This window comes from Fundulus heteroclitus, unplaced genomic scaffold (genome assembly GCF_011125445.2).
Source record: "Fundulus heteroclitus isolate FHET01 unplaced genomic scaffold, MU-UCD_Fhet_4.1 scaffold_48, whole genome shotgun sequence".
Classification (NCBI taxonomy): Eukaryota; Metazoa; Chordata; class Actinopteri; order Cyprinodontiformes; family Fundulidae; genus Fundulus; species Fundulus heteroclitus.
In genome coordinates this window covers 570,830-859,187 of record NW_023396901.1, presented here as the reverse complement: position 1 = coordinate 859,187, position 288,358 = coordinate 570,830, and the positions used below count along the sequence as shown (strand labels likewise).

General features: G+C 39.6%; 1 protein-coding gene across 1 annotated transcript; it reads left to right on the top strand.

Annotated features, from left to right (window-relative positions):
• Positions 1–50,498: 50,498 nt before the first annotated feature.
• cacna1ha (calcium channel, voltage-dependent, T type, alpha 1H subunit a) lies at positions 50,499–251,167 on the top strand. Its single transcript, XM_012876653.3, has 38 exons — positions 50,499–50,921; positions 52,853–53,370; positions 138,552–138,663; positions 142,615–142,748; positions 144,081–144,178; positions 161,831–161,993; positions 166,421–166,745; positions 170,496–170,588; positions 175,931–176,169; positions 177,432–177,961; positions 186,341–186,507; positions 186,681–186,875; positions 194,869–195,020; positions 195,149–195,334; positions 197,272–197,389; positions 199,503–199,658; positions 201,969–202,056; positions 202,197–202,480; positions 204,080–204,451; positions 210,222–210,325; positions 211,255–211,378; positions 212,053–212,121; positions 212,261–212,445; positions 213,894–214,020; positions 214,483–214,608; positions 214,856–214,945; positions 216,434–216,647; positions 221,187–221,338; positions 223,927–224,036; positions 227,024–227,157; positions 227,391–227,461; positions 228,310–228,388; positions 236,499–236,620; positions 240,583–240,741; positions 240,896–241,036; positions 241,209–241,377; positions 243,134–243,291; positions 245,152–251,167. The coding sequence occupies exons 2-38, from the start codon at positions 52,877–52,879 to the stop codon at positions 246,448–246,450; spliced, it is 7,539 nt and encodes a 2,512-aa protein (XP_012732107.3). The 5' UTR covers positions 50,499–50,921; positions 52,853–52,876; the 3' UTR covers positions 246,451–251,167.
• Positions 251,168–288,358: the final 37,191 nt, after the last annotated feature.

Here is a 288,358-nt window from a genome sequence, read left to right as displayed (position 1 = left end):
CCCTGTTCCGGTCTGAATATGAGCTAAAACTGCATCTTTAAAATGAACTGCACCTGTTGGAATCACAAAGAAAAGTCTTACAGCTCTGTGCGTGAACAGAGTCAAGAAACCGCGTCTACCACCAATTTTACCACCAGTATCAGTGGGGCTTGTACCCGGTTCAATCACTGTCAGCGGTTCATGACAGCGCTTTTTGTAGGTGCTGCACGATCGATAGAGATACAGAGTCACTCAATTTAATCTTGTAAATAAAACTTTCGACCCAAATTAAATTTTCCTTCTACTGACATAAACGACGTGAAGTGAGGAGAGAGATAGAGAAGCATTTTCTGATTGCCTCTCGTTTTCTTCTCCCGGATCTTTTGCAATTGTCTCGTTTCTTGCCTCCGATTACTCACTCTTTCTTGGTTCCTCTCCTCCTTTATCAGTAACTTTGATTTTAGATGTCTCACCTGCATGACAGTTTCCTCCGATATCAGCGAATTGAGCATATTTGCGAGAATGAGAAGTAGAGGCCACAGGCTAGGTGCACATATAACTTCCTCTATATTTCATCTTAAAATGAAGCGTAGAAGAAGACTTAAATATTTATTTATTAAAGTTACAGTTTTTGATTTTAATTTTTACAAAGGAAATATTTATTTGCACATCTTCATGGTCCGTCCGTCCGTCCGTCTTCTTCCACTTATCCGGGGTCGGGTCGCGGGGGCAGCAGCTTCAGTAGGGAGGCCCAGACGTCCCTCTCCCCGGCCACTTGGGCCAGCTCCTCAGGAGGAATCCCAGGGAGTTCCCAGACCAGCCGGGAGACATAGTCCCTCCAGCGTGTCCTGGGTCTTCCTCTGGGCCTCCTCCCGGTGGGACGTGCCCGGAACACCTCACCAGGGAGGCGTCCAGGAGGCATCCTGACCAGATGCCCGAGCCACCTCAACTGGCTCCTCTCGACGTGGAGGAGCAGCGGCTCTACTCTGAGTCCTCCCCGGATGACTGAGCTCCTCACCCTATCTCTAAGGGAGAGCCCAGACACACTACGGAGAAAACTCATTTCAGCCGCTTGTATCCGGGATCTCGTTCTTTCGGTCACGACCCAAAGCTCGTGACCATAGATGAGGGTGGGAACGTAGATCGACCGGTAAATCGAGAGCTTCGCCTTTTGGCTCAGCTCTCTCTTCACCACAACGGATCGGTACAGCGCCCGCTTCACAGCAGACGCTGCACCAATCCGCCTGTCGATCTCCCGCTCCATCTTCCCCTCATTCGTGAACAAGACCCCAGGTTCTTGAACTCCTCCACTAGGGGCAGCACATCCTCCCCAACCCGGAGAAGGCACTCTAACCTTTTCCAGTTCAAGACCATGGTCTCGGATTTGGAGGCACTGATTTTCATCCCGGCCGCTTTGCACTCGGCTGCGAACCGCTCCAGTGAGAGCTGTAGATCACGCCCTGATGAAGCCATTAGGACCACGTCATCCGCAAATAGCAGAGACGCAATCCTTAGGCTACCAAAACGGATCCCCTCAACACCTTTGCTGCGCCTAGAAATTCTGTCCATAAAAGTTATGAACAGAATCGGTGACAAAGGGCAGCCTTGGCGGAGTCCAACCCTCACCGGAAACGAGTCCGACTTACTGCCGGCAATGCGGACCAGACTCTGACACCGGTCGTACAGAGACCTGACAGCCCTTATTAAAGGGTCCGGTACTCCATACTCCCGGAGTACCCCCCACAGGATCCCTCGGGGGACACGGTCAAATGCCTTCTCCAGATCCACAAAGCACATGTAGACTGGTTGGGCAAACTCCCATGCCCCCTCCAGAATCCTGCTGAGGGTGTAGAGCTGGTCCAGTGTTCCACGGCCAGGACGAAAACCACACTGCTCTTCCTGAATCCGAGATTCGACTATCCGATGGACCCTCCTTTCCAGAACCCCTGAATAGACCTTACCAGGGAGGCTTAAGAGTGTGATTCCCCTGTAGTTGGAACACACCCTCCGGTCCCCCTTTTTAAATAGGGGAACCACCACCCCAGTCTGCCAATCCAGGGGAACTGCCCCCGATGTCCACGCAATGTTGCAGAGCCACGTTAACCAACACAGCCCCACAACATCCAGAGCCTGAAGGTACTCAGGGCGAATCTCATCCACCCCCGGGGCCTTGCCACCGAGGAGCTTTTTAACAACCTCGGCAACCTCAGCACCAGAGATGGGAGAACCCGACCCAGAGTCATCAGGCTCTGCTTCCACAATGGAAGACGTGTTGGTGGGATTAAGGAGGTCTTCGAAGTATTCCCCCCACCGAAACACGACGTCCCGAGTCGAGGTCAGCAGCACACCACCCCCACTGTAAACAGTGTTGGTGCTGCACTGATTCCCCCTCCTGAGACGCCGGATAGTGGACTAGAATCGCTTCGAAGCCGTACGGAAGTCTTTCTCCATGGCCTCTCCGAACTCTTCCCACGCCCGAGTTTTTGCCTCGTCGACCAGCCGAGCCACCTGCCGCTTCGACTGCCGGTACACATGAGCTGCTTCCGGAGTCCCACAGGCCAAAAAAGCCCGGTAGGACTCCTTCTTCAGCTTGACGGCTTCCCTCACCGGTGTGGGGTCATCTTCATGGTGTGGGGAAAAAACAGTCTGCCATTACATTTTTTATCTCGTGCACCCCCTAGTGGCAGCTCGCGCAACGCCAGGGGTGTGCGCATCACACCACACTTTGGGAATCCCTGGTCTAGAAGAAAGACACAACGAAGCAGACACACTGTGAGCCAGCAGTCAGGTCAGCAGCATCTCCGCCAATATCCACCACCTAGCCTGGCGTCTCAGCTAAACAAAATGGACGGCAGGATCCAGCTACTATTGAGAGAGAAAAGCAACAACAAACAAAACCAACACAAACAAAAAGTTACAGATCCCTTTGTTGCAAAAATAGGACAAATTTATATTGCATGTTTAGTTTATTGTTGAGCAAAATAAACACAAAAATAAAAATAAATAAAAATTGTACATCAAATTTTCTTTGCTGCAAAAAGGATGTGATAAAATCTATTTATTTTTAGATATAAATCAAAAAGTATAAGGCTAATCCTCTAAAATCACTTTAGCAAACTTGTTTACATTGTGACCTGTCCAGGGTGTACCCTGCCTCTCATCCAAAGACTGTCGGAGTTAGGCACCAGCACCCCCCCCACCTGCGACCCTGCACGGATCAGCGGGTTTAGATAATGGATGGATGGATGTTCACATTAGATATGGCTCTATTCTATCACATCCCTCCGCCTCACGAATAAACTTGGATTTTTGGAGGAAGAGACTACACCAGCTAAGACGATCAGCAACTAGTGGATAGCATCTGTGACGGTTATTGATTAGACACAGTTGGAAAATGAGAGGCAAGGTTGGTGATGGGGGTAACTGCAACTTCTAGAGGTAGCTGCTGTAGTCAGCCAGTGTCAGAGACTTAAACAGAGAGATTTACCATGAAAGGAATACATATTTGGCTAAAATCTCTGCATTGGTTCATTGCCTTTGAAAATCAACGCTATATTTTTCTACCCTGGCAGCTGAATAAAAAAGAGATTACAAACGTTCGATGACAGATATCTTACAAATAACAAATAATTTCTTGACAGTATGCCACTTTTGCTCATTAACGCTTTTTTTCTGTTCAGGTTGTATTTTTCTTCTTTTTTTTTTTTAAATGGGGGAAACGGTTGTCCTGGTCTGCAGTACGAGAGTTTAGAGGTTTGGAATGACGTTGATAAAGGCTGCGGTTCAGTCTATGATTATGAGGTGATATCATCAAACTTAAAAAAGAAATGAAAAAAGTCAATGGAGAACATATTTTTGGCGTCTTAGTTTATCTTACATTGAGAGATTACCGTTGTTTCTTTAACTAACAAGCCAAGAGTCATAGAGCTGAGTGTGTTTTTGTCTTGAAGTGTATCAGTGCAGCAGGCAGCGTCCCACTGGTGATAAAATCTATATTTCAAGAGCTGCAGAGCTTCTGTAGAGTTCTGCCTTCTGCTTTGAAGACCAAGAGGGAGAAGGAGGGGTATGGGGGGGGGGGGGGGGGGGGGCTGAAAAGGGTGAGGGTGGTGGTGTCGGAAAGTGAAAGAGCTGATGTTAGAAATAGAGGCCAAGGACTGCAGGGAGAGAGAGATGGACTGCTGAAACGTGTAATGAACAGGGTAGGAAGGGAAAGACAGGTAAAAAAAAAAGAACTAATCATATTAAGTTAACAAATGTAGGCAACAATAGTGAAGAAATCGGACGGATCTCGGACAATGCTTGATACGGATTATTGGTACCAGTGACGGATAATCTGGAAACCATTGTTGGTTCTTGCAGGGCCTGATTGGCAGTCCTGGAATCATAAAGCTTAGATTTGTATTTCTGTCACGTGAAGGTCTAAATTCCCTTGTCTGTTCAGCCTGAACTTAAGAAATAAAAGATAAACAATAGTGTCCTTGTTGCAAAGAGTAATTTCTGTGTGAAACTGAGTGTATCAAAATGTTGCAAAAAGCAACTTGTATGTGCCCATCAAAAGCTGGTGTTGAAGATATGAAGATCTCTCAGGTATGCGTGTCCAATACCAAAAAACAAAAACCTTTCTCTCTGAATCACGAAAGCCCAAGGAACTACTTGGACTGTAGCTCAACCTACAGATTAGTTCCTGCATTTGTGAAACTTGTCATTCACGTGCGAGCTGAACAAAACTTCCTGACAACAGTTCGGGTAATTTTGCTGATTTACGACGCGTTCCTCAGGGGCTGGGCTGGGGGAGATTTCTGTCACAGAGAGAACCCGATCAAACAATTTGGGAAACACGCGGGCAATAAAAACAACAACATCTCAATGACAAAGGGGGAGAGAGAGAGGCCTTGATACAACAGGATCCCACAGACCAATCAAAGCGACTTCTGAACCCTTGTTTGTGTCTGTCAGATTATGTCAGCATGCCTGCACGTGCGTGGGCGCATGCATGTTCGTGTGCACATGAGTGTGTGTGCACATGCATGAAGTCAAATCAGAGTGGATGCTTGTGCACTGAAACAGCACAGCCTGGTTGCATAGCAACACCCCCCCCCCTCATCCTTCCAGTTCCCCTTTTCCTCTCCCTTTGCCTCGCTTCCATGTGAGCATCTGAACTGCAGCGTAACCTGAAAAGATCCATACATCTACTGCACTCTCTCCTCTGAGTGTGCCTCCTTGGTCGCCAAACGACACGGCGCACTTTTGTGTTTGCGTTTGTGCGGCCTCAGAATCCAGAAAGCTGCACGCAGGAAAGGAGAGGGAGAAGTTATCCGTCTCTGCTGTGCTGTGGGCAGTTAGAGAAAGAAACGAATGGACTGGCAAATAAGACAAGTCAAGCATCATCCCGTAACGCTTTCACCCTCATTTTCAGCTTGCGCTTTAAAAGTCTTCTCATCATTTTGGCCGCTTTCTCCTCTTCCAGTTTCTTTCCTCGGCCATCTTTCCTTTATTTCCCTCTCTTCTCTCCAACACACACACACACACACACGCGCACACAGCCGCAGCTAAAGTGGGAATTCTGCGCGTCTTGACAATCACATTACCTCCTTCAAGCGCATCGTGCTCCCTCCCTTCTTCCCCTGTGGCCTAGTTAGGGAAATATGCATAACTCCTTCATTTTACCACTGCAGACGCAGGAGTACACCGGATCATTCACTGCACTAACAGATGCGACGGAGCCGAGTTTTATTACCCACCCGGCCGCTGTGATGCCCTCCTCGTTTAGCACCGTTGCCCGTGTCACGGCTCAATCCAGCACGCTGATTCATTGGTGTGTGTTACACAAGTAGCCTGCGGGCATCATCTCCATGTTGAACAGTAATCATGACGATTCAACCCCCCCCACCACCACCCCCTCCACCATTTTAGCTCCAGATTGGGCTCGTTTCTGTGCTGCAATTCTGTGCTCGCAGATGTGTCACCGCGTGCGTCTGCTTGCACTGTTTAATGTAAGCAGAGAGCGCCGGTGTGAGGCAGCGCCGCGTGTCGGCGGCTGCCGGGGAGAGCGCCGTTTTATGTGTTTGACAATGTGAGACGATTGGATTCGGGATAAACACAACTGTAATGCGGTGCCGTGCCGCGAAGCCAGCAGACAGAGAGGCTGTTATGACCCAGTAATCCAAACATTAATAAAAAACTTAAAACCCTGACAGAGGAAGGCGGAACAAAGCGGCGCTGGGGGTTGCTAATGCTGCCAAGGACATTCCCCTGCACAAAGGCAAGCAACATGCTTTGATAAGAGCTAACGACCAATGTTTTTCAAATGACTTAACGTGCGAACAATGCGGTGTGTTTAGAATATCCAGCCATTCCGTCCCGGAGGCTGGACAAAAACCCTGTTTTATTAGGTCCTGAATGGAAATGATGTTGTTCCAGTTTGTATTACTGGGGAAAAGAACCAGCCCCACATCGTGTGAAAGCCATGCAGGCCTATAGTGACTTGTAAATCTATTTATTCCCCTAAACATTATTTTTTTTTTTTTACATTTTGAAATGTTCCAACCATGAAATGTGTTTTACTGGGACTTCATGTGACCAACCGACATAACATAGGGCAGAATTCGGAAAGGAAAATCTTTTACCAATACAAATATTATCTTAAGTGACTTTGCAGAGCAAACTTTTGCGGAAATTTAAGCTTCAAATCTTTAGATCTTTACCATCTTTGCAAATTTTGAGACTGGGGTTGTTGCTATTTCTTATTGTGCAAAATAGCTCCAGTTTGGGCAGACTGGTGGACAAGTCTCCTTAAACACTGATTTTTTTTTTAGCCTTCTCATGAATCGGCACCCCTACACAAGAGTGTGTGGAAGTTCACAACTCAGTTATTCTGTCAGCAAATTCTTTCATCTGAACTGTCTATCTCTGCAGGTCCACCAGATTTAGCTTGGGCTTCTTGGCTGCCTCTCTGATTAATGCTCTCCAAGCTTGTCAGTTCAGGTGGGCGGCCATGTCTTGGGAAGTTTGCACCTGTGCCATGCTCTTTCCATTATCAATCGATGGATTGAATAGTGCTCTGTAAGTTGTGTGGGAATTTTGTTTTAGAACCTAAACCTGCTTAACAATAGAGTATAAATATCCTTCATTGTCCCACTGTGGGAGAATTCATCCAATTTCATCACTGACCTGTTTGCTATGGTCTTCGTGTTGCTGTTACATCTGAGGCCTTCACAGAGGAGCTGGATTTGTACTGAGAATTTTGCAAACAGGGCGCTACCATCTACCCAATGCTAGGTGTCTGACAGTTACAGGTTTGAACTGTCATTTGACAACATGGAAAAACAAAACAACAAAAAAACATCTATGGGTATGAATACTTTTGCAAGGCCTTAGAGCAGAGCTATAGACATCTGGGGCATAAAGGTGCATTCACAATATGCTATTACTTGTCAAATCTTTAACACACTTTTTTTTTTTTTTTTTTGCCATGGGTTTGACATTCTGAACAACCATTGAAAGAAGAAGTGATTCAAACTCCCTCCTCCACGCTCTCAGCTTTGGCCCTTACTTTCACCTTGAATGTCTCATCTCTAATTTGCTGAGAATTACGTGTCCTAATCGGGGCAATGGAGATTTGGGACGCTCAGTTAGATGATCCTGCTTGTGACCAACTGCCTTCCTATTCACAATTAGTTGTCTCAGGCGTTGACAGGAATCAGCAGAATAAACGGTATAAACAGTGAAAAGTGTACGACAGCTCAAGATGATTCGAAATATAAGCCAACAAAGGCAAATAGAAGCATGCCTTGTCTACCGTTTCCCTACTGGTTTTGATTCTTTTGGTTTGTACGGCCGTTACTGGGGATAACTGCGGCTTAGTAATGGTCCAGTCAAAGTCCAGGCTTAATCAGCGGCAAGACTTGAAAACAACTGACTTATTTGCCAAGAAGACTGGGCAAAAGTTGAACTATCTAGGTGTGTGAAGCTGGTGTAGGCATATTGTATAGTTCTTACAGCTTTAATTTCAGGGAAACCTGTTTTCCCTGAAATCCCTATCCAATGCATGGAGATTTGGGGTTGCGCTGGGGAATAAAATGAAAAGGGTGTAATGATTTACGGATGAGATGAACCCGGTATTCAGACACAAAAAATTATGATGAACAGGATTTATTGAAGGAGATGGTGAGGGTGAAACAGGCAAGTACACAGAAAACTATCCAGTGCCGGGTTCCGAGCAGTCATCCAAGCAGATCCAAAACAAAAACAGGAAACTGGCAAACTGAAAAACAGTTGATCAGACTTGAATCAGGAAAACAGATTGACAGGCAAAAAACTGGAGGACAGGTGAACGGGGAAGCGAAACATGTGTGACGTTGTGGCAGGCAGCAGAGAACTGAGGCAGGTATAAATAAGCAGAGGAACAGGTGGGCAGAGTGAACTACTAATTAATCAGAACAGGTGGAAGTGATCAAGGACGGGGGAGTGACTGAGGGAGCTGACAGGACCAGTGGAAGGGAACAGAATCTAAACTAGGTAAATACAGAACCAGAATAACATAAGGACCAAACCTAAGATAGAAAATCAAGCAGAAACTAACAGAGCGCATGATGAAAGCCACAACTAATATAGGGACAGGGTAACAAAAACAGTACACAAGCTAAATAAGACTCCAGACAAGACAGAACCCAAAACAGAACCTGAGGCAAGAGGGAGGACAAATTGATCAAATAATAAACATAAACCAAGACAGAACCCAGAGTATTACAAAGGGTGAGGACATTTCACTGAGGCACAGTAGGTTTTATGTTCAACAGATCACATGACCATTTTATAATTAACCCAAAAAGAGAGAAACCATGTTTAAAACAAACAAATAAAAAAAAAACCATCCATTTTAAAGGGGTGCGACAATAATAAAGGATTTTAGCACTTATGGGAGACATTTTGCTAAGACACAGGAGAACAAAGCATGCGTTCCACTTGTGGGAAACAGGGCATACAATGCAGATAAAGAAGAAAGTAGTGCTTTAAAATTCTAATAGAATAATTACAAAGCAAACATACATCCCTGAAATAAAGTGCAACCAAATCAAGATGAGTCTACATAAAACTGATGAGGTAAACTGTCTAGAAGTTTGAAGTATTTCTGCTTCATCCCGAATCTCAGAATACAAAATAATAAATGAGAACATGTATTATGAGATGTTTTATGGTTTTGCTGTCCTCTCTACATCCCTGTAGTTTTTTTCCCTTTCATCTCAGATCAGTTCTCCTCTGTCTCCCCTATTTTCCCTCTGCCTGTGCATTTCACTGTGTGGTTTGCTGCTTTGCTTTTCTACTCACCTGTAGCACATTTCAGTCATTTACCATATGCTACAATTCTGTCCACTTTATCCGATTATTCTTTGTAATGCAAGACAGAATTGTACTTTACATCCCATCTAGGATAAGGGCTTTTGTATTAAGTCTTAACCCATGTTTTCTATCTGCCTTAGCAATCATCCATTTCATGCAGGTTTTATCGAGGAACTCCCATGCTTTGCATGTCCTCCATTTTATGCCCAGTTCTAGATAGCTAAGAATTACTTTCTTCAAAAACCACTGTCTCTGATTCCAGTTAGCTGGAGAGGAGAGGGATGGTTATAAAGTAGAGCTCCAGGTCTCTCTTTTGGCCCTTGAGGTTACTCACGGTATGACAGGTAAATTGTAGTCGACTCAAATTACACCAGACTTTTAGGGAGGAAGTGTTTCGTTTTTTGTGCATTACAAAGATGATCCTTCAATAACTGCCACGGTGGTCTACTGGCAACATGAACAAACAAGTAGAGAGCAGATTGTTAATATATTTTCAAAATTGTATGGTTAGTCTAATGAAGATATTCCATTAGTATTAGCTGAACAAAATCTGTAAGGACACATATTGTTTAATACAAATATCCAATCATTTATATCTTTTACATCTTGGCTCAGATGGACAGAGTAGGTGTCTGACAGTTACAGGTTGTTGGTTTAATTCCAGCTCCCTCACCACACCAAGTGTTCCTAACTGCACAACGCCTTAATCTGCATATCTGTGTGTTTGGTAAATTTTGGTTTTTGGTGTGCTATTTGTATTGCATGCTTCTATTGGGTTTTATTATGGTTTTATAAAAAAAAAAAAAAAAAAAAAAAAAAAAATATATATATATATATATATATATATATATATATATATATATATATATATATATATATATATATATATATATATGTTGTATATGTTGTTGTATATGTTGTTGTTATATTTGTTGATTGTTTGTGTATTTTTAGTGGTTAATTGAAGTTCAATTGAAAACACCAGAGGAAACCCTTTCCAATTTTGCAAGGGTAATGTAAGGATTTCAAATGTCTTTAATCATCTGTCCTTCCTTGGTTACTATTTTAGTTGCTTCACTTGATCTCAAAACCACAAATGTTGTAAACAAATGTTGTTGTGTTTTTATTTTTTTTTATTTTAATTAACAAATGTTGATTTTATAGAAAGGATCTGGCTCCAACATTGGCTGTGGTAATAAAGGAAGATTTTTTTTATTATTATTTTAAAATCTGCAAAAAGGATAGTTGTGCCCTTTTGGTAATGAACCCACAGCTTCACTGCAACCGGCAAGAGTGGCTGGAGTTTAAGCTATCCAACATTTACTTTCTGGTTGTTGAAGTTAGAGGGGGCATAAGAGCACTGAGCCACAGAGTTTGTTAGTGTGGGGTCAACCTCCAGGGCATAAGTCTATCATGTCAATGTTATCTTTTCTGGTTCGAGAGGCTGGTGTTGTGTATTCCAGTGATCTAGTTGTCATACTATTGCTCATCTGCATTTCATCTCATGGCAGGAAAACATGTAGGAGGACATGATGTCACAGGAGAACAAGGCTCTGGTTTTGCCTTGCTACATATTTTAGAAACATACTCAGTTTGATCGCCAGATAAACCAGTCTGCCACGGACATGTTTAAGAACTCAGCAGAATGTGTATACTACGCATTGTTGCCATTTTTTTTTTAAATCAACGCAACTGTGACTTAAAAATATGGCCGTTCAACACTGTAATTTCCACACTCTTGATCCCAATACACAAGCACTATACAGAACAAGAGAGCTTCAGCAAACAAACACATAGATGTGAGATTGTAAATGTGATAAGACACAATGTTCCCTAAATTTCCTTTCATTTTCTTCAGTTGTGTCAAATCCCAGCACACAGTTCAAGTCATATGAGGCCATTTGTTTCTGCTGGAGGAGAGCTTCAGAATTTTGGGTCATTGGACTTGCAACGTGGTGTTCGATTGGGGAATGAAGGTGCAGCGAAGTATGGATTTAAGTGTGGTACACATCAGTTCATTAGAGATGATTGTTTATTTTGTTTCCCCTTCTCAAGTGGTTTTGAAAAAATCCGGTCCATTACAGGGACAAGTTTAATGTATGTTTGCTTTTATTGTGGCTTTTAGTGGTTGTTTTTTTTATTCTTTTTGAAATGTTATTGTGAATAAAACCCAACCTATTGCCCACTCATCCTGGTTGTAAACAGATGAACTTATTTCATGTAAAATCCCTTACAATAATCAACATACCATTAAAATTTATATTCTTTAATTTGGAGCTATAGTGTTTAAAGATTTAGTTTTTTCCACTTGATTCTTGGCAAAGGTTCTGATTCCGATCAATGCTGCTGGTATATTTTTGCTGCTTCCAAAATATGCGCTTACAGAACCAAGTGATCCATCATAGAACTCTGACCCTAGGCTGGAAATGGGAACCATATATAAATTAACTCTGAATAAAAGGGGCCAAATTCTCAAATCGTAAAAATAAACATTCACACAGCCAACCCACATACACAGAGAATGCACAGAAGCCCGTGAAAATGCAAAAGAGAAGTTCTCACTATGACACGAAAAGAGACGCAGGCTTGAAAACACACCTGATATAATAAGTGGAAGCAGAAGGACTGTAAAGGAGGAGGAAGGGGAGACAGGTGCAGGGATTGGCAACCCTGGAAAAGAGCAACAATACGACACAGATTTTTTTTTCCCCAATTTGGTTGATCAGAATTGTAAATATACATTTATAATATTTAAATCATTAACAAACCAATAATCTATACTGCTTAATCAACCAACATCAAAGACTTGGTACGGGTAAAACAGGCTCTTCAGGAGGATCAGATCTACTCTTCAGTTTTATTGCAACTGCTTTCTCTGGTGTTTAGCCATCATTTTAAAATGTATTGATGAAAAGTTGCAGGGTAGCCATTAATCAATACAGAGGACTAATAACACGGGACAGAGGTCTTGGCCAATGAAACAAATCCTCCAACTGAGCGCTGGAATCTTCCACTTTCTGACAGGATAGTGCTTTCACTTGCAAACTGAATTTTTGTTTTATGTAAATACCATTCTTTCACAATAAAGTCAGCTTTTCAAATCTGAACTCTGCCAGGGGTATGAAGAACTTTTTGGTCTGGGTGTACATAGATAGTTCCACTGCAGATTACTGCCCTCGACAGAAGTCTAAACTCGCTGTTACTCAATGTAATGGTCTGGAGCTTCTGGCAACGATTGCAACAACGACAGCCAGTTTCCATGGGCTGGAGGTGCTGAGATCAAGCTGTATGTACAACAAATGTGTGCCTATTCAGAAAGAGAGAAGGAATGAAAAGTCAGAGGGAAGACTCACGTGTGTCCTTGAAAAAAATGTGTAATTGAGAACTCTTGAACAAAATTAGTAGAGATAGAAGGTTTTTCAGACTTTCGTTGCAGCTGGTATTTGCTTTCTCTTCCTGAGTAATTGATCAGTTTTTTTTAAATTAAAAAATGGTTAGAAAAAATTGAACAGTTTCAACTTGAGAAGAAGTTTAGTGCAGTAGCCACCTCGAACTTGGTTCATTATTTGAACTTAATAAAAACAATTCAACATTTGTTGTTTGTTTTGTTCTTTGCTCAAATTATTCCCTTAACTCCTCTCCCAACTTTTTCATTAAAAATAATTCATATACAAGGAAAATTATGGAGAGAAATTCAAATGTATTCTGTCCTTTCTCCATACCTGGCAGGCATGGAGTCGGGTTGCTGTCCGTTTGCAACTGATACTGGCTAACAAACGGAGTGCATACTCGGGAGCGGAATTAAATAATTTGACATGCAAATGTAAAATGCCTTGGCAACACACTTTTGGATGTAATGTTCTTTGCACCAGCTGGTCGTTTCGCAGCCTTGGCATGGTTGCCTAGTAGTGGCGGCTGACTCACAATGACATGCACAATTCGATTTAGTCTATGAGCTATGCAAGGTTGTAAATGATAGTGTTATATCAATCGGTACCAGAAAAAACAAAACACCTATTGTTTGCTTTTATTAAAACTTTAAAGCTTTGAAAGTGTTTTTTTTTTTTTGGCAGAAACATAAACCGAATCATAATGTAACTGTTGCTGTTACTCATCCAAGCATTTCTACACACATATTCCCAGTCACAGAATCGGATATTACTGTCGACTATTTTGCTGACAAACAAATGCTTGTGCTTTTGTGATGCCTCTTAATGCTGCCATGCCCTTCAAAGATGGCCATCAGGATTATCACTGGAGACAAAGGTATTTATGTTGCACAATAAATCTCGCTCAAACAAATGTTTCTCTAATGCATTTTAACAGGTTGAAATTTACCGCTGACTAATGACGCTTATGTAAGTAAGGGCAGGCTTATGTAATCACTGTCACAGAGAGCAGGAAGAACAAAAAGCAGATTTCCTGGGCTCCTTTGTTTCATCCTAATCTGGCTCATGACAGTGAAATGAAGAGGATTAATGCTTATAATGACAGATCAACCACTACAATACAGAGAACTCAGGAGAAACTAAAAGCTGTGTAGAATAAGTTTGATATAGTTCCAAGAAAGCAGCTAAGAAACAGACATTCTTATAATTACAGAGTTAAATGTTATTGCCGCATTTTACCTAGAAGGGCTGAACTGTAAGCCTCGACTTAATCAAAATTTTACAAGACATAAGTTATAATATATATCATATAAATTTTATTCTACGATAATAATATTAGAATCAAACACTTGATATGTTCCAGTATCTAAAATAAATTCTGTTGTTTATCTGTGTTGAAATATGAAGATTATGGCTCATAGCAAATGAAAACGCTCTCAAACTTAGAATATTACATCCAGCGTTTCACTTAACATTTATGGCTAAATTACCGGTACCAGGTGGCTAGAAGGACAACAGCTTCTGTGGTTGTGGGAGCAAGAACTCGGGTATGGGAAGTATTCGGAGAGACAATGGAGAGAGGCATTCGGTTGGCCTCAAAGAAAATCTGGAAAATTGTCTGCCAACTCAGAAAGGGGAAACAGGGATAATCCCAAACCCAGTATGCACCGGGTGTGGAATTGCAGGCCCGGACTCAAGATGGAAAGACCACTGTGAGGATCTCCTCAATCCGGTCACCATGTTCTCCATTGAGGAGGAAGAGCCTGAAGACTAAGGAGAAAGTGATCCCATCACTCTGGCAGAAGTTGCTGAGTAATCAGAATCAAGTTTATTGCCAAGTAGGTTTGCACTTACAAGGAATTTGACTTGGTGTTGATGGTGCAGACAATATATATATATATATATATATATATATATATATATATATATATATATATATATATATATATATACACAATCTAGAGCTATATACACAATAGACTGTGTGTTAATGTAACGCAGAAGGTCTGGAGATGCTACGTTGGTGTAGCTTGTAGGTCCTGAACAGGGGAGGGAAAGAGGCAGTGTCAAGTGTCACGGGCGGTAAGGCCTGAGTTTTAGAAGGCTTTGGACATTGTTGGATTGTTATGGTTTACATGCCAATGTTGAATCGCAGACTGGGGTGGTGGTCCCACGTTTTTAAGAAAGGGGGCTGGACAGTCTGTTTCAGGTATCAAGTGATTAGACTTCTCAGCCTCCCTGGGAAAACTTACTCTTGGGTGTTGGAGAGTAGGTTCCAACAGATTATTGAACATCAGATCGAAGATGAGCAATTCTTTCTGACCATAGAGCAGTGGACCAGTTCTTTACCATCATGGGATTGCTAAGGGGGTCATGGGAGTATGCTTTCCTTGTCTACATGTGTTTTATGGATCTGGCTAAGGCCTGTGTGTTATTGTTTTTGTTTTTTTTTCGGGGGGGGGGGGGGGGGGGGGGGGGTATTGGGAATCTGGGTGGCGTTTGGGGATTATCCAGTCCTTGTATGTCCAAAGCAAGAGCCACGTCCACATTCTTGGCACAAAGTCTAACCTGTTCCCCGTGTGTGTTCATGGCTGCCTGTTTGTGGTATTCATGGTCAGCATCTGATTGTGTAATCATGGAGAGGAGGGTGTCTGGTTTGGGAACCTCGGGTTCTCATCTTTTCTTTTGGTGGATGATGTGGTTCTGTTGACTTTTCAGGTCCCCTGGAGGGGTTTGCTGCTGAATGTGAAGCTGTGGGGATGTGAGTCCGCTCCTATAAGTCTGAAGAAAAGGTGAACTGCTACATTTGGGTTTGGCGGTCAGCCTCTGCCTCAAGCGGAGGAGTTATATAAATATCTTGGATCTTGTAGGATGCAATGGGAGCTGGACAGATGGATTGGGACTTTGTCAGAGGTAATGCAGGCGCTGCTCCAGTCTGTTGTGGTGAAGAAAGAGCTGAGCCAAAAAACAAAGCTCTCAATTGACAAGTCTATTGTTCCGACCCTCACCTATGGTCATGAGGTATGGATCATGACCAAAAGAACAAGATACCAGATACAAGTGACCAAAATGAGCTTCCTCCAGAAGGAGGCTGTGCTCAACCAGGTGGCTCAAAGTAGAGTTGCTGGTTCTCTGCATCGAAAAGAGGCAGTTGAGGTAGTTTGGAAATCTGATCAGGATGTTTCCATAGCACCACCCTTGCTAAATTTTAGTTTATGGTAATTTTTGACATAAACACTCATGGAGAAGAATGATACCTTGAGAGTTGTCCAATAGTTAGTCCCTGTGACCCTTCACAAGGAGTATAACACCCAAATAGTAATTATTAAAGAAGCTGAGGGCTCACAGAGTGCTACATTCAAGCATATGAGTAGGATGTTGCATGGAAAGTAAAAGTCTGGTGGAAAAAGGTGCAAAACAACAACAACTGCAGCATTGTGAAACAAAGCCCATTCAAAATTTTTGGGGAGATTCACAAGTTCTGTGTTGAGGGTAGAGTCATTGCTTCAAGAGTTACCATACACAGCTGTATCCAGGACATCAGCTAAAACTGGCTCAATTCCTTTGTTAAGCCACTCCTAAATTAGAAAGAGCATGTCGTTTGGGCTAAAACAAAAAATAATCTGACTGTTGCTAAAAGGTTCATAGTCCTTGTTTTGGATTAAACACAATTTTATATTTAGAATTCAAGGTCCCAGATTCTGGAGGAAAAGTGCAAATTGTCCAAAGTCCACCACCTGTGATGATTTAAGGAGACATGTTATTTGCCAATGTAGGTCCATTGTGTTTCATTAAGTCTAAAGTCAGCACACTCTTTTACCAGGAAATGTTGAGTACTATGAAATGATGAGTACATCATCCTTCCCGCTGCAGACAACCTTTATGGTGATGCCGATTTTATTTTTCAGCAGGACTTGGAAGCTGTCCACATTGCCGAAAGCACCAGACTTAATCCAGACAAGCTGATGGCTGGTTTTAAAGAAATCTTTGCTTCCTGAACATTTCAGCAATGCTACAGGTGACCTCCATACCTTGCTGTACTGAAGCAGTAATGCAAAAGGAGACCTGACCATGCATACACTGTGCAGTACAATGACACACTTCTCAAGAAGGTCAACATTTTTGTATTCTGTATTGTTTCTTGTTGTTATTATATAATTTTAAATTTGCTATTTAATGATATTCAAATCAAATGAGATGCACTTGTACACCATGGGAGTATAAGGTTAAAATAGGCAAGCAACCAATTTCCCCTAATCAATCTCAAATTCATATACCACCAGTAAGCATTACTGTGGTAAAGAGGCCAATTCATCTACATCCAAGGCTGTTCTCTCATTATTAATTTAAGCTTGTGTTTAACTCTTCCTCCACATCAAAATGTGCACTTTTTGTAGTCTGGCGTATGATAGCTTTTATCTGTTCCAAATCTGAACCTGTAAGCACAAAAGTTATATTTTGACATTGGAGGGGTTGTGAGCAGCAACTGTATCTGTATTGCTCAGTGTATGACAGGTGAAACCTTAAATGCCAAGGGAAAGTTATTTTTTGCTAAAGTTATAGTTAGCCATTGTGGTTTTTTTTTAACAAAATCACTTGCCAGAGGAAGTGGGACTCCAACATTTTTTTTGTTTTACAAAACAAATGTAAATGAAACATTTTTAATGTACATGACTCTATGCTTTAAAAAAAAAAAAAAAGATCAGTGTGTCTAGGACATTTTAATTAGTAATCCATGAAAAAGAACCCTGTTTCTCTTAGCTACTCTTCGAAGTGCAAAAGACAATGGTAAAATGGTAATTGGCTGGCACTCGCATAGAGCTTTATCAAGGCTCCCTCACGCCTGCTCTTCTCGATTGAGAACATTTTATCAATTGCGTTGAGCAACCAGCTGATCTATAGTTTTCGATTCAGATGATTTATACCGAGATAGTCATGGCGACATGCAAAGCAGCTATAATGATTTAAAAAAAACCTACAAAAACATGATCTAAATCTACAAAAACTCATGGTTTTTGTAAATACATTTTAGTTTTGTACTTACTTTTTAAAGCATACATTGTTGTAATAATATTTGGACTGAGAATCTTAGACATGTGAGTACTTATTTCTCATTTAAGAGTAACATCTGCATATTGGCTATTTCAGACCATAATCCAGTTCATAATCTCATCTATATGAAGTGTCTGGTCTAAAGCGTAGCTGTACTAGTACACCTTAAGACTTGTTTCTTATTCCCACAAAAAAAAGCAGGTCCAAAAAGAGCCATCTGTACAAATATTGACAGATGCTCATGCAACTAAAAATGTTTATTTAATCAAACTTAAATGTTTATGTGAATTAAACATTTGAGGGCACATACCTCTAGCATTAATTATGTTAATGCTACAAAGGTCACAGACATTTCACATTCAATACACACATCACATTTTCTATCCTGCTGTGCACCTAAGATAATGCAAATGTGACACACCAGTAGACACCATTACTTACAATTCAGTAATCGTTAACACCTGAATGATCACATCTTGGTTCCCCCTCAGAGCCCAACAGTTCAATGACAGGTCCCTTTTAGGACCCGATGACGACACCCGCTGCTTTTGGTTCGATTTGAACTTTCTGTTTGAGTCTTCAGCTTCATGGCAGAGGATTACTTTGCATTTATGTATGTGTGCTTGTGCAAGCATGAGCAGAGAGCAAATAAGGGAGCGATTGATTCTATTTGACACAGAGTATAAGAACATAAATAAAGTGACTGGAGGCAGGGAGAGCTGTCAGACTATGTGTCCCTAACTCTGGTGACTTCACTGTCAGGCTTTAAATCTCCAAAGCACAGACTCAAGCCAGGATTTCAAGCTTCACTTTATGAGCACGTCTCCGACTGGTTTTATGTTTCTGACCCTAAAACAGGAACTAACATGTGTGAACATGTGAATGTTTCATATAAATGTTACTGTTTATACTACTGCAAAAATTCAAGTAATATGAATAGCCAATAAAAAAGTATATATATATATATATATATATATATATATATATCAGAAATAATTTGGTGAGAAATAAATTGAGACATCCTGACACATATTCTGACTTAAAATGGCAAACATCTAACCTAGGTGTATCACATGAGGATCACAACTACTCAGAATTATGAAGGAGGTATTTAGTTTCCTGAGCTTCTGATTCTTGAAGAAAGAATGAACACCATACTGGGAATAAAAAATAAAGCTGTCTGAGGCCTTTAGATAGAATATTTTAGCAGTTTATGAGTCTGGAAAGGAGTTTCAAAGAGTTCTCAAAAGAGTATGAAAGTAGCCATTCTAGTGCACAGAGAACAGGCCACAAGTGGAGGACATTTAAAACAACCCCCAACATGCCCAGGTCGGGCCTTTCAAACAACGTTACACTAAAAGCATACTGCAAGACGCAAAAAGAAGTCTAAAAAATTTCATAATGGGACCCATAGCAGGCTCTCACTGCAGTTGATATAAAGTACATAGCCTTGGAAGGAAGACATCGCACAATCGTAAGTCTTGTCTTAAGACCCACTTTTATTCTTTGGCTTTTAACACCGCGTAGTTGTGTGGTCCTCTGTGTCCTTTATGGTTTATTTTTTTTTTTGTTATGTACAGCACATTGGAAACTTCTTTCTGTTGTTAAATGTGCCATATAAATAAAGTGGATTGGATTGGATTGAACAAGATCAGCTGCTATGGAAGTTGCAGCTGACTGAACCAGAACTGACCAGGTGATGCAAGCAGCTGTTGACTTGACCAGAAGTGGCTGATGAGTCCCCAGTGAACAGAGAATCCCAGGAACAACTTGTATCAGGCGGTGCACACAAGCGCTAGAACTCCAATTAGCGAGGGCAGAGCGAGAAAATGACCAAGGGATTACACAAAGGGACGACACATGCAGGCGGTGAGACAAGACAAGACGTTCTGGCAGGGGGTGGTCGGATGAGGTGGGAATATGTAGGCAGAGGAACATGTGGAATGACTTTGAGAGTAATCAGTGGCAGCAGGTGGATGTTTTTTTTTCTTCCTGTTAAAGGGGAGTTTTCCTCTCCACTGTCACTTCATGCATTCTCAGTATGAGAGATTGCTGCAAAGCCATTGAGATTGCAGACTGTCCACCGTGGCTCTACACTCTTTCAGGAGGATTGAATGCTTGATGGTAATAATAATAATAATATTATTAATAATAATAATAATAATAATATTAATAACAATAATAATAAAAGGTATAAAATGCCATCTAAAGATTTGATTGCTGTAGCATTTATGTAGCATTCACGTTGATTTTATGGCATAAATATAGCATTGCTAAACTGCAATATTCATGATGGAGATTGTCCAACTTGGACATGTCCATTACATCTGTGGCACCCTGACTTGAATGGAGAACAGATTACATATGCTAACGTATCAAATGCGTAAATGGACGATGTTTAAAGTGAAAGCAGCTTTATATTCCATACACATGACAGATTTTGAATAATATGACAAGATAATCTAAAGATTACTTTTCATAAAAATTCTCCTCTAATTTAGCTGTATACAAATATTTTCCCCACAGAAGAAAATCGACCAACCATGCCACTACAAGGTCCCTATAGGATCCTTTTTGAAAGATGTCTTCACCTTTATAACATCTTCCGAGTAATTACTGCTCTCTGAATGTATTTGAAAGGACAGGGCTGTGCCTCAGAGACAAACACGCAAGAGCGGAGAGAGATGTAGAAATCACAGCAATTGGGTTAATTTTCTAATCTGCTGGATTTCTGCGAGATCACAGACTAGATTGATTCAATCTTGCTAGACTCTGAAAGGCCGAGGCAAGCTGACAAATGGTATCAGATGCTTCTGGCTATATTGGGATGTTTAGCTGGGAAGTCACAAGGTTGCTTGTGATAATGTATTTTTTAATGACAGGCATAACAAGTATTACATAAAAACACTGTAATTGTGAAAGGAATACAACTGTTTTTTTTTTTTTTTTTTGATACTCTAATGATAACTTATAAGGCCAAGGTCAGTGAGGCTTGCTTTGATGATGCAAGTGTCTTTAATTTAAAGCAATGTAGTAAGCATAGACAGATCTTTCTACTTCCCAGTGGTTCTCTGGAGCTCACAGGACATTCAGCCACCCGAGCTTCACCCTGCTCCTTCTTAGTTCTGCTCGGTGATGCTCATAATGTCAAAAGGCTAGTGATGGAAAACTAGTGGGCTGTCTGAATGACAGATATTTGTTTCCAGGTGCAGCCCTGTGCAGAGATGTGTTGCTACTACTCAGTCTCCTCCATTGTGATAGGGTGGGCACACTAAATATAGTTTGACTGTATGAAGACTTATGTGAAACACATGCTCTTTTTAGTAAAAGACAAATCTGTGTTTGCATGTGTGTGGTGATGACCTGCATGAGTGCAGGTGCTCCTTAAGTGTATTTCCAGTGATTTTGTGTTGCAGAAGGCCCAGGGCTTCTCGAGGGGGAAGATAAATCCTGCTTATGCTAAAGCTGCTGTTAATGCTCTCACTCTTTACGCAAGACAGCGTGAAGGCTGACTTTCGTTTTTTTTGGATGAGCATTTCTAATATTTGTTTTAAGAATTTTGTAAGATTTGGTTGTACTGTATGTTCTTTTTCCCCAGTCATTAAAGCAGTGGACAAATAACAGGCTTACGATCCACTTCAGGACGTGTGATTCAGCTTCATATAGCAGTGCTTCATAAAATAGATGCCATTTTCCGTGAACTCGGCTGGCAGTATAGATTTTGCAGACTATGGTTTGGTATCACCATCCAGTGGAGCAGAAAGGTCAGAAAGAGGAAAAAAAAGAATTTTGCCGTGTGGCCAACAACTGTATGCAAATATAAACAGCACAGAAATGTCCGTCCATCATACAGTTCAGGAAGAAGATAATTTCTCTTTGTTGCAAAAGGTGCAGATCAACCCCAGAACAAAAGCACAAAAACATTTCTGAAGATGAAGACTGAAGCTGGTAAGAGAATGTCATTATCTAGAGGTTCTGTATGACTTTAAAGGCCTCTCGGAGATAACCATGCCTGCAAGCTACTGTCACATCTGTTTTGTGAGAATCCACGAGTGTCACTATCCAAAAAGTGTGCCGTGGCCAGCTTAACTAGTTGTGGTTTCTCATGGCACCTGCTGCTTACATTTTCTTTTGATACCATGATTTGCTAAAACCAAACTTTGATAGGCGGGCACAACGTGTCGCTTCATCCAATCATCTTGGAGAGTTCTGCTGTTTCACCTTTCTCCAAATGGATTCGATGTGAGCAGGTCTAGATTGATAATGTGCAGAATGGAGAGGGCTACACAATTTCAATCTGGCTTACCAGGTTATCTTTGAGAGGATGACACTAGAAGTTTTATAAAAAAAAACTTGATTACAGTTTGCAAATGCAGGGAAAAGGGACATAATCTTTCAAGAGATGTCGTCTTGTAGACTAATGAAACTAAAACTTAAGTGTCTTGTCATAACGATCATCATTACATTTGGAAGAAGAAGGAAGCTTGGAATCTGAGAAAACCATCCTAATTATGAAGAACGAGGGTGGCAGCATCATGTGGTGGTGTTTTGCTGCAGCGAGGTATACTGCACTTCCTAAAACATATAGCATGATGAGGAAAGACCACACAGGAAACATCTGAAGCCAGCCACAAAGTTTAAGCTTGGGTAGAAATTGTTCTTCTAAATGGATATTGCAAAGCATGGTGGCATATTAATTTTAAACCAGCTTGAAAACAACAAAGTCAATGTTTTGGCGTAGGCGTCACAAAACCCTGATCACAGTCGCATAGAAAATTTGTGGGCAAAGCTGAAACGGGCTGTTTCAATAGGAATAAGCCAAAAATCGAAGCAGACCAATGCAAGAAGCTTGTGGAAGGGTATCCAACATCTTTTAAATAAATCATACACTGTAAAAGACAAATCTACAAAATACTGAGGAAATGTTTCACACCAAGACATATGATGTTAAGAACCACTTAAACCCTCTTCTTCCCTATGCTGATTCTCAGTTTGAATATCAGCAAGCTGTGTTCACCATGTCTATCTGCCCAAATACTTTGGGTTGCTCCCACCACGGGATTGGCTGATTCGCTATTTGTGTTAACAATCAGTTGAACAGGTGCACCCAATGGCTTGGTTGGTGAGGCTATGCTAACATTGTGGAATCTGAAGCGTCTATTTTAGAACATGGTAAAAAGGCCAGAACTTTTAAGCATAAACCCCAGAATTGATTTTTTTTCCCATGTCTATGGAAAATACATATCGAATTCTCCACCAAAAATGTATTCTTCTTAGAAGATTTGTGGCGGGAAACAATTTTGTGCTGTAGCCCAACACATTTATTGTATCCTTTAACATATGAAAGGGTGACAGTCCTCTCGAAAAGTAAATCGACAGACTGGCAATAAATCAGAGAATACAGAATGTTTTCCTTTGGTACGCCGTTTTCTGTAAAGCATATGAAAGCTCAGACAGAACTCTAAACATCCATTATAACATTATAAAGGGATCTGAACCCTCGTGGCTCACGTGATCAAAAGAACAAATTTCACGTTATTCATCAGAAGCTGCTCTCCTTTTCTCCCAGTTGGAGTCAAACGGTGATGTGCTGTGCTCTGAATTACAATTCCACCATTTAACAGAGTACATTGAATATGTCGGAGGAAATTATGCTAACTGTTTCGTGTCAGACTGACAAAACAAAGGCGACGCATTATAACTGCCGGCAATAAACCCCGTGAGAGCACGTTTTCTGCAGTGGTACTGCCCACCACATGGTCAAGCTAACACCCTGTCTGACACACACGCACACACACACACACACACACACACACACACACACACACACACACACACACACACACACACACACACACACACACACACACACACACACACACACCTGTCAGAGGCCTGTGTTTGCACAACATGTCATCTGCCAAAGGGGACATTTTTCATGGTAATTGGACCTGACCATTGGTTGTCTTCCTTCTATCTTTCTTTCTGCCAATTTTCTGTTCCCCTGTATTGTTTCCTGCCTCATGTTATTCTCTTGTTTCTTTCTAATTGAATTCATTATGTCATAGCAGTAAGTTCATCTCAATTAATTTAACAAGTATTATGTCATCATTATCTGTCAGGCTTGTTGGTAAACTCCTTTTTATGCACCCACTGAACCTGGGTGACCCCATTCATCTGACTCATCTACTTTTCGCTGACTTCAAGTTATTCCACACTCCCATATCTGTCTTGACAGTTGTCCTGACACTTGGCCCCTGCCCATGTCTTCTTTTTTTTTTTTGCAGCTTATTTCCTCCACTTCTCCCTATTTGCTACAAATCTTACCTGGATTATCAACTGTAAAGATGTGCTTTGAAGTACGTCTCATCATCTTAAATCTTGGTGTTCTAACCGAATTAAGCCTTTTTTCCATGCCGTTGACACATCTTCTAAAGGTTAAAAAAAACCTAGTCAAAAGTCTTTTTATTGTTTTAAATAATTTTAAGTTATGGAATGATTTGCCGTTACCTATTAGAAATGCCCCTTTATTGTCCACTTTTAAGACTCACCTTGAGACACATTTTTATTCTTTGGCTTTTGACACTTTGAGACTTTTGCTTTTATTCCTTAAAAATGTTTCTATTGTAATCTTTTGTACTTTTCCATTTTCAATGTTTATTGATTATTGTCTGAAATGCAGTTTGTCACAGCTGCTATTGTTTTAAATTGCTTCATATATAATAGTAATAGTAGTTGTAAAGATTTTTGGATTTTCTTTCTCACAAATATTTTTCTCACGTACCTGCCAATAAGCAAAGAGTATTCAGCTGGCTGGAATCCACAATTCATCCCAACATCTATAAACTGATCCTGCACTCTGGACTTCTTAAGGACCCTTTATGATTTAGACCTTTAAATGTTCTTCAGGACCTCTACAACTACTGGAACCCAGGTTGATCACAAAACAAAATTTACCTCAGTTCTGTGTGAAAACAACCATGAAGCTAGAATGCTCAGAGTTATTTCAAACAGATTTTCTCTTGCTGTTTTGAGGGCCCTGAATGCCCAGGAATCTGATGCTGTACACATGGTCCACTACCTTGCCCTGTATGTAGAGAGAAGTGTGTTCAGTCGTCCTGGACCTCCTGTAGTCTCTTATTACCTCCTTGATCTTGCTGGTTTTCAGGATCAGGTTGTTCCTGAAGCATCAGATTGCGAACCTCATCTCTGTAGTGGGACACATTATCGTTGGAGATCAGACCCCCCGCAGCGGTGTCATCTACAAACTTCACCACTGTGATTTTGGGGCGGTTGGCAGAACAGTCCTGGGTGAAAAGGGTGAAGAGAGCAGGGCTGAGGACACAACCCTGCGGTGTGCCGGTGTTAAGGATCAGTGGGGCAGATGTGCATTTCTCTGTCTTCACGACCAGAGGCCTGTTGCTGAAGAAGTCACTGATCCAGAGCAGAGAGGCGTGGATAATCCCAGATTGTGGAGCTGAGCATGTCTGGGAGCATGGTGTTCAGAGCTTGGAGAGGTGATAACACAAACAAAAATGCAAAGACAAACAAAAAAAAAAAGCTTCGGAAAGCACTGTCAAATGGTTACTTGAAGACATTCCTCACAATCTGTGGTATTCTCTTATAAATATAGAGGATCTCTCTGCCTACACCATCAGTTTCAACATTACTGTGGAGAAGAATAGACCATCAGTACATCCCTCAGCCTAACACTACTGTAATTCAAATATTATGAAGAGTTCAGTCAAAAAGCATCATAAAGAGCAAATTCAAAACTTGTCTTTTGTTCTGTGATCCCTGTGAGCCAATTACACCGATGCTCTGAAGTGTGGATTTAGGAGTCCCTTTGTGACTATATTGAACATTTATATTTTGAATCTGATGAGCTGCTGCATGTACTTTTTTTATCCTTCTTTCTTTAACAATTACATGGATTCTCTTTGGCAATTTAACAACTACATTTAGCATTTAAACTGCAGATTGAAATGCCCAGGGCTTTCTACAGTTTTGCAAAAAAAATGCAGCATGTTCTAATTTGAATCTGCAATGAGCTTTAGCACAGTATGGTAGCCTACTGAGACGTGTTGAGATATTGGATTGTTAACTGCAGTTATTCGGTAGGATTGCTTTGGTTTTGGCCTGAACAAAAATGGAATGCAATGCACACAACACTGTTCCGCCAAAAGCATTGTGATAAACTAGCCATGGGTGGGATTGGGTTACAGTCTTAGAATCGGGCTGCAAATTCTCTGATGTCTAATATATGCCAGTGTAAACATGCCTAAGCTCCTAGATAAACCATGATTTAAAGTTGTTTAACAATGTTTCAAATTCAGGTTTATTAGCAACACTAAAGCGGAAGCCAAACACTGTAGTAGTCTCTGGACTACAGGGTAACTGGGCTGGAAGGCCATTCACAAAAAGCTACACCCACAGAACTTTTTTCTGTTAGTTTTGAGCTCATAACATTCAGCATTTCTCTGCCTTATTTTTAACTGAGCTTTAATAAGGCTCATTAAAAAGAACACCTGTGTGAATGCCATTAACAAGCTGCAGTCAACATTGTCCAGACCTCATAAAGTTTTTAAAAGCTTTAACTACATTTTCAGGGTGATTGAACCTGGAGAACATGTCATGGGTTGCGAGAACGTCTTTTTTTTTAGATCTTTTGTGGGTTCTAGGTATGAATGTCAACCAGTAGCCTTAACTAGAAATTATGCTCTTGAGAAAAAAAAAAAATGCTCTTCTGTGTGGAGTTACTGTAATGACATACTATTTAGAGAAAGCAAAATTTGCTTGCTCATGGCTCAAGATGAGTATTGTGTGAAAAGGATTTGTTCTCACTTATAGTCCACTTCCGCTGTATCGACACTTCTGACACACGGCACTTTAAGTCATGCATAAATTATTCGGCTTTCTGTATGTTTCTTGATGCTGTACTTTTAACTTTTCAAAGTGTAATTTTGGTATCATCTCTGCAAAATTATTTTCTACATGTAGAAGACTTCATTACTTCCTAACTTTAGGAAAGAAGTGGTGTTATGACAACATCAAACTTTTTTTTACTGGGAATCAAATGTTGTTTTATTCAAGATGATGAAAAAAAAAACAAAAAAAAAAACAATCCAAATGTCAGATTGCTTACCCATTTCCCCATCTGTAGTTTGAAAATTAGTGAATTAGAAACATTAGGGGTAACTTTGAGGACTAGATGGTAAAGTGTCCTCAAAATGATCCTTGGTTTGTGGTACGAAACAATGAGTATTTGACAGAAACATACTCCGCTTTGGTTTGGTGGTTGTTTGTGGTGAATTTGTTCTCCAGAAATATGTGAAGAGGTCCAATCACATGCAGGAAGCAGGCATTCAGGTTATCTGGATAGGTTCAATTCTTGTTTTTTTTTTTTTTATTTGAATAATCTAATCATCCAAAAAAAAATTTTTAGTTCTTCAAAACAGAGGGAAAGAAATGCACTCTTTGTTGTTAATGAAGTCTGAACTGATGAAGCTTACTGTGCATTAGCAACTTATTGTGGTTCTTATCTCTCCACTCATCCTTCTAACAATGTAGACTTCTCTTTTGTAATTCAGAGCAGCTTTACATAACCATCCTCAGTGCATCAGCGTCTTCTGCTTTTCCACCTCACTGGTCCTCTGTCCTCCCTCTTTTCACCATTTATTATGTCTTGGACACTTTCTTTATATGATGTATGACTGCAAATGGAATGCTACAATAGGCCCTTTTTAATCAAACATTGCATGAATAAATTCTTACTTAGCTGTTTTTATCTTGACAGACAGACTGTTTGCAATAGGTTTGTTATTTTTTGTCATTCATTGGTTTGGATATTTGTAAATAACATTCAAGGAATTTCTTTTCATTAATAGGTCTCTGATCATAAGGATAAAGATGTCATGTCACCATAACCTATTTGGTTAAATAGCTCCTTAGACTGGTTATGTCACGATACAAGGGTGCTTATGTTGTTGCTTCTCACTTATTTTTATCTTTGGATTATTTTTGGTTGTCTCTTATTGTCGCTTAGGTTGTTCTGTAGATCGTTAATTTCCTTGTGTGGAGTTTCTTAGTTTTTTTTTTCTTGTTTTCTATTCTCTGTGTATGGTTTAGATTGTTAATTTTAACACTAGTTTTTGCTTTTTTGTATCATTTTCTATCCTGTTTAGCCTCCTGTATTCATTCTATGTGTCTGAGTCACCAAATAACTAGGTGTGGCCAAAATATTGGCCTGATATTAAATGATACATCTCAGACTCTTAGACATAAATAAATGACATTATAGTTTACATAAATCAGTTTAAAATAATTGACAATTATTTAAATAACAAACAATTACCAAAGCAGGTAAAAATAAAAATGTCCCGAGCTTGTATAACTGTAACACTATGGGTTTAATATGAATGTTCTCTTTACTGTGGGTAGTGGGTAATTGCACAGAAAGAAAATCCAGGTTCAAATACCTTCATGGCTTTTTTTTCTTCTCTCCACTCCTTTACAGCCAGACCACCTGCACGTAAATTTGGCCATGAGAAAGTACCCGTATCAGTCCGAAATATAGTTTTTTCAAATATTGGCCATACTTATAAGAATGAAATTTTTCTAGAATTAGGGGTTTAAAAAAAATCTCATTTTACCCTCTTCCCTCTTTTCAAATGAAATGGATTTCAGACAAAAAAAGGCATTAATAAATAAATAAAAATCTGGGCCCCTTTTCACAAACTCCCAAGACTAAAAGTAGCTCTTAGTGACGTCATTTTAGGAAAAATCTTAGACTTTCTCGAGTTTTAAGATTTTACCCAGAATTTTACCTTGGTAAGATAAAAGTTATTAACAAAGCATCTTAGGCCTTAAGAGAGTGCTTAAAGTGGAAAAAAAATGTTGAGGTTAAGAGTGTCTTAAGCAGGGAAAATGGCAGAAACAGAGAGAGCTGATTGGCTGATCCACCATCTAAACAAGGGAGGAAATGAGCACATAAACTTCTTTAATGATCATACAATTATTAATATGTACATAAGATAAACTTTATTATCCCAAAAGGAGGAATTTAATTAGGTTCGATGGATGGACGGGTTAAAGGCGCGGCTCTAGTAACATAATTTTATTGAGGATAAATAAATAATAGGAAAAATATTGAATAATCATGAATAAGAGGAGACACGTTTTCTGTGTGATGCCTCAACTCTGCTAATGTTGGTAAACAAAACAAATCTTTGTTTTGTTCTTTTAAATCTCTGTTTAGTTTTACCACAATTTATGTGAGATTATATTTCATGGAGCTAAATCAAAAGTTTGAAACTGAAAAAAATCTGAAAGTGTAAAAAAAAAAAAAAAAGAAAAATAGTTATGAATTTTTTTTTCAGTTTCAAATCTTTTTTTTCAGATCCAAATATTAGATTTTTCGAACAAACATTATGACCTCGATTTAGCTCCATACTATTCAATCTTTTTGTCATAAAATTTGCCTAAGAAACTGCTGACATACCAACAGCAACCATAGAACAAGGGCTTCAGTAAGAAGTTACATGAAAAAAATATATAATGTTAATTTTCATTACAGTAAACATACTTTTGCTAGTGTTACTGAACAAAGCTTCTCTACATAGATATTACATGCTTGGAGTCATAGGTAATGGACGCTCATCAATTACCCTTCAGCGGCTAACAATTTAAAACTATATTCAAGAACAAAGACAGCATGACAATGCCCAAGATAAAAATGTACGACAAGCTTACAGAGTCCATCTGTCATCAGTTCCAGGAAGCACCTTTCTGATTGGTTGGATCAGAAGGAGATTAGCACAGACTGAAATGAAGGTTTCTTCTTCTACCTCGCCCAACCCCACAACATCTGTAGATCAGGAGTGTGTGTAAGATTTATCAGCAGGTTACTACAAGTGCTGCGTTGAGATCACAGTAGGGGGACTGAAATCCATCTTCGACGAACATATGTTTTAATCTCACAACTAAGTAGAGTCACGCAGGCAATCTACGAAGCGTGGACATTTTGCAACGGAAAACAACATAGTGGGACAAAGGCTATAGCTTACTTTCCTGAAATCTAAATAAGAGTGGTTTAAGAGGGGAAAAAGAGGTCACAGGGAGAGATTGTGAGGATTAGCTGAGTAAAACTGTGAGGGCACAGACCTTTTGGCCCCGCACATGCACCCCTTCCCTACATGCTTGATCCCAGGAAATGAATTAATGAGCGAGGTTGTTCTGAGGCAGCTTGAAGGAAATCGTGACACACTCTGCTTGTCTTGGGATTTTTAAAGAGCGGCTCCTGTGCATGTTTGGGTGTTTGGCCTCATTAGTAAGAGTAGTCAAGCCAACTCCATGGAAGTATGGTTGCAACAGACCTTGTTAAGATTTCACCGACTTTGCAACCCTCGAAAAACAAACCGACACACACACACACACGCAGGTGTAAATGTTAGAGCACTAACAAATACTGCATTTTGTCATTAGAGAATGATAGTTGAAACCTGGTGGCAATAAGCCGTTTTTATTTATTTTGTGCACAGGTAGTTGTGTATATGAGCGTATCTCCTCTTTGTTATAGGAGCGAGGGTGATGTAACTAAGCTCAAAGCTGAGTCAAGATGCAGAAACCAAGGAAGCAAAGATTCCTGTTATTGTTCAATCGTTTTGCTGCGTAATATCTCACATTGGTACAATTACATGCACATTCATCATTTATTCCTAAAAAAGTTGAATCCATCCATCATTTTCTGCTTATCCCTGATTGGGTTATAGGAGTAACAGGGAAGACAATACATCCATAGATCTTTTTCCTTATCTACACTTTCCAACTCACTCTGTGGAAGCCCAAGTTCTAAACAGACCTGAAGGTTTATATAGTAAAGTATGTATAGCACAGACCCAAAAATCCTGTTAGTTCTGGGTCTATCCTGGGGTCTGTTTCCAAAGGCAGTTGCTCGGATCCGCTTCTGAAGGGAAGCATTAGAGGTATCCTAATCAGTTGCACAAACCACCTCAAATTAGTTATTTCCGAAATGCAGGAGCAAATGCTGTTGTCTGAACCATCCCACTGATGATGCAGCTCTTCAACTCATCTTCAAACCTGGGCCCAGACATAACAAAACCCCTATTGGTTGTCATCAAAAAAATACATTGACCATAGATGAAGGTTGGAATTGATAATAGGGCAGTAAACTGTGAGCTTTATATCCATATATATTTTACAAAATGGTACCAACCAGACATTGTGATGATTAATAAGCAGCAGAGGACAGCCGTTGTGATCGAGGTGGCCATCCCAAATGATGGAAAAAAGAACACCAGAGGAAATACCAAGAGCTCAGGCAAGAACAATGAAGAGCCTGGAAGGTAAAGACAACAGTGGTGCCCGTGGTCATCGGAGCACCACTCTGGAGTAGTGGCTCCAACAGATACCTGGAGTAACATCAAACATCTCAGTCCAGGAACAACTAAGATCCTAAGAAGGACCCTCAAGCTCCAAAGCGAACATTCCATTCCTTAAGAGGACCCGAGCTTAAGGAATGGAGAGCCATCCACCTTCTCAGGAGTATGAGAGCAGTTACACACACATATATATATATATATATATATATATACATACATATATATATATATATATATATATATATATATATATATATATATATATATATATATATAGATAGATAGATAGATAGATATAGATAGATATAGATATAGATATAGATATATACTTCCAGATTTAAAAGTGCATATTCTAATCCTGAATCCTGGCTGCTTCAAACACCACTAAAAACCACTTCAGCATATAACAGAGGCAAACTTCAAACAAAAAGCAAAGGTAAGCTCTTTAGCTTTATTCAGACCTTTTTGCTGCTCCTTTTTTTTTTGTCGACGTGGCTATTTGTTTAATTACCGTTGATATTACTTCTTGCTGTCCAGTTGTTCAAAACTGAGTGTGACAATGCATTCACCAGCGCTGGATCAGTGTGTTTATGATCCCTTGTCATTTATATCATTCATTTCCTTTCCTCCGTGCAGAAAGACCCCTGATCAGATTTTAAAACTCGTGATCTTATCTCCGTGTCCGTGTAAGATAATTATACATTGCCTACATGATCTATCAAAACAACAACAATACAAATATGGGAGAAATCACCAAAAAATGGTATTTGATGGAAATGATTGATAAAGCTTGAGGACAATTCTGAGATTGTACAACAAGGCTCCTGCGAGTCTCAGTCTTGCTCCTCAAGCACACCTGCAAGAGAATGATTAAGTTTCCTGCTGCAGAAGACATGATTAAAATAAATGGCTCAGCTTTTCAAGGCTTCGTGTAGCTGCTCACAAACCTGATAATGATCCACTTAATTGAATGAAGCCTGCTGGAGTTGTAGAACATGGAAAATATGATAGGCAGGGGATTAAGCACCGTGTTTAGAGATCCTGGGGTAAATTGAGAATTTAAGCAGGTATCGTTTGTGTGTGTAACAACACAGAGATGTATCTGCAGCATTGTGACAGGTGCCTTTTCATGTTCATGGTTCTTGCTGAGCACTGAAGTGGTTTGCAGATGAGTGACGGCGATGAGAATCAGCTCCTCCAAGTCTGAGGCCATGGCTCTCAACTATTTAAAGGTTTCAAGCTCTCTTTGGGTTTGTCAGCCTCACGTTGAGAAGTTCAAGTATCTTGATGTGAGGACTGAGTGGATCGTCGACTCAGATATGGACATTGGGTTTCACATTGCAGGTGCAGTTCTACTGATAAATGGAAGATAACGGATGGATGTTTCATGATTTATTTTACCCTTTTCAGTCATTTTTGTGTTCCTTCTGTTACGAAGACGACTCATTACATTATATTTATATTGTGGAACCAATACATCTTCAAAACAAGAAGTTTTTATTCTCAGAATGACATCCTGCAAACATGAAAATAGCCTTTTCCCAAAAATTTAAAAACACATGCATATATGCAGTAAGGGTATAGTCAACCTGTCCCATTGTAAATATTTGAGTTGACTTTATTTATTATTAGGCAAATGGTGGTTTCACATTATGTAAGGCAGTGCTCTGTCGTGAGATCTACCTGAACAGTGTGTATGGGGGCTAAATTTAAATGAAATATTCAGATCTTTGAAATCTTTCTTAAATTCTTAAATAAACTTACATTAGATTTACAAGACGGATTGGCTTGTTTACAACGAAACCTAAAGAAGGAGAATGACACACTCATCTCTTGAATGACATCAGGGACTCCTCCAGATGGTAGAAAAGCGGAGGATATTAACAAAGAACGAGGGGGGGGGGGGCGCGATGGTGGAGCTATCTGAGAGGAGGCAAGAGGGTTAAATCTCTGATTGGAATGCACAGCTGCACAAGGACCCACATTTACACACATATGCACACACAAAAATGCACATGCAAGTTGTCACAGCTGAGAATGTGTGGATTGTAAAGAAGTTTCTAGTTATGAGACTTAGCATAGCTTTATGAGTCAGCAGTGGAGGTCCATGTCTGTCTGTCTGTCTCCTCAGTTTTGTTATTCATCCCTTCGCCGTCTACACCTTAATCACTCTTTCAGCTGCTCACTTTTATTAGCTTAGGACTTTTTCTTACCTGTCATCTTCATCTCACTTTGTGTCTCTATGCCGGGAGGAGCCTCTAATGTGGCAGTCAGCGCTGCTCATATGGTAGCTGTTTTAGACACAACCAGTGAAGCGAAAAGGTAAGTAAAACCACATGATGACAATAATTTCAGTGGTTCAGCGAAGTTATACAGACAGACTGTCCCACCAAAGACCAATCACTGGACATAGACATTAAATAAAATGCTTATTTCTGGTCAATATTCTGTAGCAAACAAGTAAAAAGGTTCAGACATAAAGTTTCAATGTGGTCTTATTTTTGTATTTAGCAAAAAAACATGTCGGGTGAGACTACTGAAATGATGAGTGAGAGATCTTTTCAGCCAAAAACAATTGTCGGCCACTGGGAATTTTGGAGAGGGCTTTAACATGGTCTACATTTAAATCCAGGATATCGGTTTTGTAATGTGATGTTTAGTAATGGTTAAATTCCAACATTATATACTTTGAATTGAATTGAATTGAATTGAATTGAATTGAATTGAATTTTATTGTGGAATCAATAAATATGTCAGTACAGGGTAACCCTTATTCTCATTCTTTGTTTTGCTGCCAATTTCCAGCAGAAAAGGGTAAGGCTGATATGTTTACAACAGTTGTGTAACGAATAAATATATCAACTTGGGGAAAGGCTAAATGCTCCCATAAGACTCGTGGTTGAGGAAGTTTCTGTGTTGCAGCTATAATTTAAATATGTGTAGTGTTTTTATCTTATTTAGCTAAAGTACTGATGCTAACGTTAATGATAACAGCAAGTTAGGCTTCTTTACTTTGAGCTCAGGGACGTAGCATGAAATTCTGTATTCTATGTATAAATGATCTTGGTGGGCCCCTAATACCTACTTGATCCATATCTCCCACAGATAGTTCACCCATTGTACAAGAGAAATGTAGAAAATATGATTTCTTAATATGATGAGTTGTTCCCAGTAAGACTAAAAAATATTTTTTTAACTTTAATTTAGTTCAGTAAAAACCCAATGTACCATGTTACCTTGGATTTCTGTTGTCCATTTTCATGTTGTGACAAAAATTGTGAACTAGTTCTTTATTAATGCAATATTTATATTTAAAAATGAAGAAACCTTCAGGAACTTATTTTTTCAAAACAAAATTTAAGAAAACTGTTCCATCTGAATTTGATTATTACAAAACAAAGATTAACCAGTTCCTGATCATGTTTTAACAACCACCACTTAAGTTTGCTCAAAGAAATCTAGCAAACTAAGGATTTTACAGTTACACTGACTACATGTAAACGCATTTGATTATAGGTAGATATCCATATTAATGGCTACAAAGTTCAGTGCAGTGCTTTGATAGAACTGCAGTGAAGTTCTACTTTCATGAGCTGGAGACTTTACTTTATCACTGCTTGGTAATTCAGTGCTTCATTCTTTTCTCAAGGTGTTTTTGAATTATGTTCCTCCTTTACTTTGGTTTATTTTAAGATTTTCTGCTAAAATTTCATGTTACTTTGATGAGCTGTTCATGACATCTAATCATTTTTTTGTTTCTTTTGTGCTAAAAAAGTCCTCTGTTCAGTTTTACCATCCACTGCAATAACAGCAAGGTTTCCGTCCTGATGTATTCGCTTTTCTCTTCACCATAGAAACTTTGATTGGATCGATCCATAAGACAGAAACCACCCAGGCTGTAACATTGGAAAGCTACAGCTACATTGTTTCCCCTTACAAGAAAAGAAAAGAATACAAGAACCACTACCAGGAATTGTTCTAGCGTGCTAGCTGTGGTGGAAATGAGGCCCCTAGTGGACACTTTGAGAATCACTTTCTAAACAAATTGATAGGCGTTTTGAAAAGAAAGGGAAAATGTTTACTCACCATATTATCAAAATAGATATCAAAAGTTTTCATCCAACCTTAACTAATTTACTGATGACGCTTATGCCAAAGTCAAACTTAAAAGCAAGCTGAGCTCCCCACCCATGAGGCAGTTGTTACTGATATAGGAGGCACTTCACACCCGCCCCACTCCAGGTTACAAAGTGTTCCACTCCAGCCTGTTCGGCCATTTTTGTAGTATGCTGGGAGACGGTGTAATGAACAACCGATGACTTATCCACTTTCAGCTTTGGCATCCTTCAGCTTGGACTACAAAACACCTCCGAGAAATAAAAATGGCGGATTCGCAAAATTGGTTAGTTGGAAGTCCATGACCTTGGTTACCAGCTCTGCAGAAAATACTGTAACATAATTGTTAAAAAAAAAAAAAAAACGGTAACAGATTACAAACAACTATTTAGAACTTTGCACTGTTTCTACTTTGTTAACATGCACAATAATAACGAGTATGACAGAGTATTACACAACTGCAAAAATCCAATCTATTTGCCCATATGCAGCCTGTCAGGATGCAGCTTGAAGGCTGCATGCTGAGCCTCTCTCCTTCTCTCTCGTTCCTGCGCAGCCTGATCGGTTCCACCTGACAGGCTGCAATTAACCCACAATTGCTTCCACCTGGTTCCACCGCTTTATAAGACTCACCTCTTTCTGTTCCCGTCGCCGGTCCATAGCGTTCACTCCTGTTCAGTTCCTGTCAGAGGTTTTTCTTTCCAACTGTGTTTTGTTTCAGTCACTGCCCAGCTCCAGCTCAGCTCTCAAGCCCACGCTGCTGCGGTTCTGGTCTCAAGCCCACGCCGCTGCGGTTCTGGTCTCAGTTCCACGCCGCTGATGTTCTGCTTTCAAGCCCACGCCGCTGCGGTTCTGGTCTCAAGCCCACGCCGGTGATGTTCTGGTCTCAGTTCCACGCCGCCGATGTTCTGTTTTCAAGCCCACGCCGCTGCGGTTCTGGTCTCAAGCCCACGCCGCTGATGTTCTGGTCTCAGTTCCACGCCACTGATGTTCTGGTCTCAGTTCCACGCCGCCGATGTTCTGCTTTCAAGTCCACGCCGCTCAAGTTCTGGTCTCAAGCTCAACGCCTCCGATGTTCCTCCCGGACAGTTACGTTACACGCCTCCTGCCGGCCAGCTTCTGTGCTCTACACCCTCGTCAGCTGTAAGACTCTGGTTCCACGTCATTCACCTGCTACACTCTTCAATAAACTCACCCATAAGAACTGACTCTGTGTGTGCGTGCTGTGTCCGGGTTCATCCCAGAAAAATATCCTGACATTATGGACCGGCCAAGGGATGGACCCGAGCACGCACAGAGCCATGCACAGAAGTTGGCAGGGGCTGTGACGCCCGGTCTCTGGTTGTCTCGCTTGGGTCGCCGTGCTGCGACGCCCGGCCAATGACTCTGTTCCACGTTACGCTCTCCGTGAGACCCGCCTCTGACGCTGCCCAGCATATACAGACGTTGCTGCCCAGCGCCTTCTAGTTTCGGTTTCGGTTTTGAGTTACGTAAGGTTCCTTAGTTGTAGAATACTTCAGGGTTCTTTTTTTTGATTTCTTAGAGTTTTTTTAGGTTTGTTTTGTTGTGTTCTGGTTCGGCTTAATTTCCTCTCTAGCCCTGTATATTTTTACAGTTTTAGAGGAATGGTTTCTGCCTATCTTTGTTTGGGTTTAACCTTGGTTTAGGTTACTTAGGATTTTTTTGGGGTTTTGAGTTTTGAGGGTTTTTTTAGCCTGGTTTTTCCAGCTTGGTCGTAGTGTTAGCTTTAAATCCTCCGAGTTTTGCTTTCAGTTCTTACCTTAGACTTCTGGAATTTCCCTGCGCTCTTATTTCTAGCTTTAGTTATCTATTTTTTTTCTCTAGTTTAGCTGTACTTGCCCTCATCTCCCTCTTTGCTTGTCTTATAGTTTTATTTTAGTGTTTTGTTCCCTTCAGGGTCTTCTAGTTTTTCAGGTTTAGACACTGTAGTCCCTGTCTCGTCCCTGTAGTCCCTGTCTCGTCCCTGTCTCGTCCCTGTAGTCCCTGTCTCGTCCCTGTAGTCCCTGTCTCGACCCTGTAGTCTCTGTCTCGACCCTGTAGTCTCTGTCTCGACCCTGTAGTCTCTGTCTCGACCCTGTAGTCTCTGTCTCAACCCTGTAGTCTCTGTCTTGACCCCGTAGTCTCTGTCTGGCCCTGCCGCTCTAGTCTTAGTTCTGTATTTGTTAAGTTAAGTTTTGTTGCTTTACCCTTGAGTGTCTGTGTGTCGTTGCTGGCGCCGCAGGTTACTGCCAGAGCTCTCTGGCACGCCTGGCCGGTTGCTGTCTAGCTCACCCTCTGGTTCCTGCCGTTTACGTTTTCCTCGGTTCCCTGGCGTGTTAGGACGCCCTCTGTTCGTGTTCCCTGGCGTGTTAGGACGCCCTCTGTTAGTGTTTTCTGGCGTGTTAGGACGCCCTCTGTTCGTGTTTTCTGGCGTGTTAGGACGCCTTCGTTCTTGCTTCCCCTGACGTTCCCATACGTCAGTTCTTGCCCCAGGGGTAACCATACACCAGTTGTGCTCCAGCGTTTCTATACGCTGTAGAGCCCTAGTGTCATGGCCCGCCTGTACCTTTCTCTGGCGTTCCCATACGCCCGTTCCTTGCCCTTGGCGTTCCCATACGCCCGTTCCTTGCCCTTGGCGTTCCCATACGCCCGTTCCTTGCCCTTGGCGTTCCCATACGCCCGTTCCTTGCTCTTGGCGTTTTCGCACGCCCGTTCCTTTCCCCCGGTGTCTCTGTACGTTAGTTGTGCTCCAGTGTTTTCTTGCGCTGTTGAGCTCTGACGTGTCAGTCCGCCTGTCCTTTCCCCCTTGGCGTTTCATACGCCTGTTACCTTCCTTAGCGCTGCCGTTGGCCCGTTCCTCTCCTTTGGCGCTGTCGTGCGCCCGTTCCTACCCTTTGGCGCTGTGGTGCGCCCGTTCCTTCCCCTTTGGCGCTGTGTTGCGCCCGTTCCTTCCCCTTTGGCGCTGTGTTGCGCCCGCTCTTTCCCCCGGCGCTGTCAAGCGCTCGCTCTTTCCCCCGGCGCTGTCAAGCGCTCGCTCTTTCCCCCGGCGCTGTCAAGCGCTCGTACCTTTCCCTGATGTGCCGCGCCCTAATTGTGCTCTGGCACATCAGTGTTCTCTAGCTCCTTGGTTCCCCCAGTGTTATCTAGTTCCTTGGTTCCCCAGTGTTCTCTAGTTCCTTGGTTCCCCAGTGTTCTCTAGTTCCTTGGTTCCCCAGTGTTCTCTAGTTCCTTGGTTCCCCAGTGTTCTCTAGTTCCTAGGTCCCCTAGTGTTCTCTAGCCCCTTTGGTTCCCCGTGTTCTCTGGTCCCTTCGGTTCCCCGTGTTCTCTGGTCCCTTCGGTTCCCTGTGTTCTCTGGTCCCTTCGGTTCCCTGTGTTCTCTGGTCCCTTCGGTTCCCTGTGTTCTCTAGCCCCTTTGGTGTTTGCTGGCTCTTTGGTCTCTCAGTTTTCATCCCAGAAAAATATCCTGACACAGCCCATATTTCTCTTTTTCACGGCAATTTCGATCTTTTCAACCCCCCCCCCCCCCCCCCCCCCCAAAAAAAAAAAAAGAAAATCTGATTTGTGCCAGTTCCATATGTGGTATTAATTCGGATACATATAAGATATTTTTCAGTGTCTGAACGGTCATGTCGCATTTTATCCGTCTTTCATGTCACTCTCTTTGCTCTAACTACACAGCCACACACAGTAGTAGCAGTTAGCGCTCCATAAAAGACCATTATTAATACCTGTGCAATAAGTCTTACCTTATTTAGTCCTGCTATTGTCGACTCCTATTGCTCAGCAACTTTCTAATAATAACATGGAGAGATGCGGCCAGTATCCTCATTTCTTTTGTTTTAATTTTTTTTTTTAAACTAAATTTTATTGAACACTTCAAGAAACACTGTTACTTCCGTAAATAGTGCGCTGCTCTGTGACGTCTCCTTCTGTTATCTGCACATGCGGGTCGCTTTGCGGTCTCAAACCTTTCAGACAGAAGTCTGATGGTGGTCGCATTTAATAGTAGGATGAACGACCACCTCAAAAAAAAAAAGAAAATCTGATTTTGGTGAAAAACTGGAATTAAGCATCAAGAACATAGCCCTAGATACTCGGACTACACAGCAAAATGCATTTAAGAGCTAAAAAAGTGGACAAATCAAATCAGTTCATTGTGTTGATTTATTACTTGAGCTAATATGTGAGAGACAAATCAAGTCATGTGCGCAACTTAACTGCATCGGCTTGCTCATGTGTTAAACAAAATAATATATGATTTCCCTTATAGTCTTACAGAGGGGAAGTTTTTGTCTCTACTTTTAACCAATCCCTCAGAGAGCAGTGGGCTGCCTACACTGAGTGCCGCGTGGGGAGCAATCTGGATCTAAGGGTCTTGCACAGGGTCCTACAGTAGCAGTCTACAGAGAACGAACCGGGTACTTGCGACCTCCTCAGAGCTCAAGCGCACCGCTCTAGCCACTAGGCCACCACTCCACCATCAGCCTTTGTTTCTGAATTACACTGTTTTTATAAGCCTAGCTGGAGTTGAACACATTATTCATAAGTCTATATATAAAATCTGGATCATTATGAACTCTGCTTGGCTGTACTGCAGCAAATGAATATGTGAGCATGTAACTTTAATGCTTTTTCCAGGATAATTGAGATGTGCATGCATATACCCTCACATTTCTCACAGTGTGCCTCGGGCCCAAAGCTTTAACATAAGTATTAAATCTCTTACCTATACAGCACCCTTGTCTTGAATGTCTTGTCTTATAAGTGAGTTTGTGTGTGTGAGCATGGTTGTTTGTCCTGTGATGCCCTGTGATGGACTGGCGACCCAACAAGACCCCCCCCCCCCCCCCATCCTATCCTGAAATTAGATATAATGTAACTTTAAAAATAAACTGTTAAAAATAGACATATTCTGTATTTGCATATTTTTACAGAATGAACTAAGTAATTTATTATATCAGTGGCCTTTATATTCTCCCATATGTTCTTTCTGATTAATTACGTTTCTAAACAAAAATAGCTCTCAGTTCTGTTAAAGAGGAAATAGCATACTCAATATATACTAGCTGTTTTAAAGTCTCTATTATTGCGTTCACTCTTAAGGAATTTGTGTTCTTTAATGTTTTATTAATTTAGATTTTTCAACACAAATCAATGAGATTTAAATAGGCTGAAGTAAAATGCATATGGGCTACTGCACAAGGTCTGCACATTAATAGACGGCAGCAGAAACACACACAGCCTGGTCCATTTGTTGCATCGATTCACCTTGTCTCTTGGTCCTCTTTCTTGTTTTGTAACCATTAAATAAAAGCCATAAAAAAAATTAGGAAGAAAAAAATGTGACAATTAAATTATGATATTCCAGATAAAACTTATCGATTGTGCTTTTTCTTACCCACTTAACAGTTTTCGTAGGTATTGGAAAACTGGTGACTTACTCCAGGTCACCGGTCCATCGCATGGCCCGAAAAAGCATTGTATATATTAAAAGAGCTTCTAAGGTGAAAAACTGTGGAGGAGTTTATCTTTAAGAGGCTTATGAGTTTCATTACATTAAGATGGAGCAGAGATGTGCTGGAGGAGAGTAAGTTATTAAAAAGCAAAAGATTAGATCACGCAGAGATTATGTTATTAGATATGTGCTTGATCCAAGACAGCACACCACAATGTAATATAACCCAGTTTTAGAAAAAGGTGAAATGGCTACAAAACATAAAACCAGATTACCATCAGTAATCTAGGAAAATTACATTTCCATGTTTAATGTTCTTCTTTACTGTTTCTTTTCTACCTCAGCTTAATTGAGTCCAAGCCTTAAAATCAGTAATGAACTGGTAAATATATATATATATATATATATATATATATATATATATATATATATATATATATATATATATATACATATATATGGAAAAATATAGAGAGGGTGCTTTCACCTTTGCTGATATATTATCCAAATGATTAGTTCTTAAATGTTTAAACTGCACTGCAAAAATGCAGCAGCTTGTAAAGTAAGACATTCAGCAGTCAACTGTCGTCAAACCCATGATTAAAAATGTAATTACATGAACAGTAAATGTTTTTTTGTGCTCCTGCCTGCACACCCACATTCCCAGGACTGTCCCAAAAACAAAACAAAGTCCAAATCAGTTGGCCTTCCAACAGCTTGCCTATTTTATATATGATGTCCGTGCATGAGTCCTTACTAGTACGTAGGTAGTTCAACACTTTATTTCTAGCACCTCTCAATGATACAACACATCACAAAGCGCTTCACAATAAAATACAAACAATATAAAAAAACAGTCAAAAAGATTCAAATAAACACCTAAACCAGGCAGTGTGTACAGAAGTATATTAAAACGGGTTTGTCTGACATAAATACCTTTTAAACAATTCATAAGCATTCATAATCCATGACAATTCATCCTATTTGTATAGTTGTCATTACAGCACAAATACAACAACAGTGTATATAACAGTTCCACATCTGAAATGTGACAACTGTTAAAGAAAAAGGTTTTGCGAGGTGGAGAAAATATCAGTGACCTCTGGTTCAGATTTTACTTGAGTATCTGAGTTGATGAGACTTTAAAACAGGTATGTAAATAGAAGCAGCCATGATATTTTTTACCAATGTAAGGATAGAGCAGGGAAAAACAATTAGAGACACACAGGATGATGAACAAATGGACAGAAATGATAACGTCACATTCAGAATTACCGGGTCTGCTTACTAACAAAGAAAAATGGTGGCATACCCCTTTAAGGTCACTACCACATGAAGATGGGTTTGGCCCTGTTCGGCAAACTTCTTGGTCGAATAGGGGATCCTTTCCAGATGAAGTGGCTGCAAAGCCAACAACATTTGAAACCTGCTCCCAGAGTGGAAAAGTTTGAAGCCACCTCGCTAAGGTGTGCGCCGCCTGGTGTGGTTACAAACTGGTGTGTTTGCTTAAGCGAGCCAACGTAGACACATGCGCTAGCAAAGTTAGCATGTGTTTCAGACACTTAATTCATTGTGGATTTTACACTAACACATTGTGCTCCTCCACTGCATTTGTGTGGACTGACAATCCACAAAAATGTATATTATCTCTCCTGCGTTTGTTGTTTTTTACCACGTTCTTCTTCCTTCTTTACTTCTGTGACAGCATTACAGCGCCACTCACTGCCGTGGCATACGTCTTACAATGCCTATTAGGACTCATCCCGGCTTTGTGCAGTTTCATCCTTACACTCAAGCTTTCTTGTGTGAATGCAGTATTCGGCTCCATCTGGATGTAGCCTAAGTTCTAAATGTACCTTTTAAATATCATTAATACAAATATGACTGTGTGTATGAAAGCTGGCAGTGTGCCTTGGCCCATCGCATGACGATCAGAATGAGCTATGTTGTAAACACAGCAGAAAGTATTGTGGCTGAGTTTGGCTGCTCCTCTGATGTGTTAGGATAGGGACTTTGTGAGTTAGATATCGCTGCAGCAGAAATCGAGTTGAGGTGGTGGGTGGGTGACAGCAGGTAGGGCAGTATTAGAATGTGAATATGGACAGGGGGCCAACTGAGAGCTTTGAGGCTCTTTCTGGAGAAACTGTCACGCCGGTGAGCCCGATATTCAGCCAGAAACAGAATTACGTTTAAAGAGTTTATTGAAGGGGTGGATAGTGGCAGATGAAGCAGGCAGAAGAATCCTGGTTGGAAGTGCTGGTTTGCAGGGATGAATAGAAAACCAGGAGATGTAGGCGGAGACAGAACCAACAGGCCGTGTGAACCGGAGAACCACCAGAACGGGCAAGTAGGCAGCTGGGACTCACAGAGGAACAGGTAGCACTGCAGCCCGGAGACTCAGGCAACCTCAACTTGGAGAGTTCAGCTGGCAGAGCACACAGGATACCTGCAGAGGCAGGTATAAGTAGGCCGGTGAACAGGTGAGCTGAGTAACTAATTAGTGGGAACACGTGGAAATAATCTAGAGTGGGGTGGTGGCTAGAGGCAGACTGAGCTGGAAGAATAACTGCTGGTGGCTGAATACTGACAGGGTGAACAGAAAAAGTCCCTATAATTGCAAAACCAAACTAAACAGAACCATAACTATAACATAAACGGCTAACAGTAACAGCAAGCGAGCTATTGTGGGTAAAATAATTGCAATATTAAAGGGGTATAGTCACATATGTTAACCATGAAAAGAAAATACAAATAAAATGATATACGCCAATAGTTTGTGCTGATAGTGTTTACTTAGTCCGATTTAAGCCTGAAGCACCGGGCACGATCAGCAGACATAAAAACATGCTGTGCCATCTCTCACCAGTGTTGCGGAGGTATCAGAAAGCAATATGGCAACAATTGATGCAGCGACTGTAAGAGCCAGTTGACAGCATCAATGTTATTACTCGGCCTGGTTGAAGACCAACCTGTTCTATAGGGTTACTTTACCTCTTTCTATTTGGTCAATCATAGACTTACATAAACGCTTCATTGAGCACTTAATCACACACTCACACCATATTGGAATGAACATAGACTTATGATTGTATTTATTCATTATAACACCATTTTAACATCATATAAATGTCCGTGGGCTCCATTGCTTCTCCTTGTTTACTAATTGCGCGTGTGCACAATATCATACTTCCGGTCATGTGGTCTTGTTATGGTAAATACACACAAATGTGCTTCGTTTACCAACAAATCGAGCAAAAACAAAGTGTTCATCACCGAAATAAATTTAATAAGCCAACAGGGTGCGATAATTTAATAGAGAAACCATTGTATCCAACCAGAGTGAGCTGCTGGTGTAAAAATTCGTAAGGTCATTGCACCTTTTTAACGAGTTCTCAAGTGTAGCACAACTATATATTGTTCAATCCAATATATATGATGTCCAAGGGCAAAACATCTCTATTTGGACGCAGAACATCAGTAATGCACTATTTAGAACTTTGCCCTTATTCTACTCTGTTAACATGCACAATAATAACGAGTATGGCACAATTGCAAACCTACCAAGACAATGTGCTTGTACTCATTCACCGCATATATCAATCGTTGTCTCCACAATGTCTTGAGAAAATTGTATAGCATTATGATTTATTTATTATGAATGTGAACCAATATGATGGTGATACAGCTAGGATGCATAATCGGCATTTGAAAGATTAATGGAACAAACCAAGAACTGACTTAATAAAAGAAAACTGCCATTTCAACAGAAGCAAAAAGTAGGTTGTGGGTAAATAGGTAGAAACTTCAAGGATCAACAAGTGAGCAATTCGCAATCTCAAGGAAATGAACCAAGAGGTAAGCAAGTCTGTCACAACCACGGAGAAACAATCTGATGATCTATTACCAGATTCTAAGAGGACCATTTCTGCTGTCTGATGTAGACACCTTCAAACGAGTATATAGAGTAATATCCTGTATTTACTACAGCTTTCACTAACTGTTGATGTCAGGGCTTTCAAGTATTTGCTAGGTGTTTCCAATGTTTTTTCTAATTTAAAATTCCAATGGGGCAAAGTGGATTTGAAAAAAAAAAACAACAACAAACAAACAACTATACATTCTTGAAGTAACTCATAGTTCCTGGCAAGTACAAGCGATTCTACTGCTCTTTTATGTCTCTTGCACAGGTAGCCTATCTATGGCTGAGCTACATGGTCGGGTGCACTATTTAGTATGACAGATTCCCTTCTAAAGCTGCAGAGCTCCTGCTGACTGTGTGTGTGTGTGTGTGTGTGTGTGTGTGTCCATGATTATATAACTGTTTCCTCTGTTCTTGTTGTGTGTTTACGCTGGTATTTTTTCCCTCCCCCCTGCCCAAATTAGAATGATTAGCTTGGCATCCAGCTTACAGAGGAAATAAGAAGAAGAAGAAGAAAAAAAAAACAAGAAAACTTTGTACCATCTCTCTTTTACCCTATAGATGACTGGACTCTTTTCAGGTGGATTATGATAAAACGTCCAGGATTCACATAATTCAATGGGTTTATGCAAAGAAAAGAAAAAAAAAACTTAAAGCAATCTTCTTTCTTGTGCCTATTTCCCAGGAAAACCTCTTGAAAGAGGCTGATTATGCAGGGATCTTCCCTTCCTCACATACATCAGGAGACCAAAAGTGAAGACACCAGGCAGCAGAGACGTCCGCCAGAAGAGGGACTGAGACAAGCATGGACACAGATCGAGATTTGAGATAAAGTTCAAAACAGTTAAAAGAACTAAGGAAATGGCAGCATCTTGCTTACTAGCTGACTGGTTAGGTGTTATTCTTATTTGTGACTTTGGAGATAACTTTGATGTCCTTGTTGTGTGTTTGACTCATGCCTCTGCAGACATCACTTGTCAATCACAGTCACTTTGACAGGATGGCGCTTGCAGTTTCTGTCAGCATTGTTTTTGTTCTTTTCCTAAAGTGGTATGATTTTGCTTGTGGCATAAGCAGTTTTCGCAGAATGTTTACAGTGCCTCGCAAAAGTATTTTTTTTTACCACTAAAACTAGAAACTTCAATGTATTTAATGGGATTTATGGTAACTCTCCTAAGACAATAATGCATGGTTGTGAAGTGAAAAACAGATTTAGATTTTTCAAAAATGATAAGTGTGGTGTACAACTGTATTTAGCCCCACTGAGCTAATATTTTGTAGGACCGCCTCTCAGTACTATTACAGCTGTAGGTCATTCGGGGACCAAGCAAAGCCTTCAAAGTTAACAATATTCTAAATTAAACCCTATAAAAAACTTTTCACCAGTGGAGGAAAATACTTTTTTCAGTCACTAGCATTTGTTCAACCTATCTGCAGTCACATTTTTAAAACACAAGGTACAGTTAGCACATCAGTCGGTTTTGACCAAGCCATATATGTATCTCATGTCATTTTCACACAATGTATCCTCAACAAACACATTTCTGAAATTCTTTGATTTTATTTACACATACAGGCTATACCCAACCACTTTTTATATATACATATCAATCTTCCTATAAGCTGTGGCCAACATTCACAGTCCCTGCTGAATAGAAGGATTCCCCCAGCATGACTCTGCCACCACCATGGGAATGGTGTGCTCATGGTGATGGCCAGTGTCGGTTTTCCAACAGTATTCCAACAAATGAATTACAGTATTTACAGTTCAGTTATGTTCCCACATGGACAGAGCACCTATTTTTTTTTTTTTTTTTTTTTTTTTGCTGAGTCCCCCATTCAAATTGTGGCTAATTTCTAATAGGACTCCTTCTGGCTTTGCTCAAAAACGACTTTTGTTTTGCATATAATGCTAACAGCGATCCTGTAGGGAGATTGTCCCAAATCCACGGATCACCACACCTCCTCCAGATGAATCAATTTTCTTTGGATTCAGGTTACACACAGCTAGACTCTACTAGTTTGATGGCTTCCTAAAGCAATTAGGTGCACTATACTTTAATTAAGGGTATCGGAATTTAAAGAACTAATTAGACTTGTGCACCATATTTTTCTCATTTTATTTTGAGGATTCCTTTCCATTGCACATGGCAATCATGCACTATTTATCTGTGGTTGAGAAAAATAAGAAACACATGTAAGTTTTCTCTCCTAATGCAAATTTTTATATTCCAGTACATGGATAATATTGGCTGTCTGACCTTTTTAAATTCATTATATGTTTTTAAGGAATTCAGATCACTTTTTTTTTAATAAAATGGGATCCCCTTTCCGCCTTGCTTGAAAAACCCCACTAAGAAGGATCAACTGATGAGAGATGAGAAGGAGATGAGTAACGCAATAGGAAAAGGCTGGATAATGAAAGCGTGGGAGCTGGAGTGGAGATGAGGATGGGCAATGACGGGATGGGGGAGGGAGCGGTATAGGGAAGTGATAGGAAGTACTAGGCAATGGTAGACTTAGAGTTCCAGCTGAGGGAGGACGAGTATTGATTGTATGAGGAACATACAATCCCTCTGATTTAAAGTGTTTGGTACAAATGAAGAAAACACACAGCAAAGGTGGACGTGATTTTACCCCCAAAACACTGCATTTATCTGCTGCAGAGAAACCATTCCCTGCATGTCCCTCATAACTGCTTTCAGAGAGCTATAAGCTCAGGAACATATTTTTTGAAAATAAGATGCATCATTTAAAGCCCACTAAAAGAAAAGACAAAACATTTGCAGACTCAAACCAAGAAATGTATAATGTCCACTTTTCCAATATTGCAAATGCATTACCATTCAATAAGGGTAGAAAGTGGTAGGCTGAGCAGCTGACTGGGGCGTGACAGTAAAGGCAACATTAGCTAAAGCCTCATAGGAGACATTTTGGGGCCAAGCCTGCAGTAATGAGGATCGGACTCCAACTGTGCCTGAACTAGAAGCAGACAGGAAAGACAGGCCGGTGGGGGAGAAAGACAGGTGTCAGGGGGCGGGTGCAGAGCTTGATCTGTCAGCACACTCTAAGCTTTTGTTCACGGCTGAAAATAAATGAAAGTATGCATGCCGCATTTAACACCAGGAAGTACTTCTGCAGGTACTGCTGGATGGTCTGTTTAAACGACAGAATTCATTGTTACCTACTGCGTCTCGTAAAAGTATATGGACTTTGTGAAACATTTTGTCACATTACAACCTCAGACTTTAAAAGTATCTTATTGGAATTGTGGGTAAAAGCTTAACACAAAACAGCAGAAATATGTGACTTTGAAAGAAGATGATACAACAAATCTGAAAAGTCTCACTTGTAATTGTACTCCATCTCCATTGCTGGGGTTCCGCTGAGTAACATCAAATGCAAGTTGTGTCAAGACACAATACAATATAGCTATTTGGTGTTGGCTTCAGATGATCGCTCTGGGGTCCCTGAGAAAATAGCATCATAAAGACAAAGCAACAATAAAGTTGTGGAGGTGTTTTAAAGCAGGAGATAGAACAATATTTAAAGGTTTGAGCATCTCATAGAGCCCTGATTAATTCGGCCTCTGGAAATACAAATTGTATTGCACAGCTGAAAACCTACCCAGCTCAACCAGGAGAATTTGTCAACACAACTACAGTTGAAACCAGAAGTTTACATACACTTTATAAAAAATTAACATAAGCTTTTTTTTTCTCACTGTCAGACGAGGCATCTGAATAAACCTTTCCTGTCTTAGGTCCGTTAGGATTACCAAAATGATTTCTCTTTTCCAAAGAATATTGAGAGCGATCATTTATTAGTGATTGTTTTATTCCTTTCTTGAAGGTCCGAAGTTTACATACATTTTTGTTAATATATGGTACCCTTGCCTTTAAACTGTATAGTGTGCGTCAAACATTTTGGATACCCGTCCAAAAGGTTCCTCCTGAGTCACTGAGATTGTTTTTTGACCACTCAGAAACACTGACTTTGGAATCCTTAAGCCACTTTGTAGTCACTATGACTGCATGCTTCGGGTCATTGTCCATTTGAAGGATCCAGTGGCGTCCAGGCTTCAACTTTCTTGTCAATGTCTAGAGATGTTGCCTCAGAATTTCCACATAATGTTCCTTTCTAGTGCCATCTATTTTGTGAAGTGCACCAGTCCCTCCTGCAGCGAAAAAACAAACAAACAACATAATGCTGCCACCCCGTATTTCACGGTTGGGTTGGTCTTCTCAGGCTTGGAAACTCAAGTCAAAAAAAGTCCAAAAAACAAAGCAATATGACATATGTGGAAGTTTCTTTTTCAACAATGAACAACAAATGACAAACAGCTTAAATACAAATGAACCTAAATCGTGAAAAATGATTAGGGTTGCAATCAAAGGAAAATGGAAGAGCAACCGAAACAATATATTTACACACTAATACAAACTGAAATATCTAAACACTGGCCATAATCACCTTATCAACATTAATCCCTCTTGCCTCCTAGTTTAAGCCATATACTAGGACCCAATAAATTAGGTACAAATCCCTGGGGACTGTTTTTGTCTGCGCACCTGAGAGTGACATGCCAGCAGGATGAGGCCCCTCCGCTGCAAGTGAAGTCACGCCCAGAAAACACAAATTCCTACCAAACAAAATAAACAAAAAGGAAAAACCAGTTGATGTGTATAACTGTTTCCTATTAATGCATTTTAAAACAATAATATGCAATTTGACATGAAACGTTGGCTAATTGTTTCAATACGGCACTGTGCAAAGGTTCTAGGAAGTCATAGGTTCTAGGAAGTCATGAAAAAAATGATGAAAACTAAAAATCTGTTATATTTTTCAAAGCACTTACAGTTTTCAGCATTAGTTTTTTTCACCTATAATAATTTATGCAGGTTTAAAGACAAAGGGTAGTAACAACAAATATTGATTTTTTTTTTTACTCACTTTGCATTTTGTAAATGGCATGCATTGTTATTGGTACAGTGGCAATAAATGAGGGATTCTGGATGATTGTGGTCAGGTGTATGGTCAGGCGACTGTACCAAACAGGGACTAAGACTCGTCAGTGTCACATGCAGGTTAAAAAGAAAGTCTAACTGAAACAGAAACAGCTGTGCAGGACAGGCTTAGATCTGGGTAATGAACAGACAAACTCTGCTACCAAAGCGAGGTTGAGGAAGACAGTGGCATGTCACAGGTCACATAGGAAGACTGAGCACAGCAACAAGACACAAGGTAGTTATGCTACTCCCAGACAAATATTGCGAAGCAGATTGGCGTTTCAAGAACAGCTGTTCAAGCTGTTTTGATTCAGTTCTTTCTTCTGTTCATTCACAGCATTTTGTTAATTGATTAATTCCTTTAGGACAATGACATGTAAAGAATTGAAAAAAGGAAAGACAAATCAAATCAAATAATAGCAATAATAAGGATGATATAAATAACAATAATTATAATGTATTATTATTACTATTATTAGATACTATTAGTATGTTTAGCCCTCTGTCTCCGCATGATTTCGCCTTTAGTCGCTGCTTTCTGCATTTAATTACACGCATTCATTTTTCTTCACTCATTATAATTAATTATTTTTATATCTGTTAATTCATCTGTAAAACATAATAAGTAGTAGTGGACTCAAAACAGACGTTTATTATCGTCATCTGACTGCATTTTGCACCTTTATACACCGCGGTGCGTGCCCTCGCACTTGGTGCGTGTTTTCCATCTATGTGTGTGCGTACTCGTACGTCTCACCGTGAGAAACTCTTTTTCTTTTTTTTTTTTCCTTTTTTCTTCCTAAGCGGACATCGAATCACGTGTCAGGGCTTCCAGGTCCTGGGCCAAGTTTCTTCGTGGCAGACCATCCACACGGGGATTCAGGCACAGGCAGCCCACGCGGCCCAACCCACCCGCGCGCGCATCTCCGCTCCACGCTGCGTAACCAACTCCTCGGCGAGGATGGACTGGTAGCAGACAGGAGGCATGGGTAGATGTTCCGTCCTTAAATGACTGAAGGCGCAGATGAGGACCACTTCCAGCGACTTCTTTGACCCCAGCCAGTGGTGTTTTAAGGACTGATTTTACAACTGATTTTATTGAATCACTTACGCGCAAAGGAAAGAAACTGATTGTGTGGGGAGAAAGGGAAGAAAGAAAGAAAAGAAAGGGAAGGTCCAGGTTGCTAAGAAAGGCTGGGTGCGCTAGAACGTCGGAAAGTCACGGATCATGCTTATGGGAATTCCCGATTCCGTCTTGATAAGGTATTTTGAAACAAAGAAGTTGTTTCGTTTGCTTTTGATCTTTGAAACGCTCTTCAAGTCCAGAATTTACTCCACACGACAAAATAATTAAAAAGAGAGATTGCGAGCGCTCTCTTTCTTCCGGTGGCTTTTGTTTCCTTCGGCAGAATTACTTAAGAACTGCGCTATTTCTCTCTGTAATAATGTTGCAAAAATCCATTTATGAAATGACTTGAAATTGTAATGCGCTTTTCTTTTCTCGTGTCAGAACAAAAAAGCCCATTAAAAAAAAAAAAAGATTCAAAAGAGTAAAGTCTGCTTTAGTGGATTATCAGGACTAATGTTTCTTTTCGATGCTACTCCATTTATTATAATAATCAGGATTAGTGGCGTAAATAGCTTTTTTTCCCCTCATTTTTTGCCGCATACTCCTGTATGCCTACCACTGAATGGTGTGGGCTAAAAACCTTCAGCATACCAGAGACAGAGTGGTCCATCTGTTCAATCACATAGCAACAGGAAGAGAAAACGAGACAGGGGAAAAAAAATCCTTACTATTTCTTGTAATATATTATATCACTGTGTAAATCCATGACAGTAAGAGATGTTTTATTACTGCACTGAATAAGCTAAATACAATCTGTCTGAATGTGGGATCTCTTAGAAAAGATCGTGCATAGTCACTTATTCATTTCCCACTGCCATTGACATGTCAAGGTTTATATTCTTAAGTGAATATAACATTAATTTAAATGACTACAGTGCCTTGCAAATCGTTTCTTCCAATTATGACCACACACTTCCTTATATGGACTTGGTTTGATTAATACTTGCAAAGTTAAACACAAACTGTGAGATCAGAGGAAACTGATGCAAGATTTTTAAACTTTCTGACAAATACAAGTAAAAAAAGTCTAAAGTGTGACACGCCTTTGTGTTTCCTCAGAGTAAATATGTTTTGAAACCACATTTGAATGATATTACAGCTGCAGCGCTTCTGCAATATGCCTACCAGCATTAAACTTTTAAAGATTTAACTCTATGCCCATTCCTCTTCATGGCATTCAGTCTCTTTAAATGGAAAGTTTAAACTATTGACACATATGTTCAGTTGGATTAGGTCTTTACTTTGACTGGGCCATTCTAGCGCACATATTTGTGCACTAAAATGGCTCACGATTATGAATAGCTCCAACCATCTTCTCATCAAGTCTAACAAACTTCTTCATCGCTGGTGGAAATAAAAGGATTCCCCAAAGCATTATGCCGCCACTCCATGTTTTACTCTGGGCATGGCGATACACATTGATGCCATTTTGCATGTAGGCAAAAAGTCAAATTTCAGTCTCATCTCACCCGAGCGTCAGTGTTTCCCTTACATGACATTTAGCAACCTTCACATTGGACTGTGTTCGCGCTCAGTTATACTTAGCAGTATCAGAGTAAACACAAATGCTTTCCAAGCTTTTCAAATTTTTGTCAAAACTTTTACCTAACAATCACGCCATGTGCTGTGTGGTTTTATTGTACACATTTCTTTTAGATTACATTAGTGTTTGTGAACAAAAAAAAATTGAAAGTGGTCCAGTGATACTAAAGAGCTGCTGTCCTTATTTGCTTGTAATGTGTATAAACGGGCTAAGTTAGCAGAATGACCATCAAAAAAGTATTAAAGGGTTTCTCAAATTGTGCTGTTGTGTCCATTCACTGGAAGCAAGTCCTTGTTTTGCCAATGGACTGATGGACAGAATGTCTTGAGTGTTTATTTGGCTCACTTTGTGATTTCTCTTCCCTGAGCTGATCACTTTTTCATTCTCTTTTTTTTTTTCTGCCAATGTTCCTGTACTTCTTTGCAAACGATCCTTCTTCCTCCTGCATGGCGGGTGTGGATCACTCAACATCAACGTCTTCTTACCTCCCCCTAACTTCTCCCCCTTTGACCTCCCCTCCAGAGTGGCTCTGCCTGATGCTCTATCATGACTGATGGCGAAGGGAGAGCGCGCTTTCAGAACGAAGAGTGCGAGGAGCAGGGGGAGGTACAGGAGGAGGTGAGGCTTTCTGTATCAGAGGCCCACACGACCAACTCCCCAGGTCACAATGTTGACCCAGAAGGACAAGGAGGTGGAGGCCGGGAGGAGGAGCAGCAGCAGCAGCAGCAGCAGCAGCAGCGCAAAGAGAAGGAGGAGGAGAAGGTGGAGCAAAGGAGGAGATGGAGCTGTAGCGGTGGAGGAGGAAGGAGAGACGAATGGAGCGCTGAAGTTCAGGAATGTGAGGAGGAGCAGGAGCCAGAGCTGGAAGTGGAAGCTGGGCCTAGGCTGGGAGTCCGTATCACGGCTCCGATCCGTGACCCAGACTGCGTGTCCGAGGAGGAGGAGCAGCAGCCGTATCCGGCCCTGGCTCCTGTGGCCTTCTTCTGCCTGAAGCAAACAACGAGGCCCCGCAACTGGTGTCTTCGCATGGTCTGTAACCCATATCCTTTGATACGCTGGAGATAATACTCTGACAACTGGTAAGGCCAAATATGTCCTGAGCCCTGTTTGCTTTGTTATGGCCAAGGTTGTATGATTCAGTGGCAGTTCTCGGATAAAAGGCCCCCTGGGCGAGCCCTTCCCTGTGCAGCCCAACACCCAATCAAAATGCAGGAAATCATCTGAGATTCTGCGAAGAGATAAATGCAGTGCAGTAACACACAAAGTAAATGGTAAATGGAAAAGCATGGAACTTATGTTTTCCTATACTTAGCAACAACAAAAAAAAAAGTAGGGGTTCCCTGGTCAACACACGGGGGCACCATCTCCCATTTGAAGCCCAGACAAACATTCGAAAACCTGTTCAGGACATAACTGACAGATAAGTTCTACTTTTATTTGAAATAATAATATTGTACACAGATAAGCTTTTGGCTTCATCGTCCCAAAAAACACAAGCAAACCGAGAAATGGAAAACCGTGAGTCTAAAAACCTTTGAGAGCATTATACTGTACCACCTTGCATGGGTCAGTGCTTTTACAAGGCATCACACTTTTACAAGGTTCTCTATGAGAACTAATAGGTGAAATTTATGGGTGAACAAGTTCGCAATTAAGTTTATCACTTCCCTCTGGTCGAGCAGTTTACTTGGTTGGATGGTGCTTCTTCATGGATGGTGCTTTTGTGCTCAGCTGATTATATATTTGAATGTGTTGAATTTTGCAGATTGGTAAAAATGGGCTCTTTGTAAAAATGTTTTGATACCAAATTCTGTCTGTCGGACACACCCTGTTTGCACAGTGTGGTTAAAGCAGCAATTTATTCTCAACAAGAGAGAGAATGGATGTAGTCTGATGCATCTACTTTGGTTAAGATTACCTTTTTCTGCAATTTATACAACATTATATGTTTTCCTATTGCATATTTGTGTAAGGATTTTTGATAGTATCAATAAATACAAGTGGTGTAAAACTACATCCAGCTCACAAGACACGATATTGGGCTGACACGAATGAGAAGATTTCAGCAATACTGAGAAGTCAAAAAATATATTTTTTTCTTTTCACAAATACTGTCAAGATTTTAACAAACTTACTTTTGACTAATTTCTGATGTATAAATATAATAGATCTTGTCTCAATATGCTAATGCCAACGTCCTCATACCACAAAACAATGGCCACGCCCCTGTGGTGTTTTCACAAATATAAATCCTTCACAAATGTAAAACTGTGTTTTACCTTATATCTCTCCCGTTTAGAAACTTTCCATTCAGATTTTATCAATATTTGATCATTTGAAATTCAAATGATCGAATGCAGCCCAGATTTCTTTCAGAAAAAAGTGAAAAGACTTTCCGTTTAACATCAGCAGGGGTTTCAAAGCAGGTGTCAGCTTTGGTGTCATTTGCAGCTATCAGTTCACCAGCTCACAGTATTCTACCGTGTCTACAAACCTAATTCTGTAACTGTTTTCTTTAACTATTGAGGAGCCTAAATTCTGCCATGCTAACAGTTTAAAAGCTTGGCAAGGCTTATTGACGCTTATGTAACCGAGCTTAGTCAACTACCCCAATGGAGATTCTTAGCTGGCACCATCAAAGGGGCCACTCAACATCTAGTTCCTTTCTTGCTTCAACTGAAAGCGTACATCTTTATATGTGAGGCTCATAATATTAGCTTACACAAACAATGTCACACTGACATCATAATTGTGTCACACCTTGCAAAAACAGACTTCTCTCTGATGAGAAATATTGTAGTATTTGGATGTCATGATATGTCATGACATTTAAAAGTGCTGGATGCTCATGCTTTTCTACCATTTGTCATTCGTACTCTATTCCCCCATCCCAAACCACTTACATGCTGCATAGTCCTCTCTCTGTAGTCCATCCCAGCTGCAGTTAGAGGATGCTACCTCCATACCCATCCTGCTAATGAATCCCACATGCATGAAGCCACTGCTGACCGACCCGCCCTAGAGTTAAAGTGGGATGTTAATGGAAAATACACTCTGTCTAGAATAAATCTAAAATAAAATTCAATAAATCGTTGCACTGCTAGTGTAGATTGTGTAAATAAACAAAACAAATTGAAAAATCAAACTGGAAATATAAAAATAAAAAGATGTATAAAATCTGAAAAGAAAACTGACAAAGTAACTTGTAACATCATTTTGCATTTTGCAGCTGCTGAACCAAAAATATTGCGATGTTGTAATGTAGGAAGTTCTAGTGGAACATGACGCAAACCATGTCATTATGGGCTACACTCATTTACAGGGCTTGTCGCCAGATGGACTTTTTCTGTTTTGTTTTTGGCATTATTCTTTTTCAGTTTGAGAGTTTCACTTCTATCAGGCAGCACAAACATTTTTCCATTTTAATAATTTAGTCAATGCGTGCATCATTTAATGCTATGATTCTGGGAGCTTCATTAAAAAATAATAGACCAGTGTTCAAAGTCTGTATTTTTTTATTTTATATTTTTTTTACACAGAAACATGTCTTGCCCCTTATTATTCCTGTAAATTTGCATTAAGGCTTACTTTTTGCCTTGGTGTACAGTTAACTTGTTTTGTCACGTGAGTGTATATTTTAAACATGCTGACTGAGATTCAGTTTAGTTCTTAGTGATCTACCCCTTTAGGTCTGATAACTGCACAGGTTGGAATCGCGTTACGTCCAACGCGTCAGATCTGATTTATTCCTTGTTTAATGGTATTGACCAGCAATCCTCCTCATTGACACTTGACTGGTGGGTTTAATGAGGTGATCTGGGATAGCAAGGAAGAAAACAGAGGAATGAGATTCATGGAGGGTAGAACCCGCATAGTATATTGAGTTAATAAGTGATATTTTACAGCTCATTTTAATAAAGCTGTAAAAACAGCAAGAGATACATGAAGCCAGGTTAAACCTGGTCGGGAACAAACGGTTATTGAGGCTTTAGGTTGAGTAAAATATTTCCCACCAGCATCTATCGGTCTAAAATGAGATGGCTTTATATATATGCATCAGAATTTAATCATTTTGCTTACAGAAAACTTTGCTGACTGCAGTGAAAGTGCCTGACACTGCTGTAGATGGCATTTAGAGCTGTCCTTAAAATTCTTTCATAAACATGCTATGGGAATAAGTGGTAGCCACTTATTTTAAGGTCAGTTTGTTGCTGCTTTTTCCCCATTACTTCCTACCTCAAAGCCTTTCAATAACCAAGCATAGCAATTTGTGGTTTATGAAAATATTGACAATTGAAAGAATTAGTCCGTTCAGTACTTGATAATATTGACTAAAGAACCTTTAGCTTTACCATTTGACAGTTTGCCATGTGTAAAATCCAGCTACAGGGTGTTTTACTACAATTTCGTAAGTACTAAAAACAATAAGGGGGTACTCAAAAACAAGATGAAGATTATTGAACGTGGTTACCTTTCACTCCTTGGTGGGTGGTGTATGCAATTGTGAGTATATTGTATTTTAATGTAAATATTTGAAGTTTTATTGTAATGACCTTCTGGAGTTTCTATGAAAGTACATACTTTGGTGATGAATCTGCAGGTGTTTGACCTTTGACAAGAAATAGATCCTACAGACAGGAGGTAAATATGCAATAATCCTGGGTGTTTCCACATACATCCACATGGGCAAAACCCCACAGAAAAAAAAAGCTTTAAAAACTTGAAACAGCCTTATAGAGCAACAGTTACATCAGTTCAAAGCTGCTTCCAAATTTTGTTTTACTTTTATTAGCTCTTGCAAGGGAAGTTGATGATTCATACCCTTTTCAGCACGACGCCGTGACGTAGGTCAAAAACTCGCATTGCTGATCTGCCTGAATAGGTCAATGTGCGTCAGCCGACTCTTCCTCACGACCCTCCTCTTCAGAAGTGCTCAGTATGGTTCTGGTGCTAGATGGCTTTAATGTCCTGATTCGTCTGGCTGTGCAATAACTGATTCTGTGTAGGAGAGAGGATATGAGGATGGCAGGTCCTGTCTTGTAAGATTTGTCAGCTGTTCAGAATTTACACATTTTGTATGTTGCCCTAATTGGCTATGAGATGAATGACTAAATTTACCTTTTTTCCAAGGGGCTTTCGAAGGTTTCATGTCTCGTGCAAACCCATTTACACAGTATCCAAAACATTCATGTACCTGCTTTTTGGTGTGTGCATTCTCTCTGGATGCTCTGGCTTCTCCCAACAGTCCAAAAACCTTTACTGCTTAAGTAAATTTCCCTCTGGTATAAGTGTGCATGGTTGTTCCTTCTGTGTGGCCGTGTGTTGGACTGGTAATCTGTTCAGAGTGTAGTTAGTGTTCCCTGCCCCTCACCCAAAGATCGCTGTAGATATGAACAACCCCATCTCCAGCAATCCCATTTATTTATTATTCTGGCTTGAATTCACAGGCTAAAAGAAAAATACAATTATTTTTATTATTATTATTATTATTGTTATTTATACTATGATAATAATAATTTAGTATTCAATAAACTTAATATTCGTTTCAATATTTTCTCAGAAGATCATCTTTTTTGGTAAGCTTTCTCTTTACAGAGTGGGGTTGGGCAAATATTTTTTCCAAATGGCTACTTGAGTAATTTTAATTTTAATCTTTATTGAGGGTCAGGTAATTGACTTAAGCCAATTTTTCCAAAAATAAAACTGGAAATAAATTCTAAAGATAATTTTTATCAACCTGTGGTAGTCATTACAGCTGATCAATAGCATGTGACTTGCTATACGGACCCCTGAAATGATGCATCTTTCTGTTAATTGTAACGTTTTAAATTGTTATGAAATAACCTATCAACCAATGTCAGAAAATTGGATTTGGGGTATTATTACTTTCAACTCTCTCTGTGACCTTTAGCATCTTAGCCAATATTATCTGTTTCAGTGCAAATAGTGGTTTCCGGGTGTCTAGAAATAAGAACCAGCAAATATTATATTCCACAGAATAATTTGCAATATCATTAATGCACACGCTGAGATTGCAAAGTCGGTGTATTGTGCAGCCCTTACTTAAAAGCCCATGATTTATCAAAATCTTTACATATTGCATTATTCTCTCTTTTAATTGTTTATTTAATCTGTTTATTCTTGACATGACACACGGGAAGCTGACTGACTTGTCACTTGTATTCTATAATTTGATGTGATGGGCTACACTCACTTTCCTTCCACATCGTGACTGCTTTTTGTTTTTGATTTTTTTTTTGAGTGGACGTATTTCTAAACCTCTAAATGTGTATTTCTTCTAAGCGAGGGAAAAGTGTTGTGACCAGCAGTGCGAAGCAATGGGGGCTCTACAAAGTTCGAGGAAAATCAAGCCACTCTGCCACTTTCTCTAGCTTCTCATTTAGAGGACTGTAGGAACAGTATGATCAAAATGCTCGCTGTTTTCAAAGAGGAACTTTTTAAAACCTTGCTTTGCCTTGATACTCATAATTAACTCATGGTTATATCTACATTATTTTCAAATCACAATTTTCGGATTGAACCCAATCCACGGCACTGTTACGACAGGGTAGGAGCTAACAAAGCTGTTTGTGATGAAATAGTAGATGCTCCTGTAATCAGCCCTTTTCTTTCTATATTTAAGCCAAATAAATATGTTTTCTTCTTCCTGGATTTGCTAAGAGAGTTGAATATTTGTCATGAGGCAGCATGGCTAATGAGTAAGGCTCACACAGTCACATGCTCGATATTGCTTTTATAACTGTTTGTATAAGACTTGAACCGGATTATGTCATAAGAGCGGATCTCACAGGACAACTAGCTGCTGTTTTAATTCCTCTGTGTCTCTACATGAGTGGGTGTGTGTTCCTGGCCCTTTATAAACAGTACAAACCTGGTGGTCCATAGTAGACTTTGTAAATACTACTTGAAGTGTAAACGCAGCATCATTCAGCCCGGAGGAACAGGGGCATTGGTAAAAAGTTTGAACCTGTTCCTCTACCTGTGTCCTTGGCGCAAATCAGAATATTGTCAGAACTGAAGCTAATCAAAATTAGATAGGACTGGCTGTAAACTTATCAAACTTGTGAGTCATTAATTTGCTGTGGCAGTTAGGACTGCTCAACAGTTGCAAACAATTACCACAATGGCATTTCAGCACAACGGCGTATGTCATTAATCCTTTTAATTATGTGCATCATCAATAATCTACTGAATGCCCTTAGGGCTTTACAGGAACTGCTGAAGATGTCCAAAAAAATCTACAGTTCTCTTCAGACGTTAATTACAGATTGGCCGCTGCTTTTAGAGCAGCCTTAATTCTTCTGGCACAGATTCAACAAAGTGACAAAAACAATCTTGAGAGATTTTGATCCACAATGATATGGTAGCATCACACAGCTGGTACAGATTTGCCCTCTACCCCTGCACATCCCAAAAGTTTGCTACTTTAGAGCTGTCCTTTTGGAAATTGCCTTCAGAGGGTGGGTATGTTTTTGTCACAAAGTGATGGAGCAGGACAATAAGACAATAATATTCTGACAGGCTTTGGCATTTAACTATTGCTCAACAGACACTGAGGGGCCCAAAGTGTGCCAAAAATACTAAACACCACCAGCCTGAACCATTGGCTACGATCCATGCTTTTATGTTCTTTGTCAACTTCTGACCCTGTCTCATGAATATTGCAGTTTAGATTGCAAGTAATCAGATCAGGCAATGTTTTATTGGTTAATTTTGGGGAAACCTGTGTGAAACATTGCCTCAAATTAACTTAGATGACTGGGATGGCACCCAGTGGGATCTTCTACTGCTGTAGCCCAACTTCCCAAAGGCTCCTTTCTGGTTTGGTCTGTAGTATTGGAACCATTGGGAATCTTTTTCTTATGGTCTGCATAGTGTTAGATAACATAGTTGGTTTACATGGTTACATAATATTAGCAAAAGATGCAACTGCAAGATTAGAGTTGAATATTCTGACGATGATATTGTTTGCCTTCAACCCCTATTTTGCTCACTCTTTTCTATCTTTTTGCCGCCACTATGTCCCCATCACTCTCAGCTAGCTTTAGCTGCTCAGCCACTAAATTTTATGTCAGCTGCAGTCATCAAAGGCGGTCAGATTCACACTACATTTGTGTGCAGAATTTCATCACTCTTGATCAAAACATGTTTTGTGGCTAATTTTCTTTTTTATGCTAGGGGGCACTGCGTGTGTGTGTGTGTGTGTGTGTGTGTGTGTGTGTGTGTGTGTGTGTGTGTGTGTGTGTGTGTTTATTGATTAATACAACAGTATTTTAAATAATTTTTTTTTTTTTAACATTCATATATATACAAGTTCTTTATTTTTTTTAAAGTACAAATTGCTTTTACTTGCATAGAAAAGCCTTATCTTCTTTTTGGTTTTTCCTTTTCGGCAGTCGCCACAGCGAGTCATTTGTCTCCTTCTAACCCTATCTTCAGCATCTTGTTCTCTCACACCAGCTACATTCATGTCCTCTTTCCCTCCATCCATACTAAATCTCTTGTTTGCTTTTCGTGTAAGCCTCCTTCCTGGCACTTTCAGCCTCAACATCCTTCTACCGATGTACTCACTAGACCTCTTCTGTGGATGTCCAAACCATCTCTGGTTTGGCATCTCTGGCTTTATCTCCAAAACATCTAACAGGAGGTTCCCTTCTGATGTAGTCGTCCTCATCACTCGCAAATGCAGCTTCAAAGGGGGCAAGTGTCCTGTGTCCCATGTGGGCCGGTCCCAAGCCCAGATAAATGCTCAGGGTTATGTAAGGAAGGGCATACGGTGTAAAACAGAAGCCACATTTACCATGTGAGTCAATGAAGACCTTCATAATTTGCTAAATTAAATTATTCCGACATTTTGTGATATACAAGAACTATTGTACTATGCATTGTAAAACAGTTTGGTCATTGTGTCTGATGATTTTTCACTGAACTACCCTAATATATTTTCTAAAGAAGTCAGTTGACTGTGAGCATCTTATGTAACAGTTTTGTTTGTAGTTTTATGCTAATCACTTGATTTTGTGTGTTTTGTATGGTAAATTTGACATTTTATTCATTCACTTGCTTAAGTCGCCTAACTCAGACCTATAAATTATTCAGGGACACTCAGTAAGTCTAGAGATTGATGGATAGATGTTCATCCGAGTGATTCTTGAAGCTTCTCGGGTCCTCTTTCAGGTTATTGTTCATTCCAATCCAATGCGTAAAAGAGGCTTAGGGCCAAATAAAACATTTGCTAGACCTTCATCTTAAAAGATTGTAAGAGGGTCTTACTCCGTGGAAAGAGAGGGAAAAGAAGTAATCCAAGAAGTTTCAAAATGCACACGTGTTCTGTTTTTGATTTCTACAGCTAGTTTGTTAGACCACCCTAATATGTCGAACTAAATAAGACTATCCAACCACGCAGTTCAGCTGTGCTACTACTTAAGCATCAGGAGAAAACCTTTTTCACCGCCACCAATCTGAGCCACACTCTGGCTGAGGAAAAGTCCTGCTATTAACTACTACAGAGCTGAGACACTTTGAGATCAATCACGGGTCACATTTTTTATCTGTTTATTTATTTTTAAGGCCATAGTGGCAGGTCTTTTTGCAATGGACATATATGAAATATAGAAGAAATATGCATACAAATCCACTTGTTTTCAGGTAAACATTGATTCTCAAACAGTTTTTGGGAAGCAAAACAGAGGTTTTCTTAGGACGTATCTAGCATAATTTTCTTCCTTCATGAGATCCAGGGGTGTCCAAAAAACTAACAGGTTTAACAACGCCAATTGCTGTTGATGTATTTGACAAATGCTATTGATTTAATACTATTACACCTGTCACTTTATTGTAAGAATTATAGTTTTCTTGCCAAGAACCTTATTAATGCAAATTAGATCTCGTATGCCGAGCCCTACTAAGTTAATTTATTACTGTTTGGTGGATCCATGATGCCATTTATCTCCATTAAAGATAACGTACTTACATTAAATTCTGCAAAGGAATTTATCCTAACGTGTTTGCATAGACGGCAAGTTCCACACATGGAGCACCTTACCGAGTGTTTAGTTAGCCCTTTGTTTATTATGGATAAATGCCGGGTTCATCAGTGAAAACATGATTCGAAGATTGATGATCTCAGGGATCCTTTGAAATGTTGAGAGATTGGACATATTTAGAAAGATTAGTGGCAGGATCAGAGCTGCTTGAGGTGGAATATTCAACTTGACGGCGGTTGATTTTCTTTTATTTTTTTCAAACCACAGCAGCAATGAAGGAAACCCTAATCAGCTCTACCCTCGGGTGAGAAATTTGACATAACCACCTCCTGTCACTCACAATGCTCTGAAATCCTTACAGAGATGTCATTCTTTTTTGTGTATTTACATCCTAAACTAATTTTATCGCCTCAGCGTGAGGGATGATGATAGCTGGCCTTGATGTCAGTGGGTTGTCCCTCTGTTGCCACCCAGACATGCCTCCTGAGGTGGAAGTGAGAGGATATAGGCGTGTGGAGGGAAAAAAAAGACAGGCTTCTGCGTATCGCTCCTTGTCTTGCTGTATTTATATTAAGCATCGCATCTATGTGTGTGTTGCCAGCTTGCTCGGTGACTCATTATATTTGGCCTGTGCTCATCATAACAGCAGATTGAGGGTCGTTAGGCGCATTTCTCTGCAGAGACTGAGGGATCCTGTCTCTGTGACGTATGAAACTCGGCAACTCCTGTGCAGTCCCCCACAGTGTGTGGTTAAGAGCTCCGCGCATGGCTGTGTAGATGTAAAATCTGCTTAAATTTGTCTACCAGCTTTCCACTACCAAAGACTGAGATTCTGCCAATTTTGCTTTTAAGAATAGATCAAACTGTGTCCTATTGAGTGGAGATGGTGGATATCAAAGTTAGTTTTGCTGTTGGATGTGGACCGTGCTAAAAAAACGAACAGGCGTTTCTAACCCATTTCATTGTCTGGCTGTATATTGAGGGCCGTTTTCCTGCTGGAAGGTGAACCTCCGCCCTGGTCTCAGGTCTTTTCCCCACAGCAAAAGGCTGCGAACATCATGCTTCAACATGAGAATTTTTGTTTCAACCCTTTTATGGCATTGTGTACTCTACTAAGAAGGCCAGATTTGTGGAGGATATGACTAACACTTGTCGTGTCAACAAATTCTCCCACCTGAGCTGTGCATCTCCTTAAGAGTTAAGGCCGTCTGATCTGACAGAAAATCGATTTGTAGGGACTAGATTAGGTTAAAGTGAATGGGGCGGTTCAAACTGACTTGCGGTTTTCTGAAGCTCTACTGCGTAGCTCCAATCACGGTAGACCCCTGGTATATCTTTGTCGGAGCTACGGAGCAATGTGACGGGAAATCCATGAGTCAGACAGGAAGGGAGACACTTTGGCAATGTAAAACACTCGACTCTGGGGAAAATACAAAATAATATCTTCAAACCGCAAGATAAAGGTTACGCAATTTTCCTACCACGTTCGTCCCCATATAGGTTTGTCATTTCAATAAAAAGTGTTCTTAGCCATGGTGGAAGCTCAGTAGTGCAGCAAACAGATAAGAAAGTGAAGCAGCTTTACGTTTACCGCCTGGCTTCTTTATGCTGGTGGAACATCTGGAATCTGCAGTACATACTCTCGCATGAATACTTGACGTCGCAAGTCCGACGGTCCGTAGAGGGAGACTCTATGCAGCCAGTAGGGGTGGAATATAATCTACACAGGTTCTGTCAGATGGATCGGACGGATCAGAAGGTTTGGCGTGTCTCAGCCTTTACTATAGGTCTCTTGGCTGCTTCTTGGATTACTCCTGTCCTTTCTGATCTTGACCATTTAGGTGAATGGCTATGTCTTGGTAGATTTGCAGTTTTGGCATACACTTTCCGCTTTTGAATGACAGATTGAACTCTCTGTGCTCTGTGAGACGTTCAAAGCTTGGAATGGAGAAATTTTTACACCTGACTAGTCCGTTGTGTTCCTTGGGCTTCATGATGCTCATGGTTCACTAACATTATGTAACAAACCTCTGAGGCCTTCACAGGACAGCTGGTTTTACACGCAGCTACTCACATGTTGAGCTGGATGTATTTAGGGGCATCAGAGTAAAGGGGACTGAATCTAAATGAACCACACAATATCAAAGTTTTGATTTCCAATTTTTTATTTTAATCTTTATAATATTTTTCCAATTTACAACTATACACTACAATGAGCTATCCCATAAAATCCTAATAAAATCCATTAAAGTTTGTAGTTGTAGCGTGACAGCATTTTTAAAAAGTTAACAGCATGAAAATCTTTGTAAGGCACCGGAGTAGGTGTTGATTTTGCCTTCTTTTTACATGCTAACTGATATCCAATTCAACAAGGAACATTATTTCTGTTCCTCAGTGCATTAGCTAAACATAATGCATAAACAAATATGTCTTTTTACCCCTCCAGGTGTTTATTAACGTTTATGTCTAAGTATGCATGGAAGCCATTTAGCACGCCAGCGTGCCCTGTGTGCAGAGTGTTAAGGTGTGTGTATTGTGGGATTACTTCAAGTGCAGTAGGATCTTTGTTTATACCTCAGCTCCATGTTTACAGACTGCTTTGCAAAACGATCTGGAACTAATAGTGCTTCTTCTCATTTGTGTAAATGCAGTATGTGTGTGCGAGCGTGCCGGTGCCTAAGTGCTTATAAGTAACTGTACGAGAGTCGTGCGTCTTTACACACACACACACACACACACACACACAACGGGTGTCCTGGCAGTGACCCTTACTTTTGCCCAAGGCGCTGAGCGTCTGATGTGAAAATGACTGTTGCGCACTTTTAGTGTTTAGTGTTTGGCCAGATCATAGCCATTTTTCTAAATATATGCTGCCACAGGGGTTACGGGCAGAACCACAGATTGCATTTTTGACAACATCAGGAAAAATAAAGAAGGAAATCATGTTTCACCAGCCGTGACTGTAGGAGGTTGCAAAAAAACATGGTGTCAGAGCCGGACTGTTTTTAAGCACTTTCCACTGTTATGCTCAGCTATGCTCGTTAGATTGTAATTAATGTGCTTGGTCAAAGGTTTTAGGCCGATCTGAATCAAGAAGGGGACTGCTTGTTTCTGGGGTCGGGTAGCCTGAATAGTCATGTTATAACTGCCTGAGCACATCTCGTCATTAGTTTTTAGGTTTTATAAATACTATTGCTCTTATCTTGTGGCTCAGTGTTTTTCATATATTTATTAAATTATTACTATTATTTGTTAGGGTTTTAATAAAGTAAATGGTGAGAAAGTTCATTTCTGTAAGTAAACTGCCAAACTTATTGTAAATAATGATGGCAGACTTGAAGATTAAAGTTTCAGGGTTATTTATTGCCGTTAGTAAAAAACTCTGCTGGATGAGCAATGTCTGCCCGATTCTGACATGGATACTGAAGCCTTTTCATCCAGTTATGCTGGATTAACATGGCAAGATAGTTAGCCCGAATGTTGCCCCATCTTTCCCTTCTGACAATGTGAAGGATGCCCCAATTAATTGGATGCCTCTTACGAGATATTCCTGTAGTGTGTGGGGTGTTAAGAGTGATCTGGGCTGCTTGGAGGGAGATTGGGTCCGCTCCGACCTCAAATCGGGGATATTCAACGTGTTGGGTTGTTTTGACCCCTATATCCTGGCGTGTTGGTTGTTCCCTGAGGACAAACAAGAATCCCGCCTGTTGAATGCGATGTGTAGCCAATCAGAAAGCAGGGTGAGGGAAACCCCAGAGAAAAGACAACACAACTCACTTCCATTTAGCAAACGTAGATGCTGCCATGCTGTCTCCACTCCTTTAACCAATTTTTTTCTCAGTTAGAATTTTTTGTTTACTTTTAAATCTCGAGGGGTTTTGTGGGATTTCCTGTCTGACTACCGGATATTCCTAAGTGAAACCTGTTTGTATGTGGTGTGCTGTGCTTACCGTCTGACCGGACACAGCATACTGTATGAGCAAACCTGGTAAATCTGTGATTCTTTTTATCGCCATGTTTGGGTTTCTCTTGGTTTTGAAAATCATGAAATCTGTCTGTATGATTTGATTGAATCTGACTTTTTAAAGTGTCTTGAGATGACATGTGTTGTCGATTGGCGCTATATGAATAACATTGAACTGAACTGAAATCAGCCGACAATTTAAAAATTCGGCCATGTGAACCAAGCTTCAGACTAACGTTTTGCTTGAGCAACACAGCTCAGACGAAGGAAGCCCTTCCCCTGCAATGTTGGTAGCAGAATCTAACTCTGATGATCCGCAAGCTATGATGGACGCTAATGAGAGGCTAGAACAAGCGGTGATGGGGATAATAAGGATTCAGAACCTGAACCGGTATTATGCTCCATTTTGATGTTTTCCATTTAATTTATTTCTGTGCATGTTCCTCCTGTGTGTATACGGTATTCTGCTTCTTCTGCCTCAATGAAGTGACATGCCAGCACAGCAGTCATACAGATGATATCTAAATCGACCATTTTATTCATTAAACTCTTTGGGAAGTGCATTAACAACGTACCTTGGATCATGCTCAGTGTGCAGTCAATGTGGAGTAACTTGTTGGACTCTGTCTATCATCGGTCTGTCTACTTGTTGATAGATTTTTGGCAGTTTTGGCAGATGATGCTGTTTTTTTGCAAGTCCCAATAGGACATATATTTGACACATGAAAAAAAACACTTTACATTTCAGTCCATCCCGATATTCTTCATGGCCCCGCTTTCTTTTCTTTGTCAAATTATTTTCTGTAGTCATACAGAATATATACAGAAGAACATATGTGAAATAAGAATTCAGTAAGAACCCAACACTTTTAACTGATTAGCCCTTCTAAGCAATCTTAGATAGCTTCAAGGTCAAAGTTATACAATTGTACCTTCTGCTGAAAAAAAACTTACTTGAGAGTGGGTCAGACTTTAAGGTCAAGATATCAGCGTGGACAAAAGCAACTTCCTCTGCCAGTCAATTCAAAATCATATATAACCTTAAAAATGTGCACATTATGTCCAGACATCAGTATTACTTTGAATTTTTCTTATTTTTGGTAAACCGTCTAGCCTACTTATTATTCTCCTGATTCATTTGGAATGCATGCATGCCTGTGTTGATCTATAACGCTTATGGCGGGCATTGTTGTAAAAGTTGCTGTGATACAAATCATTAGAGGAAAAAAAAATGCCTGATATAAAACCCTGCATACATTGAGCAGTTTTAAAATTCTTACATGCCACATTGTGTGTGCTCATTACTCTAAACTATTATGGTAACTCGTGTAACACTGTACAAGGAAAGCTGCCAGGCTCTGCGATTTATCGCAGTGAAATTGTGAAAGAGAGATGTGTTGTTAACAAGTGGTGATGGTGTTGCGACTGATTATTTGATTCAGATTTTGAAACGTGAAAGTGGAGGATGAGCAAAAGGAGACAGCGGTCAGGGCTAGGAAATAAGAGAACAATAATAAGATGCCTGTTGCAGCAGCAGTCCCATTGCACTGCATGGTTTACCCAGAATGTGGCTGACACTGTTTGATATTTTTCATACGATGTGGTTGGGAGCTAAATTAGATATTACCGCACCAATCACAGACCACTGATAAATTATGATTACAACTACATATATCTAATTTTATTCTTATGGTGTGTGAACCCAGGTTTAGCTTTTTATTAAATAAATGAAGTAAAAGGTCCTTGCAAAAGTACTTACACCATTAGACGTTTTTCACATTTCAATTTATAGCCTCAAAATTAAATGAATGTGATTAGGAATTAAAAAAAAGAACAAAGAAAGAAATACATCAAAAGTTTGTCATGCATTTTTATTTAACCTCCCAGGATTAATACTTTGCAGAACCATTTTCTGCTGCAATTACAGCTGCAGGTCTTATGGGTTATGTTTTTACCACCTTTACCCATCACAGAAGGACATTTTCCACATTCCTCTTAGCAAAACCAAGCTCAGTCATATATGGGGTGGGGTAGGAGTTCCCTCAGTTTGCCTCAATTGAATTTAGCTTTGGACTCTGATCAGCTTCTCTGTTCCTGATAAAGAAAGGTTGTGGGTTTGATTCCAGATTCCCTCTTTTACATGTTGATGTGCCTCAGCTAATAGTTTTTCTGTCAACAGTTGCTACCACCTTAGCGGATCTCTGCAGCTCCTCCAGACCTTCCATAGATCCTCTGGTAGCCATCCATCCATCCATCCATCCATCCATCCATCCATCCATCCATCCATCCATCCATCCATCCATCCATCCGTCGTCTTTCGCTTGTTCGGGGTCGGGTCGCGGGGGTAGCAGCTTCGGTAGGGAGGCCCAGACGTCCCTCTCCCCAGCCACTTGGGCCAGCTCCTCCGGGGGAATCCCAAGGCGTTCCCAGGCCAGCCGAGAAACATAGTCCCTCCAGCGTGTCCTGGGTCTTCCCCTGGGCCTCCTCCCAGTGGGACGTGCCCGGAACACCTCACCAGGGAGGCGTCCAGGAGGCATCCTAACCAGATGCCCGAGCCACCTCAACTGGCTCCTCTCGACGTGGAGGAGCAGCGGCTCTACTCTGAGTCCTCCCCGGATGACTGAGCTCCTCACCCTATCTCTAAGGGAGAGCCCAGACACACTATGGAGAAAACTCATTTCAGCTCTTTGTATCCTGGATCTCATTCTTTCGCTCACGACCCAAAGCTCATGACCATAGATGAGAGTAGGAACGTAGATCGACCGGCAAATCAAGATCTTTGCCGTTTGACTCAGCTCTCTCTTCACCACAACAGACCGGTACAGCGCTTGGAGGAGGCACTCTACCCTTTTCCGGCTCAAGACCATGGTCTCGGATTTGGAGGCACTGCTGCTCATCCCGGCCGCTTCGCACTCGGCTGCGAACCACTGCAGTGAGAGCTGTAGATCATGACCCGATGAAGCCAATAGGACCACGTCAACCGCAAAAAGCAGAGACGCAATCCTAAGGCCACCAAAATGGATCCCCTCAACACCTTGGCTGCGCCTAGAAATTCTGTCCATGAAAGTTATGAACAGAATCGGTGACAAAGGTGCAACCTTGGCGGAGTCCAACTCTCACCGGAAACGAGTCCGACTTACTGCTGGCAATGTGGACCAGACGCTGACACCGGTCGTACAGAGACCTGACAGCCCTTATTGAAGGGTCGGGTACTCTGTACTCCTGGAGTACCCCCCACAGGACACCCCGAGGGACACGGTCGAATGCCTTCTCCAAGTCCACAAACCACATTTAGACTGGTTGGGCAAACTCCCATGCCCCCTCCAGGATCCTGCTGAGGGTGTAGAGCTGGTCCAGTGTTCCACGGCCAGGACAAAACCACACTGCTTTTCCTGGATCTGCGATTAAACTTTCTGATGGACCCTCCTTTCCAGAACTCTGGAATAGACCTTACCAGGGAGGCTTAAGGGTGTGATTCCTCTGTAGTTGGAACACACCCCCCGGTCCCCCTTTTTAAGTAGGGGAACCACCACCCCAGTCTGCCAATCCAGGGGAACTGCTCCCGATGTCCATGCAATGCTGCAGAGCCGCGTTAACCAACACAGCCCCACAACATCCAGAGTCTTAAGGTATCCAGGGCAAATCTCATCCACCTTGGTGGCCTGGGGCCTTGCCACCAAGGAGCTTTTTAACCACCTCAGTGACCTCAGCCCCTCTGGTAGCTTCTCTTAAAAATGATTGTTAGTTTTGGCTGTCTTGGTAGGACTGCAGTGTGCCACACTCAACATTTTCAGATCGATTGAAAGTTTCCCTGCTAGATGTTTGAAAAATAGCTTAGGGGTGTAAATACTTGTGCAATGCAATATATTGCACTTTCCAGCATGCTTTATGACTGTGTTTAGTTCATCTTTAATGTTACCACTTTGCGTAACATCCCTCTGCTGTCTGACTCAAGTGTCTTATAAAATATCTGTGAAACAGAAACATTCCTCTTTCTATCCCGTCAGACCACATTTGCTGTCAACTTAAACAATTCTAAGGAGGAGCCAGCGGGCAGTCCTTTTCAACCTCATCCAGTGCACATTAGGAGACTGAGTAAGCCAGCCTCCGACTCTGACATATTCCAGGTGCTTGCGGTTGTACATCATAGCTCTGAAAACGTTTACCTCAACAAGGGAAGAAAGATAAAATTTAAACCAAAAGCTTGCGTGAAACAAGACCCAAACCAGAGGGTCCCTGTAGAGTTGCTGCTCCGTCTACCCAGTTTGTCTTTTAACTCGCCAAGCCATCACTCAGGTTCCCTGTAGAGGCATTGCCTCACTGATTGGCCATCCGATATTGTGGGAAGGGATGTTTCAGCTGCTGTTGCTATGGAAGCGCATCCTGTTGGTGATGATCTACAAGTGTGTTTCCACGCATCAGTCCACCATCCAAAACCTCGACGTAATCTCATTAAAAAAAAAAAAATGTTAACTGAACATGTTACACCCAAAAAAATAAATAAATAAGAGAAATCATAACTTTGATGATGGAAGATTACTCAGTTTGCATTTGGACTATGTGCTCTGTTGAACGGAGGGCTGAAAAAGAAGAAAGGATAACAAGAAAGCCAAAGATAGATTAATGACTCCAACAGTTCAGGGGAAAAAAAAGGAAGTGTAAGATGGAAAACAGACAGGAGAGTTCAAAGAAAGAGGACAGGAAGTCAAAAACAGAGGCAAGAACAAGGACAGAAGGGAAGGATGAAATGGATAAACAGTATAAAGGGAGGAATCAGCACATTCAGAAGAATGGTGCAAGAGCTGAGCTGAGGAAGATGACCAGGGGCAGTGTGAGCAGTGAGAAGAGCGGAACCCAGTCATTTAAATCCAGTCCTTTCTGGACACTTTGTGTACTCTAACAAGCTGCTCCTGCTGTCGTCTGTCAGTAGGACATGGCTTTCGCCAATCACAGGTGCTGCGGATAAGCAGGCATTTTTCTGTGTTCACCCCAGCCATTGTCTTTTCCTGCCGGTTGATGGTTGCTGCAGTGGGGATGCAGTGGTGTTCCAGCATCAAGACATAACTCCACTTTCAAGCAAGCCCACTCCTCCCCTTCCTCCTCCCCTCTCTCCTGTCCTGGCTGCAGCTGAATAATGTTTGCTCTTTCTTTGGCCCTGTTTCCTTCACCTTCTCCTTCTTTGGTCTTCTTATTCAGCTCAAACATGCATGAGCAGATTCATTTCTATCTTTCACATCTTCATGTTGCTCTGTTGGGGGTGGGGGGTGGGGGCAGGGATTCAGTTTTATTTTCGGGGTATTGCATGATATTTGCATACATAAAGACGACGGAGACATCCAAGGCAAATAGAACCCTTTGAACATGAGACCACTTGCTGAAATGAATTGTCGCGGCATTTTTCTCCCTCTTATCATTCCGGTCAGTGTCTCGGTGTTTGAAATGGCCTGGACTCCTGGGGTGTATTGATCTACATGCAAAGATATGGTGGCCGTTGGTGCATGGTATCCTGATTGCAAAGGGTGAGGTAGAAGGGGATTGAGTTCAGTAAAAGTAGATTTACTCAGGCTATAAAAAAAAGGGGAGAAGATTGAGTGTCAGCAGTTGTAGGTAAAAAAAAGTGAAAAGAAAGAAGTGATTTAGAGGAGCTATGCTACATCAGGGTTTGGGGATGAAAACATATTCCAGAAAGAAGTACACTTGAGTTTCAAACAAGTGTACTGCGCAATCTTGTATAGTCTGGGATAGCATGGAGTTTCATTTACATATTTTTCCAGATCTGCAGTAGGTAAATAAAAATAAAACAGTCTGGAAAATTGTTTGTTTTTTCCAAAAAAATATCCCACACCCATTCTATAATTTTGAGTTTGGAAAAGTATTGACATTTGATTTCAAAATGTGTAGGAAACCCGTGATGTAATTTCTTTCTTTTTAAATAAAAGCTGATTGGCAGAGGTCAGCATAGGGGTTCCTGAAGGAAGCATCATGTTGGTCATGATTCCCTAAGAGGTCCTTTACAGTTTTTTTTTTTTTTTAAATCTCGTTCTGTTTAAACCATATTCAACGCGGTATTCAGTTGTGTTTTTAGGTCGAATTTCCTTGTTGTGCTTGCAGATTAAAACTTGCGGTTTCCCAATTGGGAAACCGCGGCACTGCGGTTTCCCAATGAGCTTCCGTGCGACTGTATATTTGTGTTTTCTTGCTACCCTGTTCTTTTTTGTCCACAGTCTCCACATGAATACCACAGCAGCCCTAACATTGCTGCTGAATTCTGTATTGATTGAAAGATGGGGAGAATTGACAGACAAGCGAAAAAAGCAAAGCAAAGACATAGCACTTGACCATAACGGCCTCCACTGTGGGGGCTGCTCTCGAGATTGAGGATAGAGCCCAACACATCTATAAGAGGGCTAATTATCTCTGTCTAAAGCCTGTAGGAAACCAGACTTCCTCTGTGACTTTAACTCTGCTGTTTGGACGGCGTTGTAAAACGGGTGTCTGTGTGCCCGAGGAAGTGAGGGCATGCACGCATGGATGCTGATATGTTTGAAGATACAGATGCGTGCGAATGAAAGAGTAATGTCGAGATGGATGAATAAATAAAAGATCTGGGAAACCCATCAGCATCCAGCACTGTGTTGTCATGGCAATGCAGACAGCACGGCACTGCGTGTTTTTTCTTGTGTTTGTGTATGAGTGAACGGGGGGGATCAAAATCATGCCACTGCAATGTTTCAGTAAGCACAATTAACTTTTAGAAAGCATATTCCATCCCTACAGCTAAGTGGGGCTAGCTGTTTTCCTGATTTTTTTTATAGTTGCTGCTCTTGTAAGAGTTTGGATTAACTTAGAAGCAAATGAAGAAGATTGCACATCGCTGTTCTTTCGCTCAAGAAGAAGTGCATTTTGTGATTTGGTTCATATTTGCAAGTTTTTCTGTTTCTGAAATTTGACATTGAAAGCAAAATTAAAGGGGGAAAAAATAACAGCGCTTCTTGTTTCAGCCGTGCTCAACCCTCTGTGTATTTGTGCGCATTAGATAAGAGATGCTTTTAGCGCAGTTGTGTATTATGGATATGTGGATACTCCGCTGCGTTCCCTTCAGAGATCTAAAATCCGCAGCCCCTTCTTTCTTCTTTCTGCTCGGTGTCCCTGCGTTGTCTAAAGATACGGCCTTGATGAATATGCACAGAAATGTGCATATATCTGTATAGAACGCAACACAAACCGTGTGCATAGGGCACGTGTAGAAAAGAGCCAAGGAAGAGAGATAGAGCAGTTTACTTTTTGCATGGGGATGGTGACTGACGAGATTAAAAGGTGCTGGCGGGATAGTCTTTGTACATGTAATGACGGCAACGTCACAATCGCATGTGAATACATTCCTGTTTGCGTGGAGGGAGTAAGAGGAAGAAGTTGGGACAGTGGGATTCTTGGCAGCGAAGCCCTCGCTGGAAACTCTACCTGGTTTCTAGGCAACAGAACAGCACTGCTGCGCGTTAAAGCGCTGGGGAGGGGAAGGTTCGCCGGCCTACAACATATGTGTGTGTGTGTGTGTGTGTGTGTGTGTGTGTGTGTGTGTGTGTGTGTGTGTGTGTGTGTGTGTGTGTGTGTGTGTGTGTGTGTGTATGCTTCCATGTTTGAGTGCTGAGTCAATATCTGTATTATTTATGACCGTTCTGTAAGAGTGTGTGTTCACAGAGTCTGGGGGAGGGTAGATAAATGAGATACTAAGGTTGCTTTTGCAGTTTTTGTCACTTATTGCGCTGTAAGCTTAACATCTAAGCGTTAATAAAGAAATAAAATAATACACAGAAAATTAATTTTTGTTCTTTTGGCCCAATCTCCTACAAATATTTAAACCATGTCATGATTCTCTTTGAAGTCCCGGATGGAGATTGGATAGAGGGGTGCAGCACAGAAGCACAACAACAAAAAAAAAAAACATGAAAAAAAGATAGAGGTAAGAGCTGCGAGGCTGGGTCAAGCTTCATATTCAGAGCCCAAACTGCTGCTCATGTCTGATTTCACTGGCTGACTTCATACCCATTGAAGGAGATAACTGAACTGCCAGTGAACTCCCAAAGATATCTGTGGCGTAAGAAGGGACCACTGCATCTGCTTGTTTTATGCTGCATGACTGAATGAAGGCATCTGATCAAAATGCAAGTCAATTCAGAGTTTGAACCCATAAAACAATCTGCTCCACATATTACTAAAACAAAGTCAGGGCTGTGCTGTAGTCATATTTAATAATGTCTCTTTTATATTCAGCCCCTTTAGTCTGACACCCCTAAATACATGTTTTGCTGCCAATGGCCTTCATGCCCTGCGACAGACTGGCGACCTGTCCAGGGTGTACCCTGCCTCTCGCCCATTGAACGCTGGAGATAGGCACCAGCACCCCCCGCGACCCCATGAGGGATAAAGCGGTTTGGAAAATGGATGGATGGATGGATGATTAATTCTCAGACCTGTTCTCTGAAGACCTCCCTTTCAGTATGATAATGACTCGAAATGTATAGCCAGAGCTAAAACAGAATGCTTCAGATCAAAGCTTATTCATATGTTGAAATGGCACAGTCAACCCCATGACACCAACCAAAGAGTTTGTGTTAAGACTTAAAAGTTGAGGCTCCCTTTGAATTTGACCAAGACTAAGCTATTTTATGAAGGGTAACCCAATACAGGTACAGGGCACTGCCATTTACACCTTCAATGCCAGTCACTCCCGAAATGTTTATTATTTTGATATGTGTGATCGCCTGACTGTAATTCTTGTTGATCATGACTTGAATAAAAACAACACAAAATAAAGAAACATGAAGTCACTCCCGAAATCACTGAAAGTCAGTCCCAACCGACAGATGTCAATTCCAACTGGAAGTTAATGAAGTCATGTTGAATCCTATGAACTTTGGCTTAAGTCGTTCACCAATGTTAGACATAGCTCTCGGGGCAGGGCATACACCACAGGTATTAAATTAGGTTTAGGTACTAAATCCACTGATCTTAGGTATAGGTTTCCTCACCTTTCTCTCAGTCGCCGCATATTTATAATGTCCAAAACATTCTGGTGTAAACTTCTAGCATCAATTGTAAAAATGACGCCACCCCATGCCTGCAGTAGGGTTTGGGCAAAAAAAAAATCTGTGTGTAGATGTACCGAGCTGGTAAAGACATACGGCAACAACTTGAAATTGTAATTACCGCAAAAAGTTGTTCCACAAAGGATTGACTTAATCAGGCCGAACGCATTTGCACACCACGTCTTTTAAGGTTGCGTTCATACAAAACTTTTAAAATCATCTCATATTTTCCTTGTACTTCACAATTGTACCTTACTTTGTCGTTCATCTCCCAGATGTAAATCTCTTTAAATACATTTGAGGTTCATTTGTGTTAATAAAGCAAGTGGGCGGTTATTATGGGATTGGTAGCATGGAAGTCGATCTGTTGTAAACCAGGAACTACACATCTCTGTAGCGACATGATTAAAACCAAACCCAATGAACCGTCCCCCCTGTAAATGATCGATTCTTCTCCACATTGAATTTGCCATTGTTTGTCCCAGCTTAACAGGCGCGCACGCTCCTGGACAGCACCGAGTCAATATGAATGGATTACGATTGTGACATATCAGGTGTCACATATACATATCAGAATTACGTCTTGGAGCGTAGTCAGTCTTACTGGAGGCATTTCGTATTTGCTGCTGCTGTGAGTTTGTTGTGCATGTGGGACATTGTCGTTTAACGTCCATTAGGCTGTAATAAAGGAACGCTTCTCTCCATGGCCTCTTGTCTGCTTTCTAATAGACCTCTATTATCAGAGTTCAAACACACATGAGAACTGCAACCCGTACACATTTTTAGATGCACACGTGCACACACACGCCTGCACGCACACACGCATGCATGCACACACACACGCGCGCACACACACACACACACACACACACACACACACACACACACACACACACACACACACACACACACACACAGCCTTTGTACAAGATGAAAGAGGGATGTGAAGCGGCTGACCCAGCTGAAGTGCGGGAGGCCTGGCGGTTTTTGAGCGGCTTGACTTTTAGATGAAGTAGCTATATGACCGTGCAGCTTTACTTATCTAGGGAGAATTGAAACTTGGCTGAACAATCAGCTGGAAGCGCATTCATGCTTGTGCAATGCAATGAAGAAAACATCACAATGTGCATGCAGGAAACAACTATCCTGAACATTTAGGAGAAAATATTCTTTAAAAAAATACTCTTCTTATTTGATTTAAACAATAAAAGACAACACTTTATTATACTCATCTTTATTTGTCATTGCAACACACATTCCAATGAGGTTTGTCCTCTGCATTTAACCATTCCCTTTTTTTAGAGAGCAGTGGGCTGCTGCTACGCCCGGGGAGCATTCTGGTTTGCTCAGGGTTCCAGAGAGGCAGTCGATGAGATTAGGACCTGGGATCTAGCATCTTCTCCAGAACAAAAATACCCTACTCTAATCAAAAGGCCACCACTGCCCTAAAACCCTCCAGGACTGTAATAACGCCACAACAGGCAACATCTCTAACCACCTTGGGGAATTGGTCATATCTACCGCATATGCAACCCAAAGGCAACATTTCTAAAATGTTGCCTTTGGGTTTAAAACATTTCTAAAAAAAAAAAAAAAAAAACATGGGCCCTGAAACAGAGCCCTGTTGGGCTCCGCTTAGATATCTTTTGGCCTTTCTTTAGTTTTGATAAACCCGTATTCCAGATGAAAATATTGGAAAATTATGATCACCAAAATCAGTTAAGATTTAAGTAAAAGTTATGTATGCCCAAAAAAAAAAAACAGCCCACTGTAAATTAACTTTTATGCAGCATATCAAAGGAAAGGATATGATCTATTTCTTCATAAACATTCATGCAAAGTGGCATAATTTAGTTATAAACTGTTCTTTAAACTTCTTTTCTAGTAAACCTGCAGGAGACACAACGATGGAGTAAAACAAGTAAACAGTATGAGCATCAACATGTCTGCCTAAAACAATTTAACGTCATTCTTTAAGTGAATAAGGATGGGACAGGTGCAAATGTCGACAGCTTTCGGGACGTTTCTGTCACTGTAATAAAGAGACATTCAAACTAGAACAGCTGTGACTATAAAAAAAATCTTTTTTTTTTTTTTTACTCCAGGCTTTCTGATCATTAAAATGACAAAAACAGCAACAACCTTTGACCTGTTATATTTGTTAAAAAACCAGTCAGTCAACTACTTGGAATATCTTCCAAAGTGATTTTCTCTTTTAATATTTATTAATTCATTCTTTTATTCAGTCAGCCACTTACCCACATAGACTTAATGGACATTCGTTTGGGGGTTGCATTTTATTTAGTGTTAGCAACTAACAGTGCTGATTTCCTGGCAGTGCCGTGAAGCTGCAGGGAGGAAATGGATGTAGGGAAACAAGGTAAAAACAGAATAAAAACTAGTGTTTTTCAACTCTAGCATTATCGTATGTTACCCATTTACAGTCGGATTCGAGAGACTGCATGTACTTTGTTCTCAGGAAAAAGAACAGGGCTTCACCTGCAGTCAAGCACAGCAAGAGCTATGACTCATTTTAAAAACTCCAGCTACGGATGCGAGGAAGAACCATCAGTGGTGCTTGGTGATTTAACAGTGAATGAGCTCCTTAGCGTGCATTTAAGATTTGCCTAAATGTTGTCTCTGGCAGTGGGTTTTAATCAGTATTAGATGATCTATACTGGTGTCATTTGTGTCTCTGTATGTCTGGCTCTCAGAATTTCCGGTAAACCTTTTGCTGTGTGTATATGACAAGCTCTGCAGGCGGAGGGGTACTAACATGAGTGTGTGTGACGGACCTCCCACGCATCGAACGCTGATCTGGTTTGTTCCGGTTGGCAGCCCTGTGTCAGCATGGCCACGGACGCTGGACGGGCCCCTCTTTTGGAAGTGCTGAGTGCCGGGAGCACAGACTTAATGAGATGCCGCGCTAAAAAAAACAGATCAAGCCACGGGCTGAAGGGCGATGTGTGGGTATGTGTGAGGAAGAGGAAGCTTGATGAGGATGCTTGTCTGATCGGAGCATTTAAGTCCAAACTAACAAACTCTTTTCTATTGATAGTGACGCCGGCAGCAGCAGCGACAGTGACTGCACAAAATCTCCCTTTGCAGCCTGAAAAATGTTTTGACGAGACTCTAGTTAGCGGTCTTATAAAATCTAGCTCTTCATGCTATAATAGTCGCTCAAGGAGAATAATGTCTGTTTTTGCCATCAGCAACAGATCAGATAGACAGAGAGATGTTTCCCTAAGCTTCACGATTCCAAATGGATTTATTAGGCCATTAATAGTCCAATGTCTCGAATGAAAAGGGATTTTTTTTGTTGTTGCTGAGACAAATCTGATAGAGTCACATATAATTGTGATTTAAAATTTTAAAATGACCCTTTCTTGAAATCTCTCACCAGTTATTATCCCGAGGGACATAAACGACGGTCTTGGTCCCAATCCAGCAGCAAAGCTGGGTTCTTTTGTAATCACAAATTACAGAGCTTCTGGTCCTTTATTTTGTTTTCGTAAAAAACACATCTGTGTGAAATGTAGATGAAGAATATTTAAAATAGATTAAGCTCTGCAAAGATTTTCTTTTAATTTTTGTAGTTTTTATTCTGAGTCTTCGGAATGACAAATTTAAATATATATTACTTGCATTTGATTTGATGGATCAAAGAAAAGTTTGTTATCATAAGAAACACTGAATGGCTCTCAATGTTGGCTTTAAAACTACCGTAACGTGTAAATTACGTGGTGTTCTCTGAGTATGGAAGGGGGTGTAGTACAGTATGCCTTTATGAAAATTGTACCAAATATTTGTTCATTCCTCTTCCTCCTGGATCTCCATTTAAATATTTTATTGCAGGCCATAAATATAAAGATGGTGGTAGAAGATGAGTAGGAGAATATGGTAATGTTTTGTCAGCGTAAACTTATTTTAGTTTTATAGAATCATCGCCTTTAAAGGATTCTAAAAATGGGTTCCCAATTTATAAATACGGCTATTTTGTTTTTTTATATGAATGTGATGCTTTACAGAAGTATATATATTCAGTGAGAAAGTTTATCCAGATGTTTATATGTAACAATTTCTTTGATACCCAGTTAAGAATAATCATTCTCTTGACAATAGTTAGAGAAACAATGAGTGGATCTTTGTGCTTTGTTTTTTTGGGGATTTTTTTTTCAATTTCAATTTTGGTTTTGGTAACGTTGTGCCAAGCACAACGTTACTGATATTCAGAACAGGTGAAGAGGTGTGTAGGTGCAGGTTGTATGAAAACAGTGATTGGTGCTACCCAATGGGCATTTGATGCAAGTGTCTATAACAGCAAAGCCCATTTTTAGCATTTTCAATTGAGTGATGTGCAATCTCTGCATGACGTTTTGCTGTATAAATTGTAGTTCTAGGTGACTGTTGGGGGACAATTTATTGTTGAATATGGTATTGCAATTAGGGTCTAAAAGCTATTGGGGTTTATATTTATTTTACTTTATGTTCAACCATGAGTTGTTATGATGATTGTCAAAGTGAATCCAATTGACTAAATGTTCTAATTGATTAATGAGGTTGTAATGTTGAAAGCTGGCTTGTCTGTAACCCACAAAGAGATTTGTTCTTCTGCAGGGTTGGTAGGGATATTTTCATGTTTCTTTTTTATTTTCCAATAGAAGTAAGAGATGCATGCATCGATAGATTTAAAACAGTTGTCTGTTGGGGTAATTGGGAGCACTGAAAACAGATAATTAGGTTGTGAAAGTATCTTTTTTTTAAACTTTGGACATATGATCAATAAATGAAAGCGAAAGCTTTGTCTAGCTTTTAAATTATCTTCAATTATTTTAAGTAGCGGGGTGTGGTCAAGAAGAAATTTGTTTTGGCAGCCTGGTGGAACTATTTATTCGTAAATATTTTATATTTCCTGTAGTAAGATTGACTATGGTAGTAGTAAGCATTTTGAGATGCAGAGTCCATTGCCTCACCAAAAACTGGAACGATAATGGATTTTTCCCAGTCTGGGAATTTTTGAAGTTGTTAATAATTTAGAAAATTTCCTGAAAGGAGTTGTTTTGGTCTTGAAAGAATTACAAATTGGTTTTATTTCCGACGTCTGCATCACAAAATCCTTTGATTTTAAGGGTTTTTCTTATTGTTACAGCAGGTTAAATGAAAAAGTAAAACAAAGAGACAAAATTACCCTACACAAAATTACATATATCTGTGGGATATAAATCTAGAGGACATGATTCCATTTGAACCTGGAGAGACTCACACAGACAAAAAGAGGCAATTAGAGAGATTTATTGACATAAATTAGAAAAGTTCTTTGGTGCTTGGATCTCGGCAGAAAACATGAAAGCTGTGAATGTCTGTGAGCTTGGATGTTCATTTTAGGATTAGGATTAGTGAAGTCTTCTCCTCGGGGTCCGGACACTGGTAGTGGAGGCTGTTGGGGAGAAGTAGTCAGGTGAAGCCTGTGAGCGAGGGTTGAAGCGCAGCTGAATAGCAGGAGAATCCATGGGTAAAGAGCCTTATAAGTGAGTCTTAAGGATGGTACTGTAGGTTGAAGACTTGACGCAAAATGGAAGGCGCGCGGATGCTTGACGAGGCAATCAGTGAATGCAGATGTGCAGGGGGTGAGTCTTCCATCTTGAACTTTCGTCTAAACGTCATCAGTACTTATTGTGGCCCTCTGTAAGGTATGCAGTGTTTTTTTTTATCCATCCAATGAATGATTCTGTAAACCCAAAACTTTGCAACAACTTGAGTAAAACTGCCCACTTTATTTGGTCAAAGGCTTTCTCTGCATCCAATGAAACAAATATCATCTTGATTTGATTCCATGGAGAAATGTTAATTAGGTTAAATAATTTACAAGGGCAATCTGTTTGATTTTAATAAAGCCAGTTTTTTTCTGTTCATGCAGTGTGTGATTTAGTAATAATTTTTCGATCTGGTTTTATTAAGGAGAGTGGACGGAAAGGTACATGGGGTCTTTATTTGGTTTAAGAAGTTCTGTGCTGATCTGTGGTTTTACCGTGGGATTGGAGTGGTGGTGAGATGGTCCAGAGCTGTTTCTAGAACTCCGCAGGAAAGCCGTCAGGTCCAGGTGATTTGTTGTTACCCATTTAAGAAGTGCTTTATAAAGTTAATTCATTGTAATTAGAAAGTCCAACATATTAGCTTTTTCAGTGGATAGAAAGGATTCAGAAGGATTCTATTTCAGTTTAGTTTGGATTATGATATGGTGTCTATAACTGAATGTTGAAGGATTTTAAAATAATGTTGATGTATTGGGGATGATGAACTGTATCTCCTGTTGAATTTGGAATAGCTGGAATGGTAAATGTTTATTTTTTTATGTTAGGGCGGATTTGCCAGGTGTGGACTTAATCTATTACTATATTGGAAGTTGTCATATTTAAGTTGTTGAATGATGATTTGTTTTTTCCGTTCCTTTTCACATCTGGAGAATGTTTCTTTTGTTTTTTTTACCAAGTCCTCCTTGATAAGTAGCACAGCCTAGGTTAGTGTTGCTACAGATTTCCATTTGGAGTTTAAGGGCTAGACGTTGACTGGGACATTCTCTAAACATGGATATGCTATGATCTAAATAATTGAATCTTATTTGTAGCTGTGTGTTTGGAGGAAGCCAGATTACCTGAAGAGAACCCATAGATGAATGGGTTGAACAAGCAAACTTCATGCAGAAAAGCTGTGGCCAAGACTTGAAGCAAGGAATTAGTCAATTCAAATCCAAAATACTTTATTATTTCCAAAGGGAATTTAAAGGTTTTTGTAACTCATATTATGTAAGGGTTATTTTAAAAAAAAGTATGCTGATGGCAGTGGAAGCAGGAAGGATCTCCTGTAGTCATCTGTCTTACAGCGGATGTAGAGAAGCCTCTGACTGAAGACACTGTTGTTGTATGGCAGTCTGATGAAGAGGATGTTCAGGGTTGTGCAAAATGGTCTTCATTTTATGAAGAATCCTTGTTTGCACAATCATCTCCAGGGGCTCTAGAGGAGTCTCCCAAACAGGATCAGCCTTCTTCATTAGCTTCCTGAGCTTTATTAAGTTACTGGCTTAGATGCTGATGGCAGAAGAGATCACGCTCTCCACAACAGAGTAGAAGATCTGCAGCATCTTGTTGTAAACCCTGAAGGACCTAAGCTTCCTCAAGAAGAACAGTCTGCTCTGTCCCTTCTGGTAGACACTGTCGCAGTTCCATCTCCAGCAGAGTCAGGTGAACTCCAAGGGATTTATCCTGTTTCTCCTGAAATCTGCAGTCATCTCCTTTGTTTCATTCACATTCAAGTTGAGAACTGGCCCACTGTCCTTCTGAGACCTTCCTGAGTCCCATGAGCAGTTTAAACAGATTTTTGTAAAATACAATACACAGATTTAATCCACAGTACCTTGAAAATATATCTGTATCCCTTGACCTTAATACCACAATTTAGTTCCAACCGTCTTCCTATAAAGTCTAATCCTGCTGAAGATAAGCAACCCTAGCACAAGATGCAGCCATCATTCGGAGTATGGAGGATTACGTGCTATATCAAATTTACACTACACACAGCAAGTTGCATTTGGGTCAAACAGTTATTTTTATTTGCCATCTGACCAAGTCCCCTTTTCAACACGTTTCCTGTTGGCAACATTAAGAGAAAAATAGGGTCAAACTCATCAATTTAACCTAAGTTGCAAGTTGATGACAGCTAGTGTGGTTTAAGAAATAGGACTAGAAACAGGACATCTAATTATATTTCACATTTCACCACAATGCTAGCTGTTACTCGTAAACATTTCAGTACCCTTAAAATATGACTTTTTTTTTTTTTTGCTTGTACATCAATTGCAAAAGTATGAGAAGATCATGATGTCCGTGTAATGCTGGATATTATTTCCTAATTTGGTAAATGACATGGAGAGCTGCCCTTTTGTGTTTTTGTATATGTGTGTGGGTGTTTGTCTGCTGGGAGGGAGAGTTTGTGTACGGGTAAAGAGACTGAGAATTTGTGTTTATAGTAACTTTTTCCATGCATCTCTTGCAGATGTTGCAATTTATTTGATTTTTTATTTTTTTAAAATCTTGTAATCAATTGCAAAAGAGAGAGAGCTTACTCTTGGAGAAACTTGAAAAAAAATTATAAATTCACTGAAAAAAAAAAGTTTTTGTGCTACTAAAGGTAGCCAGTTTCCCTGTAATGTGCCTACCGTTGTTCAGAGTTTTTGACAGTAACCCCCTGTGATGGCTAAAACAATATCAGCCATGGGAGGAGTCATGTGGCATTTATTTTCCACTCTTGCCGGTTCACTTGGCTTCGTGCATGCACTTGTTTGAAGGATGCGCTTATCTGAAGAGGAGACTGTCATGTGAGGTTTAACAAGGAAGAAACTGGTAGAGGGGAAACCAACGATCCAGCGGGTGTGTACATGTCATATGAAAGCACATTATCTGCTGCTCATTTTTCCAACACAATATGATTTAGATGCATTACTCACAGGGGAGGACATAATTGAAAATAAAATACGAATGACTTTATGACTAATGGAAAATAATGTTTCTCATCTACTCTAAGCAGAGCAATTATTGTGTATGAGAACTGATGAAACGGGGTCCGTTTTTTTTTTTTTTTTAATAAAATGTAATTGAACATTTTGTGAATTTTACACAGATGTAACTGCAGAGTGTTCTGCAGTGTTACTAAGCTCAGTTAAAACTTTCTAAGGCTAGACCCACTGCAGTGATTTACAAAAGGGAAAAAGAAAACTACATGGGATGGCTATGTTGACTCATCAGCTTATCTGCCCACTGCTGTAAATCTGACTGAAAAAAAGAAGCAGTGAATGGAAGCAGTTGCATTTCAATACACTCAGTGTAGGTTTGACATGTGAAGGTGTCATCTCACAACATAATGTAGCTGCCAAAATCTTGGTAGAAAACCATTGTCCGTTATGCAGCTTGTTGTCTGTAAGTCTGAAACCTTATTTGAAAAGGAAGTCAAAATACTGAAATAGCATTTCTTGTTCATTTGAAAGAAAAAGGTCGCTGCTGGGTAAAATCATCCAGAAGGATCTTTTGGTCGGAGTAGTTATCAGTTTATTGTAGCAATGTGATCCGTGAGCATGGACAGAGGTCACAACAAGCAGTAAAAACCACACTGTTAGTCCTTGAAATGTATTGCTAACACCTTTCTTTGCTGCTATAGTCTACTATTGAACTGTGTCATGTTCTGATCCATAAGCCTTGCATCGTTCCCTCCCTAGATTCAGAGATCTGTGTTTTCTGCGTCCGACCGAAGTCACACTGATGCTGTTGAAGAAAACGGTGTTTCAAACAGAGGCTCTGATTTAGGGGAATGAATCCACCTTTTTCATTTACTTATTTTTAGGGCTGGGCAACGATTAAAATATTTAATCGCGATTAATCGCATAATTTGCCTGATTAATCATGATTAATCGCATTGTATTTACAAACTCCAAGAATGAATTCAAAAGTAGTGTAAAGAGCACTTTTATTTTAATGTTCTGCTGCCATATAAACAAAAGTGTTGTCACATTTGTAGCACTTATCAGTAACACATATTTAGTGTAAAGCTCAACTTAAACATGTAAAACAAAAAATAGCAATAATAATAAATTAAAGCTTATTGCCACTGACAGGGAATTCTCTTTATGGGGAAAAAATCTACCAAAAACAGGCAATTTCTGAGGTAACAGCAGGGAGCAGCATTACCATTTTATGTTCAATACCAAAGTTTAACTTGGCAGTGGTTACAACTAACTTGTTTCTGTCATATTCGATGCTGGAAGAACTTTAAACTGAAATGCTTGCTAACTCGATATGCTTGCGTTGCTTGCGTTTATTTGACGTTAACACGCGGCTTTTTGTTGTTGCTTTCTCGCGTGCATATAGCGAATGGCAGGGGGAAAACAGGCAAAAACACATGGATACTTTGAAACGAGAAGCGACTTCACCGACGGCGTCGATGCAGACCTCGCACCGCTCCGCAAAAACTTGTTCCGTTCGCCAACTCACCGCCTCGCCTAAGCAAATTCCTGCGGGAAACACCGCCTTCCGCATGTCGGCTTTGTTTTTTTCCGGCCAGCACCTTTCTTTCTCTGGGCTGGGCTGACAGCGAGGTTATTGGCGCATTATCCCCACCTACTGTTCTTATTCAAATCCCTACACCGCAGCAACAGACCTTCACAAAATAAAAGCATGTGAGCAACATGCGTTAATGCGCGTTAAAGTAAATTTCGCCGTTAATAGTCTTATGAATTAACGCAAAATTAATGCGTTAACTTGCCCAGCCCTAATTATTTTTATGAATATTACCAACTTTTCCTTTTTAGCAAGAATTTTAGGAAAATAAAGATTGCTCACTCCTTTTCTATATTGGCAATACTCATTTAGGCATTCATTTAACATATCGGAAAGTTGTTGTTTTCTAAAGAAAACAATCTTCCATGGAACGGATCCTTTAATTTCCTCATCCTTGTTTATGATAAAGGCCCACAATAAAATAACGCTCTTATTATTGTTTTGGCTCTGATGCATGCAGCTTATAGTAGCACAGAAACTTTGCATTACAGGTCTAGTAAAGTCCAGTTACCTGGCTAGCGGTGAGTTGGAGTCTTAGGAAACAGAAACAACGCGGCTTGACTGGCTTTGCCTCTTCAGATGCTCAGCTGCTCTGGAAACGGGAAGTAATGGGTATAATAGTTACATAACAACATTTTCATCTATCAAAGTGCAATAAAAGTTAATGAAATCAAATTTTCATTTCCCAATGGGCGTGATATTTTGATCGAAGTGCTTGAATGGTTCAATCTCTTAATTGGACTCCATTAATTTCTGTTAATGGAGTCGCAGCCTCAGAGTAAACACGCTAATGGGACTGTAGGAAAAGGATGAGGCACAACAAGATGGGAATTTTTTTTTAAGGAAAAAAAGATAACGTGACAAAAGATAAGAACTTCAAACACAACAAGATCACTAATAAAAACGCATTCAGTACACAAAGAGGAAATACAAAAAACAGGTGACTGAGAGAAAACGGGAATAACAAAGCGAGGACAAAAGATGAGAACGCATAGGAAAAAACACTGACAGGGAAAGGAACATGAATGTGTTGTTAAAACAACAAAGAGAATGATGAAGATTAAAGATAAAAAGAGATCAGACACAAGAGGATGAGGAGGAGGAGGAAGTAAGGAAAAGAGAGTTGAGTCTTCTGCAGTATTACTGCAGCAGAGCACAAAGCCGAGAGATGCTTTATTCTGTGACTTTAGCTGCATAGAACTACTAGTACAAGAAATGTACATTTTTTAAAATAACTTTTTGTGTGTGTCTCAGCAGCAACACACACTGAATCTTTTAGTTTAGCAAAAGGTAACACCAGAGGGAATCTATACATGTCCCTCCCCCCCGTTTTGGTTCAGTTTCTTTGTGTGTATATGCCTGCGAGTCCCCCAAGGCAAGGCTCCAGATGGCCTTAAAACAATGAGCAATACCTCTGACACCCCTGTGCTCTCTTCATTGCAATTAGCAGCTGATCTGCTAATTTTTTAATGCTTTCTGAGTCTCCCCAGTGATCCAATGCTGTCATGAAGTTACAAGGTCACAGCAGCACCGAGACATCCAAAAGTGTAAAAGGGGCAACAGCTAATGAAACCCGAACATGCAAAACACGCTCAACAAGAAAATTGGAGATCTTGGAAGAAAACCAGAGGACGATATACAAAACAGTAACAGATCCTAACTCTGTACTGAAAACACATACGTCCTTGATGCTAACAGAGAAAGTAACAGCAAAGAAAAAAAAACAAAGGTATACTAGTGTTTGAACAAGGACACATGGGAATAAAAGTCAGAATAGAGGGAACCACAAACTTCAATGGATTGATTCCTGGAATTAAATGCTAGACTAAAATAACGTAGTATATCAATTAGTTAAAAAGATTCTTACAGAAATAAAACTGTGGTATGGAATGGTTTTCATCCCCCTTTACTTGGATGCTGCTAAATATAGTCAATTGCAATCATTAGCGGTCACAATTGTGTGGTGTCTCTTTAAGATAATCATCAATTCTCCCATAGATATTTCTAATGCGGTACCGCGCGCGAGCTATTTTTAGAAACACAACGTCACGATGACGTCACATCACGTGGTACGCAGTGGGGCAAACTCCGGAAAGCCGCCGTTGTTTTGCTGTAAAAGAGACGTGCGTTAGCCTTGGTTTTACTCGGTAAACGACTGCTTTTTCCAAATCTAAGACCATGGTTTTTAAACATTGTTGCTATGGAACGTGCAACAGCGACTCGAGTTACGCTGATCGGCCGTATATGAAGGATGTTTTCTTCAAGACTGCCAAGGAGAAATGTGTACGCTTGGAACACCGGGGCGGTCGGCCTACACAACAGTTCAACCCGGAAAAAGTTACCAAATTCAAGTACATATGTAGCAAGCATTTTGTCGGAGGAAAGGGCACAACCGAAGAACATCCTGACCCAATTCCAGCGACATCAAGTCAAGGTAAGAGTATTTTGGTGGCCGACATGTTAATAAAGTAGCGCCTGCTACCATGATCGCATATAGGCTATCATGGTAGCAGGCGCTAACATGATAGCCTGCTACCAGGATAGCTTACTCAAAAACATTTCAAATGAGACAAACATTAAACATATACCCATTCCTGGACGGTGATTGCAAACAACAACAACAAAAAAAAAAAACGGCAGACGCTGCCATGATCGCCGCGCAGGAAAAAAAAAACAAAGCTTACCGTTCATCAACTCGGCCAGTTTTCCAGTCTTTTTAAGCCCTCGAACCTCAAGCCATCGTTTGAGCTGAAGGTTGGTGTGTTCTTCGACAGTGCGACCAGTAATCCGTGTGCCTGGGACATCGTCTTGGGAAAGTTTAACGGCTGTAAAGTCGGTCATATCCGTTATCCGTGCGTTCTCTCCTGTATGCGTTCTCTCCTGTATGCCCTACCTAAGCGGCAAAAGGAGCGTTGCTCTTGAGACGGTGACGTCACGTGCGCGGTACCGCATTCTCTCATAGATGTTTTTTTGGTTGCAATATGACAAAATGTGAGGTTTGTTCAACTCATTATGGTGCTGGTTAGGAAAATAGCTCATTTGTTGATTCTGGCCCCCTATGTGGATGGGAGCAATCTTTTCCATTGGGTTTATTTGTACATGTGGCCTGATTACCACAGTTCCACTGGTTGAGTATTATTATTTTTTTATTAAATTCACTGTATACAGGTTAGATTTAATTCTGGGTTTATTGTACATAGCTGTTGGTTACACAATGAGATGAGAAACCTAAACCATAACACCCCCTGTGATCCCTTTCGCACGCGGATCTGTCAAGACTGCTGTCTGTTCTTGTCTGCATCTTCTGCGATGGATTACTGAACGTTGATTTGCCAAGTGTCATCTGAACAAGTTTGACGAGCTCTAACCTCGCAACCCCAAGGGAGCCACAACAGCTCAGCCATGATGATCGAATGGTGTGTGGACAAACGTTGCTTAAAAAACACAGAATTTTACTTCGGGAGCTGATAGGTCTGATTTTTTTTTTTTTTTTTTTTTGACAATGTCAGTGTGAGTTTATCCTAGTCAATATGTTGTATCAGTAGGAAAACTAGAAAGTAAAAGGGCTTTAAATATTTTCCTTTGTAAAATCAAGTAAAGGAATATATGTTTGGAGATTAGAAAATAATATGCTTAATTTATAAAACTGTAAATCAATAAGAAAAATATGCTAAGCATGTAGAACTTGTTTCATTATTTTCCATATTCTTACAAACATGTTAGGCAGGTATTAAAAATGCAACTGTGGCTTAAGAACAGAGCCACATCAATTGTTTTAAGAACAAAGATTTTGAAGAAACTTGGCTAGAAGACTGTTTCAAATATCCTGGAGAACTGACTATAGACTTTCTGTAGATGTAGCCTTTATTAAATCCCTCTGTCTCTTCACGTATCCCAGACAGACTCAATAATGTCAGAATCTGTGCCCATTGGGGATCATATGATCAGTTCTAGGACTTCTTGAGCCAAATATAGTTCTTGATGATATTAGCTGAATTTGGCTGTTCTTTACCCAGTTTTAGGCCTCTTGCACGTTTCAGTTAACAACTGTGTAGACCTGTATGTGAAATTGATAATCCTTATCACCAGGTTAATGTAATTGGTGGATTATATACCTCGTTATAATCTTGCTTCCTTTAGGGCAAAGAATAGTAAAACCACATATCGATTTGATTTAGATTTTTTGTTTGATCACTTTGCGTGCTTTAAATTAAAGAAGGTTATCCTTCATATTAGTAAAAGCCAACTTTTGGTGAATGTTCTGTCTGATACAAATTACAGTTTTTATTGCTTCATTTTTTAAAGTCTGATAGTGCAGCATTTTGTGTATAAACAGCGCTGACTTTGCCAGTGTCATACAGTTCAGCATCAGCAGTCATTGGTGATTGCTTTATTGATAGATTTAAATGAACAACCGAGCTTTACGCTGAACAATTGTGTTTGTGTGTCTGTGCTGCGGTGGGAGAAGACGCTCATGAGGTTAATGGAATGACAGTCCTTTTGCTTGCTCTCTGATTAGGACTAATGGAGGGTCTCTGTAAATGGATTCTGTGACACACAACGACGCTCATCCAGACACGAACACATATGCATTCTACCAGACTAGAAAAGGCTAGGGTGAATTTAGTGACTTTTAATTTAAGGGAGGTGAGTGTCATCTATAGAGGTTGACATACAGTATAAGCAGAAAGTACTATAGATGTTTGTGTGAGAATCTTAAATACAGTTCTACAAGTTTGGACGAGTGAATATTTGCAATAATTACAGGTCATAGCTATAACTTTTTCATCAATTCATTCTTCAAAAATATTTACATCCACAGAATGTCTATAGAAGTACTGAATTAGAGTATTAATTTTACTGAAAAATAAATACTATAGAGTATATAAATACTGCACCAATAGGAATAGTGGGTTGAAATCACGTGAGGCGTAGCTCAGGTGTTGCCAGTTCCTAGTAGATCTTTGATAGCGCTGAGAATGGCTTCTTCTCATCATTACATTTCTCAGATTCAAGCAGACCAAAAAAGTAGAAAAAATGAGTGAGAACATCTGTCAAGCTTTTGAGCTTTGTGCCAACCTGAGGCAGCAAAGGGGCTCACAAGCCACACCGAGGTTGCCGCTTTTTTTCTGGACATGTAAGTTAAATGTTTGCTAATGCTAACCTGCAGACCTGGCAACCGGCTGGCAAAGACTACAGTTGAAGGTTGGAACGAGTGTGGGCTAGCGCGAGTGCAATTTAAAACCATCTTTCTGGTCTTTAATTGTGTCAGTTAAAGGTGAAATATTACCAGTTTATGTTGTAAATTTGTTTCTCCATGCTGGTGTGTCTGCATACCTACTTGCATGGTGTCTTGGCTGATCCTTTGCATTTTAACGTTTCAATAAAAAAAAAATCCAGTCCAGGCACCATCATCAACATTAATTATGATTACACTGTGTGATATAATTTTCACTGTAATATCTGTTGTTTGACTTTTGGGTTAAAACAGTTGGACATTAGGAGCAATTGTTCTCACTGGCTTGGCTGAAATGAGAGGAATACATAGTGTAGAAAAAGATGGTTGAATAGTGAAAGGAGTATTTTTTTTTCTGTTGGTCATTCAAACATGGAAAGGTGTTTCAGAATCTCTGCATGTGTGCTTGCAGTGGACTCCTTTGCTTCTGGAGAAATACAGTTAATTTGGCTGAATGTGGTTTGATGCAAGCAGGCTATTTTCCCTGTGTTATTTGCAATAAAGGTACCCCGGAATAATGTACCAAATATGATTTATTTTGTGTTATAGAGGTGAAGCTGCATAGTCAACTGCTGAGGAGGCAGTCAACTGACCCAAGAGAGGATGCACGGGATGCAGGGTGTTTGTAGACAGAAGCTCCTACACGCACATGTACATATCTTACATGTACATATCCATGCAAGAAGCAGCTATGTTTTTGTTTTACACCAGATTTAGCCACGTTTCTGAATTAAACTGGACATATCAGCTGACAGCTAACATCATTTAGTACAGATGATAAAAGCGTTGTTTCGGTTGCACAACTACTAAGCAGTGTTGTAGGACTCGAGTCCGAGACTCGAACTCGAGTCCGAGTCATTAGCTAAATTTAGAGACTCGTGACTTGACTTGGATTTGAGCACTGATGACTCGAACTTGGACTCGGACTCCTACATTCAGATCATTCTGACTCGGAAATTGAGAAAAAGACTTGACTTCTTTTTTATATCATCAAGGTAAATTATATATAAAAGTCCATAGCGGGCGCCATTAGGATGTGCCTATGAGCTGCGACACCACAGCTATGTGGATTTTGTTTTTTAGTTTAAAAACATGTAGGCTATGCTTACTATAGTGCGGAACTTGGACTCGACTTGGATCAATAGTGACTCGACTCGGACTTGACTCGGATGAGTAGTGGACTTGACTCGGACTCGACTCGGATTTTTTTTTAATGACTTGGACTTGACTCGGACTTGAACACTGGAGACTCGAACCTGGACTCGGACTCGAGGCATAGTGACTTGACTACAACACTGCTACTAAGTCAAGTCAAGTTTATTTGTATAGCAGATTTCAGCAGCAAGGCGTTTCAAAGTGCTTTACATCATGAAGAGATAAAAACATCGAAATGGTTACTGGTTTTGTGACCAATAACAAACATTGAATTGTATCTGGTGAAACAATCAATACACATCAAATATGTTGGTCTATGTAACAGTGGTCAATCATAGCCTAATGCTTTGGTGCAAATCTGTCCTAAAACCCACAAATGTAATGGAAGTAGTGCAGAAAGCCAATGGCCAACATAATGGTTGGTTACCACAGAGATGGAAAGACTCCTTGTGGACAAACTTCAATCTTCTAAAAAGTTTGATGTTTAGAAATGGACCTTGAGATGTGGCTGGTGTTAAAACCCATTATTTTTAGGTATTGTCATTTGAAATTCTAATACATAATTTAATTTTATATTTATCTCGCCTCTAACATTTATTGAAGGTTTTAGGCAAAACCCTGAGATTCCTGTATTCAAGCCCAAACGTGTTATATATGCACTATTTTCATGACAAATTAGCTTTTGTCACCTTTTTATCACCTTAACACCTAGTGTTAAGTTAAATTTACAAGCCGGTCCTATAGAAGACGCAATCCATGAGCATTACCCAAAAAACCAAGCCCATGAAAATTTCCATCAACAGGATTAAAATATTACAGTTAATGCAAATCTAAAAGAAATATCTGCTTCGAACTGTGATTTATCAAGACCTCTAATGTTAGGATATATTTTAGAGTTTCAGAAAAGAAAGGTTAGTAGTAAAAAATAGAGGGGAGAATGAAGTTGTTTAGTCAGTCAATAGTGCAGAAAGGGTGAAGGTTAATTTCATGAACAGAGAATTGACATTGGACTAGAGGGATGAGGAAAAAATGAAAGGCGAATGAAAGAAAATGACAAACAGGGAGACAGAGTGCAGACGTATTATGGAATTTTGAAGGCCGATTAAGCAGAATGTGTTGGCCCATGCCTCATCTCTTTCTGACTGTAAAATACATGCCCACGGCCAACACGCTCAAATGCACAAATACGTACACAATATTGTATGGAAACTTCGGCCCAGGGAGTGAATACATTGCCTTCAGTGTCCGTCTGTCTGCTTTACTTAAATCTGCCTCTGCGGATGCTAGCTATCATATTGTCGCCATCACATTTTTAAATGTACTAAGTCCTAATCAAAGAAGAGGTACAGTCCATTAGAAGCCAAATGTTACATTCACATACTCCCTCGTATTAACAGCACTACCATAAAACACTGTCTTTTCGTTCAGTGCTTGCAGAGAAACTGGCCTAAATGAAGAGAGAAGCAGAAAGAAGAAAACAAAAAAAATCTTTATTCAGCAATAAGTGTCTCTGACAGAAGATAAATGCGATTTCTAAGCTCTTTGTACTGCTGTGTGACATCAAATGACGAGCCCTGCGCATAAATGTCCGTGTGAGAGTGTGTATGTAACTCTGAGCCAACAGGACTTTGGAAGATGACTCCTTTAATCTTGCTCCCCGCAATGTTTCTGCTTTTTTTTTTTTTTTAAATATGCAACTGTACACTGAATGCCGCTCATGTTAGGCGGTCTGTGTCTATGTGTGTAAACTTGTTGTTGATGCTGGTTTAGCATAAAGAAGTAAGCACAGTGATGCAATTGGAGCTGATTTATCTCCCAGGCGGAGACAGGTCTGACCTTTAACAAGGAGAAAAAAAAGGAGGAAGGGTGTACATAGAGAAAAATGCAAAACGAGAGAAGAAAAGGAAATATGATCGAATGTACAGACATAGTCAGCAGGAAGTAGTAGGCAAGTGTCCGTATGAGTTTTTTTTCCCCCCCAGGTTGTGATGAATTTAGGAGGACCCAAGAAATACCCGAAAACAAGTGAGTACAAAAATAATATCAGTCTTTATTTTGACGCTGCGGCTCGGTCCCTGGTTCGGCTCGCACTCTGCGACTGGCCGCTCCTGAAGGCAGAGTCGCAGGTTAGTGACCAGCAGATATTAACAGGCTTGTTAGAGAGAAGTGAGGTCACTAACCTGGACGTGCTGAGGGCAGAACTCTGACTCCTTGTTACGAAGGCGTCCGAGAGGGGGTTATCCATGGCTCTTTTGTCCAGGTCCGGTCCAGGTCTTTGTCAGGGGGAAATCCGTTTAGTTCAGGCAGCGGTCTCCAAGGGGAAATCCAATAGAGCGTCCAGGTCCAGGTCCAGGTCAATCCAGAAGGCACAGACAGAACAGGGGGCAGGCGAACTCGTTTACTCACGGACAGGCTGGGGTCGGAATCACGGTGAGGCAGTCCAAAACTCTGAGGCTGACAGGCAGGACCCAGGCAGGCAGACAAATCCAAAGGGGCAGGCAGGTATCCAAAAAACAGAGGCAGAACAGGTCGAGAGGCAGACAGGCAGACAGGAATTTCAAAAATGCTGGAAGCGCTCACCGTATGGCTAGAGACGTTCTGGCACTGGAGGCTACGAGGAGCAGAGCTTTTAAGCAGCCAGGGTGGAGACAGACACAGGTGTGCTGATTGCAATCAGCAGCTCCAGTGCCAGAAACGTTACAGAGCCCCCCCCCCTCAAGGGCGGATTCCAGACGCCCCAGGTTGGTCTGGATGGGCTCTGTGGAAATCCCTAATGAGGGATTTGTCCAAGACGTGGCGAGCCGGAACCCACTGCCGTTCCTCAGGACCATAACCCTCCCAGTCGATGAGGTACTGGGTGCCTCGACCCCATTTACGGGACTTAAGGATCCTCTTCACGGTGTAAACCGGAGAGCCATCCACCAGGCGGGGGGGGGGGGGGGGGTGGGGGCGTGGTGGTGGGAGACAGACTGGAGGTGTTGACAGGCTTGATACGGGATACGTGGAAGGTGGGGTGAACCTTCATGGTTGAAGGCAGACGGAGACGGACCGCCACTGGATTGATGATTTTGATGATGGGAAATGGTCCAATAAAGCGTGGCGCCAGCTTCTTGCTGTCCACCCTCAGAGGAAGGTCCCTGGTGGACAACCAAACCCTATCTCCCACTCGATAGGTTGGAGCAGGAACCCGCCGACGATTGGCTGCACGGGACTGACTCTGAGATGCGGCGAGTATGGCCTTCCTGGCCCTTCTCCAGGCTCGCCGACATCTCAGAGCAGAAAGACGGGCGGACGGGACTCTGGACTCAACCTCTTCAGTGGTAAAAACTGGCGGTTGGAAACCGTAAACCACATAGAAGGGAGAGAGGCCAGTAGAGGAGGAGGGTGTAGCGTTTATCGCATGTTCCACCCAAGGTAAGTTCTGCGCCCATTTAGAGGGATCCGCCTGGCAGAAAAGGCGGATCTTCGTCTCGACCTCCTGGTTCATCCGTTCAGTTTGTCCATCTGACTGGGGGTGGAAACCGGAGGAGAGATTTACAGAAATCCCCAGCATCGCACAGAACTCTTTCCAATAACGAGCCACAAACTGGGGACCCCGATCTGACACAATGTCAGAGGGCAGACCGCGCAGCCTGAAAACCTCCCTGGCAAGGATGAACCCCATCTCCTTGGCAGAGGGAAGCTTGTTTAAGGGGACCAGATGGACCATCTTAGAAAAACGGTCAACGACCGTGAGGATGACTGAATGACCGTCTGAGGAGGGGAGACCCGTGATAAAGTCCATAGAGAGGCTGGACCACGGTCGAGGAGGGACTGGGAGAGGATGAAGCAAGCCAGAAGGGGGACGACGAGACACCTTAGCCTGGCTGCAGGAGGAACAGGCTGCGACAAACTCCCCGACATCTCTGACCAGAGATGGCCACCAGAACTGAGACCTGATGAGGCGAACGGTCTTGCTCACGCCTGGATGGCCGTATAACCGGGAGCTGTGACAGAACTCTAGCACCTTTGGTCTGAGTTCAGGAGAGACAAAGAGCCTGTCCTTGGGGCAGGCTTCGGGCATCTGGACAGAGGCGAGGGATTCCCTTACCTCCCTCTCAAGTTCCAGGCGGGAGACAGCACACCTCACAGAATCCGGCAAGATGAACCCCCGTTCCTCCTCCGGATCCCCCTCGTTAGCCTCGAAGACCCTTGACAAGGCATCCGGCTTGGTGTTTTTAGACCCCGGTCTGTAAGAGAGGGTGAAACTGAACCGACTGAAAAATAGTGCCCACCTGGCCTGCCTGGGGTTGAGTCTTTTTGCTGTCTTGAGGTACTCCAGGTTGCGATGATCAGTCCAGACTAGGAATGGTATCTTGGAGCCCTCGAGCCAATGCCGCCACTCTTCAAGGGCCAGTTTAACCGCCAGGAGTTCTCGGTTGCCCACATCGTAGTTCTGCTCAGAACTGGATAACCTCCTGGAAAAAAAAGCACAGGGGTGCACACGACCATCCTCCCCCTGCTGGCTGAGGATGGCTCCGACTCCAGAGCTAGAAGCATCCACTTCAACTATGAACTGCTTCTCAGGGTCAGGAGAAACGAGGACCGGGGCTGAAGTGAACAGCTCTTTAAGGCGCCTGAAAGCCTTGTCTGCCTGTTCATTCCACATATACTTAGTTTTACAAGAGGTGAGGGCGTGGAGAGGAGAGGCTACCTGGCTGTAGTTTTTGATAAACCTCCTATAAAAATTAGCAAATCCCAGAAATCTCTGGAGTTGCTTACGGTCCACCGGAGTAGGCCACTCCGTTACGGCCCAAACCTTGGCTGGGTCCATGGCAATCTGCCCAGGCGACAGAATAAACCCAAGGAAGGAGGTAGAAGTAGTATGAAACTCGCATTTTTCTGCCTTAACATAAAGTTGATTTTGAAGGAGGCGGAGGAGGACAGAGCGGACGTGTTGCTTATGAGAAGCCAGGTCCTTGGAATAAACGAGAATATCATCAAGATAAACGAAGACGAACCGGCCGATCATGTCCCCAAGAACCTCATTAACCAGGTTCTGAAAGACTGCTGGGGCATTAGTTAGGCCAAAAGGCATCACCAGGTATTCGCAATGGCCGGTGGGGGTGTTAAAAGCGGTCTTCCACTCGTCTCCCTCCCTAATCCGGACTAAGTGGTAGGCGTTGCGGAGGTCCAACTTGGTAAAAACCTTAGCCCCTTGGACCTGGTCAAAAGCAGAGTTCATCAAGGGAATAGGATATCGGTTTTTAACCGATATGTCATTTAGGCCCCTATAATCAATGCAAGGGCGGAGGGAGCCGTCCTTCTTTTCAACAAAGAAAAATCCCGCCCCAGCTGGAGAGGACGACGGGCGGATGATGCCTGCTCTTAGGGACCCATTAATGTAGTCCTGCATGGCCTGGGATTCTGGAGGGGATAATGAGTAAAGGCGGCCTCTGGGTGGAGCGGCGCCTGGCAACAGGTCGATCGCACAATCATATGGGCGATGAGGAGGTAAACTCGTGGCCTTGGCCTTATTAAAGACCTCCTTTAAATCATGGTATACGGAAGGAACTCTGGACAGGTCTGGGTAAAACTCGTCTGCTTTACCTTCGGGAGAGCGGGGAGGGTGAGCAGAGGACAGACAGGACTCGGAGCACGAAGAGGCCCAACCCGTAATCTCGTTACGCCTCCAATCAATCTGGGGGTTGTGTTTGCGGAGCCAGGTAGCGCCCAGGATCACTGGAACCTGCGGGGAGTCAATAACCATAAAGGTGAGTCTCTCTTTATGATTACCTCCCAAGGTCATCTCCACCGGCTCAGAGACGAGGCGTGATTGGTTGAGCTCGTGCCCATCCAGGGCGAGTACACTGCGGGCTGAAGAGGCGTTCTGTAGTGGGATGTTAAGCTTCCTGGCCAGGCCCTCGTCCAGAAACTCAGTGTCGGCTCCTGAATCAATAAAAACCGAGAGCCTGTGGGACTGTGAGGAGAAAGACAAGGTAGCAGGGATTAAACGGTTAGGTGGGACAGCAAGCTTGGTGTAGCTCAGTAGGGATGCCCCACCCCCTACTGAGCTTGGTCTTTTAACGGGCAGTTCCGGACTTGGTGGCCCACCCCTCCACAGTACAGGCAAAGTCTCTGCTGTTGCCTGCGCTGGTACTCATCCTTGGTTAGGCCCACCTTACCCAATTGCATGGGCTCTGGCTCTGAAAGCTTGGGCGAAACCGGTGACGTAACAGGGGAAGGAGCCAAAACTCGAGGGGGAACAGAAGACGTCGAACGACGTTCCCTTCGCCGTTCCATGAGGCGGAGATCCACTCTGTTAGCCAGCTCCTCGAGCTGCTTCAGGGATTTAGGGTACTCTCGAGTGGCAAGCTCATCCTTAATCTTATCGTTGAGCCCAAAAATAAAAACGTCCATAAGGGCATACTCGTTCCAGAGGCTGTCGGCAGACAACAAATGAAAATCAATAACATAATCTGCCACAGACCTATCTCCCTGTCTCAGGGTCAGAAGCCCCCTAGAGGATTCCCGGCAGGGCAGCAAGGGACTGAAAACTCTAACAAGCTCCGTGGAGAAGTCATGATATGAGTGGCAGATGCGCGAGTCATTTTGCCACTCGGAAGTTCCCCACAACCTGGCTTTGCCGGCTAGCAGTGAAATCACGTACGCTACTTTGGACCGGTCTGAAGGGTATGAGGAAGGTTGCAATTCAAAGTGTATCTCACACTGTGTGAGAAAAGCCCTGCAATGTTCTGGATCACCGGAGAACATTGCCGGCGGGGAGAGACGGGGCTCCGACGAGGACGACGTCACCGGAAGTGACGGAGGGCCAGAGGAAGCGGCTTGCGGAAGTGAAGGCTGCGTGCTCCCCTGAGTACGAAGATGGCCTAAAATCTCCGAGACGCCGGCTTCTAATTCAGAAATGGACTTCTCTACCCCCGCGCGCCACTGGGTTTCGGGTACAGGGTCCATGTTTGGCCAGAACGTACTGTGATGAATTTAGGAGGACCCAAGAAATACCCAAAAACAAGTGAGTACAAAAATAATATCAGTCTTTATTTTGACGCTGCGGCTCGGTCCCTGGTTCGGCTCGCACTCTGCGACTGGCCGCTCCTGAAGGCAGAGTCGCAGGTTAGTGACCAGCAGATATTAACAGGCTTGTTAGAGAGAAGTGAGGTCACTAACCTGGACGTGCTGAGGGCAGAACTTTGACTCCTTGTTACGAAGGCGTCCGAGAGGGGGTTATCCAGGGCTCTTTTGTCCAGGTCCGGTCCAGGTCTTTGTCAGGGGGAAATCCGTTTAGTTCAGGCAGCGGTCTCCAAGGGGGAATCCAATAGAGCGTCCAGGTCCAGGTCCAGGTCAATCCAGAAGGCACAGACAGAACAGGGGGCAGGCGAACTCGTTTACTCACGGACAGGCTGGGGTCGGAATCACGGTGAGGCAGTCCAAAACTCTGAGGCTGACAGGCAGGACCCAGGCAGGCAGACAAATCCAAAGGGGCAGGCAGGTATTCAAAAAACAGAGGCAGAACAGGTCGAGAGGCAGACAGGCAGACAGGAATTTCAAAAATGCTGGAAGCGCTCACCGTATGGCTAGAGACGTTCTGGCACTGGAGGCTACGAGGAGCAGAGCTTTTAAGCAGCCAGGGTGGAGACAGACACAGGTGTGCTGATTGCAATCAGCAGCTCCAGTGCCAGAAACGTTACACAGGTATGATATTCTAGTGTAAAAAATAACTTTTAAACATTTAACCAAAAGAGAACTATACTATACGGAGTGACTTAACTGTTTTTATTTAAAATGGAACAAGTGATATGTCGTAATGATTTTTGCAATTAAATTTATTCTGCAGTAACATTTATTTATTGTTATTTTCATTTTGATAGAAAACATAAAGTATGAAGATGGAGGGGGCACTGTCTGCAGTAGGTTACAGCTGAATCAATGTTCGGAGTTTAAAGCGCCATATTAGCCAGGGTTCTGTGGGAGTACAGAGTGCCAGAGAAGCTGTTAACGGGTTTCTCTGGCCCCGTATTACCAGATCAAGAGCTGTGTCTGCATTTTTGCGACACAAACTCCAACCTGTACCCAGAGTCAGTTTGACTCAGCCAGGGTTGCACCTTGTTCCCGTGCTGTTTGTGGAGGTCACAGGATCTCAAGGTGTTGTCATGGACAGAAGTGTATTGCCACCTGATTTATGTGAAAACACTGAAATTATCACAGGATACTTGTTTTTACCATACATATAAAACTAATAGGAAGTAGGTAAAAAAATTAAAGAAACATGATCTTTGATACACCGGATGTTGCTATCATTTTAAACTCTCAGTGATATAATGTTAAACAAACTATAACTATTGCAGTAGTAAAAGTGTTTTCTTAAAAAAAATATGTTTTCCTTCCAATCTTATACAGCAACGTACACAATTAGTACTGCAGTTAAGTCAGTCCTCCACAAATTTTTGAGAAAAAAAGAACACCAAAATTTTGAAATGCTATATACCAAATATACATACATACATGCTACTGCTATGGAGTCAAACTCACACCATGCAGATGCTCTGTCTGTTCAGATAAAAATAATTTATGTCAATGTGTTAAATGCTTGGAGCGGATCCACTTGACTGACAGCCTTCAGGAGCACTGTCAGCGTTCTGGCTAATTTTGTTAATTATTTTATCACTTGAGGGCACTCACAGAGCACTGACTAGTATTCCCCATATGCTCGGGAAATCTTTAAGTAGGGAAAGATAATTAAATGTGGCGGCGACATCACGCCAAAAGTAACACACCTTCTCCTGATGCAATAGGACACTGTGAATTCTATGCACGTTATCCCAATACTCATAATCCCAGCCACTTTACAAATGAAAATGCTTCAAAAAACAAACATACTTCAAAGAGAGGATAGTTTTTTGTTTTTTTTCTTAAAATCCACTTCATTTCCTCAACTTTAGTCCCACATTTCCTGTTTTTCATTATTCTAATTTACATGGCCAGAGAGCAAACAGTGTTACAACAGCTTAAGTATTTGGGCCCAACTTTAGTACGTGGATGAAAAACTTTTCAAAGCTGAAGTAATGTGTTCTTTTTTTCATCCTCAGGAGAGACCCTACAAGGTTGGCTTTTCAGTCCTTTGCATAACATTTGTATAATGTTTTTTCCCAATGTGCTTGAGCCATTTAAGCACAACAATTTTTGGGTTTGGATAAAAACAGAAGTCTGATTCTCTGAAGGGCTTAGACAGAGCTTTCTCAAAGCCTCTGCCGTGTTTTCTTGCTGTTGTGCTTCAGGGTGTCTTGTCAAATTGTAACCTCTTACCGCAGCCTCAGATCTTGAGCTCTCCATGTTCCTAAATTATTAAAAATAAAAAAGACTGATTTGTTATGACACTCACAGCTGTGCTCTGGTGCACTGTGCTTCTAGCTGTAGTGCTTTAAATGGCTCTATTCCTTTACCGGAGTCCACTAGGGCCCAAATCGTTACACAGAGTTGGAAAAGCACACTCACAAGGTTGATGGCGTACATTACAGAAAGATGCAAAAGATGTTTGAGTTGACAGGCTGTGGAATGTTTAAAAATGTCAATGAATAACTTTTTTTGGCCACAAATAAAGTTGCAAATGGAGAAAACAGACAGAACAGCTCATCTTGCCAGTAAAACATGGTGATAGAAAGACACAATGGAAATTATTTTGGGCATTTACTTTTACAGATCTGTTTACATTTTCACCTGCTAAGTAAGTTTGTGATTTTTTTCCCATTTCTTTTTGAGAATGACAATACACGGAATACAAAAAGTCTCATAGTAATTGAAAATTGATCTGCATTTTCCTTTTGAAGCTCTGACAAAAATAAAAACTGCTCTCAGTTTGAATAAACATAACATCAACAGAAAAAAAATGGACACTGGTGGTCCTGAAGAAAAATGGATCAAATATGATGTATGATTAGAATTTTGTGACTGATTTATGATCCCAGGAGTTCTTAAAGCCTTGAAATGAAGACACAATTTTTAGCTGATCATAATTTGTCCTAATGAAGTATACTACAAGAAAATGTAAAGAAAGTAGTCAAAAAAGTTTTTTTAGCCATCTTACCATTGTGTATTAAATGAATAATTTAACGTAACCTTACCATTGAGATATTTAAAACAGTTCGTATTCTAGCAACAATAGACACAAATAGAATGTGCAGATGGATGCAACAGAGCAACTTGCAATATGTTCAGCCTTCCTGTTATGCACTGAAAGTCTTGTTCTCTCTCAATTTCTTGGAGCTTGTGTGAACAGACAAGATCTTAATGCGTCAGGGGAAATACAGTTACCTATCAGATAGGCCAGCTTCTTATTTCACGTCATTAAGCATAATAATCTTTATTTAGAAATGAAAGAACTCTTGTTGCAAAGACTCCAAAAGACATTTTTAATTCGGTTTTACCTTATAACATATTTAAGTTGGTTGAGAAACTAAGGGAGACATCCAGCTTTTTCCCATAGAAACAAACAGTATTTCTTACCAAAAAAACACCTTTTGATGGAATTTATTACACAGTACTGCTACATGGATTATTTACATGCTGGGCTGTTTATAGTCCTTATGCTGTGGTTGTCATGGACGTTTTTTTAATCACATATTCAAAGTGTTCAGGAAGGCCGTATTAAAGCCAGAGGACTTCATTTCTATCCATCTAAAAGAGGAAATAACATATTTTAAAGCAAAGAAAATTACTTATCTCTTAGAGAAGGAGTTGAAAACAGAATTGGAGTATTTGTTTGAAGCAAATTATGCACACGTATTTTAGGGATATATTTTAGCATGTTGATAAGTTTTTTTCTCACTGTTGTGTTGTATTGGATCACAAGACGGGCCTCGAGACATAAAAATTATGTCTGAAAAATAACTGAGCTGATTGTCTCAACAGAGTTCAGACGGTAGAGACTAATTACAAGGATGATTAGGAGGGCTTCTGTTTTTCACTTGTGAGCGTCTTTGAGGTACAAAGTGAATATCTGTACACATGAAGGCTTTAAGCTGCTGCTGCACTCAACTGGATCAAAGTTGGTTTCTAAGCTCTAGTTGTAAAAAGTCTGATCCAGAGATTAGACCAACGTCTATGCATGCACGTTTTAGCTACGAACACAAAAAATGAAAATTTAAAATAATCAACGCACCTGTTTATGCACACTCAAAGACAGAGGTGGGAGTGGGATGCTTGTGTACTGTCATGCGCTGCTGTACAAGATGCCAATAATCTACTCATATACCCATTGGACAAGCCCATTTATGCACACACACGGGCGTACGGCAGGAGGCTGTCAAGCAGGGCCGTAGTGGGCTGCTGGGTTTCTTCAAGCATGTGACAGGCCCTACAGACACGGGGAGAGAGATAAGGTTGGATAACAGGAGGGAGACAGGGGAGAGCTCGGCTGCCAAGCAGCTCACTGATAGAGGAGACGGACTAAAGTGCACCAGGAGGGTTGGAAAGAAAACAGAGATATTCATTTGATGTTGTTTAAATTGGGATTTTTGGATACTTAATTTTTATACCACAAAATTAAGCAGCGGCTTTCACAATTTTTAAAATGCCATTTTTTTTGTGACGTAAGAAATCAGATCATAAAATAAATAAATGTTCATATCAGTGGGACATATGTCCTTTACAGTTCAATTGAAATACCAGCTAATTTTAGGAGAAAGACAATTCTAAAAAAGGCTGCAACATGCTGGTTGCATAGGTGTGCACAACCTTTATCGACATTTTCTTTTGACCCCACAGATTCAGTTCTCCACTCTGGATCAGCCATTCCAAAGTTTTTATTTTTTATGGAATTAGCGACCAGGTTTTTTTTTATCAGCCTTTAAATCCTTTGTTAGAAAATAAAGTATTGGAGTTTTGCAGTCATGTGAAACTCAAAGTTAAGGTGATGTTCACAACTACTGTATCATCAAGTTAATATATTCATTCAAATTAGTTTTTTTAATGAATAAAAAATAATTCTTGAAATAAAAGATATAAGACAAACAGTCAGGATGTGAAGCTACTAAATGACGGCCTTATTGATTTGTCTTTCTCTAAGTTTGTCTTGGTTTGGAAAACCAGGTTTTTTTTCAGCATCTCTATAATTTCAATGTTCGTTTATTTAGATAAATTGACTTTAGTAACTATTTTGAATGGTTGTTTTCTTAGATTTCCCAGCCTGTCAATGTATTTTTTCCATCTAGAGGTCAGAGAAAAGTCACACATGCCCACGGTTAAGTATAGTAGAGGATCTCTGATGCTGTGAGCTTGTTTTTTTCCCAAAGGCCCCACAAACATTGTTTAGAACAGATCGCATTTTAAACTAAACAGAAGGTGTGTGTGGCTGTAAGCTTTGGGATGACCGTAGGGGGTAGCATCACTTCTTGTGAAGCCAAATCTCAGCTGAAGCATCTCAGGTTGACTTTAAAGTCAACTGGCTGTCCGAACAGTGAAAATATCTGCCATTCCTCCATGCCAGCACAAAAGCAGAAGGGGGGTGAAACACATATATCTGGGTAAAGTGTATGTTCTCGTGGCTCATTTTGGAGAGAAATACTAGTTTTTTTATCAAAACCCTGAATTGTACATACTCAATATTTTCATAAAATAACTTTTTATTCCATTTTTTCCCCCTTTTTTGTAGAAGCTTGTTGTATACTCTTCAATTTGAAATAACAATACCAATATCTAAAGCTGTGCTTAAATAATTTAAATGCACTTTAAAAACACATTTTTGTGCAGACATGAGCTAAATCTTATTTGGCAATATCTGTTTGTGTCCTTGGGACTGAGTGCTCTTATTCGATAAATCTTTAATCATTTCCATTTGTGCCGCTAAAACTATTCAACTGACAGGAGAACGTGATTGTACTGTATATCTGCAATGTCTCCGGCTAATGGGGGGAGAATCCATTTCTGCGTTATTTCATTAGTGGCGTTATGAAACAACCAAAACCGAACCCGAAACATTAGATCTGTTTCCAAAATCTGAAATATCTATTTCGCTACCCTAAATTAATTAACTGACCAAACACTAAATGTGTTGCTATTAGGCAGCTATTTGTTCTGATGTCTTACACCTACATGAGAGTGCAATATGGTCGCATGAGACATCTAGATCAGTGCATGTGTCTGTTGAATCACACTTACTGCAAAAGATGTGAGCGCCGCATTACAGCCTAAGTGTTGTTTGTCTTTGACAGTATGACATGCAGTGAAATACTGCAATATAAATGTATCATTCAGGTTGGACGTATTTATTTCTGTTTTTTTGGCTCAGAAAGGAAGATGTTGCTGTTGTCTAGAAACTAGCATTATGCAGACAGTTTTGTGTTACACAGTTTAGAGATTTCTCCCCACCCACACGACTGTGCACATCATGGTATAGCTCATTCACAGAGATAGAAAGGCTACTGTACGTATGCTAGCTGTTTCCACGGCAACCGCAACCTGAGACACAATGATCTACGAAGTCAGTGACATTTACCTGGCTCATAGTCAAGATAACAGCCAGGGTATGTTTGGACGTGGCTCCCATCAAACTGATACAGATCCCGATGATGTGGCTCTCAACAACATGCACCCACCCTCAAAACACTCTTTGTGAGGGTGAGAAAAACTGGTTCAACGTCACATTATGAATATGCGTTCACACGTATTTATGCACACACAGCATTATTCTCGGTAAAATAATTAGATCTAAGCAAATTAAGTCCAGAAGTTAGGTTACTTGGAATGGAATAGGATGATACGGGAAATAAGTGTTAAACACAAAGTTAAGAATGTGCAAAACATAGAAAGCCAAGACACCAACTGGAGTCTGTATTGTCAGTATAAATCAGTGTTTAGAAACTATTCAGGCTATTACGTGCTGATGACCTATAAGAAAGTCTAAGACAAAGTGTTGCCGAACGTGTTGTGATTTGTGAAAGGATCGTTTCTGCCCATTACCCCAAAAAAAAACCATGTCAAAAGTTAATTTTGATGGGGGGGAAACATTATGGTGGTGTCTTACAGCATGTGGCAACTTGGTAATGTTAATATAAGTAAACTTAAAATAAATAAACTTAAATATAAGTGAAGAATGGAGGAATGCAGAAATGTACTGAGAGATTTGTGATAAAAATAAATTATGACAGATTAGTGTGGATTTCCAAGCAAGTCAATGGTCACAAAGAGCTGAGGAACCTCTGTATTAACAACAACTAATTAATACGGGATATTCAGTAAATTAAGAAGTTTGTGATTTACAGCAGTTAATCATCAGTCAATCAATGGTCAAGGGGGGCTGTTAGTTTGCACATGACTAAATACAATTTATTGTTAGGCAGTGCATCAACTGTGATCAGTTTTCCAAAACCTTGTTATTAACTTAGTAATACATAATTATTACCTCATCATCATCAGCTGGTTACCCTAATGTTATGAAATGTCAATAATTTAATTACTGATTAATTTAAGTAAAAGAAGTCATGACTGAAAGAAAAAAAATTTCACATTAGTCAACACTAATATCAACAAATCATTGTTTGTTTTTTACCTACACCTTAACTCATGGCCATATTAAATTAAACCACCAAATAATAATTACTATTAATTGATATTTATGAAATAATTCACATTTACTAATAACTAGTTAACTAATCTTTACCTAATAATAGCTAGTTTAAACGACAATGATCTGAGAAAAATATAACTCAAATATATATTTTACCAGCATAAAATAAATATATATATTTGTTCTCCATTTGTTTTTAATCTAATCAAATTTAAGGAAAAGCTTCAAATAATATTTGTGCTAGTTAATATAATTGCGTTTCAAAATAAAATAATTGTGGAGACGATTAGTATGTCCATGCATTGTCCTCTGAAGTGATGGAACCCCAACTTTGTGATGATCCATACGTCAGACTGAGCAGAAATAATGTGGCAACAAGTAATCTAAGTATGGTCACTTTCTATTTGCAGTGCCAGAGCATCACTATGCTCCTCTCCCAGGGGAGGAAACACCACATACCCTGTTTAGCTCAGAGTCTTGAGTGGAAGAGGAACGAAAGGAGGAGTGAGGCCTGGGATGATGGAGAAACAGATGAATATGTCTAGAAATAGACAAAGAAATTGAAGGAAGTGAGATAAATACAGTTGTAGCTTACGTATTTGACACTGAGCATAAGCAGCTAATAGATTAAAGGCTTTTAAGTGCATGTGTATAATTGGTCTGAAAAATCCTAATCACAACATTTTCCTGTTCTGTTAAATAAGCAGCTCTCACACGAACAGCCCTAATTAACAAACCTGTTGTTAAACAAAACAAAGTAATAACCTATTAATGACAATTACTGTAACTGTGTCACAAAACACGAACACGAGCAAGATTAGTAGATATTAGGCTGCACAATCTTGGGCGCACAATAAACATTTCAAATGATACTGACTAAAAACATCACACTATTAAATTTCCAGAGCAAGGGTGAACATAAATCCTTATGTGGGGGAAAAAAAACAGAACTTTAAAAAAACTAAATAGAGAAAATATATCCCCTGATGCCTTTTGCTTTTGGTTTATTGCAGTCCATGCAAGCTCTGTTTCCATGGTAATTTCCAGTAGGCCTGATAGTCTGGTGGTTAATATGCAATACAGTATATTGAGATGTGTTTCATGTATTTATTAGCATGTATACAGAATGTTCCCTCACAATATTAACGGCGCAGACTGCACATGATTCATCTTATGTACACAAAAATATAATTTCCTGAAATACTATTTGCCTTCTGTATGTGCACAAGTTAATATTAACCCATGTACTTCCTGTGAGAACCAAAACCAGCCATCTTCCATCCTGACATGAACCAGTTGCCATGGCAGGTTGTAGAACCTGTTCAAGGTGCAACTGATGTTGTCAGCTGTTGCTATTGCAACATTAAATACAACTTTGTTTACTGGACAACTTGTACCACCGGGCCATTTGTATAGCTGAATCACTGCAACATCTTTTTTTTTTTTATGAGACAGTAAAGGGCGGCGTAGTAGATTTATTTTTTAAAACTCCATCGCAGCTGCTTGTCTTCAACCTTTTCTTCCACCGTTGATGTATGGTGTTCTAAGAACCCAGAAGTCTCTCTAACATCAGTGTTTTATATTTAATGTTAACATCAACGTGTCCAGAGACTGCAGATGGAAATTAGCCAGTGGCTACAATCTGGCAAATTTGTACATGATATGTATGTTCATTAAAAAGCCCCACCCCTTTTTTTAATTTTCATTATTTATTTTTTGTAGCACTACTGGCTCATTTTTATAATGCAGGCTGACATGAAAGGGGATTTGAGAGAGGAGGGAAGACATGTGGGAAAGGACCACAGGTCGGAATCGAAGGACTAATGCTCACTATCCCTGCTCCATTGGAGCACATCCCTGTCCCTTAAATGAATAAATGCATACAGCTGTACCTTTTATCTTAGCTTTTTGAACATTTGCATAGATTTTCTTCTTTATTTATTTTCTTTACGAGAAGGGCTTAGACGTGAATCTCCTGCAGCGCATCCTTTTTTTTTGCACCTGTCTAGACAAATAAAATGATCTAGAAAAATATGTCTTGCCTACTCTCCCGTAGATGTGCCATAAAAAAAAAAGATACAGCACCTCCGGCACAGACAGGCGTCCCCTGTGCACGAGGCTTTGTCTCCCTCTCTGTTAAACCCAAATGACAAAGTTTGCCCGAACATGGCAGAAGAGTAAGGCAGAGACAATTTAGAAAGAAAAAAAAAGTTGAGCATTATTATTCTTTTGTTTTTTAATTTCCTTGCTCTTGTTTAGTGCTGGTATGAAATATTAATTCAATTTTTTACTCTTGACCACGTTTTGCAAAACACTTACTAACTCTGTTGGTTATTTACCCAGAGGCAGCGGACCTGCCTAGGTAGCCATTTGAGGCAACCGGTTGATTCAGCGTCTTGGGGGCTGACAGAATGATTATTAGAATTATGTTTAAATGTCACTTCAGTGACAGACATGAACTCTTTTTACATTGTCCTCATAAAAGGAGGACTGATTGGTTTCTTGTTTTTAGATGAAGGGGAATAGGTGATGAGGTCCCTGTTGGGAAGCCTCCGATGCTAAGCTGTTGATGCAGGCAGTTGCAGAGTCAAAACGCTCTGTGTGATCTGGCATTAGAAAAGTCACTCCAGCCAACCATGCTGTTGTGACAGAGCCTACTCTAAGCAACCAACAATGACATAGTTGAGCCGGGGGATTTATTCAGCCAATTAGTATCATTGAGCTCCTAATGAAATAGTCTTTCAGCCAATATGGATTGAATAGAATATGAAACAAGACTGTAACCTGTCCCTACCAGAACAATGAATCCGATTGTCAGCTCTATCACAAAAATCAATAAATGTTTCCAGTCTTTCTTGCCTCTTGAAGCAGCTAAACGTTTGCTTTTCATAAGCACAGTGCCTTATAAAGATATCCATACGTCTTCAATTTTGTTTCACGTTTTGTCACATCACAAGTCTTTTTTTAATAAAAAGAGAATCACAATTTTGCACTACTGTACTTTATATTTCACATAAAATCCCAATAAATGTATTGAAATTTGGTCTGGAATAACATTGTAAATTTTAAAGGAATGAATATTTTTGCAAGTAGCTTTGTCTGTCACGCTTCAGTCTAGAAAGTTTTTAAAAGCACATGTTCTCTCCAGATTTTTTTATTTATTTTACAGAATCAAATCATAGTTTTGTGTGACGATTGTAATTGTTTCTTCAAAGCGGTTGTGATTTTCTTCTCTAGAGTAATGGCTGTGTGACATTTACTCTCTTACTATACAATTATTTTCTATTAGTTACACTAGTTTCACAATAGACATTAGAAGTAAATGGCATGCATACTTGAAACGTATGTTTATTGTTTACATCATTCAGTTAACATTATATAAATTAAAAACGTTGGCAAATATATGAAAGGATGAACAAGGCGAGCATTTCTTAAGTATTTTTGCTCAATTAGTTTTTTCTGTATTGGTACTGTCATTGGAAATAATTAACTTTGTCACCAAAAGCACATTGCTTATAGTTTTTTTAGTTGGTGCATATGGTGTGGAATGCAGACATTATTGGTGGTATGCAAATCAAGTTAGAAAATATGACTGCACTTATACTAAGTAGTATTTATTAAATCACAGCTGATAGATAGGTAAAGCACATCCTCTGCCCTACATTTTAAGAGAGTTCTTTAGTCCATTTAGATTCTTTGTGCTTGTTCTTTGGACACAGAGGATATTTGGACGCAGAGCATGTTTATAACAATGCATTTTCATTGTAAGCTAAACTGAACCTAAACCTAACCACATAAATATTATGCTCTACCATCGTCCACTCCATCCATAGACTGTACTTCTCACGGTGTGCAGGTCATTGCAGATCAGAATATAAGAACCATGGAGCCAAGGGGGGAAATTGAAGTGCTCTCTCAAATTGCATCAATTGCTCTTAATAAAAAACAATTACTGCACCTAATGTATGCCCAGGTTTCCTCCTGAGCTCCAATACCCACTATCCACATTAAACAGTCCTTTTTCTTTACCTTCCCTCTCCCAGGATTTGGAGGCAATGTCTGAGACGTTACGGAAAGCGTAAATATTTCTGTTCACATTGTTAAAATGACAAAAGAATGTATGGAAACACTGACATCCTCTTTCTCTACAGTTGCAGTGCTTGCCATGTCAGATTTTTGTTTCTCCTCACTTTTTTTTTACCCTGTCACTCACTACCTTGCTCTTTGTAGCAGAAGTGATTTGGAGAGATCTCTCAGGAAGGCAGTAGTTGCAACTGAGTTCTACAAGTTTAGATTTTTAAATACAAGAGAGCAGGCTTTGTGTGTCTAGATATGTTTTTTTTTTTTTTTTTGGTAGTGCCTGGAATGAATATGGTGAAAATTTGGTTATTTTCCAGCTCAGAGGCAACACCCGGAACCTTTAGTTCCCCTGAATTTGACGAAAACATTAGCCAGTATGTGGAAAGGCTAAAAGCTCCTTCCTTTCTTTTATCATTACTATCTTGCATGCATCCTAGTTGATGTTAATGTCTCGGCTGCCTCTCTTGTTTCCTGCTCGTGTTTCTATTATTGCCCCTTTTATTTCCAGTCTCTGCACCCCCCCCCCCACACACACACACACACATACACACAAGTCATTCACTTACCGCTGCAGACCCTCCAGCTCTACTACAGAAGTTAAGCTCTCTGTTCTTAAGTTAAAGAAGTGCATGATAGAGAAAAAAGGGTTTAAAGGAGGTAAGATAAATGTCATCCTTTCAAAGCTCAGAGTGTCTTTTCAGAGTGAGTGAATAAAGGGCTCCATTATGCCCAGGGAGTTGTAATTTCCACGTTACTGAGGAGGAGAGGAGAAGGCGAGGAAGTAAACACACATATGCAGATGGAATCATCACAGTATTCCCATTGGGCATACATTAATCAAAAGCCCACAGTGACACATGTCAACTGACCAACATGCTCCATATGTAAGGTTACAACCAAATAGGGTCTGATACAGCAGAGCAGTAGTCCTGTACCTCTGAGTGACTCATCAGCCAGAACATTTTTTGCTCATTTTACTCGTAAAGTGAGGACCTTTTTTTTGGTCCTCACTTTTTTCTGGGTTTGGGGTTAGGTTCAGCACTAAGGTTAATTAGGTTTACATTAGGGTTAACTGGTAAAGGTTAGGGGTTAGGGTTCAGGGTTAGGCCATAGAACGGCTTGAAAACGAATGGAAGTCAATGGAAGTCAAGGCACAGGCCTCACTTTGTAGTTTAAACAAGTGTGTGTGTGTGTGTGTGTGTGTGTGTGTGTGTGTGTGTGTGTGTGTGTGTGTGTGTGTGTGTGTGTGTGTGTGTAACCTGATGAGACATTTTTTACCACCAGTCTTTTAGTGACAATGTGTCCTGAGTGGCAGTGAGTGAAAGCGTCATCCACAATAGTCAGAACAGCGACGCCAGCCAAAACTGGAGGACAAGTTCAGAGCAGGGAACATGTAGACAGATGTATCAGTGAGCACACCGTGGCGTTTGCTTACACAATGTTGTGAAGACACGTCATCAGATCTTATTCATCATGACAGCGCACAGGTCAGTCGGTGCTGTTGCATCTGTTGCAGATATCCCGCTCTTTATCTCTTAACTGCAGGCAAAAAGGAGGCAGTCACTCCAAACCACCATAGGCATGCAAGTGCTGCACTTCAGGAAACAAGTAAATGGTAAATGGCTTGTACTTGTATAGAGCTTTAACTTGTGCCATGACTCCAAAACGCTTTACATTACATTCAGTCATTCAGGCATTGACACCCTGACGGTGGTGAGCTATGTTAGTAGCCACAGCTGCCCTGGGGCAGACTGACAGAGGTGAGGTTGACATACATTGGCGCATCCGGGCCCTCTGACCACTGCCAGTAGGCAATTCGGGTAAAGAGTCTTGCCCAAGTACAGAACGACTGAGATGGTCAGAGCGGGGGATCAAACCAGAAACCTGCCAATTGCTGGACTAACTCCTGTGCACAGGCATCCCTAAACAGCCCAACGCTGCAGTACTGTGTTGTAAAACTTTGTTCTAAAATGCAGCAGATTGTTGACTGAACTATCCTGCAAATGCTCCCACTTGAAGCATAATTTACCCCTATTGAAAGTGGCAGTCCTGAGTAATGTAATGTGTTTGGACACATGGCTCAGTCCTTCTACTATAAAACCTGTCAATGGAATCCTGCATGGGTCATTTACAGACTAATTTGAGACAGGAAGAAGAAAATTCTGGCCTTACCACAATACTATTAGCACTAATAGGCTGTATGCAATTCTTTCTCTTCAAATGTTTTCACCTTCCACTTAAAGAAAGCTGGAATTTCATTTAGGCTGTACCTTATTTGCATTTCCAGATACAACATTTAACAAAAGCGTAATGTAGTTTGAAATGTCATATGCTGCATTATAAAGTGAAATTAAATTTGAACCGAGCAGAAAATTACATTAAAACAATTGCTTGATCACATCGAATAGATGGACTATTGAAAAATAATTAGCTTAACAATGCATTAGCTTTACGCTCCTTATTCTCTAATCATTTTTCCTTCACATTAGCTTTGCTTTCCATATAAAAAACGTTGAACAGTTAGTGTGTACGACTATGATGCCAAATAAAAGCGAGATAAAAGAAAGCTGACAAGATTAACGATCCATGCATGGCTACACTGGTCTGCATACCCTACACACACATATACAGACACACAGAACAATGCGGGTTGTTTACAGATACGTACACACACACACACACACACACACACACACCAAACATAACAGTTCATGCAGAGATACAACAGAAGGTTCCTAAGTGTGTACTCATATTCACACAAATTTGGGTTGGTTTTAATAGAAGCGGATGGCTTTAATATTTGCAATGGATCGGCTCTTAAGGGATGCATATACTGCAGTTGTTTGCAAAATCTATCTATTAAGCAGCATCAATAGTATGTTGAATTGTTCAGTGTGTTAAAGAAATGTCTCTCCGTGTGCACTTACCACTCATGACTTGGTGTGTGTCCAGATGCCCATATGCTGCCAGGCAGGGCAGGGCATATGGCCATCTGCTGGTGCAATGAAATACAAGCAGTAATACAAGCAGTAAGCTTTGACCTTTTTGGTTTGGTTCATGGAATGAGGTCTATGTGAGTTGGACATTTTAGCTGCATCAGTTCACATCAGTGGAGATGCTATCTTTAGTTTTCTTTTTTTTATATTCCCAAGAATTATCCCTGCTGCTAAATAATAAAAAAGTATACACATTTCAAATTGCTTTTTTATTAGCAGAGATATGATTATTGTGAATCATCAAATTGAAAATGGGACTCATCTATGGCATAAATCTTATAGTGGCTGAATGTAGAATATGCTACAGAACTACCAAACAACTGAATGAAGACATGGATGTGGTCACCTATTGTATTTGTTCATATATAATCTGTTACAAATACACAGCTTTCCTTTTCAATTATGTTACAGTGCTAGTGTATCAAATTAAAATCTACACACTTTCATCCAAAACACTTTGTCTTGGAATTTTTCATTTCGGTTGTTTTTCTGGTATAATCCCTCACTGGTTTATGGCACAAATTAAGGACTTCTAATTATTATTATTATTTCAGCTTTTTGTCTCCCCCCCCCCCATAGTGAGTTATCTGTCTGCATCTAACCCTATCTTCTGCACCTTCTCCTCTCACACCAACTACGTTCATGTCATCTTTCACTCCATCCATAAATCCCCTCTTTGGTCTTTCTCTAGGCTTCCTGCCTGGCAAGTTCCAGCCTCAGCATCCATTTACCGATGTATTCACTTTCTCTTTTTTTGTACATGTCCAAACCATCTCAGTCTGGCCTCCCTGGCTTTATCTCCAAAACATCTGATATGTGCTGTCCCTTTGCTGTAGTCATTCCTGATCCTATCCATCCTTGTCACCACCAAAGACAACCTTAAGGTATTCATCTCTTCAACCTCCAGCTCTCAACTCCTCCCTGAAAGCCACACAACTGTCGTCCTTTTTCAGCTTCCAGATGGCTCTCCTCTTTTGTGCTCCCCCAATGTATAAACTGATAAAGGCTCTGGACAAGGAATAGGCTACGAAACATATTCGTCCAACCCCCACCAGGAGGCACCTCCCCCTCTCAATACCCTTATGACAGACACTGAGCAGTCCCACGCACAAATGTTTTTTTCCAAGCGGTCTTCCCATGGATCTATCAGGTCCAGTAGCACGACATCCCTTGTTGACTCAGACATGAGTATAATGTCTTGCCCATACAAGTCCATTGACAACAGTTTCAGCAATAGTCCTAAGGACTTGGTCCTGCCTCCAATTGCATTGTCCTTCTCCATGTGCCTTAGCACAGTAGCTGAGGATGTACTCTTAGGTACACGGCACACATAGGGCATGCTGGTGTTTTTGCAATCCCCTATGTGTGCAGGTTAGATGAGCTTTGAAGCACATCATAGGCTACCTGGATGAAGAACTTAATGCGCTGTGGCTCAGCTTTCCAGATCTTAGTTGTGGCCACTTTTTTCTCTGTCACGTTCTCCCATCTTGTCCACGCACCCCTGTTCCTCATTTCCGCTGCCTTGCAAGTTGTTGTCTCCTTCACAACTCTGTGCCAACCTCCTCCTGTAATTCACCAGGTTCAACACCTGTGTGATGTGTTGCTTCTTTTCCAACGGTCAATTTTCACTTGGTGGATTTTAAGCAGTGGATGTTCTTGCAGACCTTACCACATTTAAGCCTGAATTTCCCCATTGTGGAACAATAAAGGAATTTATTTTCTTATCTGATTTTATCTTATGTACACTGCTTGCTCATAATAGTCTGTCTGTTTCCTGGGTCTGTTACCAATGTTTCCATTGGACTGGAGTGCTCACCCCCCCCCACCCCCCACCCACACACACACACACACACACACTCCTGGGGGGATCTTTCCATTGAGGTTGTCATAGCATGGTTGGGTATCCTCCTGTCAGTGGCCACAGTTTGGGATGCCAGCCCATACCTCCCTGGTTGCCGTCTCTCAGGTACTCACCACACTATTCGTGGTTGTCATCCAGTCTTTCCTGGCTGTCAGTGATGTCTCAAGGTGTTCACTGTGTAAATACTGTAAATACATCTGCTGATGCATGTGGACACATTGTCAGCGATGTTCCTGGAATCACTGGGTGTTTTTGGTCCTTCAAAGTCTTACACTCTTACCCAGGTAACAATAATTAAATTCAAAAAAGTTTAGTTTGCTTGTCTTTTTAGGCGTGCTAACCAAAAAATAAATAATCTGCCACAACCATTTTAAGTTCGAAACAAACTTTTTTTTTTGGGGGGGGTGGGGTGGGGTTCCTTTTTACTTTAATTTGACTTCAAGGCTTCTGTTGTGACAGATCTTTTAAAGCACAAAACGATAAAACCTGACATCCAAATTTAGATTCATCTAAGTCCTTAACAATTGTATTCTTCCTAATCATTTCCCTTGTCTTCTTTGTGTTTGGCACCACCCTTTCAGTAGGAGTGAAATTGACCATCTCAGCACGCACGTCAGGGGACCTCTGGTGGACATACAGATTACAAAATGTCCATCACGTGGTTGACAGTAAAGTGGATTGGGAGGTTTGAATTAGAATTTAGCACTTTTTTTTTTTAATTTCATTGTATTCAATTGTGACATTTTGTAACCTACCGGTACAGCAAAGCTATTACAGCCCATTTGTTTCAGATGTATTAGACAGTATAGAGGCAGAATATATAAAAAACTAAAATATCTGTTTATATTTTTGTAAAAAAGGTAAAAAAAAAACACTGACAATTTTATTTTGTCCCCATTAAAACATTTTTTTTATATTTAATATCACTTATCTGCTTTTGTCTTTTGTTTCTTTTTTTCATCACTCTTTTCTTTCAGTTTTACTTCCCTGTTTGCCGTGTAGTTCAGCAATCACTCAAGCAGGACTGATCTATAACACACACTAAAGCAGTAAAACGGAGCAGTTGGGTCAGCACTATATAGTTCCCCAGAGAGCCATGAGGTCCCAAACAAACACTTCACCCAATCGGTGAAATACTCCTGTACACTGCTGCAGCAGCCTCTACCCAATAGTGTGTAATTTAAATTCCCCTCATCCAATTTGGCTTCGGGAAAGATTTAATCTAAACTGTTTTGCTAAGATTATGTTAATCATCTGACTATTTAACATAAGAATTAATATGATGATTCTTTTAGGAATAGGCTACTATATGTGGAGAGATTAAAACATATGTACTGGATTACACTGGTATTATGCTATTTGTGTTTGTGGTGAAGCTGCCATGCAGAGGCAGAGACAGGAAAGGCAGAAAAAGGCAAAAGGAGAAGGGAAATGAGAGGGAGTTGATCATTTTTTTCCCTCCTCTCCCTTGACAATTTAGAGCGTGAGACTGATTTGGAAAGAAGAGGCAGAGAAGGAGAAAGAGATAGGAAGGTTTGAAGTGGAGGAATGTAGGAAGGGTTGCGGGAAAAAAAAGACCTTAGAAACTGAAGAGAAGGCAATCAAAGAAGAATCTTAACAAAGTGGCTGAAATGAAGACAAAGGACATGAAACGCTCCACCTTCCTGTCCTCAACTCTCCCCTCTCGCTTTCTCTCTGTGGACAGTGGAATCCTCGGACTGCGGCTGGTTACTAAGCAACCAGAATCCTGTAGAAACTGTGTCAGAGACTGAAAGAGAGTAGCGTGTAGGATGAAAGTGGCCCTCGTAATCGCAGCGATCAGCCAGAATGTTTATGTCTGACAGACACAGCTGTCGTGACCATGAAGATAGAACAAGGATATGATTTACACAGGTTTACAGGAACTTAGTTTCAGATAATAAACACTTATATAATAGGAATATAGTTATTAAGACACATGGCTAAAATCATTTGAGCCCTTCTCTGACCACTTCCTGCTATTCAAGTCTTGTCATAACATATTGTTCAAACCACTGTAATTCAGAAGATAGAAAAATCCTCTTTTCTTAAGAACCACTCCTCGGTTTTGCTTATCAAGATGAAGTGATGTCACAGTCAGCTCTAATAACCGTAAAGGGTTTAACCATCACCATACCAGCTTCAGAGTTTTTTCAAGTCTCTGGAGATAATGCCCCGTAATATAGTGTTCAATTAAATTTTATTTATATAGCACCGATTCACAACACGTCATCTCAAGGCACTTTACAAAGTCCAATTCAATCAAATCATGCAGACAGATTAGTCAAAAATTTCTTATCTAAGGAAACTCAGCAGATTGCATCAAGTCTCGACAAACAGCATCCCCTCCTCCTTAAGAAACGTAGTGCCACTGTGGACGGCCGTCTGCATTATCGATGGCTTTGCAGCAATCCCTAATACTGAGCATGTATGAAGCGACAGTGGGGAGGAAAACCTCCAGCAGAACCAGGCTCAGTGTGAACGATCGTCTGCCTCAACCGACTGGGGGTTAGAGAAGACAGAGCAGAGACACAAAAAGCACAGAAGCACACATTGATCCAGGAATCCTTTCTATGTTAAATGGTATTGTTACCATCAGAATTTTATTATGTTTGGAGTGAAACTTAAATGTATAGGGCTGGTTGAAGATTTACATACACTCATCATCCTATACTGGCCCATTTTGATATTTTTAACCATTAATTTCCCAGGACACAACTGATAAAATATTAGATTCTGTCAAAAGAATTGAGAAGAACTTGCAACTTTGACCAAAGTGATTCTTTAAATTTAGAAGCAGTATATTTAGAAGCAATATATATTTTTTTATATTTTGAGTTATATGTTTAAAGATACAATAGCTTTCAGCTTTTCCGCTGTACCGATCCGTTGTGGTGAAGAGAGAGCTGAGCCAAAAAGCAAAGCTCTCGATTTACCCGTCGATCTACGTTCCTACCTTCATCTATGGTCACGAGCTTTGGGTCGTGACCGAAAGAACGAGATCCCGGATACAAGTGGCTGAAATGAGTTTTCTCCGTAGTGTGTCTGGGCTCTCCCTTAGAGATAGGGTGAGGAGCTCAGTCATCCGGGGAGGACTCAGAGTAGAGCCGCTGCTCCTCCACGTCGAGAGGACCAGTTGAGGTGGCTCGGGCATCTGGTCAGGATGCCTCCTGGACGCCTCCCTGGTGAGGTGTTCCGGGCACGTCCCACCGGGAGGAGGCCCAGGGGAAGACCCAGGACACGCTGGAGGGACTATGTCTCCCGGCTGGCCTGGGAACGCCTTGGGATTCCTCCTGAGGAGCTGGCCCAAGTGGCCGGGGAGAGGGACGTCTGGGCCTCCCTACTGAAGCTGCTATCCCCGCAAAATATTTTTTTTAGTATTGAGGCACCTATTATTTTTTTAGTATTGAGGCACCTATTATAACCCCACATACCATATTTTGTATCACTATTACTGAGGTATAAAAAACGTATTTAAAACAAATAAGCAGCTGATGCTTAACCTGGCAGGGGGGGACAAGTAAAGCCTTCCGTGCTAATACAGTGGGAGAAACCCAGTAGTCACAATGTGAGTTAAGGAAAAAATATTAACATTTTGTTCCCATAGAAAATTAATGAGCAGACCAAATGCTAAGGTACTAAACAAATATAAAGTGACATAAAACAGGGCATTTTCCTTCTGATTCAATTTCAGACAGAAAGAAAAACAAGATATTGTGTCTTTATGTGCAGTTTATGTCCTGTAAATATCTGGTTTCAACTGAGAGTGCATCCCAGATAATATTTGGTTAAAAAGTAAAAACAAATATTTGGTTAAAAGGCATGTTGCCCTTTGATCCTCAGTAAAGACAGATATATTGCCATGGACTAAACTGGGGCGGGCCAAACAAATAAACCAAAACCCCTGGTCTAAAATGTACACCTTCAACTTCATCAAAAATGTTAACTTTCGAAAATGGACATGCACTGACAAACTACCTTCAAGTGGAAACCTTTTATGGTAAGACATCACAAAGAATGAGCACATCTGAGCTCAGTGACAAAAAGTATCTTTGAACGAGTCAGGATGAGATGCCTGTGCAAATTTTGTTATCCAGGTCTTTGCAACCGCAAACAGGCTTAAATCGGAGGCAACCGGACTTTAATTCAGTAAATTTCAAACCTAATAACATTCTCAGGCAAAACTGGTTCTTCCCAAAAACAAAACACCCAAACCACAGCTGAGCGGCGTTGTGTCTGTGGTCCAATGCAGCGAGGACTGCTCAGGCTCCTACATTGGAGAAACTAAACAACAGCTACATAAACGCATGGCACAGCACAGGAGGGCCAGCAGCGCGGGGCAAGATTCAGCAGTCATCTTGCACCTCAAGAACAAAGGGCACTGTTTTGATGACAATGATGTCCAGATTTTTGACAGGGAGAACAAATGGTTTGAAACAGAGGTGAAAGAAGCCATCTTGGTCAAAAGAGAAAAGCCATCACTAAAGAGAGGGCAAGGATTGCGCTTCCAACTCCCCAGTGTTTACAGCTCTGTCCTCCAACTCATTCCAAAGAGATTACATCAGCAGTCTCATCATGATTCAGGTACTCCACTCACACTAAGCAATAGCTTCTAACGACCCAGGACAGTGGCGGGTGGGTCACTGATTTGCATCTGACTTAGAATGCACCTAGGACGATGGGCCTCTATGTCCTTAAAAACAGCAGCGCTACAACTGCAGGTTGCTCAAATGTGAGCCACCAGAATTGACAAAGACTCCTGGATATGTGTCAAACATCTTCAGAAAGAATTGAACGAAGGTCCAGTTGCCTCCGATTTAAGCCTGTTGGCAGTTGAGCCAGGATGAGGCTTTTAAACATATCAACTTACACACGTGGTTGTGGCAACATCATATTGTGGAGAGGTTTTACTGCCAGTGGTGTTGGTGCATCGCACAAAGAAGGTGAAGTAATTAAGAAGATATTGCTCCAAATTCTTAAACACCATGTCAAATCTGAAGTTAAATGGCTGAAAGCTGCACACAAGCGTTTCAGCAGTACGGTGATCCAAAACACACATTGTAATTTTTAACATGTTAATTACAGAATATCTACAGGACACCTCTTGTTTTGAAACTGCAATTATTTTGTGCTTTATCATCATTCCACCCAACAAATTAAACTCCCCTCATTAAGAACCTAATATGAATTAAAAGGGTCAGCATATGTGAACTTCTAATCAGCACATTCTATCACAAAGCATGTGCTGCAGTGTTTTGTCACATAAACTGGTAGCTCCGCTCTGGAAACAGACAGGGACATTCTTCACTGGAGCACCACTGCGTTACTTAAGGGAAATTGCAAAAAGAAAATGAAAGGACATATCAGTTCTCCTCATGCTACTCATTTCTTCCCATTTTATTTGCTTTAACAGACAGCCTTGATACGAACCCGACAACAATTTTTCAATTTTACAATTTTTCCATTCTACTTAAGGAAAGCTACCATCTTTTTTTATGCTGAAATGCCATGTTTCTTGTAAGTAGAAATAAGCATTTAGCTGGCATGAAAACATTCTGTCAATGAAACCAAGGTGTTTTCTGATAAAGGACTCCATATTGAGAAGCCACATCAAAACCAACAGCTGCTAAATAGCTGTAAAATAATAACAGTAATATAACAGCATATGTTGAAAAATAAAATTGCATTTATTTCCAACTGTTTAGCTATGGAAGAAGTCCACATCTGAAATAATGTGGCATGTGAGTAGTTTGAGAAAACACAAGTAGGAAGAAGTTTAGAAAAGAACCTAGCAATGTTATGCAGCTTGAGCTTCCTGTTCAATTTATTTATTTATCAATTAGGAGCAATAAGTGAAATTTCATTATTTTAGATAGAAAGAACTAAAAACTAGTAACTAAAGGTAATATTTCAAATGGACAATGGTCTGACGTCACACATCTCTCTATGTTGTTTGCCAGTCAGTTGTTTACACAGCCTGGCCGGCCACGCGTGAGTGTCTTCATGTAGAATTGTACAGACTCCAATTTATTCAGAATTGCATTCATAATACCCCACATTCCCATTCAGCTGGTTGCTTAATACCACTTGATGAGTTATCTATCTTCAAAACGCAAAGCTAATGGCATGACGTCATTCATTTTGGTCCAATTGCAAAAGAGTGGAGGCAGTGGGTAGGAACCACCTAATTATAACAGGAAGAAACATCCAGCACAACCAGGCTCAGTGTGAATACCCTGCATATTAGATTCAGACGGCAGGAAGAAAACAAAGAAAAACAGGCATGGGTACAAATAGGCCCCAAAATAACACAAAGTACACAAGGGGTAAAGACAGTGATACCTTGGTCAATGGCTTTGTGTAGGAAAGAGACACAGTTAAACACAAAATCACTGGACCAGGTTTATCTTACTGGCCATCTTAAATGGCTTGTTTTGAACACTTTGACAGATCACCGAGTGTAGATATAGAGATGCTGGATTTGTTCCTAGTGGCAAACATCCTTCTCTCAGCTGCTGCGCTCTACTAATTTTCTACTCTTTTTCTAGCCAGCTTTGTTGTTTATTTTCTTCCCACATTACATCACTTTAAAACACAATATTGCTTCAACATGCAAGTTCCTAATCGGATTGTTGCCGACTGGAAAAGTATCCATTCATCCATTTTCTAGACCCATTTAATCTTTGTGTGATCACAGTGGGGGCTGCTATGTCTATCCAGAACTCAATGGGCGAGAGAGAACAGGTCTGTTAGTCCATAACAGGGCAACGCAGAAGGCCAAACCATGAAAAATGAGAGGAAGCCGAAGTACCCAATAAATAACCCACGCATGCATGGGGAGGACATGCAAACTTTATGTTGATAGGCCCCAGCGGGGATTTGAACCCTGGGACTGTCTTCCTTTAAGTCAAATGCTCTAACCACCACCACCACACAGCAACACCAATAAAACAATTTTAAGACAACTCTTTCCCTAATGCTGTCACTGATAACAATCTGAACCTCTTGGTTGCAAATACTTGCGCTTTCACATTGCTATGTGTGAGCGTCTCACTGATTTTCAGCTGCTGTTGGTCATGTCATTTGTGCTCATTGTGGGAAAGAGTAAATAGGGACCAAATAGAGAAATTACAGAGTGCGTAAGTGTTGCTTCTGGGTTTGTCATAAGACTGATACTAGGGGAATTACATGTTTTAGACCCAGTTCTACATTTCTCTACAACTGGCCTGTCTGCTGGGTTCCTTGTTCTTAATGATACCTTTTTTTCTCTAATGTTCTCAAACAAACCTCTTAGGCCACAAACAGAAGAGCTACATTTAGACATTCACCTCTGTGTATACACACAAAAGGAATGCAGTACCTAAGGATGGATGGTTTTACTGTTATAGGCATGTTTTTAAACACTGTGGTGTGTGTGCGTGTGTGTGTGTGTGTGTGTGTGTGTGTGTGTGTGTGTGTGTGTGTGTGTGTGTGTGATGCAGCACAGGTTTAAGGCCAGGCTCCATCAGATGCAGCCGTTCTATTTAGGGCTTCGTCTCCCCCTGCTTTCACAGTCTCCAGTCTTCTTCTTTAGAATACTTGGAAACCTACAGAGTGTGGAGGTAACATAACAGATGACACGGTAATAGGAATCTCACCTTAGAAATATAATATTATACAGATTATCTACCTGTCCCTTTTTTGCAAAATACATTAAAAACAATCCATAGTTTTTTTTATGCTGTAATCAACTAGTTATGATTGATGCAAAATTGCTCAGAACAATTTTCACTCTTAAAAAAAAAGTGTTGTGATCACAGAAGATTAAAAACTCTGATGTTTTACAGAGATCAAAAAAAAGAAGTAGAGCAAATATAACAGGAAGACAGAGGGAATCCTGATGTATCTGCGTCACTGATGCCTCAGCCTCCTCACTGAGGCGCTGTTATAGGAGGGGCGAAGGGATTTGAGGATGGAGAGATGAAAGCCAGAGCAGGGAGATGGAGGAATAAAGGAGCGGGTTTAGGGACAGGCTGATTTATGAGTTTCTGTTTCTGAATCAGGCTCTCCTCGGGGACTCAACCAAGATGAGCCAATCTGGAGTTTTACGCATAACAGCAGCTCGAAACATGCTCACACAGCAGACACGAGACACTCCACTGTTCTGAAAGTTGTCATCCTACTGGCAAAATCCGTAGTGATTGCGGTGGGGTGGGGGTGGGGAGGGGCATCTTCTATATTTGAGGTAATAGTTGTTTTGCCTTGTTTTCTCTGTGGCAGATGGTGAAATAAATGAACATTCGTCTCTATCAAAAGAAAGCTTTCAATCTGGATTGGAAGTACTCCACTGCCACATTGACAAATATAGGCATATCAGCATGACAAGAAGAGTGGGAGAGAGCAGGGGAGGAAAAATGTGCGGACGGATGGGTTTTGGATTTCGGGCAGAGATTCACAGCAGTGCTTGGAGATGAACGACAGAAAAGTAAAAGACTAGAAGAGGGGAGAGAGTTTCTCATTAACAGGGAACGGAGTGGCGGAGGAAAGAGGACCAACAGCTTGTGACGGTCAGTCGTGCAATGCCAGCAGCAGGAGAAGCAACTGAATCCTACAGCGCTCTTCAAAGCTGCACGCTGGTTGATGTAGAAATAAGTTCCTCTGAGATTTGCTCACCACTGACTCACTGCAGAAGCTCTGTTTATTTATTTATTTTTTAATTTGTGTGTAAGTGATGTGTGAGACCTCCAACCCAAGCACACACAACTTACTAATTGGTAGAGAAGGCTTGTCTATTTTCAAACTTAAGTGCTGGCAAATAAATATTTTGAAAAAAAAACCCAAAAAGCATATAAAGGAACTAAAGGACCATTATAAAGGACCTACCATGCTGTTACACCCAATGTAAGGGCGCTTCCATACTTGTTGGGTGTTTAGGAGTCACAATCTGAAAAGTAAAGCAGAGGACTTTCAGCACCTCATCTTGATTGCACCGCAAAAAAATACATTCAAATATCATAAAGGGCAGTGATTTGCACCATTTTAAGTTTGAGGGACCGTGATTGTTAATCAGAAATTATAAATCTGGTCAGCTAAGTGCATTTAACTGCTATGTCTTTTTTCCCATTAATTACATAGAGGTTATAATACTTTTTCAGTATACTAAATATGTATAGATTTGATAATGTTATTTTAGACAGTACACATTTTTGCACATTTAATCTAAGAACCTTTACTATTTATCCATATTACAACTTGACCACAGCCTGTATTATATGTTCTCAAATTAAGGCTTTCTTTCTTTAAATACAATGCTTACAACTGAGTCATATTTTGCATGTGAGGCATTAACATGCAGCAAGGGCTTGGTATGTTCTAGTAATCTATTCTCGTGCAAGTTTTATTGTCCTAACTGGGACAAAGCAATTATCTGGATGTGAATAGACACTAAAAAGGATACTGCAACTCATACAGTTGTTTGCAATAGAAGAGACAAAAAATAATAATTGTTTCATGCACTGGAACTGACTGAACACGCACACATGCTCCCAGACTGTGACCTTTTGTGACCTACAAAATGCCTGGTTCACACTGCAAGATTTTGAAGGTATGTAGCCATATAATATGCTTAAAAAAAGACCATAAACTGTTTGATCATGATAAAATAAGGTTATATACACCAAGCCTCCATCCTGATGTTTTAATGGTCCTTTTTCTGGATAAATATAGCCCCAGTAACGGGTGCAATTAGCAAATAGATAATATTGCAGAACTATCATGATGCCGGTTTGATTAATTAATAAATTCAAAATAAATAATGCCAGACTGACCATCTGAAATGCCTCGCAGTAAAGCGGCAGCTCGGCGTGACCGAAGACCAGCTGTTATTAATTAAATACACCAATCTACAGCAACTTTAGGGAGCCTCAAATCAGAACATTTACTCATGTCAGTCAACTCTACGGTCACATCTGAGCAATCGCCAGGTTTAGCGTCCACTTCAGTGAACACCAATGTTCATGCTGTGTTCCCAGCGACATTCCAGTCTTTCCCTCTTGAAATCATATATTTTTTTGGCATTTTTTTTCCCACTAGATCCTAAAACATTCTTCATTGTTTCGCCTGGAGATGCTAATAGCCATTAGCCGCTTCCTTGTTTAAACCCCTGCTGCGCAGTATGTATGCCTGTTAAGATTGTAAACAAACACAAAAGGCTTTATTTACTAACAAACTGAGCAAAAGCAAAACATAAAACGCCAAAATAACAAGTAATACGCCAGCAGGACCTGATAATCTTTCATAAAAACATAAAGTCAAGTAACGTGGCTATGCACCTTTAGAATTGTCAATTGATTTTGACCTGATAGAGCCTGTACATGATGAAAATCGTAGATATGAAGTGGTACCACAACACATCACATGCGAACTACTCATGCACATGCAGATATCAGATGAGAAGAAGAAGGGACAAGGTTAAGAGGCAGAAGGTGGAAAATGGGGGAGAAAGGGACAGGGAAAATTAGTGAATATGCAAGTGGGGTGAGAGGAATAAGTCAAAGGTGTTGTGGGATCTGTGGGGAAAAAAAGAGTGTATGTCCAGGCATCAGAAGCTCTTCTTCAGAAGTGGTTTGGGGTTAATAGTTCCACCCTGTAATGAGATTAAATTTCCTTTGACATCAGCAAGAATTTATGTCATATTAGAAAATTTAATGAAAAGTATACAGTGCATTAGAGAAATTACATGTGTCTGCCATAGACACACACGTGAAGGATGAGGTTTTCTGGAACTAGTTGGCACTAATGGATAGCAACACACATTAGGCTTAGCTGTTCAGAGTAACAATTGGTTATATAATGTTTTTTTTATCTCAATCCCATTAACAAACTATTCACATTAAAAAATAATAGTACACTGGCTTTAAAACGTAATGCCATAGGATTTTGCTTTGCACTCTAGAGGGAGCATGGCAGATCAAAGGGCACTCCGTGAAAAAATTATAGAGAATAAATGTATATTTAAGAACAGAGGCAACTTGAGGTGAATCAGTGAGAATAGTCCACAAGGTGTAAAATATCAGTGCCAATTATTCTAGTCATCTTAATGAAGAAATATGGCCCACATAGAAAGACATACATACATACATACATATATATATATATATATAGTTATATATATATATATATATATATATATATATATATATATATATATATATATGTTGATTGTGGTACACATACTCTGGAACACGTGTAGTTGCTGTTAGGAAACACAATTTGCTCCATTACTTTTTTTGTCGAAAGAAATGTGAAAAAGTTCAGTATGAATAAATTCTAAAGTCATTTCGTTGCTCCATGGGGTTTTATATAAGAGGATGACTCTGTGTGTGATTGTTTTGCCATAAGGTCTTTTGTATTGGTCTATAAGTAAGATTTCTTCCAAAACATGATGCAGTTTATGGTCATAACTTGTGCTCGACAATATAGAAAAAAGCGTATTGATAAAATAGAAATCATATTGATTGATATCGATAATTATCCAAAAATTCCACACATGTATTTAAGTGCAGCCATGGCCATTTTATGCTGCTGCTTAATGATCTATTTTTAGATAAAAAAAACACCAAATTCAAACTCAACGATTTACCAAAACTGCAAGTTATTAAAAAAGAACAAATGATCTCTGAACTCTTTGAAGGGGACAGAGTTTGGTGTCGAGGTGTTCCTGGATCTGCGTTTGTGATTGGTTGGGAGGATGTAATGACTGTATTAACCTAAAGTATATGATAGGCTAGAATGCAAATGGAAGAAAAACTGTTCTATTGAACTTTTTACTTACTCTATTTTTTGATCACACCACGTCATTCTATTGATCAATATATATTGTTATTGAATTATCGTCCGTTCCGTAGTAATTAAAACAGTTCGAGGTAATACTTAAACCACCACTTTACTGTATCGATGCAGACACATCTATATCCTGCAAAATAAACTGCAGAAGTCTAATGTGCTTTGTAGATACTCACTTGGGCTAGACTTTAAGAAGGGGATATAGTTGCAGTGGTCAAAGACGTCAATGTTTCTGAGGTCCAAAATGTGTATATATCTTTTCAATGCAGGGATGTTATGTAGACTTTGAAATATTACATTTCATGTCACTGTAAGGTCTTGTGCGGTGTGAGGTGTTAATTTGTTGCATTTTGGGGATATTAACAATATGCCACTATTTGAAAATTATGACCTCACAAATACAACCCCTTGACCCAGAGCATATCTGATGTAAAAACACCAGGCTTTAAGCACACATTCCAAGCTTTCATCTTTTTAAAGTACACATGCATGCTGAGCAGAGTTGCAACAAGATCCTGGCTTATTTCCGAATACATAGAGATCTTTGAAATTGATGACCTTGCTTTTTGGGACATATTCAAAAACAAAATATAAAGAGGGTTTCCCAAAAAAAAAAGAAATATAACAAAAAAATACTATCATATGGACAAGCCCTAAAAGATTTGAAGATGATGTCTATTATAGTTTGCATGTGTGAAAGAAACTTGTCTGTAGCGTGCCAAAGCTGGCTCTAACCCAATGCCCCACATCTTCCCTGACATTGACTCACTTCAGAAATATCATTTGGCCCAAGAAAACTCTCATGGGATTCCTTATGCAGATATTTTCAAAAACACCTACTTGTAGCACAGTATTACTTTCCACATATTGCAACTTATAACATATTCTATGTAAAATTGACAATGTAGTTTTGTAATACAACGTCCCTAGTTGTTTCTTGCATTCTGTCTCCCTTCACCACCTTCTTTTTACAGTATTTCTGCAATGAGAACCCGAAAGCCTCAAAACCCCCCAAATCTTTAAAAAAAAGGCATTTCAATCATGCTATAAAGGTTGTTTCACTCTCCAGCTCCTTTTGTCTCTCTTGGTGAATGCAGAAATGTACCTTCCCTCAGCCATGTGTCTTTATGGCAGAGCTAAGAGTGGTAACTGGTCGCTGATCCGAAACCTTAGACACCTAATACCTCTCATCCTCCCTATTTATTCAGAAGGATGAAGCAAAGACAAAGTCTGAAATTGATCCATTGGGAAATGAAAAATATCCTTTAACAACTCATCGCAACACCCAATGAGGCACAGATGAGAGCTGTGTGGGTCCAAATATTGTGACCATATGATATGACGACTTACACGGTTAGAAATGCACCACACTGGCTCTAAAATGTTCTTTTATGGACAATGCAAACATATAAAGACCCTTCAAACCAGTCCACCAGTTTATTTGAGTGACTTTTGCTTACATCTAAAACAATATGATTGTGTGAGCACGTTGCAAAGGAACACAATGCTAAAACACGCTTCATGGTGTTGCAAAGGGAAGTTTAAGAGCTATGGCCAGATGGGACTTCTTTAATTGGAGTATTATTGCCAAACAGAAACGCTAAGCCATAAAGCAGACCGGAGGAAGTTCTGCCTCTGAGCTAAGGTTTAACTGTAGTTTCTCTTTTTATTTGTTTAAACTGCAGAGAACCGACGCCGGAGTCTGAGGAAATTAGAGGCTAGAGAAGAAAAGAAAAATTAAATAATACCAGGAGGAAAAAAAAAAAACCTCTGAAAGCAGCTGAAAACATGGCGTTAATTAAACTAACTCAAGGTGAGCGGCCATCTGCATGAATCAGCACTCTGATGGCAAACAACCAGACATCTCTTATGTCTGTGGAGCTTTATTGCATCTTCAATGTTTACTGCAACCTTCTTCCTACCCCTCTGTGCTCTCTGTAGCCTGCTCTACCCGTGTATGCTACACAGCCAATCTGACAGCTTAACAAAAGTAGGCCTGACACTGTGCGTTGCAGAATAGGCTTGTCATTGGACAAGCTGAGCTCTCACCCATGTATTCATGCCTGTTTGCATCCATCTAAAGGCTACTTTTCAAAAAGAATTTATAGGTCCAATACATTCTTTCTTCCAGCTGTTAATGTTGTATCTTTTGCAACATATAGTGGTTTTAAGCATTCAATAACCAACACAACTTGTGGATGTTGGAGGTGCATTTGGAGGAGGATAACTTGTGAGTGATAAGTTTGAAAGTACTTTGACTCTCATGTAACTGGTAGTTACTGTTTGACCCATTTCCATCAGTATTTAGTTAGTTCATTTTGTTATTGTCCAATATGAAGGTCAGAAAGTGATACAAGTCAAAAGAAAATACAATTTCTGTCATTTAAACGTGCCAGTGATTAATATTGCTGTTCTTTGTAGAGCGCTGCAGCAAAAGAAAAGTGGTACATTTGAAATTTACCTTCACAATTTGCAATTTTAGTGAATGAAATTCCCATGTAATTATTCTATGTATACATGTGTAAAATAATTAACTAAAACCTGGGTATACACGGTGATCACTCACTACTTATCTGATTTTGTGTGAATATTTACTTTGTAAAGGTGTATGTTCTATCACAGTTGCTTGCAGGTGTGAGATGTTACCATGACAGAGTGGGGTAGAAAGGCTCCTAAGGATGGTTGATCCTGCATTGTAATATTTGTGTCTTGCTTACCTTGAAAGGTTTTACGGTGGGAAATAATCACACTGATGCAGTGACATAAAAAGATTTGGGTACAGATTTTTGGAACCACCCCCAAATATCTCACTGACAAAATATATATATTTTTTAGTTTGACTAAAAATTGTATTTTGGATAAACAAAATTCTGAAGTTGATGTTTCTTTTTAACGTTTATCTATTTTTTTTTATTCATAAAGCTTTTTACCAATGTTGTATTTGCTTTATTTCTGGAGAGGATTCACAAAGCCGATTGCACAAAATGAAGGTTCTGCCAAATGGAAGCAATTTTCACTTTTCACAATGTAGTATGTTTTTTTTATCTACAAACACAGCAGATACAGTTAAAGGACAAAATAAAAAGGGACAATTATTTTTTTTCTCTTTGAATATTATTTCAGTTTGAAGAACTTTTGGCCCTGGACTCAGCAGTCATTCCTCAAAGCTTAAAGAAGAACATCTGATTGGACGATCATCTGGGAATGCTGTTTTCATATTGATGATATAAGCAATACTGTAAATAGTAGGAGACATTGTAATTAGAATGGTGCATCCCTTTACATATTATTGTAGCAGTAAAAAAATTACATTCAATTTAAAATTATATCAGTTTATGAAATTGTTACACATATCTTAAAAGAGTATATCCTACATGTCATTAAGTCATACTGAAAGAATAGTCACTAAATTGCAAATACATGTTGGTAATTTCACTGAATACAAAAAGGGGTCTGCTTTCTATTTTGGTTGTGCTGGCTATGAGTTTGGGATGCACAGTGGTGCATCTGATAAAATTGTTGCCTTTCAGCAAGGTCCTGGGTTCAAATCCCAACCTGGGGGTCTTTTTGCATGGAGTTTGTATGTTCTGTAGGAGGAAGCTGGAGTACCCGGAGAGAACCCACATAGGCAAAGTCTAAACCATAATTGTTAGGTTACTTGGTCTCTCCAAAAGATGCAAGGTCATATGTCTGGTTTGTCTTTGTGTTGTCCTGTGATGGACTGGTGATCTTTCCAAGGTTTACCCAGCATCTCGCCCAACAGCCACCGGAGTTCAGTGATTGGTGGAAGATATATAGATCTGTAACTTCTGTAACCCCCCTGACCTGTTTTTAAAATTAGCAGTGCAGCAGGTTGACTTATTACTTTGTCCTCTCCTTTGTGACAATTACCTCCAGCCTTCAGCAGATGGCATTTTTAATGCAGTATATGTAACACATAACTGCTCTGGTTTGGTAGAACACAAATATATTTGTACTAGCTGAACTGTACATAAATATAATTTACAATAGGCAGTGTTGTCTGTAAAATGAATGACAAATGTCCCTCATAGTTGTTGGCTTAATGCATCGGTGCACAGAGATGGCACTAGCTTGGTCGAGCTAATTTGGAACAAATTCCTGCTTCCTGTTGTATATTGACTTAGTAGTTTTTTGAAAACTTTTGAACTTTTGAAAGCTTTCTTACATCACCTCCCTAGTATAGTTAAGTACTTTGAATTGTTAGTATAGAACCTTTTTGAATTTGAAATATTTCCTTCATTGCTGGTATAGTTCCAAAATACCATAATGTTTGACAGTCAGTGTGGCCACAGCTACGTAAATGAATGAGTAAATTATCTCTAAAAAAACAGACTTCGTGGGGTACCGAAGGACTTTATTCCAGGGTCAAGCTTTAAGTAACACTGAACTATTGGACTTAAAGCAGGATCACTTAAATCAGGATCCATGAGCAGAGGTAACTCATGCTCTGCATTTTTATTTAGAGTGACACAACACAGATCTAATTTGGTCCGCTCAATTTATGGACCGACATTAGCTGACCTTAACAACCAACCAGGACTCCTTTGCTTCAGGTTATGTTGAAACTTTCTTCTGGTAACATGTAACTTAAAAATGTTATGAACCACACAGTCTCTTTGTCCACAAGTCAGGATGTGCACCGGGTTCACTCTCCAGCAACAGCCTGGCTTTGCTTTGAAGACACACGCATTATACTTGCGCGTTCATATGCGTGCATGTATGCTGCAGAGAACTGAAGACAGAAGGGAGCTCATGAGGTGTTGACTAGAGATTAAAGAGGAATTAGAGAAAGCAGAGCACAAGAAGGCACAGAGGGGCAGAAGGGAGGAATACAGCTTTTCTGAATATTCAAATCTCTCTTTTAAATGCTGCTGCAGATTACTCCATCTATCTGTGAAGGAGAGGTTGACCTTATGTTACTTGACTTAGTATGTGCTTATGCGTGTTCTGAGGCATGTACACAGATGGAACAAGATGTATCTTTCTCTCATTGCAACTTAGTGGATATGTTTTGGCATTTTTTTATGTGTATCTTTAAAAAGAGGTATACTACCCTTTCTTTTTGATGGGTTTGGATGAAGTATTTTTAAGTAGTCAGCATGTTACCTTTGTGTTACTAAATACTGTCCTCTACACTGTTAAACATTACTTGAGCTTCAAATGGTAATTTACACAACACACAGTGTTGCTTCTAATTTTCTCATCCTTAAGTCAAAGTTTGTCATGGCTATGGTTATTATTATAAAATACAGTAAATATAGTTCACAAACATGCATGTCAGCTCTTCTCCTCTGTTGAAGTTCTTGCACCCTTTGATATTCAGATGATTGAGCCTGTTGTCTGCTCCGTCCAAAGTATCTCCATGACTTCTCAATCAGCTGGTCGAAAGTGGTCTGCTCTCAGATAACAAAGCACGGCAGGAGACATTTTAATCGTGCGACAGTGCATTGTTGAAGGTGGCCTACATGGACCTAAACCTGGAAATTACAAGTCTAGCGCCCCTAGTGACTAATTGTTACACGGTACTGCTTTAAAAATCAATTGTCTGGGTTTAGGTTGTATTTCCTGTGAGAGGACTCCTATCCAGGCAGAAGAGATGCAGTCTCATTGTGTTGTAGCAATTTAATGACAATACTCGAGCTCTTGAACATACTGCAGAAAGATCTAAATGGAGGGAGACAGGGTACTGAGCGCCTAAATACTGAAGAGAGATTACTAGAATGCTGGTGAGTTCATTTGCAGAATGCATGTCAGCTGTGTGGGCATCAGGACCGAGAGGCAGAGGGAAACTCAACCATAAACAGACTGAATATACAAGGATCTAGGGGGAAAACAGAAAACTTGAGAAGAGCAACAGCTCTAATCAGAATGTAAATACATGAACAACTTGAAAAACAGAGTAGAAGTAAAGCCCAGGAATCTCAGAACTGATAAATAAGATAAACACAGATTACAAAAAGAAACATGATGCTGTGGTTGTTTGTTATACAGTCAGTCATTGATGTTGTTCCCGATTCTCTAGTCTTTTTAATTGTTATTTCCTCAACAGCTTGTTTTTCCTTCAGAAACTTCTGGGGATTAGAATTCATATTTAAGTCTAGCTTCTTATCAATTAGTATAATATTATGGTAGATTTTGTTTAGTAATATTCACACATTTCTGGCACAACTTCACTACTCCCAAGGTGCATGGAGTAACGCCTGAAGTTCAGAGAAACAACTTTGTTTGCAAATAAAGTTTCAAGTGTTGCTGGAGTCTTTACTTCACCAGGTCTTATTTAATATCATCTTAATTCCTTACATGCATCTACAAAGCCTATAATACACTCATGCCTGCCTTGCTGATCGGCACGTAGAGTGCTGAAGTGACAAGCTAATGCTAGCTCATTTTTATTTATTTATTTAACTTTTATTTATACAGGTATTCTCATTGAGATCCAAGCTCTCATTTTCAAGAGAGTCCTGTTTGATAAAACAAAACAAATATATTGATTTTATCTCTCTATTTGCTTCTTTAACTGATCAGGTCTTTATGTGATTCCAGTAAAATGTATGGCGACGAAACTTGCATTTAGTTTGTCCGAGTTTGGACATTGCTCTGCTGTATTTTTTAGGACGGGGTGTGTCCACATTTTCTGCATTGAATTAAGTGGGAGGAATAGCAACACGTTATCTTGAATGTCTGTAACATTTTGAAGTTTGGGCTTTCTTTTTCTTACAAATTGTCATACTTTGTGCTTACTGGGGCCTGAGTAATGGTCAGCTTGACTATTGTCTTACAAATCCTCTCATGTCTCCAAACCTAGATTGCTTTCACTGCTAATTTTTAGCATGTAAGACATTAACTACTTTAAACTCCAAAAAAACAAACAAAACAACAAAACAAAACAACTGAACCCAGTGTTGCCAGATCTGACAGTTTCCAGCCCAAAACCAACGTAAATCTTGGCGAACAAAAAAACAAAACAAAAACTGCCCAAATCACAACCTGTCTTGAACTCATGTTAGAATGAATATATTATACACATAATTATTATTATTACACATATAATAAAGAACACACTATTTGCAAACAATAGCAGTAAAGCTATAAAGGAAAACCATTTCACATACAGTGCAATCAGACAACCAAATTACCTACACACAAAGATCACATTCCCAATCACGTTGTCATAGCAAAAGAAAAAAGTTATCAATGGCCTCCTAACATGAGATGTAAGTCTAACATAAAATACAAATTCTTCCTCTCTCTCTTTTTCTCTCTTTCACAGAGTCGAGATCAGTCTAACATTTCTCTTTCATACAGCATCAGCCATGAAACTAGTGGACCTGTTGAAGTCTTATTGGGCCGTTTAGAATTGAAATTGACAAATATATTTTGATAGTGAAACTTAATTAACCAATGACTATGTTCATTGAGGATGTCAATTCTTACAGATTCTAGATATTTCAAAAATAAATGAACCAATAAAATAAGTGCAAGGAAATATAATTTTAATACAATGTACACGTTTTTTTTTTGTTCCTGCCACACAATGACAACTATTTTTGACAGAATTTTCCTATGAATACTTTTTAAAAACATACCAAATTTCTGCTGCCGTTTGTGAAGGACAATGAAGTTATTCTAATATATTATTTAAGCAAGGAACTGGTTTCTTTTTCTCACATATTTTTTTAAGCTGAGGGATTTGCTTTCTCTCCTAAACCTTGAGAAGCATTGTGTCTATTGACTAAATACTTGACATAGACAAATGTTTCCCTATTTCGATATTTCTAGTTTATGTACGTATCAGCATATCAAACTAAACTTTTCATGCACCACCATGTAAATATGTGAGATGTGGAATTTTATATACAAAGATGTTGCAGCCTTGGTTACACACATCTACAGCTTCAAGCTAATTAAACCAATGTCTTGTTTGTCAAACTTCAGTTAATCTTAATAAATCGATGGGTTCATATTTTCGGCTTTCCTCTGAGTGGATTGAAAGAATCCTTCGTTGAGTGATAAATTATGTGTGGCAATATGTCTGAGTCTGTGAGGTATTTGTCAGGTTTGAATAATTAAGCAGAGGTGAGCAGTGGCAGCCAGGGCTCAGAATATGTCAAATGGGAACTGAATACAAATCATGTACTGGTGGAGTCCAAGCAAAGATATTTTAGTAAATTTGTGTACATGGAGAATGAGTAAAGCTGCCTGGTTTGAATATATTCACTGCTCCTGTGTAGCGATGTCCTGAAACTAACTGGAACATAAATAATCAATGTTTTATCTTCAGCAAATATACCCATACCCCGAAATGCACTCTATAATTTAATCACATGGTGGAATTAGGATCCACATAAATATTAATTACATTTCTGCTCAGTGCTGGTTTCTTTGCTTACCACGAGTCAGTTATTTTAAAACTGCATTTTTTATTTTAAGGTGATTTTAGATTATAGATTCAATGAATTACACATTTTAATCAACAATGTATTTTAAAATCAAACAGTATAGATTTTTCCAGACTATATAAAACATTTACATCTTTAAGTAACCGCCATTTCTTTATCTTAGTCTCTTCATAAATTATACATAATTTAAGATCAAAACATGTGTGTGCCTTCAGATTAGCTGAAGGAGAATATACAGAAAGCTTTATAAAATTGGTTTGCATGGCCAAGCGGCTTCATCCAAGCCTTACATCACCCAGTGCAATGCAAATAAATCATTGGAGCATAATTAGAGATCTGTTTTCAGGAGGAAATAATCTTGCCCTTCCTTTCTTATCATCCAAAGGACTGGTTAAGCAGTTGCCAGGTGAACACCATTTTGCTAAACATATTGTATCGAGTGTAAAGTTTGGTGCAGATGGGAATATTATGGTCAGTGCTCTCTGACCTCATAAATGTTCTCCTGGAAAAAATGGTCAATATTCCTATAAACTGTCCCAAACGTTGTGGAAAATTTTTAAGCTGTTTTAGTTGCAAAGGGTGGACTAAAAAAATAATATAAATTACTTTATATTAATAACAGCATGTCAATAAAACTCATGTTTGTGTAAAGGCTAGGGACCTACAATTTTTGGCAATATAATGTAAATCCTAATGACCAAGATTAGCAAATGTTTTAATGACACTGAAATAATTGGAAAGAAAGACATCAGTGAGTAAAGGTATGGGCTGATTGAATTCAGTACTGCCATCTCAATATTCAGCAATTATAACACTATGTTAGTTTGTTTTTTTTTTTTGCTAATTTTGCAGCCCTAGTATCCAGCCATGACGCAGAAGAACACTGATTTCCACACCACTGATCCACACCAAGTATCACATGCTTCAAGGACATGAAAAAACTTGATCTTCTTGTAAGTGAGGCAGGAAAGAAAGTCTGAGAAAAGACTGAGAGTGTATGTGTGTGATGTAGATTTCTGGCAAAAGACAAACTAAAGCAGAAAAACATCCGTTTTAGTGGCTTTTTCTTTTTCCTGGTAGACCATTTTTTTCCTCATGCTCTTCTCCTCATTTTCCCTCATTTAGTCTAATAAACCATCCATTTCTCTCTCTCTCTCTCTCTCTCTCTCTCTCTCCCTTTCTCTCTCTTTCTCTCTCTCTCACTCACTTGTTCTTTTGTATGACCCCGCCTGTTGTAATGATGAGATATCTCCCAAAATTAGATCCGCCTCAGAAGAAGTACAATATTCTCTCAGTGAAACATGTATTATGGGTTTGCATGTTGCCATTTTGAGTTTATGCTGCAACATGCTGTCTCCACTACCAGCATTGGTTGTGAACAAGGGGATCTAAAAACTACGAGTAATTTATTCAGAGTTTTTTTTTTTTCATGTTTGGTTTTAGGTTGTCACGATGCACATTAAGTTGTAATCCAGTTCTGATTAAAAGTTGAATCTATGAAAGAGATTTTGAAAGTGGCTGACATGTAGCCTGGCCACCCAGACTCAGTTTCGCTTTTGCTTTGCTATGCAGCAAACTGAGTGTGGAACTGCTCCCATAGAGCCCTCTTTCCTGATACTGACCAATCAAATGCATCGGCAGACTTTATATGTTGAGTGATGTGCAGCGCCCAAGAATCCCTCAACCAAAACAAACTGCATGGCCGCCGCTACAGAGCGTTCGTTTGCTAATGCGCTTTCTTCTGTTTTAAAAAGAATCATTCACCGTAGTCTCCGCTCGACCCCATGTTGAATTATATTGTGAAATGTTGACAGCAGAAGTCTGATTGTGCCTTTTATACGTCACGTCCGCAGTTTCTCTGATTGGTTTACTTTGTGCCTGTTAACTCCGCCCTAAAAAAAAAAAACACTCTACGGGAGCAGTTCCAGACTAACTTCAGCCGTATCAAAGGGAGGCAAAAGTTAGTCTGGCTGGTCAGGCTAGCTGACACTTTTTTGTTAAGTCTTTGAATAAATCAGTAGAAGTAGATTTGCATCACCATCTATGTTGATATTCACCAAACATCACCAAAGGCAAGTGTAGTCTTTAATATCTAATTGGGATAAAGCCTTAGATATCCATCCTTATAGTGCTCTAAATTAGGGGAAACAGGGCAATTACCTACATCCTTTGTAACTCATTGCTATAATAACCTCTCCACTTAATGAAAGGGATAAAGGAAAGTAGAAAGTAATCCAACAAAGATTACTCAGAAGTGCTTTTTTTGTCAGGTGATATTTCTACCTTTCAAACTAACCGTCTGCCTTTGACATCAGGATTTGAGAATGCAAATCTTTAAACTACACCAAAGCTTTTCTGCATGATTACTGTCATGCTTGTCTCTTTGCAACCTTCCAACCTAATAGACACAAACATAAATTACATTTTGCATAGTGACCCCAATGATGTGTACATCTTTTCAACATTTCCCCTGGTGCTTCAGGCCTTGTCACTGATCAGTGTTGCTAGCAACAAAACACAGCCTGCAGCAGACATCAACCCATCAACATGTTAATTTCATGATTTCGGCAAAGAGCGCTATAATTACATTAGCAGCAAATTGACATCATTGGGGCCATTTAGAGCATTAGACCCATGCAGGACTTCCTACTGGTATCGGTTTCCGGTGGATTGATGGCGTGATTGCTTACTTGTCCTTTTGCATGATCACATCATATCAGTTACACCACTAACTAGATAATCTGCTCTCAATTTCAATTATTGTTGTCCTTTATCATGTTCATTTGATGGCATCAACACTATATAGCTGCTTGTGGAATAACTACAAGTTGTGAACAACAGGTTGTGCCTGCTTGTTGTTGATAATTAAGAATGACGTGCATCTTGTTTTGACCTTAACCTTCCCCTCTCACGTGGTTTGAGCACGTGTCCATGCTGGTGATCCTGTTAAACTGTGTGACTCTGGGGATGTTTCGACCGTGTGAGGACGTTACCTGCCTGTCAGAGTGGTGCCGCATCCTACAGGTGAGTGTCATACCCAGTTAGATGGGCCTACATGAATATTCTTTTAGGCTCTGAATGCTGTTTTCTTTCTGAGTGTGATCATGTTTTTGAATGTCCCCTGTGAAAAACATCCACCGTGCACTTTTAAATTTACTGACAGGAATAGTGCAACAGGACTTAGACGTGCATGGTGCAAGTTTTGAAGTTAAATATGTTTAACTTGCACCATGCTAAAACAGCTTCAAATAATATGATTATTTATTTTCTTTCTCATGCATGCCCTTACAGTTGCCCGACATGTAAAATGATTTATCCTCTATTTTTCACAGTTGCTTCTTTGGGCTAGATTAGTTTGCGCGGTGGTGACGTGAGGCTTGCTTTTGTTCACCTGTCTACTTTGTTGAGTCTCCCATAATCATGCATTTAGGAGAAAATACAGACTTACTTCTATTTTTAAAACTTTCTTACCTCAGAAGACATCATTCCTCTACACAAAAGACCTATGCAGTTGCAACGGCAGATGCTTTTGCTCTTCTCCCATGCACGTGCACAACGTTGGTGTAATTTCAACTTGTCGTCAGAGGAGAGAAATTTGTGCAAAAATTTTGGAACTTATGCTATGCTCCTTTAATATTCCTTAAACCTTGCACAATTTGTCAAATTACTTTGACTGAGTCATTCTAAAACAGAAATATGGCTTGATTTAAACCTTTCTATTGATGTCATGACTGTATTATTAGGGATGCTTTCCTAAATCTTAACAGCTTTGCAGCCTTTAATGGGAGATGTAAATTTAACTTGATTTGTCCATCAACTCTGATCAGCTTCCCTGTCCCTGCTGATGAAAAGTATTTGCACAGTGTGAGGCTGACTCCAGCACAGTTTCTTATTAGGGATGGTGTCTCAAGGGTGTTAATTTGGCTTTTTATTCCCCTACCTTCATAAGGTAGGGCTATAAGGTAAAGGCAATAGGGTATATTTGTGGATAGATTTGTTCTTCTGCCCGAGCTGTGAATCTCTCCAGCTCTTTCATAACTCTCATGAGTCTCTTGGCTGCTTATCTGATCAATGCTTGGCATTTATACAGTGTCCATTCACAGTACGTCATCTTAAGACACTAAAAAAAAGTACATTCTATTGAATCATACGGTCTAAGTCTAGAGGATGAAACAGAATACATAGAGTTAGTTGCAGTAAAAGCCCAGCTATATCTAGGCGATAAATGGGGTTAAACACTTTTGGACAGGGCAAAACGTATCATCCATAGGAGGAGACTTGAAGTTGTTGACAGCAATAGCTCAGCCGATGTGCCACTCCAGGACGGAGTCACAGCCAAACGGAACACCAGGCCGGAAAGAAAGAGCATAAAGTTAAAAATATTTGCAATATTAGCAAAGCGGTCATTATGTTCTCCAGCAGCCTAAGGCTATGGCAGTATAATTACAGAAATAGCTCAGGGTAACCTAAGCCACTCTAACTATAAGCTTTGTCAAAAGGGAATATTTCAAACCTGGTCTTAAAAGTAGACAGGGTGTCTGCCTCACGGACTAAAACTGGGAGATGGTTCACAAGTGAGGAGCTTGATAACCAAAAGATCTGCTTCCCATTCTACTTTTAGAGACTGTAAGAACCAGCAGTAGACCTGCAGACTGAGAGCGAAGTGCTCTGTTAGGAACATACGGAGCAACCCGATCTGTGATGTATGATGAAGCTTGATTATTAAGAGCTTTATATGTAAGAAGGATAATTTTAAATTCCATTCTAAATCCAAGAGGAAGCCAACGAAGGGAAGCCAAAATAGGAGAAATATGACCTCTCTTTATAATTTTCATCAGAACTCACGCTGCAGCGTTTAGGATCAGCTGCAGGCTTTTAGAGTAACTGTATTTTTTGGACTTTCTGATAATTAAGAATAACAGTAGTCCAGCCTTGAAGCAACAAATGCATGAATTTGCTTTTCAGCATCACTCATTTTAAGATCATGGATTAAACAGTGCTCTTTAAAAAGTTCAATCTCATAACTCATTGAACTCTACAACTTCATCACAGACCTGCACCCACTTTGTGTTGGTCTAGCACACACAGTCTCGTAAAATAAAAACAGAATACATTGTAGTTTGCAGTTGTAATGTGACAGAATGTGAAAAGGTTCCAGTGAATTGTAATTTTTTTGCAAGGCACTGACTTTATAAGCAACAACCAATATCCAGTGTCAACAAATGGGAGTAATGAGTGTTGTCAACCTTCACAGTTCTCAATCTTTTTCCATTTCTTTTTTTCCATTTCTTTATTCAAATTTGTTTTCTTGACTTGTGTTATTTTTTATTATTATTGCTTATATTTTACAAATATAACTTATATAAGTTAATTACCTCTTATCGGCTTGTCTAATTGATATTTTATCCGTGAATACTTGTTTTGGTGAAGTACTGATTCGTGGCACATTGAGATAGACTCATTATACTCAAATACAGACATTCTTCTTGCTGTATGAGATGTCTAGTTAATTGAGACACAACCAAGACCAACCATGCTGAGTCTGAACACTTCCCTGCTGGAATTAAGCTAACTGATTTGTTCAAGAGATCCATTTTTTCACAGGGATCCTTACCTCTATAAAAAAAAAATATATATATATATATATTAGGGCTGGGCAAGTTAACGCGTTAATTTCGCGTTAATTCATTAGACTATTAACGGCGATATTTATTTTATCGCGCATTAACGCATGTCAGCTTTCAGTCAGTGTCAGTCAGCAGGCGCGCTGTCACGGCAGCCCTCCCGCTCCCCCTCCCCTCTCGTACATGGCTCAGCGGCGCCAGCCAATCAGCACGCAGGCTCAGCCTGGCCCGCGCACTCAGCTCTCACACAAACTTAATACACAAACAGCTGAGAGAGACCGCAGCAGCGAAAAAACATCAACAGGGAAGTAGCACCGTTTGGCTTTATTTTAATACCGTAAATGAAATCAAGCTGTATGTTTTGTAAAAAGCCGGTTCATTTCAGTGGAAACACAACAAATTTATCTAAGCACGTGAAAAAACATGAAAACGTCGAGCCCCAGAAACGGAGAGAGGAGACGAAACTTCTCTCACTGCCCCGACAGACCCACAGACTGATGTCTCTGACTGAGGCGTTTCAGTCCTCCAGGGAACATCCAGGTAGATCAGTGGATGGATGGATGGATGGATGGATGGATGGATGGATGGATGTTACTGGAGCCCACACATAACATGTAATTAAGACCTTGAAAGAACCCAGTACATATATTAAAAAGTGTTATTTAAGATAAGATAACATTAGCTAATCCTTTTTTTATCCCACGACGGGGAAATTAATAGGATTAAAGCAACAGGCAGGTGCACACAACACAGACAAAATTACATAAGGATTGAAATATATAAGAGGTGGATTAGCGAAAAAACACTGAACATAACATTATTATTATTATTATTATTATTATTATTATTATTAAATTGTAATAATAAAATAAAAACCACAAAACCCAAAAGGTCAACAGTTTCATGATACATCAAGCTTAGGGACTGGCTAATATACAGCAGGTCAAAAAAGGCCATATTTTGGCTGCAGTGCTTGTTCTCTTATGAAGAAAAGATCAACTAGTGCACTAAATTCAATAGATGGGTTGAAAATATCCAGTATAAAATAAGTGCTACAAATGTTACAACACTTTTGTTCATATGGCAGCAGAACATTAAAATAAAAGTGCTCTTTACACTACTTTTGAATTCATTCTTGGAGTTTGTAAATACAATGCGATTAATCGCGATTAATCGCGATTAATCAGGGCGATTAATCGCGATTAAATATTTTAATCGTTGCCCAGCCCTAATATATATATATATGCTTTTGCTGATGTGGAGATTCAACTCAGCTGTCTGTTTGTGAAAGTTTTTATTGAAGCTAATGGGGAATTTATTTTTGTGTGTTTGTCTGTTTTTATCCGACCAGGTGCTGGATGACTGCATCTTTGCTTTCTTTGCGGTGGAAATGGTCATCAAGATGGTGGCCCTTGGAATCTTTGGCCCAAATTGTTACCTTGGTGACAAATGGAACCAGCTTGACTTCGTCATTGTCATGGCAGGGTTGGTATTTCTTTATTGCAATTATTATATGATGTTAGACAAACCCAGCAAGGTAAAACCTTAACATCTGTAACACAATCAGGATGACCCTCAATGAATGCTAGAATGCAAACATTTACACCAATGCTTTCAAAATAAAATACAAGCAGAAACAGAGTGCACAAATTTATGATCTGTGCTTGTAGCCCTCAGTTTAAAGCAGACACTCATCATCAAACATCACAATGAAATGACAATAAATTGGTAGAAGATATTCAGATGTAAATTTCTGATATAAATTTGAAAGATGGCAGGATAATAGAAAATCTTATGTAATCTTTTGGCAGGATGAGGTAAGATACCTTTTTTAGACCAATGTAGCGTTCCTTATCTTTTTCCGTAAGTCCCCTTGTACACATGCAAGGAATCATACAAGTACAAATGCACAGTAAGCATGTTTTCTGCCTTAGAAGGGAAATGTTAATTGCAACAGAGGATCATAAGCATAAAAAACGTTATGTCCACTTTGGATGGGGAAGCCATAAAGGTTTGGTCAAGGGTAGCTACTTCTACAGTTTCTGGGCCAGGCTAGTTTTTTTCCAAATGCTTCTGCTATATTTTCATATTTACTGTGCTTGTCAGTTGCAATATACACCAGGCGTAATAAGGTTTACACACACCTGTTAAAATGGCTTTTGTATAACAAAGATGAATAATTATAAAAACTTTTTTAAATTTCTAATGCAATGTATATCACGTGCAATTCAAGCAAAGCAAGACAACCATATCTTTGAAAATGTGGAAAATGAAAGAGCTTAAATGAACTCTTTGGATAAGTGTGGACCTTTTGAGTCAGTTTCAGCATTCAGTCTTCTGTGGTACACACCAGCTATTAAATCTAGATAATGTGAATAACCATAAATAAAGTTCAGCTGTCCAAGTGGGATTTTCTTGACATTTGCTCCTTTACATCATTAGCTAAAGCCATGGTTTACAGAGAGGCAGCAAAGGATCAAATGAATGTCATTGTGCAATTGAAGAGGACATACAAGGAAATTCCACACCATTTTTATGCCATGGAAGAGTAAAGACAGTCATCGATAATTAGAGAAAAATGAAACAACAGTAACAGTATAAAAACGGAATATTTCTCCTTAATTGATCACAAACAAGAAGAAAACCTGGAAGGTTCAGCCCACAAGCTGACAGCAAAAATGAGGAAGCTACATGGATTTCTGTTTAGTACTAGTTGTGTTCTACATGTTCTAAGTTCAGTTTTTTTCTGTTCTTCTTTTGTTTTTTGATTTTAAATGGGAGAATTTTGTTGTATATTAACTACCTCTTTATTTTCAGGGTGATGGAGTATTCTCTGGATGGCCACAATGCCAGCCTGTCAGCCATTCGTACCGTTCGAGTGCTTAGGCCACTGCGAGCGATCAACAGGGTACCAAGTAAGTCCAACACTTTCAATGAAATTATGTTTTTCTCTTTTAACAGAGTAATGATACATAAATGCACATTATCTTTTAGAAATCAGTATATGCACCTTATTTTAGGTGTGTGTATCTTGGGTATTGTGCCAACACATACAAATTCAAGAATCTTTATTGTTATCATGTCACCATAATGAAATATTGATGAGACACTGTGTCAGAATGCACATGGATTATGCATTACACACATATAAAAGACATGAGATCAACCTTTTTAATTGATTACACAAACAACACTTCTTGAGAAGCTTAAAGCGTGCAAATAGTCCATGGAATTCTATAAAATGTTTCAGTCAAAACAAGACAGCTCGCAGTCTGTTACTTCTTTCTATTGATTAGCTGGGATCTGCTTCTGTGATTGTAATGATCTGAGCATGATTCAGTAAAAGGAAGCGGTGGTGTCGCATCACTGTGTAGTGTAGCATTGTTGCAGGTGTGCTACTGTCAGTTCTGAGACAAAGAACTGGTGTCATGTTCCTCTGTCATTTATTTGTTGTTTTAATGTTTCTGAATCAAGTACTTAATGGAAGTGGGACAAACAGTGCATTGCCAGAATGGTTGAAATTTGTGGCAAAACGTCTGACCCTTTTGTGGACAAGCTCATTCAGCATAAACAGTGTCTGATCTTGTAGATGGCGTCCTACAATCCTTGGTGGGATTGTATAGTGCAAACAATGGGGCTCGAAAGAGCACATGATTTTGCAATGCATTGTGGGATGCTGTTGCCATTTTCTGTAGCAGCGGCTTTTGATTACATTGCTGATTCGGATGCAGTGTTGTGAGAGATAGAGACGCAAAGTACTTGAAAAATGGACCTTCCTAAAGAGATATGTGATAAACTGTGCCGAGAAAAGCTAGACCCTGTTCTGAAGGTTTGTTATCTTGAAAAAATCTCTGGGATCTGTGGGATTGTTCCATACAAGCATAATAAATGGACAAATGATTTATATGTCATGACGCTGCCACCCACTGCCATTCTGAAAAGCTGAGCTTGCTTTCTGTCTCATCAGTTGAGTTAGTTTTTTACCAGCAAATAATTCAGAAATGTTTATGGACAAAGCGGCTTTGAGTGGCTCCAGCATCTCAGAATTTTAATCTTAAAGAGAAAATTTGTCATTTCAGAGATACATAAACAAGACATCTTCACCTCACAGTCCTCCTCATCTGCTCCGGTGTCTGCCGGACAAATTTATTTAAAATTATTTTAAGCCTGGCATCTACTCTTCATTTATGTTGGAAATAGTTAGGGGTTCATCAGTTAATTTATTTATGAAGCAGGAAATATTCACAAATGATCTTTACTTTTACTTTGTCTGCTACCTTCAGCAGGCTAGGCTCGCACTAGCTGGCTATGCTAGCAGCCTGCTCAAAAGCTCAGGGTGAAACATCATAACAAGCTTTGACAAACACATATGCCCATTATTACTTTTAAAATTACTTCACTTATATATGATATATCACATAAAACCTCCAAGGAGTGAGGTCAATTTATGAGATAATGTCTAAATTAATCTCCTATGCATGGACGAAATAGAGGCTCTCCTTGACACTTACTTTTTTTGCTAGCAGCAGGCGAGGCTAGCGCTAGCAGGCTGCTGAAAACAGTACAACAACCAATATGAAAATGTTGTCAACACACAGGTATCGGGACATTGTGTTGAAAGTGAGATTTGTTTGTCACACGGCTGCAATCCAGAGGCAAATAATCTACAGGGCTATTGTGGTTACATCAGGGGTGTCAAGCTCCAGTCCTGGAGGGCCGGTGTCCTGAAACTTTTAGAGGTTCCCTGGTACCACACACCTGAATCAAATGGCCCAATGGGGTACCGCGCGCGAGCTATTTTTAGAAAAACAACGTCACAATGACGTCACATCACGTGGTACGCAGTGGGGCAAACTCCGGAAACCCGCCGCTGTTTTGCTGTAAAAGAGACGTGCGTTAGCCTAGGTTTTACTCGGTAAACGACTGCTTTTTCCAAATCTAAGACCATGGTTTTTAAACATTGTTGCTATGGAACGTGCAACAGCGACTCGAGTTACGCTGATCGGCTGCATATGAAGAATGTTTTCTTCAAGACTGCCAAGGAGAAATGTGTGCGCTTGGTACACCGGGGCGGTCGGCCTACACAACAGTTCAACCCGGAAAAAGTTACCAAATTCAAGTACATATGTAGCAAGCATTTTGTCGGAGGAAAGGGCCCAACCGAAGAACATCCTGACCCAATTCCAGCGACATCAAGTAGTGAACAGGTAAGAGTATTTTGGTGGCCGACTTGTTAATAAAGTAGCGCCTGCTACCATGACAGCATATAGGCTATCATGGTAGCAGGCGCTAACATGATAGCCTGCTACCAGGATAGCTTACTAAAAAACATTTCAAATGAGACAAACATTAAACATATACCCATTCCTGGACGGTGATTGCAAACAACAACAAAAAAAAACGGCCAACGCTGCCATGATCGCCGCGCAGGAAAAAAACCCAAAGCTTACCGTTCATCAACTCGGCCCGTTTTCCGGTCTTTTTAAGCCCTCGAACCTCAAGCCATCGTTTGAGCTGAAGGTTGGTGTGTTCTTCGACAGTGCGACCAGTAAACCGTGCGCCTGGGACATCGTCTTGGGAAAGTTTAACGGCTGTAAAGTCGGTCATATCGCTGGTTCTGTTGCGCTTGTAATAGCTGGGTTATCCGTGCGTTCTCTCCTGTGTGCCCTACCTAAGCGGCAAAAGGGGCGTTGCTCTTGAGACGGTGACGTCACGTGCGCGGTACCCCATTAGCTCCTCAGTATGCAGTCAGGTTCTTCAGAGTCCTGCTAATTACCTGATTATTTGACTCAGGCGTGTCGGACCAGGGACACATCTAAAAGTTGCAGGACACCGGCCCTTAAGGACTGGACTTTTACACCTGTGGGTTACATAATGACAATAAAGACAATTGATTCTTAACTCCTACAGACATGCACAAAGTAAGGAAAGTCAGAAGTGACAAAGACAAAATGAGGACTGGATGATACAGAGGAAAACATTTTCTATGTTACTATCTGTTTGTGTGTGCGCGCAGGGGTGTGCATGTGTGTGAAGGGAAGTGAAGGGAAGAAAACACTGAGTGATGAAGATACCTGATTATTTGACTCAGGCGTGTCGGACCTTACCTGACTCCGCCAGATAGATTTGCTCCGCATATCCATCTGGAAACCTTCCGTTGAAGTAATTTTGGGAAGGGGCGAAAATACTGGTTAGCTGATTGGCCTATGTTGGTGATAGACGGGCCAAATAAACCAATCAGATTCGTCGTCGCTCTGTTACGAGCGACGACAAAAACACAACCACAAGCCAAGCTACTCTTGCTGCTGCAGGTAAAGGCTGGTTAGCTCAGCAAAGAAATACTCTGTAATTCTGATAAAACTTGCTCGATAGCCACGCTAACGCTAGTTTCATCGGCTGAAGCCGCCATGTTCTTTAGACTGAACTGTCGCGCTTCTCGTTGCGTCACACCTCAACCCGCCTCAAGGCCAACGCTGATTGGACGTTCGTTTGGTGAACGGCTCCAAATTTTCTTTAACGGAAAGTAGCCAGACTGATCTGCGAGTGAAACCTTGAAAGCTCGCGAGATCAGGATGGTCTCACGAGGCTATGTCGGACCAGGGACACATCTAAAAGTTGCAGGACACCGGCCCTTGAGGACTGGACTTTGACACCTGTGGGTTACATAATGACAATAAAGACAATTGATTCTTAACTCCTACAGACATGCACAAAGTAAGGAAAGTCAGAAGTGACAAAGACAAAATGAGGACTGGATGATACAGAGGAAAACATTTTCTATGTTACTATCTGTTTGTGTGTGTGCGCATGTGTGTGAAGGGAAGTGAAGGGAAGAAAACACTGAGTGATGAAGAAACAAATGAAGACGGACAGATTTTTGCAAACCCATTGATATCAGTACAGTTCTTTGCAAAAACATTTATTTTTCAAATAAAAGTCTGTAACTGTTGTCAATCCAAATAGTTGTCGCTCAAACAAAATGTATGTATATGTATATATTTTGGTGAATTGCTTCATTAACTGTAGCGCAATTCAGTGTTTTTACAGAGACAACCCATTCTTCCCCATAACGTCCTTGTGGCACCTTATCTAAACCTTAAACGCCTCCTCTACTCCTGTTACAGCTTACTTTACTCCTGCTGATGCTACAAAGTCTACTTTTGTTAGTATTTTATTTGAAGTTACTCCGACACTGCATTTAAAAAATATATATTTTTGTTAGCCTGTAATTCATTGTTTGCTTTGAGACTTGCAGGACTGTATTTTGGCATGCGAAAAAAAACACCTCTCTGTGGTAAGTTGATGTATGACCCAGCAGAGTTTGGCGTTTGCTTTCAGCTCAGTAGAACTCACACATAATTTGTCATGTTCCTAAAAGCTCTCTGACAGAAGTGGCCATGAATCTACAGCAAGTGATTCTCTAGACAATGGTGTCATAAGAACTTACAGCATTACTAAGTGGCAAGTGGCCAAGCTTATTTCCAGCTTTGGGCTGCAATTAGCTGATGATGGTCTGCATAATTTCAGAGTTATTGATGTGGTCAACAAAAGCAGAGCAGTGTGCACTGAAAATATCCTTTCAATCTCTTCATACAAGTCTCCATTTATGAGTTTTATGAGTTATTGGTGTATTTTCATTGCAGTTCCTATCAGTCTCCACCATCAAAGTACCGTTCCCAGCAATATTGAACTTACTGACCACTGTCAATAGTGATTATATGTCAACATGGCTCCCAGTAATGGCAAAAGTCACAAACAATTGCATGCTTTTAAAATATGTCTTCTAAGGGTTTTTAACTGCAGCTTTTCCATATCCCTGTATCAGATAGCTGTGCTGCATTGCCAATGCTAGCTTTTGAACAAACAATGGTAGGATGAAGATATGGTTTGAGTCGTTATTTTTTTAACCTTTGTGCTTGTCTAACAGTGTGGTACGTACAGAATAAGAATAGTGTACGTCTCTCCCTCTCTTAACTTATACCCTTAATGTAGTAATCTGTTTTTTGCTCTATAATGACATCCTGATCATCTTTAGCTGACCTTTTGTGTTAGTTTGGATTTTTTAAAGTGATTTTCTGTGACGTTAATGTTTATAATAGTTCCCTTACCTGAGGCAAAAGACAGTTTGATGGGTGGTTTGTTGCGGCGACTGTGGCTCAGTGTATGTAGTAGTTGTCTTGCAATCGGAAGGTTGTGGGTTAGATTCCAGCTTCCCACTGTCAATGTGCCCCTGGGCAAGGCATATAACCCCAAGTTGCTTACCGATCTGTGTATCGTGTATGAATGTGCGTGCATTAGTGAGTGCGATTGGGTGAATGTGGCTCTAGTGTGAAGGGCTTTGAGTGGTCAGTATGACTGGAAAAACATCCATTTCAGTCCATTTACCATTTAACAAGCTAGCCAATTGTACACAAGCTCTTTTATCTGACTTTAGACACCGTATTTTACAGACCATAAGGCACACCTGATTATAAGGCACATTACTTATTCTTCCCAAGTGGGTAATATCACTCCGCCCTTCCGGTAGGGTGACCAGACGTCACGTTCTGGGGACAGTCCTCTTTTTGGACGACCTGTCCCGAGCAAAAGCTGTCCCTGGAAATGTCCCCGATTTCAGTGTATCATGATGGAGTAAAAAAGTTTAGGGCAACAAGAGGTATTTACCCGGACCTGCCGCTGTCCCGATGTAGTAGAGCTGTCCCCGCCCCCAGTCGGCATTGCAGTTCAGACAAAACAAAGCAACTCCCAGGCAGAGATTCTGCGCTTAACAAAATCAGAAACGTCCCTGGTTTCCATTAGAGAAATCAAATCTGGTCACCTTACACAGCTCTCTCCTGAGAGGGAGAGCTATTCGTCTCTGTCGGGTGGACGAGTAGTTGGACTGCACTGCCCTGTTTCTAACATAGGGCCAAAATAAACATAACTTTTATACTGAATTAACTTACTTGATTAATTGTTGCTATCACGTACTCCAGGCGCGGGCTGCCTTACATGAATGCACTTCTAGTTTTGACATTACAGTCAGGCAATCTTGTAGACAGCTTAGGGGTCTGATCAAGTACTTTGTTGCTTACCGAAGTCGTACTTACACATTTTAACATATTTTTGAGTGCATTGTACCACATAAAATCAGTCAGTAAGCACAACTTTAATAATATATAAGGTGCATAAGAGTAAAAGGCACATTTTTAAGAAAATGTAATGATTTTAAGTACGTCTTAGAGTCCAAAAAATACGATATTTAAAAATACTTGGAATAAAAGTATTCATGTCATTTGGATAGAACACTATGTAAAACACAATGCGTAAATATTAATAATCTAAAATTTCACATTTGTTGCTGTTTTGTTCAGCAGGAACATCTGATTTTATATGTGGAATTAATTTATTGAACCTTCTAGCTGTTTCATTCCACCAAATCAGAGGTGACTCCACACTCTATGGTAGTTTCACCAAGACCTGAGTAAATGTTTGGCTTTTGTATCAGTGATACTGCAGTATCAAAGATGGTAATTTCCTGTGTTTTCCAGGCCTCAGTTGTTTAAATATCATCCTTTACTTAGAATCAGTGATCCAACAGATTAGATCAAAAGGTTGTTTGATGCTGTGTAGGTCTGACCACCTCAGGAGCCTCCACTACTCTGAGGATTATTTACTTTCACCTTTCTAATATAGTTAAGGGGACTATTACAGATAATATATTCACAAAATATCAATTGAGAAAACCAAATTATTCAGTTGATGCTTTGTGACACATTATGTGTGTCTCTTCAAGTGGTCAAAAACCTATTAGCTGAATTATTTATATAATTTGGCCTGTTCCCCAGCTATGTCAGCCACTGGCATACCGAAGTGAGGGAATCTTCATTACCTTCGACAGGGCATAACATGATAATATAATAAGGAAATCTTATTATTGTGTCATTGCTATGACATTTGTGCATTATTTGCATATATTTCATCTTAGTGGTGTGCATGATGTGTCAGAGTTGTGACGCACCATACCACATAGTGTAACGTGTTCAAAAAGTCTGTGGATAACATTAGAATCATCCTGATGCATAGGACATTATTGCTGGGAAGTTATTTACTTAGGGCCCTGTATTTTGATTGGCTATCAAAGTGCAAAACAAAAAAATGACTCCGCTGTAACAGGTTTCTAGCGTCAACCTAAAATGGAACTTGTGGATGAGGCTAGAAAGAGGACATAACAGTAGATTTGCATTGGGGTTGACAATGACAGGTGTTACTTCGGGCTAAAAAACAAAGTCAGTGCAGACAAATAGATGTATATCAAACATCCCCCAAAGCCTGAAACTCACAGGTACACAAATTCAGAGACACCTAGAGGCTATCAAAAATAATCTTACGTCATTGCATATTATTTTTCATCTAACATATCATCAAGTTCCTAGGAAGCAGCACTCATACAAAGGTTAATGTTACAATCACATTCTGTTTCCTTCCTTATTCTGTATGTTGTTTGTCTTTCTTCTTTCTTGTCAAAGAATTGTTACGCAGATATTAACTGTGTCTCTGTTCTGTAGCTTAGATACAGTGAGCACCCGTCTGTTTATTTCATATTATCAGGGCCACTGCTTGCAGGGGGCTTTTGCAAATTATCTGCCAACTGTAGATAATTTGCATTTGTATTTGTACTCTGTGTGCACACACTCCATGCACACACACACATGCACACATTCTCACATACTGATTGCTTGAATAAGTCATCAGAATCTTGAGTGTTGTGTGCAACACCTAGAAATATCCTGCTGGATCTAATAGCAAGTTATTTGTGCCCCCAATCTTGTTTTGACTGCAGGACCGAGTTTAAAAAAGCAGTGTGCTTTGTTGTGTCCTGCAGTGTGGGTCGGATTATTCCAAGAGAAACAAAATGAGAACTTGCCGACTAATGCGATCACAAGCTGAGAGCACAGATAACAAAGCCACAAAGGAAGAGCATTTAAAAAGTTGTATCCCATAACTTAACCCTCCTATCGTCCTTGGGGTCAATTTGACCCCATTCAATGTTTATCATTCAAAAAATAGTAGTTAACTTTTTTTTTTTTGCTTCATATTTCATGACTTTTCCTAATTTGATGGGGACAACTGGTAAAGCATAAAACTTTTGTGATGTTATTTTTTGAATGTGCTGAACACATATTACACGCATTGGTTGTCCTCTGGGGTCAATTTGACCCCAAGCTGTTTTAGCTGCTAAAACTTGTCAGTGACCTAACATGACCACACCTGCAGGCACAGAGTTGATACATTTTAGTTGATACATTTGAACTGAGACATCTGGGGATCTGTGTGACCTTCTGAACTCACACCTGCCAAAGTAAAAAAAAAAAAGTAAAGTAAAAAAGTAAAAAGAAAAACACCCCAACTCCTCCAGTGGCACAAACTGCAGGCAAGAAACGTGGCAGGTGTCAGGTCTGTCCCACCCGAAACGACTGCAAGACCAGCATGACCTGTTCAAAATGCGAAAAGTATGTCTGCAAGGAGCATGCACACACACTCTGCACATCCTGTGTACAGTAGTGCAGACTAAAAGCTTGGCTACTGTGGCATGAACTGTTCCACGTTTTAGCTACTGACATTATCACACTGTTCAAAATGGGTGGATTTTCAAATTGTTTCTCTCTAAAAACTGTTCCATGTTCTAACTACTACATGACATGTTCTCATTATCCATTTTCTGTCACACAAATGAAAAAAAAAACACAAAAAAAACAAAAAACCCCCCAGAAAAAACAACCCAAAAAATCATAAAAAAACAAAAACAAACAAAAAAAAAACTCTATAACTCTGCCACTGCCGGTCCCAAGCCCGGATAACAAAAGAGGAGGGGTGAGTAAGATCCTACAGTAACTAGCAACAAATATATTACAACAAAATAGATAAAAATAAGTAAATAAATATGTTTATGAGAGGAAAGGGGGAGTCACCAACATTAATCAATATGGTTCATTTGGTGAGAGTCATGAATGTGCTCAAAACCTGTAAATTTGAGAAGATTTGTATAAAAAAATCAAAATAAACTCATTTTCATTTAAAGGTTTGGCCTGGTGGTGGCGCTAGAGGTAAGGTCAACTCACTGATTTTGAAGGGGTTATTTATGTATTCAACAAATAAACAAAGTGCCTGTCACAAAAACTTGGTCAACAATATTCTGTAAATCATTTTCTGGAGGTAAATATCCCTGGGGTCAAATTGACCCCAAGGACCAAATTTGTTACTATATTTGAGGACGATAGGAGGGTTAAGTCCACAAACATGATATAAAATGGTAATCTGTGTCAACTTGGACTCTTCAGCATTACCCATTTTGGTCTTGATTCAAATTTTTACAACATGCAGGGATGGTTCTTGATTTGTGATTGTTATGACATGCATGGACATAAACAATGAGGCTCCATTTCCTGATTCCCCACTAGCTGCTCAATAGGAATTCTTTTAGGACTAGTTATCTCATGGTTTATTTAGAAAGTAAACTTTTGCTAATTAGTTAACAATAATGTGCTTCGGATTATAAGGCGCACAGTGAATTAACATGTATTTGCGTGTCTTTGTCCACATATAAGGCACACCGGATTATAAGGCGCACTAAATATTCTTCCCAAGTGTGTAATATCACTCCGCTCCTTCACGTACACAGCTCTCTCCTGAGAGAGAAAGCTATCCGTCTCTGTCAGGAGGACAGAGTAGTTGGACTACACTGCCCTGTTCTTAACATAATAAACGTAACTTTTATATTGAATAAATTTACTAGGTTTACTGTTACTAGTGTGTACTCTGGGCGCAGGTTACCTAAAGGCTCACACATACTTGTGTGTACTGTGCGCATACTGTGAGCTTGCCGGAATTTGCACCGACTCTCTACGGACATTTTAACCTTCGTAGTCAGGCGTACTGTTGCCTGCTTTTATTGTGACAAATTCTTATAATTCCCACACTTTCTGCCAGTGGAACGAAGCGGCGGAACGGATGGTAAAATGTGTGAGCTGAGCACCTAGAGCCGTTTCTTTTCCAGCAGGCTCCCACCTGTCAGTGAGAACAGAGGGACTGGGATGCTGCGCGTCCTTAAGACTGCCTGCTTGGAGCAGCTCAGTGTATCAAGCTCTGTGTCACATATAAAACAGTTTGATGTAAAGACTTCTTGCTGGCGAGAAATTTATAGCGTGACACGTACCTGTAAGCATGCAGACTTCGTCTTGAGTACGTGAGAGAAGTACCGTATTTTCCGGACTATAAGTCGCTCCGGAGTACAAGTCGCACCAGCCATAAAATGCATAATAAAGAAGGAAAAAGCATATATAAGTCGCACTGGAGTACAAGTCGCATTTTTGGGGGAAATGTATTTGATAATATACAACATCAAGAACAGACATGTCATCTTGAAAGGCAATTTTAAATAAAAATAGAACGGAGGCAACAACAGGCTGAATAATTGTACGGTTAGCTTACGCTACATGACACAACTGAGAACGTGCCTGGTATGTTAAAATAACATATTAAAAGCTATTCAGATAACTATAGAATAAATAACATGCAAAGAAGTTGACCAAAGCGCCCGTGTCACTCCAAATAACTAAAATCCAGTGAAATCTTCATCCGCGGTGTCACTTTCAAATAACTCTGTTAACTCCGGAGGTAGAAGATGTGGCACTTCCACTTCTACGTCGCTTACGTCTGATTCAACACAGACCTAGAGTGCCCTCTTGAGGTTTGGTGTGAAAATAACAGGTGCAATGATATACCGGTAACAATGTGTAATAATTTCACAGATAAGTCGCTCCAGAATATGAGTCGCACCCCCGGCCAAACTATGAAAAAAACTGCAACTTATAGTCCGGAAAATACAGTACACACAAGTATGTGAGGGCCTTTACATGAATGTACTTCTAGTTTCAACATTACAGTCAGGCAGTCTTGTACACAGCTAAGAGGTCCGACCAGGTAGTGACACAGTGTACCATAATGCTCCAGCTATCCATTGAGTGGAGCGGCATACTTATCGATTTTAACAGATATTTGAGCGCGTTGTACCACATAAAATCAGTCACTAAGCACAACTTTAATCATATATAAGACACACCGGATTATAAGGTGCACTATCAATTTTTGAGATGATTTAAGGATTTCAAGTACGCCTTATAGTGCGAAAAATACAGTACTTAAATTTGTCAGGCAGGGCCTATTAAATTGACTTCTTGATTGAGATCAGGTGTGGCAGTATTCAAGCCCGGGTGTTGCTAGAGAAGGTGAACCTAGGTCACAGTTATGTTTTAACAGGAGGGCAATCACTTTGTCACACAGGGCCATAATAATAAAATAATAAATAAAAACTTTAAAAACGGCATTGTGTGTTTACTCATGTTGTCTTTGTCTAATATTTGACTGTTTGATGTCCTGGAACACTGAAATGTGACAAAAATGCAATAACATAATCAGGAATGGGGCAAACACTTTTTCACACCATTCTACATGTACTTGTAATTTTCTGGATTTTTGTTAAATGCCAAAAGAGAAAATAAGCAGATGAAGAGAGAATAATACAGAAAGAATGGCCCATATTGAGAACACATTAGAGCTTGAAGCTCTACAGCAACCTTCAGGAGTAGGTTGTGGGTTTATGAAAAGCCTCGGGTTGTCTCAATTCACCCTGCTAGCAACCTTATGATATGATTAGATAAACCACCAGGAGCTTAAAAGTTTAGCATTAGCATTTCTCAATTTCTTTAACTTTCTCTTTTTTTGTTGTACTGGTCAAAATAGTTATATTTATTTCATCTCCGGAGCATGACATATAAGTGTTAAAAAAACAAGCTCGGGGCAAATGAGAAGCTACACAGTTGTGTCGTTCTAACCCTATTAGTTCCCTTCATCTTTTGCATGTGGAAGTACTCTGATGTGATTTTTCCAAACATTAAAGATTGTTTTTCAACCACATATCTTCTGCCAAGATGATGGACTATGCGCACTATTCTTCCAGTATTTAATAATCTGTTTAACGACTCTCAACAGAATTTAAGTAGTTCCAGCAATCTCCTGAGATGTTGTCTTTGCTTGATGCATGCCAATAATTTGACCCTTTTGAAACAGATCAATGTCTTTTCCACGACCACAGGATACTTTTGGTGTGTGTTGTTTGATAAATGAGAACCTACTCACTGCATCAGATTAGTAACTTGCTGCCTGCTGAAACCTAATCATCCATGCAGTATTTATCCAATGAGAGGCTTTTACCTAATTGCTTTATTAAATCCAGGTGGGTACTTTTTGGGATAGGCAGTGTATGTCTTCTCCACCCAGGTTTACTTCCACAGAGCTCATTCACATTCATAAGGAGCCTTTGAAGAATGCTCTCTAAATCCTTTTTCTCTCACCAATAAGTAGCCACACATCCATATAACATATCCATAAATCAGCACCCCTCTATATGGAAGTGCTTCTGATTTTTAGTAGACTCAAAAGGCTCAGTTTGTTTGAAATTTACTATCTGCTTAAAAAAAAAGCAATGGAAAGGAGAATTGTCAATTCTTTGTTTAAAACTTACTTGTAGGTTTTCTGGCTCTTAAACTTGATAATAAGCGAAATGCGCAACACATTTGTGCATGTTCAAACATTTGCCTACCAAACAAACCAATTTCAATTGCTCTAATATGGACTTTATAGGTAACGTGCACTGTACAAAAGCATTTTATCATGGTCTGATGGTATCATTTACCCATGCCCTTGGGCATCTTGAGACCGTCAACCCAAATGGTGCTTCAGAGGTGCTTTGGGTCAGAAGACACATTGCAGCCGGTCATTTAGCGCCGGTGAACCTAGAACCTGCTTCCAGCCCCTTCACCCCTCACTGAAGAAATACCTGTCTCTCCCTCACATCACAATGTCACGCTCGGTTTACCGTTCCCCTCCCCCCATCTCTTAACTCACTCTTTCTCGGTCCAGGTGCGCCTTTCACCTCCAACCGAATCATTATGTGCTTTAAGCACTTAACTAAGCTTAACTTTAGTGCCCCAGCTTAAGACAGAGACAGTGTCCCTGCATAGGACAGACGTTGTCATTTCCGCAATCTTTGAATGTTTGGTAGCAAAAAAAAAAATAAAAAATACTTCACCCATAATGCACAGCGTGGCCCAAGATCTGCAACTCGCCTATACACACCCTTCAATAGGCACCCCCTATTTTGGACATTTTATTTATACTTATCTAATCAGCTGTGGCATTTCTGAATTTGGGACCAGTGGGGCCGGGCCCCATCCATTGTCACTGTGGAGCTCTATGTTTGCAATAATCAGTGGGACGTGATTGTTCTTCATAGAGCAATATTGTAAAACTGACAGATACCCTTACCAATTAAATTGTGTTCTAAACATTTATGTCTATATATCTAAGTCTGCCAGAAAACTGACTAGCTCAGTCGGCTAAATCCTCTTGAGGCGCCTTGATATTTGCAGTGCACATGTGCAACATGCTCTCAGTAGACCTCCGTCGGGCACAAATCATGTGGCCCCAAGCTCGGGTGGTCCAATCAAATTTCAGTACAAAGACAATGCAAAGTGCTTTACATGATTAAAACATTGGAGAATAAAAACAGAGTAAAAGCAAGTAAAAAAAAAAAGCAGTCGGAATAAAATGTAGGGAAATTTAAACAATATAAACTAAAAGCAAATATCAATCTAGTGGTGGTTGTCCTTGCTGGCTCATTGAAGCATTGATTTGAATATTTTCTGTTTAATAAATGAACAATATGAGTGAGCCTATATTTATAATTTTATGTATAAAAATAAAATGACATGTAGCTTATATAACATGGATTATCTAGTGTGTTGGTTTATGAAAATATATCTGTTTCATTGATCAAAGTCAGGTAGAATGCATCACAAAAAAATTAGTTGCTGCTAATAGGTTTTTGTGCCCCACTTTACATATCACACCAGAGATGCCACTGCTAATCAGGCCTATATTTCTTTTTTTTATTTTGAAGATTTAAATTTTTTGTTGCATATGTTTTGTAACACTATATGGGTATTTTAAATTTTTCCCTCACATTTTTCAATTTTTCACCTTCTGTTTTTGTCACACATAATTATAGCTCCTTGTTAATTCTTTTAGTCAGCCCTGCGTCTGACCTGCATCAAAATATTGTGGTCAATCAAGGGTGCATTTTTCTCTGCCAGGCCAGAGGATATTTGCTTTTTTTTCACAACTTCACACAAGGCATGAAAAAGCACACAACTTGTACAGTTGGCTGCAGCAAAAGCAGCAAGAAAGGCAGGTGGATGTTGCTGGAGTTGGTGAGGTGACATTTCACTGAAACAGAGATTTCTTTGCTGGCTCAGTGTAAAAAAATAATGTTCCACCCTTTTCTCTGGTGCTTGAAAAGAAGCAAATGTCATATTTTCCCCAGTTTTCGCCGGGCTTATGCAGCTGAGAGTTGGTTCTAAGCCACTTTAACAGTTAAATAGATTACTTTAAAGATTTTAATAAATGCCAGGACAAAATACTTTCAGTATACACTGATAAGATTAATTTACAATTGAGGAAGCTGGGAAGATCACAGATTGTGGAATATGAAAGGAAGATATATATGGCATGAGCTAATACCAGATAAGGGGTTTTTCACTTACACCAGGGTTTTTCTGTTGCCTGGGGATGAGAGTGTCAATATATACTAATGCTATAGGGCATCACTGCGTGGCTTGTGTCACAAAGTACATTAAGAACGGCAACATATTTAAACTTTTTATTTCTTCTAATATAGACTAAATTGCCCTAGTCAGTGACGGGCATGTATACCTGGTTACTTATTCCAACAGCTTCCTTCTTTAAACAATTTTTATCAATGTTCACAGGTTTTCTCTTCTGATTTTATAGTCAGATTTATTGTCATAACTATGTGACTATTAGTGTTGGTTTATTTCAAGTAAAGCTCTGGCAGTGTTCTGCTCTTCTATGGCAATAACAGTTTAGTTTTTAGAGTTGAATAAAATCGAGAACATTAAAATGAAAGTGTTGCACTGTTATGTAGAACGTACTGTGTGTCCAAGACAAAATATTGGCATTCCATGTCCGTAAAGTAGCCAACACTGATGAGTCATTTCCTCAGGGGAAGTTTGTATTTTATAGAATACGCACATTTTTAGACTTAGATGCTGTATTTTTTTTTAATAATGGAAACATACTGCTTGACTATTTTATTCTTGGAAAATAGAAAATGATACATGACTGTATCCTGTGGTATTGTCAGCCATGAACCCCATGGCTTGCATGACGTACCTGGAAATGTGGGAAAAGGTTTACGTCGTCCCAGTAACTAACATTCAAAAGATTTTGGAATGAGACAAGTTTAAGTTGTAATTACGATAATTGATATCTTGCAATATTTTGATTACTGTATTCACACAAGATTTATTAAATTAAATTAATCTTAATGGGGGAAAATAGAACTTGTATTTTTCTTCTACTCATGACATAAAAAACAAGTGAGATTTTACTTTTTAAGAAATGGTACATCATCTTTAGCTACTAGTGGCAGTGCACGTAATGAATAGGTCGTTATTTTTGAGAAGAGCTTTTGTAGAGCATATACATTACTTGTTGTAGAGAACAGTAAGAGAAATCTTATTTAGAAGAACTGGAGAGAGGATTTAGCAGGGGAGTCAAGCTAACAGCTTCAGAATTTGCTACTCAAAACCATTTTTTTATGATTTCAAACCAAGCAGATGCTGATTGCAAAGATAGTACAACATTAATGTTTCTTGCCACAGCATTTCGCTCCATCCTACAAAAGACGTTCATAGCTCCGGAAACACTTCTGTTGTGTTTGTATTTTTTTGTGTTTACAATATAGAGTTTGATTCATAGTTTGTATAGTTGCTTTTAAATGAGAAACTGGAGTCATCAACATTACTCGTGCATGAAAAATATTCTCTGTGACGCTGTTTCTACTAATGGTTGGGAGCTTCATTCAAACAGACAGACTGCATGACGCCTACGTTGGTTCGCTTTTCACGTCTGCAGACTAGCACCTCTGAGCAGCCTGCAGCCTCCTCACGTTTCAGGTTTTTTTTACCATATATAAACTGATTTACTGTGAGCGAAAGAGATGCAGCAGTGCTAGAAGAGAGTCAGTTTTACATTTCCTGTGCGTGGCTGTAAACTGACTGAAGAGATCATTTCGGAAATGAGCCACATTTATTTCCAAATCAGACTCAAACCCAATGGCTGAATTGGATTGAACCAATTTAGAGGTGAAAGGGGATTTGGACTAACATTTTGTAGTTATTGTTTTATTTCGTTTGCTATTTAAAACTTACAATGAAAATGAAAAAAGGGTTTATAAATCTGTCTGACCACAGAGAGTGATCAGATAGTTGGAGGTCAAAAACGGAGGCATGACAACATAAATTTGCTCTCCCAAATTTAAAAATAGGAGATATTTGCTCCCTTTGTAATGTATGCAATTGTATGTAGCAACATAAAATAGGTTTTGGTGTGAAATGTAGACCATGTAACCGACTGTCTCATGCAGGGTAGTGAGAGGTATGGTATACCTGATACAGAGTTGGATCAAAATAACTGCAATGTTTTGAAACTTTGTTAATTTAAATGAATGTGTATTTGTTTCTGAATACACTATATTCTGAGTTCTAGTAACCCTGAATCCAAATGAGAAATATACTCTGATTTTTTTTAACGTAGGTTGCTCTGACTGCAAGTATCAAGCACTAATGATGATAATGACAATAAATGGTAAATGGTAAATGGACTGAACTTATATAGCGCTTTTCCAGTCATGCTGACCACCCAAAGCGCTGTACACTATAGCCACATTCACCCAGTCGCTCTCACTAACACGCACACATTTATACACCGAGACGCAGCTCGGTAGGCAACTTGGAAATAAAAATAAATCCCTTTATGAACACTAGTGAGCAGGTATTGGGTTGGGCCCATTCTGGCTCATTCTGCAAACCCTTCAACAACAAAACACATTAGATTAGATTACAGGTATTATTTTTAAATCTTATTCTGATTTTCTTCCTTCTTTGGCATAAAACAAACAAAATACAAATAGAGAACCCTCACTGCTGTTTCAGCAAATTGTCTGTAACATTATGGCATAAAGGTAGATGGGTGTAAAATGTCTATGCATGTAATCATTGTTACGACACTGTGGTGTAAGTAAAGACATACAAAATGTACGGTTTAAACCTTGGGACTGAGTCCTTAACCCTGCTGATGCTAAACATATCTGACATTTTGATACTAGCCACACAGTATCTGTGAGTTCCTAGGGATGAATCAATGTGAAACTGTCATATTCTTTATTGGTATCAATTGTAATTATATTGACTGTAAGGACAAAATTATCAGTCTTACACTCAACAGATCAATAATATTTCCGAGGGTGTTGAGTATCCATAGAAGTAGAAAAGGCCCGCTGTTGCAGCACCTGCACAATTCAGCTACAAATTTTAATCTATGCTTATGTGCTAACCTTGGATATTAATTTCTCATGGCATTTTTGCTGTTTGTGTCCCACTGTGTAGGTATGAGGATCTTGGTGACGCTACTTCTGGACACCTTACCCATGCTGGGAAATGTGCTCCTTCTCTGCTTCTTTGTCTTTTTTATCTTTGGCATTGTGGGTGTCCAGCTGTGGGCTGGACTGCTGCGCAACCGTTGCTTCCTGGAAGACAACAACCTAATAACGTAAGCATATTTTTATCTTTAATACACAACTTGTTTTTCTTCTGGTCTTGTTAAGTGGGTGTAACTCAAATGACAGCAGGAACTATTTCCATTTGTTTTAGTGAGAACTTTAGTTCTCACTAAAATAAACTGTAGATCTGTAAGTTTGTTTTTTACATATCACGGGTACATTTTATAATCCTGAATGTCATGAACAGTCCTTCAATATTAAAGAGCCTTTCAGATGAGAGGTGATAAATCTTCAAGAATGAAAAATTCCAGAGGTATTAAAAGTGGCTTTCTAAATTATTGGTACTTGAGTTTTTTCACACTTTGTCACATTGCAATTAAATCTCGAGTGTAGTTTATTGGGATTTTTGTGAAAGACTAACACACTGTTCTAATTTATTATTGTCAAATGGAAAAAAAGCACAATAGGTTTCAAATACCTTTATAAATAAAAATAAGAGATATGGTGTGTGATTGTACTCAGCCCCTTTCAGGTTACAAGTCAGGGATACGCTTGTGGAAAAGTTTAAAACAGTGTTAGTATATAAATCAATATTTCAAGCTTTGAACATCTTACAGAGCAGGTTTCCATCCATCATCTGCAAATGGAAAGAGTTTGACAGAAATCAAACATGCCAAGACAAACATTGACAGGTTGGGAAAAAGAAACAGTAATTAGAGTCGTCAAGTGGCCCATGACAACTCTAGAGAAGCTGCACAGATCAAAAATTCCAGCAAGAGATTGGTTCAAGCCTTGGCTTCTGGGGCTTGGCCTGGCTCAGTCCAAAGCATCTACCGGATGCCCCTCTAAATGGGACACCCATCTGCCGATAGGAACATTGGGACTGGGTGCATTGCAGGCTGGGTGAATGGTCAGGACAGTTTTCCAGAAAACTGTCCTGATCATAGCGTCCTAATCCCTGGTGGCATAATCTGGCTTTAGGTACATGGAATGTCTCCTCACTGGTGGGTAAGGAGTGAGAGCTGTTGTGTGAAGTTGGCTTGGGCTTTGGTACCCCGCTCCTGGAGCGCGGATAGACTCTCTCCTACATCAAAGTTGCTCAGGGTGAAAGACAACCGGGGGAGTGGGGATACTCGCAAGCCCTTGGGTGGGCGTTTTGATTCTGAAGTTTTTTTTTCCTGGTGGAGAGGTGGTCACATCTCACTCAACAAAAGGAATTTTCTGACTGTTGTCCGTGCTTATGCACTAAACTGCACTTCAAATTACCCGGTCTTGCTGGAGTTTCTAGATGGTGTCTTGAAAGGGGTACTATCTGGGAAATCAGTGGTGCTCCTAGGTCACTTCAATTCCCATGAGGGCAATGATGTTATCTGGAGGGGTCTGATTGGGAGCAAAGGTCGGAAGGTTACTGGTGCCTGTCGTGGTGGCAACCAGAGGACCAGCTAGTGGACACCAGTGGTGATGGAAGAGGTCAAGATGAGAAAAGGATGCCTTTAAGGCTTAATTGTCCTCGAAGACTACTTGAAGCAGCTGATAGTTGTTCAAGGAAGCTGAAACTCAGGCATGGGAGGAATTAGAGAGACTATGGGGAGAGACTTTCAGTTGGGAAGGAAGTTCTGGAAAACTGTTCGGCAACTCAGAAAAGGGAAATAGGGACCATGCCAAGCTGTGTATGCTTTGGGAAAGAAACTGTTGACCTGCACTATCAGGCAGTGGAAGGAGCACTTAGAGGTTTTTGTTATACTGGTCACAATGTCCTCTGTGTAGGAGACAAAGCCTAAAGAATCAGCAGAACAAGATTCCATCACAGTGGCAGAGAGCGCTCAGGTAGTTAAAAAAAATCCCTGGCGGCAGGACACCAGATGTGGAAAAGATTTGGCCTAAGTTTCTGAAGGCTGTGGATATTGTAGGGCTGTCAAGTTTGACATGCCTTTTCAATGTCACAAAGTGGACCAGGACATTGCCACTAGAGAGGCACACACTTCTCATCTTCTATGGGATGAGGAGGCTCTGACTGATTGCTAAACCTCAGATACAGGAGGAGCAATGCGGCTTTTGTCCTGGCCATGAAACAGTGGACCAGATGAGATGATGGGAGTATTTTTTTCATTATACATGTGCTTTGTTGATCTGGGGAAGGCTTACAACCATGTCCCCCAAAATATTATGTGGGTGTGCTGCAGAAGTATCGGGTATCTGGGTGGTCTTTAAGGGCCGTACAGCCCTGGTATGTCCAAAGCAAGAGCTGCGTTTACAATCTCAGCACATAGTCAGGCCTGTACCTATAATGAGTTAAACTCTGCCAGGGCTGTCCTTTGTCACAAATGCTGTTTTTGGTTTTTATGGGTAGGATCTCAATGCATAATCATGGAAAGGAGGGTGTCTGGGAAGGAGGGTGTTTGGGAACCTCAGGATTATGTCTTCACTTTTTGGGGATGATTTGGTTCTGCTGACTTTTTCGGGTTATGAACTACAGGATATCAGAACAGGATGTCCCCTAGGCACCTCCCTTTGGGGGGTTTTGGGGCAAGTCCCACCGGGAGGAGACCCAGGGAAGACCCAGACTCCACTGTGGGGATTATATATTCCCTCTGGCCTGGCAATGCCTTGGGATCCCCCACAATGAGCTGAAGGATGTTGCAAAAGACAATAGATTGTTGGTTGGATTGAAGAAAATCTTTTAGAAACTGAAACAAAATTGTGAATGGGTTGGAGGTTTCTCTTCTAATGAGAAATACCCTAAACTTTTAGCCCAAATTCCAATCTAGGTAAAATATACATGTTGCCTATCATCCAGGGAGGAGAGGAATGCATTCTGCCTGTTCCTCACCAAAATTGGGTTCTGATAGGTTCATCCCCAGGCGTATATTCATATGTTGTAACAGCTCAGTCAAAGTCTAGACCTAAGTCCAATTAAGTGTGTATTGCAAGACCTGAAAGTCTTTGTTCACATATGTGTTCCATTCAGTCTTACTGACAATGAGCTATTTGGTAAACAAAAGTTGCCAAGTACTTTAGTTTCCATAAATGCAACACTGGTAGAGAAAACAAAGGGTGATTTATGCAGTCAAGGTTGCTGAATACAATTACAAGACATTTAATATTTTTGTGGGTATACCAATTAGAAAACCATTTGTTATTTTCCTTCAATTTAAGAGAATCAACAGCAAAATAAAAGTTATCAAAAAGATATCTACTATGTCTTTAGTAGACATAGTAGAAATCTTGTTTCTCCCCATTTACCCTATGTTGGATGTAATAGTCTAAGATACAGAACCAACAGCTACGCATCCCCTTCTAAAATTCAGGGTAACGTGTAGACAAATAGGAATAGATTCATTAGGCAGGCAGGGGGATGCTCAGTCACTGATTTAGCCATGGGGAGTGATACTGAAACTAAGAACAGAAAGGAAAAGCTTTTGCCTCTGCAACCATTGGAGGCAAATAATGTCACTTTGAGGTACTTGAACAAATTTATCTTTTGATGTAATGGTACAAATTGTTCCATAATAAATGTGGTTTACTTTTGTTCTTTGTCATAGGGAACAGAAAACATAAACTTAGTTTTCATAAGACCGGGCACAGAAAAAATGTCTCTACTGTTGGAAGATTGAAATCACGAGTACATACAGTTCTTAGAATTTTTGAAGCTTTTGTTTTTTCTCACGAGAAAAACACTTTTTTATCATTGTAGTAAGATAAAACATTAAAAAGGGGAGAAAGAAAAATCATTAAAAAGATTGTCAGAATCCACTCAAACATAAAAAATTAAGCAGTGAGATCCCTCCGGTTCTTGTACATCTCTAATTGAAAATAGCTCTTTTGGTGAATAACAGTAAATATGGCCTAACAGAGCCATGCAATTTGTATCTGCTAATTTGCTCCAATTTCCAAATACCTTTTTGAGCAACAAGTGCTATTAAATAGGGAGTGGGTGGAATGGTGAGGGGGACACTTCATTGTTTATTGAAGCAAATAAACTGTATGGGCATCTTGAGCACATTAAAACGGAATTATGTTTTTTTAATAAGCAGTAAGGCAGATGTCTGATCCTTACTCCTGATTCTGAGAATGTTTTGTGCGAATGCAGGGGTATGGAGAGAAGAGATGAATGGTGTAGAAGTAGATTACATGCCCAACACACGTGAAGAACCCTTTTTGTTAGCCAATAACCATGGCAAAGCTGCAGGGGCCTAGCACAGCAGCGACATTGCTCATAATTGAGGTCAATACACACAACATAAAAAATAAAAATAAGTGTTGCTTTGATTTTATGTCAACTGAGTATTAAAATCTACTGACTCCATGATATCTACAGTGAATTTAAAAAAAAAAAGTACACTAACCGTTTCTTGATATTTACTAATTTAAAGGATGCATAAATCAGATGGGCAAATAACATCTAAATGGGGTTTGCTGTAAAATCTGTAATCCAACATTCATATCATATTCCTGTTCTATATTTTGTCTTACCCAGAATTTACAACCTCTCTATAAACCCTTACTACATGTCTGAGGAAGGTGAAGACAGCCCATTCATCTGCTCGGCTCCCCGCGAGAACGGGATGCTGCGCTGCCACGACGTGCCGCCCTTCACCCAGGGAAGAGAGGAATGCACTTTGCCCGCTCCTCACCAAAGTTCAGCTCTGATTGGTTCATCCCCGGGAGTGGGCGGGGCAAGCAACAGCAACTGTATAAACTGGAACCAGTACTACAACATCTGCCGTGCAGGGGAACTCAACCCACACAAGGGAGCAGTTAACTTTGACAATATTGGCTATGCTTGGATAGCCATATTCCAGGTGAGAAGGCATACAAAGTTAGAACTTAATTTTCAACAACATATTGTTAGTTTAGATATCCTATTGGATAGTAATGTATATTTACACTCTCACAACTTACACCTCTATTGGAGACCATGAAAGGCTTTTTTCTTATTGCTGTCTGTAGGCTCACACTTTCTTTACTGCTGAGATTTGTATTTCATCCTTCCTTGTGAATTTACCCAAGTCACACTGTTGGATGTGCCTTTGCTTCCAGTGCGCTTTGGGTAGCAATTTACTTGTAGTTTTATCTTCAACTGAATCCAGACACCATAAATTCTTAACAGTCTCATGCACAGACATATTAATCCATCACAAACCTTTTCTCTGTTTTCAGGTTGCATTTTTCCCATTTGTAATTCTTTTCTCCATATGACATTCTTTAATACAAATATTTTTTGAGTCTTAGGTGAGATTTTTATTTTTTATTTTTTTGCTAGGCTTATAAAACCAGCTGTTTACTCAGAGTAGGTGGTGGCTATTCTTTTTTTATATTTAAACATTTAAACTGAAAACTGGTACAAGAGATGGACAAAGGCAAAGGCACGGGCAGAAAAAGAAACACCTTCATGGTTTCGAAATCTGTGTTTATTTTAACGGTAAATTAAAATTATAATACAAGAAGGTCACAGAAATAGGCTTTGTAGAAGGTAGCTATGTGGAAGATAAACTCTTAAGTAACCGTATATAAACAGAATTCACGAAACAGAAGTGAATGAAAAATAACTAAAATTACCAGGAAGATATTAAAATAGAATCACGCAAAATTCTATCCATCCATCTTCCAACACGCTTATCCCTATTGAGGTAGAGAGGGGTGTTGGTGCCTATCTCCAGCTGTCAATGGGCGAGAGGCGGGGTACACCCTGGACAGGTCGCCAGTCTATCGCAGGGCAACACAGAGACAAACAACCATTCACGCACATACCTAAGGAGAATTTCAGAGGCCAATTAACCCAATGGTCATGTTTTTGGACTGTGGGAGGAACCCACACATGCACAGGGTATGCCAGGGTAGGACTTGAACCCCGGACCGCTACCCACCCAACAGCGCTACCCACTGTGCACGGAATTATAAACCACAAATGGAGGGAACACCAGTCATGACAATCTAGCTTGGTAGGACATGGAAAACTTAGGTGCTATGTAGGGGATGTGATGAATGGATGAAAGTGGGGTAATGAGGAACAAGGCACTAAAAACAAGACATTTGGAAAAAGACAGGTGAAATAGAAACTAGACAACAAAAATAATTTCTTAGAAAATATTTTTAAAACTATTGAAGCAAATACAACTGCAAATTGCAGACATAAACTAAGAGACACAACTTGTCCTCTAAACAAAGACTGTATGATTTTACTTGTAGGCTCCATTATAGGAGGAATTGCACTGTTCTCGATCCCAGTACAACTTGAAATTTAATTTTCTTTCTTAATTAATTTTGGTGTAAGTCTGCTAACGTCTTTCTAATTGTTTTTACCACTATCATACCCGATTCACCCCATTGTGGGACAATAAACATATTTCTATTCTATTCTATTCTATTCTTTATCTCTCCAGGATCCTCAAAGAGCTCACACATGTTCTGGTTGGAATTTTTTTTTTTTTTTTTTTTTTATATGAGCGCCCATCAGATTATATGCTTGGGACATTTAAACCTATTTGTTTTACATCCTAAGGTTCCTTTTTGTAGTTTTAACAGAAGAAGAGGTTGTCTAAAGACTAGCTTGGATTTGTTGAGTTTTAGATTCTGATGATCGTTGGTTGTTGCAAAAATAAATTCAGATCAATTTCAGTCACCCATTTGAATGGCCTGTTATGTATATCTCTTCTGATAGATAAAGTACTGTGCTTTGTGTGAATTTATTTGATCTCACCTTTTCACATTCAGCCACTTAAGTGGGAGATGTATAACTCTTTTGATCTTACACCAAAGAGAATTATTGGACTTTGTTAAATTTGATGTTAGACAGTAACATAGCAGGTGCAGGCCCTGGGATTGTATTAAACCATCCTGTCATGACTTTTATATATGTCTAAGATACAGAATACATTCTGAACATGTCTAAGCTGTTTCTCCATTTCCCAGAGACACTTCAAAGACTAAAAAAAAACACGCCTGTGTCTGTGGGAACACACAGATGTTCTCATGAGAATAACAAGGACTCCTCTTGGTTTCCATTAATACTCAGAAAATATAACACAGGCATCACATGGGAGGTTTCAACGTTTCAAAATTCCCTGTAACCAATATTTAGCATCACTTGGTGGATGTAGAGTAAAATCTTTGAAAGAGCACATCTAAAAGTAGAAAGAATTGTGGCACAAACGTAAGGATGAAATCAAATTAGGTGATAATATTTTTTAGATCTTGAAATGTTTCAGTCCTTTGAATTTTAACTGGAAGCCCCCTTTGTTAGCACAGCAAGGGAATGACAAAGAATGAGAAAATATAAAAGTAAAACATGGAAAGATTAGATAAATGAACAACACCAACATTGCCAAGGAAAAACTAGAAGAGAAGGTTGACTGTGCAAATTCTCAGTTATCCAGGGCATTACAAGAGAAAACAGGCTTAATTAACCTTTTTCTCACTTTTAAATCTTTTGCACCCTCTAAAAGTTTTTTTCCCCAACTTTGCAGTGTAATTGGCTCCATCCATCTGTCCATTAACTCAACCATGTATGTCGCTGTTAAAGAAACACATCCCAACAGCAACAACATATTTTCCCCACCGTGTCTTCAGGATGTTTGTAGTGTTAGTCTTCTGCAGCCTATAGTGTTTGCATATAGACAAAATGTGACCTCACCAGAGATTTTTTTCTGAAACGTGTGTGCTACATGGAATATGAGAAACCGCATGGGACATTTCAGATGTTTTTCTTTCAATAATTCACATTTCTTTGTCACTCTTCCATTAAGACCAAATTTGTGGAGAGCACAAGCAGTACATATTCAGATATTTGAAAAGTGACAAAAAATAAAATAAAAATTTATTTCTTTTGTTAACAAAATGACAATAATATGTATTTTAATTGCTGCTGCTTTTAAGGGTCATATTCTTGACCTGCATGAAACAAGGACGTTTTTTGAATCCCTGCATGTTTAATATCCAGGAATATACACTATGTACATATATGTCTACGTGCTTCTGTAAGAAAATAAGCTATGAATTTATGAGCTGCAGCTATGTTTTAGTAACATTTGCATTCACAATTTTTATTTTGCTACCTCTACTTTAGTCAATGCATACAATTAGCATTTACTAGATTTCATATTGTACTTGTGCAAAATCTTTTATTCATGCACAGATATACAAATACCTGCTTCTTGACACGTGTTTTTGTGTTGTGCTTGTGTTTGCTATGCATGTTATTGCAGCTCCTGCTGTAAGGTTTTATGGAGGCTCAAGGTGTTGATTTCGGGGTGTGAGTGTGTTTTTAGTTCGGCTGAGCTGACTCGCTGCTTTCAAGCATCAACATCTCAGTTGCTCATTAGCATACAAGCTACATGAAAGAGTTGCTGCCAGCCCCCTGGCACAAACACACACACACACACACACACACACACACACACACACACACACACACACACACACACACACACACACACTTAAAATACTTTTGAGCTTGTCTTTAGGTTTCTGTTTGTATAGCATGTTTCTCTTGCTTTGCTGATTTTTATTGTAGTTCAGATTTTCCTCTCTCTTTGTCTTTTTGTTGTTTTCAGGTTATCACACTGGAAGGATGGGTGGACATCATGTATTATGTCATGGATGCTCACTCCTTCTACAATTTTATATATTTTATATTGCTCATTATTGTAAGTACCACCTTTATTTTTTTTATGTTGTAATCAATATCCCAATGTGTCCATAGAGTACAGAAATGAAACAGTGCATTGTGCTTCTACTTTGGTCTCAAGTGGCCTTAATTTTAAATAGACCTTGCAACTTGGTGACTTATGGTAAGCAACATTCTATGTAGGTAATGAGAATAATGTTTACAGTTTAGATTAGAAGATTTACATACTGGTTGGGAACATGATTTTAATGAACAAACGGGACATGGAATTATTATTAGAACCACTTTTCAATTTGAGCAGACTAGTTCTACAGGGTTACTACTTTTTAAATTATTATAAATCTGTATTTATTGACACTGGGTTGCAACAACACGGTTAATTGATGCTAACAGCCCTTCTGTCAACTCAATTCAACTCCATTCAGATCGATACAATTCAGTTTAACGCATTCGGTTTATTTTCCACTTAATTCAATAAATTCTAATTAATTTCAGTTCAACGTAATTCAATTTCTCTCAGTTCATTTGAGTTTAATTCAATACAGGACAATTTAATTCAGTTTGGTTTAAAGCAGTTCAGCTCAACGACATTCAGAGGTATTGAATTAATTGAAACTGAATTTTATTTAATTCAACTCAGCTAAAGTTCATTTCAATTTAATTCGTCTTTACTCAGTTCAGTTTAGTTCAGCTGAACTCACCTTACCTGACTTTAGTTTAATTAGGCTCACTTTAATTCAGTTGAGTTTAATTTATTTCCATTCAATTAAAAAATACTTTTTGTTTAATTAATTTTAGTTTAGATAATCTTGCTTCATCTTATTTAGATATCAAGAATTTAAAAGTTAGGGTGTTTTACAAAAAATCAAGCATTGTCGTAGTTGTAGCGTTTGTAGATGGACCAAGTTGCTGAACACAACACAGAAGCGGCGTGATCAATTGCTGGTAGATGTATTTTAAAAGAACCAAACACAGCTTATAACAAGGCAAGGCAATGGCAAAGACCAGAATTGAGTTAGAAGCTGACCAGAACAGGGAATGGCATAACGGAGGACCTTACAATGACTGTGACAGAACTAGCTGAACTCATAGGGGAGGAGACGGAAGGAACAGCAGGTAGAGTGAATTTCAAAGATGAGATGAGTAAAAGGCAATTAAGCAGAAGGGAAAGGAGGGCAGTGAGCTGGCAGGGGCAGATGGAGAACTGAATCTGGGAAACAGAGAACATGAGAATGGCCAGACACGAGGGAAAAACCTAACATCACTAAGAAAGAGCAAACTAGAAAATAAATATATAACATAACTACTGAAATCATAAAGAACAGAGGATAACTAAAACAAGAACTGATACAGATACAAGAATACATTATTAAAATGAGTAATGAACAGAAAACTAAACAAACGGCAAGAACAAGGATCTAAAGATAACCAATAATTAAGATTCAAAACATAAACAGGCTGTAGGATCCTCAGGAAGCTACCTTAAGTAATCAAACCCCTGGGGATCCTGACATTCTTTCCTAATCAAATTAAACCACTTCTGTTTAAAACACGCTAGTCATATTTTTCATATTTACATTCAGTCGAAAAAGCCAGAGTGCAATTTAGTTCAGTCATCATGAATTCATTATATAATTCCAATCAGTCTCATTTAGAAGGGAATTGGATTTAACCTTTGAAAACATGAGGCACATTCTGAGGTCAGCTCCACTGATGACTGTTTGGTTTCATGTGAAAACTGAGCGCTGCAAATGCAGTGTTAAATGTTGAAGGAGTTTTGATAATATGTAAAGTAGGTCAGAGGAAAGTAGCAAATGTTATTTTAGGACTAGTAGTACGAGACGGCACATGGCAGAGAACCAAGTAAGAATTTGGCAACATGCACAGGATAATGTTTAAGGACAGCAAAAAAAAAAAAAAAAAAAAAAAACTGGTGAGGTGTGCAGTAGTAGCAGTAAGGCGGAGTCAGACCTTTCTGTCAAAGCCATTAAGAGGCTGTCTGTGCTGATTGCTCTCATTATTTTTTAACTGAAAAAGGAATAAAGGGCAAGTTTATGGAAACCAAGAGAAGCCTGGGTATGCTATGGCTTGGGACATTAAAATAGCAAGCTTATAATAAAAACATAAATGCCTCCTTAGGTGACTGTACAGTAGCTGGTAAAAAATGCATTTAGAAGAAGTGGCAAAGGTGAAAAGAGTTCAAACAAAGTAAATTGAAAAAGCATTTAGACCTGCACATTTTTTTATATTTTATAACATAACAACCATAAACTTAAATGTATCCTATTGGGATTCTAAGTAATCAACCAAAAAAAAAAAAAAAGAAAAGAAAAAACACCTCATAATTGTGAAGTTAAAGAAAAGTGATATATTGTCCTCATTGTGTTAGAAAGAAAAAATTGAAAAGTATGGCATTTATTTGTATTCATTCCATATTAGTTTATACTTTTTAGCACCACCTTCTGCTGCAAATACAGTAGCAATTCTTTCCAGATTTGCCTCTACCAGTTATGGACATCTAGACACTGTTTTTATTTGCCACTTTCTCACTCAGATTGAACTGGGTGATCTGTGGACATCAGTTTTCATAGATTTACAACGTGATTTAGATCTGAACTTGAACTAGGTGATTCTAATCCATAGGCTTTGATTTTTGATTCCATCATTGTTCTGGTAGTTTGGTAGTCCAGACTACCAAACTTTTTAGATTTTTATTTCTGGATTTTTGAGATACATCAGGCCAGTCTCAATGTCAGTCTTTTGCAGCTTCTAACCGATTTTTCCTCTAGGATTGCTCTGTTTTTAGCTCCTCCCAACTTTGAATCAACTCTGACCAGCTCCCCAGTCCTTGCTAAAGAAAAGCATCTCCACCTCTTAGTGCTACCACCAAAAGTTTTTTTTTTTTTGTTTTGTTTTTACCATGGATACTCTTTCTCCTGGTGTCTTCTCTATAAAGTCTAGATTTGTTCAGTTGCACAACAAAGTTATCCTGTTGACATATTTTGCTTCCTGAGCTTGAACTCACTGCAAGCCAGTGTTACCATACTTACATACTTTTGGAACCTGTTAAAGATTGAACAGTGCTCCCTGTGATGTTTAAAGCTTTGGATAATTATCGCAACCTAGCTCTGCTTTTCATACCCTCTAATTCATGTGTTATTTGCTGTTCTTTGGTCATTAAAGTTCTCTAACAAACCTCAACAGCTATATTTACCCACAAATTTAAATACACACAGAGGGGGTGCTATTTGGTATTTAGGTGACCTCTGAAAGCAATTAACACTACATTTTTAGGGATATCAAAGTAAGGCAAAAAATTACCTTCGGATTTATTGTTATACAAAAGTTGAAGACCTTGCATCTTTTCCATCCACTTTGCAGTAATGCAATCCTAAGAAAATATCAGTAGAATAGACTGACGTTTGCTGTTGTAACATTACAAATTATGAAAAAAATGCCTATGAAGACTGTTGCAGGGGAATGTACATGTGCATTAAGGAGATAACGAAGGAGACACAGGACTGAATAAATCTGAACTAAACTGAGATGTTAGAAATAATGGCATGAGGATGCATATATGTGAATATCAAATTAGAGTATTGCTAAAGAGGAAATTGATATATTTTGATAATTTGCTGAGGAAAATGCAGATGGCAGAGAAAAATTAACATAGATGATCAGCACTAAAAATTCAAAGAACAAAAATAAGAAGTATACATTTGTAGAAACTGAAAAGAGATTTGTCTACTTGCATTTTATCTCTACTTCAGAGAACCTAGAATAATCTTTTTAAAGAGGTAAACTTCCCCTCTGGCATAACCCCCTCTGCTAAAATCTGCTGGCTTCATATTATGTATAATTTGCTAGGATCATTATATTTTGGGTAGCTTCAAACCTTCAAGCTTTGGCTACATTTTCAACTGAGCTCCCCTCAGCTTACTGTTTGATATAGAAAAGGTTTATTATGCACTGCAAAAGAAAGAGAGAAATATTTGGAGTTTAGCAGATGAAATGGTTATGAGGAAAAGGACCTTGCGAACAGTATTTACAGCAAAAAAAAAGACGCACCAGTAAATTAGGAGAAATAAATGAATACTTAATAAAAGTTATATGAAAAGTACTCAGACAAAATCCTGTCTTTACTTTGGAAGTGTCAGCAACTGTGCTGTGTTTTTCCTCCGTTGCAGATTTCCTCTGAATTTGCTGTTTTGTCACATTTAAATGTTTCAGATCATCAAACGAATTTTAAACTTGATAAGCTAACCTGAGTAATTAAAGAAAGCGGTTTTCAAATAATGATTACATTTGTTAAGGGGAAAAAAAAACAGTATAAAAATCAGATGGCCCTATATGGAAAAAATAATTACCTAAAGCTAATGTTGTCTCCTTTGGCAGCATCAGCAGCCATTAAGTTTTTATTTTTTATTTTAATTCGGCTGCATTGAAAGGTTTTCAAGCAAGAACAGGTTAAGTCACATCATAACATGTCAGCTGGAATTACTTCTGGACTTTTACTAGTCCTCTATCGACATTTTTTCTTTCCTTTTCAGTTTGTTGCTTTTTTAAATAATTCAGTCTTAGCTTAACCTAAGTGGCTTGAGCTTGGGATAGGTCTCTGTTGAGACAGGCCCATTTTTATTTGGCCTTAAAACCCTCCCAGGAATGCATTTGTGTTTTTCTTATTGTGGAATCATGAAAACTGACCAAAACTTGGATAACAGGTATTGCTGTTGTTTGCTGGAGTCTCAAAGCTTTATAAATGGCTTTGTAATATTTTTCTCAATAATTGTTGACAATTAATTTGATTCTCAAAAGTTTTTTGAATTTCTTTAGTTGGAGTATTTTAGCCTACTTCATGTTGTCAGTCAGGTTCTGTTTAAATGTTGCCTTATCTGGTGGTAATCAGGCCTGGGTTTGGCTGGTGAACTAAACTTACCAAAAATTGTGGCTAATTACAGATAAGTACATTTTACATAGTGCCAGGTTTATTTAGATAGCTTTTTAAATAAAATCATCATGCTGAAAATGCTTTTTTGAGTTAATTAGGTTATTGTTGGTTGACGTTGAAATTTGTTTCATGGTCTGAAACAAGTAAGTGTAACGGAAAATGAAACCCAGAAAAAATAATGTAACAGGGCAAATAGTTTTTGATTGCACTGTATGGGCATTATTACCTTTGAACTCAAGTTAAACGTACTGATGAAAAGCAGTTTCATTATGTGGCTTTTCAGCAGCTTATCAACAATTGCAATGATTTAACATTTTCTCAAATGAGATATTAATCTATCAAAGTATTTCTTGACACTTTGATACACTGGGTCTAACATTGTTCCATCTCTGCTTTTAACTTCCCCCAACCAGGTGGGTTCTTTCTTCATGATCAATTTGTGCCTCGTGGTCATTGCCACCCAATTTTCTGAGACAAAGCAAAGAGAGAACGCCTTGATGAGGGAGCAGCGGGCTCGCTACATGTCAAATGACTCAACTCTCGCCAGTTACAGCGAGCCAGGTTCATGCTATGAGGAAATGCTACGATATATTAGTCATCTTTACCGGAAGTTCAGGCGCAGGCTACAGCGAATGTACTATGGATGGCACAGGTATGGTGGACTGTGTTCTGCTGTGAGTTATTTTTCCTGTTTCCAAATGACATTCATTTGAGTCGCCAATAAGGGTTAACCAACATTGTTCCAGTGGAGAACAAAGATGGCGCTAACATTGGTTCTTAGCTCCATACACTATCAGTCAAAACTCTGGACTCACCTTTGTCATTCAAAGCTCTTCCTTATTTTTGTGACTTTCTACATTGCATATACATAGTGAAGACATCAAAACTATGACTCAAAAGTATATATAATTATGTTTTAAAGAAATTGTGAAGTAACATCTTGTAGGATAAAACATCTTGTATATTTTAGCTTTTTCTCTCTTAATGACCTTCTTGAGGTTAGTTAACTTGGCCAACCAGATTGATAATGCGTATCACTCTTCGTTCTGCACATTGTCAAACTGGGACTGTTCCCATCAAATCTGTTTGGGGAAAAGGTGGGACATTCAGCAGAACTCTCCAAACTGGTTAAGCGAAGTGACACCCTGTGCCAGCCTGCCAAAGGTTGGTTTTAGCCAATCACGTATCAGATTAAAAGGTAAGCAGCAGAAATCATGAGAAACCACAAGAAGGTAAGCTAGTCAAGGCATTTCTTGCTGTTATTTCAAAGATGAAATTGTGGATTTGACAAAACAGATACATCTTTGGGCTTGGCAGCTCTGGCTTTTGTCACAGTGGTATGTCCCGCCTTAAACCATACTACTGCAACATGATTAACCCAAAGTGTTTCTGGCTCAGATACAAACGGTTGTAGCCGGAGCAGTACAAGATGGATTCTTGTGTGTTTGTGAACGCACAAATACCGCGAGAATTCATCTTGCAGGCAAGGTTAGAGGCTAATCACCTGAAATGGTTTCCCAACTGTCTTTAAGGAGTTCTCATTGGTAGTAATGAAAACAAAGAGAAACCATTGAATGAAAAGGTGACTCCAAAGTTTTGACTGGTAGCCTATATCGGGTTAACAACAAAATACTGATTTGGTTACACACAACCAGAGAACCACCTTGGTGCTACATCATTATAGAAACATGGAGATAACAACCTATTTAACTTCCTATTCTAGGAAATGTGTTTCAATCTTCTTACCCAATTAAGAGCTGTTGACATAACAATATTTTTTTTCCAGTGCTGTGTAATATCAGATTTAGTTGTACTGTAGTATAAAGTAAATTGACCTGAGCTTCTTACATTTTTAAGTATAATTAAATCTTTCCATGATCAGTAATAATTCCTGTCTCTGTCTTTTTTGATTAGCAAACGGCGTAAAAAGGTGAACCCTAATGGAAGTGGGATTGGCAGCAACAGTGGTGGTAATGGGCATGGCCAAGGTTTAAGCAGGGGCTCAGGACCTGGAACTGCATTGTGGCTGAGGCCGATTCATAACCTCCTGCAACATCATCAGCACCAACACTGTCGCCTCAGCAACGGCGGGCAGCACACAATCAACACCACAACTGCAGAGCCCATGGACCAGGAAGGCCATGTTGAAGGAGGAGAGGAGTTTGAGATGAAGTCGCTTTCTGTTACAAGAGGGAGTACAAACGGAAGTAGCGGCGATAATCCTGCTGTTGTCCCTCAGGGAATGGGTGCACTGCTCGGCCGACTGAACGGAGGCATGAACTATCCGACTATACTGCCATCTTTTGTGTGTAGCTACAGCAGCAAGACGCCACCTCCCCATTCGAAGCAGTGCGGGCGAAGTCCGGAGCAACATCCATTGAACCACCCTGCGTCTGAGCACACGGAGGCGCTGACCAAGCTTTACCAGCTCATGGGACAGCACAGTAAGAGCAGAAAAACACACTATGCAGACATATGCCAAAAGAAAATGATGCATTGAGTTAGTTATTCCACAAACTTCAAAGTTATTTGATTGGAATTTCTTGTGATAGACAAAAAAACAAACAAAAAAAAAAAAAACAGTGAATAATATTGACCAGGCTCAGTCACATTGGGATGGAGTGCATCAATGAACAGCAATTTCGCTTCAGATTCATAATTTGATTTAGGTCTTGGCTTAGGCTTTTAGAATAGTCTTGAATAGGCTATTCTAAAACATGCATTGGCATCAAGATGTCTGTTACTTTTGCTATATGTTTAAAGTCATTGTCCTGCTTAAAAAGATTTTTGGAGCTTCTGAAAGGTATTCATCCAGCATTTTTCTGCATTTAACCTCATCCATCTTTCCAATAATCAGCTTCAGTGATGCTGCTGAAGAAAAGCATCCCCAGTAGTATCATGCTGCTCCATGTCTCTCCTTTCGGAGGTTATTTTATGTAGAGTTTGTTTCCCTTATTGCATAGTGTGTTGCATGTAGGGTAAGTTAAACTTTGGTTTTAACCTGATCACCATGTTTACTCTGCCCCCCACATGGCTTATGACAAACTATATTTGGGTCTTCTTAAGCCTTTTTTTTCAAGAATGGTTTTCTTTTTGCCTCTCATCAAATAAAGCCATTTGTGGCCATTTGTAGTATACATGGCTTATAATTGTCCAGTAGATAGATTTTTCCATCTGAGCTGTAGAAATGGGAAATGACCTATACTTGTATAGCGTTTTATCAAGTTGGACGACCCCGAAACACTTTACACTACATTCAGTTATTCACCTGAATGTGAAACACCCTGACAGTGATAAGCTTCATTGTAGCCACAGCTGCCCCTGAGGCAGACTGACAGAAGCGAAGCTGCCATACATCAGCGCCACTGGGCCCTCTGACCACCACCAGCAGGCAATGCAGGTGAAGCATCTTGCCCAAGGACACAATGATTGAGTCAGGGAGGATTGAACTGGCAACTCCCAGCTGTGCAGCTGTGTTCATCGATTTGGCAAAAGCTTTTGACTCTGTGTGGACCACAGAATACTGTGAGACTAAAAGATGTAGAGCTCTTAAAGACTGGTCTGGACTGGTTCAAAATGTTTTGCTCAGATAGTCTACAATCTTTGAGGGTCTTCTCTCTGATCCCCCAACCCTGACCAAAGACATGCCACAGGGAAGGATACTGGGTCCTACACTATTTATCTGTAATAATGATATTGTCCTAGTCACAGATGATTGCCATGTACGTCAATACCGGTGGCACCATTGTCTATAGTTCTAATACCTCGCTGACCAGTTTTCACTGTATTGAATGTGCCCTCTCTAGCCTTCACTTTAAACATACAAAAAAAACATTTTTTAGAAGAAACTTACCACAATCTGATTCATTGCATCCCTAAAATTTCCTCTTTTCATCACTCTGTGAGTGATTATTTCGAGACCTATAAATATCTGGGTATCTGGCTCCACAGTAAACCTTCATTTGAAATTCACATAAATATATTAAACCTAATGCAGTTCTGTAAATATTGCTGGCTGCATATAATCAGAAAACATCAAACAATATTTCTGAACTCTGTGCTAGTCTAATGGCCTGTCAGCAATGTATCACTGTGTACGTCAAAGAGAACAAGGAAAAAAAAAGTCTATCACATTCTCAGATTACAAATGGTTTCAGATAGGCTAGCTGGCGCAAATTTCCATCTGTACACTAAAACGGAGTGAATTCAATTGGAAAAACCATATTTGCTTTTTTTATCACCCCATCTATTAAGAGCAAACAACTATCAACACAACAAATGTGCTGGAGGCAAGGTGGATCTGAGGATGCAAATCATACTCGTGTGTTTTGGAGAGTGTTGGAACTATTTTTACTTGTCCCTAAAGGAAATATGAGGATACTTTATACTCAAGATATGTACATATTTATAACTGGGCAATATCTCAAATGTGGTCAGAATAGATGACCAGTACTAAAAATACTTATGACAGCAGCAAAAAAACACTAGTTAAGAAATGGCTGAAACCTGCACCACCATTAACATAGTTAATGGAGTGATATTGCACAGGTAATAGTTGTAATGGAAAATATGACTTTCATCCTAAGACTCAAGGAAACAAAGTTCAATGAAAAATGGGATGGATTATATATAAAGAATAATATTTATACACTGATTAGATCGATTGATGTTTTAGTATCTGTTATAATATCTGCTACCTCCTTTTATTATGAATGTATAATAAGTGTTTTTATGTCTTTGTTCTATGCCCACTTGTTGAGACACATGTGATTGGGTACATGTTTACTTGTTCTATTTCTTTATTTCTTTATTTCTGTAATGATCCAAAAACCAGTATAATTTAGTGGAAAAATATATACTCAGATAAAAGTACTGATCAAAAAAGTTAAAATCCTGAATTTCCTTTCATTATCTTAAAGGCACAGTGTGTAACTAATTTGGATTTTAATTAGCAAAAATCAAATATTGCTTTTATAAATACATATTCTGGCAAAGTCTAATTACATCACATCAAAAATGACTGCTAGTTTGTTCGTACCTCTCAGAGAGTATGTGTGTACGTGGTGGGGCAGAGAGATATCAGCTGGTTCACAGTTTCCATAGTGCAGCAGCACAAGTGGGTCTCTTTACTTGTGTTTATAGTCACTTGTTTTAGAGCCCAAATAAGCGACTGCACGTCAGAAACTTGTCCAAAAAACTGCGACTCACGAAATTTAGAAGTGACTTTAGAAAAAAAATAAGCGCACTTGGCAACAATGCCAAAACCCATTTCACTGAATAACTGTAGCTATTAGCTGTTAGCAGTTGCATGGTACCACATACATGGAGGACATGTTGACATTGCCACATTTTTGGCTTCTGTTGTAGTATTACGCGCTTAACAGTGAGGTCATTTCTAATTAATTTAGTGCACCATTAGATGGGCATAAATCTTACACACTGGAGCTTTAGCAAATTCTCCCCGCATTCTTGAAAACAGTCACAATGACAGTGCTCCAACCCTGAATTATGGTGACATAATCTGCAGGTCAGCCTAAAAAATACTTCTCCATAATTGTGATTTTATTTACCATGCTGCAATCTGCTTTGTCCTTGAAGCTTTATTTAACAGTCAACGTTGCAACCATTACTCCTTGTTGAGTTTGCCCTCTTTCTATTTCATTAGCAAATCGACTTATATCTGTTCATTTATAAAACCGTCATTGGACCCTAAAACCCCAATACATTCATCTCACGCTCCTCCCTTAAAGACTATTTAGAATCAATATTACAATATTATTGCACTTATTTGTAACAATTTGTCACCTTAAATTCATCCCATCATATGCATGTATATATTTTATATTTCATTCATCTGTTATTTCTATGTCTCATGGCCTTTTTTTGTAATTTTTATCTGCCTTTTATCCTACTGCTTGGCAAGGTCGTGATTATAAATAATTAGTCCTCGACAAACCCAACTGGTTTGTCAATGTTGTTTGTTCACTAAAGTTTTCTAACAAACCTCTGAAGCCTTAACAAACTAGCTGTACTTACACTAATACACATACTGTAGGTATATTATATTTGCTGAATAGGTGACTTTCAAAGACAAGATTGTAAAGTATTTTATTAAAGGCTAACACAGTTAAGCTGGCACAATACAAATGTACGCCGCGGTTCCAAGATTGTTATTTAAATAAAAACTGAAGAAAACCATGTATCATTTCCCTTCCACTTAACAATTGTGAGTTATATTGGGTCGGTCCATTAGATAAAGTTAAATAAAATACACTGAAGTTTGGGGTTCTAACATAACAAATTCCAAAAAAGTTTAAATTCCATTATTATATTTGCAAAACGCACTATTTTATCGCAATCAAACCTATCTATACTTTGTGTCTTCCCGCTTTCTGTCTTTTAACGTATTGTAGACCATTTGCTTTTGCATGTGTCTTGAGCCGCATTTAAAGCTTTGACAGGATGTTCATGTCTCTAGTGTTACAGTGAGCAGTTCAAAGAGGTGGATAAAGAGCTTGGATTGAGTGGGTCAACACAGTGTGTGGAGAGTGTCAGAGACCTTGGAAATTAGGCATCGCAAAAACAGGCAGGCAAGGGTATTTGCGAAAAAGCAAAGATGATGAAAGTGGAGAGGTTCAAAGGAGAGACATGAAGTATTAAAGAATGTGGTATCCAGAGGGAAAAACTAGGAGAAAGAGGTCTAGAGAAAATATTTTTTAGATCAGTAAACACCTGAAGCTAATTCATGAAGGACAGAGGAAGTAGGAGAACAACTGTGTGTTACATAAGGACATTTTAAAAGGCAGAAGCAGGATTATAGACTTGTCTGTTTTGTCCTAATGGGGTGAGACTGCCAGTGACGACCCACCATTTAGATACGCAGGCTCATTTTAACACTGCTGACACTCTAAACATAATTAAGTGAGCACAGATTAGTTCTTGGCAGAGGAGAGCTGTTACTTTATGGCATGTGATACTTTCAAGTAAGACATTTGAGATGAAGAGAAAGGCCAGAAAAATCCGCAGCTAAAATACACAATAGGTTCCAGTGTTTCCAGCACTTTCTTTCAGCATGCTTAAAATCCTTTTGGGAATGAGTTATTCATGGGGAAGTCATTTGAGATTAGGTATTTGCCCATACCAATCTGCATTTTTTTGTTGCACAGACATGCACAAACAAGACTTGATTGACATCTAAATAACTCAACAGGAGTTTGAAGTACTTCTTAGAACCAACTATTTCACTCTTTGTAGACACTGTTACTGTGAGGCTGGGCTGTAAAGGGCTTCAAATCATCATATCAGCCATCATTTTCTTTAACGTTTTTGCCATATCAGTGAAAGCTCATGATATTGGTGATTTGCAATCCTTTTTAGCTTGTCTTCAGTTGCTTGCTTCTAAAGTCTGCAGGATGAGAGCCACAAAACTGAAGCTCATGCACCAAGGACCATATTTAACCAATAATAAATCATCCAGTGTGCTTTTAGGCTAAAATCACAGACATTAGGCAAACCTTCAAGCTCCAAATGTCTAAACTGAAGCCACTTGCATTCCCCCCAGATTTGATATTCTGCAGGTGAAGGTGACATTTTTCATCAAGCTCCTGTATAGCTCTATTTGCACTATGTAGTGTAAAGAGGAGGATGTACCATTGCTCCAGTAGCTGCAAAGTAATGGGTTGGTCACCCAGGGCAATAATTTCAGTCACCTGTTTGGTAAACCTTCCTGCCTCATCAGCAACTTTCCTCTAATGTATGCTCTTTCACCTTATCCACGTTCAGAGATAGCAGAATGAACTTGCTGCCCATGGAGTTCTATTACTACTGCCCCAACAAGAACACGCACTGATAACGTTGCTTGCCAAACTCCTTATATTTTCTATGTTAAAATATTTTTAACAGATATAGTGTATTAGGAGCATAAGTGTTTACCCTAATGCTAAACAAATATATGTATATGTTGTCAAATTATCTATTGTTTATTAGCTGTTGCGATGTTGAGAGCTTGGACAAATTTTCCCCATTACATTCGCAAACTGGAACCAATAACTGCTGTTGACACCAATTGGCACACTTGTTTACAATATCTTATAACTGTTTACAACAGATACATATGACACCATAGACAGTGGGGTGAATATGGGTTTTAGGAGTTGAGAGAACTGCAGTACACAGGATCGAGAGCTGCCACATAAAATGGGATTAGGACCTCCCTTATCAATCATATTTATATATATTTTCATTTTCTTTTCTTTAAAGATCACAGATTCATACATACTAACATTTTTTGATCTTCTATGTTCAAAGGCTTCCTGTCAGTGTGGTCAGATGACTCATTGGTAATAACAGCTCATATTGTAGCCCTACTGAAGCATTAATCCTAGTTTTGATAGACTATGACCTGCACACAAGAGCCACTGTTCTCTGAAAAAAGTTTCATATCTGTTTATCTAAAACTCAGTTGGAAGTGGAAAAAAATGTTAACATGGCTAACGATAATGCTATGAAGGTGATAAGTTAGTATTGTAGAAACATATTTGCAGTATTTCAATAGTACCTCAATAGCTTAGAAGATTTTGTCTATGACTTTAATTTGGGGGACCTTGGTTCAAATCCCCCATTGCGAAGCTGGGAAGCTGGCGTAAAAACTTTGCCAGGTCTGTGATGACATCTGAATAAGAGTGCAGCTGAAATTTGCTGTCTTTTAATACTTTGTGTCAAAAATAGAACAATAAATTACTGAGCAACAGCTATAAATTTAGACTGTTAAAAGTGTTGATAATATGGTACCGATTCTCACTACACTTTTTATACCTTGAGATGTTAGACGGCATTCTGGACAAATTGGCCTGCTGTTTAAGCTGTTTTTAAAGAGCTGATGTTTCCACTCGCTAAGCTCCGCTTTTGCTCGTTTTCAGCTGTGCTTTGCATTTTCTCCTCACTGATTTTAAGCCTGTAGTCAGAGAACAGAAGGTAAGAGTGTATCACCAGACTGATGATGAAGGATGAGCTTGCAGTACTTACTGTGACAGCTAGTGTCTGTTGGCTCTCTATGGAAAAAGTCAAACCTTTTAGCTTTGTGTGCAAAAGTTCACTTACTCTTAGTTTTTTTTCTCTTTACTGCATCATTACGTCAAATGGTCTAACTGTATCTTTGTTTGTATTGTTCTGACATAAATTTCAAATCTAGATGACAAAAATTTTAACACACGTAAATATAATAACAGCAATGAGTTTAAATCTAAACTCCTCTAATCCAAACCAGATATACCTATTTTTCTTCTCAGGCTTGAGGTGCTGTCTCCCTACACTGATTTGGTTTGAGAAATATTGATCTAAGTCACATGGGCAACACTTAGTGGTAATTAAATAATGTCCACTCTACCCTTGTTTCCTGAATGTCATAAAAATATATCTAAAATTTTTCAGATGACCCAAAAACCCCTCTGTTACAATGTTTTTCCATATCATGTTAAAACCATTCACATAATTGTTAAAACATAGTGACAAACAAATGAGGATGTAAAATAAGTATCTGCTTCATCTTTAATTGAAAACAGAAGTAATGGACCATCTTAAATACATTTTGGCAGATATCTACAAAACCAGATTGGAACAAAACATGTATTTGAAATCTATTTGATCAGCCTTTATTGTATCAGTGTAAAGTAAAAAGAAAACAAAAAAACTAGAACTGCTTAAAATTCTGCAGGTAGTTATGTTTTTGGGGGGGCCAGTGATGTCCAAGTTACTAAGAGATGGGCACTGAGTTAATTCATTTTGGAATAAATAGACCCACAATCAGATACAAATTCCTGACATTTAATTTTCAACACGTTACGCTGAAAGTTGTCAAAATTACGCTGAAATTAGACCGTGAGCGTAACAGAGCTACCTGCTAAGCTAACAGTAAGACATGTTGTTTGAGAGCAACATAGAAATGTCAGTAAAGCTCTTGAATGTGAATCAGCAAAGTTGTAAACCGCCTGGACAACATAAGCTAATGCTAGCTGTTAGTAGCTTCACGGACAAACCTGTGTTCAGTCTATAAATTAATGTTTCAAACTGGTACAGGTAGTACGTGTAGTATTTACAACCCCAGAAAGTCCTCTTGCAGCTAAAGTCAGAAATGTTTACTTCTTGGTTTGTATTGGTCAGTATGAATTACCATTTAAAAACATGTTTTATATACATTACAACTGACTATAAGTCGCAGGATCAGCTAAACTATGGAAAAAAGCTGACTTATAGTCCGAAAAATATGGTACTTTTGTCAGGGAATTTCATTATTTAAAAATGCTTTGAATCTAATACTTCGATCGGATCAGGGTGTTCTAATTAATACAAATTACCCCTTGTACAGATAAATTGTCAGAACAAGGTTATGGATTTTGTTTGACTTTCTCCAAATCTATTGTTTTTGTCTGTTAACATTTAAAAATACTTGTTATTTAAGCCCTTACATTCAAAAGCTGGTAGACTGCTAAACAAGTCTCAACAAAACAATCCAGTCTACGTTGTCTGTTTTGGTTTTTAGAGAAAATTATTACCTGACTGATGCTAATACAAACCTTGCTAGGTATGCTTAAACTGCATGGATTTCATCACCAAACATTCAAAACGAAAAGAGAAGTATATGTTAATTTATTAACCTTGAACACCAGACTGACTTACTTTCAAAATGTAAACCAGTTTTATTAAACAACTATTTCCAACACTTCTCAAATGTAAAATAAAATCTTATGAGACAACACCATGAAAAAAACAGCCAGAAACACATTTTTGGCACATTTCTTACCATTCCCATCCCTCCCTTTTTAAAGGTCGCCAGAGGCTGCTGTTCCAGTTGGCAGGCGTGGTGCCAAGCCCTCTGCTTTTGGAGTTGCTTAGCTGCCCTATGTGTGCCCGCAGCCTTGAGACCTTGGAACTGGAGCTAGGAGACCTGGAGGGAGGCAAAGGAGAGGCTGATGGGCTACATGACTTTCAGCAGGTCAGAATAAGTGATAATGCTGCTATGGTATCAGCATGACAGTGAACAGAGATAACATATTGGTTAGTCTCTGGCAAATAAGCATTTTTTTTTTCAGACCATTGCTTCATGTATTTTTAAAACATTATCAAACTACTTCAAATATATTGATGTGAGCTGATGTGTTCTTCCAGGGGGGTGATCTGAGAGGATTCAGAAGTCGGCTCCGACGGCGCGGGGTTGTGGAGTACAGAAACGGAGCTCTCCGGGTCTGGAAAGACTTCAGGGAAAAACTGAGGAGAATCGTGGAAAGTAAATACTTCAACCGGGGGATTATGATTGCCATCCTCGTCAATACTCTCAGCATGGGAATAGAGTACCATGAACAGGTAAGTTTCGCATTCTGGTTCTACACAACATATCTTTAACCTGCATTTGGTAAAACAGTGCATACAGGAGACTAAACAAAGGCATAATTTCAAGTTTATTTGCATAGCACATTTAAAAAAAACTGCAACATTGACCAAATTGCCTGACAGAAAATGGAAAAAAAACACACCAAAGTACGAAAAGTAAAAACAAAATGATAAAGTAAAATTATAAAAAATACTAGTAGTAATACTACTAGTTTATTTTTTTCTCATTCTGTATTAAAAGCCAGTGAGTAGATGTTTGTGATGATGCTTAAAAATAGGAAGAGGTTACTGGATGACCTTTTCTTTCTCATACATAAAAAGAGATACCTACAAATGAAATAAGTGTCACAGGCTCCTGGCTTATGTTCCTTCTTTATTGTTTCTGTCTAAGATCTGTAAAGTTGGGGTCCTCAGATGTGACCCCCTTTTTGGCGTCCTTGCGTCTGTCTCCTCCAATTTCCTCTCTCGGCAAAGTGTGCTCACTCGTATCTTTGTGGAGTAAACATAGGGAGAGACTTGGCGAGCCGCTGCCTTTTTAGGGCAATACTACATCCATATAAACACACTGAAGTGTTATTTATCAGTTCCTACTCATGTTATCGCTCATCAACCCCCATTTGTGACACCTAGCCAATTATTCTTTAACCTGACAACAGCCAGCTGCATGTATCGCTCCGCCTAGCTCCACTCACATACATCTGGGACACCGCCATAGGCATTGCCTTTACTGAAGGCTGGGCCTTATCAAAAATCCTTGCATATGATTGGATAAGCCACTTGTCTGTCATGTTTATCAACGTGCAATTTCAACTACTCACACCGAAGCTAACCCGTGACGCTGATGAGACCGACGCGGAAAAAAAAAAAACTTTGATTTTTTTTTTTATGTTTGCGGCTGTAGTGCAGGGTTTCCCGCAGCGCTATCTTGGCGAGGCGGCCGCGGAAAACGTGTCGTCCACCCCCACCCCCCCCCCCCCCCCCCGCTCCGCGAGCCGAGGCGCTAAGAAGAGGGGGGAAGACAGCCGGCAAAGCGCCGCGGGTCGGAGTCGATCCCGGGCTGACCGCCCGAGCCGTTCTCTGATGTTCTTTTAATGAAACATTATTCTTAGCTTAAGGGTGTAAATGTTTGTGCGCAGAAGTGTATGAATGCAGAAGTCCTGGAACGGACTGTGTGCCGAACAGAATGTTGTTGTTGTGTTCAGACTGACTCAAACTTAAAATTAAAGACAGTAGATTGTTTGCTCAATACAGGTAGGAAGTATTTGATTAGATCATAGCACAAGCGATAGTAGCCCTTAAGGGTTTGCCACTGTTTTTTTTTTTTTTTTTTTTTTTTTTTTTTTACAGTGTCTATGCAAATAGTCCTAATTTGTTTTTATGTGACCAGTTCTTGCTCTACATGGTACCTAATATAGCTGCCATAAAAAAGATTGAAAGACGGTGGACTCGTTTTGTCGTTTATGTAACCGAGTGGTTTTTGTGAGTAAATTTTGTCAACAAAGCTAACCGACTGAAGAGCTACTTTCTTTGTTTGCTCACACGTTGGTACAGGATGATAGGCGTTCACTTTATCCCATGCTTATTTTATTAGCTTACACTGGTTTTACCAGACGAAGTCAGGCCGATAAAGCAGCGCAGACATCACCTTGATAGTATTGTGTAATTTTATTAATGTGGGGTGAAATGTCATGTCTTCTTTATACACATCTTCTCTGAAGTCTAGTAATGACAAGTTAATCTCAAATTGGTCAATTTATTATCAAAACGTTTTTTGTTGGAGACAATACATGGGTGTATTATTAATTTATGACATAATATTGTCCTACCAACACCTGACATTGCACAAAAATAGGGGGAAAAAATTGACAACTTATTTGAAACTTTTTATAAAATTTGCACACTGTGTTACAGTATGTTGGACCTTGTGTTTCTTTGACTGATTCATAATGAATTTAAAAAAACATTTCAATCAACATTCAGTGCTAAATTTATGTATTTTTCTGTCTTAGACTGATGTGCATATTTGTATTTGTTCCATAAAACCAAAAGTCTTTGCTTTGCATGAAAAGCTGCATGTGTGGGTGTGAATCCCTCGACTAGTTGTGATTTTCATCTTTATATCCGAAACACAAGGTCACACTCAGAGCTGTATTCGAGGCTCTCAAAATTAAAAATCTTTTCTGTTGGGCACTATATACAGTGTTTCATTTCGAAACACCACTGGATAGAACTCATCTAATAAATTTAATGAAGATAGTTTAGAATTAGTACCTGAGATAATGTTGTCCTACTAAAAATGCTGCAAGTGTTCAAATAACCTATATGCATGAATGAGAGCGGAATAGCAAATGCCTGCTTCTCTAACCGTTAAAGTGTTACAGCTCTTTTTATGTGCAGTGTTGTCTTTTTGCCAGGTCAGGTGGTGTGAATTTGTTTTTTTCTGGATCAGACAAAATCAGCAAAACCGCTCAAGCATTGATGTGCTCTTATCTTTAGCTCTTAGGGTGGTGCCTTTTTAGCTGTTTTGTATTGATTTGACCTACTATGTGAGCCATAGTAGTGTTGTCTCTCAATAGACTGTAAAGTGGAACATAAAGATGAATATACAAAAGCCTGCTGGAACTGCTATTTGGAATGGGCTTTTTATTTTTCCTACCATAAAACAGCAGTCCAAGAAGATAAAGAAAGAGCCAGCTAGTTCACTGTTAGAAAGTAATATCAGAGGGTTTAGTTCTATGTTATGTGTGATTTACAGAAAAGCTGCTTGGGAGCGCTTATATATATATATATATATATTTTTTTTTTTTGGCAAACTGAAAACTTTCCACGTGTCACTTTGTCATTAAAAACTAGTCTGATAACCGGCATTTCCTTTTTTCCTTTCTAAATAAGAAATTTTTTTTCAAGGTGCAGGACACAATTGCAAGTACTTTGTGTCATTTTAATGTGGTGCCATGGAACACTTTAACCTGACTACTAGTAAATGTTACCTCATTTTTCTCTGAGAACTATTATGACCAGATAGGAACAAACTTTAAAGGCAATATACAAATGTGAAAAAAAATGCTTGACTATTAGACCAAAAGTAAATTTATATATATGTATATATATGTATATATATGTATATATATATATATATATATATATATATATATATATATATATATATGTATGTATGTGTGTTGCCAATACGGTTATGTATCACGATATTGTGCAGTTCTATTTGTGTAATGAACTCAGTTCACCAGTGTTACGAGCTTTTTCCCCAGACTGCTCCATTTGAGTTGCCATAGGCCATCAATCATGTACGCTTTGCAGCACACAAATCATAATGCTGCAGATATCCACATAGCTTGTCAAGTGTCCAAATGTAAAGCCGATTAAATAAATTTCATATATATTTTTACTGGGCAATGAAGGAACAAAATTACCCATAGGACTAGGTTTAACCCTGATCTGTAATAATAGGATTTTTTTTTTAATTAATCACTTCAACCTTACTCTTACAGTAAACATTTTCTATCTCCATTTCTATGCCTCTGGTCCAAACTCAGCTTCGCCAGTGTGAAGACCATCGTTTGTTCATCCCCACATGAAAAGAAATGCAGTATGTTATAATGAGTCTCCCTTGCGTGACATGAGATGAAAACTCTGAATCTCAGGCTTAGAGGCTTCAGGGTTTAAGAATTTATTATTAAGAACATTCAGTCATGTGGGGATCATAATTATTCATCACAAGTAAATCTTTGGGATTTCAGAAAGCTTGTTAAAAAGAATCTTGATGCTGTACAGGTGAAAAAAATACATTCGAATATGAGAAAGAAAAGATAAAAAATAATAAAACTGACATTTCAGCAGGTTAATTCTTAAAAAAAATACATACATGTATGTATGTATGTATGTGTGTGTGTGTGTGTGTGTGTGTGTGTGTGTGTGTGTGTGTTTGCGTGTGTGTGTGTGTGTGTGTACAGTTTGAAACAGCTTTTAACACTTGCAATTTTTAATATGTTAATTTCCAATCAAGACATAAAGTAGACTGTATGGCTTTGACATCTGATAAATTAAGAAAATCACCACATACAACTTCTGTACTCAGCCGTTTTGCTTGTTTTTGATTTTACTTTACATGTAATATGAATATATATATATATTTAAGTTTAAACATTTTATCTTCTTTACATGCCATTATTACAAAATGTTTTGTCCCAGATAGTTTCTGGTCTGTTCAAAGTTAAATTAATTTAATAAAATGTATTTATACATCACCAATTCACAGCAAATGCGATCTCAATGTACTTCACAAGAAACGGTCAATTAACTTCAATCAAAGACAGTTTCCAAGTCAAGCACATACGTTCTTAATTGATTGCAGTTATCAAACAATGCAATTAAGTTTGGTTTGTTATTCAGACTGTCTAAAAAGGTTTCTATCTAGGGAAGGGGTGTCAAACATACGGCCCGCGGGCTGGTTCCAAAAAGAACAAAAGCTGAAAGAAAGAGGAGATAAAAGGAAGAGAATGATAAAACAATTATTGAAAAAAAAACATGTACTTCGTTTAATTGAAAATCTGAAGTTCTATATTGTCCACAAGGGGCGCTGTGTTTTAATCGGCAGATGTTAGCGCTGAGCTTCAGATGTGGAGAATTGATTTTAAATCATTTCTTAATTTTTATCTGTTTGATGTATTTTGTCATGCAGGACAGTGTTTTTAAGTTCTAAAAAATGTGAATAAATGTTTTTCAACATTGTACAATCACTGTGATCAGTTCTTATGCATAATGCACTTAAGTAAATGTTTAACTGAGTAAAAGTATTGATGAAATTGCACATACTTTTCTTAAAAGTGCTGAGGTTATACATAATATATTGTGTTAAAGTGAAATTCATTTAATATAAAAACCAACAACAAGTCCACTTTTATTAGTTCTATTTAATCTTGCAATGAGTTTACTCGTGTGGCCCTCTTGAGATCAGATTAAGCAGTATGCGGCCCCTAAACCAAAATGAGTTTGACACCCCTGATCTAAGGTAACCTTAGATAGAAAAGTGTGAACAGTGTGAGTGGCCATCTACCATGACTGACTGGGGTATAAAAAGACAGAACATGCACACAAGAATAAGAAACACACAATCACTGATCCAGGAATACTTTCCATGTTAAATTAAAGGTTAATGGCAGGAATAGGTCCTTTAGTGGCTTTGTCAATTGGAGAAATACAGCAAAGCAAACTCTGAGCCAGTTATGAGAAAAACTAATAAAAATAAAAGGTAGCCCCCTTCAAGAAAAAAAATACACATAGTTTGCAGCGTAATGCCATAAATGGTTGAAGAAAGAAAGGTCCCTGGGCAAACTAGTTTAATTTTGCTTTAGAAACCTTATGCAGAATATAGGCAGAATTAGAGGGTCTCTCTGTACAAAACTTAAAGAAAAGTTATATAATTTCCTCAAGCATTACAAACAGTTAATCAATAGTGTTGATTAACCCTAACAGGGCTAAAATTGAACAGTTTTATTAAACTTCTAAAAAGTTAAATAATGCGCTTTTTAGAAATATGAGTTGTAATAATTAATTGTTGTGTAATAACACGCAAAGCAGAGACTGGTTAATGTAATGTGTGATCTGTGTAAATCAAAATGTTTGACGTCATGGTAGAGTTAGTTATGTGTCCTGCATTGTCCCTCACAAGCATTATTGTTACACATTCAGTTATTTGAGACCTGCTCACCGAAGGTCCAACCCAAGTTAGTAATTAAAGTGAAATTTTGCTCTTTGTCTACATGTGATGTGATAACTAATTTTATCTACCTTGCTTTTGCTTTCAGCTTGGCTTTAAAAAAAAAAAAAAAAAACGATAACCGTATTTCTTTGTTTCACTAAACATCTTGTCTGTTAGATAAGATTGTTTTTCTTGCTGCAGATATAGCCTTGCATTGTCCTTGCCATTCAGTGCCTCCATCACAACACATCCAGCAAGGCTGCCACTAAATCTTAGGCCCAGTTCAGCTCCGGTGAGAAGTCTTTAAAATCTGGCCAAAATCCGACCTCCCCTATGGAAATTCTAGTCAGTTTCTCTTTAGTGGCATAGGATTAATGAAGACTTCCTGTAGTATTTTGAAAATTAAAATTGAAATAATTATCTGTTATTAGACGTTTTAAACTTCTACAGTTTGCCTCATTGAACACAAAAACCTGTGGCTTTGGCATGCCAAAACTTAAACCAACAGTGTGAACAGTCATTCATGATGAAGCACACAACATTTGTTGTGGATAATGACGATGGAAGAAGGGAGAAGTTTGGGGACTTTTAAAGTATGTTTTGATTTGCCTTTGTTGCTCGAGCTTAATAAACATTCAATTTCCAATAGGCCTTCATAGCGCTTTTTCTGCCTGGATCTAACAAGTGTGATGTGTTTGAGGCATAAATAAAGGAAATAGGTTTAGAGGTTTCTCAAATGTCAAGCCGCTAATTTAATTCATTTGATTGATCGATAATTAGTATAATTTCACAATGTTTTTTTTTTCTCCCGCACGGTTTATGCTTGTATTAAAGTGAATATTCGAGTGAACAGCATTCAGGGCTGAGGCTCCTACACGCTGTTAAAATTAAGGTCATGCCGTTTGCTAACCAGAAGAATGTTCCACAAGTTCTTCCTTTCATTGAAACATTGACAGGTTCACTAATACAGTATGTTAAAACACAAAAATACTTTGGTATGAAAATTGTCAATTAGCTCTCCTTCAAATCGCATATTGAAAAAGTTGTAAAGACATTGAAGATAAAACTAAGAGTTTTCCTCAGAATTAGATCTTGCTTTTCTTTCAGTGCAGTGAAGCATCTTGTTTTATTGACCTTCCTTCCTTTGTTACTGTGATGTTGCGTATATGAATGCACCTGTCACCTCTCTGCGTATGTTGGATGCTGTCTATCACGGCTCATTAAGGTTCATAACGCGGTAGAAATCTCTTACTCACCACTGTAGTATATATTCTCGGGTGACCTGCACCAATATCAGTCTGTACACTCATTCATTGATACATTTTAATTTATAAAGCTGTCCTTGGACTGATACTGCCTCACCTATCCTCGTACCTGTCACTTAGGCAGTCCAGACACAGACTTCACTCTCAGGACTTTCTCTCCATCAGCGGCCCATTAGTTCAATCAGAACTTGGAAAAAAAAGCATTTTCGTACTCTGCCGCATCCGTCTGCCCCGAATACTCCACAGCAGCGTCTGACACTCTCCACTTTAATTCCCCTGTGACAATCTAAATGTCTTTTAAGTCAGAAAGAGAAATCGTCTTCTGAAATTTGCTCTTGTTTTAAAGTCATATTTTATTAGCTTGTTTATCTGAGTCAAATGTTTTAATTACTTCTGTTGAGACTGTGTTTATAAAATTTTACTGTTTTTCATTCTCATGAAAGTGAGATCCTGGGTCTTAGCGAGAATACTTGTATAAATAAACCTTAACTAAAACTAAAACTTTATTAAATCTGTGCATTTACTTAATGCATAAGGGTAAAACACTTTTGTCACCACTGCTTGCTAGCATCTGTGTCACATCTTTTCACTCCAAGCCACGCATTTGGTCCCTTAATGCATTCAGTAGAGCAAAGAAATTGCTGAATTTTTCATAAAAGAATTGAATACATGCTTTATGAGGGGCAGAAGGGAGCTCAGTTAAATCTTTGCTGGATCGTTGAACATACTGAGAGGTAAGCGAAGTAGATCAGCAGTGATATATCGACGCAGTTGGTCCCCTTTGATTGATTGTGCCTGACCGCAGCGCCAAACTTGATTGATGCCTCAGTTCACGGCACGAGGGCCAAAAAGGTTTTTTAGTCCGGCAATAAGAGGGAGGCGAGATTTGCTTCTTTCATTTGTTGTTGTTTATGTTCGATTCATTTTCTCCTGCTGGTCCTTCTTTTTAATTTAATCTCGCTCTCTCTTTCTCTTCCTCCAGCCCGAAGAACTGACTGATGTGCTGGAGATTAGCAACATCGTTTTCACCAGCATGTTTGTGCTGGAGATGGGCTTCATGCTGCTGGCTTTTGGTTTGTTTGGATACATCAGGAATCCTTACAACATCTTTGACAGCATCATTGTCATCATAAGGTAATATTACTCCACCATAATTTTCTAACAACTGACTAACAACTTCTTTTTTCACTTGAGAAAAATATTTTCTTGTTTATTTTAGAGATGAGCTCTTTTTTGTGGTTGTTTTTGTTTATGTTTCTCAGTGTGTGGGAGATAATTGGTCAAGCGGACGGAGGGCTGTCAGTCCTGCGGACGTTTCGCCTGTTGCGAGTGCTGAAGCTCGTACGCTTCCTGCCTGCCCTGAGGAGGCAACTGGTGGTGCTGATGAAGACCATGGACAACGTGGCCACCTTCTGCATGCTGCTGATGCTTTTCATCTTCACTTTCAGGTGCAGATATGAAAAATCTGCCGCTCTTCTTGCTAATTTGTCTATGAAAGGGTGCTATTGCTTTCATCCAGCAAACAGATCGAGACATTGGTTAAATCTGCTGACGCCTCTGGTAGATGTGTAAAAAAAAAAAAAAAAAAAGCATATTTTACTGCAGCATCATAATTTCACACTGAAAATATAGTATACATAACAATTTATCAAAAAAAAGTTTGCAAATAAAATATTCATTTTAAACAAAATAATTTAAGGCACAGTTATTGGTGCCTGTTAAAACAGTAACTTATCTAACGCACCTCTTGCCAGTAGAATAGCACATTGTCTTTTCCTCTTTTTACATCTGTATGGCACAGCGACATAAAATGTCGCTGTGCCATACAGAGACAGAGATCTTTGAGTAGTTCTCTTTGCACTTTTTAGCTCATTGGCTCAAACTTATGATTGTAAATGCTTACCTTTTCAAACAGACATTATAAAAAAAAAATAGGTCAAGCAGACAGATTATTTGTTTTCATTTTATGTCATGAATAAATTCCTTATGATTAACAAACATCTTGCTACATAACCTTTCAGGAAAATATTGGTAGCGGTTGTAAATACAAATTGTCTGTTACCTTAAAACGGTTGCCTCGTCCCTGGACTTCTCAAACATTAGCGGCACCAGAATTCCTTCATTGCGCCAGCTTAGCAGTTGCTAAAGGACAGACAGGAGTTGCTGGCTGAACGAGAAACTTCTCCATTTTCAAACTCACCATTATCCTACAAGTTTACCGCTTTACTGATTTCTGTTAACCTCCATTACATGATATCACAAGATTTCTCTAAGGTCAAAAAATATAAGGATTGCTCAACACAGTCATTAAATGAGTTAATTAATGACTGTGTTGAGCATTCTTTATATCTGAAATTAAACTGAACCCATTTCTAAATTACTACAGTGTATTTTGGGTTTCCATAACAAAAATCTTTGGGCTGCTTAGCAGTTGCTAGGCCAAATCTTGGTGTTGCAATAGCGTCTACAAGCTACCCACCAGCACCGCCCATGTTCTTAAATAAGAAGTCCTGATGGCTATCCGATTTTGTGCAAAAAGTATAAGTAGCCACCGGCACTTGTTCCTTGTCAACTGTCCCCCATTAAATATGTTGAACAATTGCTATGTTTACGTTTACCTTGCAAACAATAATGGCAAAGATTGCCTGTGTACCGCTAAAGCTAGCCCAAGTACCATCAGCGGTCCTGATAGTACTATATATATATATATATATATATATATATATATATATATATATATATATATATATATATATATATATATATATATATATATATATGTGCCAAAAGGAGGAAAAGGTGTATGAGGTATATACAGTGCGTCCACATATATACAGTGGATCGAGAAAAAAAAGAAATACAGCAGACATTTAAGATGACTTAAGATGACATATTAACATTTAAGGTGACTTATATACATTTCGATTTGATGTTGTTCATTAAAGAACAACAGTGAGGTAGTGAGATAACTATAACAGCTGAAGTCTCTTATTTAACAGGATTATTGCACAGGTTATTAAATAGTAATTGCACATTAGTTATTGCACAAGTTATTACAGTTATAGTGCAGCATTGTAGAGTCTAATGGCAGCAGGGATGAATGACCTGCGGTAGAGCTCCTTTTTACAGACAGGGTGTATAAGTCACTAAATGAGCTGCTCAGCTCCTCTACAATCTGGTGCAGGGGGTGAAAGGTGTTGTCCATGACGGATGTAAGGACAGTAGTCTCCCCTGCTGTGTTTATATATATATATATAAAAGTTTTTCATCAAAATTGTTATTATCGTTTGTTATTATAATACCAAATCTTCTACTGGGGTGCCATCGACTTTGTCTGTTGTTGTGCATTTAGATGGTCATAAGACCATTTCTTGTGTTTCTGCAGTATACTTGGCATGCATCTTTTTGGATGTAAATTCAGTCTAAAGACGGAGAATGGGGATACCATTCCTGACCGCAAAAACTTTGACTCCCTACTCTGGGCCATCGTCACTGTATTCCAGGTGAGTTTTTGCCTTTCCCTGTCCAACCCTTTGTGTTTAACTTTGCTACTCGTTTTTTTTTTTTTTTTGGCTTTTTTGAATATCAGTGTTAACATTGATATTTCTGTAGACTGCTTAATCTTGCATGCAATCCACATCTACAATCCAGGATACGTATAGTTATTCAACAGGTAATAATGATTATAGATTAATTTAGCTACACGTGTTCATGATCCCCACAGAATTAAGCAGAGATGATGTTTGCTTTTTCTACAATTGTAACCATATACTGTATTGAAAAAGACATACAACCTTTTGTTTCTCACTGTATGACATTAACTTCAATGAAACATGACCATTTTTAGAAGTAGGAAAAGGATTTCTGTTTTCTAAAATTATTAACATTTAAATGTGTCTCCTCTTGCTCACACAAGCCTTTTCAGGTCTAGCCACACAATGTCACGAGGACTGACACTTCTGCTCTTGTGAATTTTCTCTACAAAGTTTTGACTTTGTTGTCCTTGAGCCATTAGTCTCCCCTGCTGCAACACACCGGTTCGACATGATGCTTTCTCTATACCTCACACACTGGATGAACCTCTTAGGTCTTCAACATACTCTTTTTCTCCAAGTGTAAAGATGGTCATCAAGATCAAACACTAAATTTTAGTTTCATCATAACACATGACCTAAGAGGATTTGCAAACAGTTATGAACCTTTTGGAGAAACGGTTTCTTCTTCTCTGAGTTGGAACAGGACTCGTTTTGCTGTGCATAATGAAACTCTAACAAGCTTCAGCTAAGCATCTTTACAAAATATTTAGCTTTTTGTTCTCAGTCATTGCAAAAGAGCACATTAAACCCTATAAAGCCATGGCATCCTCATCTTGACTTTCCCAAATTTATTTGAAGGCATCATTATCTTACATCGTTAAATTACATGTTTTATTTCTCATTTTACTGGTAAATAAAAATAATTTGGATCAACTTAAGTGACCTCAAACAGGAAAACTTTAGTTTGATTTATTGTCAGACAATGAGAAAAACATCATCTGTACATATCTGGATTTAGCTGTGCAGTTTAGCATTCAAAGCAACCCTTTTCCACCTTGAAACAGGTTTAGCTTTCAAACATGCTGCAGAGTTCTTATTAGTCATAAAAAAGGAAAAATGATTTAATAGAGCGGTACAATGTTTGCACAGCAAACACCTAAGTAATAAACTAGAAGGATTGTGTGTTCATGCGTATTTTCATCTTAATTACTCTTTAGTTTTACTTGGGCATATCAAATCAAGCCAGATGTCAGTACAACTCCAAATTGTCCTGATGTGTATGTGTAATTGCCCCAAGCCTGCACTGAAATACAAAAAGGGTGTCTAATTGCATGCAGCATCTTTCCCTCACCATGATTTCTATTTTTCGCTCCACCTCCCCATGGAGATATTGTTCAATTGCTCCAGATCCATCTTTTTCTTTTTCTTTTTTTTTTCTACGCGGGATGCGTCAGCAGAAGGGTGGAACACACAATGCAGTCGACTCTCTTTGGTGCTGAAGAAGCATTTTATCCGGAGCCAACAGTCGTGTGAAAAAAGTTCCACGCGTTTCATACTTTCTACACTTTTACTATAGTTATTAAGGCGTGCAAGCAGAACAAACACAGATCTGTGCAGAATTGCGCGTCATAGTTCAAAGTAACAGCTCAGAGGGACTGCCTTTTGCCCACAGTGGTAAGTGAGTAGGCAGAGCCGGCCTACATGAATGCTGTGCATAGATTCGGACTCTTCCATCAGTCGTATCTAACAGCAGGCACAGTAACACAGACAGAAACACATCCAGCTGCTTCTACTTGTCGACCTTATAGTCCAATAGGCTTCCTAAATTAAATTATTGGGCTAGTATAAGTAGCTCATTACAGGGCTTTATAAAGCGTATAATTGATTTCTTTGCCGTTTAACATATTGGTTCATGCTGCATTTCCTTCATCTCAACTACTCCTTGCCTTCTACTTACACATTTTATAAACCTCTGACTCGTTCTGTCCTCTTTCATTTCTGCTTCTATCCATTTCTTCCCCTTCACTTCCCCTCTTCTTAATGGCCCTAATCTCTGTCTATGTTTTTATCCACCTTCCAGATCCTTACCCAGGAGGACTGGAATGTGGTGCTGTATAACGGCATGGCTTCCACCACCCCATGGGCGGCTCTCTACTTCGTCGCCCTCATGACGTTTGGCAATTATGTGCTCTTCAATTTATTGGTGGCCATCTTGGTCGAAGGCTTCCAGGCTGAGGTGAGAATGACCGTGTTGTTTTTCACTGACTGTGGTAATAGGATGAACTAGATTTCAATGATCACTACAGTATAAATAACATTCTATCAGGCACACTTTTAGATGAACTGCTCCCCGGTTGAGCCCCTCCTTTTGCTGCCTCCCACACTAATTAAAATGCAGGAAATAAAAATAGAAATTGTTTGGGGTCAATGAAATGCAACCCACCACAAATCATGTCCTTCTCAAAAAGGTAGGAACCTACTCACCACATGCATTGACTGCACATGCGTACAGCGGGTAAAAAAAGGGTTAAACATGTCACAATTGTCCATAGTAAACACATTTCCAAAGGTGCAAATGACATGAGGTTTTCACCAGGTGTTGGTAACAACCCAAGAATCCCTTACATAGAAGGAAACCAAAACAAATTGAGTTCATTAATTATGTGTGATAATGTGAAATGACAAGGAAAAAGTATTGAATGCACACAGAAAGGGAAGTGGAAAAAGGCACGGAAAGCCAAAACACGAGCAGAAATCTATGAGTGATCAGAAGGCCATCCTGCCCCTTTGTCAGGGCAACTGCATATCAGCTGGTTCAGTCGAATCTGATGACCCACGAAAAGGTGCTTAATTAGCAAGGTGTCACACGAGGAACATCCCATGATGGGTTAAAGCAAAGACCTCTCTCAAGACCTTCGCAACCTTGTTGCTTCTGATGGTATTGGTTACACAAGGATCTCTAAACTTCTGAACGTTCCAGTGAGTACTATTGGGGCCATAATCCAGAAGTGGAAAGAACATCATAATTAGACCATAAACGAGCCAAGACCAAGTGCCCCTGGCAAGATTTTTGACAAAGGAGCGAAAATAATTTTCAGAGGAGGTGTCCAAGAACCAATAACCACTTGTGGAGAGCTTCAGAAAGACCTGGAATTATCAGATACAATTGTTTCAAAGAAAACAATAAACAATGCACTCAGCGGCCATGGCCTGTAGGCATGCTCTCCACTCAAGACTCCATTTCTGAAGAAAACATTTAGACAACTCTGTAAACTACTGGGAGAACAGAGTCTGGTCAGATGACAACAAAATTGATCTCTTTGGATGCCATGACACACACTATGTTTAGAGGACGAAATGCACTTCACATCCACCCAAAAACACCACACCGACAGTGACATTTCGAGGTGGGGACATCATTCTGTGGGGCTGTTTTTTCTGCACATGCTTCTGGCAAGCTTAATTTAACTGAAGGGAGGATGAATGACCACATTCTGCTGCCATCTACCAGAATGATGCTAAGATGTAACGAGGGTGAACATTTCAGCACAGCAAAGAAAACTCTCAACTATCTTCAGGATTTAAAGACTTTGTGGGAGAATGGGCCAAGATCACACCTGAGCAATGCATGGGACTAGTTTCTCCATGCAGGAGGCATCTTGAAATGTCATTGCCAACAAAGGTTTAAGAAATATCAGTAAACCTGTTCAATAATAATTGAACATGCATAATAATTCACAGATTTTAATATTTTAATGACTCTCTTAGCCTCCACAGACGGTTATTAGGGTTGCCTTATTACATTCATTTCATCCATACCCCCACAAAGGTAAGCTGATTTGTTCGTGTATTTAAACATTAAATACATTAATTGAGCATTGTAAAACACTCATATTCAACATTAAATGTTACAGTTACACACAAACTAGAAACAAAAATGGAGCATGTAGTTTATATAGGGAATCTGAACTATAGAGGAGATTAAACTGGGAGATGATTGAAAATAAATGCTGGGAATGTTCAGTCGATATGAAATGTATTAAACCTTCCCCCCACAAAACTACAACTATAACAGGCAGCACATAAAATCTACTGTTGTTCTTGGTAAAGGGTCCTACATTAGAAACTCACCTACAGGGAATGTCAATATATATTCAAGAGTGAGATTATGTTACTGCAATTAAAATATACATTTATGTTTTTAATTAAATTTTCTCTTTTAACTTCAATTTTGTCTCTGTGTTAAATGTGTACCTTCAAAGCAGGGCATCTCTATTAAATTTTGCTATGTCTCTTATTGACAATAAGGATTCTTGATTTTAATATTAATGCACAGCTTTATGGGCTATCCATAACTTGGAGACCACTGGAGGCTCATTGTTTACATAGGAGAAGAGGTGGTAAAAAAATCGGTCTTGTTCTGTGGTTTTTGTTTCAAAAGGCATAAGGGTTTGGGTTTTTTTTCTACATTTTAGAGAAAATATAATACATTTTTTTAGTAACTCAAACATGGGTCTATTTGTATGTACATCTCTGTGTCTTATAGGGCGATGCCAATCGATCAGAGTCAGATGATGACAAGAAATCTGACAATTTCGATGAGGACGAAAAAGTTGAACAGCTAAGAGACACAGGTAGATAAAACATATACATCATAACAATTATGGACTATTTTTTTTTTTTTTCATTTTCTTTAAGTGGGTTGGTTTGAAAAGTATAATCTAAATATTTTAATGTAAGTAATTGAAATCTGTTCTTTATCTGTGCCCCATAGAGCTTAAGATGTATTCTCTGATGATGACGGCCAATGGTCACATTGACCCCCATGGCATTATGGCTCCTCCCATAATAATGCACACAGCAGCCACCCCAATGCCCACGCCCAAGAGCTCCCTTGGGCCTGAGTCCATCTTAGGGGAGGAACTCATGTACAGAGAAGGGATAATCCAACATGGAGAAGCTGGACTGGGTGTTTCTGAGGCAGGAAGTGGTCATGTGGAGTCTCGCCGTGGAAGCTCAACATCCATGGACCCATCCGCCTATAACCAGCGTTCTCCAGTAAGCGATTTCAACTTTTACACTGATGTTGCAAGAATAAAAACAATTATAGTACTGTTTGTTTTTGTTGAAGATTTGCTTCTAAGTTATGTTGATAAAAAGAGAATAAAGCATGCACTGTAATGATATGTTAAGCCAAAATGCCATACAGGATTTTGAAACACAATTCTCTTAAACAATGTTCCAGCATTTACTGCTTTGATAATGATGGTTAGATGTTTCTTAGCCAGAAGACTCCCCGTTGGGTAACTTAACTGAGACCCGCCGACTGTAAAGGTTTCCAACCATGAATGAATGGACATTAACTGTGTCGGCTGTGTCAGAAAATTGGTCCCCAAGCATAGAAGAGCCACTGAATCATTTAAGTTCCCTCTGCTGTTTTTTTGGTGTATATGTCAGTTTCTAACTTTGGGAAAGAAGAGCTATGTTACGCTCAGATAACTTTGTTTTTTAAGTAACTGTAGAACATTAAGAAATATACTTTAAGCCACTTAAAAAAATATATTTTGAGAGGTTTGTGCAGTGTTACTGGAACAGTTGTAAAAGCTGTATTTGCATTTTTTTTCAGCTGGGAAGGAACTGCTCAGTCTATTAGTCATTACGCATTGAAATGCATGCTATGGCTGTTAAACTTCAGGTCTCAACAGTATTTTCAAGATTAATTTACAGACGTCGCTGCTAAATCTTAATAGCATCAATATGGCCCCTGTCTTTAATGGAAACTTGAAGAAAGGACCACTAGTCTCAATAACTGAAGCTGTCATTCTTTAAATTCCCTCAAAAAACAACTTTTCTATTCATCTTGACACAAAATCAAAAGCGTTTTGGCCTTCCTGGGACTTTTACTATGCCAAAATGCATATACAGATGTTAAGGTTCTAATTGTACAGTGCAAAAGAGTTTTTTTAGTTGAGTATGAGTTTGAAATGACAGAGGCACTTCGGAACAATATTAAAAGCAGAATGACTGCATGTGTTCTGTGGCACTTGCTAATGATGAGGCTGAACTATACAAGATAAAGTTGTCCACATAAAAAGGAAACTGTACATTTACCATTATACCATTTACATAAATACAAACCAAAATCCCCCCTTGGGAGACCCCATTAGGAATAATCGGGGAGGTGAGGTACACGGCATCAACATGAACATTTTGTGTTCTGCCAACAAAACAGTTTCTTTTTTTCTTCGACCTCTGAGACAAAACAGAGCTGCTGTATGACTCAAAAGCCTTTGATAGCAGAGCCATGGTGCTCTCTGCTTTCTTGCTGTTTTCTTGGTATGACAGTCTTTTTTATATCTTTCGGCTCAAAGAGATGGAAAGACACTGATTAATCTTGATCGTTCGCAGCTCAATAACAAAGCCATGGTAATAATGCTATTATCTCAAAGGACGACGCAATCTTTATTTTAATGTAACCAAAATCAATATTCTTGATTTGGCTCTGCCTTTAATGTTTTCTGTACACCATAGACATTTTGATTGTGATTCCATTTTCAGAAACTCTAAATATAGGGAAAAAAACTTTGAATCCCACAGCAACTACTGCGTGCCTCTTTACAGGAAAACTAAATTCTTGACCCCATCTGATCTCTGCAGAGTCTCTCCAGCCCTGGACGGCGCTCACCTCTTCCGCTCCGCGGGTCCATCAGCCCATGGGGAAGTCGCCGCTCCAGCTGGAACAGCCTCGGGAGAGCACCGAGCCTCAAAAGGCGAGACACCAGTGGAGAGAGGGAGAGCTTATTGTCTGGAGAAGGTGATGAAGAGGGAGAGTGCCAAGAAGAGCAGGAGGAGGCTGGGGTAAACAACAGGAACAAGCAGGAGGCATCGGAGCTCCTGCAGGCATCTTCTCTATGCCCCACCATTATAGCAGATTATGGTGACTGCAATGGAAGGACTGTGACATATGACCCCAGTGGAAACTCAGATCCCAAAGATGACTTCACGTCAGAGGATGACTTAGACGAAGACGTAAGTGATCATGTATCTGAGCGTATAAAATGACATTTAGGAACTGAGCAGTGAGGTTTGAGTTGTTTTCAAAGGTTTCTAACATTAGACAAGCTTGGTGTATCTTACTAACCCTTTATTTGCTTCTTTACTCTTTAGTGCACATTTCTAAGTGCGTTTATATTTTTAAACAAAAGAAGGTGACTCGAAAATGAACACATCAAACCTAGCATTAGTGGAAATGTTTGGCATTGCCAAATTTGCTGAAAACTAAACTCAACGGCACAAACAATCCATACCAGGCACCAAGCATGGGGTAATGATTTAGACTTGTTTTTGTTTTCATCCAGAAGATCCTTGGAGTAGTGATAAGTTATCCCTCTGTTCTATAAAGTATTCTAGAGACAAATGTGAGATAACTGGTCTGACAGCTGAAGCTTGTATACAATTTGGTCATTTATAAGTGAATATCCTGTGGTTTCAGACAAATGATGCCTTGCAAAAGTATTCATTCCACATTTTGTCACACTATAATTAAAAATTTCAACATCTTTGTGATAGATTTACTTTCATGCAAGTTCAATCTAATGTAGTGCTTAATTGTGAATCAAAAATGTTACGTGGTACTAATAGAGTCCGCTTGGGGGCAATTTCATCCCAGTATAAATAAAGCTCTTCCGTGAGGGCCTCAGAGATTTGTTAGAGAACATTTGTTGACAAAAAAGGATCATGAAGACTAAATAACACAACAGACAGGTCAGGGTAAAGTTGTGGAGAGGTTTAAAGGCGAGTTAGGTTTTAAAACAATATCTCAAGCATTGAAGGTCTCACAAAAATGCTGTTCAATCCTTTGCCCAGAATATGAAGCAGCATAACCCAACTGCAGCTGTACCAAGACACTTCACCTGCATTGCCCACTGGCGATGGTCAGAGGATCCGGTGGCGCCCATGTATGGCTGCCTCGCTTCTGTCAGTCTGCCCCAGGGCAGCTGTGGCTACTAACATAACTCACCACCGTCAGGGTGTGAATGTGTGCGTTAATGGGTAAATGACTGGGATGGTGAGACTTGATAAAGCGCTAAATTAGTGCAAGCCATTTACCATTTCAGATTTTTTTTATTCATCTTTTGAAAACAATAAATCATTTTCCTTCCATCTCCCAATTAGGATCTAATTTGTGCAGATCCACGAAATACATTTAAGATTCACTGAAGCTTGACAAAAACTTAAAATGTGTGTATTAATATTTCTTGGCAAGGTACTGCATGAGAGGTTGGGCAAAAAGGGAACAATCAGAGTGTTAAAGTGGCCCAGTGAAACTCCAGGTTTAAATAAAATGGTGTGTCCGGACTTTTTGCTGCATGTGTGTAAATGTGTGACCCCGAATAATAATAAACCGAAACGCTGCAGTAAGGAAGAGTGGCAACATTTGTAGTTTCGACAAGGTTCTGTATCACAGCTAATAGCCAGTATTTGAAATAATCCCTCCACATTTTCTCCCAGTGTGCTTCCAATCAGCATACATTATAATATTTGGGGTTGTTGTTCATTATGGGTTGCAATTTCCTAAATTTGAGATCTGCAGAGAATCAGATGACTTGTTTTCATCACAGTCACACTTCTCGAGTTCTCTTTTACCTTACAAACCCCTTTCCCTCCATCTCTTTGAATAGCTCTGCAGTGTTGTGTGTGTGTGTTAATGACACAATTTCTGGAGGGATGCTAATTGTTATGCTTTAATTGATTGGTTTGGGAGGTAATTGTTTTCTCACTGGTTTGAAAGCAGTTGAAGACATTGGTGAACGTGTGCATATCTGCTTGTGTGTTGAAAAGGTTTAGCTCCGTTTACTCCCGTGTTGGTTTCATGTGACCTGTGTTGTGACATTGCTCAGGGTTTTATTGGCTCCAAATTGAGTTCATAATGCCATGACGTCCACCGAAACAAAAGGCCTCTCCCCCCTGGGTACACACTTAATGCGGCGTATATAGATGGTATATGAATGTATGGGAGTGGCTGTGTGGGGATTGTGTTAATCTGTGCATAAGATGTGCTCTGAGAGATCTGAGCTGGGTGTTCACTGCGTCCCTCAGTGTCAGAGACTCCAGATCGCAGCTTAAAGAACATCTAAGCAGTGGGTCCTTTTCATCTACACTTGGGCGCACACACACACACACAAACTTACACACACACACACACACAGAAGACACGCTCTGGTGTACACAGGCTCACATAAGTGCCTGTGTTCCCTAAAGCAGATTCTGGGAGACTTGAGTCGGGGCTGTTTTTAATTAGAATCCTCAAGTACAGAAGCTGTGGACCTAAGCTTTCCTCTGTTTGTTTTATTGCAAACTTTAATGAGTTCCTGTTCTGAGCTTGTGCGCTTGCTGAGTTGAAAGTCCACCTGTTATGGACCAATTATCTCCACCTTATTATGCATAGAAACACATTGATATTGTGCCCCTATAGATGTAAATGTGGACTAGATAACATCGGCACCGCTCTCAAAACAAGCTTAAGTCGTGCGTGGTTTCTTTAATGGGTCTTCTGATGTAATCTCTGTTAGGGCATCTCTACGCAGTCATACCGTGGGTCCCTTGTTTTCTGAAACATGCAAAAATCTTGTTTATTAACAGCATTTGCAGATAAGTTCATAACTTAGTACCAAAAAAACTGTCTCTAGAATGTATACTGCCAAATATGTTTTTGTTCTTGTAGACAAGATAACTAGAGTTACTCGTATTAAGGGTAATAAATCAGTCTGCCCCATAACTTTTTAAAGGAGCACCTTTCTAAAGAAGAGAATGGTTCTAATGCAGGGAGATACCTTTAGCAGATGAGAGTAAAAATCAGGAGATTTATGTATGTTTGTTGGGATTTAAGACTTATACAGAATCAGCCCAGGAACAATCAACATTTTTAATATATTTCTAGGAGTGAAAGATTTACTAGAACTAATCCCTGATGTTATCATGAATCATTTGCATTACCAATCAATTAATATCTTTTTGGCTACTAATCAAAGGTAAAAAAAAAAATTGTGTAAATGCTGTAAACAAATAAAGACACATTTTAAATAAAACAAAGATCTACGCATTTATCTGGACATTGTCAAAAGGAGAAGCATTTAATTACTAGAAAATACTCTCAAATTGATTAAAATCTGTAAATTATTAAATTCAAAATACTTTAATAATCCCAAAGGATATCAAATGCTGTAACCAAAACTCTGCAGGTTTCCTCAAAGAGTATATAATGATGTTGGTGGGCAGGAGGATCTCCTGTAGCGGTCTGTATGGCAGCAGATCTGAAAACACCTCTGTTGTTGGATTACGGTTTTGTGAAGTCTGTTATGTTCTTCCTTTAATGAAACATCTGTTGTACAATCTTCTCCATGGGTTCCAGAGCAGGTCCCAGAACAAAGGCATTTTTTTATTATCAGCTTGTTAATCTTCCTTCCTTCGGTTACTGAGTCTGATGCCTCTACCCCAACAGCTGACTGCTGGTGTGGAGAGATTACACTCTGCACCCCAGACTCATTACAGATAGGTAGCATGTTGCTACCTATCTACTTGGAGACACTGAAGGTCCTAAGCTTTCTTAAAGCTACCGTCTGCTCAGTCCCTTCTTGTATATGGTGTCACTGTTGTGTCTTCAGTCCAGTCTTTTGTCAACATGAATACTGATGGAGTTGCACTCTTTCCCAACCTCTACTTCTTCTGCCATTATAGAAACAATGGTTGGTACCACAGTTTTTCCTGGCATCCACAGTCATCTCCTGTTTTTGTTCGCATTCAAGATGACATGACCATTCCTAGAATGTCACAGATAGACTGTCCAAAAGCTTTCTGTACTAAGTCCATCCCTGAAATGACCTACAACTGCAGAGTCCTGCTATTTTTGCACCACAGGACTGATGTGTACGTTTACAAGGATTTACAGGGTAGACAATAAAACAGCGAGAGTACAGTGGGGACCACCTGGAAAGACAGTTTTTCTCTCCAAACTCTGATTTATGTGCAAGTTAGTCACTGATCCAGGGGATTCTTGGACTTTTTGACTTTTTAGATCTGGCTGAAATGCGTTGCATGCACTAAAGAAATTAGGTAAACACGGTTTACAGTGGGATTGTTGAAGCAGGTGTGTGATGGTGTTTTCATCTCCAGCCACATGATGATAGAAAACTGCAGGAGCTCCTGAAAGGTACTCGTTTTCTGACCAAGCTAGGCTAATAGGAATCTCTCCAGGGCCATCAGGTGTGACGTCAGGGCAACATTGCCATCGTCGTTAAGAACCAATTAGTGATTTTGTCTCAGGACAGCCCTTTCCTTCTTCTTCACAGGTCTTTGGGATTCAGGGGCTGGCTGGATCTACTGCCTTATACTATTTCAGTCTGTCCTGCTGCATTTTATTTGAACTTACTGGACACACTGAAGGCTTGAAGGCTTTTTATGACCTAATCGTGATTCTAAAAACTGCGGTTAACTCACTACAAGTGATTGGGGCCATGGAGTTTTTTTCTGCCTGGAGAATCCACATTGAATCATTCAATGTCTCTCTAGTAACTGCCACAGCTCAAACAGAGTAAATACAGTGCATAAAATTAAATCTATGACCAATCAAACAGATTTTGTCGGAGAGCACAAAAACAAAAAAAATCCTGCTCAAAACTTTGGGTCATGCTGGGACTAGATTGCTGGCATGACTCTCTTGGTTAAGATCAAAGAGTCTTTGGGGGAAAACAGGTGGAAGAAAAGGACCAAAATGCAGACATTTTAGTTTAGGAAAGTTTCAGTAAGACATCAGAAAGTCCCTGTGGGATCCCCAGATTACCAGAAAAATAGAATCAACTGGTCCACTTTAACCATAATAACTATTACAGGACAGAGAATGTCTTGAAATCCAGCCGTTCTCCTGGGATCCTAATTCACTGAATAAAACACAAGATTCAAATTCCGATCAATGAGACATATTTTAAGTTTTGACTAATCATGAAATCATTTAAAGCCACCTGAATTTCCCAGTTAGCAAAAATAATAACAGAACAAAAAACACTGAAACATATATTCACAGGAAATCAGAAAAAAAAAAAAAAACATTTCAGGGATAGAAACTTTGGAGTCACATACTCCTCTCCTTTTTCAAGATCAGAAGATTAGCCTTGACTGGACTAGTAAAGGGAAAAACAAAATGTTTCAAAATTCACATTTGGGAAAGGCACACTTTCACCACAAACAGAATAAAATACAAGCTGACATATTCTCTTTATTTTCGGTTTCAACGCGGCAAAACAAATTTACTCAACAAGACAAATATAAAAAAAAAAAATCATCAATTTGTGCTGAGTTGTAATTTCAAGCAAAAAAGCCGAGCATGACAAGATAGAAAATTTAAATTGCCAAGACACAGAATCCCTTTGATTGTTTCTTTGTAACTTGAGGTTCTATTTAATTTAAATTATGTTGACAAAACAATTAGGCAGTCACTCAATACACTAAAATGTGGCTCAGTCATAAAAGCCTTTGTTAGAGCTCAAGCATTGTGCTGCTAAGGGGACTTGTTTGATAAGCAGTTTGCTTGCTGGTTTCTGAATTAGATAAAAATTTTCACAGTGGGTAATAAGCAGGAAGCATGAAAGTGGTAGTAGTGAAGATTTTACAACTTGCAATCATGATGCAAACAGAAGTTTAATAGGCATTGTGACTGTGGTTTATAGCATGCAATTGTGAATAACAAAGAAGCTTGTAATGGCTGCTGACAATTGCATCGATGTGCATCCTCTCATTGCTGCAGAGTCCGTTCTGTTACTGGATCAGGAGGGAGCTGCATAACATGAAGCCCCGCTGGTGTAAGGAGCATGAAAGCTGGACGCTCTATTTGTTCTCGCCAGAGAGCCCGTAAGACCCCCGCACACACCAAACACACGCACGCATGCTCACAGAGCGTCATATTTCCACATCATGAGCTTAAAACCATGTGCTTATTTTTAAACCTAACCTTTATCCAAGTATTAAGGACTATTTTTTTTATTTGTGGTGGCATGTGCTGGCTTGATATTCTGATGAAATGGAAATGTTGGCAACCCTTGATTGTAGTTTACATTTTATATATTTGATAGAATTACAAGAGGGAACATATGGTTTCCAATTCTTCTTTTTTAAATTGAAATCATTCACTTGTGGTCTATATAAAGTGGAACAATGCTCTGGCCTGAATTCCCCGCTATACAGGTTTACATTCATTACAAAAACAGCAGTCTCTTCATTTGTTCCCTAGAAAATTAGATCTGTATCTTCCATGACAGGCACAAGCCAAAAGCTGAAAACGACAAACAAGTCCCTTCAGCCTTCCTGCTGTCTGCTCAGAGTATCTGTCACAGGCTTAAAAAAGGCAAACCTGTCTCAGCATGTATAAAAAAAAATGCTGTTTCGTTTCCATCCTAACTGATACTGGAACTTGCAAACATTAAGTTCACAACAAAGATGTTGTCATAGTTTGGTAGGTAGCATTTAGTACAATACATTCAAGATCGCAGAAAGCATCTGAGGGTTTTTCACGGTCTGAACAAGTGGCTGATCAAGATGAAAAACGTTGTATTGCAGTCATTACATTACATTACATTTTCTCTGCAAATTTTGTGTTTTTAATCCAGATTCATGAAATCATATCTGCTCAGATTGTTATTGACCTTTTTATTCCACTTTGTCCTCAACTTCAAATTGTTGCTATCGATTTAGAGCTGGTTTCCTGTTTTCTTTCTTATAAATGTTTGGTTCATAGCTCTGACCCGCAGAAGGCGTTTTCATACATGACTGTATCTGTTTAGAGTTCGCGTGTGGTGCCAAGCGGTGATCACTCACAAATTGTTCGACCATGTGGTTCTGGTTTTCATCTTCCTCAACTGCATCACTATCGCACTGGAGAGGCCTGATATACAGCCTCACAGCACGGTGAGTCATGGACAAACATGGCTTACACAATCGCTTTTATCCGCACACAGCCCACTTCTGGTTTTTTTAGACAGCGTATACCTTTCCCCTCTCAGTTAGTGTCACTTCTCACCCATTTAAAGAGACCTGAGAAATACTAATGAAATAAGCAGAAAACAGGTTATTTTGATTTCAATTGTATGTTTTACCTACCACCTGAAAATAAACCTTAAGGGGTTCCCTGAGTAAAGTAAAGCTGCTTTGGTCTGTTCTTTTCTTCTTATTATTTTACTACCAATGGCAAAGGTAGAAGAATTCTTAGCTAGAAGCTTCAAAAACACTATGCTCTCACAAATCAGGCATATATCCTTTATATATAGTTTAGATTTATTGTATGTTTTATATACAGGAAAAAAGCATGACATGAGTCAAATTTATTTATTTGCCGTTAATTTGTCATATCTTCTAAAACTGTGAAAGTGAGTGCTTTTGCAGAATAAAGCTCAAAACCCGCAAACAGCGCACTTGTTCTCCCAATGTGCAAGCTTTTTTGCTTATAATGCTGACACTTTTAAAGAGAAATCCTGCTGCTTTTGGAGCAGCAATTCACATCATCATAAATGTCAGGTTGAGGTTAATGTGGTCCGCTCAGGTCCACTTGGGTTGAACATTTTGTTTTGTTTTTCCCCATTTAGGAGCGAGTGTTCCTGAGTGTGTCCAACTATGTTTTCACTGTGATCTTCCTAGCAGAGATGGCAGTTAAGGTAAACATTAGCAGCCTTATTTTCAGCTGTCTGATGTGTGGTTTTTACCTGACAGAGGGATAAAAAAAAAAAAAAACAACCTGAGGGAAAGCTCAAATGGTGTTGTAGTAAATGTCTACTCTGTTGCCTGTTTTCTCAGGTTGTAGCTCTGGGTTTCTGCTTTGGGAATCAGAGCTACCTTCAGTCCAGTTGGAACATTTTGGATGGAGTGCTGGTGTGTGTGTCTCTGGTGGACATCCTGGTCTCTCTGGCCTACACCGGCACCAACAGGATCCTGGGGATTCTCAGAGTCCTCCGTCTTCTACGCACACTTCGCCCTCTGAGGTACATGGTGTATTTATTTGTTAATACAGCGTGGAGTGCTTTCAGGATGCTGTGAAAATACATTTTTGAGATCTAAAAAAATTAATTTCAGCATTTGGTCTTGAGCTCACAACTTTCCTTGGAGTGAATCTGATAAAGCCTTAAATAAAGTTCAATTGCTGTAGAAAGATTTTCCTGATAATTGCTCATTTAGATTCTTTAGTCTCAGTCTGCTGAGAAGGAGTCAGTCAGAAGAAAGGTACAAATAAAACACAAAGTATTTAACATGGACCACGGTGCAGGGAGGAGGGTCATTAATGGTACAACAATGACATCACAATAACAAAATTTTCTTTGAAATCCACCAAAGATCTAAGACTAAAACGGGCCAGGGCGGCTGCCAAGGAGCTGAAAACACCATCATCTATCCTCCAGATGTTTGTAGTCATGCAGTGGTCAGATTTTAAGATAGTAGCCTTTTCTTCTGAAGAAAATATCCAGACCAAGCTATAATACCCCTAAATCCTCTAAGAGAAGGTCTTGTCATCAAACAAAATTAGATTATTAGCCACAGTTACAAAAAGTATACAGTAACCACAGTAATGTGGTGAAAACAAAATTACTCATCTAGATCTAGTTATATGTGATAAGCTTTAACAACACATGTACAAGCTGGATATTTTTTGTAATAATTCAGTCTAAATTAAATAACAATTTTAACTAGTTTTCTGTGGTGTCCATGAAATTTTTTATCCGGTAAAAATTTTCCTATGTGAATTGCCTATATCCATTCCCTCCCTCCCAATCAGATTCAGAATCAGACATACTTTAATAATCCCAGAGGGAAATTGCTGAATGCAATGCATGTGTGAGACCCTGAGATGCCTCTCGACTCCGGTAAAAAAAGAGATATTTCCTCCAAACATGCTTTGACTGGCAGACTCAGAAACATAGCAGACGTTTTGCCTGCTATATCTGTTGATCACTTGGGTAATAGCTTCGGTAAATGGAAACTTTATGCCTGCAGCATCATGCTTTGGGGTTACTCTTTTTTTTGTAGTGTCTTATGCAAATCAGGTGTGAAAACCAATGACCATTGGTGTTTGCCAGAAACTCAGAGGTGGTCAGGAATGTCATTTCTCAGCATCAAAGTGAGTCGAAGCTCATGCCTATACAACCGAAGATATTGCTTCACTGAAAGATATTGCTTCAAACACTTTGCCTTCACAAGACAGATCATGTTACTATTACCAGGTCAAGATGCACAATGCTGATAGGTTCATGCCAAAGAAGAGTGTGTTCTGAAACTGAATCACAGAAAACAAAGTATTGGTTTTAAGGGTGTGTTCACAGCCACATTCTTGCACCTTTTCTAATTTTTCAGGAGCACATGGATTGCCTGTTTCTGTCTGAACTGCTGCTGCTCTGTTCAACTTGTCCAGAGCTGAGTGTATGACTTTGTGTTCCAGGGTGATCAGTCGCGCCCCAGGACTGAAGCTGGTTGTGGAGACACTCATCACCTCCCTTAGACCTATTGGGAACATTGTGTTGATCTGCTGCGCCTTCTTCATTGTGTTTGGAATCCTGGGGGTTCAGGTGATTGCTGTTTCACTACTCAGACATTCAAGCTTGCAATTCATCAATTGCACAGGCTGCACTGATTATGTGTCTCTTCCTCCACCTCTATCCTGAGCTATTTTACCCATTGTTGCTTAAAAGTCAGTGCTGAGACGTGTGAATGTGAATGTAGCTTTAGGGAATTGAAAAGCGTCTCAAATATCCAGAAGGGATGTTTGGGATTTTCTCCTTCAAGTGTGTGAGTTTAGAAGAAAAAAAAAAGGACAGCTAGAGTAAGTGTTGGGAAAATAAAACAATGCAACCCTCAGGCCATTTGTTTCCCAAGCACTGAAAATCTGCTGGAGCAATGTGCTCTTTAAAACGTCCTTTTATTACTGACATTATTCGCTGAATGCACCTGAGATCATGGTTAAATGACGGTCACTCAGCCCTGAAGATGCCTTCTTACCGTTTTCTTTTTTTCCTCTCTCTTTTTTTTAGCTGTTCAAAGGGAAGTTTTACCACTGTGAGGGTCTGGACACAAAAAACATCACAAACAAGTCGGACTGTGAACATGCCAACTACAAGTGGATACGAAGGAAGTACAATTTTGACAACTTGATTCAGGTATGGATGAATCGAATGAGTTTTTTTTTTTACTGTATGCCATTTATATTAGAATTCTCCCTACTTCTGTTAATGTAGGCTTGTTGAACATATTTCATTTCCACAACTTTATGCAGCTTTAAAATTAGGTTTGACATCATCTGTTTCTCAGTCCCATCAAAACACATGGCCTGATTGTTGCACTTTCAAAGCAAAGGTAATGCAAGGAGATAAAAATTGCTAAAGTACAGCTGTACTTCCTCTCCAGGCTTTGATGTCTTTGTTTGTGCTGTCGTGTAAAGATGGCTGGGTCAACATCATGTATGATGGACTAGACGCAGTGGGGGTGGATCAACAGGTAAGCCGTTTCATTTCATCCGCAGGAGTGTGGTGAACGCTGTAGCTCTCTAGACGTGTGCGACCTGCTTTAACCCTACTTCAGTCTTAGTCCTTCAACAAGAAACAAGCCGGTTGTTGTCTTTTCACATATAAATGTGACATCCAATAATACATTAATATAACTGCATTAAAGCCTATAAAGGGAAATAGAAGAATTACATTTAAATAAAAAATTATATTAGATAAATCATAATAAAACTGTCAAAAAAAATAATTTATGTTGTTAATATAATATTAATGTTATGGTTAACATATCCAAAATAACAAATGGTGCAAAAATACTGCAGCAGCGCCATTTATAATTATCTGCAATTATGTGTTTCAATGAGGCTCGTTTGTCAGTTTAAAAGTACCTTTTGAAACTAACAAATTTTAAGCAGGTACTGAACATCCTGTCATGATTAAGGTTTAAGGAAGACCCAAGCTCAGAGTGTAGAATAGGCAAATGGAGTTTAATGCTAAAAAGGAAGATTTACAAATAATTTTTAAACCGCAAGAAAACAGAACAATATCAGGCATGGAGGAGCAGACTAGCAGGAGGCATGAGTCCATGGAGAAAGCAGAGAAACAAGTGAGGGAAAGAGAAAAGTGTTCAGTTTACATACAGTCCACTTCGAGGAGAAAGACATGGAAAGCAGCTGAGAGTGATCAGGTGAAATTAGGAGCAGCTGAGACCAATGAGAGAGCAGAGAGAGAAGGCAAACAATAGAAAGTCAGGAACACAGGAAGGAAAGCTGAACAAGAAAGAATCAACAGTCCAATCAAAGAATGAACTAACAAACTCCACCAACAAGGCTACGAAGGTGAAAACTAATACAAACAAACATTTAAGGATGATACACTACACAGAAAGCATGATCCAGGAAACTGCAGACCTAATACATGCACACAAGACAATCAAAACACAAACAGCTGGAGAGTGTGACACTTTTAAAGAAGCCTACAATTTATATTAGAAATGTTTTTTAATTAGTCTGACACAATACTTCAATCTTAAATGTGTAGTTTCCATTAGCTCTAAGTGGAAAAGCACTATGAATTACATAAATAAAGGCTGGAAAACATCAATCTGTTTGTAGCTGATTTATATATGTTTCCCTGAGTGACTTGAGTTGCTGAAATATATAATATTCGGATAATATTCAAATTTATTGAATATGAATGTTTTTTTACTACATATCAAATCTGCTCACATCAATAAACTAAAATAAATGCATATTTGTAGTGTTATCAAATGTTTGCAATTAACTGATTAACTTTAATTACCTTGTATTTTTCCAATAATCCTATTGACTATACATTATGTTGTTCCGCACATCTTTTTTTTTAATGAAAGACTAAAGTTGTGAGGCCTAGTGTCATCTGCACTTCTTCTGTCTTCATTCTTAAATGCAAGCAAACTTTCCCAAATGTGAGCGTAAAAGCACACGTTCTTCCCTCTCTTCAGCCTGTGAGGAACCACAACCCCTGGATGCTGCTCTACTTTATCTCCTTCCTGCTCATCGTCAGCTTCTTTGTCCTCAACATGTTTGTCGGCGTGGTGGTGGAGAACTTCCACAAGTGTCGCCAGGACCAGGAGGAGGAGGAGGCCCGTCTACGGGAGGAGAAGAGGCTCAAAATGATAGATAAAAAGCGCAGGAGTAAGGAGAATGGAGGGGCTGGTCGGTAGTCTATTTTTCTGAGCACTGCCTGCTTTCAGAGCTTGATGAAAAAAAAAAAAAAGATTGAAAAAGATAATAAAAATAGGGTTATGGATAGCAAATTAAAGCTAGAATGAGGGATAGTTTATAAGACTGGCTAGCTCACACCACATGTGACTGATCACTGTTTTAGGGTGTGGGCTATGCCAATCGGATGCATGTACTGTAACTGCATGACTGCAGCCCAACCCTGATCCCCATCCTAACCGTGCATGTAAAAATTAAGACAAAACCAAAATAATCACCAAACAACAAAATCTGAAAAAAAAAAATAAATCACTCAAGTTCCTCATCATTTGTTGATCTAGTTATATGTGATAGGCTTAAGCAACACATGTACAAGCTGGATATTTTTTGTATCAATTCAGTCTAAATTCAATAACAATTTGTGCATGTGAAGTAACTAGTTTCCCGTGGCGTCCCTGAAAATTTTTATCGGGTAAAAATTTTCCTCTGTGAATTGCCTATATCCATTCCCTCCCTCCCAATGCATGTGTGAGACCCTGAGATGCCTCTCGACTCTGGTAGAAAAGAGATATTTCCTCCAAACATGCTTTGACTGGCAGACTCAGAAACATAGCAGACGTTTTGCCTGCTATATCTGTTGATCACTTGGGTAATAGCTTCGGTAAATGGAGTTGTTAGTAAAGTTTAGCTCCACCTTTTTTTCTTTTTAAACTGAAGGTGGTACAAATATCTGTACGCAAATAACAACTGAGTGCTTTGCCCATTGTAATACAAACAGTTGATTCAGTTGTCATGGGCTTGCACAACTATTCAGCATTTTTTCATGTTACAACCAAAATTGTGCATAGTTGCAAAGTGGAAGAAAAGGGATACATTGAAAAAAAAAACAACAACGACGAAATAAAAGCAATGAAGTGTACCTTATATCGGTCTCAGGTCAATTTTCATTGCAATCACATCTGCAACTCTTTTAGGGTATGTATCTGAATGGTTGCACATCTATGAAAAGGAAACATTTTCCCGTTTTTCTCAGTAAAGCTCAGTAAGTTAGAATGGAGAGTGTCTGTGTCCAGCAGCTTTCAAGTCTGAATAAATTTCCAGTTGGTCTAAACTTTGACTGGGCCATTTAGCTGATGAGTACACATTGATCGTGGATGTATATATTTAGTGCTGTTGTCCTGCCAGAAGTTGAACCTCTGCCCCCTTTAAGTGTAGAACGTTTTTTGTACCCTGTGGTTTTGCAGTATACACATGGTTTTACACATCAGAGGTAGAAATTGTCCTGTGATCACTTTTATGCTCAGATCTACATCAGTGTTTGATAAATTAGGGTTAGAGAGGAACGGTGTGGGAAACTACATGCAACTAACACTCTCAGTATAAGTGGATATCCGTGTTGTGGTAGGATGGCTGTTGTGCCATAATCGTTCTGCTTCCATTTTTCACCATTATTTGCCAGGACGTTTTCAGAGAACATCTGTATTTATTATACACAGATTAAATTTACTTTCGGTCGGAAAACAGTTGGTTACAGTGAATTTCATTCAAAGAAACATAAGTCAAATGGACTGAAATCAGAGGCAAACCAGTTTTCATGATATCGCTCGAGAAAAAAATCAATACGTTTGAATGGCTCACATCCGTTTCCTTCCACTTCACAATAATGCCCTAAATGTATGGGTCTTTCAAATAAAATGCAATTACATACATTCTGGTTGTAACATGACACAGTGCGAATGCTTTTGTGAGGCACTTTATCCAATTATATTTAAAAGTAGATTATGGTGCGAGTGGAAGACAAGTCTTATCTTCTTTTACTATCACATCTCAGTGGTCCAAAACAGTTGGCGAAAATATGAGCACCGCTGCTTCGGAAAAATACTCTTACTACACGATTTGGCCAGTCCAAAGTCGTCCCATCAGTTTAATGAACCCCCCAGTTTTGAGCCACTGAGATTTTATTATATAGAGATCTTATTGGAGACGAGAGAGAGGCTTCAGTCTTTGTTCAACATCACAGACGTTTTTCTTAAGGTAATTAGGAAAAATGATCAGTGAGCCAATAGGAATAGAGTATTTGATATGGTTGCTTTTGACCATAAAGTTGGACGTTGAATCAACAAAGAGTTGCCCACTAACATGTGATACTTGTGTAATTCTGCTTGTGAAAAGCGTGCTGTTGAACATATCCTGGCTAGCCTTCTACATAACATAATCTATCACATGTGAGCATGCAATAGTCAGACAGGGCGTGATGCTCGCTCAAAATCATCACCGTGGACATGTGAGTACAGTCTGTTAAAACCCAAATGGCAAGTGCAATTTCTCTTCATGTAAACATGGTCACTATTCAGAAGCAGTCTTAATGTTCCTTACATGTTCAAAAGAAATGTCAATCTCTTGTCATAGCTCTAGTAGAATACATCTCCTTGCTGTTGCTAGAGTGTCTTTGTTGAAAGTATAATAAGCTTTTATTAAGTTCAGCTTTTATTGGACCTGCAGAATCTCCCTTTTAAAACTCTAACCTTTAATTCAAATATATGTATTCAGTGGGGGGGGGGACATCTTACCTTAAGAAAGAACTGCTTTCTACAGAATTGCTGGTGCCACACTGATTGATACCTCTGTTGTCAGTTTTTATGACCCTCTTTTTCTGATAGGACACTTAGTTCTCTACTTTAACATTTCACTAGATTGAAGCATACACAGAAAAAGGATTTTTCATCCTTGATTGACCTAGATTGTCCACAATCTTTGGCCCTCCCTACTTCAGGTAACCCCACATGTCCTTTCTAAGATTTATATCTGGGAACTGAGATGTCCATGGAAGAAGGAATTGTGTGTCTGGTAAACTGGTTTCTACACTCAACAAAAATATAAATGTAAAAAAAATATAAACTGTGTGAGGCAAATGGTGGTCACACCAGATACTGACTGGTTTTCTGAGTCCCCAGACCCCCCCAATAAAACAAAACTGCACCTTTCATAGTGGCCTTTTATTGTGGGCAGTCTAAGGCACACCTGTGCACTAATCATGCGGTCTAATAAGCATCTTGATATGGCACACCTGTGAGGTGGGATGGATTATCTCAGCAAAGGAGAAGTGCTCACTACCACAGATTTAGACTGGTTGGTGAACAATATTTGAAGGAAATGGTGATATTGTGTATGTGGAAAAAGTTTTAGAGCAAAACCAAAAGTGTTGGGTTTATATTTTTGTTGAGTGTAGTTCCAGTACCAGTTACAGACCGTAGTGTGTTCATAACACTTCACACCTATAACATTTTTATGGGAAGACAGAAAATGCTTACTACAATAAGGCAAGCCAAGAAAAATACTATCTTGGCATGCCTCCCAAACAACTGGTACTGTATGTAGATACAGTAGTATAAGATGGTTGCTATGGTGACTTGTTAACTAACAATATGTCAAACTATGCTGCTGTTCAATGTTTTTTTAACCTCCTTATCATCTATGCATCATTGTTTTTAATCAATCAGGCCTTTATTTAACAATATTAAAGACCTATTAAAACCTCTATCACAAGTGTGACCTGGCCAAGAAAAGCAGCACCACACATCGTAGGGAACAAGTGCGAGCAATAGCAGCAAAGGAATAAAATGCAGGAGTTGTTGTTACAGTTACAATATAAAATTTAAAACAGTAACAGTTTGAGATTTAAAACATAGGCGCTGTTCAAAGGATTTTTAATTTTGTTTTCTTAAAGTGGAGTGGGAACTTTTCAGTACAATCACTTCTGACTATTTCCGTTCAGTTTAGGGATGCAAGGTATTGATTGATCGGTCGTCATTTAACCTGGTGGCCAATAGCAAAGAGAGATGGCTGCATATCAAGTCCTAGTTAAGAAAATGCTACAGGTTCAGTCATTTTGTGGGAAATATTTAGGATGCCAATAATTGTGATACTGGGGAGTTTGTGAGATATGACATATTTTTCCCTCAGAAAAACTGTACTCAAAATAATGTGTTTTTCTTAATTTTAAAATGGGAGATTAGATTATCTCAGCATCATGGTACATTAATTTAGTGTGCGTACATGTTGAGTAAAAGGAAAGCTAATCAAAATAACAAGCATTCTTTATAATCTTTTTTACCAATATTAACAATTTGGCTGATTAGTGTGAATATGTGCATTGCCAGCCAGTTTTTGGAATCTTTATGTGCTGTGCCATTAGAAAAGTAAACAAATTGCTAAATGAATAAATGACGGGCCCACCTGTTACTCTCATGTCCTTTTCATATTAGACAACACCACCACACCAGTCATGTGCACAGGAAATGGGAGCGTTTTCTTTATGAGCATTGTGTGACTGCCAGAAACATTTGGATTAAATTCTAGACACAAATACATATTGGTCAACCAACCATAGAAAAATAAACTTTTACAGCCTAAATAAAGAGTAGTCCAGACTGTGCACACGTCTGGACATCTAATATTACAGAGAACTATTACTCACATTTGTCTGTATCTCACTTCCTCTGTCCGGTCTGTTTGTTTGTTTGTGTGCTTCAGAGGCCAAGCAAAGACCGTACTATGCCGACTACTCTCCTGTAAGGCTGACTATCCATACTCTGTGCACAAGCCACTATCTGGACCTCTTCATCACCTTCATCATTTGCATCAATGTTTTCACAATGAGCATTGAGCACTACAATCAGCCACAGGTAATGTATGCACCTGCACAAAAGTTGTTTTTAATAAATCTCCCCAAACTCCAGAAAACTTTAAAAAGAGAATAAATGTTTCATAAATCCCAATATTCTGTATAACAATCCAGTACAGTTTGAAATAATTATCTTAGATCTGCAACAACAATTAAATTGTTGCAGGCCAATTATCTTTAATACAGTGAAATTTACCTGTATTTTAGCACCAAATTAGTGCTTTCAAATATGATACCAACTCCATCTTAAGGTCTTCTTACATATTGCTTGTGTCACTTACAAAGTATGGTAATATTTTCTTACGGGGTTTACAAACTGTTAATTTCTTTAAATTTTGTCACATTTCAGTTTTACAAAATCTCATTCCACCGTGCCTCATCTTCATTATATACAGTAAGGGTGCATCTTTAATAGCATAGTATTTAATGGTTAGTTCTTGTAGTAAATATTTTTGAAAAAACTGAACTTTATGTTTAAATAGTAAATGTTCAAAGAAGTTTTCATTTTGGTAAAAATATACAAATTCTGTATGTTTGTATTGACAACACATCAGATATTTTAAGGTATTGAATGGAATGTAGATGCCTCTTTTGATCTAGCCTGTCTACATTAAATTGACATGTAATAAGTATATTGAGAAAAATGTATCCCAATGTCATATTTTCTCTTTTAAAAGAAAGAAGACAGTTTTTGGAAGAATAAATCTGCCCACGATCTGTTTTCACCTAACTAAATAGTTAGATTGCATAGTCAGATAAACAGATTATATCTGTATTAAGAGTGATCTGGTCCACTTGGTAGAATGTTGGTACCGCTCCGACCTCCAGTCGGGGATATTCAATATGTTGGATTGTCTTGGGTCCAGCCTGTTGAATGTGACGTGTAGCCAATCAGAAAGTGAGGTGAGGGAGAAAAAAAAAAAGAGGAACAAAACACAGCTCACTTCCATATCATAGTGCAGCAAACTTAGAACCCCCCATTCACACCATCACCACTCGTTTAACCAACACCTTTTCTTTTTTCTCTGTTAAATTGGCCCACAGACTATCGGCATTGTTCTTCGTCATCCATGTTTATTTACACTGAACTCATGTTTGATCTTGAGAGGTTGCACAAGATTTCCCGTCTAATATCTGAGTGATCCTGAGTGAAATCTGTTCTTGTGTGCTGTGTTGCACTTGCTGTCTGACTGGACACCACACACTGTTTTAGGTACAATTTTCTATCGTTACGTGTGGTGTCTCTCAGGCTTTGAAGATTGGCCGACTATTTTAAAATCCTGCCATGTGAACCAGGCTTTAGCTTCTCATCTTAAACTCCAGTAACTGGTGTCCTTTAAGATACTTAGTAATTTAGTCAATTATCTTAAAAATTAGTAGGTAGTCTTTCTTAATATGCTTGGCATCTCATTAAAGCACAGTTAATTCTAAAGTGTTTGTACCCTTAGCAGTGTCTAGATATTTTTACATTTTACTGAAATATTTCATATGAATGTAAATAACATTGAAGCTAGGGTCGCCAATTTTTCTGGAAATTTCCCTAAGTCCCTTTTCAATAACTGCACATTCGCAAGACCGTCTTACCTTGCTCTTCCGCTCTTAAAGGGGATCACATGAAAATAATCTCCCAAATCCACTTTGGTCCAATTTCTTTCTACTGAGTCCTTCCTCTTCTTCTCATAAACATGAACGCAGTTTGCTTCTTGTAACTCTCAGTCATATTCAAAGTCTACGGTGAGCGCAGCAAAGCTACAATAAACGGCTATCCGCTAAGCTAACCAGACACATAAACACTAGAAGTGCGCATGTGCAGCCTGCAAGTGAAAACTCAGAAGGAATCTGGTCAATGGAAAATCTGGTCAACATTTATAGGAAGGTGTGACTGCTGTAATATCTATTAAATGTTAACAGTTTTCAGAATAAATGTGAATTAAAAATAGATAGATTTTTAATTGATACTCCTGCTACACTTTTGTTATCTTTTTAAGCGATACAGGTCTTATTACCCATCAGGAAGAAACATCTTGATTGAATGAACATTGTTTTAAATCTATGTCTGCTTGGAACATTATTATTTTGGGCTCATCTGAGTCTGAAGAGCAACTAGTTAGTTGCTTTTACTATGTAATTGTTTTTTAATGAGTTTTATTTTTATAAATTAATAATGATAATAATAATAAGAAAATACTTTTATCGTCCCACAATGGAGAAATTTGGGCGTAACAGGCAAAAACACATAGTTACACACTGAATCACTAATGGATAACAAGCTAACCTACAGTTAAGCTCTAAAGCAACAGAGGATGAACTTATTAGGAAGGCTAAAAATAAAAATAAAGTAAGTATTGTACAGTTTTTGATAATGCGGCATATTCCGATGAAAATCAAATATAATACATTTTAAATTCACTCCTGTTTACATTTCGGTATTTGAACTTTAACATCTTTAAATTGTCTTTATACTTGTTTGTGTGAACACCACGTGTACAAGTTGGCAAGTTGAGTGCTTGCCAATTTATTATGAAAACACAGCATGATTGCATCAGAAAATACACAATAATTTATGTTTGCATCTTTGTGTTTCTGCAGTATTTGGAGGAGGTTCTGAAGTACTGTAACTACGTCTTCACCATTATCTTTGTCATCGAGGCTCTGCTCAAACTTGTGGCCTTTGGCTTCCACAGATTCTTCAAAGACAGGTAAGACAGTAACCTTTCCGGCAAGCTGAAATTTTTGAATTGTCGAACACACGAGATTGTAACGCGTCCCACCCCCGCCTCAACCGTTTGAGAAGCGACCCAGCATCAGCCAATCATGTTGCAGTATTAAGGTTTGGGGCCCCCGTCGCAGGGGCGGGGCGCCCCTGGGGCCTCTGGCCCTCAGGGCCCATGGCCGGGACCACTTCAGCGGGGCTAGCTGCCGGCGGAGCCCACGGGCTAGTCTCCGCGGCTCTTGAGGGCGTCGGCATTGCGGTGGCTGGGGGATTTCCTCGGGGTCGTCTCTGCTCCTTCCTTGGGGGGGGGGGGGGGGGGGGGGGTGGGGGTTGCAGATATCCTGTGTCGGCCCCTCCTGGGCGACCTGCTTTAGGGACCCCTTTGGGAGTCCGGGGTTACGGGTCCCCTGACGCCTGCCTCTGTGCTCGGGGAAGGTGGGTCTTCGGTTCTCCACAATCACTATCAAGCTATTTCTGGATAATCTTCACCTAAACTAGTGCACTTTCACATCTCCCACAGGTGCTGGGTCCCAGGTATTAAGTGTTCACTTATATACAGTAATCTTATAATTTATTTATTTATTTATGTTTTTTCACTTTGTTTTTTCAAATATCACATTACACATGTCAGCTTACATAATAATATATATGATTTAGCAATGGCATCTAGGTGTTATTCGAGTGTATCTGTTGCTTTATGTCTGTTGGTTGTGCTGTTCTTTTTGTGTCTCTTTCCAGGTGATGGAGCAGACAAAGAAGGTTTTATCATTCTCTCCCTTTTATCTCCTCTTTCTTTCACCTCTACTCTTTTTTTTCTTTTCTTTCACTTTTTGTTCTTCCTTTACTCTCCCATTGTCATGTCCATATAATTTGAAATTCTCCTTGCAAGAATCATAATAAAGCTATTTACAAGCATAAATCAAGTGGAGCACTATGGCGAAAGCCGTTTGCTCCACTTGTAAAAGCAAAATCTGTCGAGCTCTATCTGGCATTGAGACATCAATTCCTATTGCCATATTGCTAGACAGGACACTGGGGAAAAAAAAAAAAAAAAAAGGTTTGAGGCGGGACATACAGCTATGACGAAAGCAAGACCTACCGAGTCCACGGCCGAACCAAGAAAAACATGGCAACGTAGGAGGATGCACGCCTAGCTGCTGCTATCACATCTGTTTTGTAGGAATCCATGATTTCATCTTGGAAAGAAGAACAGGAAGATCTTGTGCATTTTTGGATGGCAAAAATGTTTGTGCCCGCTTATGATATTTTCATGTGATACAGTGAATGGCTAACACCAAATCTTGGTAGGTGGACGCTACGTGTCGCTTCGTCCAATCAGCTCCCCCCTTTCCCCAAATAGATTTGTTGGGAGCAGGCCCAGATTGATAACGTGCTGAGCTAAACCGAGGGCTACACATTATCAAGACAGACCATGAGTGTAAATATGAAACAGTTTTCTGTTTACTGAATGCCCAATCCATTCATCAAATATTATCTTGTGTATTGTGTTCTGGTATTCTAGCATTAGTTTCAGTGAAGTAGACTCAACCTGTTTAGTGAGTGTGTCCAACTTGTCTGTGGTCTAAATTTATTGTTTTCTCTCCCAAAGAGACATGTGGGTGGTCGGCCACTTAAATTAAATGCCTGGCTCACTTTACCATCAGCAGTCTGGTAGAACTAATATTAGGCCTGTCTTCTATCCTCCTATCTTATTTTAGCTGTGTAAATATTGAAAAAAAAGTAGAGTTTATGGCTTTGTTTATGCTTTCACGTCAGAAATTTCCAACCTGAGGTTCTCACCACCTTAAGGAAGGCACCAACACTTAAAGGGGGTGCACAGGGTGTTCTGTGCACAGAGGCTGCCAAAGTTTGTTTTGAACATAAACAGCATTGCACAGTTAATGGATAGGCTTGGGTTAAGAAATAAACATTGCTGTGACAAAGATGGGGGTGATCTTTTCAGGAAGACATTTGAGAAGTATTATGTTATGTAATTCCCAGTATTTTAAATTGAAGATGCTTAAATATCTCATCTTATTCATACAGGAAACAAGTTATTCAATATTTTCACTGCTTTAGGTGCTTTGCTGTAGTCTTAAGCTATTGATCCCCTCTTAGTACTTTGTAGAACCATGTAAGTTCTTTTGGGGTATGTCTGACAACTACAGATATCTAAAGACAAACATGATCCTATTCAGTTTTCAATGTTGCCACAGATTCTCAATTAAATTTAGGTATGGACTTTTACTGGGAAATTCCAACATATGAATATATGTTTTTTTTATCTAAAGTTTTCCCTCTGGTGATGCATTTAGGATCAGTTTCCTAAACATATAGCTAGTCTATATAGAGACAGTAAATGTGTCTATGTAAAATTTAATTGAATTTAATTTAATTTAATTTACTCAGAAAAAGACATTTGGTCCCACTCAAAAAAAGTCTTCAATTTGAGTACATTCTACTCAGACAAATTTACTGTGTACCTCAATGTTTTTCAACCTTTGATAGCTTTTTCCCTATTACTGCTCTGAATTTAGCTCCATCTATCTTAACATCAACTCCAGTTAGCCTTCCCTATCTGCATAAATGCATCTCCAAACCTTGATGCTACCACCAACAGGTTTCCCAGCAGGGAAGGTGTATTCAGTGGGTGCTGTGTTCACTGGGTTTTGTTTGTAAAATTTGAATTGTATACACCATGCACTTTTTTCCTTCTTTCAATTTGCCAATTATTTCACACTATTATTGAGCTGATCTTTCACATATGAAATAAAAATGCACTAAAGTGCATTTCAAACTAAAGTTTGAAGTTTTAACGTAACATTATGTGCAAAGGTTCCAGGTTTACAAATCCTTTTGCAGGGTCCTGTACTCTCGAGCAAGGAAAGCTTTGTTGGATTTGTCATATAAGTAACTTGTCACTTCAATTCTTAGTCTTTGGTGTCGTAAAATTGACTTTCAATGTGTGTTTAGGTGGAATCAGCTAGATGTTGGGATAGTTGCCTTGTCCATCTTGGGTATCACTCTGGAAGAGCTGAAAATGAAAGCTGCTTTGCCAATAAATCCCACCATCATCCGAATCATGAGAGTACTGCGGATTGCACGAGGTACGGGCACACGCACACACGCATGCACGCACAGTTTAATATGTATCTAAATATTATTGTATGAACATTTTATGAAAAGACTTAAGCTCCCTGAACTATATTCATATTGTGTTGTCTCTTTTGTGTCATATAACGACTAGGCTTGTTTTATGCTGGTGTACATATTTTAGCAAATAGGTTGGCTGAAACTTGTTAAAACGTCTTTAAACCTTTTGTGTCTGTGTTTCCTACAGTGCTAAAACTTCTGAAGATGGCAAAAGGAATGAGAGCTCTACTGGATACGGTCATGCAAGCGTTGCCGCAGGTAGAAAAGGACTCTTGTGAGGTCTCAACCACAATAAAAGAGCAGATTTAATTGCACATCTTACAGACTGACCAAGAAAACAGTACTTTTTCCTTAATCTGTTTTTATTACCATCTTTCAAACAAGCCTTTAGTAGAAGCAGACTTTACAACCAGCTTTCCTCGTTATGCTACTTTATGTGCTCTTTCTTACAAGGTAGTTTCTTTTCTTCTTTACATAATGTTTGGAGAAAAAGAAGAGTAAAGACTTGGTCCTTCTCTCGTCATGAACCAGAAGAGCACTGGAAGCAATTTTATTAAACATTTTGTTTGAGCAGGAGTTGGCTGTTGTATTTGGAAAACATGTCAACCAGCAAAGTGTTTATGTGCTGCAAAGACATTTTTTCTAATGTGGTCTCATCATAAATAAAATCCAATATGTGCCAGACACACTAGATTCAATAAAACATTGAAATTAATCTTAATCCTTGTATTCCCGGGTGTTTCAAACAAGCAATACACTGCAGAAAGGGAACTAAAAGTAAGTATAATTTTCTTGAAATGAGTGCATCTGCCCTTGATTTGAGCAGGTAAATAATAGGATCTGCCAGTGGAATAAGATTTTTCCACTTAAAATAGGAACAACGCATCTCCAATATCTTATTTCAAGTGAATATGTCTAATTATCTTATTTTTGGGTAAAAAAAAACAAAAAAAACATTACATTGGCATATTATCTTGTTTAACCATTCAAATCAAGGGCACATACACTTATTTCAAGAAGATTTTACAAACTTTTAGTTCCCTTTTTGCAGTGTATTTACCATGCTGCATGCGGAGAGAGGAGTCTAACATGTCTATCGCTTCCAGGTGGGAAATCTTGGTCTCCTCTTCATGTTGCTCTTCTTCATCTACGCTGCTCTTGGAGTGGAGCTCTTTGGCAAACTGGGTCAGTCACACACCTCACCTCAGTCAGAAAAACAACACACACACACACTGGTCTCCGTGCTTCAGTGAAAAGTGGTTTGAGATTCACTTATTTTTCCTGCAGTCACAGCTTAAAGCAACTTTTACTGCCTGAATGGTTTTTATTGAATACTGACTATAACCCTTACTTGTCTTCCTGCCTCTTTACCCCTCACCCACATCAGAGACCTGCTTATGTATTTGTATCTAGGAAACAACCCATTTAAATGATCATGTTTATTTACACATTCCTCTCCTGATAAGCCTGCTCCATCCAACTCATTTTCTGACACAGGATTAGCAACATCAGGCATCTGGGGAGACAAAAAAGGAAATAACTTGCTGATGAGAGAGTATGCTTTTTTTGGAAATGTCATTATACCTCCTGCCGCATATACCAGAGGAAAAGAAAGGAATGTGTGTACTAAAGGCGAAAATATCCTGCTATCATTTTTGCTGTGATCTGTAAATTGTCATGGGCGCTGAGAAAAGTTGTGCTTTTTAAATGTATGTCTCGTGAGTTTAGCAATGAGATATATTTCGCTTTGTAAAGACCTTCAGAGCAGCTGTAGAGGACATGGAGGTTACAATCTTTGTAAAATTGAATTACAATTTCTGTCATTTCTAAGTCTTTATTGATCTAGGACCATATTCATAAAGAATCCTAAGACTAAAACAAGTTCTTAGTGATTTAATTTAATAATAAATGGCCATGATTTTGCACTGATTTTCCTCTTCTGACAAACCCCGACTATCGGTATGGCTCTAAATATAATCTTAAAATATATTCCTGCCGTATGTGGGGTGTTTAGAGTGATCTAGTCTGCTTGGAAGGACATTGAGAATGCTCTAACCTCAAATCAGGGATATTAAACATGTTAGATTGTCTATTGTAGCATGTGTGGTGTTCTGGTATATTGATATATATATGTGTGGTGTTCCCCAAGCACAAAGGAGCACAGCGCCTGTTGAATGTGACATGTATCCAATAATAAAGTAAGGTGAGGGAAACGAGGAGAAAAAAAACACAACTTGCCTCCATGTAATAGTGTAGCAAATATAAAGCCCCTGTTTGCGCTATTCTCTGTTAAAATCAGTCCACAAACTATTGTTAACTCCGAACTCACATTTGATCTCGAAAGGTATTGCAAGATTTCCCACCTGACAATATTTTCCTGTTTGAAATCTGTTTGTGTGTTGTGCTTGCCCTTAGATCGATCACCACACACTGTATGAGCAAACCTGTTATCGCTAAGATGTTTTTATCGTGATGATGGTGGCGCAGAGGTTAGGGAGTTCATCCTGCAATTGACAGGTTGCTGGTTCAATCCCCCTCTCTGATTGTCTCTGTCATTGTGTCCTTGGGCAAGACACTTCACCTGCATTGCCTGCTAACGGTAGTCAGAGGGCCTGGAGGCGCCGTGCATGGCAGCCTCCCCTCTGTCAGTCTGCCCCAGGGCAGCTGTAGCTACTAACATAGCTCACCACTGTCAGGGTGTGAAGGTGTGTGTGAATGGGGGAATGACTGATTGTAGTGTGAAGCGCTTTGGAGGTCTTCAAGTTAAAGCGGTTAAAGCGCTATACAAGTACAAGCCATTTACCATGTATGAGGTCTCTCAAGCCGCAGAGAGACCTCATACATTACATAACAAAAATTACATTTTTGTTAACTACAAAAAAACACACATTAAGATTGTACAACAGTAGGACAGGGTGGGCAATTATACAAACATGACATTATTCAAAATTGGACCTTTTTACTGTCACATAAGTCAGCCACTTTCACCATTTGACTCCTCAAATATATCCATCTCCAACCTCAAGTTAAAGGTAGTCCTTTCCATTTTGAAAATGTTATGAATCTGATCTATCCACTCATTCAATGTAAGTGTTTTTTAAGCTCAACCAACTTCGAGTTCTAGCCTTTTTAGGAGCCACTAATAATACTCTCTTTAGGAAACAACAGTTGAATCTTATTTTCCCTTTAAATACCCTCTTCCAGGACCCCATGAACCTTTCTCAAAAACGGAGCCACAGAGGGACAATTCCAAAAAAATATGGAGGTGGTCAGATTGCGCCTAACCACATAACCTCCATCAATTGTCCTGACCAGAGTATTTAGATGTTTGAGCTGGAGTACAGAAATATCTAATCAAGTTTTTCCAGCTGAGTTCCCTCCAACATGGGGCACTGGTTATCGACCACTGCTGTTTACAGATTCTATCCCAGCCCTCTAATGTAAATACTATGTTGCCTTCTGTTTCCCAGAATGTTTCGAGTTTTAAGATTTTTCATATAACTTTAACCTTTGTAAGATAAACCTTATTCACAAACTATCTCAGCCCTTAAGAGAGCTCCTAAAGTGAAAACAAAATTGTTAGGAGTAGTGAAGAGAAGGCTAGGAGTGTCTTAATTGGGGAAGATGGTGGAAACAGAGAGAGCTGATTGGCTGATCATGAATGAAAAGTGGAAAGAAACTATGCAATTGCCACCAGTGATCTGCTATAATGCTCCTTAGTGCTGGGTGCAGCAGTCCTTCACTATAGGGCCTATCTAGTTCTGTAACAGCTTCATGCATGGGACAGGAATAATCCTTTCAAGTTAGCAGCAATGACCTTAGTTTTGTAAGAAACAAAAACAAGTTGGCTTTCTTTTATTTTTTATCATTAAACCTTTATATGACCAGATAAAAGACCCATTGAGATCAATATCTCTTTCACAAGGGTGACCTGACCAAGAACAGCAGTAGCAGATGTCATAGTGGACAAGGAAGACAACAATAACCAAACCACCATTATAATAAAATGCAAACAACCATACCACCTTATACTGTATAAGACATAACTGAGACAATTTTTTTATTCAATTCCTCCATAAGCCACAACTGGTTTAATTAAATTCAATCAAAATTTATTTGTATATCGCCGATTCACAACACATGTCATCCCAAGGCACTTTACAAAGTCAAATTCAATCAAATCATACAGACAGATTGGTCAAAACGTTTTCTATCGAAGGAAACCTAGCAGATTGCAACACGTCTTTGACCAACAGCATTCACTCCTCCTCAAAGGGCGTGTAGCCACGGTGGACAATATCTTTGCAGTAATCCCTCATACCGAACCTTTATGTAGCGGCAGCGGAGAGGAAATCTCCCCTTTAACAGGAAGGAAAAACATCCAGCAGAACCAGACTCGGTGTGACCGGCCATCTAATACGACATATTTGGTTATCCATATTCAGTTTGGGATGGGTTACCTTACAAATGAGTGCTGATAATAACAACATTTCTGTTAGCACCTTTACTAATAGAAAAAAAATATCCTTGCTACTTGAGTAAAATTTCTAAAAAGTTAAAGTTGATCTAGCACAAGGAAAGCTGCAGCCACTATAGACCAAACATTCCTGGCGCTGCTGTTTGTAGGACAGCCTAAAAGCCTAATTCTAGGTGAGAAGTAGAGTATGGGCTGTGTGGTTATCTAGGAGTCTCATCTCTGACTTCAGAGGACTTGGTAAATAAGTTGCTGTTACAGGGAATCGACTTGGTGTTTACATGCCAGTATTGACATGTGTGGCTCAGCAATTTATTTTTATTTTGAAGCATAGTAGATACCAAAGCTGTTTTGTTTTGATACCCAAAACTAAATCTAATTAGTAATCTCTTTTGATCTATACCCAGATGAGTCACCATCTCTAACACTGTCCCCATGCAGCTTTGCTGTGAGTCAGACACAGGAAGGGGAAGGAGGGGCTCTCTTTCTGCCAGAGAAATCACTGATTAAATCTAAAAATGACATTCTGGGTGTCTTGCATTTCTTCCAGAGACACCACAAATGGCTGTGTTGGGGAAAAAAACGAACTCTCTGAGTGGAGCCGGTTCCATTTCCCTATTATGCAAAACTGCCTAAATCAGTTCTTCTGAGCTGAAGTGTGACATTGTTAAATCCTCTTCCTTTTCTCCTGTTAACTGATATAGAAGAAAGGAAGAGACATCATACACAGTGGACAGTTTCAGTCCTCCTCAGCTGCATGTTGAGGAGACCCAAGTATAAAATGGCTAAAGATATCTTTCCAACCATATCTTTATGGTTTTGATTTTGCTTGATTGCCCCTCAGGGCTTTCGGTCAAAATCGTATGGAAGACTTTCCACGTTCACTGCAAATAATAATTGTCCTTGTTCTGTCATGTCCGAATTGACAGAACACTTAGCACATCTTCTTTGAACGTATTCTTCATTTTTTAACATAACTAAACCATTAGGGCTTTCTAAATGGGACATTCTGTGCAAGTTTTTCTGAAAAAACTTCACTAGCTTTCAAAAAGATTTCCTTGGTTCCTTTACAGCACCGGATGGTTTGCTATGTTTAACCTCTGAAAGAAAAAAAGAAAAATACAACAAAAAAATCTCTGCCTTTGATTGGATTAACCATCCATATTTTTTTTCTGCAACATGCTAGCTTCACCCTAGCAAAGCACTAAAGCGGATCCAGTTTGTCAAGTAAAAATCAAATGCTTGCCTTTGCCTTTTGGGAGTTGGGACTGATGCATCTGTTTTTCCTGGGGGAAAATCCTTCCATGTCTCAGTCCGTCCTTGACTAAAACAAAGAAATACAGCCCAGCACTTGTAAAAGGTTTGTTTTGGCCATGTCTACCTAAAATGATGTTTTCTTGCTCATTTAAAATCACTTAAAACATGCCAAACATTTGAGAATATGGCAGCAATTTGGACTCATGGCCGCAACTTGGATTTGACTCATACTTAAGGGTATATAGCCACGTTAAATGCCTATACCAAAAAGACCAAAATCCAGTTGATTATGATAAAATAGTGCTACGTACTCCAAGTGTCCGTCCAGATAGTGTTTTGATAGTCCTTTTTTAACCTAAATAGAACCCCAGCAATGGCCGCGATGAGCTGACATAAACAGACCGGCAGTACCGCAGAACTATTAGAAAGCCAGATGATCGCCATTGACGCAGCTACCAAATAAGTCCCGACCGAGCCAACCATGTTGTAATGCCTGGCGGAAAACTGACAGCTCGGTGTGGTTGAAGCCCAACCTGACTTACTCCTATTTCAAGTTCCAGTGAGTCCTCACCTGAGCCTCCTTGCACAACAATATTGGGAGTTTCACACTCGTTCACCTCCATTGCTTCGGCTTGTTGACCAATTGTGCGTATGCGCAGTGATATAACCCCGGTCACATTATGTTGTAATGGTCATATACACAGAAAAGGCTATATTTACTAACAAATTCAGCAAAAACAAAGCTTAAAATACAAAAATAACAAATACTACACTAGCAGAACATGATAATGTATTGATCGGTGTGGAGGTGAACCCGGAATTCTGCCAAACACTGCTATGCTGTAAACTGATTTATTGAAGGGATGATGAGGAGTGGGAAACAGGCAGGCAAACAGAACAGAATCCAGTGGTAGGTAAGGCAGACATCCAGGCAACACTTGACAGGGAACAGGCGGACAGAACTGGGCAGGACAAACAGAACAGGTTCATTAAAACAGAATCAAGGTGCTGGGAGCTCTTACCAGAGACGGAATCAAAAACAGGGATCGCACTCGGGCATGCAAAGCGAAAGAGTGAGTGTGAGAGACAACCGACAAATAGCTGAGGAGGGAGTGAGGCTTAAATAAACGGACAAACAGGTGAGCGGAGTGAAAACTAATCAACTAAAGGCAGGTGGAAGCAATTGGGGAACTGACAGGAACTGGGGAATAAACCAAAGACCGAGGATAATAATGAAAACAAAGTGCAGAACTAAAATCAGAACTAAAACAGAGAACAGATAACAAAAACAATGAACAGGCTAAACAGGACTCCAGAACCTAAAACGCAAATAAACCGAGAGACAGGAAAATACTAACTTAACCAAATAATAAACAAGAACCAGAAATGAATATTACAGATAATCTTTCAGAAAAGGGTTGCATCCAGAGTAAGTTACTGGCATATAACAAAAAAAAATAAATATCAAATAACATGAAAATGTACCTATAAGCTGCAAAAGACTTTAGACTTGGGCTACATTCACACTGCAGGTCTTAATGCTCAATTCCGATTTTTTTGTGAAATCTGATTTTTTTGCGTGGTCGTTCACATTTCCAAATATATTCGACTTGTATGTGATCTCCTGTGTGAACTGAATGCGTTCAACCTAAGTGTCCCACATGCGCACTCGAGGACGCGATGACGTCACACGTAGCAAGCGTCCTCAGTGTTTGCGGAAGTAAACATGGATTATAATGCTGGCGCGCATTTTGCGGTCATTAATTTATTTTCTAACCGGAGCTTTCTCTCCATTAACTGCTCTCCTCATTGTAGTCCGCCATGGGTGTCATTTTTCTTCCCGATTCTGCATAGCAGGACGCAGAATAGTGACGTTTGTCGAGTATCGGTGACGTACAGGTCGGATAAATGCGACCCGGCCGTACAGACACAGGTCGCATTTGAAAAGATCACATACGTATCGGATTCAGGACCACATATCCAAGTGGCCTGGGTCGCATTTGAAAAAATCCGATCTGTGTTGTTCAGACTGTTATAAAAAGATCAGATACAGGTCGCATATGGGCAAAAAAATCAGAATTGGGTCACTTCAGTCTGCAGTGTGGATACGCATCGGATATGCCTGAACGGTCATGTCACATTTTATCCATCTTTGACTTTACTCTGCTGGATCCAACTATACATCAACACAACAGTAGCAGTTAGCGCTCCACAAAAGACCATTGCTGATAGCTGTGCTGCTTTCTTCTTACCTTATTTCGTCTTGCTATGATGTGGTCTTAATATTGTCGGCTCCCATTGCACAACAAATGTCAGACAGAAGTCTGACTGCGGTCGCATTTAGTAGTAGTCTGAATGGCCACCTCAAAAAAATAAATAAAAAATTTCAGCAAAAAATCGCAATTGAGCATCAAGACCTGCAGTGTGAACATAGCCTCGTGGGCCTTTCAGACGGGACACGGTGTGCGCTGCGCTTGCCGTGGGGTTCAGGGGAGAACCATGCTGACTCGGCGCTGCACGCTGCTGCTGCACTTGAAGCTGTGCATGGTTGGGTTGGCGATCATCTGTTTTGTTGTCAGCAGTAAATATGCTTCTATCCCGTATTAAGAAGGAACCCCTGCTTGTTAGGATGACAAAGTACAGCGAGGAAGAAGAGGCTATGGGTGCACATAACCGTCGAGGTACAGGGAGCTTATTAAGGAGCTAAGTTTTCACAAGGCTACAACCTCAAAGTTTTTTTATACAGTTCAGGAAAATCTACCCCATTTTCCTTCCTGATCTTTCCGGCTGACGGTCGGATGGCCCAGTTTCTATTGGTTACGTGTGTATATGTCACGTTGAACATAGCTGAACTTTGACCGCGTCGTGCGCGGAGATCACAAAGCGCCCATGTGCAGCACATGCCATTGAAAATAATGGGTTTCAGAGCGCAGCGGTGTGCGTGGCATAAGACTCGACTCAGACTCAAAGTCTGAGAATCTAGTCTTATGAATGATCGCTGAAATTAAGCTGGAACAGATGAGTAAATTATTAATGCTTCTCCCATCACATTACTGTAATGAGTACAAATTACTGGTTGTTATGGTAACACTGCTCAGAGTTTATGCACCACTTTTTTTCCACATCAAGTGGCATTCATAGTGAGAAAGCCGATGTCGGCAGACTGGCCGGACATGCACATGTTCTTCGGTCAAAGGGTGTGTTTATGCTCGATTTATGACAGTGACATGAGTCACAATACATCCAACGTCCTTTTCTCACTTATCTCTGGTTGTTAAAAATAAAAATAAAACATTCTGTTTAATCCATGTAGAAATTTGGCAATAACCAGTGTTTACCTATTTCTCCTTTTTTCTTCCAACGCAGATCCTTTTTTGATGTTTCTAATTGCGCAAATATCATATACATTTGTTTCTTTTCAAAATACTTCATATCAGTTGGTAACACTCTCTTTACACGTTCAGTTAAAATGTAGTTTGGTTCACCTCTTAACATTTTTGAATGCTTTGTTAGATGACTGATATGTAAGTATTGTCTAAATATGTTTTTCTTTCTGTCAATTAGAGTGCAACGACGACAACCCATGTGAGGGTCTGAGTCGCCATGCAACGTTTGAGAATTTTGGGATGGCCTTCCTCACGCTGTTCCGAGTCTCCACGGGGGACAACTGGAATGGGATTATGAAAGTATGACCAAAGACACAAACACAGAACTACACACAAAGACGCTCATACTTGATGACCAGATTATCTTAAAGCGCAGATAGAGCTTTGACCTCTAAAACCAATTATGTGGAAGCAAAGAAGCTTACAGAATGGCAATGTCAACACTGTAACATCTTTAGTTTTTACCTCATGGAAATTAGTTTGAAGTTATAGTTTGGATGCAGAAGTTAATTTGTCAAATATAATTGATGATAAACTGAAAATTTTGACATCTACAGAGGTTTAAATTGCTTTTAAACGAGCATGGCGCAAGCTCCGGATTTTTTGCAGAAGTTTCCCCCCTTTGGCGACAAGTTGAAATGACACTAGTGTGGTGCACATGCATGGGAGAAGAGCAAAAGCATAGGTCTGTTGTTTACAACCACAATGACTTCTCAGTTAAGAACGTTATAAATATTGAAGGTAGATCATGTTCTCTTGCTAATGTATACGAGAATGCACAGCACGTCAAACCCATGTGCACACCCAGAGAATACGACCTGAATCACTCTCTCATGAAATGACTAGTGGAGCCTATAGAGGCAACTGGGGTAAATAGAAGAAAAGTAATTTTACATGGCGAGGAATTGTAAGGGCATGTGTTACTTGCTCAACGCTCCTTTAAGAGAAAAAGTCTATTCCTTCAAGAGTGTGGTCTAAAACATAAATCTTAATGTTTGTTGTTTATAAGTTTGTTAATATTTGACTGCCTTTTGAAATGGAAATTATGCTGGTTATATGCTGAAAAGCACTTTGACTTTACCCTGTACTGCCAATACCTCATATATAAGGTCTGTTTTAAAAAGGAAATAAGTGAAATAAGGACTCCTTCAACCTAAACCCTTTTGGTCACTTTGGTTTAATGCTTGACATTAAAGGGGGAGGGGGAATACAAACTAATATATTCCAGTTGTTAGAAATTCACTTTGCCAATGCTTCCAGTCGAGCTGCAAAAGATATCCACACCTGAAACAGATAATAGAGTGAAATATGCAAAAAGCATTGTGATGACAGATGAGACAGAGGAGATTGAAGAAATTGCAACTGGGGTAAATAGAAGAAAAGTAATTTTACATGGCGAGGAATTGTAAGGGCATGTGTTACTTGCTCAACGCTCCTTTAAGAGAAAAAGTCTATTCCTTCAAGAGTGTGGTCTAAAACATAAATCTTGATGTTTGTTGTTTATAAGTTTGTTAATATTTGACTCCCTTTTGAAATAGAAATTGTGCTGGTTATATACTGAAAAGTACTTTGACTTTACCCTGTACTGCCATACATCATATATAAGGTCTGTTTTAAAAAGGAAATAAGCAAAATAAGGACTCCTTCAAGCTAAACCCTTTTGGTCACTTTGGTTTAATGCTTGACGTTTCCATTCGAGCTGAAAAAGATATCCACACCTGAAACAGATGATAGAGTCAAATATGCAAAAATCATTGTCATTGACAGATGAGACAGAGGAGATTGAAGAAATTGCAGTTTTATTGGAACTTGCATCATTATCTCAATACAGTGCCTTGCAACAGTATTCATCCCCTTGGCGTTTTTTGGGTATTGTGCTACATTCCAAGTAATTTAAATGTTTTTAATCCTATTTCTTGTGATGGATTTGCACAAAACAGTTTAAGTTACATAATTAGTGAAATGAATTCCACCTGTGTGCAATGTATCACAAACCTTCCGAAAGGCCCCATAGGCTGCCGCACCACTAGGCAAGAACCATCACAACATGAAGAACAAAGAGCTCTCCAAACAAGTCAGTCACAAAGTTTTTGAGAAATACAAGTCGGGGTAGGGTTATGAAAAATATCCAAATCTTTGATCAAATTTATATTATACAAAGCTGACAGTTTCTCACTTTGACTTGATAGTTCATTAGTCACCCCCTCACCTCAGGTTAGGAGTCTGGGTGTCATCCTTGATAGCAATCTATCCTTTACCTCCCACATCAATAACATCACCCTTTCTGTCTCTTTTCATCTATGCAACATTCGTCCCTCATCCTTTGTCCCTCCAGTTCTCCTCACTGTGCGTCAATTGTTGTCATAGCTTTTCACCTCCCACATTGATTACTGGAACTCTGTTCACTTTGGCCTTACTTAAAAATTCCTCCATAAGCCACAACTGGTTCAATTCACTTCAATGAAATTTGATTTATATAGCGCCAATCCACAACACATGTCATCTCAACACACTTTACAAAGTCAAATTCAATCAAATCGGACAGATTAGTCAAAAAGTTCTGGATTTAGGGGGATGAAAAGTTATATACGCTGACGTTTATTTCCTCCTATTTGTTGTTTGCTTCACAGTAAAAAGTAATACTAATAATACAGTAATTTATTTAAACTCTAGGTTTTGAGGAAACAAAACAAAAAAAAGGAAAGAGGGGTGAATACTCTTGCAGGACAATGTACATAACGGTATATAACAATGTATTTAACAGTATTATCACGTTGTCTAATATCCTGCACGACTGCAAATCTTTAGATATCACCTGTTTTCATTCCAGTTTTTGGAATAACTGTTGAAATAACTTGTGGACGTCACCCTAAACCCTGCCTTAGAATGGCAGTGGAAGCTTTATGACTGAAAAAACTTGGATACATTTTACATTTAAAAAAAATAGAATTCAAATTTTGTTAAAACTTTCTTTCACAGTCACGTAAATGTATTTTAAGATGTCAAATGTTATAGATTGTTTTTCTATTGAGATACGTTTTATCGGTTATTTTAGTAAACAGCAGTCAGTGCATTAATTTCCTACTTAAATGTATTTTTGCAGTGTTTGCTGAATCAGGTCAGGACTGTTGTGGTCCTATTTCAGTAAAAATGTCTAATTTTCATCATCCTTCTCCTCATCTTGCTGCTCACTGAATATATAGCCTAAGCGATGGCTGTCAAACATACTTGGTATAAATTGCTACCCATAAATTAGTGCGGTTCTCTTTAACTGATCTGAGCAGTGAATTCAGTGGATGAACAATTTAGAGACACTCCCGATTTAGAAGGAAAATATAACCTTTGGCTAAGCAGGTGAGAAGCAGGTCAGACAGAAAATAGAAGCTGATAAATGTTGGTAGATTTATTACTAATGGAGCATTAAATAAACTAAGACTGCACTATATTTCTATCTCACACACAGCAGCAGTGACACCTTTGCACATTCAATTAAATCAGTAAGGTTTCACTGTTCCCAAAGTGGAAACATCTAACAGCGGCAGTTCTTCCATGAATCCCCCCCCCCCCCCCCCCAACATACACACACACACACACACACACATGCAAGCTGACCCACACACACTATTAGAAGGATTTAATATGTCTTTGGTTCTGGATAAAATGCCGTGCACAATGGACATCTCCCTATACTCAGCACCAGCAAGTGCTGCAAACTCAACACATGGGGGCGCCAGTTAGCCATTGATGGCACATGTGTGAAAGACGTATAAAACTGGTTGAGGCCACAACTGTGTTTTGGTTTCTATGGCCTTTGTAGGAGAGACAACATTTTATAGTGCACTGACGTGGAATGTGCAAAATTAGATAAGCAAAACAAGAACAACAACAGAAAAAAAATACATTTATATGACCTTATTTATTTAAACAAAAACCTGATCAGAGAATGTTTGTTGCGGCTGGTAGGACTTTTCTTTTTTTTACTTCAGGACAAAAAAAAAACATTATAATCATAGGGAGCTGTCAGACTAGTTTCTGAATTTGTAATTTGTTATTTTTAAACACATTTAATTTACTTTATGTCTACATAATACACATTAATCTGAAATGTCTTTGTCCTACTTTGAAAACTTACAAATGAATGTCTCAGTTTTTTACTGTGCAGCCTTTAGGTTCTTGTAGGTGTAGCTATTTTTTGTAGGTCTGCATGTCTTTGTATTTTTGCTTGTGTTTGTATGTCTAAATCCTACTCTTGGTTTCTTAAGGACACTTTAAGGGAGTGCCAGCCAAATGAAATCCACTGTTTATCATACCTACCATGGATATCTCCGATTTACTTTGTCACCTTCGTGCTCATGGCCCAGTTCGTTTTGGTCAATGTGGTGGTGGCCGTTTTGATGAAACACCTGGAGGAGAGCAACAAGGTACAAACGCAGGAAAAAGCTATTAAGATAGTGAAAAACAATGTACATGTGTGATTGAATACAATGTACTTAGCTAAAGGTGTCTCATTGTAGTTTTTAATGGCCATGAAAAATGGCTGCAAAATGTAAAGCATGAATGTATCTGTCTTTTTAGGAGGCCAAAGAGGATGCAGAGATGGATGCAGAGATTGCCTTGGAAATGGAAGAGGAGAGGCAACGCAGGCTAAGCACAGGATCCAACAATAGCTCAGTGGGAGGGACTTATATTGGGCCATGCCCGAATTCACCTGAAGAGGTCAGAGGCCAACTGTGTTTAATAGCAGCATACAGTTGGTTTGTGTAAAACATATGTTTAATATGAGCTAAAGAATTCATTCACTGATTTTTAACAAGGTTTGACTAAACGTTTGTCTGATAAAGCAGAATTTGGCCTGTTTGAACCTTGTGGTGTTTGTCGCCCTCTGTAGGAGGAAGACCAGCAGTACACTGACCAGGACCCGTTATCATCAGGCAAGATGTCTGTGTCCAGGATGCATTCTTTGCCAAATGACAGCTATATGTTTCAACCTGTACGGCCTGCCAGCGCCCCCTACCCTTTAAAGGAGGTAGAAGCCAGTTCCCAGCACCAGCATGCAGGTAACGTAGTTGAAACTTCCATCTCCCCACTTACAGTATGTTGTGATCTGTTCATTAATAAATTTTTTTGTTTGTTTGTTTTAACGTGTAACTGACTACAGCACTACTGGCAGCACAGTCTGCTAAACCTCACATAGATTATTACTCCATGATCTATAAGCTTAACAACAAGTTAAAAAGCACTTTTGAGTGTTGTGCACCTGCTAAATACAGGCCTGGCTTTACATCATTAAATTTAACTTATTAATTTTAACTTATTTAATCTAGGTTAGTTGCTATAGATGCACAGTCTCAATTGTTATGGAAATATATAATCACTTATATATAATAGTGTAGTTTAAAGTTTTTTATACAGATGTTAACTTTTCGTCACTAGTTATCTATCCCCTATTGTCTATCCAACAGTACTGAGTTTGTTGCATTAGTATTTTTGGTATTTGATTTTTGCAACTCAATTAATTATTCAGCTCAGGAAATTACTTTTGATTGCACATGAAAGTCAAAAAATGGTAGGAAGAAACTGGAAAATACCACAAAAGCTCAGTTCTTTAAACACAGTTCTTACTGAGATCCAGTTGAGCTAAAAAAAAAAAATAAGATAAATAAAAGTTAAGACACTTTGAGTCAGAGGCAAATTTTAGTTAGACCTAAGACTTTGTATTTTAATACCCAGTTTAGCTGTTTCATTGTGGAACTTTTAGTGCATTAAATACATGCAGTACATCAAAATGGTTACAAAACCTCATGCTTGTCTTTTGTTTCTTCTTAGACTCTTTCTTTCCTCCATGAAAACAGTCAAATTATAAGTAGAACACATTTCCCAGGCAAACACTGTTTAAGCCACTGACAAAAACTGTTTCATCTGCAGTCAGACTCTAATGGCATGTTGTGGACAGGCTGTGGGCAGACCGAGCTCTGTCCCAAGGTACTGACTGTAGTGGATGAGTTGATCCATGTGAATCTCTGCAACCTTCACACAGGCTCATCTGCTCAGCTTCTAAGTGGCTGGATAACCAAAAGAAGACGACAGTTAACTTTCAGGACAAGCTGGAAAAGTCACAAAACTATATGTGCCAAAATGAATACGGACTGATTACAGGACATTCTCAAAATAAGTGACTTTAAGAGCTTGAGCTGAAGGTATTCATTTAAAATGAACTAAATCTTGAGGCAGCTTTTACAGGTATCTCAACTCACAGGTTCAATGCATATGTGCTCGGAATGCCTAAGACTCTGGTTACATCGTTTCACACAGTATAAGTATTAACAGAGATTGGGCTTACTTTCCTATTATTTGTCTTTTTATAAGCTCACAAAAGATGAATTTACCCTTACACACACATAATCATGGGAAGCTTTTTGTGTAACCAGAATCTAAACGCAGATTACTATCCTACCAAATTCATCCCTATGGGAAGATTTGCTTGATAAATAGCTGCAAGGTAGCATTTCTGCTCTGATTTGCAATCCATGGTATGTTTTAACAACGTTCATACAGAAAACGTTTTATTTTGATAGAACATTTGAGGTTACACCAAATCTTTCTCTTGAAATCTGTTGACAAAAATATCTCATCCTGTTAAAACAGATGTTCTATCACAATAAAGCGTGGTTTACTACGGTGTTATAGGAATTAGCACATGCGTCTGTTTAGTACTAACCGTGCATGGTTTTTCTGCAAAAGCTGCATGTTTCAGCAGAGGCATAGGTGTGGTTCAACCTTGAGTAATGAACTCTTGACTGATCTCATCTGCAGTCTCAGTGATGTCGGTCCAATCCCAGCCCTGTGAGAGCCGCTCCTTGCTGCAGGTTCCAGATGCTTCCCCTCTTCACCCCCAGTCGACTCCCACCCTCACTCTGCCCCGCATCGCCCCGCCAACACCCGGCCCCTCGCCACGGGCCCTGCACAGACAGGTGATAGACTCCGTCCCAGCTTTCCACACGCACATTTGGTTAAACACAGTCCCATGAAAAGGTATTTCCCACCCTTACAAATTGCTTACTTTTTATTTTTTTGAACCATTATCCACCGTGGCGGGGTTTTCAGCAGAGACATGATTAAAAACAGGATGAGGTGGAGGAACCCTTCGTGCACCTAAAGTCTAGACAAAAATCAAAATAAGATTTAGTGGCGTGACTAAGAAGAAATGTTCACAGACTCTCTTCGTCCAATCTGATTGTGGATGAGCATGTTTCCAATTGTGTGGTTTCACAAAGTATTGACTCAGGTGACTGACTACAAAGGCCCTCCACATCACATTTTTATTTGTTAAGCTTTTTTAAAACCAGGTCGTTTTATCCTTTTATTTCTGCAAGTGTAATAGCCTGTTTGGGCAATTTAATATGCAATTTTGCAATAAGTGACACTATTAAAATACATGCTTGTACAATTTTTTTTATTTTATTTTGTTATTTTTTAGGCACTTTTGAGAATTGGAATGAAAACATCCTAGTGCCAAATGTTAAACTCTGGACTATGATGGCTAAATGACTAATCATGACGCCCTGATGTTTACACAATGTGTAAATAAATTTCTAAATGAATACCTATGTTTTAATGCCGATATATATTTTTTGGCTCTTAAACAAAGATAGACATGATATTATGCATAAATATATAAATTAATAAAAATTGTACATTTCAATAAAGTTATAAGTTTTGTTCATTTCTTCACACATCTAATTCTGAGCTTTCACACCAACAACAGTATTTTTGCTTGCTGTTTATATCCATATTCATAGAGTTTAAGCCTGGAGAAAGGTTTTAATTTTCCAGGTCATTCCAATCTTACATTTTGCTTGCAAATGGGCAGGAGCTTAATACCCTGAAAGAGACTGTTTAGCAACTGTTTAGTAACTCCAGGTCCTTCGTTTGGCAACGTAATTCAGCCTTAGTTTGTCAAATACAGAGAAAACAAATAATAAGCATTAAAGTACGGTTTATGGGTTGGGTTTCTGCAATGTTATCAGCATGTTAAAAGCTCATCTTCAGAACCAATGTCTGCTCAAAATGGTGATCTGCACCAAGTAATCTACTTTCAGCAGTTATCACCGGTTATTGCACCGTAAACTGCAGTTGCTCTGTCTGCCTTTACTACCGTCGGCTCCTATGGCGGAGGGATATTTCAACTGGATACAAAGTGTCTAGTGCAGGCAGGTCTCTTAATAACCGCTGTTTTGTCACTTATTTTAGAGCCCAAATAAGCGATTTCACTTTCAGAAACGTGCCCAAAAACCCGCAACCCGTGACTCATAAAATTTACAAGCACCTTTAGAATGAAACAAGCCCAAAGTTGCATGAAATAAACAGTCTGTGCAACAGTGAGCGCGGGTCTGTTTTTACAGTCTTTAGCGCTCTTGAAACTATGGAAAGCGGCGAGGATAAAAGAAACACAGTCCGGAGAGCACGGCGGGGAAAAACATTATGGAACAGTGTGTGTGTTTTGACGGGCGATTAACAGCGACAACCCCCCCGACCCCCCCCAGCAAATCGCACCCAGTATATATATATATATATATATATATATATATATATATATATATATATATATATATATATATCCTGACTAAGTGTAATCTGTGTGTGTGTGTGTGTGTGTGTGTGTGTGTCAATAATGCTAACACGACTGTTAAGTCATTCTAGGAATCTTTGCATCATTTCTGTCTTAGTAAATTTCTATTTCTTTAAAATATAAACTCAGCTTGCTTTGAAGTTACATTCTGACGAAAGCCACTGAGAGCTAACAACTGTGTGGCCTTTCATGTGTGTTGCAGGGGGCAGTTAAAGTCGATTCTGTGGAGTCCCAGACCTGTGAGCAACAAGAGAGGTCCGGCTCGGCCCACGTGCCTCCACACTCCCCTTCTTCTCTCTCCCCAGTACCCCCTCTGTCCTCCTCCCCCTCAGCCCTCTCATTCCCCCCGTCATCCCCGTCTCCCTCTTCTCTTCCTCCGTCGCCATCCTCTCTACTGCCTCTCCCATCCCCTCTGTCTTTTCTCCTTCCTCCCCCTCCCTCGCCACGTCTGCCCTCGCGCTCCAGCAGTCTTCGCAGGCCCAGGGCTCCCTCCGCCATTTCCCTCTCGGACCCGGCCGACGCCGAGGTGTATCACATCACCAGCTCAGCTCGCCAAAGATGGAGGGACGAGGAGGGAGAAGAACAGGAGAGCAGACGGAAGGCGGGCCGCAGCCACTCCCTGTCCCCTTATGCCTCGCCGCACTCCCTTGATTCGATTCCCACCCTACCCCCTCCATCCAACAGAAGCACCCTTAGTCTTCTTGAGGAAGGATTGAAAGACGTCAAGACAGGCTTTAGTGTTGACAGCCACGGGTTCCTGGAGAAGCCTCAGTCAGAACCCGCAGGTCCCTCGGATGACCACCGCCGCCACTCCATTGAGGTTTGCCTTCCCCAGGCCGTCATAACCACTGACAGCCAAAACTTTTTGCTCGAGACCCGTCGATCGGAAAAGGGCGCTCAGGCCTTTCCGGTGAGGGTGCAGTCAGTCGGTGGCAGGCAAAGAAAGAAGAAGACGAGCCCTCCCTGTATATCCATCCACCCGCCCCCGGAGCGGGAACAGCTCCTGCTTCCCTCTCCTCCGAAACTAGCTGACAGCAGCATGATGCGGAGACGCAGGACACCGTCCAGCGACTTCACACTGCACTCGCACTCACCAGACGCACCTGTCGATCCACAGCTCCACGCGCAGATGCAGACACCGCTAACACCGATCCACGCGCCACTGCAGGCACCTTCCCCGACGCACATGCTGACCCCCGCACAGGGATCCACCCCAACGCACACCCAGACACACACACCACCCCCGCACATCCCCATCAGCCCGAACGTCTTCATCCAGCCTCACGCGCCCCTTCTCCCAACTGTCATGCCTTTCTCACAGACGGTCACGAGACATTCCCCCCTGCCAGGAGACTGCATCCCCCTCCCCCGATTCACCTTCGATCAACCACAGTCCAGGTACACGGGCAAGCCAGAATCTGCCGCATGCTCTTCCCCTTTAGACAACAGACTGGGAAGTAGTCCAGGTTTCAGCTCAAAGAACCGGAGGACCGCCCAGTGAACCCTCAGAGTTGCATTCAGGAGACGAATTATCCAGTTTAAAGTCTTTAAAGGTGGAGTAGAACCCCCCTCAGCCGACCTCAGCAGTGTTTGGTGTTGAAGAAAGAATGAAAGAGAGCTTCTTTTGTTTTTTGTTAGTTATCAAGAAAAGAAACATTGATTCTTTCCAGGAAGACATGGGAACAGACTTCTTATTAACAAGCAAATGGTGGGATAGATTTTTTTTTTCTTGCTTAAAAAAATAAAACGAAAAAATCCACCGAGGCTGGACATTTCAAGTATCACTCATTGTAGTGCGTCGTTGGCTGATCCCTCACCACACAGCAGGACTTGAAGCCACCTTACTCTGTAGCCAAAGTTTTTTTCACACACTGTCCTCACCCACGTGAGCCAATCAGGAAGCAGCGTCTGGCTGGTGACCGTCGACCCCCTTTTTTTTCTAATTGGGTAGGCGGTTTGTGAAACGCGAGCGTGGGAGGGGGGGAACGGTGGGATATGCAACTTCAGGTTTTCTGCAGAAGTTCTGCTCACCCCTTCTCTGCTCCTCGATCACATTGATCAGAGATGAAAAGTGTAAATGCGCTGCGCTACGTGCGGGTTTGGTCGAATCCATTGCCACCGAAGTTGAACCTGTTCATTCTCGCGACAACAGAGAGGGGGAGCACTGCAGAGCTGTAGTTTTTGTTTTGTCGAGTGTAAATAAAAGCTAAAACAAAATACTGTATTTGATGAGATTTAAAGATAGCTCTATCCATATGCACATATTTTTATAGAGGTCTATACTGTTTTTGCACACAGTTTTGAATTTCAAGTTGCTCGTATTTCCTCTGTTGTCCTCTCGTGAATGTATGTTTCTTGTAAAAGACCCAGAGAAAGTGGTGAAGGCGATTGACCCTCCTCTCAAACTGCAAGTCGAGGTCAAGTAGAGGGACTTTATATTTCTATTTTGACAAAGTATCAGAGGAAAAGTGGCGTGTGATGTGTTTTTTCTGTAGTTTTGTCTCAGACTTTTTTTGTACTTGGTGTCTCAACGGCAGTGTGGAGAAGCAGGCTCAGTTTTGCAAACAAGTTCATTTCAGATGGTCAAATAAACTTTGCCACTGTTTTTACAAGTTGATTTTGAAGTTAGGGATTTTTCCCCAAGCTTTAGAGGACAAACAGTTGCACTTTGGTTTCTTTTTGAAATTACAAATAGCTAATCTGCAAGTATCTGCAATGCCTTGCTAAAACATTCATACCTATGTAACTTTTTCACATAAGTCCAATTTGCCCTAATCCACGTCGGCAGCACAATAAACATGTGGATTAAAGGGTATCGGTGCATTTATTTATTCACTTTTGGCTATTATGCAAACATTATGTGCGGCGGAAACCTAACGTTGCACATCAGCCTAAACCACTATCCCCATGGTAACACATGGTGGTGGCAACATCATACTGTGGGAGTTTATTTTTCTCTCCACAGGGAATGGAAAGCTGTCCAGAATTGATGGTAAGATGGATGGAACCAAACAAAAAAAAAAGGAAAACAAGTCTGCTTGAAGCTGCTGAAGACTTAAACATGCCCTTAAAGGTTGGATGGAATTGTTTAGGTAAAAACACTTTTCAGATTTTCATTCTTAAGGGATAAAGAAAAAACATAAATCCTTTTTCTTTGTCATAGTTATGTCTTTGCATTCAGTAATGCCCGACCGAGTTAAACTGTTAGCCGAGTTAAAAAAAAAATCTAATCATAGTACGTTAAAGTTGGTTGTAATGTGACAAATGTGAAAAAGTTCAAGGCGCGCGCATACTTTTGCAAGGTACTGTAAATAAGACGAACTACAAAGAGGCATCGCTGAGCCTGTCTTCTGCCGTTGCACTGCAGCTGGATCAGCTCTGACACCTGTGTTTCTGTACATCTAAAGACAACCAAACTAACTTTCTAAGTATGTGTAGCCAGAGTGCAATAATAATATATACATGTGGAAAAAAAAATATAGTGACATCCACGCTACATAAGACAACCACATCCTTGTATTCATACATACTGTAGAACTGTTATAAATATATGGTATGAAGTCATTTTTTTTATATGATGGTTGAGGGATATTACTGTTTCTAGCGGTCATGCTACAGTAGGTTCGCGCAGCCCAGTTGTGGCTGTGATGAGGCGGCAGTGGCTGTGTTGTTAGGTACTGCGGATAATTTCCTCCAAAAGCTCAGGCCCACCTGCCTGAGGTGTTACTGTAAGCAGAAGAGTGACATGCATCTCTACTGAGGACTTAATAAGCCATTTTGTCATTTCACATTTTTTCCTATTTTTCCTCTTAAGAACACCAATTCACCTTTCACAGTATTTATTTCTCACACCAGAAAAATAAAGCCACTGCTTGGTGACACACCACACACACAGTTCTGCTGGCTGGATGTTGTCGTACAGAGCCATACTTATACTCTGACACAGCACAATATGCATTTGATTCAGTTGTTTTTCACCACAGTCGGGTCTGGCCTGTGTGCATGAGAGGTACACTTTCATTATTTCAAATGTCTAAAGACAGCTGGCTGGGACAGCGTTGTTGATTTTATCTTCTGTTTTTTTTTTTTTTTTCAGTAAATTTTATTTCTAATGTCTTGTGGTGATCAGCATGAAGCATGCACAAGTCCTCAATGACCTGCGTGGAAACCAAAGTGCTTTGATGCTATCTCTAATTAAATAAATTAGAAGTTTGAAGTTGTTGTTTTCCAACTAAAGCAACACATTAAAGGGCGAATTTCATCATTTTAGAACTTTTAAATTTAAGTTGTTTTTGGGCTCACCGCTTACGGTAACTATGTTTGTATCTTCGTCCCGAACAAGATATTTCTAAAGCAAATGCCACTGAAAGTTGCTGAAGAGAGATGACATGACATTTGGAACAAGGAATCTGGCTATCAATCTATACCCTGATGGCCAGATAACACGCATAATTGTGACAAAATTTCAAATTTGAGCCAGAGCTCCTACATTTGACATTCATGTGGCAATTGTCCAATGAGGAGGCGGAGGAGGAGGTCAGGTGTTCAAGCTACTGTTTTCAGACATTTCTCAGGATGGCATTGGCCCTAAAAAGTCACTTCAAGCTAATATTTATGTTTCAGAAATTGAAGATTTTTTGGTTTTCTGACTAAAATATGATGGCATTTGCCCTTTTAAATAAGAAGGATATCTCATAGTTTGTTTAGTTAAAATTTGTGGGACATTATTTTGTAAACGGTTGAATGGGCAGTTGAAGGTCCTGGATCATTTAAACACAGATGATTAAAGCCATTATAATCACTCAGTCATTACCTTTTTGCACGCTCATGAGCATTTCCTACACCCCCCTCATACACACTCCGTATGCATGTAGAGATCAAACTGGTGAGACAAACCCAAATAACTAATAACGGTGTGTCAGCCTCACACGTTGCTGCTTATGAGCACAATTGAGAGCTAGTTCATTCCTTTATAGCGCTGTTCTTCCAAAGTGGGAGGCAGGTCTGAACATGGACTCGGAGAGGTTGTCATTTCTTCCTGAACATTGCACAGTTCCTAATTGTCCCCATCATTTTTATATGGTATGTGCTCATCTTGTTTCTTGTCCTCTTTCTGCACAGATTATCAGCAGCGGGGAGGTTTTATGTAGTGTGAGGACAGCCTCTTTTTCTGTCTCCCTCTTATTTGCTGGAGCGCAGACAACCCTGATCTATAAGGCATAACTGCCCTGTTAATCAGTACAGTTTGATAGAGAGGCAGCAGAATCTTTTTTATGATTTACAGATCTTTGGATCTAAATATATAAATCCTGTTTTTGAGGAAAATGCTTTTGACTATTGCATGATCTGATTTGATGAAGAAACTAATTTTTGGGAAAGAATCATCTGGATGTTTTAGAGATTTTGATATTTACATATTCAGATGTTACAACTTGTAGATTGACTACCTAATTGCTCTGGGCTCTGATTATTTGTATCTGATAAAATCCTGATCAAATGACCTTATTCTTTATGGTCCAATGCAATATGGCGTCATCAGCTGCTGTATGAGGACCATTGTCCTCTTTACACAGTTTTATAGAAAGAAACTCAAAGTGAATGAGCTTTTTTCACTTTTCCTTATAATACTCTGAACATTTTAGAAACTCTGGTGATAGTGAAACTCATATATTTTACGTAGGAGTAGCTTTGGCCCTGATGCTCTCTAAAGGACCGATTAGATTAGTTGCATTTTCTTGGTCAACACTGAGGTGGGGATCATGCTCTTTACGTGACATAACTCCTTCAAAATAAAACCTGAAAGTTCAAACTGTGACAGAACATGACATTATTTAAATAAAATGCCTTGTCCTTTGTTCTTTCTTGATTGAGTTTTCTTTTTTCTTTTCCTGTTTTCTTTTGGTTTTGCTCGCTTTTTTGCTTGCATTTTTTCTAGCATTTTTTCTTTCAACCCTTTAGGGTTTGCACACTTTAGGTCCCCTCCCCCACCCCCCCAAGCCTTATAAGAAGGGGAGCGGCATTTTTTGTCTGATGAGACTCACTTTGTCTGCAATAAGAAGCCTTTTTCCCATGTTTGGAGGAAGAAAGAAGGGGATGGGATGCATCTAAAGGCTCAGCAAATGGAAGCTACCTATTGTCTTGTTGCTGATTAATGTGTGATGACCAACATTTGTCCTTTAGGATGTTTCCCTGTCAATTAAAAAAAGTAACAAAAACAACCTTTTTCAGTTTTCTTTTCCCATTCCTGACACAGTAAAATTACTTTATTGTGTGGGTTTATTTATTAAATAAGTATGCAGTTTATCCATGCATATGCAGTGTTTTTAACATATGTATTTAAGTTAACATTTTACAATAAGATATGTTAAACTATTGTTTCACAGGAACAAGTCGTCAGGTTGCATTCTACAAAAAAAATTAAGGAAGCAGAATATTAAACTCACCATGCCCATTAGAAGTGAAAGTATTTCTAATGCTTAAGATTAGTTTTGTAAGATTTAACATAATTCTTCTGTCGACTAATAATCAAATTATAGTTATAAAGCGACTTTACTGTGCAACAGCGGAGTGCTGAAAGGTCATAGTCAAACCAGAAGATTGGTGTTTGAAATCTACTCCTGACACTTTTAATGGCATTAATATGACTATGGGAGCGACGAGATGCTATCAAAGTGATTTACAGCCACTGTGAGGAGAAGTAAAGCAACCACTAGGTGGCAATGCTTAACGGCACACAGTGGGAATACGCCATTTAAAACTGAAAGCTGTCAAACTGAATGTACGGCAGCAGTCTTTGTGCATCTAAATCACTTTTTTTGATGGAAACGGTGTTCAGGTTTTGGGAGACGAAGGTACAAGGCTCCAAAAAGCTTTCATCAAATAAAAATTTAACGATGACAGTCCAAAGAATATGCATTTACAGAAGTGTCTTTGAGGATGACTTGTGTTGAGGAGGATCTACAGACGTGATGAGTTTCTTCTTGATGGATTTTATTCACAGTCCTCTTATTTTCTGCCAGTTTTGTTAAGAACGAAGAGGATGCATACTTGTCTCTCACAATTTTTCATCTTAAGAGACATAGACATGGGCAAAACTTTATAATCATTCAACTGCATATTCACAATGTGAATTTGAGCTAAATTCGGATGCAAGGCTCCAAGTAAAGACACAAGACAAAAGAGAAACATTACAAATATAAGTATTTTTCAGGAATGTAGCAGCAAACCAAAAAGACATATATATAGAAAAAAATATGTGTAAGTCTCAGGTTGTCAAAACCTTAGAGGTTTTATACAGAACTGAAACCACCTGAACCTCATGAGTCTACTCTGCACTATTAGAAAATACGTTAAACCCAACAAAACAATCCATACGAACAGACAGGAATCTGATTTTTAATTTAATTTACAAACTCATCCACGCAACTAAATGTTTTGTAAAATACAATACACTATACAGTACAGCTGTAAACAAAATAATACTATACAAAAAAGACCCTTTATCAAAAAGAAACATATTAAGCCTAAACTTAAAAGTAAACAGGGTGTATGCCACACGGACCAAAACCAGGAGTTGGTTCCACAGGAGAGGAAGATCAAGATCTGCCTCCCATTCTACTTTTAGAGACTAAAGGAACCACCAGTAGACCTGCAGTCTGAGAGAAGGACAATTTTAAATTCTGTTCTTGATTTAACAGGAAGCCAATGAAGGGAAGCTAACGTTGGAGAAAGATTCTATATTGTTAAATTTTCATCAACTCTTGCTGCAGCATTTTGGATTAGCTGAAGGCTTCAAACTGCATTCTGTGAATTTCCTGATAGTAAAGAATTGCAATAGTCCAGCCTTGAAGTAACAAATGCATGGACTAGTTTTTCAGCATTACTCCTGAACAGAATATTTCCAATGTTGGCAATATGGACACATCAGTTAGTTTTTAGATTTCATGTGTTGATTTAAAATATATATGTGGTTTCTTCACTTGTTGAATCATGGTTTATGTTTGATTAACCACCTTTTAAAGGTCCAATTTCTCTGGTCACAGCTAGCCTCGTCTGTTTAAAACACAGCCTGTCTAACAAAACTAATTAGGCTAAAAGATCTCTAAAAGCGCCCTGCGACAGACTGGCGACCCGTCCAGGGTGTACCCCGCCTCTCGCCCATTGAATGCTGGCACAAGCACCCCTCGCGACCCCAGCAGGGACAAGCGTGACGGAAAATGGATGGATGGATGGATCTCTAAAAGCAACACACCAGGGTCCAAACAAAATATGTTCAAAAACAAATAAGAAACCTACTCACAGGTATCGGTCCTGAAAAGGTTGCAAAGCCATTTTATAAGCTTCGGGTCCAAAGCAAACCACAGAGAGAGCAATTTCTCACAAGTGCAGAAAACATGGAAGAGTGGTGAACATTCCCAGGAGTCACCAGCCAACCAAAATTACTCCAAGAGCACATGAATTGCTCATTCAGAAGGTCACAAAAGAATCCAGAGCAAGATGTAAAGTGCTGAAGGCCTTACCTGCCCCAGGTGAAATAAGTATTCACATTTCTACATTTAGACAGAGACTGGGTAATAATGTAAGTTTCAAAGTGAAAACCATTGTTGACCAAAAATAACACAAAGTTGTATTTTACGTTTGCCAGAAACATCCTGATGATCCGGAGACATTTGTCCAAGTGTTGTATGGACTAATGAGGTAAAAGAAAAGCATTTATGAAGTTGAATGGGCCAACATTCCTCCATACTTATCTAAAAAACTTAGATACAAGAAATGCTTCATGACAATTGTTGTTGCCAAGGGAGGCACAACCCATTTTTAGATTAAGGGGACAATAGGTTTCATGAGTTACATGCTGCCCATTGGCTTTAGGTGGATGCTCACGTCTTGGTAAGTTTAAAGCTGAACTTTTCATATGTGTTGATTTTGATTTGCTTTTGATTTATTGTTAGGATCCCCATTGGTGCAGCCATGTGGTCACTATTCTTCCTTTTGGTCCAACAGTTAATAAAAAAACAGCTTACAACAATATGTATTTCACATTTCCTGCACTATAGTTCCTCTTAGCCAGGTTTTTTGTTGCCATGGTAGGATTAATTGGGTTGTTCAAAGATACATCGTTCAGCGGTTAAAATATTTTAGATCCTAACCCAGCTTTAAACTTCACTGCAGCTATATCCCTAAGCTGGTTGTTGTGATCCTTAGTATTTATGATGCTGTTAGTTTCTGAACCTAACCTGACAGACTTTGACAGAACATTTGTCTTCATACTTAGATTACATTTCAGACAGGCATCTCCTCAGCTGGTAGCAGAGGATTTTATTTGGCTGTATTTGGGTTGATTACAGACGTTTCAGGCTTACGATAAAAAACATGTTCCTTTTCATTGATTCTGCATGTACTACTTTTGTGCTGGTTGAGCACCTAAAATCTTGACCAAAGTACATGTGGTTGAATACTTCTGCCAGGGTCTGTAGCTCACCCTTAATTCAGTTGACTGGATCAAGCAAACTTTTTGATGCAGAACTTTAATTGCAACAAAATGCAGGCTAAAAGTTCTCAATGCAAAACTATGGTTAGTTGGTTCTTCTCATTTGTCCATGTGCAATTACAATTATTTAATTATACATACTGTACTTGCTGTCCACTTAAACATTATGTGCAGCAAATTTACAGTGTATCCATAGAACACACCACTAGATGTCGTAATCACTCCACTGTCGAGGGTAGACTGTGTGTTTGCACATGGTACTGTACATTCTCAGTGTGTTTGTTAGAGAAGCAATGTCAGCTGTAATATGGTGCTGTAATAAGTAAAGGTCAAGATGAAGGATTCCCAGGAAAAAAATATATATAATGTCCCGCCTCCTTTGACACAAGCAGATGCGACTGGTAATGGTTTTTCTTTTAAGCAGCAAAAATTATCTAGGCTTATTTTCAAGTAATGGATTTTACTTTTACAAACTCCATTGTAATTCATCATCTGTCGTGACAGCATCAGTCATTTTGCTTTTTGTCGGGGTCAGACAGCCCTGCCTTTTGATGTATTAACAAACTCTGTGTTTGAAAGCAACCCAGTCTTTCTGCAATTTAAATTAGCCTGTCAAAGCTTTATTCAAAGAAATACTTCCCCTGCAACCACTTAACGACACATCTCTCATGTTGGCTTATGCAGTCTCTGAAGTGCTTTTTTTTCAGATTGATGTAAACCCATCTCTTTTTATGCTGCTGCACTTAATTAGTCCTTGTAAAAGTCAGTCACCTGGTATGGAACAGTGAAGTGAAGCAAAACAGTGCAATGATAGGTTTAGTTTCTAGCAACGACGGTTATAGAGGCACAAAGGAAACTTAAAGAATGGAAGGATGGCAGTTCAAACAGGATACTTGACATCTTATTTGCAGAAGTGTCTATTAGCAAATATGTCATTTTGTATCTGATCTCCAATATAGCCAAAGTAACACAAATAAATACAAATAGGAAATGCTAATATACTGTTACTATCCATAAAATGCTCCATTCTGATGCAGAACTTTTTTGTGTAAAATCATATTTGTCTAATTACTCACTTTGTCCACGTTCCAGAATAAGGAGTGATCTGCTGTAAAATTATATACAAGTGTTCCTCAAGGATCTATTCTTGGATGGTTTTTGTTTACACTTTATATCAATTGTCTTCTTTCTGCATATTCTAACTGTATCATTCAAATGCATTAAGATAATACTGTAATTTCAAATTACACAGGTTACCAATGAACTAACAAACTCACCTGCAGGTTAATGTGTCTGAAGCTGGGTTCAAACTTGGGGTGTCCCGATACCAGTTTTTTCAAGACCGAGTACAAGTATGAGTACTTCAGTTTAGATACTTGACAATTCCAAGTACCGATACCGAGTAATTAAAGGAGCAACAAGTGAAATTCCATTATTTTAGATAGAAAGAACAAAAAAATAGTGATGTGAAGAACTAAAGGTACAGCATGACGTCACACCGCATTTCTCTATGTTGTTCTCCAGTCTCTTGTTTATATAGCACGTGTGTGTGTATGTGCATGTGAAAAGCTGCCACTCAGAGCTTAGCCCCTCCTTTTCCTAAAATGCCACCGTTAGAGCCACGCAGCATTGGAGCAACATATTGGAGAGCACCCCCAGCAGTTTAAAATGTTCTCTTGCTAACAGCATTATAAAGTTATGAGTTACTTCCTCACTAGAAATGTTCCTCTAAAAGCTAAGGCTGTTTTGCTGTGTTTTTATTCTTTACAAATATGTACAAAGAAGGCGAATCATGAGAAGGGAAAGGATGGGCTCGGTGGCAGCTACAGCTGAGGTAGAGAGACGAGGCTTGACACACATCTTGTTTTGGTCTACAGACAATGTTCAAGCACCATCTAGTGGTGAAATATCGCTTAATGCTCTGTTAATAATAGGTACTTATAGATCACACATAACAATATAATTTACCACTGAAAATAATTGATCATCAAGGGCAATTCATTTGGTAGGAGTTTCAGTTATCCTTATTGGACATGGATTGCCAATTATTCATGTTTCTGGAGCACTTGTAATCCTGGTTGGGCTGCATGCAGAAAACTCTTTGAATTCTGTGTCATGTTTAGTCTTGAAGTGCTTTATCCATTTTTTGTGTTAAATTATGCATTTTTGCCACTCTTCACAAGTAGCTGACAACAGCAGACATTCTGTTTTTTAGTATCCTCCATGTTTACCTTGAAATGGCTCCAAACTACGGACATTTATCCCCCTCCTGTTATTTAACCTCAACCCTTCTCTTTTTTGGATATCCTCTTGGTATATTAGCACCACCACTTGCTATGGAGTGGCGTCTAGCCTTTGAATTGCAGCACTGGAGGAAGATCAAACACAAAATTGGTATTGGTTAAGATTATCGGGTAGTTTATACAAGTATTAGTATGAGTACTTGACACGGGTATCGGGCTCAATATAGTTCATCACCAGTACTGATATCGTGACACCATTAGTTCAAATTGTGAAATTATTAGCATTCTTAGCTCACAGTATTGTGCACTTGACTTGATAGCCTGTTGACATTTAGTTAGACCAACATATTGAGCACACTCCTGACCTAACATGAACCGTAACAACAGTCAAGCAGACTTTAAGAGAAAATCATGTAGTGTGACTGCTGCTGTGGCCAATGTCCGACTTTTGTCCTCTTCCCCCCACCTCCTCTCCCTCTTTACGACATCTGGCTCAAAGAAGTGCATTAACACTTGTGACTTGCTGTCAAATTGTACTTCGACCTGCACCTCTGTTGGATCTGTCTGAGGTGATTTTTGCTACAGTAAGTAGCTGTGCAGTCTTTTATCCTCCATCGCACAGTTTGGCACAAGTTGCCATTAGGATTTCATGATGTCGAGATTGCACAGGGTGACACATTCAAGTCCTGCAGGATCTCAGAAATTGCATAGTGTGTTTGTGCTTTGAACCATCTTTTTTTTGTTGTTGTTTCTGTTTTTTGTTTTGTGCAATGTCACACAGGTCTGTGGAAGAGCGAGATGTTTTTGTGTAACGTGGCAGGCTGCAAGTTGTTTCTGAATGCAAGTATCTTACAGTTTTGATTCTAAACCTTAATTTAAAGCTCAGAAAAAAATGGATTGTAATATGATCAAATTTAATGTCTCCTTATAGAAGTTGTTAAGGTGTTTATGTACTCGTTCCTGCTTTGTGACTGTTACAGACTTAATTTAGGCAAACTTACAAAGTTTTTCAATACAGTTCAGTGCTGGAAAAACAAAGCTTTATGAGCTTGGCAAAACATGACCAAATCTGCAAAGTAAGGCATGTAAAGGATCTAGCAAACCTTTCTTAAATTACTAAATTACAGTGCCTGGCAAACATCTAAACAAGTAGGTCTTTAAAGGGTCCTTGCTCGGAAACGTTAACTTAGTAGCTGTTTGACTCGATTTAAAATAAAGATGGTAAAATGTCCATATGGCACTGAAAAAAAGGCTTCCTGTGGTAGACATGTGTCAGTGTGAGATGCAAGTTAAGACAGATTCTGTAGCAAGGTCTCACTGAAACTGTCACATAGATGGACTGCACACCCTTTGTTATGTGGTACTGTATTTCACATTTACAACATAACTCATGCCTTATGGCGCTGGACCATAGATTTATACCATGCTACATAGTACACAGAGCTGTATATCAGACCTCACACATCTTTTTAAAGGGTGTGGTACCTTAGATGGGTTTATGTACCTCACCAAGATTGTAAGAAAATGAGTGAAATAATATCCAGTCCAGCTTAACAGTGTACAAAATTTCCTTTTTACTCAAATATTGTTATTTGCCTATCAATTGCCATTGTTTGTAGACAGAATCGCATGAATGTTTTGTTCAATAGGAAGCTTATTTATTTAGTAAAGTTAAAATCCAATTTTGTTCTTTTACCTCTTCTTTTGAAATACATGTGACAATACTATTTTTATCAGATGAAGGGCATATGTTCTCACATTTCATTGATCAGTCTCTTCCAAACACACCTGGGTAAGACACACAATTGTGTGAGGTAAAGTGATTAAATATCAAAAATCTGGGTGTATAGGTACCTGGAAATGTATACGCAGTGGCGTCTCTGACATAATAAGTTAAGTGCGGCACAAACACTCATCACCTGTTTGCAGCAACTAATTTTTTTGTGATGCATACAACCTGACAAATTAAGCATACAATTAGACAAACAATTTGTTAAATTAAACAGATAAATTAGCATAAACCAACACAGTAGAAAACTGTGTTGGTTTATTTTTGTATTTATCTTATACAAAAATCTTTTTGTATAAGATAAATGTAATAAAATTTTCATACAAAAAATTCTAAATAAAGGCACACTCATATTGTTCATTTATTGAACAGAAAAGATTCATATCAATCCTTCAATGAGCCAGCAAGGACAACCAACACTAGATTAATATTGGCTTTTAGTTTACATTTTCCTATGTTTTACTTTATTTTCCTACATTTTATTCCAACTGTTTTTTTTATTTATTTTTTTATTGTTGGCGGGTTTTCTTTTTGCTTGCTTTTATTCCGTTTTCATTTTCCAATGTTTTAATCATGTAAAGCACATTGCATTGTCCTTGTACTGACATGTGCTGTACAAATAAATTTGCCTTGCTTAGCTGGTCGTACACTTTCCAGCAGAACGTAAACATAATCTGTGCATTTCCAGTGTTTTGATTGGACAATCCGATTTTGGGGCCAGATGATTTGAGCCCTACGGCAAAACAACAAACGTTGGTGGGCCGGCTCCATTATCAAGGCGCCTCCATAAGAATTTAGCCTACTGAGCTTGTTAGTTTTCTGGCAGACTTAGATATATAGACATAAATATTTCTAACAGAATTTTATTGGTAAGGGAATCTGTCTTTTTTACAATATTACTCTATAAAGAATGATCCTGCCCCATTGATTATTGTAAACCTAGAGCTCCACATCGACATCTAGTGGGTCCAGAACAAGACAGAACATGCTCAAAGGGTTGTCTAGTTTAAGTTTCCTGTAATATAATGATTAGGTCATGAATATGATCACTAAGTTTTTATGAGCACACACATTTATAATTCTAGAATTTGCCAATAGAGTGCTTCCTTTACACCAATCCTTTGTTTCCTTGTCATTGTGTGAAGATGTTGTCTTAGTTATTCTTTATCAATACGCTGAATGTAAAGTTGCTGTTTGCTCAGCTAGTTTACTCAGTGAACAATATAAATAAATTATGATTCAGCACTATGTATGAAGTAGGTGGTGTAAAAATGCAAGGAAAGCAAGAACATTTGCTGTATGTGGAGCAGGAATACGATTGGGCTGTTTTTTCTGGGGGTCCAGCAGTTGCTTTTCCAGACAAAATGTTGAATCTTTGACGCAGGTTGTCTAGTGACTGAGACGCAGCGGGGATTTTGATCTACATAACCAGGTGGCGACACATTTCTGCTGATTATCTGCTGTGATAGTGTGACTTGAATTGTTTTCCCCTTCTGAGTGTTTGCCATGTGTGATTTTTTATGGTAAGATTATTCTAACATGTTCCATGAGGTGAAAACCATGACAGTGCTGGTAGGTGATTTATTGTCTCTCTGTGGCCTGACCAAGCACATGCTGCCTCTTGACCTGCTGATAGGTTGAGCAGAGTTATGTTGATCTTCCAGCAGTGGACAAAATTTGCTTAGCTTTAGTAGTGAATAACTAGCATCTAACTCAATAAACTGGAACATTTGGCAAAAATATAAAAAGTATGCCAGCTTCTGCAGCCGAAGATCGGAACGCCAAGGTCCCCGCCCTCTACTGCTACCCGTTGCACAATGCACCCAACCCCTTTGGCCCCTCCGCCAGGTGGTGGGCCCATCGGAAGGGGGACCCATGTCGCCTCTTCGGGCTGAGCCCGGCCGGGCTCCATGGGTAAAAGCCCGGCCACCAGGCGCTCGCAAACGTGCCCCACCTCCAGGCCCGGCTCCAGAGTGGGGCCCCGGTGACCCACGTCCGGGCGAGGGAACATGAGGTCCAATAATCGTACTCATCATAAGGGGCTTATTGGGCTGCTCTTTGTCTGTGGAGGAGTTCAAGCATCTTGGGGTCTTGTTCATGAATGAGGGGAAGATGGAGCGGGAGATCGACAGGCGGATTGGTGCAGCGTCTGCCGTGAAGCGGGCACTGTACCGATCCGTTGTAGTGAAGAGAGAGCTGAGCCAAAAGGCGAAGCTCTCGATTTACCGGTCGATCTACGTTCCTACCCTCATCTATGGTCACGAGCTTTGGGTCGAGATCCCGGATACAAGCGGCTGAAATTAGTTTTCTCCGTAGTGTGTCTGGGCTCTCCCTTAGAGATAGGGTGAGGAGCTCAGTCATCCAGGGAGGACTCAGAGTAGAGCCACTGCTCCTCCACGTCGAGAGGAGCCAGTTGAGGTGGCTCGTAGCATCTGGTCAGGATGTCTCCTGGATGCCTCCCTGGTGAGGTGTTCCAGCCACGTCCCACCGGGAGGAGGCCCAGGGGAAGACCCAGGACACGATGGAGGGACTATGTCTCCCGGCTGGCCTGGGAACGCCTTGGGATTCCCGTGGAGGAGCTGGCCCAAGTGGCCAGGGAGAGGGACGTCTGGGCCTCCCTACTAAAGCTGCTAACCCCGCGACCCGACCCCGGATAAGCGGAAGAAGACGGACCGACGGACGGTAAAAAGTACGCTAAGCACAGCCGAGGCATTTTTTTAGATCAAGGTATTATGCAACAACACCTCCATCTCATGAAACGAGCAGGGACATAGAATAAGATCAGACAAGTTTTAGTAATACAATCATCTGTTTTAACAAGAAAATACTACAATTTGCAAAAAAAAAATGTTTTTTTTGAGAATCCATTATGCCTGTAAAAAGAAAACTTTTAGTTTTCCATATGTTGTACTTTTTATGCCTGTTTAATCCGGAGGGTGTCGTAATGCCAACAAAAACACAAAATGCTTTTGTTTCATGTTTTTCACAAAAGGTTTAATCCGTTTTTTATATTCTGAACTGGAGATGATTAAATACAATCCAAATTTTAGCACTACCCCTTTAGTGTAGTTTTTATAGGAAGCTACAAAGGAGAGACAAACTCATGGTTCACCAGTCAGAGCATTCACTCAGAGCTTACCAGCTGATTGTTTCCTTTATCACTGATGTACCCAGAAGAAAACCATGCAAACCATTTCAAAGGTGGTGGATACTTCTTCTACAGTTTTCTACCTAAGTTTTGTTGGCTATTTCAATGAGGAGTCTGTTGCAACACAGGGGCCTGACGCTTGCCTCAGACAGACATAAAACCTGTGCCGCAGGATTTTATATCTGCTATGAAATGCTATTATGAGAACAACTCTGGATATGAAAAAGACATTTAAAAGTATGGCTAAAAGCACATACAATGTTATTAAACCTGGCACAAATACAGTTAATTCCTAAATGTAGGGGATAAGGGATGATAATGTGTCAAAAAGTCATAACTTATTCTATTTTAAAAGGTAAATAGAACAGTAAAAATCCAAGTAGTCATGCATCTTAAGAAAACACATGAGTTTTCTTGTCTGAATATGTTCCATTGTTAGTTAATGAGGCTTGAAGAGGCTAAGTTGGGAAATGTAGAGGGAGCGGTGTGAGTGGGTGCTGCTGAATACCTGATATCCAAAACTAAATGCCACACAAAATAACAATAACAGCTGTTTCACTTCAGTAAGCAGCTTACAATGAGATTCCAAATGAGATTGGAGGAGCTGCCACTGAGCCAATTTGTTCGTTTTGCAGTTTGCCTTCGAAACTTCTGGATATCATTTCAGAAACACATTAAGTTAATTTGATATCCTAAAATGCAAAGGCTTGTGAGGTATTTGCATCACCTGATGTCTATTATCAAATAGTTGTGCTAGCAGAGATTGAGGAGGCTCTTTGCTTTTATCAAATGATAATGGTTTTTGGTAAATATCTATCTATCTATCTATTCTATCTATCTTATATATATATATATATATATATATATATATATATATATATATATATATAGATATATATATATATATATATATATACATGGACAAAAACATGTATCTGTCTTGTGTTTCAGGGACAAAGGGAAAATATGACAGCTAAGTGCCACTAAATACCACTCAAAAATGGACTTTCTCCATACTTTATTACTGTAGACTATACTATAAATAATTTGATCAACAGCTAATACAGAATGCCATGGATTTTTTGCAACATGTGTGCCACTTTCTAAATATCGTAGTAGTGGTTCAATAATAACATTGTAGGATATCGTTAACTATCCACACGCTCTGTTCTGATGGAGATTCACTCATCTCAAGAGGGAGTATGCTCGAAGCTGAAAGGGAAAAATACATCATCACCTGTCTTATGATTAAATTGGCTACTAATGATGTCATAGATCATAAAATAAACGTGAAAAAAAACAGCAGTTGGAATAAAATGTAGGAAAATAGAAACAAAATAAAACATAAAACTGAAACCAAATATTAACAATTTTAAAAACAGTTAGACTACAAACTTAAACTAATGATGTTTCAGTAAAACAGTTTAACTAGAACAGTCAAAGGCAATCCTAAACAAATAGGTTTTTAACCTTGATTTAAAAAAAACTCAGAGTCTCAGCACTTTCATCATATTCTGGCAGTTTGTTCCAGATAAGTCGAGCATAGAAACTAAATGCTGCTTGGTTCTGGTTCTGGGTATGCAGAGCAGATTTGAGCCAGAAGACCTGAATGGTCTGGTGGGTTAATGCACTCAAGGGCATAACCATCGGCTCAGAAGTGAGGGGACATATTTTTTCAGAAGCCTACTGAGTGATTTATCATCCTCTTGCACCTCTCCAGTGGCTAAGGAGCCACATAATCACCAAAAATTCAGCATTGGGCGACCGACTTTAGTTCTTTAAATTAACACTAAACATGAGATGTTTGGTAAAAAAACAAACAACATCCCTGTAAGCAAATTATTACTTATCAAACAATACGGAATGGGAGTGATAAGGTAACAGGGTTGTAAGCCTCATAATTTAATTTATTGGCATGGAAAATGACCCAACACTAAACAAATCCACTTTTTGGTCAAATGTAACAGATGTGCAAAATTAATCAAGATAAAGAAAAATGGCAAGACGTATCCCTGCTTCCTTTAAGAATGCAAACAATGCAGAAGTCAAATAATATCTGAAAATAAATATTTATCAAACAAAAAATCAATCCCTTGTCTGGAGGCTCTCCCTGTCAGTGCTGCAGCCTGGTCTCTGCCCTGACTCATGGCCTTCTCCTTGGGCTACCTTTTACAATACAGAATAAAATATTTTAGAGTGGGAATGAAAGTTACTCTGAAATATCAGTGAAAACCCTCTTCTGATAACTGCTTGGTTTCTCCTTGCAGATAGATATATTTTACTCAGCAAGTAGTAACCTCTCCTTACCCGTGAAGACTCAGCATCATCATCCACTGCTGCTGGATTCTGCTCTCCCTGCTTCTGCTCTTTCAATCGTGGCAATAACGATTTTGTTTAAATATGTGGAAAGCCACATTGAGCACAAGTTCTACACAGAAATTAAAGAGATTTGGGTTTATTCTTGCCATGAACTGATTAGCAACACAGAGGTAACAATAGTATTCTTGTTAACTAGCTTAACATTATTTACTGGCATTTATTAACAGGTCATCATTTAACTAAGATTATCTGTAACAGCAATACTCAACTTATTTGGGAAAAAACTCTGCCTTTGCTGGCTCTGGCTGGTGTGCTGAACATCCTGACACACACACACACACACACACTGTGAAGAACTGCTCAGCTGCAGCGCCTCTCTCGTCTGTGATCCACAGAGTTCGCTCATGGTGCTTATGGTTGGAAAAACACGTTTCCAAGTAAATAACGGATTAAACAGTCGTAGCGGCTGAAAAAAAAGTATGTGTAGTATCTCCCGTTCTATCTTTCCCTCATTCGCGAAAAAGCCCCCGGAATACTTAAACTCCTCAACTTGGGGCAGGACATCCTCCCTGACCCAAAGAAGGCACTCTGACCTTTTCTGGCTCAAGACCATGGGCTTCGATTTGGATTTGGAGACATTGATTTGCAGCAATCAGTTCGACTAAAAATAAATGAATGGATGAGTTTTTCAAGAAATCACTAATGTCCTCATTGACCATCATAATTGCTTATTAAACTAATTAATTGAACTTGTCCTTGTCATGGATTTTAGGTGTTTGGCCCACATGCAGAACACAGTCGGTAGACAAAAAGCAGTTAAAGGTGTCTATTGTAAACTCAGGGGTACACGGAGATGTTATGCTCATAGAATGAGCAGCCGAATGATCGAGATGTCGCGATCAGAACACTGTGGAAAAAAAGGAACAGATAAAACGTGGGCAAGTGCGGGAATCTAGATCTGTGGCGTGATGCTTACCACCAGGTATGAGTAAACTATCCGGGGTGAGTGGAGTGAAAGAACGGACTCAGTAAAGTTCCTTCTCTTGGTAGAACTAGGTGACGATTGACAGGTAAGCCAGCAGAAGGAACAAAGGCGGGGAGCCCGAGCAGCACCACAGCAGGAAGCAGGGAACAGAAAGCAGCCAAAGGAACCAGGGTGATTCCAGGAAGGGAGAACTCTTGTCCAGCTTGGTAAGACCAAGGGGGCTCGAGGGGAATGCCAGAGCAAAATCTGAACGGCAAGGATTCAGGAACTTGGCTTGAGACTTCAGCGCTCGGAGGAGTTAGTACTGTGAACAGGAAACATAAATCTGGCAGGAATGAGAGACTCTCGAGTGAGAGTGGCCACAAAGTATACCACAACGATTTAACACTCCGGCGTCCTTCAGCTGACTGCGCCCTGTTTTTAAGCTCCAAGCCGGAGTTGCCAAAACGAGTTGCAGGTGTGCACCACGCCCACCTGTCAACTACGATCACCTGTGATAGGAAAAGAGAAGAGAGCAGGCAGCGCAGACACCACAGCCTACTGAATCCTGACAGTCCTCGATTTTAAAAAACAAAACCAAAAAGAAAAAGGAAAATTATATCACTTCACTGTCCTCTGCTGGAGACCATATGCAATGAAAGTGAATGGCAGTTAACAGAACCAATATCTCCAGTTTTTCAGAACGTGCCCATTATAGAACATGACATCTGCAAACAAATTTGCTTGATTAATACTTAAACAATTGTTATGCCTTTGGGCTGCACCTAGGTGCAGTTGTTGATATTGTTGCATTGTTGCCAGAAGGTCCTTGTTTCCATCCCCCCCCCCCCCCCCCCCGCTCTGCGGGTGTTCCAGTTTCCTCTCACAATCCAGAAGTATGCATGTTAATTAGGGTCTATGAATTGTCCTTAGGAGTGAGTTGGTGCATGTATGATTGTTTGTTGTGAGTCTCTGTGTTGTGCTGTGATCAACCAGCAACCTCTACAGACAAGCAGGTATGCATAGTTGATGGATGGACAAATGCTATGCCTCATATTTAATGCCCTCCAGAATTGCTTTTTATACTGCAGTGAGGCAACACGTTCCCTGAATTGACTCAATGACAATCAAGTCATCAAGTTTCCATTCGGTTGTACTGAAACAGCAATTTCCCTCTGGGATTATTAAAGTATTTCTGATTCTGATTATTAGTTAAATATTTAGCACTTTAGATAAGGAGTGTTAGAATGTACACCCTTTCAGTTGTGGAGATTTGGTTATTTCTCTGGACTACACATTTTAACATGTTTCACCAGTACTTGTGCTGTAGTATTCTTATGTGTTTGTCTTATGTTCATTTCCTGGTTATTTATCATTGTTAGAAAAAGCATTGCCGTGCTCACCTCTATGGTCTGTGTTATTCATTATTGTTGGTAGGGTTTTGCCATAACGGTTAATTTCATTCTGTTGAGTTTCTCACTCAATTCTTGTGTTGCTGTTCTTGCACATGTTGGTTTTGACTCCTAATGTTAGTATTTTTTCCATTTTTTGTTTGTAGATCCTTTTGTGTCTTAGTTCAGCTCTCTCTGTGTTGACTGTTTGATTAGTCTCCTTTTCTCAGTCTGTCTTCTTCACACTCTCCCAAAGCTGTTCTGAATCCCTATGATTAAGATCACCTGGTTTCAATGCCACTCTCCACAATTTTCTCAGTATTTAAGTTTGTAGGTTTTTTTAATCTTTCTTCTTTCGCATCCTGCCCGGTTTCTTGTCCTACTCACCTTGTGCCTTGCTTTATTTTATTTTTTTTGCTGTCATTATTAAAACCCAACGTGTTGCTCCAGAACTCTTGTCTGCAATTTGCTCCTTCTCACTACCTCACAAAACATGGCACATTTACTGTCATCGTCATGTCCAGTGTACACCATTTCAGTAGTCAGGAAAAGTGGGGCCAAATTCAGTTAAATTGGATGTACTTAGGTTCCCAAAAAGAACATTGCCACTTGTCAAAATTTATTATGGTAGGAGTGTGCATGCAATGGTGTAATTTACAAGAATAGCCATTTTGCTTGGAAACAGATTTACCGAAAATGTCTTTAAGGGTTAGCCAACCATAAGAATCATTGTCATAAAAGCTAACCTTAATTCAAATTCAGAAGTATGGCTCATTAAACCATTTTTATTAATGAAGTAGATCATTCTTTTAGTGAAACTAATCCAAAAGACAGATGGCAAGAAACAAAATGCAACGAGGCTCTCTAACCTTCCTGCGGTCTTCATATTCTGTATACACAGGGTGCTGTGTCCTCTGGGTCATAATGACCTGGCTTCACTAAACATAAAGCTGTTTAATTTCAAACACCTCATCTATTTTGTCTGGGAGAACAACTTTCCATTCACCACAAATTGAGCGAATGACTGGATTTTCTCTCTTCATATGGCAGAAAGACTGCATTTATTCAGGAGATACCATTCTCTTCTATGACACTGTTAGTTGTATAATTTTTTTGTATAGGGGGTATTTTTTGTGTGGGTTGAGCATTATTTGTACAGTATTTCTATAGACTAAAATAGAAAAAATGTGGAGCAAGTAGAATTTAAAACATTTCTGTTCACCTTAAGTCTTTTTTTTGCCAGTGAAACAGCAAGAAAATAAAATTTTAAAAAATATAAGTCTTTAGATACTTTCTCCACTTTTACATCACAGTTGTCCTGCTGGCCATTTGAAAACAACCTTTTTTCGAACCTGTTCAGCAGCTAAACGCACACTCATGGCTGCAGCAGAGAGGATTTGTGATACTGTCATCTGCAGCACCCTTATAGGCTTTGAGCAGCCTCAAAGAAGAGCAATATTGTTGCATTTCCATCACTCCACTCTCTTTGCCCTCTGTAGGATGGGATACTGCACACATACTCACCAGGTGGCAATATTGATACATTTTGATCATGAGATTCTATGTGTTCCCACATCGCTACCACAATTGTTCTCTGTTTCTTGTCTGCTATTGATAGATCTTAGACAGAACTAAAGGATTTTCACATCTTTGTTGTGAACAATTGACTGTGTGAGTGTGATTTCAATGCAAAATCTATGGTGGCCGAGTGGTGCAAATGCACTGCAAGTACATAAATGTGCTGCAAACACAAAAAGTACTCCAAACACAAAAACTGAGGCTAACACGAAGCACATGCAATGGACAAAGGGAGCTAAACTGAGAAACACTGCAATCACATAAATCAGACACACAAAGTGCAAACATGGTGCAAACGCAAATGATGCTAACGCACAAACACATTAAACATATGCAAAGGCAAAATGCTGCAAATAGCAAAAAGAAATGCAAGTTAGGGAAAAGCTGCAAACTAGCTCCACATAGCGGAAGTACTGCAGACCACTAGGGAGAGTCGACCACCAACCAATTCATATGGGTCTAGACCTGCAGTCAGTGCATTCTGGTTCCATATCAGCGCTATCATTTTGGGCGGCGGCTAGTGGGACAGACTTAAAAAAAATTTATAATAATTTTGCTTTTAAAGTTTAAAGTTTTAAAGCTATTCCAGTTGTTCTCTGCTAACGTGGCAATGCTAGACCTTGTCCTTTAACATTATCCTGCTCCAGCTCACCTTCAGTTCTACATCAGCTCTACATACATGTTTTGACTGATGACCTGGGATTAATCATTTTCTGTGGAAAACATAAATGTATATTTCATTTTTTAATTCTCATGTGAATGGAGTACTGCATGTATGTATAACCCATTTGATTGTGCAAATTGTATAATAGTAATTCTTTAAACTAATTTAAATAAAACAGTTTCTGTTGAAAAACCATACTAGGTGATAAAATGGGCATGTGTCAATTGTGTAAAAACAAAAACCACCAAATTTATAATTTGTTTTATACAAGGCCTTTTATTATACAAAGACCTGAAGTGAAAAAAGTGGGTGGAAATAGAAAGCCAACACATATTATTAAAATGGATAGAAAGAGAACTTAACACAGAAAAAAATTATTCAGTCCTACAAAAGAAAGTTTTGATTATGGAAAAGAAATTGGGTAAGTTTTACCAAAGATCAGATTAAGGCCACTGGCATAAAGAGTAACAGAGGCACGAGATAGAGCAAATGCACATAAAAAAACAGACAATCCGTTTTCTACGTGCTCGACAAGCTACATGTTTCTTCAGGACATGAGTCTTCCTCTCCATGACATCACAAACCAGCAAAGAACTGCAACACATTAAGCCTGAACCAGGTGTCTTAACTCTGGAGGAAATGGCAATAATACTAAGCATGGAGCTGCACCCAGGAACAGGGAAGCTTTTTGGATGTGACATTGCCTGGACATAGAGGAAAGCACCAACACATGCATGTGTTTTATGTTGGCAGGTAGAACAACAGGATGGAAGCAAGTGGTGGCTTACCATTTCAGTAGCAATTCCATTCTTTGGGCAAATTACAAGCAAATAATTCAAGAAATCATTGAGAGAGCAGCGTCCATGACATGTTGTGGTTAACATCACCACTGACATGAGGAGTCTAAATCTAGCCATGTGGTTGGACCTTGGACAATAAAATATATATTCAACACCCAGCAAGAACAAATAATGTGCTGGAAAAATGTTGTCAAAATGTTGAGCCATCACATGAGGCCTTCAGTCTGGTCCAGAAAACTGACAAGCTTTTCTGAACAAGGTCCGGTGCATCCTTCAGCAAGCTCTCAAATGCCACAGATACCAGAGAAAGAAGCACGACTGTTAGAAAGCATGCTTCTTTCCATGTGTGAATGTGCAAAAAAAATTACAAGCTTTATAAAAATGCTAAAATAATGTAATACAAATGCATATCCTGTGATGCAGTAAATACCAACTTTGTGAAGGTTATAGTGTTAAAGTGTTGTTCAAACATATTGATTCAGCTCCTTTTTTGGAGTACAGAAAATGGCATCTTGTTACATGTTTCTGCAGTTCATTGAAGTCAGCCTTGTGTGGTTTAACTGAAAAAAAAATGTAATAATTACTCATCTTCATTGACACCGTTTTCTTTACAGATAATATCCCCTCGCTGCCGTCTCTGATGGATTGTGTTTCTATAAATCAAACTAAATTAACCATGTGAATCTCACAGAGCAAAAACATAATCTCTCAGTTATATCACTCTGACTGCAGTGACTGTGTAATGCTTCTATTCTGCAACCTGTGCTTTCCTGTTCTGTTGTGTTTTGGTCCAGCTGGTTGTGTTCTGCTCTCTGCTCTGCTCCACTAATTAGTGGGAGTAGCTCCACCTGCTCTGACTCTAATTACCTGCATGGTTTTGACCTGCCACTTGGTCTATATATTCCTGCCTCACTCAGCCAGGCTTTGCCAGATTCTAGAAAGCCATTGAGAGAGTATACCGTTCAGCGGTCCTTGTCCGACTGCTTGTTTATGTCCTTGCCTCAGGTTTTTGGATTTTCCTTGTTTGCCTTGTCCTTTTTGGATTCTCCAATTGGCCTCTGATATCTGGACAATGACCACTCACTCAGCCTTTATCAAGCCTTCCGCATCTCCCTCTGGACACCTCTGCCTGATCGTGCTTATGGTTTTGACCCATGCCTGTGTTACGGTCTTTCTTTTTGCCTCAACCCTCAAACTGTCTTGTGCAGCACGGACCTGCTGCCCCACCTGCATAACCCAAGTGGAGCCCCAGGATCTACGGATCAGATCCAGTACAACCTTCCGCATTCTGAAAACGTTGGTTTGGAGTTGTTCCTGGCCACTAACCTTTCGCTCTACCCCACAGTAGTTCCTAAGGGTTTTCCCGGCAGTTACCTGACTAAGTGTAATCTCCTTGAGTGAGTGTGTGTGTGTGTGCTTTTTTTTTCTTTTTCTTTTTTTTTTACCCTCTGCGCTTTCCGTAGTTCCAAGAACTCTACATACTGTTGCAAAACAGATCACCGCTCACTGTTGCCAAATCCGCTTATTTTATGCCACTTTGAGCTTCTTTTTTTTCTAAAGTCCCTTGTAAATTTCATGAGTAGCAGGTTGCGGTTTTTTGGGCTTGTTTCTGAAAGTGAAGTCTCTTATTTGGGCTCTAAAATAAGTGACGATAAACAGGATTTATAAAGAGACCTACTTGCACTACAGACACTTGAGTATAATCAGCTGAAATATCCCTCCGCCTCAGTTCGCGTTGCGGCGCATCCTCCTCTAGACTGACATAGGAGCCGATGGTAGTAAAGGCAGAGGAAACAGCTCTGGCCGTATTTTCTGCAGTTTAGGGCTGCAATAACCGGTGATAACTGCTGAAAGTAGATTACGTGGTGTAGATCACCATTTTGAGCAGAGACTGGTTCTGAAGATGAGTTTTTACACCCTGATAACATTCCAGAATCCCAATCCATAAACCGTACTTTAATGCTTATTAAATTGTTGTCTCTGTATGTGACAAACTAAGGCTGTATTACATTGCCAAATGAAGTACCATGGTTATTAAGCTCCTGCCCAGTTGCAGGCAAAGTGTAAGACTATGGAATGACCTGGAAATTTAAAACCTTTTTCCAGGCTTTAAAAAAAAACTGTGTATGAATGTGGAAATAAACGGCATGCAAAAATATACAATGAAATTATTGTTGATGTGAAAGTTTAGGATTATGTGTGTGAGAGAGAGTGAAAAAAAATGAACAATAAAACTTGTGACTTTATTTAAATGTAAAATGTATTTTATATGTAAATGCTTAATACTATTTCTATAAAAGTGCTTGAAGAAAAATTTTTTTTTTCACTAGTGTCATTCATTGCAAAATTGCATAGTAAAATGCCCAAATAGGCTTTTACACTTTCAGAAAAAAAGATAAAATATGCGATCAATTGCGATTAAAATTTGTAATCGTTTAGTATGTATGTATTAAAAATAATGTTGCTGTTCTGAAATATCATAAACTTGAAGGAAAACGTAGCTTTTCTTTCTTCTAGCCAAGCTTCCTTTGTGTGTCCCGTTAAACGTTTCGTAAGGCTGCCGGGTCTGATCCCTTATAACTTGGTTGGTGGTCGACTCCCCTGGTGATTTGGAGCACTTCCGTTATGTGGAGCTAGTTTGCAACATTCTGCGTGTGTCTTGTGTAATTGTGGATCAGCATAATTTGAGTTTGCAGCATGTTTGCACTTTGTGTGTCTAATTTCTGTGATTGCAGCATTTCTCTTTTGCTGCAGTTTTCCGTTGCGTGTTTTTGTGTTAGCTTCTGTTTTGTATTTGGAGTGCCTTTTTGTGCGTGCAATGCAATTTATGTACTTGCAGCGTGTTTGCACCTCTCAGCCATCGTAAAAAACACTTTTGGGTGAAAATGACTGGAGACAATATTCACAACTTTTTTTTTCTTTTTTTATATAGCTCACATGGCAATATTAATAAAGGTAACATTTTACTTTTTAATGCAGGTTTTAATTTAGGAAAAGTCATCAAATTTCAGTTTTTTTATTTTTTTATTATTAAAGTGAGCACAATAAGGTAATGGTGAGTTCACTCCTTGTGGTGTGGTGGAATGGAGAAGCTCCTTGTAATTGTTCACAATAGCATTAAATTATGACTCTTTTAATGTAATGATTAAACTAAGAAAAGTTGACTTTATATGTTTCTTAAGGGCATAATAAGAGCTCATAATGTTAGACCCCTATACCGTATGCCAAAGGGAATGCTGTCTGATGAAACATCATCTAGTTGCCATTTTAGACAAAGATTGCATCAACATAGAATCCAGGTTTAGACAAGTCCTTTAAGCTTCACATTTATCAACATTGCAGCCTCTTAGTTTAACAGTTTAAGAGGCTCTTGAAGTTTTATACGGTAAATGACAGAATCGGCTAATAGTTGTTGTTTTTTTGGGGGGTTTTTATCAGGCAAATTAATGCCACTTACTTAGATGAGCACTAAATAAGTTTCTACCCCTTTCAAAGTGTTCATACGGCAGTCCTCCAAAGTAACTCAGGAGCAGCAACATGAATTGCAGAATTAAATAACAAAAGACAAATTTAGAGATTGAGAGACACAACAGGCAGAGCAACAGACATAATTGACATAGAGTCAGTGTAAGTGGCAGTAAAACTGAAGGATACAGTGAATAACTATGACAAAAAGGGAACTTGAATACTGAGAAACGTTTGACGAGAGATCCTGGATGTAGGTGTGCTCATCAGGTGATATGTGGTGTAGCTGAGGCAGAATGCAAACAGGGTGACTAGGGGATGGACAGTAATTAATAGAGGGAGTTTAACCAAGACAAAAGTAAATGTTTAACCAAAAGATAAAGCAACACCTAGAGAACAAACAGATGCATTAAAGAAACCCAAACACTTACAGCAACCAAGGAGGCTGTCCAGAGGAAGTATATAGAAGGTGTAGGAGATCAGGAGGCAATAGACAGGGACAAAGGAGGTCAGGAAGCCACCAGCAGCAAGGTAGGATTTCTGCAGATTGGTGTCAGCAAAATATTTGAGGAAGCACACCAGGGGACTGGGAAAACCCACTCAGAATATTTAAAGGTTTTCAGCCCACAGAGAGCCTTGTCGGGATGCCATGGAGGACCCATGGAAAGCCTTGTGAGGAAGCTGACTGGGATGCATAGAGAACCCATAGTGTGACTTATCAGGAGGCATGGACAGTGGAGCCCTAACAGAAACTCTGGAGACTGGTCTACTGAATGCTGAATCCAGAGAACAATGCCCAAGAGTGAACTTAAATACTGAAGGCTATGCGGAGACACTGGATCAAGGTGTGCAGGAGTTATATGGAGTAGCTAAGGGAGAGAGTAAACAGGGAGACTGAGGGACGAAGACTAATTAATATGGAGGGAGCTGAACTAAGACACAGGGGAACACATAACCAAGTGGGGAAAGTCAAACAGAGATCAATTAGAAATAAATCTAAATGTACAATGAACAGAACACAAAAAATAAGAACCTAAACATAAAAGAATTAACTGATAAAACGACACCTAGACCACAAACAACATGAAACTGAAACACAAAAGAAACACAAACACCTAAGGATTATAACAGACAGAAAATATGTAAATAAGTTATGTGCAGGGCTGCACAGTGGCACAGTGGGTAGCACTGTTACCATGCAGACCCTGGGTCTTTCTGCATGGAGTAGACCTCCCATTAGCCACTGTACCAGAGCCCCTGGGAGCTGCGGTGATGAGCGCATGGGCACCCAGCGGTGCTGGAGAGCCACGGGCCCCGCCAGGGGCCCCAACAGAGCCACGGGGCCCAGGCCCCGTGAAGCATCCGCTAGGGGTAAGTCAACTCACACCTGAGCACCCAGCCCCGGACACCAAGGGCCACCAACGCACCAGCGAAGGGTAGGAGGACATGGGGGGATGGGCTCCACAAATTGTGGAGACCTGAGATGTCCCAGAAGATGGGGCGGTCCAAAACCCAACCTGACAAAAAGTCAAACAGAAAACCAGGTACGCAGTTACATTTACACCTTCCCACCCTAGAGCCCCCACATGCATGCACTTTTACCCACAAAAAACCTCCGGTCCTGGGAGGTGGACCCCATCATTAGGATGGAGGAGACCACCATCCAAACACAACAGTAAAACTGGGAGGGCCAAAAGGGGTATGCCCTGCGCAGCCCACCCCACCCAGAATAGGGGCAGAGGAAACCATCAGGGGTGAGGCCTATACAATCAGCCCCCCCACCCCCACCCCCCCTCCCCAGATGCCTTACCCCTCCACCAACCCATGCCCTAAATATGTGTTGTGAGAATGTTATAAATGAAAGTGTCTAATTGGGGCCAAGGAAAATCCTACCCACTCCCAAGCAACGTCCCCACTCCCTAAGGTCCTACATGTGTGGCAGTGTGATGGAGCAGGCAGAGAGAGGTGTCCGGGTACGGGGAGGAAGTGATTGGGGAGCAACATGCCCTCCCAGGAAGCCAGCTCCCCCGCTGGCTCCAATAGGCACCCCCATTCTTCAAAAACCTACCCAGAGAGGGAGGCAACACTAGCAATGCCACCAAATTCTGCAGGGCCAAAGGCTAGAGACAAGCATGAGTCCTGAGAGCCAACAACCCCCCCCCCCCCCCCCCCCCGTGCTTCGGACACACATCTCATCCACCCACCCGCTCCCTGGACCATCCCCACTCCAGTCAGCCAGCTCGCCCGAGACATGCTGGCCCTGTTCCCTGGATAGCACCAGCACAAAGAGCCACATACAGACATAAGAATAATTATATATATTAAATATATATATTATATATATATTATAGCATGCTCCGGCCAAAACCCCAGCAACATACTCCACAGGACCCAAACACCCAAGGCCCCGCCAGGACACCCACCCAAAAGAGGCACACCCCAGGAACCCTGAGCCCCAAGGCCACATTGGAGCAGCACAGCTACCAAGCCAGACATATATTTGGTTTTGTTTAACGGTATGTAAGCCCTCACTAGTTTTTAATGAATTTTCAACTTGTCTGTTATCTACACAGCAGTAAGCCTAACATCTACCCAGCCTTCCCAAAACTATAGGATTATCAATAACTGCCCAGAGTTATTAGAAAAAAAATCTGTGTGCATGAAGCAAGATATTGCTTCCAAGCTTTTTCAGCTTCATAAGTACACACATACCTCACATATGTAAAAAGCGGTATTGTAGGCTTTGGCCTGGGTCTAGTCAAAGCCTTGGCATGGAGATGTCTGAAAATAACTAACAAAAAATAACACTTTTCTTCTGGAAATATAACACAAATGGGGACCAACCAGCTGGGAAGAGCAATTTGCATTGTTTACAATAGAGCAGAAACCTAACTGCAGCGTCTGACTGTCCCCCTGTTCTGTAGGATCTCCAGAACGACAGACAGTAAGTTAGATGGCTTATACTGAAAACGCCTGATATTGCATGAGACCTCAGCGGCATTTACGCGGACGGCATCTTAATTTTGTTACCTTTGGCTGACTCTATCCAATTTATTAGTTTTCTTTTTTTATCCCTCTCACTCTCTAAAAAAAGCAAACTCCCCTTTGCTCATTTGTTTTGCCTGTCTTTATTCATTAATATCCCTCTCCTCTGATGAACATTGTTGATTTATATCCCCCTTCTCTCTCTCTAAGGCTCTGTCAAGCCTTCAAAGAAACTAACAGTGAGTGTCCCCTTACGTGAAGCATGCCATTGTGTGCATCTGTGTGCAGGTTTGCTCAGATGAAACTTTTGATCATATTGTGTTTGTGTAAATGTTCTTGTGCAGATATGTGTGAGAGCGAATGTGTGCCTGATTCGCTCACACAGGGGGAGAAATGAGAAATTGATTTTTATGACCAATTTACTGCAGCTGGAAAACCTCAGGAAGTGTTGTATTTTAGCCTCAAAATGGAAAAAAAGTTAAACTAATTGATCTCCATATGGTCTGGTTTCAGTTGTGTGTGCATGAGCATGCGTGGAAAATACAGCAGTGACTGTCTTCTTGTATTTTGTGTGTGTGTTTGTGTGTGTGTGTGTGTGTGTGTGTGTGTGTGTGTGTGTGTGTGTGTGTGTGTGGGGCGGGGGGGCACAGCCCTTGAGGCCATTCTCTCTCTCAGACAGCTGTTTGGTGACCTAGTAGCACCCCCTCCTCTCCCTTTTTTAATGTCTCTAACACGCACACACACACACATGGCAAACATACTCCCATACAAATGGCAGCGCCGCATGTGTGCTCCTGCTAGCATCCTTGAGCCATCTCTCTCACACATACACTCGAACACTTCACAGACACCTTCAATCCGGCCCACTCACCATTCTAATGGTCCACCTCTTTTCATTTGTCATCTAAGTGTGTGTGTGTGTTTTCGTCACATGATTGCTTTGAGTTTTGGAAGTTTTTGGATCGTAGCCAGAAAGGCAACTGACTGTCTCGAATGATTCATGAATCTTTGTTGTGAAGAGGGCTGGAAGAGATGAAGACACCAGAGCAAACAGGACTGAGGGCTATGGATTTGCAGCTCAACCTCAACAGCTCATCTGGGATTTGCTAACACTTTAGATTATAAAATCTCAATAAAGTCTGGCTCCTAGGGCAGGTGCAAGGACTGTGGGAAAGTACATTTAAAATGTGAAGCCTTGGTTCCTTCAGAACGGGCATATTGTGTTAAAGGAATGTTGCAGAGATGCCAGTGGGTTTTTTTATTTTTTATTGTTTTTCTATGAAGTTTGAGTAGTATGAGCAAAGACCTTGCAACATATTGTAACAATCCAAACCAAATATTGAATACAGCACTACATTTACAAATATTCTTCAATATAAAGTCTAGGTAACACCAAAGCATAAAATAAAGTAAAATCTTCCCAACTTTAAAGATTGCAGCCATTTTCTTTCATTGCAGAAGCAATAAATGTTTTTAGCTGACCACATTTCTTATAATATTGGCTAATACTAGTACTGGCTTTTCAGCAGGAAAGCTGAACCATCTCCCAAATGTCAACAAATACACCCTCCATATTTATTGATATCTCCAGTAAAGATGAGTAAAAAGCCTTGAAATAAATTCATATTTGCTGCAGTTGGTGAAGTCTCTCACTGAGACGTGTAATAACAGTGAGCTATGGAGATATCTTCACCTCCCTTTATCACATAACTGCACAAGACAGGCTGCTATTGGTAAACATCAGAACAGGATCACCTTTTCATCTTTCTGAGACTGGTATACAAAATTGAATCTCCAGCTGATTCAGGTAATGAACATTTTGCAACATGCCCATCTACACTGAGCTTTCTTTCTCAAATGTCACAGGAATGACTAAATGATGAATCTGCTTAATCTCATGCTCTGCAATGCAGGCGCTGTCTGCGCTGATGAAGATTTACCTCCGTCCACATTAAGTATTAAGTGCTTGTTGTGACCCGGCCTACTCTCTAATTGATACAACTACTAATAATGTGACCCCTTGTGGGCACTCATACACCATAGAACTATAATCATAAGGGGGGGATTTTTAAAACAAGACCTTCCAGCTGTAGAAATGTTCATCAGCCAAACACGAAGCCATACTGTGTGTTTTACACCATTCTTCTCAGTACGAAGCACGGTACAAAACAAAGGCATGTCAGTGGTGACACCATATACTTCAATGACACGTCTGGACTTAGCCTCTGAAGCAATTCACCAATTTCTTCACATTCAGACGCATGTCAAGATCCTTTTTTGTTATTAAAACAACAGCCATGACATCCACTTTGCTGTCCTCCCCCTGTACATGGTGACAAGATAAATCTATATCCTCCTCCTTCTGTGCCACAGCTCAAATTATGTTAAACTTTGTAATAATTATTTTTAGAGATTTAGGTAAATGTGCTAAGGAAAAAAAAAATCTTATCCTATGAAGATTAGCTAACACACTATCTTCAATGGCATACTCATTTGTCTTTCCCATTTTGAAGAGTGGCTGAGAGAAACCGTCTTGTTCCCATCATGTGCCATGGAAACAGAATTTTCTGGAACAGATTTAATGTAATTAGTTGTATTGGTTATTTTAGTTGTAGGATTAGGGTTAGGTTTTTACTAAAAATGTCTGAAAATTTGCTACGTTTATAGAAGCAGAAAAAATTGTTGAAGGACAATTGTTGTTTTAAAATATAGAGATGGAAATAAATCTGGAGAATTTACAAACCAAAAATGTCTGAAGCGATTGGTTTTTCAAAAACTCAGTGCCAAGGGTCGTGTTAGCTATTTTAAAAAGAAAAGGTAAAAATGCAATCTGAGGGCGTCTTAGTGTACCTGCAAAAGGTTGAGTATGAAATGAAGGAAAGGGGTGAAATATATGTTTAAAATATATGTTATAATAATTGCCATGTATCTTTAAAGGAGATTGACAGATGGAGGGAAAGAGGACATTAAAAGTAGTAGTTGTGAGAGAAAAAGATGGAAAAGATACAGTTAGATGGTCTTTGCACCTTATTATAAGTTTGCATTTATACATCTCACAAACTGCAGAGTAATAGAGAAAGCATTCACACTGAGAGAATCTAAAACTAGGTCAACAGGGACCTTTAAAGAAACAATAACTTCAACTAGGTTCCTGTATTCCTAAAGTAGGTCAAGTTTTACATCAGTATTCCAGAGAAGGATATTTCCCTGTTTCTGTTAGCTTGGAGTATATCTACTAAAACTCGTGTTACAAAACATTGCAAATATCCTAGTAGCTGATTTAGCATCTTTAGCAGTCGGTCAAACGCAGTTATTATACCACTAGGCTCAAGAAACGATATCACTGTCATCTTTTTCTGACTCTGGTACCTATGCATAAAGGGGAGCAGCCAGACTGTCTGGAATGTGTCCAGTAGGAACGCATCAGGGGGAGGCATGTCATGATGTCCTTCTGCGTTCAGTAGAGCATAAGCTCTGGCTTCAACATTAGCAGTCCATGGTTAGTGTGCAACACGGTCAGCCTGAGGAAGCACCTACATGTCAGCTGCGAACATCAGCATTTCCCTGTTCTAATTATGAAGGATGTAATGAGAAATCAGAGGTTTTTATTTAATTGACTTGTCACTACAGCTTGTACCAGAGGAAGATGCAACAAAATTAATCAGAAGACAAGATGGGGAACAATATAGCATTTCTCAATGAGACATATATATATTTTTTTGCATGTCACAAGCCCAATTCTGATGCATTTTCATGTGCTAGAAAGATAGGCCTAGTTCTAGACAGTTGAGTGATTAAAAATATGGAAAGGTTTTAGGTAATAAAACAATGTTCCAATCTGTCAATATTGTAATGTTGCAAATCCTCCAACAGATGGCCATTAACATAAATTGACAGGCCAAGCAAGGATAGCAGTGTGCAGAGAAGCAGTCTAGAGGCCTATGGTAATTCTAGAGTAGCTGCAGAGCTCCAAAGCTCAAATGCAAGAATCTGTTGACAGGACGACTGTTGGGGCTGCTCTCCACAAGCTGGTCTTTATGGAAGTGTTGTAAAAATACAGCCAGCGTTGAAAGAAAGCCACAAGAAGTCCTGCTTTTGCTCTGAGTGTCAGAGGAGAATCAACAAAGGTTTTACTTTAGCTTTTTTTAACCTATCGTACCACTGCCTTGAACACATCAATCGCCATCGGACCAATATAGGAATTAAGCATTTTTGCAAAGAGGACTCTGCAAACATTTTAGTCTTTATAGTATGATAAATTTCAAATGACTTCTAGTTATAATTGCAAAAAAAGATGGTTCTATAGTGTATAATACTTCCACACATTAGTATTGAAAATCAGATCGCAGTGCAAGTGTGGGCACTTTTCAACCTGTGTTTCAGCCGTGTTTGTTTTGTTGTCAAAACATAATGACATTAATCATTAGATTTGAGTGGATGGCACATTTCAAACTGTCATGTTTTAGGTTTTTTTGTTTTTACTTTGGACTTTTCTGGACTTTTCCTGCCAGCCTGTCGCCTCTCAGCCACTATCCAATCAGCTCAGTCTCCTTCCAGCCAACGCCTTGCTGTTGATCAGATCCACCTGCTGCACTAAATAGTCAACTCCGTTCGCCTGTCTACAGCAAACTCATCCCTGCCAGAACGCCTGTTCTCATCTGATATGATCTCATCTTGTGTGATGTGCATTCACTACTAGTTCCTGTGTGTTAAGCCAGCTGGACTCTTCTATTCGCTTCTTTGAAGACGGTTGCCTGTGTCTGCATGCTGCAGGTCTGCCTGCTTTCCCCCTGAGTTCTGGCCGCTTGCTCTGCCCGCTCTGGTGGTTCCCCGTTACACATCGCCTGTTCTGGTCAGTCATTACCTGCATCTTCTGTTCTCCTGTTCATTCCTGCCTGCCTGCCTGCACCATCTGCCATAATTCATTTTGTTCAAGTCTGGCTCTGCTTGCCTGCCTCACCAGCCATTATTCATCCTCACAATAAACCATTTAAGAATACGTAACTCTGTCTGGCTGAATATGTGGTTCACTGGCATAACCATTACACAAACGGGGGAAAAAAAACTTTAACGTTTACTTATTTTCTGGTTTAAAAACAATGGTGAAATAGTGATGTGTGCAAATCTTGTGCATTATACCCTCTCTTTGATAACTGAAAGCCGAGTGACTGAGTCTGAGTTCTAAATTGCCTCAAGCAAATAAATGAAAACAACAAACAGGTCACTGGTCAGATGCAGACAATCAGCTCACACATTTATGTCAAATCAATATCTAAAGAGGATACAGAGGATTTTCTAGCCTTTGGACTACATAGTTTGCTCTATAGTTCATTTTAAAAACAAATAAGCATTGTTGGATAAGAACTTCAGTATGTTATCACATCTGCTTATGGGAGGAAATAAATATTTTATTTACATACAATTCAATTCTATGAGTACCCTAGATATCAACCAAAAACTCTAATATTATTATATATTCTCATTATATGGCTTAGAGTCTTATCAACTCTGTGCAGTAATTTTAGGTCAATTTCTAAACCCCCTTTCCTCTGTAAGATTGTGGAGAAAAGGGTTTATCATCACTTGAGTTCTTTCTTGAATAAGGACAAGGTGTTTGAGTTGCTCCAGTTCTGGTTTTAAACTATGCCACAGAACTGAGTCAGCACTGTTGAGTTTTTTTTTATTTTATTTTTATGCTCTTTTAGCCACAGATGTGGCTAACCAGATCACTGTGTGATTCTGGTTCTGTAAGATGTAACAGCTACCTTTTGCCGTCGTGGGCCATCATATCTTTTTTTCTGTTTCAAGAAGAATCAAGAAGCTTAATAATTGTCATTATGTGTTACCGTAATGCAATTTCTGGTGAGGCAGACAGAATGCACAAGAAATAATCTTAATTTCTTTTGTTTATTTAAACAAGTTTATTGCAGTGGCCAACCACATCACCTCCCTGCACAGAATTAAGCATGCACATAGACTTTAGCAGCTAATGGACTTTTTTTCAGGTAAATAAAAAAGAAAATCAGACAGCAAACTACAATATCGTGCAATGAATTCTGTTACAGAATTGTGGAATTTGCATGGAGTGTGCTAATACACATTTGCAAGTAAGAGGCAGTATAAATTTGATTTACATCAGATCAGAAACCTGTGTAACCAGTAGTGTTTGTAATATCAGAATCAGAAATACTTTAATAATCCCAGAGGGAAATTATTTTCGTTACACGCTCCAGATATCCACATATACAAACAGTTTTTTATATCTATCTATCTATCTATCTATCTATCTATCTATCTATCTATCTATCTATATATATATATATATATATATATATATATATATATATATAAAACATTCCACACACAAAAAAAATATATATATATATATATATATATATATATATATATATATATATATATATATATATATATAAAATAAAGTGTTAGTGACAATGTGCAAAAGAATGAATAAATGTCAATTACAGGGGGGGTGTCTGAATCACTGAGGGAGGCGTTGTAGAGATTGATGACCACAGGCAGAAAATATTTCCTGTGGCGCTCTGTGGTGCATCTGGGTAATAGGAGTCTTCTGCTGAAGGAGCTCCCCTGCTGGGCCAGTGTGTCATGGAGAGAGTGTGAGACATTGTCCAAGATGGACTGTAGCCTGGACAGCATCCTCCTCTCTGCCACTGCCGTCAGAGTGTCCAGCTTCTCCCCCACAACATCCCCGGCCCTCCTGATCAGTTTGTTTAGTCTGTTGTTGTCTGCAGCCCACAGCCCACTGCCCCAGTATGAGACAGCAAAGAAGATCGTACTGGCCACAACAGACTCATAAAACATTCTTAGCAGCATCCCACAGATGTTAAAGGACTTCAGCCTCCTCAGGAAAAAGAGTCTGCTTTGGCCCTTTTTATTGACCGCCTCGGCGTTTCTAGTCCAGTCCAGCTTATTATTAAAGTACACTCCTAGGTACTTATGCTCCTCCACAGTGTCTACACGGACCCCCTGGATGAAAACAGGGGTCACAAGTGTTTTTGCCCTCCTCATATCCACTATTAGCTCCTTAGTCTTTGTCACGTTGAGCTGCAGATGGTTCAGCTCACTCCAAGTGACAAAGTTGCCCACCACTGTCCTATATTCACTCTCATCATCCATTTCAATGCAGCCAACTATTGCTGAGTCATCAGAAAACTTCTGAAGGTGGCAGGACTCAATGCAATAATAGCTGAAGTCTGAGGTAAAAAGGGTGAAGAGGAAGGGAGAGAGGACAGTCCCCTGATGGCCCCCAGTGTTGCTGACCACCCTGTCAGACACACAGTTCTGCAGGCGTACATACTGTGGTCTGCCAGTAAGGTAATCTACAATCCAGGACACAATGGTTGCCTCCACCTGCATTGCAGTCATCTTCTCACCCAGTAGAGCCGGACGGATGGTGTTGAAAGCACTGGAGAAATCAAAGAACATGATTCTCACAGTGCTCGCCGGCTTGTCCAGATGAGTGTAGACTCTGTTCAGCAGGAAGATGATGCTGTCGCGTGTAGCAGATTATGAACTAGGCAAATGGGTTGTTGATCTTCAGCAGGGGCCGATAGCCCTCACAGCTTTGGAAAAGAAGATGTTTTTATTTTGTGTTCATCTTGGAACCTCTGAGTCACATGTCGCACCTCTCTCTCATACAGAGATCCACAAGGCTCTATTCTGGGCACCCTTCTCTTCACCCTTTACCTACTACCATTGAGGTCAGTTCTCAGACAACACAGCATAGCCTTTAATTTTTATGCAGACGACAGTAACATTTTATGGCACTATGAAATGAAAATAGGTACTCTTATGAAAAACTACTTGAATGAATTGCAGAAATCAAGTTGTGGATGTCAATACATTTCTCACACCTGGACGATAAAAAGACTGAGGCCGTGTTGTTTGTGCTAAGTGATGTCTTCAACATCATTGTTGACCTTGCTACTTTAAGTCAGTATCTGACACAGACTGTAAAACTGAACCGTGATCTTAACTTTGATGCTCAGATTAAATCTGAGGTCATGTCCAGCTTTTTTCACCTGAGACATCTGGCCAATGTAAAACTATTCCTGTCACAGTATCATATTGAGATTTTAATCTTTGCTTTTATTACAACTAGTTTAAATTATTGCAATGCACCTTAGACTAGACTTAATAAAACCTCTTTGGCTCTACTACAGCTGGTCCAAAATGCTGCTGCTCATCTTTTAACTGATACCAAAAAACTAGAGTATATTTCTCTTGTTTTAGCAGCATCTCTGCCTACCAGCTCGCTTTTGGATGGGATTTAAGGTTCCCTTATGTGCTTTTGATTGTCTACATGGCCTTGTCCCCTAGTATCTGTCAGACCTGCTTTATCTGCACGCTCCCGCTCTCTTGCGCAGGTCGGCAGATCAGTTTTTATTAGTTGTTCCAAAGACAAAGACTGCACATAGTTTTATAGTTTTGTCATCACACCAAAACTATGGAACAATTTACCTTTGTATTTTAACCTTTCAGTGTTAAATAAAGTTGAGATAAATACCGTTATTTAATTTTACTTTATAATTTGTTCTGGATAAGACCCAGTGATGTTTTGTTGTGAGAGCTACACATGAACAATTCTGATCAGAAGTTTACGTACACTCATTCTGGTCAGCAATGCGAATATTTCTTGACTTTCAATACTTTTTTTTTTTTTGAGCATAGCAATTTCTACCTCAATTACAAACTTCTACCCCCATCAGTAAGCCTCTGGCATGATTTCGGTTGCATATTTTTACCGCTGCTCCCGGAAGAATTGATAGTTGATAAAATGTTTGGTTTACTGGCACTGACCCGAATTTTAAGCACATAGGTTTTTTTTCTACATAAATTTGAAGCTGGATTTGGATTCTAACAACACAAAAGGTTGATCTGCTTCAAAATCAACTGAATCCATGTTGTATTACCAATGTTCCACCAAAAAGTCAAAAATGACAACCTTCTCACAGAAATGTATCTGTGAGGTGATGTTTTGTAATGACCTATCCGAGCCTTGTGACACTTTTATTTCAGCCTTGCTTCAGGAATACTGCAATGTCGGTTAGTTAATATAGCTTGTAATAAGACTAAGGCCTCTTCCTGTACAGTAACATATTCACCAGGTAGACTGAAATGTGCACTGAATGTGCACTGACTGAAATTTCTTCACAAGAAAGAATAGCATCATTGCTTGATATCAAAATGGTGAGAAACCCTATTTTAAATGCTGCAGTTGGGGGGACAGTATGGATTTATATTACAACTCAGCCCGAATATGAATCAGTCAGCAGTATAAAAACACAAACTATGCACACTCCCACAGTTGCATCATACATGAGTGTCCTGCTCTGCGGTAGCAGAGTTTCATGGTTGTTTGCCCGGTCAGGTGTGAATTCCGAGCATATAAACTTTTGTGAAGCCTGAATTATTGTATGCAACTACACTCCTCCATCCTTCCCTCTGCCTCGGTCTCTCTGAACTTCCTTTGTATTCCATGCTCCTCTCACTATGCGACAGGGATCGGAAAACTCATATCTCGAGAGCTGGAAGAGAAACTCTTAAATGCTGACCATGCTTAAATGCAAAACGAGACAGACAGGCGGATGGATAGTTACAGGGCCCTCTATCCCCAAGGAAAAATGTGAGTCTTAAGATAAGACAAGAAATACCTTTATTGTCCCACAATGGGTAAATTTGGTCTTCAAAGTATCTTAGCCTTATAATGCCGTAGCAATACATTACATTGAAAAAAAATAAGACAATGTAAGCTTTAATTTGATTGCAGATGACCAGTGAGGAGGAATAAAAGATAGAATGTAGTTCCACAAATCACTGGTGCCACAAATGGCCTAAACAAAAGGTTCACACTTTGGGTAAACAGCTTTAGTGTTAATTTGACCTATTTGGATCATTGTCCCAAAGATCAAGTAATGATATATTATCTGTTTTCTGGCAGAGGCACTGACATTTTTATTTAAAAAGTCCTGGCACCACCTGAAGTGTTTGTTGACGTCAGCTTAGTCTCATCTGACTGAGATACTGAGTTTGATTTTAAGCCCCAGTAGAGGTTAGTTAAATCCAAATGATTATGCTTATGATGGTGGGAAATAGGTTGCACTCAACATGTTTATTTCCCATTACCATAATATATGTTATGCAAACTATATCATGGGTTACTAGCAAACAAAACACCAAAAATATTATGCTTTTCTTTTGTGATGTTTTCTTGTTTTACAGAAGTCACAGCATGTTCTAGTTTGTTTAAGTGCATGGCTTTAACTGCCATCAAAGTGTTTGGGTTTTCTGTTGAATGACATAGGAGGGCTTAAAAGCAAAAACTCATTTTATTTATTTAACAGCTTTGTGATTGCAAATATGCCTCTCTTTTTTTTTTTTTTTTTTTTTTTTACAAGTAACTGATTTTGTTCAGAAATGACAACTGTCTTCATGATTTTATAGGTTTGAAAACTCTGAACTGACAACACTTGATCTATAGCATCATACCAAACAATTCACAGGCACAAAATTGTGACAATGCTGCAGTACCACTCTTGTTTTTCACATCCTATAATAAACAACAGACATCCTGGAAGTAAAGGCTTAATATAACTGTAAGCTCATCTGATCTCATTCACATATTTTTCTCAAGCTTGAATGAACACTGTGAGGGCAAATTGGTGATTTCCCAACAGCCTAAAAACACTTGGGCACAATTTCCTATATCAACACATTAATTTTGAGTTACTTAGCTAATGACCAATTATCGCTGAATGGCCAAGCCAAAAATATGCTCTTATTTACTCCAAAAATGGTAACAAACTGTTCATTATTTGCAGATCAGAAGAAACTATTATTTCCCCTCCAACGTATTGGTAAAGTAGTTTAATTGACGTAAAAATGAGAAACTTTGCCAGCTGCCCCATAAAGGCCCGAATTCAGATGGCTAAAGAGCCTATTCCTCCCTAGACTGATGATGCCCATTTAGCTCAGATTTGCAGAAAGGTATCCAAACTATTTATGTGTGCCTTCCATAACATGCTGAGAGTGTCTTAAAAAGAAATCCGCCATTTTTAACTCCAACACATCCGAATCTGGTGCGCTCTATGCTGCCCCTTGCTTGGTCCATTGTTGAGCGAAAGGATCTCAGATCTTGAATCAGTGGAATTAAAATGGATGACGACTCAGAACAATCATGGAGCCTTGCAGAAAACATTCCAAACTCTTGAACTTTGACACATTTTTGTCTTTTTACCACTGCAAACCTAAGCGTATTTCAGGAGATTTTAGGTAACAGACCAACACAAAGTAATACATAGTTGTTTGTCAGATTAAAAGGAGGGTGTCTGTTGACTTGCACATTTAACTTTTTTTAGTTCTAAGAGTTTGACTGGGTCATACTAAAAGAAGAATATTTTATCTAAGCCATTCTATCTCAGCTCTGGCTGTATTTTTAGAACTATTGGTCTGCTGGAAGGTGAACTTCTGACCATCTCCACCTGTTTGTAGCCTTCTAACATGTAGTTTTTCAAAACTACCCTGTGTTTGCTGTAAACCGTTACCAGCTTCTGTGTCCCAGCAAAAAAAAAAAAAAAAAAAAGCATTCCCACAGAATGATGCCGCCACCATAATGTTTACTATAGAACCGCCACACTTGGACTTTGAATTGGTCCTCTGGACTTTATTTCAACAGTGGAGTTCTTCTTCCATAAAGGCCAGTTGTCCTATCAACAACATATTCTCCCACCTGAGATGATCTGTTGCACCTCCTCTAAAGTCACCTTGGGCCTCATTGCTGCTTCTGTGATTTTAAGGCTCTTGATAAAATCTGTCAGTATAGAAGCACAGTTCTGACTGCCACATCTTATGCAGTTTTGCCATGTTCTGTTTTTTGATGGTCAATTAAACAGTCCTCAAGGGTGGAAATCCCATTCCTTTGTTATGGGGATCAATAAACGGAGAGATTTCTCAAGAGCCATTTTTCAGAATAAAAGGGAGTGAATGCATGAATATAATTTTCAATTTTATTTTGTAAATAATGTTGTCAAAACATTTTTTTCCACTTTACCATTCTATGCTACTTTGAGTTGGTCTGTAAATAACATAAACCCAGTGAAGTACCCTCAAGTTTGTTGTTGAAATATATATTTTTTAAATAAACGCTTTTAAGGTAGAAGCACAAAGAGTATTAATACGTCTTATAAGGCACAATAGGGTACACCAAAGATATTTTGAGGTTTCCCACGTTAAATATTTTACAAAATCTGTTTATTAGCCCACTATAGTTCTTTTGTTTCACTTCACAGATCGTGCACACACACAAAAGTGAGCTCGTGTCAAGTTATTCTCCCATAGCTGGAAAAAGAGGGAACGCTGACATTCATGTTGCATTTAATATTTTATTTTATGCGCCACTTATCAGCTCTGTTGAGCGCTGAGTTTTCTGCATGGGTTGAGACTTTAAGCATCCCAAAAGACATGACTGGAGGGGACGTTTGTTGTCAAAAAAGGAGGCGATTGTTGTTAAATCTGATGGCGAAATGTCACATGCTC

Excerpts from the sequence above, each read along its gene's own strand:
- cacna1ha (XM_012876653.3), top strand. The coding sequence starts at position 52,877 with ATGACTGATGGCGAAGGGAGAGCGCGCTTTCAGAACGAAGAGTGCGAG. Across the intron at positions 166,746-170,495 it reads CTTGGATAGCCATATTCCAG|GTTATCACACTGGAAGGATG; the intron begins GTGAGAAGGCAT and ends TGTTGTTTTCAG. Across the intron at positions 186,876-194,868 it reads GAATAGAGTACCATGAACAG|CCCGAAGAACTGACTGATGT; the intron begins GTAAGTTTCGCA and ends CTCTTCCTCCAG.